Below are 220,859 nucleotides of genomic sequence, written 5' to 3'. Positions count from 1 at the left end.
CACTTGCTCTTGGGCCCTTTCACCATCTAGCACTCCAGTCTGTAAAGGAAAATATTTTTTTTCTTTTCTTTTTTTTGGAGACGGAGTCTTGCTCTGTCACCCGGGCTGGAATGCAGTGGTGTGATCTCGGCTCACTGCAACCTCTGCCTCCCAGGTTCAAGCGATTCTCCTGCCTTAGCCTTCCAAGTAGCTGGGATTACAGGCATCCACCACCACACCCAGCTAATTTTTTATATTTTTAGTAGAGACAGGGTTTCACCATGTTGGCCAGGCTGGTCTCGAACTCCTGACCTGAAGTCATCCACCCGCCTCGGCCTCCGAAAGTGCTGGGATTATAGGCATGAGCCACCGCACTCGACTGAGAATCATTTTTATTTCAGACTGAATGAGATATAATTAATACATTAAAAATCAACTTATTCTATATTCCAAAACTGTAGAACTCCTAAAATGTATCCCAGAGTCAATAATAAAGTTATCCACTCACTTCATTAGAGGAAGAGTTTGAGCTTTGGTGTCAGAAAGGTAGCACCTGGAATCCAAGCTCTGCCACTTAATAACTATGACCCTGGGCAAGCTATTTATCCCTCAGGTCTCAGCTCCTCCATCTGTAAAATGGTGTATTAATGCCTATCTCAAAGGGTTGTGGTGAGGTTTAAGTGAGCTAACTTACATAAAGCACTGGCTGTAATAAGGTACTCGATAATTGGTAGCTGCATTCTAAACCATCAAGTTTACTGTTAGCCACTTCTCTCTTCAGAGGTTCACTTAAGATGACTGCAAGGTGAGAAGATTCACAACCTGAGTTATGAGCTTAAGCACCTTAAAATCCTTTAGGAGCAAAGGACTGACTTTAGTTACTCTTCTCCCAGTAGTTGGCCCCATTCCCTTGCTTTCCATCACTGTATAAAGAAGCTCAATTCTGGCATGATATGAAACAAACCATATTTTACTTGACTCAAAAACTTCTTCTAATGGAGGAATAAACACTATTGTTAGGTTGGAAACTGAATGTTAGTCACAGATACGGTCTGTAATTTTCTAATCATGACAGATGTTACCTGGATGCTGAAAAATGCCAAATCTCAAAATCCTGAGGGGAGGATTCATTGCTAAATAAAGAATGGCTAGCACAAGGAATGGGAAAGAAAACTAAGGTTTTCTGAGTGTCTTTTCCAAGGACTCTTTATAGTGCTGGGCAGGTTCCCATTCCTTATTTAATCTTCTCAACAACACTATAAGGTAGCATCTTTTTAGGGTACCATGTCCTGGGTCTTGCCTGTTGCCCTACTGTCATCTTACTTTCTATTATCTGTATTTTATGGTTGAAGAAATGGAATCCAAAGGAAGGTATTTAAATATTCTGTGCATGGTTATAAAGCCAGAACACTCCTCCTTTCTGCAGTTAGATTTCTTCTAAGAATATCCCATGCATACCTTGTCCAACTGCAGCCTGGCTTCTCTAACAAAGCCACCATGACCTGCTGTTTGCTGAATCCATGGTCGCTCAGGTCTTCATCTTACGTGACCTCTGTGCAGCACTTTATACTGTTGGCCGCTCCCCTCTCTTCTGTGCTCTCTCTTTGGCTTCTGTGGCAACATTTCCCGCTTGGCCTCTTTCACCCTCTAGCTCTTCCTTTGTGGTGTCCTTTTCTCCTCCCCAAACCTCTGTAGATTGCACTTCGTCCTTAAGGGGATCTGATCCTTGACTGGCTACAGCTGCTATCTGCCAATAATTCCCACACCTATAACTCTAGCCCAGAGCTGTCTTTCAGGATCCAGTCCTATATATCCAACAAGATCTGGACATGTGCCTGCCTGCCCGAGTTACCTCATACAGCTAACTAAAAATTCATCACTTTCCTTCCCAAAGTCCTCTTCCAGCAGTTCCTTTTTCTGCCAGTGGACTCACCATCCTCCTAGTCATCCAGGCCAGACACGGGTGTCATCCTTGACTCCTCCCTTTGCCTTAGACCCCTACCCAAATTATCAAGTCCTGCAATTCTCTCTTCATTTCATCTCTGATCTCCACTGCCACTAACCTAGTTCTGGCTGCCTTTGGATCTCACCTGGACTACTGCATTAGGGCAGGTCTCTCTGTCTCCACTTTCTCTCCCTCATTTCCTTCTCTCTTGACATTGTAGTCAAGTCACCTTTTGAAAATGCAAATCTGATCATGTGATTCTCTCTATAAAACCCTTAACTCTGGGCCGGGTGCAGTGGCTCACACCTGTAATCCCAGCACTGTGGGAGGCCCACACGGGTGGATTATGAGGTCAGGAGTTCAAGACCAGCCTGGCCAACATGGTGAAACCCCGTCTCTACTAAAAATACAAAAATTAGCTGGGTGTGGTGGTGCACGCCTGTAATCCCAGCTACTCGGGAGGCTGAGGCAGGAGAATTGCTTAAACCTGGGAGGTGAAGGTTGCAGTGAGCCGAGATCATGCCATTGCACTCCAGCCTGCACAACAAGAGCAAGACTCCATCTCAAAAACAAAACAAAACATAAAACACTTAACTCTGAATTGTACACTATAAAAGGGTGAATATTATGGTATGTGAATTATGTCTCAATTAAAAAAAAAAAACTTAACCTGGTTTACAAAGCCTTCTATGATTTGGTCTGGCTCAGCGTCTCTCATTGGCTTCCCTCCCCCGCCTTCCGCTTTCCTCTTAGCTTTACCATGCTACAGTTCCTTCTGCCTCCGAGCTCTCCACACTCTCCAATCTACGTTTGCATTTGCTACTTATCCTGTGCAGGAACCATTCTCTCCTCCACCTATCCCTTGTCCTCCCCACTTGACTGACTCCTCCTTGTCCTTCAGATCTTAGCTTGAGATGATACTTCCCCAGAAGGCTTGGTCCCCCCTGAACTGGGTTAGGTTCTCCTGATGTGTGTTTCATACTTAGCTCTTTTGTAGCATTCACCAAATATTTGTTCATTCTATATTTATTGAGTGACTGCTCTGGGCTGGGCACTGGGCTAGGGCTAGGGCTGGGTATTTCATAAATGAGAGCTGTGGCCCCTGCTCCCATGGTACTTACAGTCTAAGAAGGGAAGAAAATGGACATTAAACAGTGAATTACACTAAATATTTTAATTATAGTTATGACATTTCAGAACACCCTGGGGAGGGCGTGTTAAGGGAGTTGACATAACTGGAGGTATCAGATAAAGTGTCATTTAAGCAACTTTAAGGAGCCAGGTGGCCAACTGAAGAGTGGCGGGTGGATTGTTCCACACAGAGGAACAGCATGCAGGAAGGCTCTGATGCAAAGCTTGGGGGGCATTTCGGAAACTGAAAGGCCAACGTGGGAGACAAAGAAGAGCCTGAAAGAGCCAAATCTTACCTTCTGGACCATGGTAAGGGTTTCTAAGTTCATCTTAAGAGAAGTAGGTTGCCTTTGAAGACTTTTAACATGGGAACTTTAAAAGTTCCCCGTGGCGGCCGGGCGCAATGGCTCACGCCTGTAATCCCAGCACTTTGGGAGGCCGAGGCGGGCGGATCACGAGGTCAGGAGATCAAGACCATCCTGGCTAACACGGTAAAACCGCGTCTCTACTAAAAATACCAAAAAAAAAAAAAAAAAAATTAGCCGGGCTTGGTGGCGGGCATCTGTAGTCCCAGCTACTCGGGAGGCTGAGGCAGGAGAATGGCGTGAACCCGGGAGGCGGAGCTTGCAGTGAGCCGAGATCGCGCCGCTGCACTCCAGCCTGGGCAACAGAGCGAGACTCCATCTCAAAAAAAAAAAAAAAAAGTTCCCCGTGGCTACTGTGTAAATAAGGAAGCAGGATGACAAAATAAGAGAATCACAAACTTCCGTGAGTCTCCCATTAAACTGTAAGCTCCTAGAGGGCAGAAACTGTGCATTAATTTTTGTATCCACAGTTTCCAGGACTGTGCCTGACAGATGCTCAGTATCATTTTAATGAATTGAATAAATGATAGGGCCAAGATTCCAACCTAGGCTTTCAAGAAAGGCTCAAGTATCAATGCCCTATCTCCCCTACACACAACCCTTCAAAGACCACCCCTCCACTCCACCCTAGACTGGGCTGGATACCCCCCTTTTACCTCCAGTGCATCTCTGGTAGATTGTATTTTCTAAATACGCCCACAGTTATGTCTCACATCCCACATGTTCTTCTTACAGTGTAATTCCGAGACTCTTCCCGCTGAGAGGTGGGAGCTTGTTCCCTTCCCTTGGAATTGAGGCTAGGTCATATGATTCAGCTTCCTCTTGGTTCTCTTGGGATGCTGTGAGGAAGCCCAAACTGCCCTGTGTAGAGGCCCATGTGGAGAAAAACTGATAGCATTGAGAGCTATGTGAGACAGCCATCTTGAAAGTGGATCCTCCAGCTCCCCACAGTCCACCCCTTTGGCAGTAGAAGTGAGCTGTCCCTGCTGAGCCCTACCCATATTGCAGATTCATTGGCAAAATACAGCAGTGGTAGGTAACTAGAATAGCATCCTATGTTTGACATGCAGGGAGGCGGTATGTTAGTTGGATGGGCTGTGACTACCTTGGTACTTATTAGTTGTATGACTTTTGGCAAGTTACTTAACCTCTCTCTGCTTCAGTGTTGTTTTTCAGTATAAATAAAAATAGTACCTATGCCTTAAGTTTGTTGGGAGGATTAATGTTGGTAAATGCAGCTTTACAGGTAATACAGATGAGTCATGTGAGCATCTCCTCAGACATGCCTCTGATCATTCAGCCATCGCTCTCGTGATTCTGTGTGTCTTTATAGTACTTTCACTCTATTCATAATATGTTTATATATAGGTATGTGTATGTACAGGTTGAGCATCCCTAATCAAACACCCAAAATGCTCCTAAATCGGAAACTTTTAGATGCCTACATGACACCACAAGTAGAAAATTCTACACACAAGTACCTAACACAAACTTTGCTTCATGCACATAATTTTTTTTTTTTTGAGATGGAGTCTCACTCTGTTGCCCAGGCTGGAGTGCAGTGGCGTGATCTTGGCTCACTGCAGCCTCCGCCTCCTGGGTTGAAGCCATTTTGCCTCAGCCTCCCGAGTAGCTGAGATTATAGGCACTTGCCACCACACCTGGCTAATTTTTGTATTTTTAGTAAAGACAGGGTTTCACTGTGTTGGCCAGGCTTATCTTGAACTCCTGGCCTCAAGTGATCCTTCTGCCTCCCAAAGTGCTGGGATTACAGGCGTGAGCTGCCACACCTAGTCCAGGCACACAATTATTTAAAATATTGGCCAGGCACGGTGACTCATACTTATAATCCCAACACTTTGGGAGGCCTAGGCAGGAGGATTGCTTGAGGCCAGGAGTTTGAGACCGGCTTGGGCAACATAGGAAGACCCTGTCTCTACAAAAAAATAAAGAATTAGCCAGGTGTGGTGGTGCTACTCTGAGGCAGGAGCATTGTCTGAGCTCAGGAGTTTGAGGTTACAGTGAGCTATGATCACACCACTGCACTTAAGCCTTTACTCCCATTCCCACTTTGATGGATTCGCTTCACTTATTCATTCACCAGCTTTTTGGGTTTTTCTTTTTAGTGCTTCCGGTGTGCCTAGAATACCTAGTACTTGGGGTGCATATCCATTTGTATTTTGAATCCTTAATCTTTGACTTCCAGGATAAAGATCAGTCAGGTTTCTAATTCTGTGTGCATTTTTCCAGCCAAACCGTGTACTCTACTGACCCGTGATCAAGTGGCTGTTCTCCCAACAGCAGCCCATCCATGTGGCCTCCCTAAACTTAGCTGTGGCGCTGGATGCATTAACCTTATCGTGATGTATGATTGGATGTTATAGTATCAAGACCAAATGATGGATCCCTTTACTCAGCTCCAAGGTACAGCCAGATTAACATTTGGTACAGTAGTAAAACACTTGAGACTCGTCATAAATTTAGCCCCAAAGGTTAAAGCTTTAGGAATTTCTGCCATGGGTTGCCATGGTTCTGCCACAGGTTGAGGCAGACCATTGAGACAGATGCCAGAATACTGGGACCACACTGTATTATAACTTTTGATATTTTACTTTTGAGGCTGTTTAAATTATTGTTGTGTATGTGTGTGTGTGCGTGCTATTTCAGGAGTAGGAGTAGGGGGTTGGGCTATTTGGAGAATCTGATGGGAATTATAGCACCGTTTTCCAAAAATAATACACATCCACAGACACACACACACAGAGTGTTTAGAAACAGTTTCAGGATGGCCAGGTTAGTAATCCACCTGTGACTTGCTGTAAGGGTACTTTTCTATACCATAACTTAAGCCTTTATTATGTACTATGTTCATTTATCTTTTCATGTGTGCATGCTTTATCCCAGTGAGCAGGCAAGCTTCCTACAAGGAACATATGCCTCTTTATGACCCCCAGTAATGTGGGCATGTAGGGACCTCACCTGTGGGAAATCTTGCCAGTTGAGTCCTTTGAAGCTGCTGTGATTCACTGAGGACGGCAGCCTTCCCTTCAACATTCCATCCTTCACCCACCACCCTCTAACACAAAAGAGATTACCACAAGAGGACTTGGACCCTGCACTCATGTTCTGTTTGCTTTCTGGGTTTTAGGCTAAAGCATTATTTACATACTCCTCATGCAAATATCCACTTGGCTATTTAGAGAACAAAGCAGTGCCTACTGGAAAGATTTTTTTTAAGTATTAATAAGTGAATGCATTCTATTATTTTAAAAATTTGTGATGTCTTTATCCCTTTGTCAGCTCCATACTTTGCCCCATTACACTCCCATACCTGTAATCAGGACCCCCTTTTTGTTCTAGCCCATGAATTCCTAACTGCACTCCTTTCCTGCCATGTGCTTGTGAGAGAAAAAAAAGCAGGCATAAACCTAATGCTAATAGAACGGTGGCCATGTGGTTTTTCCTTGTTTTCTTGTCCTTCCCTCCCCCTTATAAATCTCCAAGGGCCACCTTCCCATCCTAACTTTGGAAGGGTTTTCCCTCCAGGCTTGTCTCCCTGACTCTATAGGTAATTACAGCCACCTGGTGGCCATATGGGGAAATGACAGATGGATTGGCCCCCAAAAATCTGGTGAGACCCTCTTTTTTTTTTAACTTTTTTTTTTTTTTTTTTTTTTTAGATGGAGTTTCGTTCTTGTTGCCCAGGCTGGAGTGCAATGGCGCTATCTCAGCTCACTGCAACCTCCATCTCCCGGGTTCAAGCGATTCTCCTGCCTCAGCCTCCCAAGTAGCTGGGATTATAGGTGTGTGCCACCATGCCCGGCTAATTTTTTGGATTTTTAGTAGAAACAGGCTTTCGCCAGGTTGGCCAGGCTGGTCTTGAACTCCTGACCTCAGGTGATCCCCATGCCTCGGCCTCCCAAAGTTCTGGGATTACAGGCGTGAGTCGCTGCGCCTGGCCAGAGACCCTCTATGGAATAACTTTTGGTTTTGGATATTGGGGAAGCAAGGAAAGTGAATCCTATGGATAGAGACTATAGCACAGGAACCAGACATCCTATTTCTTGGTCCTTCCTTGCCTACTAGGACACAACATCCCCCCCATTAGGTATAGACGGATGAGTTCACTTAACATTGGAGTTCATTCAAAATTTATTGAGCTGCAACTGTGTGCTCAGCAATGAGAATATAGCAGTGAGCAAGATGTGAACAAGATCTCTGCCCTCGTGAGCTTACAATCTAGCAGCGCAGCCAGCCTATTACAGCCATAATTTTACAATTGTAATAAAAACTCTGGAAAATGCATGGTGCTAACTGATTTATCAGAAAGTCCTGACCCACCAAGAAATCAGAAAAGACCTCCCTGAGGAAGGAACATTTAGGATCAGCTAGGTGGAAAGTGAAAGGAAGAGTGTTGCAGGCAGAGAGGACAGTGTGTGAGGGTCTGAGGCAAGACATGTAATGAACTGAAAGCCAGTGTGTCTGGGCCATAGAGAACAAAGAGGGGTGTTGCGAGATGAGCCTGATTTATACAAGATCTTTGAATTTAGGACTTTATTCCAAAAGCAGTTGGAAGCCACTGAAGAAGCTAAGGAAAATTTGATGTTTAGGTTTGTTTTTCATAGCTGACTCTCATTGCAGCATGGAAGTCAGAAGTGGAAATGGGAGAACAGGTTAGGAAGTTTCTGTAGCAGTTTAGACAAGAGGTGATGGTAACTTGGAGAAAAGAAGATAGGTTCCAGAGATATTTAGGAGACAGATTACACTTGATGAGTGACTGGATGTGTGAGGAAAGGGATGTGTTTCTAGCAAGAGGCATCGAAGTAGGAGTCTCTGGAAGAGGGACAGGTTTTGGCAGAATGGGGACATCCTGTAGGCACAGGACAGGCCCTGAGGCTTGCACTAGAGGAACAGCATAGCTTTCATTCTCAAATAGTTCAGCGTTTAATTGAGCAAACAAGGTACACATAATTGCAGAGTTGATTAAAGATCAAAATGATCGATTTAGATAATTCATGGACTCCTGCATTCCATGGGGTTAGATTTAAGCCCTCCATCTCACAGTAAATTCAGATACTGCTGAAGCCAACAGCAATGTTTCCACCTTTGTTCATGCCTCCCAAAGCCCCTCAGAAAACGCCTATATAGCCCACCAGTATCTCACAGGGGCCACCTTCTCCTGTGCTGGGCCCTGGTGTCCCCCTGCCAGAAGACACACTAAACTCTTCCTGATTTGTTTTTTGCTTGCTGCTGCCAGGAAGTTCAACTGTCTGTCATTCTCAAATCTCCCCTCCTTAAGTTAAAGGAGACCAAATCTAGCCATTACCCCCAATAGCGGTTCTCTTTTGGTCACCAGGAGAGTTTTCTGACTTAGTTAGCATCTCTCTTTACATTACCCCTGTCAAGCTGCCTCTTTTGGAGTCACCGTCTTGCAACCCTGTCTTCCTCATCTTCTCCAAGTGGCAAACTGCCTCCTTTTTCTCCCTCGCCAAAGTGTCACTAATTTGCCGGCCTTTTCCCCACTCTAGTTTTCCCTCAAGTTAGTAAATACCCACCTCTTTGCCCCAAAAAGGTCAGGAGAGAAATCTGGGGTATGGGATTAACAAAGAAGTAGCCCCAATAGCTATTGCTTAACTGACACTTAGCCTTCCTTGCCTCCTCTTCGCCACAGGAGAACTCTGCAAACTCCCTTCCAGAGACAATAACTGCTAACTATACAATAGGACCACAATTTCCTGTTGTGCAAGGATCCTAGGACAAAGCCACATCCCAAATACTTGCTGAGAGCAGTGGCTACAAATGTTAACATGAGATTAGACATTGAGATGGTCCCTTTATATTGAGAGAACATGGACTTTGGAGTTGGGCAGACTTGAATTTGCATTCTGGCTCTAGTGGTTACTACCTAGTGTGGCTTTGAGCTATTAAACTTTTCAAAGTTTCAAAGGACTTATCTGTAAAGTAGTAATGGTAATCCACCTTATGGGGTAGTTGTCTTGAAGAGGCTATTTGGGAGGCTGAGGCAAGAGGATCACTTGAGGCCAGGAGGTTGAAACCAGCCTGGGCAACACAGCGAGACCCTGTGTCTACAAAAAATTAAAAAATTAGGCATTGTGGCATGCACCTGAAGTCCCAGCTACTCAAGGCAGAGATGGGAGGATCACTTGTGCCCAGGAGCTCCAGGCTGCAGTGAGCCATGATTTTGCCACTGCACTCCAGACTGGGTGACAGAGCAAGACCCCTTCTCTTTGTTGGGGGCAAAAAAAAAAGAGGGTATATGAAGTACCTAGTATAATATCTAGCCTGAATTGCCTATAATGACGCACTTCCTTCCCTTCCCTTGGGTTTCAGCTGCCAAACACTCTTCTACAAGTAAGATAAGCCAGCTTTGTATGGTCAATGATAAACATTTCCTATTTCTTTGTAAATCCCCTCTTCCTTCAGACATCTCATTTCCATCATTGCCAAAAAAGTCCTTCCATCTCTCACCCCTGTAGAACTACTCTCTCTTAACTATCAAAGAGTTCTGCGTGAACTCTGACTATCCTCTTCTACATCTCCCTAAACCAAGGTACTTGATCTTCTTGTATCATTCCTAAAGATTAATTCACTAATTTTCTCAGAGCAAACTGTAATGAAGGCAGGGAATAGGGCCTTTACACTTCAGAAGGGCACAGGCTAGCTCCTGGAGAGGAGTGGAGATCTAGGGCCAGGCACCCCTCGGCCCCACCACTTTTCCTCAAGGCACAGAAAAAGCCAAACTCGAAATACGTCTTGAGTCTACACGAGTGTACATCTCCTTTCCTACAACTCCGTGAGATCATCATTGAAGTACAGAAGTATTGCAGGTGTGTGAAGTGTACCGTCCATACTGAGATAGTCAAATTCTTCCTCCTCATCCCGGATCCCATTCTCTTCCAGGGTAAAATCCATGTTCAGGTTCTTCCCTTCATATTTCCACGTGTAGCTGGCAGCATGTGAGTTATAGGGGAGATAGCGATGTAGGATTTCCCATATGGACTCCAGAACCCCCACCTGGAGAACACAGAAGCACCCCACCCCCAGAATTCTGGATGGAGTATACATATACACACACTGGGATCAAAGTGCCTCCCTTGGCAGATAGCAGCTTCAGGTACTCTACGGCCCCAGAAAAAAAAGCTGAAACTCCAGCATGCAATGAACAGGCCCTAAAGTCCTACAGATCTTAATGGCAGCCACTTCTAACTACCAGATGGCCATAAAGGGTCAACTGTCCCCTCACTATATCCATGCAACAGAGTAGATTAAAAAGAAAGTTCAATTGCTGTCCAAAACGGCGTGTAAGAGCTTCGAAGGACCACCATCACTAAGATACATGAACTGCTGTTCCCGGGCTTATAAAGGAGTCTCTTGTCCCCTTGTGACCCAGACACTCCTAGAATTCCCAACCCTGGGGACCTAGGTGCTGTGCTTTCCTCGGTTGCCTCAATGTAAAGGACAGAAAATACACTCCCACCGGTTATGGAAAAAATGTTGCCCTGAAGATCGGCCTGGAGATTTGCTGGGATTCCCCATTCCTTCTAACCTGCTCCTTGTCACCAGTTCTCACCTCCAGTGTGTGCTCCTGCGACGTGAGCGTGTTAATGATGCGGATGCTCCGGGTCTTGGCAGACAGCCGCCCCACCTCATAATACGACCCCTGCCACCAGGGCTTCCCAAAATCGTTGGCCCAGTCCGAACAGGGCAGCTGAGGCGGAACGTGCACAAAGCGGCCCCGCGGGGTGCAGTACCTCAGGCAGCCGGTCAGCGGATCTATGTGCTTGCGGATCTTTAAAGGAGGGTTTGGGGCGAGGGTGTCAGAGCAGTCATTAGGCTCTGGCTAGCCTCCGCCTTTCCTTCCCATCCCCGCTCTCCATTTCCTCTACCCACAATCCCAGATTCCAGCATAACTCACGTCTCTGGTCTTTGGATCAAACCAGTGGCTGATATCCTGGCCTGCAACTTCCACGATGGGTTTCAGCAGCAGGTTCCCTTGAAAAGAGCAGCACAGCCACTGTCAATGCCAGCCCTTCGAGAACCAGGCAAACGCGCGCGTGCGCGCGCGCACACACACACACACACACACACACACACTCCGGCCCCGGCCCAACGTGTGGCCCTTACCCTTGTATTCCTGTGCCAATGACGTTAGGTCGTACACGCGTCCCAGGTAAGATACCCAGAGGTCTTCGGGCCTGTTATGTTGGGCCACCTCCGCTGGCGTGAAATAGCGACGCTGAAAATACTCCAAGTCTGGCCCAGCCACCAGGCCCCGGTGTGGCATGGCTCTTGCTCCGTCGGTCACTGGATCTCTTGGTTACTCCTTTGCTCCTCAGCACGTACTCACTACTACTACGACCTCCGTCGCGTCCGGGAGCCGAGGGGAGAGCGTTTATCCGCTGACATGGAAACCATTGTCCTTTTCCGGCCACCGTCCACTGAGATAAATATCAGGGGCGGGGCTTGGACTGCACGTGTTCACGGGAAACGTAGTATGAGTCCCGCGTGGGGCATATAAGGATCAAGTAATTGAGTTGCGCCGCTTTCAGGAGTTGCGGGGTGGGGCAGAGAACGAATACGCTCCGTTTTAATTCAGTGGCCTGGGCTACATGGGATATTTAGGACAGACTATCTCTCTGAGGCAGAAAAACAAGGGAGGAGGCAGTATGAAAGGATGTATTCTCGCTAAATTCCAGTTTCTAAAGGATGTGTAAGAAACTAGAGGTGAAGGTCTCGCGATATCTTAAGACATCCGGCGTAGTACGCTTCAGTGAGCCACAGCGCTAGAGAAGTAGGAGAAGCTCGCGAGATCTCTGCCGTTGCCGAGGAGACTAGGAGGGGGAGGAGAGGTGATCTCGCGAAAGGAAAGAGGTCGGGAGCGCTCGCGAGATCTCGAACCACCCAACCTGAAAGGTGCTTAGGAAGTTGAAAGGCCCAGAGGAGGCCTCCGGGCAAATGGCCGGAGCTGGACCGACCATGCTGCTACGAGAAGAGAATGGCTGTTGCAGTCGGCGTCAGAGCAGCTCCAGTGCCGGGGTTAGCACGGGCTCTGGTTCTGGGACTGAGGGGCAGTCAAGCAGCAAGATGGAGGGGGTGGGGAACTGCAGCTCCCGGCAGTCTCTGGGCTTTGTGTGAGTGCCCCGCGGGCTGCCGGGAGCTGTGGTTCCGCGGGCGGGCAGCCTGGGCTGCGCGGTCTGAGCGCTTGTTACACCCCGCGTAGGATTCGGACGGAGAGCGTGAGGACTCGGCGGCTGCGCGCGCCCGACAGCAGCTAGAGGCGCTGCTCAACAAGACTATGCGCATTCGCATGACAGATGGACGGACACTGGTCGGCTGCTTCCTCTGCACTGACCGTGACTGCAATGTCATCCTGGGCTCGGCGCAGGAGTTCCTCAAGCCGTCGGGTCAGTGCCCGGGGAATGCACACCCGCCTGGTAATGTGGCGGAACCTTACGCAAGGCATTTCCCCTTAAGGGCCTGGCTGCAACCCTTGTTTTCTGGGGCTCGTTTTCGTGGCTCAGAGGGGCGGGACTGATTCTGGCCTACTTTCCTGATGCTCTGATCCTTCTTTCCAGATTCTTTCTCTGCCGGGGAGCCCCGTGTGCTGGGCCTGGCCATGGTACCCGGACACCACATCGTTTCCATTGAGGTGCAGAGGGAGAGTCTGACCGGGCCTCCATATCTCTGACCACGATGGCGCTTACCTTTCAGACTTCATTAAACTTATGACTGAATGGGCCTGTGTCTGTGTGTAGCTGGGATGCCGGTGCAGGATAGCACACCCCATCCCTAGAGGAAAGGGCTCATCTGAAGTCGGGAGCACCCTCAACCCTCCTCTCCCAACCAAGATGTCCAGGGGTGCCAAAGGTTCTCTCAAGTTCAGGGGTAGAGATGGGGGACAGGGCTGAATGACGGACCAACAGGCCCCAGGGTGGGCCCCTGCATCTTCCCTCCCACGCTGCTGCTCCAGAATTGTGGCGGGAGGGGGTGTCATCCTGCTCCGGAAGGCCCATTGTTTCCCACCCCGGCCTGGCAACACCGAGTTCCTCTAAGCTGGGGTCAGAGAACGGGCTCAGGTCCCCAAGGGGAGCAGGGGTAGGCGGCCGAGGCTGGGCCCCCTCCACTCTATTGATGGGGAGGTGCCTGGGGTCAGGAACAGATCTCTGAGGTCTGGCCAGGAAGAACGGACAAAAGCGATAAGGCCAGGGGGCTGAAGGATGCTCCTCTCTGCTCATTTGTAGCCCTGGCACATGTTTCCTGTTCCTCGGCACAGGGCAGGGGTGATAGTACTTGTGCCACGCCTCTGTTCGCAGAGCACGTTCAGTTCGTTAAATCTTTATTGATGCGTGGACACTCCTTCCCCTCCAGCCCCGTCCCCTAGCCCCGGAAATACTAGAGAAGCTGCACCATAAAACGAGGGCACGAGATTGTTGCCCCATTCACGACGGTGCTGAGGGGGAGGTGTGCAGGTTCCAGCCCAGATGTTCAGGATTGAGATGTGGGTAGTGAAAGGAAAGTGGGTTTTCCGGGATGTGGGGGCTTTTCTCAGCATTGGGTCCACTGACGCTGCTGCTCCCAAGGGGATGCTAGGACTCCGCTCAGGCAGGGGTGGGGGCAGGGCAGGTCGGAAGATGCCGGGCTTCAAGTCCTTGGGCCGAATAAGAGGGAGGGCAGCCGTCAGGGTTGTTCTTGACTCGAGGGTCATTAGACCCAGACCTTTCCTGATGTGGGAACCGCCTGGGACCCTGGTGAGGCCCGGATTTGCCGCGGCTGCGGGGCGCGCCGACGCCGATAAAGGGCTCGGCTGTAGGGCACGAGGCAATCGGCTAGGCGGAGGCGCAGGCAGAGGCGGCGGTAGCTGGCCAGAGCAAGCACGAGCAGCGGCACGAGGAGCAGGAATCCGGTGACCAGTAGGGCCGTGAAACCGGGGTCCCGCAGGTGCGCGGTGCAAGGGGGTGCCTGGGAGCGCAGGAACTGTGGGAGAAGAGGCGTCAGGCCCAAGCCGACCAGGCGATACTGTGCACGGGGTGGAAACAGCCCAGGCGGGTTGAAGTTGTGGCCCATAGACCCCACCGCCAGCATCACCACACACCAACACTCACACTCACACGCACACCCCGGGGCGCACGCTCACCTGAGAGTGGCAGAGGAAGCCGAAGCCCAGCATGGTGACAGCGGGTAGCAAGATGGTCCCTAGCACCAGCACCAGCAGGAGAAGATTGAAGGCAGCCACCAGCAGATTCTGGGCTGTTACAAGAACAGCGCAGGCCCAACAGTCCAGGGGGTCCCGGGGCTCTGGGCCGTCACCGGGAACCGCTCGCTGTGCCCCGGGGACATCCGCCATGGCCCGCCTGGATCCCGCCCGCCTGGGCCGCTGCCCTTATAGCCCTCTTTCCTGCCCCTCCCCCGGCCCAGCCTCTCCCCACCCCCTTTATCCTGGAATGCGGCTCTAGGATTAGGCACCCCCCATCCCGAGGAGCGGACCAGAGCCCTGGACATTCCACAGGCGCCTCCGGGGAGGGGCTCACCCTCGCCAGGGTCTGCGCAGTCCTCCCCATCAATCACGGTCTTGCAGCCCTCCCGGTACTCAGCCTGCTACCACCAGCCGTTAGCGAAACAGGATTTTTTTTCTCCGTTTATTTTTAATATTAATATTCTCACACAAAAATCACCGAAAATAGGGGTAGGGTTGGGAAGACCCCTCTGCCCCTGGGGCAGAGAGACAGTGCAGTGCGAGGGTGCGGGACTGTAAACCCCCCACCCCTCCGCAGCCCCAGCGTGGAGAAAAAACAACCAACAAAACGAAAATAAAGCCCCAGAGAAACTCACCCCGGGGTGTCCCTGCCCCAGTGAGGCCCTGGCCCTGGGTTGTTTCACACTTAAAAAGAAAAGGGGGTGGGGGTGAAGGTCTGTGTTTTTTAAAGTTGGCCGGGGCTGGGAAGGACGGGGTTCCTTTTCCTCATAGTTCTTTCTTTAAAACCTTTAATTTTTTTTATTTTATTTATTTTTTTTACAAAATACCATTTCAGTTCCCACTTCTTCCCCTACAGTACAGGAGTTGCTCACCCTCAGGTGGGGCTGGGGTCGGGTCGGGAGTGGGGGGACTGGTCCGAGAAAGTGCAGGACGTAGGGGAGGGGAGCGGGTTTGAGCACCATGAGAACCCGGCTGGAGCCGCGGGCGGACGGGTGGAGACGGTCGGGCCGGGCCCGGACACACACTGGGGCGCGGGGAGAGCCCGGCGACGGGCGGTCCCTGGAGGGGCGGGCAGGATGGCTTGGGGGTGTGGGAGGTCGGGTTTTCCCAAAAATGAATAAATAGAGGTGAGTGGGACTGTTATAAATTAAAAACAAAAAAACAAGAAAAGAACAAAAAATACAAATCATAACCAAGTGAATAAAGAGACATGTACAGGGGTCACAGCTAGCATTGGAAGTAAAAAAGGAGGTTCCGGGGGAGGGGTAAAGCCCATAGAAAGAATCTCATTAAAAACCTCGGCTGCCGTAACGTCTATGTACATACACGAGCCGCGTGCATCTGCGCCGGGCGGGCGGGCGGCTGGCAGGGTGAGGGAACCCGTATGTGACCCCCGCCGCCGCCGGAGCCTGGTCCTTGTGTCTGTTGCTAAAAAAGGCCAAAGTCGGTGAGGGGAGGCGCTGGTGGGCGAGGGGCTGCCAGCCCCCTCCCCCGTCTCCCATTTTTTTTCCTTTTTTCCTCATATTTGCTAAAAAAAAAAAAAAAAAGTTTTTCTTAATAAATTAAGTGAGGGGAGCTGCCAATGGGGTGGAAGGGCTGGGCCCGACCCCCTTCTCGGCCACAGGCGGGACCTAGGTCCAGCCCAGGCATGTGCTGGTGGCCCCGCGGCGCCTTGCGCGGGCAGGCAGGCGGGCGGGGCGTCCGGCCTCATCGCGACGTGCTGGCTGGGGCCTGGGGGGAGAAAGCCGGCGGGGGCTCAGGGAAAGGCGCGGCCGGGCTCCCGAAGCCCGTCCCTGCAGCCTGCCCCAGTGCCCTCCTCCGCTGCCCGCGCGCCCGCCGGGCCCTCACCAGCGTGAAGGCGTCGTAGGCCTGAGCCAGCTCCTCAGTGCGGTACTGCTCCAGCACCACCACGCCCTGCAGGCCTGCGCTGCGGCGCCGGGCACAGCCCTCGCAGTGTACCAGGTACGTGTTGCGGCTGCCATTCTCACTTGTCACGAACAGGATGTTAAACACCTCCACCTGGGGCAGGGAGGAGAGTGCAGTCAGGGGGAGGGAGGGCCACTGTGGACACTCAGGGAGAGCAGCAGAGCCGGCCCACTCACATCGCACTCGTTGCAGTAGTAGGCTGGCTCGTCCTTGACACGGCCCTGGTAAGCGATTTTCTTCCCTGCCCGCACCAGGCTCTCGCGTTGCACCTGGCAGTGCTTCATGGACTGCAGCAGGCAGAACCTGGGGAGCAGTGGGGTTGTGTTGAGACCACCGGCAAGGAGGCGGCCTGGGGCAGGGCTGGAGCAAGGGCAGAGGGGTGGGCAGCCCCAGGGCCCTCCCCTAGGGGCCTCCCCGCTTCATGTCTAGGTCACATTCTCTGTCCTGGGCATCTGTTATAGGCGAAATGTCCTGTGGCTTTTGTCTGTTTGGACCACTAGGAAAGGTCATGACAGCAAGGACCTAGTTAGCCTCCCCATCACAGTAACACTCGGGGCACAGGCAGACAAGGACGGAGAGAGGTAAGAATGGGGTGGAGTCAGACAGGAAGAACAAGAACAGGGACCAGTCAGTGGAGGTTGGTTCCCACCCAAATAGGGTCCTCACTTGATCATCTTGAACAAGTCGGGGTCGCTGATTTTGACCGTGCGAGCCACGTTCCATGACACGTGAATCATGGGCACGATGGATTTGACGTTCTTCACCTCATTCCACTCGTATCGTTCCAGGGCCAGCTGGTACTGATAGGCTGCGGGCCAAAGGCGATCACAACAGGACTCTCAAACAGCCCCCAGACACCTAGGCCCAAGCCCCTTCCCTCACTGCTGGCGGCTCTCCAAGCCCTAGCCTCCCAGGCCCTTGCCGCTGAGGCGCCACACCACGCCAACACCTGCCCCACCCTCTCACCGGTGAGGGGCCCCACGTTCCAGGCAATGTTGTTGCACCAGCCGGTGGCCTGCACCCAGTGCACAGTCCCCGCATTAATCCACACGAGGTCTCCGGGTCGCTGCACGAAGCGGTACACAGGGATATTGGATGCATAGAGATCATCCAGGATTGGCCACCAGGAACCCGTCAAGTAGTCCACGCCGTGCCTGCGGGGTGGCCACAGGTCAGGTGGGAACTGGGGACCGAGGGCGGGGACGCGGCAGTCTGACTTGCGCAGGACGGCACGCACCGATCACAGAAGGCGCTGATGGTCTCCCAGTAGTGCTCGTGCACCGCGAACCACTCGCAGTCGCCTGGGCCAATGTTGATGTTGACGGAGCAGAAGTTGTTATTCTCCTGGTGGCCTGCAGGGGTCGACAGAGAACGGCATGGCTGGCCAGGTCGGAACTGCGATCCCCGCCAGCCCCGCCCTCTGCCCTCATTGGCTGACGGCTGAGCGCTGCCGCCAGCCCCTCCTCTCGCGCTTCCCGCATCAGCGCGCACAGGCGTGGAGCGCACCTGGCGTTCGGCTGCCGGGCACTTTCATGTACAGCTGCACCGTGTTCATGCCCAGGATGGTGTGGCCCACGTGGCTCAGCATGTTGCCCGTGGATGTTACCCGCATGAAGGCGGGCAGCTTCAGCAGCTCCTGCAGCTGGGGCTTCCACCTGCGGTGCGGAAGTGCGACGAGAGGCTACACCCCGCCCCCGCCACGAGGTCCTAGCAGCACTCCTGCCCCAACTTCCCTGGCCTCAGCCCCACTGACCGCTTAGCATCAGACAAGTCGATGTTGGTGCCAAACTTGATGATGTGATGGTTCTTCGGGTCTGGTGCGCTGCTGCTGGGGCGAAGAGCACAGGTTGGTGGAGAGCAGAGGGAGGGGAAGGAAGCAGGAACAGAAGGGGCACACCTGCACGGTACCTAGGAGGGGTTCCAGTGGTGCTGTCTGGCTCCTCTGACTCCTCATCCTCACTCTCCTTCTCCTCCTGTTCAGCCAGAGGGTAGGCAGGCCTGGGTCAGAGACCTTTCGAGAGCCCTCCCACCGCAGCCCCGTCCCAGGACCTGCCTCTGGCCACGTTCTCGTCTCACCTGCAGAGACTCCTGGAAGGATGAGGCCTGGTACTGTGCGTACTTGGCAATGGTGGTGTGGGAACGGGAGCTCTCACAGGGCCAGATCTGCCGAGTGCCTGTCAGATCCCAGTTCTCATCTGAGGGCTGCTGCACCTGGGTGCGAACTTCCACGGTGTGTTCGCCACTCGCTTCCACCAGGGTCTTGGTGGAGAAGAGGCCCAAGTCTGGAAGGGAGGGCCGAGCAGGGTGTCGGGGCAGAGGCAGAGGATAGCGACCAAGGACCCAATCGACCCTTTCCCTTCCTACTCCTCTGGCTCTGACAGGGTGGTCATAGGTTTAGCAGAGCTCAGCCCAGGAGAAATAGGCAGGAGCCCTAGCCCGACAGGAAGCTGGGAGTGCTGGCCTCTATCTGCATCCTCACCAGCCCTCTTTCTCCTGCAGCTGCTCAAGGACTCAGCCCCTAGACCAGTGTTCCCAGGTGTGTGCGTGGCCATGTGCACCGCACCTGACAGACACATAGTAGGTGCTCAATGAATGGCAGCTTCTTTTTTTCCGCATTTGGAGTCTAGTCAAACCAGCAGCTTCTTTGAGTTACCACTGGATCCAATTAAAGATTAAAGATTCAGTCAAGTGAAAGCCTGAAATGTGCTTCAAATAACTCAGTGTGGGGAAGGGAGAACATACAGGTATAAAGGAGACAAGATTGACCTTTGTATTTCTATACAGCTTCCTCTAATTTTGTATGTGTTTGAAATTCTGCGCAATAAAAGACTGAGAGAGAGCCCCAACATCACAGATTTTCAGGGGTTTTCTAAAATCTGTATTATTCTCTTCCTTAATCACCAAAAAATTCAGAAATGACTAATCAGGCCCTGACTATGGCCCCTTTCCCCTTGCCAAATGCTGGAGACAGACAGATGGGAGCAGAGCCCAAGGCCAGCAGACCCATCACTCAGTGGACTCCTCATGGCCACTGTCATGAGTCTTCAAGTGTGGGATTTCTCAGAGGGTCCTACATGCCCCAGACCCTTGTAGCCCTCCCTGACACTTTCTGCCCCCCATACTCACTGAGACGCAGGGAGCCCGCCAGGCCCCGGATCACTGTGATGGGATTTCGAGGGTCTGTACAGAACTGCAGCAGGACAGGTGAGAAGGCATCCCGTTTGCTCTCCAGCTGAGACATGACCAGGAGAGCTGGGGTCAGAGCCCTGGCCCAGGCTCAGAGCACCCCAGCAGTCCCCAACACTGTCTTAGAACCCTCTGGCAGGGGTGGTTCTGAGGCCAAGTGGCACACATACATAGATGCTGGGTGTAGGGGGGTTGAGTTTTTCCCGGGGCAGCTTCTCCTCAGTGTTGATCTTCGGTTTCACAGACTGGGCAGGGGAAAGGTAGGACTCTCGAAACTTCCCTTTCACCTTGGCATTCCTGCGGGAGGACAGTGGAATGAAGACAGAAACATCAGGGTGACGGGGGAAGGGAGCCTATCTCCGGGACAAGCAAGCAGGCAGCCGACTCACTTGCTGGCGCGCACGACATCAGCAGCACAGTGGCTGATGGTGAGGTCCGCCATGCGCAGCCGCCGCTCTTCCACCTCAGAGGCGATAAAGGTCTCCTTGTCACCACTCTCTACCTTGATGAGCCGGATCTTCAGCTCCTTGGGGGGCCCCTCACTAAGTGAGCGCAGCTTCAGCATGTCGGCCCGGCTGACACCCGGTGGCCCTGGGGCTTCCTCCCGAGCCTTCTTTCCAGGGACGGAGGCTGACGGGGGTGTGGGCTGGGCAGAAGGTGCAGGAGCTGATGGAGGGGCTGGAGCTGTGGGTGGCTTGGCCTTGGAGGCCCCGCCAAGATCGGGCCGGGACTTCTCACGACCCTGGATCTCCTCACTCTGCAGGTCCAGGTTCCCCAGCACCCGGCGGCTCTTTTCTTTGGGGGCCTTGGCCTTGGCCTTTGCCCTGCCCTCACGGGGCCGACGACCCACACCGTCCTTACAGGCCCGCCTGTGCCGCCGATGCTCCTTCTGATGCTCCTTCTGTCGCCGCTTACAGCTGCCTGACACTGCGGCCACCCCGCCAGCCTCCTCCTTGGCCTGTGCGGGGGGCAGCAGTCGCTCAGTCCCACTGTCCGCTGGCTCTGCTGTGTCCACTGGGTCGGCTGGGTCAGTGGCACTCCGGCCCACCCGCTCCACAAGGGTCTCGCAAGCCCGGCTGATCTCTTCTAGCACCTCAGACTCAGAGCGAGCAGGGGGCAGAGATAGGGGTGGGGGTGGTTGGGTGGGGGTCATGGGGCCCGGGACTGGCTCTTCGCCCGCCCTGCGCTCCCGGGCCCAGGGCCCGCCTGAGGTAGAGAACTGAGATGACGAGGAAGCAGAGGGCTGTGGGGAGCCCTGGGCGCTAGGGGCCACTGAGGTGGGCGGCGGGGCAGTAGCACCTGATGGGGGGCCAGGGGAATACTGAGTGGTGGGCAAGGGCCCAGGCCGGGTGGAAACAGCTGCTCCAGTCCCCCGATAACAGTACTTTTGTCCCTCCAGCACGGAGGCCAAGGATTTGAGCAGGCTGGCCGGGCTGGGGGGTGGGGGTGGTGGTGGCTGTGGCTGAGGGGGTGGAGGGAACTTGGCTAGAGGCGGTGGTGGTGGTAGGGCTGGTGGTGGCTTCTTCTCCTCTTCCTGGGTGGCCGTGGTGGTGGTGGTGGTGGTGGTGGTGACGGCGACAGCAGGAGCAGTAGTGGTGGGGGCTGTGTCGGTGGGGAAAGGAGACTGCAGAGATGCAAAGGGCTCCTTCAGCGGGGGTGGGGGGGCCACGCCTGCTTCGTGTTGTTGCTGTTCCTCTTCCTTGCGAATGGATTCGTCCAGCATCTTCATGATGTTGGCCAGCCCATCAGGTAGGATCTTGAATTCGGCTGGCTCCTCAAACTGGTCCTCCAGCGGAGTGGGGGGAAAATCAAAGAGTCGAGTGCCTCGGGCAGGCAGCTCCCCAACCCCGGGCGGCACAGGCTGGGGGGCTTTACTCAGGGGGCCTGGGGGTGGCCCCGGCCCCACCTCGGGGGTCTTTGGGAAGGAGACCCTGGGCCGGGGGCTCTCCGGGCGCCTGAAGCTTCCTGAGGTATTTTGGTGGCAGGAGGAAGGAGGGGCTGGAGGCAGGGCAAGAGTCAGGGGTACAAGAGGTGGGTCCTGGGGGTTCTGTGCTGGGCTGGGAGGCCGGGGAAGGGGGTCTATACTTCTGGCCAGATAGGGTGGTGGGGGAAAGGACACAGGCCCAGCAGGGCTGCTGCTGTGGCTGCCACTGTTGCTGTTGCTACTGCTGGTGGTTGGGGTTGGGGTTGGGGGAGTGGGAGGGGTGTGAGAATCCTGAGTGCCCACAGAAAAGCGGGAGGCCGGAGGCCCCAAGAAGCCCTCGCGATGGGGAAGGGGTGGTGGGGCAGGGCGGGGGGGTCCCTCAGTCCCAAAGAAGAGCTCTTCTAAGATCTCTCCATCCTCTCGGGCTGCCCGGCAGGCCGGACCCTTCAACCAGGCAGGGGGTGGTGGGGGGCGTAAGAGGCGGGGACAGGGGGGTGGAGGGGGTGAGGAAGGTCCAGGTGGCAGGGATAGGTGGGGAGTGGCAGCGGGAGCCCCCAAGAACGGTTTCCGACTGCTGTGTGCCGAGGGCCCCAGGCGGCCATGGTGAGAGACCTCCAGCGCGGGAGTTTGGTAATGGTCAGCGCCGGGCTGCAAGTGTAGAAGCAGGTGGTAGGAGCATTGCTCGGGCCGCCTCAGGAGAAGCTCCACCCATCCCCCCCTCCACCCTCAGTTGTCACTCACAATGCCTGGGTTCGGCTCCACGCCCCGGAGACCAGTGTTGCTGCTGCTGCTACTGCTGCTGCTGGTGGTGGTGCCGGGGAGGCCAGGGGGCCGGGAAGGGGCGTAAGGCACGCAGGCGGTGGTTGCTGCTGGTGAAACGCTGGAGTCCATCCGCGACCTCTGAACTCTGCTCTCTCTAAGGTCACTTCCGGGGGGACGGGTGGCAGGCAGGCAGCCATGGCTCTCTGCTCCTGGGGGGCGGGGGCCTGGGCCTGGGGGAGCAGCCGGGACCAGCCGGTGGCCAGGGGGGTGCGCGGTGTACACTGGAGCTGGGTATGGATATGGGTGAGGCAGCGAGTGCCGCTGCTCCTATAGGAGATAAATAGGGATGCAGGATGAGGAATAGAGAGCGTGGGACTTGTAGGTGAGAGGTGAAAGGCAACAGGCAGGGGCTCACCTGGCGCTCTGGGGGTGCTGAACCCTTGCGCTCTGGGCCCCAGGCATCTCCATGCAGGGTACTCCACAGCCCTGGCTTGGTTAGCTGAAATGGGGGGCTGGTGGCCAGGCCAGGCAGGGGTGGTGGTGGTGGTGGTGGTGGTGGTGGTGGTGGTGGTGGTGGTAATGGTGGTGGAGGCAGTGGCAGCCCTGGGGGAAGGCCAGTCTAGGAGAGAAGAGAGTGTGAGAATCCCATTCCTCACCCAAGTCCTGCCTACTTACTGCCTGCTGGCCCCCCTATACCCACACCTGTTCAGAGTTGCAGCCTCTCCTTCGCTTGCCTCCAGGGCTGAGGCCCTCCTCCCCTGAGGGGCCTGAGAGTGCTGCAGGAGGCACAGGCTGCACCACTGGGGGTTCAGCAGCTCGCTTCACCGGGGGACCTCCCCGCTTGGCTCCATAGTTCCGTTTGTGCTGAGAACAAAAAGAGAGAAGAGAAAATGGCACGGGTGCAGGCACAGCCTGGCTCTCCTCCCTAACCCACCCAGTGCCAGCCTCACCTCAAGGTGTAGCAAGTTCCACACTTGCTCCAGTGGGGGCAGGACCTTGGCTCGGTGCTGGCAGGAGCCAGTATGAAAGTTCCAGAGCTGGGCCTGGGGGTGGGGGAACACGGGGCAGGGGCAGATGTCAGGTGGGGCACTGAGCCAGAAGGCACAATCATACAATCCCGTCCCCCACGCCCTACCTTCTCCTACCTGCTGCAGTCGGCCAATGCGGGGCCCCAGCTCAGCAAAGCTTCCTCCGTATCGAAGGGCGCTGTGGTAGCAGCGTGTGGCCTCCTCACTATCGTGCTCTGACTCGTACAGTTGCCCAAGCTGTTCCCAAAGCCCTGGCTGGGCTGGCTCCCGGAGCAATGCCTGCACACAGCCATGCAGGGATTCCAGCTTCCCATGGAGGGGTCTTGGAGTGGGCGCCCTACAGAGCAGAAGGGGTGGGGGTGTGGGTGGGGGTTGGGCTTGAGGGGACTCTTTCAAGGCCCCAGCCTTATCTCCCACTCCCAGAACCTTCAAATATCCACTCACCCTGGAGCATAATATGGTTTGTTGGGGTGCCCAGAACTACTGCCATGTGAAGGGGGTAGGGGAGCAGGAAGCGGGGGCTGCCCAATGCTGGCTGAGCATCTGGAGAGAGAAGGAGTCTGTTATATACGGCAAAAAGGAGCAGTCTTGTCCTACCTAGGCAGGAGGGGGCTGATGCACAGAAGCCCACAGAATGACAGGAACCCATGGAGAATGACACAGATTGAGGGATACAGAGATGGAAAGAGGTGTGCCTGGAGACAGAGGGCCCCAACTTCTCACCTGCCTCCAGGCAGCCATGCGCTACGAGGAGGGGGATGAGGCGGGCAGGAGCTCCAGGCCCCAGCACAGCTCAGGCCCCCAAGGGCAAAGGCTTCCCGTGCAGCGCGGGCCCCTGGAGGGTCCACTGCCCGATGCATCCAGCCTGAGTTGGGGATAAGAAATTATGCTCTTACTGGAGGCAAAACCAGAGCTGCCAGTGTACATCCAGCCAGCTCGGCCCCAGAGTTTCCCTTACCAGGTCAGCAGTGGCCCCAGGAGCCCTGGAGATTGGGCACGGCCCCCTGCCCCAGCTCTCTGGGACGATGGTCCGGCTCCAGCCGCTCTGATAAGAGTGCCCGCTACCCCCAGATGGCTGCCTCAGTCCTTTCACAGCCAATTCTAGAGAGGAGAAAAAGGAGTGAGACGAGCTGGCCAGCACATAGTCAAGGCCCAGGGGCTGGGATGGGCGGACTGTGGCATCCACCAATTTGTCATTTGTGCAAAGGGCCCGGCCTTAGCTTTCCCCAAAGGGAGGCCCGGCCCAACCACCCCCTAGAGGCCCAGGAGTGTGGCTGGGAGTCAGGACGTGTGTGGCAGGGAACCAAAAGGCCGGTCAGAGGGACGGGGTGGCTGCGCTGCCAGGCTTCCAGTCCGGAGCCACCGGGCCGACCCAAAACGCAGCGGCCGCTTACCCGGCCTCCGTGGGAGCGTCCTCACACCGCGTCGGCGAGCTCCAGAGATCTGGCCAATCACAGGACTTCCTCTCTCCCCAGAAAGCCAATCATCACCCGTGTCTCCGCCTCAGTAACAGCCTGGCCGGAACCAATGGGAGCGAGGTGAGCCCGGCAGCGGTGGCCGGGGGAGGAGGGGCGCGGGAGCCGGTCAGACGAGCTCAGCCCGGGGTGACCCCGATGTGACCCCGCGGCTCCCACCTAGGGTCCCCATCTAGGATCCGACACTCCGGCCGTCAGGGCCAGAAGGCAGCCAGGACAAGACGCATGCGGATGAGGCCGGTTAGTCGCATGCTCCGGCCGGCGTGGGGGCCGGCGCTACCCGCAAGCCTCACGCACCCAGAGCCGCCGGTGGCCACGGCCAGGCCGCTCGAGTAGCCCCGCGCCCGGCCACCGTAAGACCGACGGACGACAGACGGATGCAGAACGCAAAAAAGACGTCCCTCCCCTTCCTCACTTCACCTCGCCCAGTGACAGACCTCCCTACCCCAAGCGCCCCTATTAACTGCTTAGGGCTGGCCAGCCACAGCGACTTCCACGGCACCCAAACCCGTCCGCGCCGCTATCAGGGCGCTCCACCCCCAACGCCTGACCCCGACCCAAACCTTGGTCAAGCCCCCAGTCTCATACCCAGTTCCTCCAGGTCCTCTACTTCCCCTGGCTTTCTGGGTCTTCAATACCGACCGACCCCCAAAATCAGACCCCTTTTAGTCCGCCAACTTCCGAGAAGTCGCGCACCGCGGTCCCGAGTGGCCCCTCTCTCGTGGCTCGCGTATCCTCTCTGCCCTTCCCCGCCGGGGCCACGCGGTTCCCCACGGCCCACGTGGCCCCCGCCCCCCAAGGGAGGGGGGATTTCGGGGGTTGCCCGTGACGTGGCTACTTGCGCAGCGGAAGCGGTGTGTGTAAATGTACGGGGGGGGGGGTCCTGAGGGAGGGAGGAGGGCGGGGCCCGACAGGCAGTGACATCACCCTTGTCCCACTCTCACCACCCACTCCCTTAAAGAACCCAGAACCCGTTTCACTTCCTCCTTCACGCCCCCCCCACCCTTTCGCTTTGGTGCCGACTGGACCCCCGACTGGCACAGCGCTCCCCTCTCCTGGGCACCTTCCCTTTAGCCCCAGCTCTTCCTTCTCGCCTCTCTGAGCCCAGGAGCTGCGTCCCCGCGCCTCCTCCTTGCCTACCCGGCGTCCCCGCAGGTAGGGAGCCGGCTCGGCTCCCGGGATCGGTCCATTGAGAGTCTAGAGTACAAAGAGCAGCGAGAGGCGAGTGTCGAGTACAAAGCGGCGGGGGCGGGGCCAGCGCTCCAGCTGGAGCGAGCGCCGGGCAGGAAGCCGGGGGAGAGTGCGCGACGAGGGGCTGGGGGTGGCTGGAAAGTTCGCGTTCGTTGAGAGAAGTCTGCGCTGTGGGGAAATTTCCACCCAGCCCACAAGGGCAGACGGGTTTCTGGTGAAAAGAGCCTTCCTTCCCGAAGGGGCAAGGTCGTTTGTTTGCATGGAAGCGCTTGGACCCTACAGGTCCCTGCGTGCCACTCTCCGCCAAGCCCTTGTGGTCGCTTGGGCCCCGCGGACCCTCTCCGCGGTTCACGTGGTATTACTGTCAGAACTCTCTCCTCACTAGAGGCAGCATCCTTTCCATCAGTAACCAAGCCAGGTACGGCGCTGAACTGTGGTCAAGTATGGCCCTCCCTGACTGCCCCCACCCGAGTACCGAGGCAGGGGCGGGGAGGAGACCCAAGAACCAGACGTGGAGGGGGAGCCGGGGAACCAGACAACAGAGGGGCAGATGCCTGCTTGGGAAGTGGTCCCGAGAGCGCCGCCAGTTACCAGGAAAGGCAGCTTCCCCTTCGGCGATGATGACACTTCCCCTCTGCCACTTCCCCTTTCCCACGGGGAACTGACTCAGCTTTCCCTAAGTCAGTGAGTGCCGTCCCTCCAGCCCCCTGCTCTTCCACCTTTATCCACAAAGCCCCACGCCAACACCCAAGAATACAAAGCCCTCACTTGAAGACAAAACTTCCTGTACACTAAACACACACTCATTCTCGCCAGCCACCTCGGATCCTTGTCCGCACCCGGGACCCAGGCGCTGGACTCCTCACTCGCCCCCCCCCCCCCCCGTACAAAGCCCTCCCTCGGGGTCTGATTCAGGCTTGGGGTGGGGGAGCGTGAGTCACCCAGAAAACCTTCCCCTCTTCCCACTGACTCAGCCCCCGCCTCCCTGAACACACACAGACACACAGTCAGAGGCAGACACAACTCCTCAGCCCACACACCGACTCACCACCGGTCCCGCGGAATTTCCCCTCTCGTCTTCCCCCACGATGGCCCCTCCCCGTGCCGGGCAGCCCCGACGCGGCGCTTGCACCTGTTCCCCAGTCGCCGCCAGCTCGCGCTCCACTCTCACCTCCACTCTCGCTCTGGGGCAAGAATAGCCCTCCCTGACTCCCGGCGTCCATACTAACCAAGGGAAGGGAACCACGGACAGGCACAAAGACTGACACCCACAGACTCCTCGAAGACAGGCGAGAGGTAGACGCACGCGGCCAGAGCCAGGCTGGGAGATCGATATACTTCTGAGGCAGACATTCCAGCCTCTCCCGACCCGACCCACAACCTCGGGAGCCAGCGGCTCTGAAAGGGTTAATTCCGCTCCCGCCGAGGCCACACCCTCTCCATCCGGGCACTCCCGGCAAAGCCCAGCTCCGCCCCCTCCATCCGGGCCCTGGACTCGGGACTTTAACCGACCCCCTACCCCCCGCCCCCGCTGGAGCCCCAAGAGAGAAACACTCCATCAATCACACCCACTTAACTCTCTCTGGGCTTGAGCCGAGGAGCCCCTCCGCGCAGCGCCGCAGCCGCGCGGGACGCGTGGTAAGAGGCCTGAAGTGCGCACGCAAACTCACGTGACGGCCAGAGACAAGAGCCCGCAGATAGGGTTTTACCTAGCCGGCAGTCAGCGGGCATGCTGCGCGCGCGCCGAGGTGGGGCGGTCCAGGACCCTCGTCGCAACCCGCTCCCTGCCCGTCCCCATCACGCCTGGTGGAAGCGAGGGGTTACACGCTCGCTTCTTACCTGGGGGAGGGGGAGGCGGAGGGGAGGGCCGCCGGCTGAGGCTCCGCTGTGACTCAGCCACCCGGGCAGGCCGCCCGCCCGGGATTCCCTTCCCCAGCCTTCCCCCGGCTGCCGGCCCCTCCCCGCCCCCCACCGAGGAGTGACGGTGCCGGCCCAGGCCCGCTATGTGTCACTGCAGGCCTTGTGTCTGCCTCTGACTGGGCGCTGTGTTCACCAGTCTGTCTGACACGGTCGGCTGTGCGTGGGTCCCGGTGTCTGTCTCCGCGTGCACCTGCATATCTGCTCATCTTGTCTCCCTCTGTGCCTGTGTCTGACGCGTTCCTGTCATTATCCCTGTCTACATGACTCCGCGGGGCTGTCTCTGTCTGTGTGTCTGCCTAGCTCCTGTCTCGGTCTTTTGTCTGGGTCTGCCTCTGCATCACTAGCGTGATCACGTGTGTCTCCGCACATGCCCTTCTGTGTTTGCCTTCATGTTACTGAACAGAGTCGGGGCGACACTGGCGCAGGCCCACCCTCCTGACTCCTTGCTACACTCCTCTCGATCCTGACATCTCGCTGGATCAGTGATCATTCTGTCTGGGTCAAGAATTTGGAGGTCTGTCTGCCTTCAATCAAGTTCTGTCCCATCCCTCGACATCCCTGCTTATCCTCAGAGCTCCCTGTGGCTCCCACTGTGGTGATAACTGCTAGCATTTCGTGAATATTTGTTACATGCCAGGCACTGTATTAAGTATTTTACAAGCATTTCTTTTACTCCTCCCCAAAACCTGACATAGGAGGTACTCTGATTACCCCCATTTTACAGATGAGGAAATTGAGGCCCAGAGAGGCTAGGTGACTTGGCCAAAGTCATTCTGCAAGTGAAGAATGAAAGAGCTAGGCTTCTTTCCAGAGCCACATTCTTACCACTCTTATGTACTGCCTCTGTCCTACTCTCCCTCCCTTGGTTTTATCCTCACAGGCCATCTCCTGGGTCAACCTTCCTTTCAGCTCTACCCATGTTACCATCCCCAATGTCTCACGTCCTCTAGAGGAGAAAGTAGCAGGCTGTGCAGCAAATCTCAGAAGTCATAGGTTCTTCGTAATGAAGCTCATTCAGTTAACATTATTCAACACAAATCCACCATGCACCCCAATGTGCAAAACATCAAGCAAAATAGTGAGAGACACACAGAAGAAAACAGTCCCACTCGAGAAACCCCATATGTAATGAGGAAGAACAACACAGAGAGAACTTAAGCCCCTGGCTTAGGGATTATCTTCCCTTTTCTCCTACAAAGGAATGGGAAATAAAGCAGGGCCTCAGGCAAAGAACTGACAGAAGGAGAGAGGGAAGCAGAAGAGTAAGACTTAGGTATGGGGGCAAATGCTATAGTGCAGTGGGGAGAGAATGGGACTGAAAGAGATCTGGAAGGAAAGGTGAAATGCCAAGACTGCTGTGGCTGGCAGTGATCTCCAGTATCTCCCCAAATAAATTCTGAACACCCTGCAAAAGCCAGGGTGTTCAACAACTCCTATAGGGACAAAGCCCTTTCCCTACCAAGAAAAAATTCCTCCAGGGTAGCTCATATCCACTTTTCAGCTTGCAAACTCCCTCTTCATTTCAATAAGCAACTGAGTTGTAGCACTAGGGAGATAGTGGGGAAAAGATTTTTTGGTAGTAGTGGAGAGGCTGGTGAAGTACAGGGCTGAACCATTTATAGGAGATAGAGGGGAGGTCCATAAACCAGGAGGGCTGAACCACTCAAGCACCGCATGGTGGGGTGCTTAGAATTGGACTGGACCATTCTGAAGAGTGGGCATGATCCAGATCATACCGAGCATCTCCAACCATGTGGTGCAGAGTTAGACTGCTGAGGAGAGAGGGTCACTCAGACAGGACTTACCAGATGGAGTTTGGTGTGCCCTGTCTCATTGGAACCACCACCCCAGCAGTGGGGTACAACAGACCACAGTGGGTGGGGTGGGCATTGCTACGGGGCTGGCATGTTGCCCTGGGGGGAACCTAAAAGAAAAAAGTCAGTTAGAGGTGGGGGTCTTCCAGGATGGAGAATTTTCCTGGGCTCCCTGCCCCCCTCATTAAGGAGAAACCTGGCTCTGGTGGTCAGATATGATGGGAGAATCTTGTTTCCATGGCAACCAGAAAAACCCATCCCCAAAGTGGTCATCCAACCTTCCCCTTTGGGAAGCAGGCTCGATCACTTGGTAAGGGGCCATGATATGGCATCTGAGTAAGTCTACAGTAGACCCCAAACCCGTGATCCCTCTTCTGACAGGACCCTCCTGCTGAGACTCCCTGGCCCGAGTCGCCCCAGCTGCCCTGACATCTGTACACAAGCCAGCCTGAGTCCTAGCACCAGGGCATGCAGACCCTCTTCCTTCAGCTCTGTGTCCTCTCCAACCTTATCAAGACACCAGACAGTCAACCCCACCCTCTGGACTCTGCCCCCTCTTCTTCCCCCAGGCGGGTGCAGGCAGGTCTTGGCTAGCAGCACAGGTAGCCAGACTAGATGAACGGGCCCAACAGGGAGGGGCCATCCTCCCCTGCAAGAACTCTGACTCTGGGCCTAAGCCTGGAAGTAGCCTCCACTGCAAGCCTCCCCTCCCTGCCAACCCCAAGGCAATATCCTGTTTCCCCATCACCTCCTTCCTCTTATGTGGCCTAAGAAGGTGATACAGGCCCACTCCCTTCCCAACCCTCATAGACAAGAAGCTAGGTCTTTTAGCATAAGTCCAAAGCCAAGAATCAGGTGTCCATCAGGGGTCAGAGCTAAGTTGGCCCTCACCTCAGACTCACTCCTCAGGGACCTATGTTTTCTGCTCCCTTAATCATAGTTCTCTGCCCTTATGGACCCAAACACTTGGGGTCCCAATCTAATCTCTATATTCCCTAGCCTTCCGGCCCCCATCCTTCCCCTTGCCTCAGAGACTCAGACATCTAGCCCCCAGTCTCCATGATGCAATGTTCCGCAAGCTTCTGTGGCTGCTGATGACACTGCCCCCAGGGAGGTGCTATTTGTGACCCACCAAGGCCTCCTTCCTGAGCCAGGGTAGTGGTCAGCTGTAGGTGGCAGAGGTCAGGCAGGCAAGGCCCTTCTGCTCGGGAAGGGAGCTTCAGGCTAGAACTCTCCAGGACCGGGAGGCTCACAACCTGGGAGCAGAGAGTGTGTATCTATATAGTCTGTGGCATCTGTGTTCTGCGGTTGTGCTGCGGGACTAGGAAAGGGCTAGTCGAGAGCAGAGTGGGCAGACTTTAGGACAGACCAAGAGGAGGAGTGAGGGGGAAGCCTAGGGGGTCAGAGGGTGTGTGAGGGGTGTCTGGACAACAGAATGGGGGAGGGGCTAACAGCTATTTAAAGGGCCAGCCCCAGAGCTTTAATCCCTCACCAGCCCTGGCCCCAAGCCGGAGGCTGTAATTCATCTGTCCAACAGCTGGGGTGTGTGTGTTTGTGTGTGTGTGTGTGTGTGTGTGTGTAAGGGGGGCATGTGGACGGGAAGGGGGAGCTGGGCTGGGGGAGGGGCTGGGGCTTTCTTGTGCACAGAGCCAAACAACAAAAGGGGAAGCTGAAGTGCCAGCTCCAAAGTGCCCAGGCCAGACCCCTGACCTGCAGACGAGCCGGTGGCCCCTCACCTGGTGGCCGACAGACTCCATAGTTTGGACTCAAGGATTCTTGGCCAAGGAGTCGGTGGACCCAAAGGTGGGGCCCTGGAAAAAGCCCAGGCTGTGTACCCCCCAGGCAGGCTGTCACCCCTCATTGCACCTTCCCAGCCGCAGCACTGTCCCAGACCTGGCAGGCCCAGCAACAGACTCAGCCTCAAATGCCCTGCTCACCAGCCAAGCCTCCCCAGACATGGCCTGCCGGCTCCCCCTCCCGCCGGCGCAGGGTGGCAGCGGCCACACCGAGGCTGTCCCTTTAAATCATTACCACCCCTGATTGTGTGGACGAACCAAGGGCCCTGCCCCCCAGGCAGGCGGCTTGCCACCTCCCCCCCATGAGTCCCCAGAAATGTGAGGGCCATTTAAAGGGACAACGGAGAGGCAGCCAGGTCTCTAACTGCCCCCCCACCCCCACCCTACACACACTCACAGACCCTTTCCCCAGCGACACACAGCCCCTTGCCCCTCCAGGGGGCCCCCTAAATTCCGGTTCTCTCCCCACCCCTAGAGACTGCTAGAAGGAGAAAGGGGGCCAGAGTTGGGGAGGCGGGGAACTGGGGGGGAGCAAGAAGACAGGGACTCCCTCCTCCCCGACAGCCCCAGGGGACAGGTCGGAAGGGAAGCAAGAGCCCAAAGCAGCAGCCAGACAGAGCCCCAAAAGGTGCCCTGGGCAGACCTAGGGCGCACAGGCTGTCGGGCGAGAAGGGAATCAGGCTGCACGAGACGCCGGCGCGGCCAGCGGGCGACAAGCCCAAGTGGGGGCGATGGAACAAGGAAGGCCAGGGAAAAGAGGCAAGGCCGGGGAGAAACGGGGAGACGGAAAGGGGAAAAGGGGTCATCCGGGAAGGTGTGGAGGAAAATCAGAGAGGGGAGGGCGAGCCAGGCCGGGGTTACCTGCTGGGTGTCTGTCCCCCGGCGGTGCCCCCGGAGTCCGGGTAGGGAGGGGGGGAAGCAGCAGGGGGGGGAGTGGGGGCTGGGGGGGCGGGGGAGACGGTCCCTCCTCTGCCTCCTGGGCCTGCCCCGGCGCTTGCAGCCTCTGCCTCCCTCCCTCCTCCTCCCCGTCCCTGAGTCCCGGAGTCAAACAAAGAACTGTAGCAGGCTCTCCCCAACCCCCTCCCTCCTCCTCCTCCTCCTCCTCCACCTCCTCCTCCCCTCCCTCCCTCCCCACCAGCAGGCTCCCTCCTCCTCCCTTCCGGTCTCTTCCTTTAACTACCCGCCCCCCCCAGCCCCCAGCACTAGTCTCTCTCCACCCACCCACCCCAACCTTTTACACACCCCTCAGCCTAGCCCTGTCCCCACTAGAGAAACTGTGGAGTCCCTCTGCAAAATGAAAGGCTCCAGAGATCAACATGGGAGGGGACTGGGGTCTTGCTTCAAAATCAAGAACCATAATACAATTATTTTATTTTCAAGGCCCACGGAATAGTCTTAGCTATTTCTTCTCCAAGAGGAAAAAAATAATCCTAAAGAAAGCAATACAAATCTGCCTAAAGCCTTCATCAAATAAAATGCACAAAGCAGTTGAAGCTAATCCCCAGCCCCCTAACCCCAATCTCCAAATTAACACAAACTATCCACTCCCCCTTAACAAACTCCTAGGGTTACTGCTGGTTTGGAGCAGACCCACAGCAATAATAATAAACTAGTAACTAACACCATTTAATAATAAAAGTATTTCATAACAACAAGCACTCATTCTGTGTTCATTCTGTGCCAGGCACTGTGCTAAGTGATTTGCATCAATTATCTCATTTTTTTCCTCCCAGCGGCCTTCAAGGTAGGTGTTGATATTTAAATGTTCAAGATTAACATACGAGGCTCAGAGAGGTTCTGACCTCTCCAAGTCCTAGTAGCCACTAAGTGACAGAGCTGGAATTAGAAACCAGGTCTGATCTGACAGCCCAAGCTCTAAGGTACATAAAAGCACAAACCGATTCATTCCAATACCATCACCAACCCTGGGACTTAATAGAGAACAACCATAGCAATCAACTGAGTCCCCCTCCACCAAGTGAGAGGCTACAAACCGATTCACCCGCATACACACAATAAAGACCCTGACTTTTCAGCCTAATACTGTTTCTTGACCCTTTTCCTTTCATTGTTTGCAGATGGGGGTGTGCCATTAAGGGGATTTCAGGGATAAGCTGGTGTGTAGTGAACCCCCCCCCATACTACACACAACTCTTCCGTCTTTCAACCACTCCCACTTCAAATCAATCTGGGGAAGGGGGCAATAGGACACTTGGCCATGCAGCAGGTGGGAAAGTAAAATGACGGCTAGGTAGCTTTTTCTATGGGGGCGGAGCCTTGGAGGGGAAGCTCTTCTGTGCCAATCTAGGGAAAAGTGACCCAAGGCTCCCTCAGCCCAGCAAAGGGGCAAAGTCTTTCAGCCACACCACACCCGTGCCCCTCCCCCTCACAAAACTCCAGGCCGGGGTTTCCCACCTGCAGGATGCTAAGACCACGGGAAGGGAGAGGGGAAAGAGATGGCACGGGACTGGAACTGGACTCGGGGCAGAGGTGGGAGGGAATAGAAGGGGGAGGAAGCCTCATTGCCTGGCAACCATCCCGGGGCACGTGCACTAGTGACATCATCCCAGGCCACCTCTAACACAGACCTTTGACCCCTACGGGGCGGAGTGGGTGTGCTGGCTAAGCTTCCTGGAAACACCCTTAGGAATTCTGGGAACCCAAAAAGGAGACATAAGAAGAAACCCAGGCGTCCTTATCTCTTTTGCCCCTAATACGACTCCAATCCCAGGGACTCAGGCCTCTTGCCTGTCTCCTCCTCTCCGCCTGCAGCCCTGACCTCCCAACCCACATTTCTGACGGGAGCCGGCCCGACACGCCCCTCGGAGATACTGTGCCTTCTCTCTCCTGGGCGAGATCTCGGTGGGGGCCGGCAGACGGGGACGGGGGCACCGGGTCCCGCGGGGCTCCGTCTTCCATCTGCAGGATCCCCCGTGCCCCAGCCGGCCGCCAGCCGGAATCTGTCTGGGTCCCCAACTCTCTCGCCCCTCCCCGCGCTGTTCCAGGGCGGAGTCTGTGGAGTTGAAACCAGGACACGGCGAGAGGAAGAGTTATATAACCGGGAGAAGCGGAGAAGGACGAGTGGAGACAGGGACAGACAGCCCGAAAGGAGCCGAGGGAGGTGCAAAGAACGCCGGGGCGAACGAGGAGGAAACGTTAGGAATGGGAAGGGTTTTGGTGCACATCAAAGAGCAGGAATTCACGCGAAGAAGGGGCGTGATGGCCCAGAAGAATCACCTGGGCCGTCCGGGGCTTCCCCGCAGTGCCCTCCTCCGCCACCAACAGCAGCTGGGCCCAGGCGGGAGAAGCCTTGGGAAGGGGCGCTGGTACCCGCTCGCTTTCTCTTGGGAAAGCAACTTAAGCCAGAGCCCGGGAAGGCAGTGGCCGAGCAGATGGGGCCGGAAACCACAGCTCCGCCCAGCCCACCTGGGAGTGTGGGGCGCCAGCTGGGGGGAGGTGGGGAACAGGTAGTCGGCCCTCCCGAGCCAGGCTGGGCATTATGGTCGCGACCCGCGAAACGGTGCAGACCGACCGAGACGTGTGGGTCCCCAGGGGCTGAAGAGCGCAGCCTCAGGCGGCTTTACACAGACTCCACGGGGCGGGGGGGGGTGGGGGGGGGGGGGGGCGCGCCCGGCCCGCCGCGCAAGCGCAAGGGGGTGCTCGGGCGCGTGCGGCGCAGGGCGGGGGGTGGGCGAGAGCGTGTGGGAGTGCACGTGCGGGTCCCAGGCAGCTGCTGCCTCCCAGCCTCCGCCGCTGCCCCTCCCCTCTCCCTTTCCTGTCGCTATCATCCCCCTTCCCCATTGGCTGCCAGGGCCCTGACGTCAGGGCCGACCGCTGGAGCGGATTGGGCGGACGGGAGAGTTCGGGAATCCGGCTCCCAAGTCTCGCCCTCCAGTTACTCTGGCAACAAGACAAGCAACCCGGGGGAGGGAAGGGGAGCCGAGGTGAACTCTGCGCCTCGGTCCCTATCCCCCTCCGGACAACCGCCGAGTCCCCTTCGGTCGCGGCGCAGCTCGCTACCTCCCCGCCTTCCTCCCAGGGCTCTTCCTGTCCCGGGAACCAGGCGTCCTGCCCTCGGCCTTCCCCACAGTCTTCAGGCCCTCCGCTCTCTCTAACCCCCACCCAGTGTCACAGCATAAGCTGCAGCAAACAGGAAGCGAATCTACGTCGCTTAGCAACCACCCCGCGTGCCCCCCTCCCCACTATTTACCCCAGCCCGGAGAGGCGGAGATTGAGTCCCCAGCCCCCTCCCCGTCTTCTGCGCTGGGACCTCCTGCCCACAATTTCCTGTGAGGGGGCCCAGATCACAGGAAGTCAAGTGGGGGCCTCAGCCTACCTTTCCCTCGGACCGGGGCGGGGGGCTTCAGCTACTTTCACGGTCACATCCCCCACCCGCCCTGGGTGCGTCTCGCCCTCGCCATCTTGTGGCTACGTTGGGAAGGCTCCGCACCGAGAAGCCGTGCGGGGCTAGGGTTCGGGAACGGCGGAGTGGGAGAAGGACTAGGGATGAGGAGGCTAGCGGGGCGAGACGGAGTGAAAGGGAGGCGCAGTGGGGGCGGGGGGGGGGGGGAAGAAGGCGAAGGCTACCGCTGGGAAGCTCTCGGGGCCGCTGGTGGGAAGGTCAGGCTGAGGCTTCTACACCTCACCCGTGCAGAGAACTGGAGGGAGACTTAAAGTAGCCCTGGGACCGGGACACACCCAAGTCTGACCACATCTGACCTTACTGGGCCATGGCATTGACCTGTCTGCAAACTCTGCCCTTTAGTCCTGCCCTTCAGTAAGGACCGCCGCGCCCCGCCCCGTCCTGGAGTCGGGAAGGGGAATCCCAGCCCAAGGGGAACGGGGAGTCCTTTCAGGCCCCTCTGGACATTTGGAACCTGAGACATCTGCCTCCCAGTTCTTCCTCCTTCCCCGCCGTACTCTCTTCTAGGGGACCCATGACCTTCGCCCCAGTCTTCTTCCCAGTGCCCTTCCCAAGACCCAAACGTCCATCCCCAGCTCTACCCCTCCAGAGACTCAGGCGTCCTGCCCTGCTGCACAGAGAGGGTTTCCCTCTTTACAGACGTCCTCGCGGCTCCCCGTTACCTGGTTCTGGGGGGGGGGGGTCCCAGGTGTTCAGGCTCCCCAAGGTATCCCAGGGGGTCGAGCGGCCCCCCCTTTTCCCAGGCCGGGGCTGGGGGGGCCGCTCCGCCCAGTGGCGCAGTTGGATTTTCCAACACAAACACCCGCACCCCCGCTCCCCAGCCCCGCCCCCTTGTGGTCCCGCCCCTCCTCGCGCTCTAGTCCCCCTCTCCGGCTCCGCCCCGTCTTCTGCCGGTCCCGCTCGCCTCAGGGCGGGTGCCGGCTAGGATGCCGGGTACGGGGTGCGGGCTTCAGGGTGCGGGCTTCAGGGTGCAGTGTACGGGGTTCAGCCCTGATCCCTGCCTGACAAATCCCTACCCATTTGGATCACGCGCCCTTCTAAGGTAAGCCCCGCCCCACCCACTGAAGTCCTGCCCGGAGACTTAAGCCACAGCCTCTTCAGGCGGCTCCGCCCTGCCCATTCGTTCAGGGCCACGCCTCCGTTCCGCTCCAGGCCGCCCCACCTCCCTCGCTTCTTTCCCCGTCCAGTAGCAGCTCCGCAGTAGCTCTGTCCTCTGTGAGGCCTGGGCTTCCTCCCTCCCCAGACCCTCACCATTGTATTGAGAGACTTAAGGCTTGTTGTCGCGGGTGTTTTACAGCACTGAGCTCCAATACAACTCTTTCACTTTTATGGCTAACACAACTAGGTATCTCCAGGGCCACATCACACAAATTCGGCCAAGGTCAAAGTCTGAGTGAGGTCCAGCCTCAGTCCTAGGTGCAACATCTGTCTTAGCTCCTGGAGTCCCTGACCCTCTCTCTCAAGCGGAGAAGAGGAGGAGGTCTCAGCTGTCCAGGCTCATGAGTAGAGCAGTGCCCCTCTTGATCCAATGATCAGGTGTCATGGCCCCAGACCGCAGGTCAATGCCGATGACAAAGGAGGCTCGGTCTGAGCTGCCTGCCCGGTTGGGATAGTAATAGCAGGGGCAGGAGTACATGCCTGGGGGAAAGGAGAGGAGAAGTCAGACCCCTGGAGCCTCCGGGAGAGCAGGGCAGGAGCAGGGCAGGAGCCGGTGTGGGATGGGCTGGAGCAGAGAATGGGTTAAGTTCCAAACTAGGGACGGGGCAGGCAAGTCCTGCCTGGGGAGCTGTCCCACCCTTGGCGCTCTTCTTGCGGCTCTCTGCAGGCCGGAAGTGGATCGTGGGCATGAGGCAGACAAGCTGCATGGGCTCTGCCTCCACCAAGCAGGAGTTCTTCCGGTCCCAGCCAGCACCTTCCAGGTACAGGCCCCGGACCCAGACACCATCCTGGGGAGAAATGGGAGCAGGTCTGGGAGAAGCTAGACTTCAATTGCCAGCGCCCCTGACCTGCTCCCTCTCTCCTCCCTTTTCGTCCAATTATTTCCAGTACCCTCTTTTGCTCAGAGCCCCAAGCACAACTGGCTCCCACCTTGGGGGGATACACTAGGTTGCTGTCATCCACAGTGGAAACGATAAACTCCCAGGAGAGGCTGTCCACTGAAACCTGGGGGTTGAAGGTGAGAATAAGAGAGGACCCTGAAGAGGAGAACACATACATGGCCCCAGCATACATCCCCCCCTCACACTTTGCACATTGCTCACGTTGTTTTGGCGAGCTGAAGACTGCAGCACAGCAGTGAGGAAGCCAGTGGGAAAGGTGAAACCAGACAACCAGAAGATCACAGGAGGCCGGGCCCGGCTGGCCCACAGCTCAAACTGCTCCACACGCATGGCCAAGTCCCGGGTCCAGGCAGCCAATGGCTTTTGTGAGGGGTATGCCTGGGGAAGGAGTGCGTGTGTATTCACTCATTTAGCCGTGCATTCAAATCTGTATTATTTATTTATTTAGAGACAGAGTTTTGCTCTTGTCCCCCAGGCTGGAGTGCAGTGGTACGATCTTGGCTCACTGCAACCTCCACCTCCCAAGTTAAGCTATTCTCCTGCCTCAGCCTCCCAAGTAGCTGGGATTACAGGCACCCACCACCACGCCCAGCTAATTTTTGTATTTTTTTAGTAGAGACGGGGTTTCACCATGTTGACCAGGCTGGTCTCAAACTCCTGAACTCAGGTGATCTGCCCACCTCAGCCTCCCAAAGTGCTGAGATTGCAGGCATGAGCCACCGCGTCCAGCCCAAATCCTTGTTTTGAGCACCTGAAGCAGATATGAGAAGACTATGTGGTGGCAGCCCCTGTTCCCCAACTACAGGTGAACAAAGCTCTCCAAAGCCAACTTCTAGGAAAGAGGCATACGACGACAGCTATTCATTTATAACAATGACCGCAGTAATATTAACCAGGTAGCAATGATGAAGCACCTACTGAGTGGTAGGCACAATACTGGGAATCTCTGAAACATCCTTGGAGAGGTTAGTAATTTGCCCTGAGTGAGTCTGTAAGTTAATAAGTTGTATGAAGTCAGTCAATGAATGGCAGAGCCAGGTTTTAACCTTGAACCTATCTAACTTCAAAGTTTCGGCTCTCTGCAGTTTGCTTTATGCCCACCTAGAACCAGGAGACTGGGGGGCCCAGGATTGAGAGGGGAGCTCATTGTTGGAGAAGGATCAACAATGGTATAATCTTGCCTTTCCCCAGAGCGGAGGAACGTGGGCATCAAAGATGCAATTGAAAATATCTTCCAGGCTTGTAGACATGACGATGAGACCCTGGATGCCTTTCTCTAGGTCTGTCAGTGAGAACCTGAGCAGGATGAGGTGGAGTGTTAGAGATGAGGTGGGCCTGGGAACGTCATTCTAGCCAGAAGGCGAAGGCCTCTCCTCACACCCTCCCCTGTTCCGCAGAGTCCCCCTCTGTCTTACAGGATGGTCTGCATCAGTGTGTTGTATCTCTGGATCTCCTGCAGAAGGACCACATTGAGGGGGGAGGGGTCGAGAGCTAGCAGTTTTCGAGTCCCCTCATAGTCGATCATTTCAGGGATCTTCTGCTTCACATCAGCGGCCAACTCAAGGACCTGAGCAGGCAGGAGCTCTTGAGTGTAGCCCCCTCTTCTCATCACTTTCCCTCCCCCAGGCCCGGCTCTTTTTACCTTCTCTTCCCGGGTCTGGCCTCCAGCCCTGGTGGGTGTAATCTGAGGTTGCAAGGAAAGCAAAGTATCAAAGAGGGTTTGTGCCTCAGTGATCTGAGAGGCCACATCAGCATTGGGGTGCTGGCCAAAGGCCTCAGGGGGGTCCATGCCAGGCAATAAGCTGATGTATTCCTTGTAAGAAGCGAGGCTGCCATCCTTGGGGATGAAATAAGTCTCCAGTGCTGACAACCTAGGGAGTCATAGCATAATTACTGCCACATTGTGGGGACTCAGCCCTCAATGCCAGGCCAAGACCCCAAACCTATGCATGTCCAATTTGTCCAGCTCCCTGCCCTGCTCCCCCTCTCAATCCCACAAACTCTGTCTTCTCCCAATCTCACATCCTCTCCTCAAACATTACCCCCACCCCTGATCCCACCACCTGGCTGACTTGTGACCTCTGGCTCCCTGTCCAGGGCCACCTCCCCCTCACCGGTAGAAGGGAGTTGATAGAGACTGGTCACAGAAATAATCATTGATGTAGGTGGTCAGCAGGCGCCGGTCCCAGTCATCTGTGACATGTCCACCATAGTTGATGCCGGCAATGAGGTACTTAAGTGCGTCCCAAGGTGTCTCCTCGTACTCATCGAGATAGAGGCTCAGCAAGTTTTCTGACACCTAGGCATGATCCCAGCCCAAGCCCCCATTCCCAGAGTTATGGCAGGAAATCTGCCAATGAGGCTTCAACACAGGCTTTGTGTCCACGGATATTCCCACAGGGGAGCCATGGGGTAGGACGTGTAAGGAGAGAGGGCTGGGATGAGGACCCCTGGCTAATACAAACCTCAAAGTCGGAGTCATTGAAGCCATAGATGATGTTCCAGCCAAGCTGCAGGAACTTTTTGCGTTCAAGTAACACAGAGTGGAAGAAACAGAGTGAAAACAGCAGCTTCTTATATCTGGCAGGTTTGGAGCAGCGGGAAAACTGTGGTTCTGACATCAGTTGGTAAAGACGCGTCATGTTGGCCTTTAGGCCCTGGGGACAGTGAAATACAAAGATGGGGTGACATGCATCACACTCAGACCTGCCACTAGCACTGCCATGTACAGTTGTGGAGGTTCTTCATTGCACAAAGGCACTGGCTGAAAGGGTGAGTGGAGGCTGAAATGTAGCCGTTGATCTACATGCCAAGATCTGCATCATTCTTCCACAAGGCTGAGTGCCTTTCTCTAATTCACAGATAGGCATTGTATGGGCTTGCGGCAGCCCTGCCTTCTTGTCCCACCACTTTTTTTTTTTTTTTTTTTTTTTTGAGACGGAGTTTCGCTGTTGTTGCCCAGGCTGGAGTGCAATGGTGTGATCTCAGCTCACTGCAACCTCTGCCTCCTGGATTCAAGCGATTCTCCTGCCCCAGCCTCCCAGGTAGCTGTGATTACAGGCGCCCGCCACCATGCCCCGCTAATTTTTTGTATTTTTAGTAGAGACAGGGTTTCACTATGTTGGCCAGGCTGGTCTCAAACTCCTGACCTCAAGCAATCCACCCGCCTCGGCTCCCCAAAGTGCTGGGATTACAGGTGTGAGCCACCGCACCCAGCCATCCCACCACTTTTGATCCTCTCAGCCCTGATGTTCTCAGTGGTAGGTAGGCCAGCACAATTTGGGGTGCCAGAAAATATGAACAAAGATAAGTACATATACATGCAACTAACAAAAATGTACAGAATTGCGTGCAAAGGTTAGTGTAGATTAAAAAGGCCATAATATATCATCAAGGAAGAACAGTCTATGTGATTGGCATTATTAGTCTCCATGAGCAAGCTGGGATTTGAACTAAGCCTTCCAAATGGGAAGGATATGACTAGGCTTGAGAGGAGAGTCTTGCTTTCCTGGAGATGGAAGGAATTGAATAAAGGCACCGAGGACAGAATAAAGTGACAGGGTAAGCCTGGCTGAAGTCAAGTGCAAGTGCTCAGGTGGGAAGAGAAGGGCCGTGGATAGATGGAGATGCAATAAGAGTAATGGATGTGTGGCCAGGCGCGCTGGCTCACGCCTGTAATCCCAGCACTTTGGGAGGCCGAGGTGGGCAGATCAGGAGGTCAGGAGTTTGAGACCAGCCTGGCCAATATGGTGAAACCCCTCTCTACTAAAAATACAAAAATTAGCCAGGCGTGGTGACACGCGCCTGTAGTCCCAGCTACTCGGGAGGCTGAGGCAGGAGAATCGCTTGAACCCAGGAGGAGGAGGTTGCAGAGCGCCACTGCACTCTAGCCTGGGTGACAGAGCAAGACTCTGTCTCAAAAAAAAAAAAAAAAGAATAATGGATGTTTGAGCCATTTGGACTTGATTCACCGGGCATCATGGAGCCAGTCTCTATCTTGAGTAGGACAGCGATCTGTTCAAACAGCGTTTTAAAAAGACTTATCTATGACTGACAGAATGGAATAGTGAGAAACTTGAGGAATACTGGATAGCAGTAACAAAAATAACATGACTTTTTAAAAAATGCCACTTATGACATCAAGATATGTCAAGTACCAAGAAATAAATCCAATTAAAATGTATGATTATTTATGGAGAAAATTACAGAATTTTAGGCCAGGCATAGTGGCTCACACCTGTAATCTCAGCACTTTGGGAGGCCAAGATGGGAGGATCACTTGAGCCTAGGAGTTTGAGACCAACCCAGGCAACATAAGAAGACTCTGTCTCTATTTAAAAAATAACAAATAAAAAAAGAACATTACAGAATTTTATTAAAATAAATAATAAATGGAGGCTGGGAACAGTGGCTCATGCCACCCGCAATCCCATTGTGCTATGATTGTACCACTGCACTCCAACCTGGGCTATAGAGCAAGACCCTCTCTCTCTAAAAAAAAAAGAGGAAAAAATGAATAAATGGAGAAATATACTTAAAGATTAGGAGTTTCATTGTTCTAAGGATGTCAATTTTCCCCAAACTGATGAATAGAATTTTTTTAATAGAACAAACAAATTCTAAAATTTATATTGAAGAATAAAAGGTCAAGAATAGCCTGAAGAAGAATACGGTAAGAGGATGTGCCTTACCAGCCATCAAGAATTATTATAAAGCTATATGGTAATTAAGACTAAAGTATATCAGCATGGCACTGTGGGTTACACCTGTAATCCCAGCAGTTTGGGAGGCTGAAGTGGGAGGACAGCTTAAGTCCAGGAGTCCAGGACCAGCCTGGCCAACATGGTGAAATCCAGTCTCTACAAAAAAACACAAAAATTAGCCAGAGTGGTGGCACACACCTGTGAGGTGCAGGTGGAAGGATTGCTAGAGCCTGGGAGGCAGAGGTTGCAGTGAGCCAAGATGGTGCCAGTGCACTCCAGTCTGGGCCACAGAGTGAGACTCCATCCCAAACAAACAAACAAAGACTAAAGTATTGATTCCAGGATAAAACAATTTGACCAATGAACAGAATAAAGGACCCTGAAACCCACACATATATGGAAACATGATTGAAGGCTGAGCAGGCACTACAGATCAGAAAAGTACTTTCGCAGTATTTGAGAAGTGGTACTGGGAGAATTGGTTATCCATGTAGAAAAAAATAAAATTGGCTGGGCGCAGTGGCTGATCAGCCTGTAATCCCAACAGTTTGGAAGGCTGAGGCGGGTGGATCACCTGAGGTCAGAAGCTCGAGACCAGTCTGGTCAACATGGTGAAACCCCGTCTCTACAAAAAATAACAAAATTAGCTGGGTAGGGTGGCAGGTGCCTGTAATCTCAGCTACTCAGGAGACTGAGGCAGGAGAATCGCTTGAACCTGGGAGGCAGAGGTTGCAGTGAGCTGAGATCATGCCACTGCACTCCAGCCTGGGTGACAGAGCAAGACTCTGTCTCAAAAAAAGCAAAACAAAACCAAAGAAAATTGGACTTCTACCTCATACCACAGTCACAAAAATGAATTCCAAGTGATTAAAAACTTAAATGTGAAAGTCAAATTATAAATTTTTTGGAAGGCAAGTATAGGAGAGTACTTTTACAATCTTAAAGTAAGCAAGGATTTCTTGAACAAGACAAAGGAGCACAAACCATTTAAAAAAGGAAAGATAGCTAAATTCAACCTCATAAAAATTAAGAATTTCTCTTCACCAAAAAACAGCATAAAAGAGAAGAGACAAACCACAAAACACATAACTGACAAAGGATTAGGATCTGGAATATATGAAGAACTACAAAACGCGAATAACATCATGAATGAATGTCAAGCACATAATGTTGAATGAAAAAAGCAAGTTGCAGAGAAACATATATAGCAATGGTTGCATTAGCAGTACAAACTTTTGCATTACAATGAAAAAGAATCCCTAACACCAGAGGAAAAGAAAAACATTATAAAGAAAATGACAAATACAAGATTCAGAAGAGTGGTTTCCTCTGAGTGGGGAGGGAAAGTGATGAGATTGGGAGGAGGCACACTGGGACTTCAAAGAAAATGCTGGGATTTTTCTTTCTTAAAAGGATGATGGGCCGGGTGCGGTGACTCATGCCTGTAATCCCAGCACTTTGGGAGGCCGAGAGGAGGCAGATCGCCTGAGGTCAGGAGTTCAAGACCAGCCTGGCCAACATGGTGAAACTCCATCTCTACTAAAAATACAAAAATTAGCCAGGTGTGGTGGCGGGCACCTTTAATCCCAGCTACTCGGAGGCTGAGGCAGGAGAATCTCTTGAATCTGGGAGGCGGATGTTTCAGTGAGCTGAGATGGCGCCACTGCGCTCCAGCCTGGGTGACAGAGCGAGGCTCCATCTCAAAAAAAAAAAAAAAAAAAAAAAAAAGATGATGGGCACACAGATATTCAAGGAATCATGATCCTTTATAACTTGCATATATTTTATAAATCTTCTTTTGTACCTACTTAATATCTAGCTTTTTTAAAAGACTGGATAGCAGGAAGTGACCCAGGAATATACTCCAGGACTATACCCCAAACTGGCAACTGGGGGCTGTGAATACAGGGACTTTCTTATTTGAAGTAAAACTCAGGCTGGGCGCGGTGGCTCACACCTGTAATCCCTGTAATCCCAGCACTTTGGGAAGCCAAGGTGGGTGGATCACGTGAGGTCAGGAGTTCGAGACCAGCCTGGCCACCATGGTGAAACCCTGTCTCTACTAAAAATGCAAAAATTAGCAGGGCGTAGTGGTGCACACCTGTAGTCCCAGCTACTCAGGTGGCTGAGGTAGGAGAACTGCTTGAACCTGGGAGGCGGAGCCCAGGCTGCAGTGTAACAGCATGATCTCGGCTCCCTGCAACCTCCACCTCTAGCCAGGGTTATCATACCTGAACTCCATATCTAACCTTCCTGAGCTCAGGTGATCCACCTGCCTCAGCCTCCCCAAATGCTAGGATTACAGGTGTGAGCCATCACACCCGGCCTGAGCCACCATGCCTGGCCAAGACGCTTTCTAAAAAAATATCCTGCCTCTAAACGTAATCACATTCTGAGTCTTGGGGGTTGGGACAGAAAAGTGTGAAACGAGTTGCTATTATGGTGCTGGTGTGCCAAGAAGTGCTTTGTAATCTGATGGCAATTCAGAGCTGGAACTGACTTTGGGGCTGGTGCCAGAGATGGGATTAGAGTTGAAATCATGAAAAGGACAATTTCTCCAACAACTTGTGAAAGGAGAAAGTAGAATGAGAAACGCTGGGCCAGGACCGAGGGTCCCTCCCCTCTTTGGCCCTCCCCTCTTAGTCCTTAGGTTAAGGAGTAAGTATTGCAATCTGGCCACAGGCAGAGGAAAAAGAAACACTGAAGTAATAAATGATATGCCAAAAGACGGGGGAAAGCAGGAGTGATGTGTCAGGGAGCCAGGGAAAGGGACGGTCGACTGTGACAGCTGCCCCAAGTGGCCAAGGAGGATTAATAATGATGAAAGGCACCCATGTGTGATTCAAACAGCTCTTATCTGTTGAGGATGATACATACTGGTCCATGTGCTTTTCACAGGGTGAGCAAAAAGGATTTTGATCTCGACCAAGCGCAATGAAAAGCTACTAAAATAGTTTAAGCAGGGGTGAGTGGGTGAAGCACAGTGACACGGCAGATTTTAGAGGGTGGTGATGATTGCATTTGGTGATGAGCTTGTGATATTGGAGATAAAAATTTCAGTAGAGTCGGAGGAAAGGAAAGGCAAAGAGGCAGGAAGTGTGACATTCGGAAGAGGATGTAAGGAAATGATGGGAGGCAGGAAGGTTCTGAGGTATAAAAGAATGAATTTGGGGACCCAACTACCCAAACTCTGGCTCTGGAATACTTATTTACTCTTTCTGTATCTCATTTCCTATCTTTAAAATGGGGGTAACAGTATTCACCTTATAGGGTGTGTGTGTGCACACACGCATATTAAACGAGTTAATAAATGTAAAGAACTTAGAACAGTGCCTGGCACATGATAATCACTCAAGAAATGTTAGCTATTATTATGGTGTTCTAGGAGTTTGGCACAAACAGGAGAGGAATGAGGTGGAATTTTTTGAGGACAATCAAATAATGTTGTTGGTTAAGCCCTCTCTCTGGTGCTAGCAGGAGGTAAGGTGGACCAGATGGCCCTGATGATGCTGGCTCTCTATGGCCACATACCTTTGGTGGCTCTGTGGTCATCTTGATGCTGACCTGCAAGATTGAGATAGGGAAGTCTGGGTGGGGGATGGAGCTGAGCCAGAGGCGGAAGGATGGATGAGGATCCTCCACCTGCAGCTGCTCCACCAGCTTGTCCAGATTAGGCATCCAAGACAGTGACAGGTGGCAGTTTGCCAGGAACACCCAATGTCCTGCAAGGAGATGCCAGGGTCAGTGGGAATCATTTCCTAAGCCCTGCCTGTCCTCATGCTTTCCACCTGGTGTTGGCGTGGGGGTGCTGGGGGGGCCTAACACTCAGATCTGCCACTTCTGGGGCCCTCTGTAGAAGTGGGAGGTACAGGGACAGTAGTGTATTTGAGGTTGGAGGTTCTAGGGACAAGGACTGGGCTGAAGATGGGGGTGGAAGAAAGGATGGACACCAACCCTGAGTCACACCCTCTCGGAGGAGCCGAGCAGCGATGGGGGCCTGGCCCTGGCCCAGGGACAGGGCGTGGAAGCACTGGGCCATGCCCATGTGCTCTGCCAGCTGCAGCAGGGCACTGGTGGGGTCCACACCAGGGGAAAGGATGAACACGAGTGGGGATCGTGGGGTTGAATCCTCCAGCACCTGCCAGAAGCACAGGTATAGAGCATCAGGCAGAAGGCCACATGACCAACGTGGGAGAGAGAGATGAAGGAGACTGAAACAGAGCGAGGGAGGCAGGAAAGACCCATGGGCCGTGGGGACAAGGAAGCCGAGCCACCGACCGACTTCATATTCAGCACAGGCGGCTCGATGAAGCGGGAGCCAAGGTTGGTGACGATGAAGGAGGTCACGCAGAAGGCCACGCGGTCCTGGCGCAGGGAGCGAACGATCAGCATCCGTTGCATTTCATTGCAGGCATTTTCCCACTCACCTGGGGATGAGGTGAGTCATTGCAGGGAGAGGGAGAGAGTCTGGAAGAGCGGGGAATCCAGACAAAGGGGCACCTGCCGGGAATGTGCTCCGGGCCAGGAGGCGGGCACCAGCTGGGAGAGGGGATAGAGGACAATGGGAAGGGCCGGCATGTGGCTGAATGGAGGGAAGGAGAAAAGTGAGAGTGGGGCACAGACGCCTGGTACCTGGCAGCATCGCCTTCTCCGGGGCAGCATTGGTATACCACAGGTGCCAGTCACGAGGGTACTGCTCAAAGGAGTTCATGAGTCCGTGGAAGTTGGTCAGTTTGTCTAGCTCTGTGATGTTATCCCAGTAGGCATCTGCAAGCCAGCTACTACATGGATTGTCCATTTGGCCCTCCCGATCCAAGACCTGGTGGGAGAACGGGAGGAAGAAAGGGATTGACTTGGGAATATTTCAAAAGAAGAGTGATCTTTTTCTCCTCTCTCTCTCTCTCTCTCTCTCTCTCTCTCTCTCTCTGTATTTTTCTCTCTCTCGGTGGGAAAGCCAAATGGAATTTTTTTTTTTTTTTTTGAGATGAAGTCTTATTCTTGTCACCTAGGCCAGAGTGCGATGGCACAATCTCGGCTCACTGCAACCTCTGACCCCCAGGTTCAAGCGATTCTCCTGCCTCAGCCTCCTGAGTAGCTGAGATTACAGGTGCTCGCCACCACACCTGGCTAATTATTGTATTTTTAGTAGACACGGGGTTTCACCATGTTGGCCAGGCTGGTCTCGAACTCCTGATCTCAGGTGATCATCCTCCTCGGCCTCCCAAAGTACTGGGATTACAGGTGTCAGCCACCGCGCCCAGCCCAAAATGGGTTTTGTATGAGAGTGAAGAGATGAATACAGGGATCCTGGGGAATAAACGTGGGGGTCTAGGACTCAGACCCTGCCCTTAGCCCTCACAGTTCAAATTTAGGAAGCTGGCGCCCTCTGCTGGTTGCCTGGTAATAATGTCTCCAACCTAATGACTGGTTGGTAGCCTCACCTTCACAGAAGCACAAACTATTTACTCATTCATTCACTCACTTGCTTATTCATTCTTCTTAACAAATATTTATTGTTCGCCAACTATGCATTTTAATCATTGGGATGCATTACTGAGCAAAATGGACAAATATATCTGCCCTTGGGGATTTTATTTTCTAACATGGGATTGTGAATTCATGGGCAGATTATGAACCAAAAACATAACAAATAAGTAAATTATCTAGTATAGCAAAGACGGCAGTGCCAAGGAAAAATAGGATACTCTGAGGAGGGTAAGGGAGACTGGGAGTGTTGAGGGGTAGTTTGAAGTATTAAATAAGAAGATCAAGGTCGCATTGAGGTGAAGTTTGAAGGAGGTGAGAGATGGCCAGGTGCACACGCCGGGGAGTAGGCTTCCAGCAGAAGGCATGGCCACGCAAAGGCCCTGAGGTGAGACGTGCCAGGGGGTTTGGGGAGGGCAATGAGGCCTGCGTGGTTGGAGTGGAGTGGGGGCTGTGTGGTGGGAGGTGACGCCAGCCATGGGGAGCCCATCACAATGGCATCCACTTTAAAAGGACCTCTCAGGCTGGGCACAGTGGCTCACACCTATAATCCCAGCACTTTAGGAGGCTGAGGTGGGAGGATCACTTGAGCCCAGGAGTTCGAGACCAGCCTGGGCAACATGGTGGGACCCCGCCTCTACAAAAAATACAAAAATTAGCCGGGCATGGTGGCGCAGGCCTGTAGTCCCAGCTACTCCAGAGGCTAAGATGCGAGGATGGCTTGAGCCCGGGAGGTTGAGGCTGCAGTAAGCCAAGATCACTGCCACTGCGGTCCAGCCGCAGTGAGTGACAGAGCGGGACCTCTCTGGTTGCTGTGTTGAGAGTTTGGGGTGGGAGGCAGGAAGTGAAGGTGGGAAAAGTCAAGAAAATGTCTAGGAGGGCGGGAGAGTGCAGCATGGTTGTCTGGAAGCCTTAGGGGCCTCCTTGAGGTTCATGATCATGGACTTAAAGCGCATCCAGTCGGTGTGGATGTGTTCTTCTCCGGCCATGCTCAGTGCATGGGCCGCGCAGGGACAGAGGGGAAGAGGAGCTGGATCTAGCCAGAGCAGCAGATGCGACAGAGAGAGGAGGAAAGCAGGGGTTGAGGAGCCTGTGAGGGAGAGATTGTGAGGGCGACCGTGGAACTCAGGCTGGGGAAGGAGTGCCTTGAAAGGCAGTAAAAAAGCGGCAAGATCAGGCCAGTCTGTGGGTCACAGGTGAGACATGCCACAAAGCCCAGCCTGCGCTGAGTGCAAGGGGGTGCATGGCAAGTCACCTCCGCAGCCCCAGGGAGCTCACCATGTACCTGATGCTGGCCTGGATTTTCTCAGCTCACTCACTGATGCTGTGGGCCTGACCCTCTGGGTCTGGAGTCCTTGTCACACTTGCCCTCATCCCCAACCTTGACCATCCCATCCTGGGATGTGCTCTCTGCCCAACTCACCACACCCCCACGTAGAAAGAAGTTGTATTCATCCATGTTGAGCTTGCCAGAAGTCTCCAAGATTTTGGCACACATATGAAAACTGAATAGTAGTTTGTGGCGTTCAAAAAGGGTACGGCAGGTGTACCTGGGAGAAAGGGACAGGGAAGAGGGAGGGGCAGGATGGAATGGGGGCTGATGCTCCATGCGAATGCTATGATACTACTATCACACAGCTTCACACAGAGGACCTCACCAGCCTCTAATCCTAACCTCCTGGAAACAGCCAAGGACTCAGGGGCCTAGACACAAGAATTTCCCAGAGTCCACTTATTATTATTATTACTTTTTGAGACAGAGTTTCGCTCTTGTCGCCTAGGCTGGAGTACCATGGTACGATCTCGACGCACTGCAACCTCCACCTCCCAGGTTCAAGCGATTCTCCTGCCTCAGGCTCCCAAGCAGCTGGGATTACAGGAACCCATCACCACGCCCGGCTAATTTTTATATTTTTAGTAGAGATGGGGTTTCACCATGTTGGCAGTCTGGTCTTGAACTCCTGACTTCAGGTGATCCACCCGTCTCAGCTTCCCAAAGTGCTGGGATTACAGGTGTGAGCCAACGTGCCCAGCCATTCACTCATAATTAGTCATTCAGTTCCATTAAAAAACAAAACATTCATTATTCCCCTACTGTCTTGCCAGGCACTCTGCTAGGTCCTGAAGACACAAAGATGAATAAGCCACAGTCTCGGAGAGGACAGAGAGGCCATCGGTTATGATGTCCCTGCCTGCTGGACTCGGAAAGTTTCCGAGGAGCTGCCCCAAGCTGCAGTAGAGTTTTCAGGTGACATGGGAGAGGCAGAGAGATCACAGCATGAGCAAAAGCATGAGAAGGGCATAGCATGCAGGGCAGTCAGGGACGCTCAGGCCCCCAGTGCAAGGTGGGAAAGGTGAGGCTGAGGCAGGAGAAGGCCAGGTCCTGAGGGCTTTCGTGGGCCACAGGGGCCAAGCAACCAACCACTGGCAGTCAGACCCGGGAAGCGGCATGGGCAGATTTGCTCAGGTGGGCAATACAGGAGGGGGGGGTTGAGAGGGACAGTGGGTAGAGGCAGAAAGACCTCTAGGAGACCATTGTGCAACTCAGAAAAAAGGATCACCAGGGCCAGAACTAAAGTACAGCCAAGCAGTGGGAAGATGGGGAGGGAACAGTTGCAGAAATATTCATGAACAAAACCTGGTGACTGCTTTGAAAGGGAAGAGTCAAGGATAACTCCCAGTTTTTGCCAGGCGTGGTGGCTCATGCCTGTAATCCCAACACTGTGGGAGACCATGGCAGGAAGATCCCTTGAGCTCAGGAGTTTGAGACGAGCCAGGGCAACATAGGGAGACCCTTTCTGTACAAATAAAAATGATAAAAAATAAAGGATAACTCCCAATTTCTGGCTTGGGTGACTGGGTCGTGGGTGTTGGTGCCATCCAAGGATGAGGACCCTGAAGGAAGAGGGAAGAGAATGGGTTTGATCTGAAGTGAGTTGAGCTTGAAGGGTCTGTGGGATGTCAGGGTAGAGAAGTCCAGTCCCTTGCTGCTCAAATGTGATCCACAGACCAGGAGCAGTGGCACCCCCTGGGAGCTTGTTGGAGTTGCAGAACCCAGGCCCCACCCCAGACCTGCCGAATCCCAACCGGTATTTTCTCAAGATTGCCAGTGCGCTTCCTGCCTGTTAACATCTGGGCAGTGCTGGTGTCGCCAACAGTTGTGTAGACAAGTCCAGTGCTCAAGGGAGGGCTACAGACACAAGACGGGGAATCATCAGCCCACAGGTGATGGTTAAGCCATGAGAGTGAGGAGCTACCAGGAGGACATATGCCAAGGACAGCGGCAGGCTGAGAGCTGCGGTGCGGGAAAGCACAAAGGTGCAGTGGCCAGAAGAACCACGGCCACTCGGCCTCCGGGCTGGGGCATGTTGGGGGCACCCTCAGACCTGTAGACAGCGTAGGTGTGGTAGTCATTCAGGTAGTCAATGCGGTCCTCCAGCTTATTGCTGCGGTGGCTTTTGTCAATGCTGAGAATAAAGAGGCCGATGTAGCCATCCAGTGAGAACTGGTACATGGGGTCGATGCAGCCCATATCATTGAGCACGAAGAACAGGATTGATGCCCGCTGGGCGCACGGGCGGTAAGCCTGCCGGCGGGGATGGGTGGAGTCAGGGCCACTGAGGGATGTGGCAGGGAGCAGGGGCTCAGGGAAGGAGGGGTCTCGAGCCGTCATGATGGAGTTGCATCTTGGATGGCTGGCGGGAGGCAGGACTGGAGGACTGGGAGCTTACCTCCCGCGCCAAGTCAATGTTGATCTCTGTGGTCTCACTGGTCTCCAGCTGCTCAGCCACCTCTGTGGCTGTGATCTTGGAGGTCTGCAGCGTGTTCACTAGCTGCACATCATCCAGCAGGGAGCCGGTGGCCTCATTCAGCAGCCTAGGGGGAGGCCCAGAGGCACATGGAGCAAGGGGTTAGCGGGACCAGGCTCCCTGGGATGCTGTTGTGCCTGGGGTAGACTGGGTGGAGGCTGGCTGGGAGTAGACCCGTGGGGCAGTGGGAGGGGAAGGCAGGGCCTCACCGCAGGATCTCATCCTCCAGCTCCTTGAGCTTCCTTTTACCAGCCGCGATGTTGATGACCAGTGAGTCCTTCTGCTCCTCCAGCTCAGGCCGCTCCTTCCGCACCACAATGCCCAGCAGCTGGGCCTCCAGGCCCTGGGGGCATCAGGACTCACAGTGAGGGGCTATCACCCCTTCGACCTTCACCTTCCTCATCTCTTTCCACCTCGAAAGACCCCTCATCCTCAGCTGCCCAACACAAGCTTATCCCTTTTCTCAATCCTTCCAAACTCTTCCTGCTTCACCCTAGCTCAGTCTGGACCTCAGCCTGTACCCACCTGTTCTTTAACAGCAAAGTTGACGATGGTGGTCTTGGCTGAGGTCTCTGGGCTGTAGTGGGGGTTGGAGAGCTTGGTGGTGATGTAGAAACGGAAATTGGTATTATATTCCACCTCCTTATCGCCAATGCGCATCAACAGCCGACCACCTGCATCCACGGAAGGGTCAGGGGCAAGGACTCCATGTGATGGGTACCAGCTAACCCATCCCCCACCGGCATCCAGGGGCAGTGACTTAGCCTGTCCTAAGGCCCCAGGCCAGGGCTGTCTGAATGGAGGGACAGGTAAGAAGAGGACACAGTCAGAGAGCCAGCCCTTCCCTCCCTAGCATCCCACTTGGCTGGTCTTGGGGACTTGTCCTGACCGATTCGGGCTACAGATTTGTTGAGCATGGGGTTCAGTGTGGGGTCCAGATATTCCTGCACGTTCTGGAGTAGCACCGGGTATCCAAACTGAATGGCGTTTTCTAGGATTCGCAGATAATCGCTCATCTGCAGGTCGATGATCTTCAGGCCCTAGAGAGCAAGGGGGAAGGTGAAGGAACACTGCGGGAGAGGTGGGGCCTCAGGAAGAGGGGGACTAATCCGACCCCCCAGCCTCACACCTGGCCTCCTTCCATGTTCTTAATCCATTTCAGGGCCTGGGCCTGAGGGTCGATCATCAGTGCCCACCTGGAAGGGGAGTACAGGTCAGAGGTGAGGCCCTCTCTCCCATGCTCCCGTACCGCCCCCACGCCCAGCAGCACCCTTACCTGTTGCCTCGGGTGACGATGATGCCATTCTCAGTGGAGAAGGCGTCTGAGGGCAACCCTTGGATGTTCCAGTCCCGGACTTTGGTAGGATTGCACAGGAAGTTATCAATGGCGAAAGAAGGGGAGCAAGGAACCTGAAGCTCCCAGATCTGGGGAGAGAAAAGCCCCACGCTTTAACTTGAAGAGCTGAGCCCAGCAGCCCCTGCGCCTTCACGGTATCTCTCAATATTCCCAAAGGTCCTGCCCCCAGCCCTGGTCTCGGAGCCTCCTTGTCATGCCTGAGTCCCATCTCACCTTCCTGATCCAGATTTGGTTGACAATCTCATCCCGGTAGTTGGTCAGGAAGGGTCCCATGTAGGACAGGAAGGCAGCTGCCAGGAGACAGTCCCCCACCAGGTAGCCCAGGTCCTCCTCCAGGCCCTGGCGGACAGGAGGGAGGGTAAGCCTGCCTGGGCCCCAGCACTCTGGGAGACACTTGGAATGCTTTTGAAGGCACCCTCTTCTGGACACTGTCAGGTTCAAAGAGGTTCTTTCCCTCCCCTAAACCTGTGAGTCCTGACAACTCTAGCCTGGTTCTAATTACTTTCGAGTTCTCTATCTCTAATGGCAATGTTTACATTCTGGTGATAAGGCCTAACCTTTCTGTGAAGCCAGGAGCTCACTGAGGGGCAGAAGCAAGATGTGCCGTGTCTGTTTTCTGTCTGGTTGTTGGGCTACATCAAGAGTCCTTGTGTGTGCTTCCCAGCCCTGCCCAAACACTGAAGCAGATCCCTAATGATGCAAAAAGGCTTTCCTTCCATTGCTCTCACCAAAGGTGTGCAGGGGGAGGGGAAGAGCTCCCACGCCTCAGTTCTTAGAGTTCCCTATACCCAGGTGTCCCTGTTTTCCCTGACTGCTCCTCAAGCTAAAAGGGATGGGTCTCTCGGAAGTGGCGAGCAGAGTGAAAGGACACCAGGTAGTACAGTTGATCTCACCTGGACTGTCTCCTCCCATCTGGCCTTCTCGCCAGCCAACCCCGACACGAGCATCCCAGCTCGCTCCAGCTTCAGCTCCATCTCTTCAGACTTCTTGCGAAGCTCCTCCTTCTGTGCCAGCTTCTCGTCATACTGTTTCTTTAGCATCTCCAGTTTCTCAGCTACCTGGGAGAGATTCGAGTATAGCGCATCAAACACAGGGCTCGCAGCCAGATTGTTCTTGTTCACATCATGACTCTGCCATTTTGTAGCTGCCATTTTGTAGCTTTGTTAAATTAATCTCTTTGAGCCTAGTATCCTCATGTTGTAAAAGAATACCTACCCTATAGGGTTATCGTGAAGAGTAAATGAGAAAAAATACGTGAGATGAGGTGAATTTTCTTCCCCTTCCTTCCACCACCCTTTCCTAGAGCCCAGGAACTACTTGGTAGTTTCAGGGTAGCTGGGTAGGGGATGGAGACCTCTTGAAGCATAATAAGCCACACAAGATGGATTGGCAAGTGAAGGCCAGACAGCACATAAATGACTGCCACTCCATGCCAGAGGCCATACCTAAGGTGGAACCTTGAAAGAGGAAGAAAAAGAAAGAAATGAACCCAAGAGCTGTTAGAGGGAGAGTCCATTCGAGACAAAGAGCTGGCTGGGCATGGTGGCTCATGCCTGTAATCCCAATACTTTGGCAAGCCAAGGCAGAAGGATCACTTGAGGCCAGGAGCTTGAGACCAGCCTGGCGACATGGTGAGACCCCGCCTCTATTCAAAAAGTAGAAAATAAGAATAAAAATAAAAAGACAAAGGACCAAGAGCAAGGTCCCACACTAGAGATGGAGGCCTGGGCAGAGCTGTGTATACTACAGAAACCCCTCTCAAGTCATTGCCACCTGTGGACTCTGTGGAGGTTGGAATGAATATATATATATTCACTGAAATCTGAAGGAGAGAACTGATAGAGCCTTGTCCCAAGATCCTGTGTATGTGTGTGTGATCCTGTATATGTGTGTGTGATCCTGTATATATGTGTGATCCTGTATATGTGTGTGTGATCCTGTATATGTGTGTGTGATCCTGTATATATGTGTGATCCTGTATATGTGTGTGTGATCCCGTATATGTGTGTGATCCTGTATATGTGTGTGTGATCCTGTATATATGTGTGATCCTGTATATGTGTGTGTGATCCTGTATATGTGTGTGTGATCCTGTATATATGTGTGATCCTGTATATGTGTGTGTGATCCTGTATATGTGTGTGTGATCCTGTATATGTGTGTGTGATCCTGCATATGTGTGTGTGATCCTGTATGTGTGTGTGATCCCGTATATGTGTGTGTGATCCCGTATGTGTGTGTGATCCTGTATATGTGTGTGTGATCCTGCATATGTGTGTGTGATCCTGTGTATGTGTGTGTGATCCTGTATATGTGTGTGTGATCCTGTATATATGTGTGATCCTGTATATGTGTGTGTGATCCTGTATATATGTGTGATCCTGTATATGTGTGTGTGATCCTGTGTATGTGTGTGTGATCCTGTATATGTGTGTGTGATCCTGTATATGTGTGTGTGATCCTGCATATGTGTGTGTGATCCTGTATGTGTGTGTGATCCCGTATATGTGTGTGTGATCCCGTATGTGTGTGTGATCCTGTATATGTGTGTGTGATCCTGCATATGTGTGTGTGATCCTGTGTATGTGTGTGTGATCCTGTATATGTGTGTGTGATCCTGTATATGTGTGTGTGATCCTGCATATGTGTGTGTGATCCTGTATGTGTGTGTGATCCCGTATATGTGTGTGATCCCGTATGTGTGTGTGATCCTGTATATGTGTGTGTGATCCCGTATACGTGTGTGTGATCCCGTATACGTGTGTGTGATCCCGTATATGTGTGTGATCCCAATATACGTGTGTGTGATCCCGTATATGTGTGTGATCCCGTATGTGTGTGTGATCCTGTATATGTGTGTGTGATCCTGTATATATGTGTGATCCTGTATATGTGTGTGTGATCCTGTATATGTGTGTGTGATCCTGTATGTATATCTGACCACCCAACAGCAGTTGTGCCTGGATACAGACTGTATCACCATCCTTTTCATCATGAGGAATATGGGGTGGGGGATTACACATAGCATTTACACGATACATATTCCCTTTCCCGCTGCCACCTCACTGGGAAAGGCAGCCGGCATCGTGGAAATAGTTCCACTACTAGAAAGTAGAAGTAGCTCTGCCTTAACTGAGTAATTCTGGTAAGTTTCACCCTTTCGGAGCCTCGCCGAGGTGGCTGCAGGTAAGGGTGATGTGGGCTATGGCACGGTGCAAGGCACACAGCAAGCAAGCACTACCTGGCCCAAGCACTTGGAAATGGGAGAGATCACTCTCCAAAAGATATTCTTTAAAACAACATGGAGGGCCAGGTGCGGTGGCTCACACCTGTAATCCCAGCACTTTGGGAAGCCAAGGCAGGCAGATCACCAGGTCAGGAGTTCCAGACCAGCCTGGCCAATCTTTTTTTTTTTTTTGTCTCAAAAAAAAAGAAAGACATACATGCACGAGGTTAAAACCCAAATGATATAAAAGAGGTTACAGGAAAAGTAGCATCTAGACCACCTTTCCCACAGCCAGACTTCTTCCTCTGAGGCAAACTACTTTGTTTGTTTGTTTGTTTTGAGACGGAGTCTCGCTCTTGTCTCCCAGGCTGGAGTGCAATGGCACGATCTCACCTCACCGCAACCTCTGCCTCCTGGGTTCAAGCGATTCTCCTGCCTCAGCCTCCCGAGTAGCTGGAATTACAGGCATGCACCACCACACCCGGCCAATTTTTGTGTTTTTAGTAGAGGCTGATCTCAAACTCCTGACCTCAGGTGATCCTCCAGCCTCAGCCTCCCAAAGCGCTGGGATTACAGGCGTGAGCCACCATGCCCAACCATGGCAAACTACTTTTTAACCACTTTTCTTTTTATTTATGCTGGTTGTTACTTCTGTATCTCTGAAAAATTATGCCTATGCCTCTATTTTTAAAGTATGCTAATCTCGTTGGAGCTTTAAATTTTTAAAAATTATTATGAAAACTTAAACCTAGAAACACCCATCAGCTAGATTTCACAGTTAACATTTTGCTATATATATTTCATCTACTTGTTTTTTGCCAAAGTATCTTTAAGTAAATTAAAAACTCATGAAATCCTCAAGCCTAAATACTTTATAACATATCTTTAAAAGTAATAATAATAATATTTTTCTGCATAACCACAACACTATTATTACACCTAATAAAATCTTTGTCATATCTTAGAAAATAATTTTTACTGTTTTTTTTTTTGAGAATAGTGAATATATTTACATAAATCAAAATCCAAAAGGAACGAAAGTGCACCCAGTTAAGGGGAAGTCTTCCTGCCATTCCTGAGCCTGGTCCCAGGCCCTGCCCTAGTTTCCCGTGTAGCTTTCTAGAATAGTCCATGCACAGAATCATTTATATATAAAGAAAATATAAGCACAGTGAAGTCAGAGACTTGTTCACCACTGAATCCTTAGACCTAAAATAATGCCCAGCACTCACATATTTTTTTGAATAAATAATTTTTTTTTTTTTTTTTGAGACAGAGTCTCACACTGTCGCCCAGGCTGGAGTGCAGTGGCGCCATCTTGGCTCCTCACTGCAACCTCCACCTCCTGGGTTCAAGCGATTCTCCTGCCTCAGCCTTCCGAGTAGCTGGGATTACAGGTGTGCACCACCATGCCTGGCTAATTTTTGTATTTTTAGTAGAGACAGTGTTTCAACATGTTGGCCAGGCTGGTCTCGAACTCCTGACCTCCAGTCATCCACCCGCGTCAACCTCCCAAAGTGCTGGAATTACAGGCATGAGCCACTGGGCCTGGCCAGAATAAATGAATTTTTAATCAGTGGTTATAAGCTATAATACTGTTTGTACTTCACTATATTTTTTACTTGTTTCCAAATCAGTTCTTGTGAGCTGCCTCATTCTTTTTAGTAGCTGCAAAATACTCTTATGTGAGATTGAACTATGATTTATGTAACAAGTCTCCTACGGATACACATTTGTGTTTTTCCAACATTCTGCTATTAACCATGCTGTAATAAATATCCTTGTACAAGGCCAGGCATGGTGGCTCACGCCTGTAATCCCAGCACTTCGGGAGGCAGAGGCGGGAGGATTGCTTGAGGCCAGGAGTTTGAGACCCCTAGCAGCACAGCAAGACCCTGTCTCTACGCCCCCCTACCAAAAAAAAAAAAAAAAAAAACCTACAAAAGAAAAAAAAAGAAATTCGTATACAGGCATAAGCACATCTTCACACTGCTGTTTCTTGTTCCTTTAAATTTTGTTTACTTTGTGAATTTTTTAATAGCTATCAAAAATTCAAAAGGCCCAAGGGCATGAGGATATGAAAGATCTTCCTCCTAACCCTGTTCCCCACTCAGCCAGGTTCCTTCTTTAGAGGCAGCCAGTGTTACCTGTTCCTTGACTCTCCTTCCAGAGGTATTCTATACATATACAAGTAGTCTATACTGCTGTTGTCTGGTGTATCCATTTTAGGCTTTTTTTTTTTTTGACACAGAGTCTCACTCTTGTCACTCAGGCTGGAGTGCAATCACGAGGTCTCAGCTTCTCAGCTCACTGCAAACCCCGCCTCCCGGGTTCAAGCGATTCTCCTGCCTCAGCCTCCCTAGTAGCTAGGATTGCAGGTGCCTACCACCATGCCCAGCTTTTTTTTTTTTTTTTTTTTTTTTTTTTGGTATTTTTAGTAGAGACAGGGTTTCACCATGTTGGCCAGGCTGGTCTCAAACTCCTGACCTCGGGTGATCCGCCCACCTTGGCCTCCCAAAGTGCTGGGATTCCAGGCGTGAGCCACTGCACCTGGCTTTATTTTTATCTTTATTTTTTGAGGCAGGATTTTGCTCTGTTGCCCAGGCTGGAGGACAGTGGCATAATCATAGCTCACTGCACCCTCAACCTTCTGGGCTCAAGTGATCCTCCCACCTCAGCCTTCCAAGTAGCTGGAACTACAGGTGTGCACCACTGTGTCTGGCTGATTTTTTTATATTTTGTGGAGACAAAGTCTCTCTATGTTGCCCAGGCTGATCTCGAACTTCTAGGCTCAAGCAATCCCCCGGCCCCTGCCTCCCAAAGAGCTAGGATCACAGGCATGAGCCACCAAGCCCGGCCTGAATGGTGCACTTTAAAATGGTTATAATGATATATTTTATATGTATTTTACCACGATCAACCCCCTAAGAAAAGAATGTCTACATATGTGTGGATTTATAACCCTCGATCCGGTAAATGCTTATTGGTTAGATTGTATCTCTTATATTAATCTATTGCTAAAGATTTCTCCTAGTTAAATTTAAGTGCACAAGTCATGGTTCCAGATAACTGACATTTTGGTAAAGCTAAAACCAAGATTTTCTCTGTGTATCCTCATTACCTCAAATGCTATTGGGTTTCTTCTACGGTCTTTGGCAATGGTAATAACCAGTTTTTTGGCAATGTAATTTTATCTGCAAGTTGTGTATGCCTTATTAAGACCCTTGAGTTCTATTTTAATCTCAAATAATGCTCATGAGAGACTTCATTCTGAACTTAATACAGCCTCTGAGGTCCTGAGGAACAACATCCTTTTCCAGGGAGAGACAGCTCAGGTTAAGAAAACTGATCTACCCAGAGAACCCCCACCCTGCTATGGTCCAAATGTCATGTCTCACTCAAATTCATTTTCAAACTTAATCTCCAGTGGAGTGGTGTTGGGAGGTGGGGCACCTGGGAGGTGATTAGGTCACGGGGGTAGGGCCCTCAGGAATGGGATTAGTGCCCTAGTAAAAGAAGCCCAAGAGAGCTTGTTTGTCCCTTCTGTTATGTGAAGACACACATAAGCATCATCCACGAGGAACTGACCCTACCAGACATTGAATGTACTTGCACCTTGATTTTAGACTTTCCAGCCTTCGGAACTGTAAGATATCAATTTCTATTATTTATAAATTACCCAGTATTTTGTTACAGGAGCCCAAATGAACTGAGATAACCCCTCAGCTGAGACGGAGCAGAACAGGAAGTTGGGGAGGATGACTTGGGGACTTTAACTTCAGAAGGTTGAAGTCTAGATTTTTAACTCACAAAGGCAAGATTAGTTGATGTTGAATTTCCATTTCTTTGGACTTTAGTTTGCAAAGGGATTTATTTAATCTTTGAAATGTAATTTCTCCCTAGGGGTTATATTCAAATTTGTGGAATTTCTGTATATTGTTATTATTGGAGCGTTTTAATGCTGTCATTTAATTGAACTAAATGGCCTCTGATATGTTATGTTGAACAATGTGACTAGACATAATTTGGAATACAAAATAGGAAAAAAATCTGAATGTTCAACCTTAGGGATACAGTAGCCCTAAAGTAGATTAAGACATAATTTGGAATGCAAAATGGGAAAAAATGGGAATGTTCAGACTTGGGAATACAGTCGCCTTAAAGTATATTAAGATTCTGTTCTGACCCATTTCAGAGCCTTCTGGGGCCCTATCTACGCCACTGGTTTGTAACCCTTGTTGTATATCAGAACTAGCTGACAAGTGAGTAATGGCTAAAGCTATTTACTCAAAATTTGTTCTGATCTGCAATGTAGTTGGGCTCTGAGCCTCTTTTCCATGGTACTGACCTGAGCCTCAGTACCATGCATAAGCTTTCCCATCTCTGGTAGGTTCTGACAGGAAAGCTTTTAAAATGCTGATTCTTAGGCTGTGCCAGGGATTCTTACTTAATTGGCCTAGCAGGGCCCAGGTATCAGCACAGTGCCTAGTTGTGAAGTTGTATTAAAAGGTACATTTGGGGGCAGGCGCGGTGGCTCACACCTGTAATCCCAGCACTTTGGGAGGCCGAGACGGGCAGATCACTTGAGGTAAGAAGTTCAAGAACAGCCTGGCCAACGTGGTGAAACCCCATCTCTACTAAAAATACAAAAATTAGCCGGGCGTGGTGGCAGACGCCTGTAATCCCAGCTACTCGGGAGGCTGAGGCAGGAGAATCACTTGAATCTGGGAGGCAGAAGTTACAGCGAGCTGGGATCGCACCACCGTGCTCCAGCCTGGGTGATAGAGCGAGACTCTCTCTCAAAAACAAAACGAAACAAAACAAAACAAAAAGGGTATATTTGGGCCAGGTGGGGTGGCTCACCCTTGTAATCCTAGCAACTTGGGAGGCCAAGGCAGGAGGACCACTTGAGCCCACGAGTTCAAGACCAGACTGGGCAACATGGTGAAACCCCGTCTCTACAAAAAATATAAAAAATTAGCCAGGAATAGTGGAGTGTGCCTGTAGGCCCAGCTACTCAGGAGGCTTGGGTGGGAGGATCACCAGAGCCCAGGAAGTCAAGGCTGCAGTGAGTCGTGATTGCGCCACTGCATTCCAGTCTGGGCGACAGAGTGAGATCCTGTCTCAAAAAAAAAAAAAGAAAAAAAGAAAGAAAGAAAAGAAAGAAGAAAAGGAAGGAAGGAAGGGAGGGAGGGAGGGAAGGAAGGAAAGGAAGGTACATTTGGGGGTACGGTGGCTCACACCTGTAATCCCAACAACTTGTAAGACTGAGATGGGAATTCAAGACCAAGACCAGCCTGGGCAACATAGCAAGACCCCATCTCTAAAAATAAACACATAAATGCTGCTGCTGCTTTTTTTTTTTTAAGGTGCATTTGGCTCATAAACGTCACAGGCTTTGTCCGTAAAAAAGGAGAAATGTTTGTTCCCTGTCTGCTTTCTCTTATCACTTAGGGGTTCTCAAGTGTGGGTGTGGACCCTCCACCAAAATACCTAACACTGGGTGTGCTATAAATGCTTGTTTGATGAATGATGTTGTTGGCAGTGCACCCCAGAGGTCCCATTTTTCACATATGAGGAACCACTCCTAATTATTTAGCCCAGGATATGATTCATCTAGGCGAAAACCCTTTCCAAACAGATTGCCACACCTGTGATTCTTCGCTGTTGGGAAAAGACAGAGTAAAAGAGCAAAGTTTTGTGAGAGGTTGGGAGGTGGCGGTGGTAGCAGGGACGGAGCCGTGGAAGAACAGGTGCAGAGGTGCAGAGAGAAGCCCCGTTCACCCAACCTGGGTGAGTTCCCTGCACAGAAGAGGCCTCATGGGAAGCTTAGCTTTTGACAGTAAAGATGCCTACAGCAGTAAAAAACGGGGATGAGCTGTGGGCAGAGAGGCATGAAGTCAGGAAACCCAGGATCTAGCCCAGCTCTGACGGTGACGAGCCAGTGAGCCCTTGATCTCCCTAGCCTCAGGCTCCTCATCTGATCTGTGGAGGTCGAACCTGGATGTTTTCCAAAGTTGGTTTTAGGTAAAACAGTTTGAAATTGTATGGCCAGCTTCAATTATATAAATATTTTAAATTTCTATATGAAAATAGCACCAACAAAGTTACAGGGCAAGCAAAGATCCAAAGATTGGAAACAGTGTCTCCCTCAAATGGGGAACAGTTAAATAAATGATGGTGTCCCTGTAGCTACCCACTGGAATATCATGCAGTGGTAAAAAGAAAGCAGAGGCTCTTTACATACTGATAAGGAACAATCTTCAACTCACAGGTAAATAAGATAGTAAGGTGCAGGCTGGGGGCAGTGGCTCATGCCTGTAATCCCAGCACTTTGAGAGGCTGAGGCTGGCAGATCACCTGAGGTCAGGAGTTTGAGACCAGCCTGGCCAACATGGCAAAACCCCGTCTCTATTAAAAATACAAAAATCAGCCGGGCGTGGTGGCGGGCACCTGTAGTCCCAGCTACTCAGGAGGCTGAGGCAGGAGAATCTCTTGAACCCAGGAGGCGGAGGTTGCAGTGAGCTGAGATTGTGCCACTGCACTCCAGCCTGGGTGACAGTAATATCGGCTGCTTTCAGAGAGGAAAGCTGGTGACTAGAGAACAGAAGGTGGGCGAGGGGAGACTTCTTATTGGATACTCCTTTGTACCTTTCACACTTCAAACCATGTAACTGTATTACCTTGGGGACAGAGTAGTATTACCTATTAAATCAATCATTTAAAAAATCAAATGATAAACTGGAAGAATTTTGAATTTTTTTGATAATGGCACTTGCCCATCATTCTGCCTGGTTCAGGAGTCACTTATGCATGCATCTTTTTTTTTTTTTTTTTTCTGAGACAGTCTCACTCTGTCGCCAGGCTGCATTGCAGTGGTGTGAACTTGGCTCACTGCAACCTCCACCTCCTGGGTTCAAGCGATTCTCATGCCTCAGCCTCCTGAGTAGCTGGGATTACAGGCGCCTGCCACCATGCCTGGCTAATTTTTGTATTTTTAGTAGAGATAGGGTTTCACCATGTTGGCCAGGCTAGTCTTGAACTCGTGACCTCAGGTGATCCACCTACCTCGGCCTCCCAAAGTGCTGGGATTACAGGCATGAGCCGTGGCGCCCAGCCTCATGCATGCATCTTGCAGGAGATCGCCTGGGTTGCCCAGACTCCTCACGGTAACTAACCCACTTGGCCTCTGGGAGAGCCCGTCCCCACACAACATATGCACAGACACCCTTATGTTGTTCTTGGTCCACAGAAGCGACACAGACACTCTTGACCCATCCCTCTGGCAAAGACCAATTTGCCACACAGATTTCATCAGTTAATATCTCAGGCGCCATCTCCGAAGGGTGTGACAGAGATTGCCAGCTCCCAAGTCAATCTTTGGAAGGGCTCCTGGGTCGCAGTGCCTCTGAGCCTTTATAACCCTCTGCAATTGACTTAGCTTTCTGAGCCAGAGGCAGCCCAGTCTAAATAGGGCACAGAGTGGGAAGGAGACAGGACTGGAATAGCACAGGACATGGGGAAGGGGGCTAGAATTAGATGGGGGAAAACAAATGCTTAATGAAGCAATCCAGAACTCAGGGAGAGGGACCTCCGTGGAAAGGACAGGCGATCAGCTCACCTCCCGCAGCTTCTCCTGGGCCTCAGCGAGCGCGGCTTGCTTCTCCCGAAGCTGAGCCAAGGCAGCGTTCATTCGGATTCGCTTGGGCTCCACCACCCGATACAGCCGCCCGTACAGCTGTGGGGAGACAGTCAGGCTGTGGGAGTCGCCCATCAACCCACCAACCCCCTCACCTCCAGGCATCCCCTCCTTCCACCTGGGTCTGTGCATCCGCCCTCCCCCAGGCCTGCCCTCCCTACCGCCCCGCCCCAGCCCTGACGCCTTTACCTCCATGGCCCGCACCCACATGCAGAGGGACTTGGCAGCCAGGGAGACGCGGCCGATGATATCAGGCTGGAAGTCAGGCTGGGCGCAGTAGGCCCCAATCTTCTTCAGAACCTTATCTGAGATATTGTCTTTATCAAAGTTGATCAGTGACTTGATGAAGTTCTGTTCCCCTGTGGGATGAAAATTAGGGGCCTTAGCCAGAGGCTTAATGCCATCCTCCTTGTCCAGCAGTTTCACCTCCACTACTCACGCATAGCCACATTTTTCCTGGGCTCAGTTCCTAAGGCCAAATTATCTGACCTGGCCCCTAGTTCCTCCCTCTGACTTGACTCTGTCTCTGGGCACCTCTCAGTCCCCAAGGTCCTCGACAATCTTCCCAGCTCCTCTCTCATCACTTACCTTGAACACTCAGCCAAGCCACCCTACACTTCACTTTTTTTCTCTCTGCTTTGCACTTTCTTCTAGGGCAGGGATCACCAAACCGAGACTGGCAGGCTGTATTCTACTACGGGAACCCAGAGCAGAGTAAACCACAAGAATGGAACACAGAGTCCCGGTTCCCATTTTCTGATTCTTGTTCCCCTCTGGGGGCCTGACGGCATTCCTGCCCTTGGATGCAGCAATACATTCTTCTATCTTTTTTTTTTTTTGAGATGGAGTGTCACTCTGTTGCCCAGGCTGGAGTGCAGAGGTGCAATCTCGGCTCACTGCAAGCTCCGCCTCCCAGATTCACACCATTCTCCTGCCTCAGCCTCCCGAGTAGCTGGGACTACAGGTGCCTGCCACCACACCCGGCTAATTTTTTTGTATTTTTTAGTAGAGACAGGGTTTCACCGTGTTAGCCAGGATGGTCTCGATCTCCTGACCTTGTGATCTACCTGCCTCAGCCTCCCAAAGTCCTGGGATTACAGGCGTGAGCCACCGCGCCTGGCCCATTCTTCTATCTTTAGGACAATTTTGTTTAATATACAGATGCTCCCGATAAGCCCATCATACATTGAAAATATGGTAAATCAAAAATGCATTTAATGCATCTAACCTACTGAATGTCATAATTCATCCCAGCCTAACTTAGACGTGCTCAGAGCACTTACATTAAGCCTACAGTTGGGCAAAATCATCTAACACAAAGTCTATTTTATAACAAAGTGTTGAATATCTCATGTAATGTATTGAACACTGTACTGAAAGTGAAAAACAGAATGATTGTATTGGTACCATTGTAAAGACGAAAAATCTTAAGTCAAACCATTGTAAGCTGAATGTCAGTATTAAGATGAGCTGTTTTCTGTTACTTACAACCAAATAATCTTTTTTAAAATTTCATATTTAATAATTATAAAAGCAATCAGAAATGTAGTTTTTTCTTTTTCTCTTTTTAGTGAAAAGAAATAGGTAACTTTGTAAAAAGTCAGAAAATACCAGTAACAACTAAATAATCTTTTTTTTTTCCTTTGGAGACAGGGTCTGGCTCTGTCACCCAGGCTGGAGTGCAATGGCGCAATCTTGGCTCACTGCAGCCTCAGCCTTCCAGGTTTAAACGATCCTCCTGCCTCAGCCTCCCAAGTAGCTGGGACTACAGGCATGCACCATCATGCCCAGCTAATTTTTGCATTTTTTTTTGTAGAGATGGGTTTTCGTCATGTTGCCCAGGCTGGTCTCAAACTCCTGGGCTCAAGTGATCTGCCCACCTTGCCCTCCCAAAGCTTGGGTTTACAGGCATGAACCATCACACTCGACCCACAACCAAAGAACCTTAATTGATATTCATGCGGTCTCCTTTCTACTAGGCTCTGTGCTCTCCTTTCTACTAGGCCCTGTGCTCTTGAGGGTAAGAACAGTGCCTCATCCATCCCTATCTTTCTGAGTGTCTGCTGCACAGCCGACGATCAATAAACACTGGGTGAGCGGAAGTCATTGATTTCATTGTCTCTAGCTTACCTAGCTGCCTCTTGGCCTCTGCCCATGTGGGCTCGTTGCCTCGAAGAATCATAACTGCCTGCATCACTATCTCCACTTGGGCTGGGGGCCGTCCATAAGACTTGATCTCTCCTATATCCTTCTTGTTCAGAGACTCCAGGGCCTGGGGGAAAAAGGGATAAAGTGAGGGAGCAACTCAGCGGGTAAGACAGGACCTTATGGAGACGGAACCTAGCTGAGGTGCCACCTCTTCTTCCCACTTCCCCAGAGTCTTTGAGGACAAAGAAGACTGGCCCATTCCCTTCCCCGGGGCCTCGCGTTCCTGGCTCCCATCCTTGCACCCGCCCCTGGTACCCGCATGGCCTCTTCCAGGGCAGGCAGTGCCTCTTCTAGATCTTTCTGGGCATTGTCAGCCAGTGCCTGACACTTGATTTCCTCAACTGCAATCTTTTCACTGTTGGCTGTTACGGCCTAGGGATGAAAAAAGGACAAGGGTTTTTTGTCTTTGCCTTGGGCAAAGGTGGGAGTGACGGTGTTGGTGGAAAAGATGAAAGAGAAAGCTAAATAATTTTTTTTTTTTTTGAGATGGAGTCTAGCTCTTTCGCCCAGGCTGGAGTGCAGTGGTGCAATCTCAGTTCACTGCAACCTCCGCCCCCAGGGTTTAAGTGATTCTTCTGCCTCAGCCTCCCGAGTAGCTGGGATTACAGGCACCCGCCACCACACCCAGCTAATCTTTGTATTTTTAGTAGAGATGGGGTTTCACCATGTTGGCCAAGTTGGTCTCAAACTCCTGACCTCAGGTGATCCTCCTGCCTCAGCCTCCCAAAGTGCTGGGATTACAGGCGTGAGCCACTGCACCCAGTCACTAAAGAAAATTTAAGAAGGGGGGAACATGGGTTCTCTGACGCAGTAGCCGGCACTGGTGGGAGTGGGGCACAGGGGGTGGGTGTGGGCCCTGGACCTTCTGCTGCTCATCTGCCTCCCGCTTCTGCTGCACAATGATGACCAGGTACTCCTCACACTGCTTCTGGAACTCGGCCACCTTCTTCTTGGCATCCTCCAGCTCCAACGACATCACTTGCACCTTTTCCCTAGTTTCGTCGATCTTGAACAAGCCTGTCCGCAGTTTATTGGCTTGGTCCAGCAGCTCCTGCCGTTTTTCTCCCAGCAACCTGGGGGAAAGAATAGGACAGGGTGTGGAGAGGCGGGGCTTCCGGAAAGCGCGGTGTCCTGTAAGGTCCACCTTCCCCGTGTGTCTCGAGTCCGCCTCCCTTTCTGTTGCCACCAACACTACCCCCACCATCCTGGTCAGGATTCTATCACTTCCTGCCTGGGTCATTGCCAACAGCTTCCCAAGGGCTCTTCTTGATTTCAGGCTCTCATTCCTCTGGTTTGTTCTACACACCACTACCAGAATCTGCTTGTTAAACAGTCTCCATCACACCACCTCCCCTACGTGAGAATCTTCCTCTGTTTCCCACTGTGGAACAGGCAGGTGGGCTGGCCCAGGGCAGGCAGCCGTCCCTCAACTCCAGCCTGGTTTTTTTTCCCTATGGGAATGAATGTGGGCCCAGTATTGCAACAATTTATTGCTCTCTCTCTCTTTCTTTTTTTGTAGAGATGGCGTCTTGTTATTTTGCCCAGGCTGGTCTCAAACTCCTGGCCTCAAGTGATCCTCCCACCTCAGCCTCCCAACGTGCTGGGATTACAGGCATGAGCCACTGCACCTGCCCCACAATTTCTGATTTTTTTTTTTTTTGAGACGGAGTCTCGATCTGTCACCCAGGCTGGAGTGCAATGATGCGATCTCAGCTCACTGCAACCTCCACCTCCCGGGTTCAAATGATTCTCCCGCCTCAGCCTCCCCAGTAGCTGGGATTACAGGCACCCGCCATCATGCCTGGCTAATTTTTGTATTTTTGTAGAGACAAGGTTTCACCATGTTGGCCAGGCTGTTCTTGAACTCCTGACCTCAAGTGATCCACCCACCTTGGCCTCCCAAAGTGCTGGGATTACAGGCGTGAGTCACCGTGCCCAGCCTTATTTGTATCTTTTAAAATATCCTTTGCAATAAATCAGCAATAGTAGGTGAAGTGTTTCCTGAGTTCTGTGAGCTACTCTAGCAAATTAACTGAACCTGACAAGGGGGTGGTGGGAACCCTTGATTTATAACCGGCCAGGCAGAAACACAGGTAAAACACTGGGCTTTCGGTTAGCATCAGAAGCGGGGGGTGTATTGTGGGACTGAGCCCTCCACCTGTGCGATCTGACTCTAACTCCAGGTAGATCGTTTCAGAATTGAGATATATTATAGGACACCCAGCCAGTGTCCCCTGGAGAACTGCTTGGGTGGGGAAAATCCCCACCACATCTGGTGTCAGAAGTGAAGTACAGCCAGCCTTCCATATCCACATCCGTGGATTCAACCAACAGAGGATCAAAAATATTTGAAAAAAGTCTGGGCACAGTGGTTCATGCCTGTAATCCCAGCACTTTGGAAGGCCGAGGCCGGAGGATCACCTGAGGTCAGGAGTTCAAGAACAGCCTGGCCAACATGGTGAAACCCTGTCTCTACTAAAAATACAAAAAAAAAAAAAAAATAGCTGGGCATGGTGGCGCGTGCCTGTAATCCCAGCTACTAGGTAGGCTGAGGCAGGAGAGTCACTTGAACCCGGGAGGCAGAGGTTGCAGTGAGCCAAGACTGCGCCACTGCACTCCAGCCTGGGCAACAGAGCGAGACTCCATCTAAAAAAAAAAAAAATCGCAAAAAAAGTTGCATCTGCACTGAACATGTACAGACTTTTTCTTCTTGTCATTATTCCCTAAACCATACAGTATAACAACTATTTACATAGCATTTACATTGTATTAGGTATTATAACTCATCTAGAGAGGATTCAAAGTATATGGGAGGAACGTGCATAAGTTACATGCAGATACTCCATTCTATATCAGGGACTGGAGCATCTGTGGATTTTGGTATCCGTGGGAGGTCCTGGAACCAATCCCCCACGGATGCTGAGGGACTGTACTGTGTTGAGTGAGAGAGTAGGGAAAACATTTTGCTTTTTCTATCTCATACAGGTAGAAAGTCTAGAAGACATTAAAGGCAGACAGGAAAGGACTGTGTATATTATGGCAATGTTCCAGTTATATTATGGTCAGAAAAAGACAGAGAAACTTCATGCCAGAAAATAAGGGCCAAGAGGGTGTGGAGAGCGGCTGAGGGGGACATAGCCAGAAGGCTCTGGAGACAGCCCCTCCCACGGGAAGCCCCAACTCCCTCTTCCCAACTTCCTGGGCAGAACTGTGGCCTTTGCGTCTCTGCCCTTGCACATCAGCATCATTTCACCCATCGCCCTCAGAAGACACCAGTCTCCCTGGCCCTGCACATCCCCTGCCCCCCTTCATACTTCTTATATCCAGACACGAGTTCCAGGTATTTGGTGGGTGTGACATAGTTGTGTCTCCGCAGTTCCAACAGCATCTTCTGGGAATACTGAGCTACTGACCAGTGCATAGTGACAAAGATCTGGGCCACCTTCCTGTGGATCTGAGGCCAGTGACACAGGATGAAAAGGCAGATGGAAACAGAAGTGGGAGAGAGGCTGGGAGTGCGATGAGAGGCGGGGAGGAGAGAGGCCGGGGGTGCGATGAGAGGCGGGGGAGAGGGAGGCCAGGGATGCAATGAGAGGTGGGGAGGAGGGGCTCACATTCTCCTGAGTCCCCAGGTCTACTCCTATGAGGTACTTCTCAGCCACCTCGAGCAGGGCCTCTTGGGGCCACTCTGAGAACCAGTTGATGGTTGTGCAGTTCACCAAGGCTGGGTACTGGCGGATCCAGTTCCTGGGAAGGGGTTTGGAGAGGCTGTAAATTCCGTGCACAGACACAGCCTCCAGGTACTGGCTTCCCAAAACGCATCCACTCACTTTCTAAGAACCTAAAATGCACCATCCCCTTGCTCCTGTATCTCCTTGTCCAAATTCTGTTCCTGCAGAGCTAGTTCAGCAGAGCATTTAGAAACAGCTTCTGGCATCAGAAAAACCTGGTTCTACACTTTCGAGGTGTGGATCTCCAGCAAGTATCTAAGCTCTTTGAATGCCAGTTTCCTCGTCTCTAAAATGGGAATAATAATACATGCTGACTAGGGTGGTTGGGGGATTCAGTGAGGTGTCACACGTGAAAAGCTCAGCATAGCGCCTGGCTATGGTAAGTACACCGTGTATCACAAACATTAAAAACAAAGTGGTAGGCCGGGCACTGGAGCTTGTGCCTATAATCCCAGCACTTTGGGAGGCCAAGGTGGGTGGCTTCCTTGAGCCCACATGTTCGAAACCATCCTAGGCAACATGGCGAAACCCCATCTCTACAAAAAGTACGAAAATTAGCTGGCCGTGGTGGCATGCGCTTGTAGTCCCAGCTACCGGAGAGGCTGAGGCAGGAGGATCACTTGAGCCTGGGAGATGGAGGTTGCAGTGAGCCAACATGGCACCACTGCACTCCAGCCTGGGCAACAGAGCAAGACTCGGTCTCAAAAAATATATATATTTTTTTTGAGACGGAGTCTTTCACTCTCGCCCAGGCTGGAGTGCAGTGGCGCCATCTCGGATCACTGCAAGCTCCGCCTCCCAGGTTCACGCCATTCTCCTGCCTCAGCCTCCCGAGTAGCTGGGACTACAGGTGCCCGCCACCACGCCCATCTAATTTTTTTGTATTTTTAGTAGAGACGGGGTTTCACCATGTTAGCCAGGATGGTCTTGATCTCCTGACCTTGTGATCCACCTGCCTCGGCCTCCCAAAGTGCTGGGATAACAGGCGTGAGCCACCGCACCCAGACAAAAAAAAATTTTTAAGGTAATCCAAATTGCTTCCCTGCACAAGTTCTCCACCCTCTTCCTAGTTTCTGATTCCCTTAAAAATCTAGTCATATCAAGAAAATGTGGTATAGACATACAAGATAATATTATTCAGCCTTAAAAAAAGAAGGAAATCCTGACACATGCTACAACATGGATGAACCTTGAGGACAATACGCTAAGTGAAATAAGCAAGTCACAGATAGACAAATGGTAGCTGGGCGCGGTGGCTCACGCCTGTAATCCCAGCACTTTGGGATGCCAAGGCGGGTGGATCACTTGAGGTCAGGAGTTTGAAATCAGCCAGACCAACATGGTGAAACCCTGTCTCTACTAAAAGTACAAAAATTAGCTGGACATGGTGGCGAGCACCTGTAATCCTAGCTACTGGGAGGCTAAGGCACGAAGATTACTTGAACCTGGGAGGTAGAGGCTGCAGTGAGTTGAGATCACAGCACTGCACTCCAGCCTGGGCAACAGAGCAAGACTCCGTCTCAAACAAAAAAAGAAACAAAGACAAGTGCGGCATGGTTCCACCTATGTGAGGCATCTGATGTCAGACTCAAGAGACAGCAGCTGGGGAGGGAATGGGGAGCAATGGTTTCATGGGTATGGCGTACGGCCTCGGGAGCATGAGAAAGCTCTGGAGCTGTTACACAACAGTGTGAGTGTACTTCACACAACTGAGCACTGCACTCAGAAACGATTAAGATGATACATTTTGGGGTGTGTGTGTGTGTGTGTGTGTGTGTGTATTTTGAGACAGAGTCTCGCTCTGTCACCCAAGCTGGAGTGTAGTGGTGTGATCTCGGCTCACTGCAACCTCTGCCTCGCGGGTTCAAGCGATTCTCCTGCTTCATCCTCCTGAGTAGCTGGGACTACAGGCGCCCCCACCACCATGCCTGGCTAATTTTTTGTATTTTTAGTAGAGACGGGGTTTCACCATGTTAGCCGGCATGGTCTTGATCTCCTGATCTCGTGATCCACCCGCCTCGGCCTCCCAAAGTGTTGGGATTACAGGTGTGAACCACTATGCCCGGCCTGTGTGTGTGTGTTTTTAACCACAATTAGATTTACAATGACAAAACAAAACCAAAAAGCCACCCACCAAAACAAACAAACAAAAATCTAGTTATGCCAAAAAAGGATGGACGACTCCCATGTCCACCAAAGGAACTTCCTGAAATCAGGTACAGCCTAAGGAAAGGAGATGGGCGAGGCGGGCAGAGGAGCCTGCTGTTATTCCTGACACTAATTTCCAGAAGGCACAGGAGGCCACAGCAGGGTGAGGGAGCACACAGAAGGGGATGAGAGAAGGATGTCACAGAAGTCACCTGAAGGGATCCCCCACGGGGCTGAGGCAGAGCACGATGTGCAGGTTGTTCCGCACGCGTTCGATGAGGTAGGCGAAGAGGCTGTCCGATGACTCAGGCACCTGCTCCACCCGGGCCTGGTCTATGATATGCGACTGGATCTGGACAGAAGCCACCCAGGGTCAGAGGGCTGGCGTGTCCATAGCAGAATCAGCAGGGGCAGCAGGTCAGGTGGGGCTGATGAAGTGTTTCCCAGGCTGGACTTGAACTCCTGGCCTCAAACCATCCTCCCACTTCAGCACCCCCCACCCCCGAGTAGCTGGAACTACAAGCTCAAGCCACTGTGCCTGGCTCTGAAGCATGGGTTTTAAAGCAGCTCTGCCCAGGGTCCCTGGAGGGGACCTTCCACCTTACAGGGCTGAGGTGGGCAGTGGGGGTGTGCCAGTGGCACATTCTGGGAGCTGTGGTCCTTCTGGGGTCAGCTAGGCAGGCCAAAGAACCGCCTGGTCAAGGGTGTGGAAGGAATCCTACCTCTTCAAATTCATCAGGCTTGTAGAGATTGGGCACCTCGCCTGAGCTGAGGATGTTGTTGATGTCCTCTAGGAAGGACTCATCAGCTATTTGGGTGTCCACAAAAAGGAAGGACGTGGTCTTGAGCTCCACCCCAGCCTGGCGATACAGATGCTTGATATCTGGCCGGGTGAGGGAAGGAGGACAAACTCACTGCAGATTCCCCATCCTGGGCTTGATTCCTTTTCTGAGATTTAGGAACCCTCCCCGCCCCGCAGCATACACGCGACACCATCCTACACCCAACACAGGCCAGACACGTCTGCCCATCTGGCTGCCATCTCTCCTCTCTTGTCACTGCAGGAATGTATGCATCTGATCTTTTATTCCTAGCATTTCAGAAACCCAGCCGTACCATCTCGGAACTCCTGCTTCCGATAATGTTTGGTGACCTCGATCTGGAAGGTGGTGTAGTCGCAGATGGATGAAGCCAGGCGGGCCAGACTCTGGCGTCCGCTGCCCCCGATACCCACCAGGAGCATGTTGCCCCGAGGCTGTCCAATGACCCGCACGATCCGTGTGACTGGGGGTGGGGTGGGTGTGAGGGTAATGAGTTGGCTGAGCAAACTCAGGGGACCTCCAGGCCCTAGGCTAGGGATTGGGGCCCCTGAAACTGAAGCAGAGGAACCAAGAGGTATGAGAAGAAGTTGGTGCCTAAGGCCCAGGAGGCAATTCAACTTTTAACCTCCACCTTCTCTGTTAAACACACACTGCCACAGGGCATCTGGGGCCAGGGAGAAAGGCAGCTTCTGGAACTTGATTTGGGAGACCTGGGAAGGGACCCCTATTTCCTTAGACATACCCCATCACTGAGATGATGGGGAAGGGGATAGGCGTGGCAGGTGCTCACTGTGTTCAATAGCCTCTCGGAAGAGCACTAGCTGCATGGGCACGACAGAGGGTGACAGGTTATACTCATTTAGAGCTGTCTCCATGACTGTCTTCAGCACTGTCAGATCCGTGAGGTCTTCATACACCTTGGGCTCCTTCAGGAAATCCCCTGAGCCATGGGAAGAGGGGATCAGAGTCACAAATGCCTGGTTTGCCTCCCCCCACAGGGCTCCACACTTCAGACCCCATGCCCTGACTCCTTCTAGCCCCGATGTTCTAAGAGTGTCAAGCCCAAGGTCATCACAGCTCCTGGCTCACCAAAGATAGGAGGACGCTTGCTGGGACAGAGATGATGAAATGTGAGGTCAAAGAAGGAGCCGAGCTTGTCGCTTATGATGCCCATGAAGGCTTCTGTGTCTGCCGCATCAACCAGCCGGTCAGAGAAGACTCTGTGGGCAGGGAACTGGGGTGAGATCTGGGAATAAAGAGGAGAATGGCCTGGGGAAGGCAGTGTCAGGCTGGGAGCGAAGTGGGGGTGGGAGCAAGGCTGAGGAAGCCTTCGTTTGGCCAGGGCACATGCATGTCACCTGAAACATTCATGGATCCAGAGCCGTGTGATGCTGGACTTGGTATCATGGAAGTCCTTGTTGGCTCTAAGCATGCCCTGGAACACCTGGGAAGAGGACTGACTGTTGGGACCAGGGAGCAAAAAGATTCCCTCCAGAAGTTGTTTTTTTTTTTTTTTTTTTGGGACAGAGTCTCACTCTGTCTTCAAGGCTGGACTGCAGTGGTGCAATCTCAGCTCACTGCAACCTCTGCCTCCCAGGTTCAAGCAATTCTCCTGCCTCAGCCTCCCATGTAGCTGGGACTACAGGCGCGTGCCACCATGCCCAGCTAATTTTTTTTTTTTTTTGTATTTTTAATAGAGACAGGATTTCGCCATGTTGGCCAGGCTGGTCTTGAACTCCTAACCTCAGGTGATCTGCCTGCATTGGCCTCCCAAAGTGCTGGAATTACAGGTGTGAGCCACCACACGTGGCCCAGAAGTTTTAAAGGTAAGGCCAGGCAGTGTGGCACTTCAGCATGGGGGTGACTTTTGGTGCACATGCTAGTGAGTGTTAAGGCTTAGTTTGAGAAGAGAAAGCCTCCACGGAGGCTGGGCCAAGCAGAAGGGGCAAGGTCAGGCTGAGAGTCACCTTGGAGATGTCTCGAAGGTTGAAGAGGTAATGGATCTTGGTGGGCGTGGGCAGGAAGCGCTGTACCACGGTGTTGTACATGTCCAGGGTGGCCTCTGTCACCACGTTCCCAATGGGCTTCACCTCTTCCTCAAAGTTCTGAAGCTTCTGATTGATCATGGTGCCAAATATGCGGATGATCTGGGACTCCTAGAAACAGACCCTGGCTCACTCTCCAGGGCTCCTGGCCTTCTAGCCAGAAGGGAAGCCAATAAAGAGCTTGGCTCATGGGCACAATTTAAGGGGGTGTCAAAAAAAATCCTAGGGCCGGGCACGGTGGCTCATGCCTGTAATCCCAGTACTTTGGGAGGCCGAGGCGGGCAGATCACTTGAGGTCGGGAGTTCGAGACCAGCCTGATCAACATGGAGAAACTCCGTCTTTACTAAAAAATATAAAATTAGCCGGGCGTGGTGGCACATGCCTCTAGTCCCAGCTACTTGGGAGGCTGAGGCAGGAGAATCACTTGACCCCAGGAGGCGGAGGTTGCGGTGAGCCAAGATCGTGCCACTGCACTCCAGCTTGGGCAATGAGTGAAACTCTGTCTCAAAAAAAAAAAAAAAAAAAAATCCTAAACTCAGAAATAAGACAACTGACAAATACTATTATATAACACTATATATATACACTATATATATACACTATATATATACACTATATATATAGTGTTATATAATATATACTACATATTTATACATATTTATATTTATTTATTTATTTATTTATACTGCAACTTCCGCCTCCCGGGTTCAAGCAATTCTCTGCCTGATCCTCCCAAGTAGCTGGGATTACAGGTGTCCACCACCACGCCCAGCTAATTTTTTGTATTTTTAGTAGAGACAGGGTTTCTCCATGGTGGTCAGGCTGATCTCGAACTCCCGATCTCAGGTGATCCACCTGCTTTGGCCTCCCAAAGTGCTGGGATTACAGGTGTGAGCCACTGCGCCCAGCCTTAACACTATATATATATAATAAATATATATATAAATATTATATATATTTATATATATATATATTCAAGCTGGTGTCCAATGGTGCAATCATGGTTCACTGCAGCCTCGACCTCCTGGGCTCAAGCAATCCTCCCACCTCAGCCTCTCAAGTAGCTGGGAACACAGGTGTGCACCACCACACCCGGCTAATTTTTGTATTTTTTTTGTAGAGACAGGGTTTCCCCGTGTTGCTCAGGCTGATATCAAACTCCTGGGCTCGAGTGATCCACCTGCCTCAGCCTACTAAGGTACTGGGATTACAGCTGGGAGCCACCGTGCCTGGCCAACACAGTATTTAAAAACAAAAATGAATGCAAAATATTCATGATGAACAAACACAAACATTTTAAATAAAGACCAGATGGGTATTACTGATTTCTCCTTTCCCATTAGGCTCCAATATGGCTTAGCACTGTACTCTACTGATTTTGTAGTTATTCAAAATGGTGGTATTTTGCTCATCATAAATTATTGGCATTAATTTTAATTTTAAAAAATATTGCATTACTACAGACTCGCCAGTACTAGTGGCCAAGCCTCAATACCTTCCCTGTTCCCCTGGGATCCCTTGGCCCCACATACTTCTCCAGTTCTCCTTCCCACTCCATAGGATCAATAAAATGTCACAGACAGGAAAAAAAAATGTGAGGCCAAGTGTGGTGGGAGGCTGAGGTTGGTGGATCTCTGGAGTCCAGGAGTTTGAGACCAGACTGGGCAACATGACGAAACTCTGTCTCTACTGAAAATACAAGAATTAGCTGGGTGTGGTGGCGGGCGCCTGTAGTCCCAGCTACTCTGGAGGCTGAGGCAGGAGAATCACTTGAACCTGGGAAGTGGAGGTTGCAGTGAGCTGAGATCATGCCACTGCATTCCAGCCTGGGCAACAGAGTGAGACCCTGTCTCAAAAAAAAAAAAAAAAAAAAAAAGGAAGTGTTAACATATTATTTCTCCTGATTACAGAGTCTTTTGGGTGCCCCCTTAAATTCTGCACTGAGACGAGTGACTTGCTGGCCTGGCTCTAATCCTGACGCTGCCGTGGGCTTTGTAGGATCTACCTTCCTTAGTCTACTTGGGCTTCACTGTGTTCTCTGCCCATTGGGACTACAAGGCTTCCTTGTCCACAGCCAGGAAGGTACGCTTCCAACCCGTAGCTCTCCTAGCTCAGGAGCCAGCACATGCCCTTATGGATCATCCCAGCGTCCTGCGTGGAGCTCCGCTTGGGGTGCCTCCGCCCCCTGGGATCTGGCCCCTGCTTCTCTGAGTCAGACACGTTTCACCTCCTACCCTCCCCTCGTCCTGCAGCCCCCATGAGGTCCTCACTGTGGGGAAAGTCATGTTGATAATGTTGAAGCGACTCTGTAGCCTTGGGGAGATGACAGTCCGTCCACCCCCAGGGGGGCCCATGGCGGCCATCAGGAACATTTCCTAGAGAGCAGCGACAAGGAGGGCAGACAGGCAGGAGGGGAGAGGGCAAGAGAGGTGCCGACACAGGCCAGGTGAAAAGGAGTGGGAGGAAAACAGTGCGAGGAGGGACAAAGGGGAAGAGGAACCGGGATGCAGCCAGTTGAGAGGAACATGGAGTGGCAGGGCAGGGGAAGGGGAAGAGAAGGAAGGGACATGGGAAATTTATTTTAGTACCAGGAATGCATTTGTCTGTATTTCATCCTTATAATCCATGTACCCAAATGAGAAAATACAGGTAAGTAAAAAAACATTTGTGTCTTCTAGACTTTCTCTTTTTCTTCTTTTAAAATTGTACATATCTATACACGTGTGTGTGTGTTCTCTCTCAAACACACATGAATATAGCACTAGGCGAGTTTTTGGCCCTGAGTGCCAGATATACACACAAACAACCCCAGGAGCCAGGCCGCGATGGCCGCTGATTAAAGAGAAGCAGCCGGGAGCATGGCTCAGGCCTGTAATGCCAACACTTTGGGAGGCCAAGATGGGAGGATCTCTTGAGCCCAGGAGTTCAAAACCAGCCTGGCCAACATATGGGGACCTTGTGTCCACTAAAAATCATAAAATTAACCTGGCACCCCAGCCTTGGCAACACAGCAAGATGCTGTCTGAAAGAAAGAAAAAAAGAAAGAAAGAAAGAGAAAGAAAGAGAAGAAAGAAAAAGAAAGAAAGAAAGAGAAAGAAAGAAAGAAAGAAAGAAAGAAAGAAAGAAAGAAAGAGAGAAAGAGAAAGAAAGAAAGAAAAAGCAAGCAGGCAAACAATATGCTCAGAATCCCACGAAGGAGCCAGGACTGAGGGAGGACGCCTGGCTCGTGAGTGGGGAGCCGAGAACTGCTGTCATGGAGAAGGATGCTCCTGTGTGGGAAGGAATCCAGGATGACAGGACCATAGCCTGGGGCCCCAGTGGAGTGGGGACTGAGCCTATCCCAGAAGGAGCAGAGGCCTGAAGAACAGACTCTAGGGAGGCTTACTCGAATGTACTTGATGGTCTGCTTCGTACGGTCATACCAGAAGCCATAGTCAATCCAGAGGCGGATCAGCTCCAGGGGTGGCTGGGACCCAAACATGTCCTTAGCGGGCATATTTAGGTCATCCATAAAGGTGATCATGCTTTTGCCCCCGAATGGCACGTAGACACCCTTGGTTCGCTTCTCAACCCTGCTCTCAATGATGCTCTGCACGTTATTGGATGTGGTCTGGTGAAAAGGTACCGAATGAATGTGTGGATCCCCTGAGAGAAATACGGGCTTAGAGAGGAGGGTCAGGCAGGCACTTGGATCCCAAGGGAGCCGGCAGCCTGGCCCCTGGATCCCCGACACACCTGTGCGGACATGTTGACAACGAGCACCGACCACTGGCTGGAGGGCAGGGACTGCAGAACGCTCTGGGCAATGGAGGTCTTCCCAGTCCCCACGGGACCCACCAGCAGAATGGGATTCTGGTTGGCCACCAAGGTGCTCACCAGGTAGTTGTAGCGAACAGTGTCGACGGTGGGCACCATGATCTTATAGAAGGGGGCGCTAGGGAAGAGCAGGGGCCGGCTCTCAAGGACCAGCCGCCCACTCCTTTCCAACTCCCACTTCCTTTCCCTCTACATCACCACTGTCTCATCACCACCCTGCCCTCCTGTGGGGCCTGGGGATCATGTGCTCCCCTCAGAGACCCTGTCCCAAGCCCTCTAGGTCCCACTTCCTGTCCTCAAGAGGCAGCCCTTCTCTGGGACCCACCTTCTCCTTTCTATTGCTCATTTTTGCTTCTAGGCCCCATCTCTCTTGCCACATCCCCCACCTACTGCTGCCCCATGCCCTCCTCACACCCAGGCCCAGCTCTTACTTTGGAGGGTAGCGCCAACTCTTAGGGAGCTTGTCCTCAAATGATGTCCAACTCCGTATTTTGGGGTCCACAAAATACTCATATACCGTGTCCTAAGGAGGGCATGTAGGTCAGGTTACCAAAGCCTTCCTTGAGCCTTCTCCAGCCCAGAGAACGGGCCCCAGACCACCGGGTGGAAGAAAGAGAGAGGGAAACCCAAGCAGAGCCTGAGATGGGGGATGCCCAGGGGGTCTGGAAAAACAGGGCAAATAGGACAGCCGGGTGTGCGCCCAACCTTATTGGGAAAGGAGCCCTCGATCTCTCGGAGGTAGCTGTCGATCCTCTTCCGGCCCTCCTCATCCACAGAGGCACACACAGACCAGATCATGCTGAACACAAATGTCATCTCTACCATGGTGACATAGTTCTCGCCGTCAGCTGGGTTCACCTGGATGGAGAACGAGAAGAGGAAATAACCCACCTGTAAGAGACCAGGGGTCCATCTGGCAGACTCGTGACACCAGAGTGTGGAAAGGCTGGGTCTTCCTCCTTTCCTGGCTCTATTTGGAAAATCACACAGTTTTCCAAATGTGGATGTTTATCTACAACCTGCTGAAAGACAGACAAACCTGAAATTTCTTATAGCTCAGCAGTTGCCCTGAGCTTCCTCACTGCTAACTCATGAAGATGCAGCCATCATCTGGCCACAACAGGCCTGCCCTGGAAAAGCACCCAAGGGTGCTCAGGAGACAGGTCCCGGAACATTCATAGTGACTTGTTTGTAATTGCAAAACACTGGAGATGACCGAAATGTTCACCAGTAGAGCAGTGGAAAAATAAAATGTAGTGTTCTATCATGGAATAGTATATAGCAGTTAAAGCAATGAAATGAATCTACGTGTAGTAATACAGAACTCAAAAACATATTGTTAATTTAATGGACATGTTGCAGTATATAGCATGATATAGTTTTTAAAAAAAATACCACATTTTCAGTCAGGCACAGTGGCTCACGCCTGTAATCCCAGCACTTAGGGAGGCAGAGCCGCGTGGATCACCTGAGGTCAGGAGTTCGAGACCAGCCTGGCCAACATGGTGAAACCCATCTCTACTAAAAATACAAAAATTAGCCGGGTGTGGTGGTGCCTGTTAATCCCAGCTACTCAGGAGGCTGAGGCAGGAGAATCGCTTGAACCCAGGAGGTGGAGGTTGCAGTGAGCCGAGATGGCACCACTGCGCTCCAGCCTGGGCAACAAGAGCAAAACTCCACCTCCAAAAACAAACAAACAAAAAAAACATATTTTCTATGGATACCCATGGTATTATATGTAAAGGTGTACCTTTAAAAAGGCCTAGGCCAGACATGGTGGCTCATGCCTATAATCCCAGCACTTTGGGAAGCTGAGGTGGGAGTATTGCTTGAGGCCAGGAGTTCAAGACCAGCTTGAATAACATAGTGAAACCTGTCTCAACAACAACAACAACAACAAAGCCAGGCATGGTGGTGTGCATCTGTAATCTCAGCTACTCAGGAGACTGAGGTGGGAGGATCACTTGAGCTCAGAATGTTGAGGCTGCAGTGAGCCCTGATCATGCCATTCCAGCCTTGGTAACAGAGCAAGACCCTGTCTCTTAAAAAACAAAAATTTAAAAAGAGGTCTGGAATGACATACACAAACATACTACAATAGTTACTTGTGTGGAGTGAGGAGCAGATCAGGACTGGGAGGAGAGAGGGGAACAAAAAGGACTTTAGCTTTATATGAAAAATTATTATTTTCGGAAAGGGAACTTGATTCAACAATTATCTGTGTAATTAAAAATTAAAATGTAAAATGTGGCCTGGTGTGGTGGCTCATGCCTCTAGTCCCAGCACTTTGAGAGGCCGAGGCAGGAGGATCACTTGAGTCCAGGAGTTTGAGACCAGCCTGGGCAACACAGTGAGACCCCGTCTCTAGAAATAATAAAAAATTAGCTGGGTGCGATGGCGTACGCCTGCGGTCCCAGCTACTCAGGAGACACGAGAATTGTTTGAGCCCAGGAAGTTGAGGCTGCAGTGAGCCGAGATCACACCACAGCACTCAGCTTGGGCAACAGAGTGAGACCCTATCTCCAAAAAGATAAAATGTAAAATGTACCAACTTAATAATGGAAAGAGCATATTTAGAGCCCATGCTCTCAACCCCCTGCCCAGAGGGCACGTGACAGATGTCTTTCTTCTGATTGGGCGCATGGAGCACATGGGGCCATCCCACCTCTCTCAGGCCTCTTGGAGACCACAGACAGCAAACTCGGCATCCTTCAAACCATCCCTGGCAAAGGGATAGTCTGCTTTACTATGCAAAGCAGACACAGGCCCGTGGGTGGAGAGCGCTTGAGGATGGGTTGTGAATTAAGATACCTAGGACCACAGATAATGTGATACACTTGGTGCGTCCAATCCAGAATACTGATCTTGGGTTTAGAGAGTAATCCTCAATCCTGGCCAGGAGCGGTGGCTCACGCCTGTAATCCCAGCACTTTGGGAGGCCGAGGTGGGTGGATCACCTGAGGTCAGGAGTTCAAGACCAGCTTGACCAACAAGGTGAAACCCCATCTCTACTAAAAGTACAAAAAATTAGCTGGGTGTGGTGGCAGGCACCTGTAGTTCCAGCTACTCAGGAGGCTGAGGCAGGAGAATTGCTTGAACCTGTGAGGCGGAGGTTGGGGTGAGCTGAGATCGCGCCACTGCACTCCAGCCTGGGCAAAGGAGTGAGACTCCATCTCAAAAAAAAAAAAAAAAAAAAAAAGAGTATTCCTCAATCCTATAGGTGGGAAATTATGTTAAGGATCAATTGTCTGCCATTTTCAGTCCAGAATCCTTAGTCTGTGCTCCCAGCCTTTCTCAGCACACAACCCATCTCACCATCCTCATGGTCCAGCCCTCTCCTCAGGGTCTCTGCCATGCTGAAGCGCATCTACACAAAAACACCACCCACCACATCCGGCTACAGACCACCAGCTCGGCCCGCCCTGCCAGGCCTGACTCCTGTGTGTCTGCACTTCTGCAGAGGCCACTCTTGCCCTCTGCTCACCCAGGAAGCCTCCCCTACCCAGCCCGTCCTTCTTGACACCTGTGGGCCATTGATAACTCGTAACTGCCCTCTGCCCACACAGTACCTGGCAAGTCCATCTGCGGTTTTTTGTTTTTTGAGACAGAGTCTTGCTCTGTCTTGCCTAGGCTGGAGTGCAGTGGCACAATCTTGGCTTACTGCAGCCTCTGCCTCTTGGGTTCAAGCGATTGTCCTGTCTCAGCCTCCCAAGTAACTGGGACTACAGGCACGTGCCACCACACCTGGCTAATTTTGTATTTTTAGTAGAGACAGGGTTTCACCATGTTGGCCAGGCTGGTCTTGAACTCCTGACCTCAGGTGATCCACCCACCTCGGCCTCCCAAAGTGCTGGGATTACAGGCGTGAGCCACCGTGCCCGGCCCCATCTACATATTTTTAATTTACATTAACTGTACCAGGAATGACATATGTTCCTACAGATCTTAATTGTTGATGACATATTAATAGTTTAATTACCTAGCAACATCTTTAAAAACAATACAAACCATTTATAGGCAGTGATTTAATCTCAACAGAAGATATCAAATTTTGGTCCTTACTTCTAAACTGAGCACAGTTTTTCTTAAATATCGATTAATCTGAAATGTTTAAAAAGTCCTCTCATCAGAATAGCCTGGGAGCTTCTTCTAGGAGAAATGGTGTCCCAGGCCCTCATCTACGCCAAAACTTATATTTTGAAGGGATGGAGAAATGAGGAGCGGAATGAGCTATTTTCAGCTCCCAAAGCATGGGTGGGAAATTATAGTGAGACCCCATTGTGTACATATTCAATTCAGAACCCCTAGTTGGACCTTTCAGCTCAACGCACACGTGCACACACACAGACATGCACACACACACCCCTCACTGCCTCCATGGTCGTTGAAGCCTCCCCTTGGAGTCTCTGCTCCACTCAAGCCTGGAGTTCAACCTGTCTCAGACACGCCGTTTCCCGGAAGTTGTTCTGGTGAGGCTGTGAGCACCCCCTGCCGTGCCCGTGGTCTGTGTCCTCCCCTTACCCCATTCTCTGGCGTGGCCAGGGCAGAGTACAGCTTGCAGAGGGAGGTGATACCGCTGTACTCGGGCAGGGGCACCAGCTCCTTGCAGTTGTCCTTCTTAAAGGCCAGCATCTTGTTGATGAGCTTTTCGAACATGCGTTGAAGGGGCTCCACCTCAGCCTGGAGTTGAATAAGAAGGGGCTCTTTATTCACCCTTGTGTCCTGGAGCCACCCTGGTTACTTTCCCTCTCCTCAGTTCCCTTCATACCTTTGGCCTCTTCTCCAGCCATGACTGAACATAGGGCTTCCAGCCCAGGTCAGCGTAGTCAGTGTAGACCATCCCGCAGCGGGATACGGTGGCCGGAGAGGCCATTGCCAGGTTCTCCACTTCAAACAGGAGAGACACCTAAGGATATACGTTTGTCAGAACTTCATCTTTCTCTGCATCCCCCACCTTCAGGAATAATAAAACACCCAGAACTCGGATGCTACAAGTTCACAAACGATTTGCTTTTTTTTTTTTTTTTTTTTAAGACAGAGTCTCACTCTGTCACCCAGGCTGGAGTGCAGTGGCATGATCTTGGCTGACTGCAACCTCCGCCTCTCAGGTTCAAGCAATCCTCCCACCTCAGCCTCCAGAGTACGGGGGGGACTACAGGTGCACAACACCACACCCAGCTAACTTTTGTATTTTTTAGTAGAGACGGGGTTTCACCCTGTTGGCCAGGCTGGTCTTGAACTCCTGACCTCAAGTGATCTGCCCGCCTTGGCTTCCCAAAGTGCTAGGATTACAGGCGTGAGCCACCGGGCCCGGCCCAGTTTGCTTTAAAAGAAACTAGAGCTTATTCAAGGTCGTCCTTTTGAAAAATCACTCTCTTGCTCGCATTGTTGGAGTGGGTGGAAAAGGGTGTGCTTGCCAGTCCGTGAATTCGTACCTCTGGGTGCACAAACGAGGGTCCTGCCTCACGCATCCGTGGGAACGAGCCGAGGAGGGCCGCCCAAGCCTACACAGTGCTTACAACAGAGGGTGTTTTTCTTATCATTGTTCTTAACAGCCGCGGCGAGCAAAGCATTTTTTCTTCAGCTGCAGGTTTCCCTGAATCCAGGCATCCTCCTTTCAGCTCTCTCCCACAGAACCTGCCCTGCTCTGAGATTTCTGGCTCTCCTCCCCAGCCCCAGCCCATGCCCTCCGGTGCCTGCCTCTGCAGGCCCTCGGGAGTCAGCCGCGTCCCTGACCTGCTCGGGCATCGCGATGCGCTCGCCGTTGATGAGGGTCAACACCTTGTTATCGTCCATGACGGAGTTCATGCTCTCGATCCACAGTGTGTCCACGGGGCCATCGAACAGGATCCACTTCTCGTCGGGTTTCTCATCTGAGTAGATGATGGGTGATGAGGAAACCGGGGAGCCGCTCACCTTGCACCCTCCGCTCACGCTCCTTGGAGACACAAGCCTACACTCCCTTGTACTTCAGCATTCCCCAGGCATTTCTCTCCCAACTTGGAACTTCCTATCCCTAGACTCCCTGCCCCCTTAGGAGACTCAGGCGTCTGCTCTCCACACCCTACGATCCTCTGGATACCTGCACATGCCGTCCGCATGACACTGGACAAGATGCCATCTGTCCATTCATTGGTGCTGAGGTCATATTCCCCATACAGTTCCCCTAGGGACAATGCCTTGGGGTTCAAAGGGAACTCCTGAAAATGACACCGGAAGGGGTTTTAGCTGCTGATGGACAAAAACCCCTCTTTATTTCCAGACCCCTCTTAGGTACGTGCATTTGTCCCTTCTCTCATCGCTCCAGGCCTCCATGGTCCCAGGTACAGCTCTCCCGGCCTTGCAAGGTCCTCCCTGGCCCCCACCCTCCATTGTCTTCTTACTACTCAAGTCTCTGCCCACTGACTCCACTGTCCCAGCCCCGTACTCTAACAATGTTGAAGTTAGGGTCTCCGGCGCGGCACAGAGAGGACAGGGAGGCCTGCAGAATGCGCCATGAGGCAGTCTTGCCGCTGCCCGTGCAGCCCACGATCATGGTGGAGTGGCGGGAGTTCTTGGTTTCATACAACTGGAAAACCTTGGTGAGGGTGAACGGCGTGCTTTGCAGGCCCATGTCTCGAATCTCCTGCTCAATGGTCTCCCGCAGCTGAGGGAAGGGAAAACACAGCAAGCAGAAGAAAAAGGATGAGGCCTTTAAAGGGCTTTCAAAATCTCCCCGGTGCCAGAGAGAATACGTTCAAACTGTTAAAAATGGCACCAGGGCCCTCTGCACTCTGGCTCTGTTCACTCACTGGGAAGCTGGCCCATTGCAGAGTTGAAAGATTGGGCTCTGGAGTCCGCCAGCCTGGTTCCCCAGCTCTCAGCTATGTGATCCTGGGTAAGTTACTTCTCCACGCCTCAGTTTCCTCATTGACACAGTGTCTTACATGTAGCTCTACAGACTTTTTGTTATTATTCAGCAAATATTTATTAAGCCTGTACAATGTATGCCAAGCACTGTGCTGGTTGCCAGGGATACGTCTTGGAACAAAATAGATTTCGTCCTATTGCAGAGCTCACAGTTTGGTGGAAGAGCCCGTTTAATAGTAAAGACATTATTACCTAAGTTAAAAAGTAATGCTTGAAGAACCATGACCTAACAGATGGGCCCCAGAATAGTGTGCCATTCTTAAACACACAGCTCATGTAGCCAAATATTTTCAAATAGATACAAGATAGTTACTTGCACTAACAGGCCTCACTAATTCCACTTCCTTCCACTATCTGAGAAGTAGTTTTATTAGTATGTTTTCTGTGTGCACATGTGTTTAGTGTCGTAAACAAGTTTAATGTCACATTTTCTACTCATTCAGTTAAAAAATATTCTCAGCCAGGCGCGGTGGCTCACGTCTGTAATCCCAACACTTTGGGAGGCCAAGGTGGGCAGATCACGAAGTCAGGAGATCGAGACCATCCTGGCTAATACGGTGAAACCCCGTCTCTACTAAAAATACAAAAAATTAGCCGGGCGAGGTGGCATGTTCCTGTAGTCCCAGCTACTCAGGAGGCTGAGGCACAAGAATCGCTTGAACCTGGGAGGCAGAGTCTGCAGTGAGCCGAAATCTCACCACTGCACTCCAGCCTGGGCAACAGAGCTTTTTTTTGAGACTCCATCTCAAAAAAAAAAAAAATTCTCCAATTTCTTCTTTGATCCATTAGTTATTTAGAATTGTATTGCCAAATTTCCAAACACTCGGGCTTTTTCTATTTTGTCACTGTCTGTTAAAAGCATTCAAATGCATCTCTTTATGGATTTTTTGGTCTGTTTGCATTATCTGTTCCTAAAAGAAGTAAGTCAAGATCTCCCACCAGGGCTGTGGATTTATGTGTTTCTCCTTATGGTTCTGTCCAGTTTCTTTTATGGATTTTGTAGCTATATTATTTAGTGCATACAGATTTAGAACTCTTATAACTTTCTGTGCATTGATCCTTTTATCATTATGAAATGTCACTCTTCACCTTTACGATTGCTTCTTGCCATAAAGTCTGCTTTGCCTGATAGCAGTAGAGTTATCACTGTGATCAGAAACTGTGGTCTGAATATCTTCCTTTGACATTTTTGAGGCAAATTTATGGCCTTTACATAGTCATCAATCTTCCTTTTCCTACATGGTCCAAAAATTTTCTATGTGTGCTTGAAAAATATGGTTATGCTTCAATTATTTATTTTATTTTATTGAGTTGAGTTGAGGTCTCACTCTGTCACCCAGGCTGGAGTGCAGTGGTACAGTCATGGCTCAATGCAGCCTTGAAGTCCTGACCTCAGGTAATCCTCCCACCTTGGCCTCCCAAAGTCCTGGGACTACAGGCATGAGCCAACATGCCTGGCCGATTCTCCAATTATTGAGTCCAGTTTCTATAGATATCCATTAAATCATGATTGTTGATTGTGTTCTTCAAATCTTCTATATCCTGATTTTTAGTCTGTTTGCTCTATCAATTAAGAAATATTAAGCTCTCCACTATGATACTAGATTTGTCTCTTTCTCCTTGTAATTGTGCAAAATTTGCTCTACTTATTTTGAGGCTATATTATTAGATGCACAAAAATTTAGAATTGTTATACCTTCCTGATGAGTTGAAACTTTTATTATTATGAAATAGCCCTCTATTTCTAGCAATGCTTTTTAGCTCAAAATCTGTTGTCCCATATTGCTACCCTAGCTTTCTTTTGATTCGTATTTACTAATACTAATTATTTACTAATAATTATCAAATAATAGAAAAAACATCATTTTCTATTCTTTGACTTTCAGCCCTTTGTCATTAAGCTTTAGATGGGTCTCTTGTAAACATTATAAAGTATCAGTATAGCAATGTATGGTTACTTTTCCTTGGGCGACTTTTTTTGTTTTCCCTAGGATCTAATAGTTTTTGTGATTTTTGTTTGCTTAGGTTCTGTTTTTTTTTTTTTTTTTTTTTTGGAAACAGGGTCTCACTCTGTCACCCAGGCTGGAGTGGCACAATCTCACAATCTCAGCCACTGCAATCTCCACCTCCTGGGCTCAAACAATCCTCCTGCCTCAGCCCTCCCAATAGCTGAGACTACAAGCATGAGCCATTACACCTGGCTCATTTTCACCATGTTGCCCAGGCTGGTCTCAAACTCCTCACCTCAAGCAATCCACCTGCTTATGCCCCCCAAAGTGCTAGGATTATAGGTGTGAGCCATCATGTCCGGCCTGTTTGCTTAGGGTTTTTTTAGTTTGTTTGTTTGTTTTTTTTTTGCCCCCATGTTTGCTTAGTTTTTAATGTGCTTATCTCTAACTCAATTCCAAACTCTACCAGTTGACTAAATCTTTCAAACAATTTTCACATCAGGTATCAATTTCTTCTTTAAAAAGTCCTCCTGGCCCAGCGCAGTGGCTCATGCCTGTAATTCCAGCACTTTGGGAGGCTGAGGCAGGCGGATCACCTGAGGTCGGGAGTTCGAGACCAGCCTGACCAACACGGAGAAACCCCGTCTCTACCAAAAATACAAAATTAGCTGGGTGTGGTGGTGCATGCCTGTAATCCTAGCTACTCGGGAGGCTGAGGCAGGAGAATCGCTTGAACCTGGGAGGCGGAGGTTGCGGTGAGCCAAGATTGTGCCATTGCACTCCAGCCTGGGCAACAAGAGTGAAACTCCATCTCAAAAAAACAAAACAAAACAAAACAAAAAAACAGTCCTCCTGAAGACTTCAGGTTTGCTCCAGTCTGGATTGGCTTCTCTCTTTGCCCAGTGCACCACCATCATCCTGTGACCTCCATTCACCAACACCCCGAGGATTACTGTAGCCTCCCCCTTGCACCGAATCTTTTGTTTCCCGTCGTCCTTTTCACGGTGTGCTCCTGTGTTTAAGTAGAGCACGTTTTCTAGTAGCTTTTGGAGGAAGTAGTTGTGACTACAGGAGCACACCTCCATGTGTGGCAATTTTTTTTTTTTAAGAGATGGAGGTCTTGCTATGTTGCCCAGGCTGGTCTTGAACTCCTAGCCTAAAGTGATCCTCTTGCCTCAGCCTCCAAAGTGTTGAGATGACAGGCGTGAACCACCGCACCTCGCCCCATCAGTTTCAATATCTGAAGTAAGTTTTCATGGATCTGATTCCACTGTCTGTTGTTCTTCTGGCTCCCATTCATGGTTTCTTGTTTCCTTGTGTGTTTTGTGATTTTTGACCATGAGTTGCTCATTTTCTTGGACTTTTACCTGTGGCAATTCTTTGAAGTGTGAGTTGAAATTTCATTCCTCCAGAAATAATTTGCTTTTGCTTCTTCCAGTCACCTGGGGGCACTAACAACCTAGAACTACTTAATATTAAAATCTAAGTTTGAGATTTCTTTTCTGATTACACAGTAGGATAAATGATGACTGGAAACCATGTGACAGCTGGTGTGTGGTTAGGAAATCTCAGAGGAAATTTGGTCTTTTTCTTCCATCATCAGAGATCAAAACAAGCAAGTTTCTTTCCTGTATATACACTTCTAAATCTCAGACTTCTCGTTTTTCCATCTACTGGGGGTGTTGCCCCTCGGGGACTGGGGTTTACGCAGCACTGCATCTTCTCTTATATCTTCAGACTTGGGTTGTTTCATCTCCTATCCTCACTGCCTTAAGATCAACAACAGTTTTCAGGGAGAAGGCCAGCTTTGGTACTTACCTGCCTCCCAGGGTTCCTGCTTTTACTCCCTACCCTCCTCAACTCCTGGAATTCTTTCTTTCTTGCCAGCTTAGCAATGCATTAAAAAGGATGTTATTATTATATTTTTATTCATCATTTTAGTAGTTTCAATAGAAAGGATCATTCAGGGTATCTAGACTACCACACTGCCAGAGAAGAAAGTTCTTATGCTTTCTAAAACTCCCTCTTCCATTCTGCTGCTCTCTGATACCAAGTGGCTTCTAGCAGCCCCTCCTCAAAACTCCCTGATGAGGTGAGAAGTAGAGGCATGGAGGACTGATGGGCATGGAGAAAGTGCAAAGGCAACGGACTAGAGGTTTCAATGAAGTCACAGCGTTGCTGCATGGATGCACTTGAGCAGGTACATTTGAGTAGGTCAGCGGAGGAGGGAGTTGTGGTCAGAGAGCAGAATGTTTGAATAGTCTATTGCTTTATAGATAAGCAAGTCCAAAGAGAGGTCAATTGACTTGTTCAGAGTCATAGCTAGTAGATGGCAGAACAAGGACTGGAAGCCGAGTTTTCTATTCCCAGATGCATATTCACATATGTGGTCAGGGAGAGTGCGGTTTTTTTGTTTTTGTTTTGTTTTTTGAGACAGGGTCTTGCTCTGTCACCCAGGCTGGAGTGCAGAGGCACAATCTCAGCTCATTATAGCCTCAATCTCCTGGGCTCAAGCAATCCTCCTACCTCAGCCTCCCGAGTAGCTGGGACTACACTCGTGTGCACCACCATGCCTGGCTAATTTTTGTACTTTTTGTAGATACAGGGTTTCATCTTGTTGCCCAGGCTAGTCTCAAACTCCTGGACTCAAACAGTCTGCCCACCTCGGCCTCCCAAAGTGCTGGGATTACAACCACGAGCCACAGCACCCGGTCAGGGAGAGTATTAAGGAACAAATACCTTGCCATAGTCAATGACGGGCAGCTCAATGTTGGGAAACAGATCTTGCACGATGGCATTGAACAGGGGTGCATCAACTGAAGTGAGCTTGGCGATGTTCATATCTCTCATTGAGAGCAGCAGAACCTGAATGGGAAAAGACAGAGACTCAGGCTTGAGGAGGCAGGGCCTAGGCCTTTCACCTCCAAAGGGCTTCAGGGCACGTGCCAAGAACAATGGATACACCAGTTAGCCATTAGCAAAGCAGCCGGCGACAAGGGGATGGGACGAGGTGGGAAGGTGGGAATCCCAATCTGAGGAAAGAAAGGGTCTGAAAGACTTGAGAGAAGTGACATAGGTCCAGTGACAGTGGAAGTCAGGTCCAAAGGCTGTGTCCTTGCTCTACCTCTTCATCAGTCAGATCCGGCTGTAGGCGGCGCTTCTTGCCAGCATAGCGCAGAAGGGAGGTGAGGGCACGCAGGCCAAAGTCATAGTGGTCCTGTCTGGACAGCTGCTGCACAGCCAATGAGTAGAGTGTGTACACCTTCTTGGCCAGAATCTGGGGAACCAAAACAGAGGAGGAAACAGTCCATCTCCCCACAAATCCCTCTGCTTCATCTCAGGACAGTCAGAGACAAGAAGCCAGGTCCCAGGACATGAAGCAGCTAGGAGGTACTCTATGGATTCTCCTAAGGAAATTGTGTGAATGACGCCATTGTCAGTTAGTGATATCACGGAGGAGAAACCTCCCTCCCCTAAATTTTTCTCCCCACACATCCTACTGACAATAGTCTAAGTTCCTTAGAGGATAAGCTGATTGTGAGGCCCTTGGGGAGCTCCTCTGTCCAGGGAATAATTATGAAAGGAAATTAAAATCACTGGAGAAAAGGGGTTATTGGAGTACCTTGCAGTTGCCAAAGCCCTCTCCAAAGAGAATGATTTCTGCAATGAGGGTGGAGTCAGGCACCACCATGGCAATTGGGCGGAACATGGATTTAAGATTTTCGGGAAGCTCTGTGCGGCCAGCATAGCCTGGAAAACAATGCCACTTGCTTAGAATCATATATTTCCTCATCTTGATTTGCTTCCCCAAACCCACTTTCCAATCAGTCTCATTTTCTCCCACCCTAACTCCATCCCTAACTTTCTCTCCAACTCCAAGACCACATCCTTTCTCATCTCAGCCCCAGCCCTTCCCAGTCCACTTTGGTCTTCTCTCTTATCTCTGGTCCTTTCCTTACTTTCTGCATGGCCTTGTTTCAAATTCAAATCACAGAGCTGTCAATTTCCCATCTCTCCAGGTTCTGTGTGTATAGCTCTCATCAGTCCTAATAGAAATCACAGCTGTTCCTCTTTGTTCAGTTCCTAAACCCTTTCCTATCCCTGTGCTGTCCTAGAGCCTTCCCCCAGAGTTGTTCCTAGGAAACAGTAATGAGAGACCCTAGGGCCTGCTTGCAAAAGAGATGGCAGAGAGACCAGAACTCTTGGAGCTAGCCTAAAGGGAGAAGAAAGCTAAGTATCTTAAAAGATGAGGGCTACATATACACACATAAGTGGTTATTAATCCCTTTGGGGAAAACAGTAAGATTGCTTCCCCTTCTCCCGGAAAGTTGTGTTTATCCTTCTCTCCCCTTTGCTATCTTTAGCCAGACTTCACTTAGCTATATACATTCGCATGGAAGGGGGAAGAGGAGGATGCGCAGTTATTTCCCCTGAACACCCAGTTCTTCCCACCCCAGGAGTCCCATCCACTCCCTGCCACCTACCAGGATTCATGGTAATGAAGATCCCACAGGACCACACCAGATTCATTTCAAAGCCATCAAAATGGAAATGGGTGAGGCCGGCAGCCAGGGCAGACAGGATGCACAGGATCTGGTGGGCCACCACTGACAGCACCTCGATGTGGATGCGGTTAAACTCATCAAAGCAGCCCCAAGCTCCAGTCTGCGGGGTGCAAGGCAGAGTCACTGGGAGCGAGAGGTGCCCCAAGAGGCTAGAAAGCGTGATTAACACACCCTTCCTTCAAATGTTTCAATAGGCGAGGCGGCCTTCAGAATAGGGGGCAGGGAGGAGGGCACCAGAGTACACTGTTGTAGCTTCTGGCCAGAACTTTCCATCAGATGGGGCCAATCTGGGGTGATGCTAGAAAAGGTGTGGGTTGGAAAGAGACTGGGGTAGGGAACTTGTGTGCACTGTCTACTCTGCTCCAGTTAACACATATTATTTTCTTTAATCCTTTATAATCTTCTGATTTTGCAAATAAGCTTCATGAAGCTCAGGAAGGGGAAGGGACTTTCCTAGTTGTAAGAATTATACGTGGCTGGGCGCAGTGGCTCAAGCCTGTAATCCCAGCACTTTGGGAGGCCGAGACAGGTGGATCACCTAAGGTCAGGAGTTCGAGACCAGCCTGGCCAAGATGGTGAAACCCCGTCTCCACTAAAAATACAAAAATTCGCCGGGCTTGGTGTCACACGCCTGTAATCCCAGCTACTCAGGAGGCTGAGGCAGGAGAATTGCTTGAACCCAGCAGGCAAAGGTTGCAGTGAGCCGAGATCATGCCACTGCACTCCAAAAAATAAATAAATAAATAAATATATAAGAATTACATGTGATGCAATGTCATGAAGCTACAAAGCACTGAACCGGATTTGGGTTTCAGTTTATTTTCTGGGACGAAAAGGTATTTAAGGGGCTTCTGGCACAGGGTGGCAGGATACTGACCTGGGCCAGACCTGAGTACATTCGGCCCATGGACTTGTAGTCCAGGCCCTCAGAGCAGTTGACCACAATGACATATATGCCCAGGGCCTTGCCCAGGTCCTTGACGGTCTCGGTCTTGCCCGTGCCTGCAGGGCCTTTGGGGGAGCCCCCTCGGTGCAGGTGCAATGCCGTGGTCAGTGTCATGTAACACCTGAGAATTGAGGACAGAACTAGAGTCAGACTCCTGGAAGCCTCTCTCAGCTTCCGCTGCCCCCCACCCCAGCCACCTCATTCATCCCACATGGCAGACCTGTCCGTCAGGGGGGTGATGACAAGCCGGCCCGAGTTACCCAAGTACTCATAACTATACTGAAATTGCGTGTTGGTCTGGCGGATCATACAGTCATCAAGATCCTGGGGAAAACAGGGCAGAAAAAGAGAGAGGTGGGCTTGGAAGGAGAGTTAGAGCTGGGACAATGACTGAGAGTGGGGCTCAGAGTTGTCAGGGAGGCTGCAGTGAAGGGATCAGGAGTTCCCTTTTAGAGTTGAAAAGGGGAGCGGTTTATGGGCAAGATGGAAAATGGGTTTCATGTTGCACATCCACCCCAACCCAATGCAGCAGCTGCCTGGAGTGTTTCTGAGTCCTGTTCAAGTGACATTCATAGTGAGCCCTGACTGGGACAACTACTTGCCACTCCTGATTGTGGGGAGGAGATGGAAGGAAGAACCAGATTAGGGTACTGGGACAGGACTAAGGGTTGGCTTAGGATATCCTTGCATTTACAGAACATGGATGCAATAAAAGCATTAGGATCCATTTTACGGTAAGAGAGTGGGGAGTTGGCCCATCTGGCACCTTCTCCCAGTAGAACCGAAGTTGGCTGAGCCAGTCAAAGGAATTGACATCCATGAGGCCACTCTTGTAAAGCTTCTCCAACACATCCCGGGCATGAATTTCTATCGTCACCAGAGCCACAATTTTAAGCCGCATGATCTTGGTCAAGTTCCCCCTGATGGCTTCTGAATACTTATTCAGGATTGACACCTGTGGCATGAAGCAGCAGGGAAGAGAGCAGACAGAGCAATGCCGCCAAAGCCTGATCACCCCTTCCCCCCACCCAGCACCGCTTCCAACCCGGTGCTGACCCCACCTGCTGTAACTCCTGGTAATTCTGCTCTACCACGGACTGCCCCCACTGGACTTCCATCATAAAGCACCCTCGCTCTGGCCCTTTTCCACCAGCTCGCCTCTAATTCTGACTGCTCCCTCCCTGCAATTCTAGCTCCAGGCCTAGCCCATACTTGTAGAGCACCCGCCTACTTTTTTCTTTTCTTTTCTTTTCTTTTCTTTTCTTTTCTTTTCTTTTTTTTTTTTTTGAGACAGAGTCTTGTTCTGTCGCCGAGGCTGGAGTGCAGTGGTACGATCTTAGCTCACTGCAGCCTCAACCTCCTGGGTGTGCCACCAGCTAATTTTTGTATTTTTTGGTAAAGAAGGGGTTTCACCATATTGCCCAGGCTGGTCTCGAACTCCTGGGCTCAAGCGAGTGGGCTCCTCCCACCTCTGCCTCCCAAAGTGCTGGGATTACAAGCACGAGCCAGTGCGCCCAGCCTCTCACCTGGTTCTTCTTCATGACCTTGAGGATTTTCTTGTCTGCCCGCTCCTTCGCTGTCAGCAGGCACTTGGTAACATCAGCCGTCCACTGGATCTGACTGGCAGTGATCACCACCTGGGGATGTGCAGAAGCCACGTCCCAAAGCCCTGTCCTTGGCTACCCACACAGCCCAGCTCCCAAGTCCCAGCTAATTCAAGAACCATGTGCCTCTCCCAACTGCACCCAATCTGCTCTGAAGGATGGGACATGGGCCTCAGGTCAGGAGCTAAGGGTCCAGCTTGGAGTGTACCAGAGCCACAGCCCAGAAAGGGGGGTAAGAAACCACACTGTGTGAGACTCAAGATTCTGTCTTTCCACTGGCCACCTCCTTTTAACTCCATCTTCTCGTTCCCTCATTTCTTCATTTCTTTCTTTTTTTCTCTTTTTTTAGACAGAGTCTTGCTTTGTCACCCAGGCTGGAGTGCAGTGGCACGATCTCAGCTCACTACAACCTTCACCTACTGGGTTCAAGCTATTCTTCTGCCTCAGCCTCCTGAGAAACTGGGATTACAGGTGCACACCACCACACCAGATAATTTTTTGTATTTTTAGTAGAGATGGGGTTTCACCATGTTGGCCAGGCTGGTCTTGAACTCCTGACCTCAAGTGATCTGCCCACCTCGGCCTCCCAAAGTGCTGGGATTACAGGCATGAGCCACCGTGCCCGGCCCCTTGTTCCCTCACTTCTGTTGACCCCAGCTCACCTGGCCAGCCCACTCCTTCACCCATTTGTCCCTCTTGTTGAGGAACTTCCTGAGGGCCAGGTGGCAGTTCCGGAGAAGGTCCCGCAGGGTCACCCTCATGGTCTGTTCCACATCGCCAAGCCAGGACTGGGGGGAGGTGGGAGAATAGGGCAGCTCAGCCTGAGGGGGCACGGCCAAGGTCCTCCACAGGGAAGGCACTTAGGAAGCAGCACTTCAGGGCTTTGTACCCAGAGAAAAGCGGGAATGGCCAACAGCTGGCTTGCGTTCCTGAGAGAAATGGAGGCTAGGAGGCAGATGATCTGACTTTCAGAAGGAAATTTCAGTTCAGAGCAGAGATGGTCATTGTCAGGAATGGCAGGTGAGAGGGGAAAGAGTGACTAACGGCCATTTAAAGAGGTCTTTTCTCCTCATGGAGCCAGGTGAACTTTCTTTTTTTTTTTTTTTTTTGTTTTGAGACGGAGTTTCACTCTTGTTCCCCAGGCTGGAGTATAATGGTGCAATCTCAGCTCACCACAACCTCCGCCTCCCAGGTTCAAGTGATTCTCCTGCCTCAGCCTCCCGAGTAGCTGGGATTACCAGCATGCACCACCACGCCCACCTAATTTTGTATTTTTAGCAGAAACGGGGTTTCTCCATGTTGGTCAGGCTGGTCTCAAACTCCCAACCTCAGGTGATCTGCCCACCTCAGCCTCCCAAAGTGCTGGGATTACAAGTGTGAGCCACTGCGCCCAACCCAGGTGAACTTTCTGTAGGAAGAAGAATCAGCTAGGTCCTCAGACCCTCACCACAACTCACCTCCACAGGCCCTTCTAAAAATACTGAGTGGAGGAAGTCAATGTACTCGCCGTCGCCCGAGAACATTCCCACAGCTTCCCATTTGCTGCTGGGCCCTCCAACCTGCAGAAAGCAGAAGCTACTCAGAGCCCGGCCTGCCCACCCTTGGTGCCCGCCTAGAAGTCCTGGGGCCTTTTGAGGATAATTACTGCTCCTCTCCCCTCCTCTCAATATTACCAATTCTAAGAAGTTCTATCCCCCTGAGAATTGAGAATCATTAATTAACATGGCCTTCCTTTTGGGAGGGCAGGGTCCCCTCCAAAGCCTTTCATACCCCAACACCCTCCGTTCGCCACCCAGCATCTCACTGTGGCCACTTCTACCGACCTTCTGGATTCTCAGCAACTTGACGTTGTCAAAGCATTTTTTGAGGTGTGGCTGCACAGCCTCTGGGTTTCGGGACTGGCCCAGAATCTCCAGCAGGTCATCATTGGACAAGAAGTAGAAGCGGGGGAAAATATGTCGCTTGGTCTCTAAATACATATCCAGAGATTTCTGAATATCTTCCAGGATTGTATTCATTTCTATCAATGTGTCCAGGAGGCCTGGGAAGAAGAGCGATGAATGACATTTGATTCATTTCCACTGCCCTGGGCGGATCTGGATGGCCCAACTCTGTGTTCTTTGCCAGCTCTTGAACAGTGGGGCACAGACTGCCATGAGGGTTTCTGGACACAGAGAAGTATCCCCAGACCGTCTAACATGCTCAACCCATTCTCTCTGTTAATTCATTACAGTATTCATTATGCACTATTGCACATGTTACCGTTTATGCATTGATACATCATATATGATTTCATTAATACAGTAATTCCCCCTTATCCAGTTTCACGTCCCATGGTTGCAACTACCTGCAGACAACTGTGGTCCGAAAATACTGAATGGAAAATTCCAGAAATAATCCCTAGGTTTTAATTGCACACTGTTCTGAGTAGTGTGATGCAATCTCTCACCATCCTGCTCTGTCCCCCAGGATGTGAATTATCCCTCTGTCCAGCGTCTCCATGCTGCAGAGGTTCCCTGCCCGTGAGTCACTTAGTAGCCCTCTCGGTTATCAGATCGACTGTTGTGACATCACAGCAGTGCCTGTGTTCAAGTGACCCTTATGTCACTTAATAATGTAAGCAAAAGTGCAAGAGTAGTGATGCTGCCAATTCAGATACACCAAAGAGAAGCCGTAAAGTGCTTCCATAAAGAGCTTCCTTCCTTTAAGTGAAAAGGTGAAAGTTCTCAACTGAGGTTGCTGAGATCTACAGTAAGAATGAATCTTCTGGCCTGGCACAGTGGCTCATGCCTGTAATCCCAATACTTTGGGAGGCTGAGGTGGGTGGATCACTTGAGGTCAGGAGTTCAAGACCAGCCTGGCCACCATGGTGAAATCCCATCTCTACTAAAAATACAAAAATTAGCCAGGCGTGGTGGCGGGTGCCTGTAATCCAAGCTACTCGGGAGGCTGAGGCAGGAGAATTGCTTAAACCCGGAAGGCAGAAGTTTCAGTGAGCCGAGATTGTGCCACCACACTCCAGCCTGGGCGACAGAGCGAGACTCCGTCTCAAAAAAAAAAAAAGAAGAAAAACAGAATATGAATCTTCTATCTGTGAAACTGTGACGAAGGAAAAAGAAATTCATGATAGTTTTGCTGTCACACCTCAAACTGCAAAAGTTACAGCCTCAGTGCGTAATAAGTGCTTAGTTAAGATGGAAAGAGCATTGAATTTATGGGGGGGAGACACGAACAGAAACATGTTCTGATTGATGGCAATTGGGTTAACTACTATCTGAGGTGTCAGGCATCTACTGGGGGGTCTTGGAACATATCCCCAGTGGGTGGGGGGGACACTGTATAACACACCCACCTAAGAACTTGGGGGTCCGTCTTCCTACATTTCCCATAGGCAAAAAAGAAAAGAAGGGCTGGGGGAAGAACTTGGGGATCCACTGGCCAACCCAAGAGCTTCTGAAAAGTAGAGATTACCCTCCGCTTACACAATCTAGCAAGCTAAATCATTTTATTTAGATACATGGCATGTGCACACAGTGAAAGAAATCTGCAAGGACTGGGGTTGCCAATGTCCTTCATGTCATAGCAAAAAGAGTCCCAGAGCAGGCGGCAGAAGACCCCCAATCAGATAGTAGTTCTTTCACTTACTGTCATGTCAATTCACCTCACTGAGTTTTTACCTCTTTGTGTACAAAATGGCAATAAAATCCATCTCAAAAACCAACGTGAGGCTGGGCGTGGTGGCTCATGCCTATAATCCCAGCACTTTGGGAGGCCGAGGTGGGTGGATCACTTGAGGTCAGGAGTTCAAGACCAGCCTGACCAACATGGTGAAACACCGTCTCTACTAAAAAAATACAAACTTAGCTGGGTGTGGTGGCACACGCCTGTAGTCCCAGCTACTTGGGAGGCTGAGGCAGGAGAATTGCTTGAACCAGGAGGTGGAGGTTGTGGTGACCTTAAATCATTCCATTGCACTCCAGCCTGGGCAACGAGAGCAAAACTCCGTCTTAAAAAACAAACAAACAAACAAGCAAACAAAAAACCAATGTGAGTAGTAATTGAAATGTATTCACATCAGTAGCTTCTCAATAATGTTAGTTTCCTCCCAGCCTACAGCCCCATACCTCAGGTCTTGATTGATTTTCCCCTTGTCTTCCCAGTTCCTAGCTTTCTGAAGAAAGGAGGGACACTAGTGAGTGTGAACTCAGAGGTGACCCTCATGCCTTCAAGCACAGGGTCTACAGGCTGTTGGATCCTTTGAGTCAAACCTGAGTGACCCCTGGAGATCACAGGCATGCTCAGTAGCCACGGACAAGATGGATTTGTTCTGTGCATTCAACAAAGGGATCATTGTTTTTTTGGCTTTGCTTATAAATTGTTCCGGAATATAATTCTGTCAATTATTTCAAATAGTATCAGTTGTTGTCATTCAACTTTGCATACCATAACTTTTCATGTTTATCTTTTATCAGAATAATTAAAATTATTTTTATTGATGTGTATACTGAAGGCTCTTGGGAAAATGAAGCACTGTTAAGACTAGCCCTAGGTAAAATAAAGAGGTCCTCTGCACCCCCACCAGGATTCTTCTGCACAGGATGCCCATTCTAGGTGCCCGCTGTCAAACCTGACTCCCTGATTCTCTACCCCAGTCTACCCCAGTCGACCAGGCCTCACTATGTGTTCATCTTGCCGTGTGTTCATCCCTTTCTTCCCCATACCCTACCCCATCCCATGGCTGAAGGCTAGTGAATCTGCTAAATGAAAGTCAACGTAGGCTGGGCTCAGTGTCTCACACCTGTAATCCCAGAACTTTGGGAGGCTGAGGGAGGTGAATCACCTGAGGTCAGGAGTTCGAGGCAGCCTGGCCAACTTGGTGAAACCCCATCTCTACTAAAAATAAAAAAATTAGCCAGAGGTAGTGGCACACGCTTGTATTCCCAGCTACTTGGGAGGCTGAAGCAGGAGAATCGTTTGAACCCGGGAGGCAGAGATTGCAGTGAGCCGAGATCGCACCACTGCACTCCAGCCTGGGCAACGTGCAAAACTCTGTCTCAAAAAAAAAATTTTTTTTCAATAAATAAATAAACTCATCTGACTGATTCCATATCCCATGCTCTTAACCACTACATTATTATACTCCACTCAAATATTTGTTGAGTTTAATTTACAGAATTATGATCTAATGCTTAGAAGAGGTGATGGAGATGGGAAATGTTAGGAGAGCTGGGGGCATCAGTCTTTTTAATAAACGAAGCACGCAACCATGACCAACCAGAGTGCCTGCCGAGGCTGTGTCAGGCAGGAGCCCTGGAGCTCTGACCTGGGTGATGGGTGCTCCGGAGAGCATTGTTGTCCTTGTTCATCCTGTCCATGATGGCTTTCCAGTTGCTGTTGACCTGGTCAAATAAGGTCGATTCATTGGGCAGCTGCTTGCGGATGTCTTCTCCTAGGAAGATATTCTGAGGGGGCCAAAAGTTGGGGTGAGAGGCCACTTCTTACACACTCTCCACCCTCTGCTCCCCGTTCCCAGATTGTGGGTGACAGTTGAGTAGAAGATACAGAGTGCTAGAAGTCAAAGGCCAAGATGCCCAAGTTCTACAAGGAAAGTTGGAGGTAGGGGGCCAGCTACCTGGGTCTAAGAAGAAAAATGGAAGAAAAATCTGGGAAGAAGAACAAAAACTTGTTACGGAGGGAATCTAAGGTGAGAGGTAATAACTAAGAATCAGACAGCTGGGTCCTAGATGAAGAGTGACTTTAAAGGTAGGAGAATGAGGCTGATAACAGGGCAAAATCTAGATCTTAAGAAAAAGAAGGAGTAAGAGCAGGAAGCAGGAAGAGCTCAGGCGCTGAGTCCTGACCTCTAAGTACATCCACTGACGCTGCACTGTGAGAATCATCTCAATAACCTCCAAAATGAGGGAGAGGCAGCGTTCCCAGTGGTCCACGTCCTTCTCAAAGGCCTTGACAAAGCGTGAAGCCTTCATGGTAGACAGAGCTACCTGGTTATCTTCCAGTGCCTGGAATACTTCTTCTGTACCTCTGAGACACAAGGGGTCAAAATCATAGTTCATCCCCATCTGCCCAACCTTGGTCCCACTCTGCAGCCTGGGTCACACAGCCCTCCATTCTCCTAGAGCCCCAGCTCCCCTGACCTGAGCCGATGATGGCCTTTATCCTTGTAGGGTACTATGTCGAGCTGAGTCACATCCCAGGTCTTGGCAATGTTTTGTAAAGCCTGTGGAGAGAAATTGGGGGACACAGCAGTCAGGTATCTCTTCACTAAGGAGAACAGGAGCTGAGAGGCGCCATCAGATGATGAACAGCTGGAGCCTGTGCTCCAGGAGGCGCAGGAGGTGTGGGACCATGGGAGGGGACTGTCCTACCACTTCTATAGCCAGCTCTTTAGTTGCTGAAGCAGAGATCTCCCCAATTTTCTCCACATGCTGATCCATCCCAAGCTCCACAATCTGCTCCAAGGTGAAGCTTTCAGATTCCTGATCAAACTCCCGCTGGATCTCATCCCGGACCTGGTCCCAGTGCCTGCAGCCAGGAACAGGAGGGTGTGAGGTCAGGAGAGTTACCATCACTCCCATTGCTGTCTCCCACTGGGACACTATGATTCTGCATAGTTATCAATTCATGATTCAACTCATTTTGCTAAACAGGCTCGAAGACGCAATCTTAGGCACCACGGGGAATACGAAGATTGAGGTGAAACTCTCCAGAAGTGGATTCTCTGGAGAGGAAGTTAAGGCAGGTGTGCCCACAAAGCACACAATGAATCACCGCAGGTTTACTCTAGAACTGTACTGAGTAAAGGCCTTACATGAAACATCTCATATCATTCTCACGGCTACGCTATAAATTAGGAATTATTATTATTCCATTTACAGATGAGAAAACTGAGGCTTAGAGAAGTTAAATAATGTAAGCAAATAAAGTGGTTAGGTTATACATAACCGTATAACACTTAATGGTTTGGCATTGCCAAAAACGTTATACTGGAAGAAAGACAAAGAAGTAAAATTATTTTCTCTTAAATGGATAGATCATGATTGAAACACCATTTATAAAAATTACTTTATTTTTATAAATCTATCCCCAATGGTTTGAGATACATCCTCTACCATATAATAAATTCCAGATGAATTAAAAGAGTTAAACCTGAGAAACACAAAGCATCAGAGGAAAGAATGAAGAGGATGTATTTGTAACTTTGGGATAGGAAAGGTCTTCCTAAACAAGGCACAAAGGCAAAAACCATACAGAAAGAAAGTTATACTTCTGGCTACCTCAAAATAAAATCTTCTGTATAACAAAAGACATAAGGCGGGACGGGCACAGTGGCTCATGCCTGTAATCCCAGCACTTTGGGAGGCCAAGGTGGGCAGATCACTTGAGGCCAGGAGTTCAAGACCATCTTGGGCAACATGGCAAAACCCCATCTCTACTAAAAATACAAAAATTAGCAGAGCATGGTGGCAGGTGCCTGTAATCCCAGCTACTTGGGAGGCTGAGGCACAAGAATTGCTTGAACCCGCGAGGTGAAGGTTACAGTGAGCCGAGATCACAGCACTGCACCCCAGCCTGGGCAACAGAGTGAGACTTTGTCTCCCCCACAAAAAAAGGGAAAAAAAAGACATAAGACTTAGTCATGATAGACAACTCCCTTTCAGAGAGAGGGAGGCCCCAGGGCAGGGGTCAGAGAACAAGAAGTCAGCAAGGCTGGATGACCCGAGACAGTGCAAGAAGCAGAGGACAGTGGCAGGCTTGGTGTCTGCACCACATGTTCGCTGAGCACTATTTGCAATAGCTAAGATGTGGAATCACCCTAAGTGTCCATCAAGCGATGAATAGAGGATGAAAATGTGGTGTATATATACAATGAAATACTCTTCAGCCTCAGGAAAGAAGAGAATCCTGTCATTTGCAACAACATGGAAGAACCTGGAGGACATTATGCTAAGCGAAATAAGCCCGGCGAAGAAAGACAAACACCGCACGATCACACTCGTATGTCATATGTAAAGTCTGAACAGGTTGAACTCACAGAAGCAGAGTCGATTGCTGGTTACCAGCTGGGGTGGTAGGTGGAAAGTTGGGGAAGTGTTGGTCAAAGGACACAAAATTTCAGTTAGACAAGAGGGATGATCTCCTGTACATCATGGCAACAATGGTTAATAACAATCTATTGTATACTTGAAAATCACTGAGAGTAGCTTTTCAGTATTCTCACTACAAAAAATAGGTATGTGAGGTAATGCATATGATAATTAGCTCAATTTAGCCATTCTACAATGTGTACATATTTCAAAACATTATGCTGTACACCATAAGTGTATGCAATTTTCATGCGTCCATCAAAATTAAACATTAAAAAGAGGAAAGAGAAAAAGACATACATTTGTGGACAGAGGGGAAGAGAGGGCTGTGAACACTGCGGAGAGGAGAACGGGAGGGACCAAGTGGTGGCGCAGGCCAGCGGGGCAGAGTGGACACCCCAGAGCGGAGGACCAGCCTCACCTCTCTCTAAGGGCAGGGTTCCGCAGGTCTGAGATGAGAGGCATGGTCCTCTTGAACTGCTCTATTTTTGAGCGAGTGGTTTCAATAATTTCCCAGTTTCGGTCCTGAGCAAAAGTTGGGGGCATGAGAAGACCTGACGACCTCCCTGGGAACAGACCCGGATCCTCCACCAGCTTCTCTTCCGCCTCCCCGCCGTTTCTCCCCACCTTATACTCTTTGGCTAATCTTGTGAGGCGACGAAACAGCCCGTGGGCCATGGTCTCCATGGTTTCCGTCTGCAGGATCAGGAACCGGCCAGTCTTCCACTCATTCCAGTTCTCCTCCCAGTCTCGTGCGATCTCCCAGATTTGCTGGAGGGCATCGAGCTCCTACAGGGCAGAAAGGCGCGTTACATGAAGTGGCACCTGCCCTCTTCCTCCCTGACGGACGCCCAGGCCCTTCGCTGCTCTCGCTCTGTGAAACTTCCCCTCTAGGGAATACAGCGGCCTCCTCAGTCCACATATTTTTCTCCACTCTGTTGCCTTAAGAGCTTATCAAGGAACAAGCACATGAAAAAATCCTCAATGTCATGAGTCATTAGGGAAATGCAAATCAAAACCCCAGTGGGATGCCACTTCACACCCGCTAGGATGGCTAGAACCAAAAAAAAAAAAAAAAAAAAAAAAAAAGGTAAATAAGTGTTGGCACGGAAATATGGAGAAATAGGGAAATAGGGAGACTTGTACACTGCTAGTGGGAATGTGAAACGGTGCAGCTGCTGTGGAAAATGGTTTGGCAGCTCCTCAAAAAGTTAAACATAGAGTTTCCATATGATCTAGCAATTCCACCCCTAGGCTTACACTCACAAGAATAGGGAACAGGTGTTCAGACAAATACAAGTACACGCGTGTTCATGGCAGCACTACTCCCTTTAGCTAAAAGGTGGAAACAACCCCAAATGTCCATCAACTGGTGAATGGTAAACAAAATGTGGTAAACTCATGCGATATTCAAATATGAATATTCAGCCGTTTAAAAAAGTACTGATCCATGCCACACCATGGATGAACCTTGAAGACATTATGCTAAGCGAAAGAAGCCAGATTAAAAAGGCCACGTATTATCATACAAATGGTTCCATTTGTATGAAGTGTCCAGAATAGGGGAATCATACACATGGAAAATAGGCTCATAACAGACTGGGGCGGGGGATGGGGGATGGACGTGACTGCTAATGGGCAGAGTTTCCTTTAGGGTAATAAAAATGTTTGGGAATTAGATAGATGTGCTGTGAATTACTAAACGTCACGAATTGTTTACTTCAAAATGGTTAATTTTGGCAGGGCGTGGTGGCTCACACCTGTAATCCCAGCACTTTGGGAGGTCGAGCCAGGTGGATCACCTGAGGTCAGGAGTTCGAGACCAGCCTGGACAATATGGTGAAACCCCATCTCTATACTAAAAATATAAAAATTAGCCAGGCATAGTGGTGGATGCTTGTAATCCCAGCTACTCGGGAGTCTGAGGCATGAGAATCGCTTGAACCCGGGAGGCAGAGGTTACAGTGAGCCGAGATTGTGCCACTGCACTCTAGCCTGGGTGAGAGAGCAAGACTCTATCTCAAAAAAAAAAAAAAAGGATTAATTTTGTTATATGAATCTTACCTCAACTGAAACAAACAAACAAAAGCTCCTCGTGAGCTCCTCTCCCTTCCCACTGCCTTTGTGGGCGCTAAGGACCCATTCTCCTGTCCCTGCCCCTTATCGACGGTGACCACAGGGTCCTTGCTCAGCACACCACCTTCTCCAGGTTCTGAAGGTCCTTGGAGGGTGGCTGCTCGATCTTGAAGATGCCCAGGTTGGCTCGGAGACTATTTTCCTCTTCCCGCATGGCCATCAGCATGGCCCGCACTTGTGTAATCTGGTCTAAGGCAGACATGTATCCCACGTTGCTGGTGAAATGGCCTGTGGAGGATTCAGGATGAAGCTCAGCTTCCCGCTCACGTCTGGCAAGGACAGCCATGGCTCTCCTATCTCTTTGTGGGCAAATCTCACCTCTCTCCTCACGTGAGAGAGGGAAGGGAAGGAGAGTAAGAGGGAACGCGTGGAAAGAATAACGGTTAATCTTAGCAAAAACTCCTAAATGTGGCTTGAGAGTCAGGAACAGATGGAATATGGAAGTCGGGATAAGAAAAGTAGAAATGCAGGCCGGGCGCGGTGGCTCACACCTGTAATTCCAGTACTTTGGGAGGCCGAGGCAGGCAGATCACAAGGTCAAGAGATCAAGACCATCCTCGCCAACATGGTAAAACCCCGTCTGTACTAAAAATACAAAAATTAGCCGGGTGTGGTGGCATGTGCCTGTAGTCCCAGCTACTCGGGGAGGCTGAGGCAGGAGAATCGCTTGAACCTGGGAGGCGGAGGTTGCAGTGAGCTGAGATCGAGCCACTGCACTCCAGCCTGGTGACAGAGCGAGATTCCATCTCAAAAAAAAAAAGGAAAAAGAAAAGTAGAAATGCTGTGAGCTGCGCCGCTGTCTACCCAAAACGAGAGCCACCGAGTGTCCTCCTCCTTTGCTCCTGAGTGGAGGCTCTTCCCCCACCCCAGCACCGACCCTCCTCCTCCCCTCCCAGTTCTCGCCTTCCCAGGACCTGGGCTTGGAAGGCGGGGTCTCTAAACAAAGGCTAAAGAAGCGGGAGAGGTGGATCAAGGAGTACCTTTGAATTCGAAATCTTCCAGAAGCGTATGTGCTTTCTTCTTGAAGTCATCTGCCGAGTGGATCAGGCCTGTCTTGAATTTCTCCTTGTGTTTCTTCAGCATTTGCTTACTGTCCAGCAGAGTTTGTTGGAAGACAACCCACTCCCCGTTGAGACTGTCCAGCATCTCCAGGACCTGGGGGAGTCAGAGAGTGGAGGATGACCAGGAGCAGGAGGTCTGCCCTCTCATGAGTGGAGGATGACCAGGAGCAGGAGGTCTGCCCTCTCATGAATGGAGGATGACCAGGAGCAGGAGGTCTGCCCTCTCATGAAGGTTTTTAAGGACTCTTTTCTGATCCTCCAGACCAGAGTCTGGGGACGAGTTTTGCACATGTGACAAGGCCTAAAAAAATCAAGGTGTGAGTTTGCCAGGCCTAAAAGAAACCCTGGCCGGGTGTGGTGGCTCACGCCTGTGATCCCAGCACTTTGGGAGGCCAAGGTGGGAGGATCACTTGAGGTGCCTGTAGTCCCAGCTACTCAGGAGGCTGAGGTGGGAGGATCACTTGAGCCCAGGAAGTTGAGGCTGCAGTGAGCCATGATTGCACCACTGCGCTCCAGCCTGGGTAATGGATGGAGGCCCTGTCTAAAAAAAAAAAAAAAAAAAAAAAAAAAAAATCCAAAAGCTGTCTATCTGAGAATGAGGCCAAAACCAAAAAAAAAAAAAAAAAAAGTAAATACAGTAAGTAAATCCAGCTGGGTGAGGTGGCTCACACCTGTAATCCCAGCACTTTGGGAGGCCGAGGTCAGCAGATTGCTTGAGTTCAGGAGTTTAAGACCAGCCTGGGCAACAAAATGAGACCCCCATCCCTACAAAAAATACAAAAATCAGCCAGGCATGGTGGCGTGTGCCTGTGTTCCCAGCTACTTGGGAGGCTGAAGTAGGAGAATCACTTGAGCCTGGGAGGCAGAGGCTGCAGTAGGCCGAGATCGTGCCACTGCACTCCAGCCTGGGTGACAGAGCCAGACTCTGTTTAAAAAAAAAAAAAAGAAGAAGAGGAAAAGAAAAGAAATCCAGAAGCTAAGTAAAGGTATCATTTGAGCTAGCTTTGGCTTTCAAATCTAGAGTCTCCTCCCCCTGTCACTTCTCTACTCTCCCCGAGGACAGCCAAGGGCCTCCCCGGCAATCTGCTGCTGATACGGGTCCCAGGTAAACCAAACACCACAGGAACTCACACTGTCCTCGACTGGCACCTCGTACTTTTCCAGAATGGCAAATTGCTCATGTATGGGAGGGATCTGAGTCTCCACGTTGGCCAAGTCGTGCTTCAGGGCATCCACGAGCTGCAAGCTGACCCCCAGTTCCTCCAGCGTCTGCGGAGGGCGGCTGATTCTGAAGGCGGGCAAAGGGAGTGCTAGTGAGTGGAAGGCCCAGTGCCTGCCCCTGCCCCCTTCCTGTGGGGCACCCCAGCCCGCACTTCTCTGCGTTCTCTTTCAGGTAGGTGTGCAGCTCCAGGAGGCGCCCAGCAGCCATCTCCCTGAGCAGAGTCGCAAACTTGTTCTGCCATTCATTGCAGTGCTGCACCAGGGAGAACTTGAGGTGCGAACAGTCCAGCAGCACAAACTGGATGTTGGTGACTGTCTCCTCCTTCTGCACGTTATTAGCAACTTCCGTGTAGCTGCAAGAGCCCCAGATCCCAGCTAGGATGTTGTTTTCTTTGCAGACATACCCTCTGTCCCCGCACGGGCTGCAGGTCTCATTTCCTTCCACCCAAACCTGGGCAGCAGTTCTAGAGTGTTCTTCTACTCCCAGGCATCCCTCATTCCAATCTGCCCCAGCCATGCAGCTGTGACTGACTGTCATTTTCCCAGTCACTGGCTATAAGATAGCAGTCAAACTTCTTATTCTGGCATTCAAAGCTCTAGAGTGAGGCAGGGTGCGATGGCTCACGCCTGTAATCCCAGCACTTTGGGAGGCCAAGGCAGGCGAATCACGAGGTCAGGAGTTCAAGACCAGCCTAGCCAACATGGTGAAACCTTATCTCTACTAAAAATACAAAAATTGGCCAGGCACGGTGGCTCACGCCTGTAATCCCAGCACTTTGAGAGGCCGAGGCTGGCAGATCACGAGGTCAGGAGATCGAGACCACGGTGAAACCCCATCTCTACTAAAAATACAAAAAATTAGCCAAGTGCGGTGGCAGGCGCCTGTAGTCCCAGCTACTTGGGAGGCTGAGGCAGGAGAATGGCTTGAACCTGGGAGGCGGAGCTTGCAGTAAGCTGAGATCGCGCCACTGCACTCCAGCCTGGGCAACAGAGCGAGACTCCGTCTCAAAAAGAATAAATAAATAAATATACAAAAATTAGCTGGGTGTGGTGGCGGGCACCTGTAATCCCAGCTACTGGGGAGGCTGAGGCAGAAGAATCACTTGAACCCGGGAGGCAGAGGCTGCAGTGAGCCAAGATGGCGCCACTGCACTCCAGCCTGGGTGACAGGGTGAGACTCCGTCTCAATAAAAAAAAAAGCTTTAGAGTGGCACAGATCTGGGTTGAGTTCGCCCTGTGCTGCTTCCTAGTTCTATGACCTCAAGCAGGTTTTTTTTTTTTAACTGTTTGAGCCTCGGTTTCCTCATCTGTAATACAGTGACAGTAACAGAGCCTGCCTCACAAGGTGGTTGGGAGAATGTACTTGGCTGCTACAGCGCCCCTTTGCGTTCTTCCTTTCCTGTGCCTACGCTGCAGATCTCACTCTGTGGGGTGAACGTGCTCATGGACTCACACACATCTTTATGCCTTGGCTCATGCTATTTCCTCCACGTGGAATGCCTTCCCCACTGCCCATCTCTGCCTGTTGAAATCCTATGCAAAGTCGGCCGGGCTTGGTGGCTCAGGCCCGTAATCCCAGCACTTTGGGAGGCCAAGGCGGGTGGATCATGAGGTCAGGAGATTGAGACCATCCTGGCTAACACGATGAAACCCCATCTCTACTAAAAATACAAAAATTAGCTGGGCGTGGTGGCGGGCACCTGTAGTCCCAGCTACTCGGGAGGCTGAGGCAGGAGAATGGCATGAACCCGGGAGGCGGAGCTTGCGGTGAGCAGAGGTGGCGCCATTGCACTCCAGCATGGGTGACACAGTGAGACTCCGTCTCAAAAAAAAAAAAAGAAATCCTACGCAAAGTCCCTTCCTCCAGGAAGCCTTCCCTAAAATCCCCAGCTGGAAATCCTCTGTCCTTCCATTGAACTGCCCTGGCGTGTGATATCCCTTCATCACAGTATTTACCACAGTGCAGCTGTGTAATAACACAGTACACGAGCACAGGGCTTCAGCCTACAAAGTGCTTTCATGTATCTTTAATCATTTCACAAGGTTCCAAGGTAGGTAGTGTAATATCTGTTTCATAGAAAACTGAGGCCCAGAGAATACAGAAAACCTGCCTAAAGTCACACAGCTACTAAGTGGCACAGCTGTGATTCCAAGTCTTCTCGTGACACCACGGCCACCACTCTTTCAGCGATACTTTTATCTTCCTTACTACTCTAGAGCCCTCAGGAGGAAAGAACTTGCTCATTTCTTTTTTTTTTTTTTCTTAACTCCTCATGGCCCATACAATGAATGTTTATGGAATGAATGTTTACAGAATGAATGAATGAATGACCAGAGGCCCATAAAAAGATGTGAGTTAAGATCAGAAATTAAGATCTTCTTCTAGGCCAGGCATAGTGGCTTATGCCTGTAATCCCAGCACTGAGGGAGGCTAAGGTGGGTGGATGACTTGAGGTCAGGAGTTTGAGACCAGCCTGGCCAACATGGTGAAACCCTGTCTCTACTAAAAATACAAAAATTAGCCAGGCGTGGTGGTGAATGCCTGTAATCCCAGCTACTCGGGAGGCTGAGGCATGAGAATTGCTTGAACCCGGGAGGCAGAGGTTGCACTGCACTCCAGCATGGGTGACATGAGACTCTGTCTCAAAAAAAAAAATTAAAAAAAAAAAAAAGATTTTCTCCCTGAGTGGGCAACATAGAATCTCTACAAAAAATTGAAAAAAAAGGAAAATTATTCAAGCATGGTGGCATGTGCCTGTGGTCCCAGCTACTCGGGAGGGTTAGCCAGGAGGATCGCTTGAGCCCAGGAGGTCCAGGCCGCAGTGAGCTATGACCACGCCACTGCACTCCAGCCTAGGCAATGACAGAGCAAGACCCTGTCTCAAACAAAATAAAACAAACAAAATAATCTTCTATTTAACTCCCATCTGCCTTCTTAGAATCAAAGGGCTCACTTCTTTCATCTTCCAGATCTCTGGAACTTCTTCTTTCTCACCAGGCCCCGCCATCCTCCCCTAGACAACTGCTTTTCACCTAAATCCTGTCCAGCTCTTCCCTGATCTCTACCCCTTGAAAAGCAAAGGTCCAATGTCCTAGGTCCTGTTCTTTTCCTGTCATTGAGGACACATGTCATCCTCAGCTCCCCTACCCACTTCCCAAGACTCTAGGCCCGGGCTCCTCCTGCAGTGCTGTGCCTCCTACAGACAGACTTTCAATCCACCCTCACCACTCACCGGGCAATGTCAGCATCAAAAGAAGAGACAGGCGGGTTGAGGCGCTGGTAGCGATGAATGAAGGAGTCCTTGTTGATCTCCCAGATCTCCCGGTACATGTCCCAGGTCTTGAGGTAGTTCTGCAGCAGGCTTGCGTTGTTAGTCATGCCGCTGCTGATTTGGGTCTGGATCTTCTTGATGTCCTCATCTTGCTCTTCAAAGGACCAAGAAAGATGCTTCTCACTGACTTCCACCCCAACCCAACTTCTGCCTGAGCCCTGCCCACTGCTCCAGACCTTCCACTCTAAAACCAGGTTCCCAGAGAAATACAGCTCAAACATGCACATTAGAAGGTAAAGGAGTAGGCAGAAAGTGAAAATGTGACTCTTAGTGTCTCCTTCATAGGATCTGATGTCTTGTCTGTTGGTATCTAGGCCTCTTACAGGCCAGTCCCAGTCCCAGTCCCAAGCTTGTCTTTCCTCATCTCCCATCCCAAATCCCAAATCCCATGAGCATCAGTCACCTAATCTCAACCCCCATCCATGCCCCTGCTCCCTTCCCCAGTCTGGCCCCCCTGTTTTTGTTTTTTTTTTAGATGGAGTCTCACTCTGTCACCCAGGCTGGAGTGCAGTGGCATGATCTCCGCTCACTGCAACCTCCGCCTCCGGGGCGATTCTTTGCCTCAGCCTCCTGAGTAGTTGGGATTATAGGCACCCGCCACCATGCCTGGCTAATTTTTGGATTTTTAGTAGAGATGGGGTTTTGCCTTGTTGGCCAGGCTAGTCTCGAACTCCTGACCTCAAATGACCTGCCTGCCTCAGCCTCCCAACGTGCTGGGATTACAGGCACAAGCCACTGTGCCCAGCCGATCTGGCCCCTTGACCTGAGTTTTCCCCAGGTCATGGAGGTGACTGGCCCAGTATGCCTGGAAATAGCCCTGGTCTCTCCTCCTGGCCTGGCCCACTCGACAGCATCTGAAACCCTGTGCCTTGTGCCCTCCCTGTTGCCCACTCACCCACAACTGTTTGGATGGGTTCACGATGTAACTTGTGCTTGGTGAGAATGTCAGGGAGGTGGAGGAAGACAGAGATGGTGGAAAAGAGGTGGTTGCCAATGTCATTGACCACACCTGCCAAAGTCTGCAGAGTGGGTGAGAATTCCACCTGTGAGGAACCCAGTAGAGATGGAGAGATAAGCCTTAGGACTGGGAAGGTCACACACTTCAGCAGCAGGTCTGAAGGCCATAGGATAAAGTCAAGGCCAAGGACCAAGTTTAGGAATTAAGGGAAACTGACAAATAAGATGTTGGGGGCAAAGTGGTTCCTACCTGTGCCACACTTCCTTGCAGATCATTCTTCAAAATGACAAGGACTTGGAAGAGTGGGTTTGGGCTGGTCTTTCCATCCCCGTTGATAGCCTTGGATAGTTCTAGCAGTGACCACTTCACATTCAGGCGCAGGGCATCCTCCATCATGCGGTCCAGCCGAATCATGTACAGCATCCACTGCTGCTGAATCTGATGGGATGGAGGGAGGAAAAAGAGAACTTTTCAGGGAAGACAGGGCACATCCTGGGAAGTGAGAACCAGCCAACAGGGAAGGAAACAAGTTGGTCTAATGGAAAGGCAGGACGCTGAGTCCTGGAGGAAGAGGTGTGAGGACTGAAGGTTGGCTGAGTCCAAGACTAGAGCACGATGTTTGAGAAGTACACACTGGTAAAAAGAAAAAAGGGTCGGGGAGCAAGAGAATGGCCTGATGGAACTGGGGGACTGTGGTTTTTCCAACCACAACATCCTGGCCACAGGAACCCTACCTCAGGACCATCATTCTTGAAGACCTCATAGGAGTTGGTCATGATGGTCACCACATCCTGGTGCAGGTTCATCAATTTCTGCTGTACAGCTGCCCGATGCTCTCTTTGGTCCTCTTCAAATTCCAGGTCCCTGTATACCTGTTTGCCACTAATGCGTACCAGCAGCTTCTCTGACATCTCTTGGGCTCGCCAGCCAATGGTCAGAGTGGATGCCTTGAACTCATTCACAATCATCTGCACCTAGAGTCAGGCCCCGTCATGGGGGAGTTTCAGCTTGGGAAGAGACCATCTGGACCTCATTCTACCCTCCCACTTGTTCTCCAGCTAGACTGGATGACACACAAAAAAGTCCTTCCCCAAGCAAACTTAATTCTTTTCACACTACCCCCAGGTTTCCCAATCTCTATGCAACACTCAGGTATAAATGACCCGTCAGCCTTGCAGACCTTTAGTGTCTAAGGACCATGGCCCACCTTGCTGGCATGTATACGGCACTCCGTGATGAAGAAGGCACTGGCCCCCTTCAAGGCCCAGTGCAGTTTCTTGAGTCCCGGGTGGATCTTCTTATCCAGGAACCGAATACGCTCTTTGAATAGGGCCTGCTCATCTGGGGACAGCATGGCAATAATCCTGTGCATAAGAGAGGCCTGGTATCCAGAGGGGACAAGCCCTGAAGATCTTTCCTCCACTTCAGGAAACAGTGGAGAAATGTGAACATTTCTAGACCACTAGTCTAGATTCTAGACTAGATTCTAGACTAGTACTTCCAAAAGAACTTTTTGCAATGATGGAAGTGTTCTCTTAGGTTGGTGCAAAAGTGATTGCCATTTAAGTAATGGCAACAACTGCAATCACTTTGCACCAACCTAATGCGATGTGTACTGTCCAATATGGCACCCACTCATCGCATATGGCTATGGAGCATTTGAAATGTGGTCTGTACCAATGAGTAATCAAATTTTTAAGTTTATTTACTTAATTTACATGGAAATAGCCACATGCAGCTGGAGGCCACCATGTTGGACACTGCAGTTCTAGACACCCAAACAAGACTGCTGGTTGCACCTCCTTGGACTTTAACTGGGCTGAGAAATTTCCTGCTATCGTCTGAATGTGTGTGTCCCCACCAAATTTATATGTTAAAATCCCCACTCCCACAGTGATGGTGTTAGGACCTCTGGGAGGTGATTAGGTCATGAGGGTGGAGCCCTCATGAATGGAATTAGTGGCTTCATAAAAGAGGCCTAAGAGAGCTCCCTTGTCTCCTTCCACTATGTGAGGACAGAGCAAGAAGACAGTCACCTATGAACCAGGACGCAGGCCCTCACCAGACACCAAATCTGCTGGTGCCTTGCTCTTGGACTCACCAGCCCCCAGAACTGTGAGAAATAAATGTTTGTTGTTTATAAGCCACCCGGTCTATGGCATTTTGTTATAGAAGCCCAAACAGACTAAGACAGTACCTAACCCAGAACAAAGCCTCACTCCAGAGAGAATACCAAGGCAGTCCAGAAACTGAGGCAGGGATGGGGGCAGCAGGGCCTTAGTTCAATGAGTCTGATGTTATTCTGTGCACATAATCCTAATGCCAGCCCGTCTCATTCCTAGAGAACTGGCCCAGAGCTACAATATATATGGTACAAGTGACCAGTGGGGTGGGAGGGGACCTGGTTGGCTTTACTCTCCACCCTGCAGCTAGAAAATAAAACTACAAGGGATAGGAATAATGATAGGGCCGTAAGAGTGGGAGACAATTTTTTTTTTTTTGAGATGGAAAAGATGTAGAGGACAGGAATTGTAGAAAATGAACAACATTACAGGGCAGATAAGAGAAAAAGAAGGAATAAAATAGCATCTTGAAGGGCTGCAGTGAGGACTGAAGCCCTACCTATTGTAGTCTCTAGCAACGAGTAGCAGATTTTCACGCAGAATGCGCAGGTCCTCGGCTCGCTCAGCTACGTTCACCACGTAATGGGGCGTCTCAAACAGCAGCCGCTCCCAGTAGTCAATTTCCACAAAGAGAATCAGAAGGGACCTTTGAGAGAGAGCATCCAGGCAGTGAGGGGACCGCACGAGGGGATAAACTAGAGCAACAATCGAACAGGTGGAGAGGCTGGGAAGCACAGGGAAATGTCGAGATGAGAAATGAAGCAGAGGCCTGGTATGGTGGCTCACGCCTGTAATCCCAGCACTTTGTGGGGCCGAGGCAGGCGGATCACTTGAGCTCAGGAGTTTGAGACCAGCCTGGCCAACACGGTGGAATCCCATCTCTACAAAAAATACAAAAATTAGCCGGGCGCAGTGGCGTGCGCCTGTAATCCCAGCTACTCAGGAGAATGAGGCACAAGAATCGCTTGAGCCTGGGAGGCAGAAGTTGCAGTGAGCTGAGATCGCACCACTGCACTCCACAGAGCAAGACCCTGTCTCTAAAACAATAATCATTATAAATAGATAGAAATCATAGAAAATATCCCGTTAATAATTTTTATATTGATTGATGTTGGAATGATATTTGGGGAATGTTGGATCAAGTATTAAAATGAATTTCACTGGGGCCAGGCACACTGGCTCACACCTAATCCTAGCACTTTGGGAGGCTGAGGTAGGTGATCGCTTGAGCTCAGGAGTTCTGACAGAGCTAGATTCTGTCTCAAAATAAATAAATTAATTAGTTAATTCACTTGTTTCTTTTTTTCAAATTTTTTTTAGATGGAGTCCCACTCTGTCACCCAGGCTGGAGTGCAGTGGCGCAATCTCAGCTCACTGCCACCTCTACGTCCTGGGTTCAAGCAATTATCCCACCTCAGCCTCCCGAGTAGCTGGGATTATAGGTGCCCACCACCACACCCGGCTAATTTTTGTATCTTTAGTAGAGGTGGGGTTTTGCCACGCTGGCCAGGCTGGTCTCAAACTCCTGACCTCAGGTGATCCACCCACCTCACCCAGCACCCAAAGTGCTGGGATTACAGGCATGAGCCACCACTCCTGGCCTTTTTTTCTTTATTAAATGAGATATCAGTCAGGAGGCTGAGGCAGGAGAATCGCTTGAACCTGGGAGGTGGAGGTTGCTGTTAGCCAAGATTGTGCCATTGCACTCCAGCCTAGGCAACAGAGACACTGTCTCAAAAAAAAAAAAAAAGAGAGATACCAGGCAATTTTAAATTGCATATGAAGCCTTCATCTTAAGTGTCCTTTGCCACCTCATATCCAGTGGCCTCCTCCTTCCTGTTCCAGCTGCCACGCCCTGAAGCTTGCTGTTCACAACCGCTCCACGTCTGAGAAAACCCACTCAGACCTCCTGCTCCCGGGGCCCAGCTTCCTCCCCTGCATCCCAGTATTGGTCCTCAAGTTCTCTCAACCTGCTTATTTTTCAGACCGCTGACCCCTGGCTTTTCTTCCTGTTAACCCCCTCCCTACTTCACTTCCTCCTCCACAGACCTTGGTATCCTTTATTTTAGCCACTCTCTCGCCAATCCTCACTCACTTTGTCTCATTCTTTAGTCTAAACCTCCTGACAAAACACCAGTGCTGGCTAAATCCAACTGTCCTCCCCTTGAGCCCCTGTGGGAAAGGCTGGAGAAGGTCACATGACCATACAGCTTGGCACCACCGTGACTCAGCCTGTCCCACCTGGGTTCTCCAGGCTGCATCCCTGTTCCCTAACCTGCCCTCCCTCCCGTTCTCCCAAGTCACTACCTGCAAATCCTTTCCACTCTTCTCAAACCTGGTCTTCCTGTTGCCCTGTTGCCCTCTCTGCAGAAAGCCTCACCTCCTACATCACAGAAATAAAAGGCCATCAGGTGAGAATTCCATCCACTTCCGGCTGTAAAACGTATGCACTTACCTGTTTCCACGCTACAATTTCTCCCATTTATGATAGGAGAGTCCCTCCTCCCGCCCAAGGCTAACCCTTCTTCCTGGGCTGCCTATTCTTTTTTTTTTTTTTTTCTGCCTCAGGCTTATTTGTACAAATAGCGCAGGAGAACCCCAGCCCCATGCAGACGGCAGCCCGGGGTGGGCGGCACCTGTCCTTCTGTCCTCACGTTGGCAGACAGAGATATCTACTCTGAAGCCTTTGTAGGGCACTGGGCAGCTTTGGGAGCCTGAGCTGAAACTGAAGCTGGAGCTGCAGCCTGGGCCTTGGTTTGATCCTTGGCCTTGGCCTTTGGCCGGCACAGCCTGAGCCCCTTGGCCATGCGGGCACGAGCAAGCTTCCCAAGGTTGGGGTGGGCAATGTAGGCAAGTCGATCAAGTTTATGGCTGACACCCTTTGGGATCTTGGGCTTAACCTCCTTGGGCTTTACGAGGGCCTTGAGAGCCTCGCCACGTGGACTCACGGCCTTGGCATTGTTGGTGTGCATCTTCTTTAGGCCCTTCTTTTGTGCTTCTTGGCAAAGCGCGTGTTCCTCAGGAACTTGGAGTCCACCCCCTCAAGAGATTTGTATCTTTGTGATCGGGGTTTCTCAATACCATTTCTGTGCCATTTTCGGGACTGGTTGTGTATGGTGTGGACTTGGCCATGTCTGCACCTTAAGCCACGGCTCCCGAAGCACCTAGAACTGGAAGCCTGGGCTGCCTATTCTAGTATAACTTCCTTTCCCTTTCAGATGCCCTCTTCCAGCTCTCCTATACCTTCAATCTACTAGTTCCTTCCCATCATTTAAGTTTGGCCAAGTTTCTACAATATTAAAAGGATAAAAAACCGCGCCCCTTCAACTCCTGTCCTTCTTCAGGTGCCATATCCTGTCCTCCCCTTCACGGCCTGCCTGCTTTAAAGAGTGTCGTCCACAGATCCCCCTCGCTCTTTTCTCCCCATTCCCTCCTCATCCCTGAGATCCGGCTCCCACTCCACCCATCAAATGCCCTCATCACACTCACCAAGCCTCCCCTAGCACTCGACCCCATGGATGCCTCCCAGGCCTTATCCTCCTTGATCTGCCGGTAGGTTTTTCTGCTTGTTTGTTTTTGAGATGGAGTCTTGCTCTGTCGCCCAGGTTGGAGTGCAGTGGTGCGATCTCGGCTCACTGCAACCTCTGCCTCCCCGGTTTAAGTGATTCTCCTGCCTCAGCCTTCCGAGTAGCTGGGACTATAGGTGCGCACCACCATGCCCAGCTTATTTTTGTATTTTTAGTAGAGACAGGGTTTCGTCATGTTGGCCAGGCTGGTCTCGAACTCCTGACCTCAGGTGATCCGCCCGCCTTGGCCTCCCAAAGGGCTGGGGTTACAGGCGTAAGCCACCGCGCCCAGCAAGCCTGTAGGTTTTAACATGGTGGACTACACCCCACTTTCTTCAAACGCACTCTTTTCCCTGGCTTCTGGACCACGGTCCTCTTTTCTGCCCTTCCTTTCAGTAGAAGTATCCTCCTCTCTCCAGTGTCCCATGTAAATATCATTCAGCTAGGCGCTGGGGATACAGTAAAGAATCTGCTTTCCTTGCAGCTCCCTTCAATGCGGACTCCCCGAGGTTCTTCACATCCAGCACACTCCCCCTTGGTCATCTCTTTCACTCCCATGGCTTCGGCTGCCTTCCAAAAGCTGATGATCCCCAAACCTGCACAGCTAACCTGAGCTCTGGGCTTCGTTGTGCAACTGTCTACTAGATAGCTCTGCCCTGCTTGCTCGTGCACAAGCACCTCAAACTCAATGTATCTAGAAACAAGCACATCATCTTCTCTGCAAACTTGGCGCTCCTGTCTCAGGGAAGGGTACCATCCCACCGCCTACACCAGAAGCATGCATCCTTCCTCGGCCTTACTTTCCGACATCCAACCTCCTTCTGTTTTTAATATGCTAAAGCAAAGTTCAGAAATTCAGACACCTACCTCCAAGGCAAGTGTGGCTCAAGTGTGATGATAAATGGCAACTGACACTTGGCCTTAAAGTTGAGCTGAAGGGGACATGCTCCCGCTAAGAAAGCCATGCTCCATGCTCCAGGCAATTGTTGCCATCTGGAAATGTGGGCCCAGTGTGGATGCATTTTCTGATTTTTCAAGAGAGGCCAGAAATTGGTTTTTCATGTAAAATCTCCTGAATTTTAAGTGCTAACAACAATTCACCTGAAAAATAATTATTCAGTGGGCATGTAGGAGAGGCTCTAGGACTCCTGGCAATCCTTGACTTGGGCAGTAGTTTGCAAGGGTGTTTTATTTTGTGTTATTTTATAATGATTTGTTAAACTGAACATACAATTTTTTTCTTTTTTGAGACGGAGTCTTGCTCTGTCACCCAGGCTGGAGTGCAGTGGCGCAATCTCAGCTCACTGCAAGCTCTGCCTCCCAGGTTCACGCCATTCTCCTGCCTCAGCCTCCCGAGTAGCTGGGACTACAGGCGCCCACCACCACGCCCGGCTAATTTTTTGTATTTTTAGTAGAGACAGGGTTTCACCATGTTAGCCAGGATGGTCTCGATCTCCTGACCTCGTGATCCGCCCGCCTCGGCCTCCCAGAGTGCTGGGATTACAGGCGTGAGCCACCGCGCCCGGCCTGAACATACAAGTTTTACGTATATCTCTGTCTATGACACGTTTCATAATAAAAATGTTTTTAAAGGAAAAAATGATTTTAAACATATTCGTAAAAGTTGCTAGGTACAAAATTAATTTATAAAAATCAAAGTTCTCAATACAAAAATTGTGACTAGGTAGATATTATCATCAAGAAAAAGAGACAATAACAATTACAACAACAAAAATAAAATACCAAAAATTAATCAGAAATTGTGTGTGTGTGTAAAATGACTTAAGGGGAAAAGGCAGGACTTAAATAAATTGAAAGAAAAAACACTGTTGGCCAGGCACGGTGGTTCACACCTGTAGTTTCAGCTACTTGGGGTGCTGAGGCGGAAGAGGATCAATGAGCCTGGGAGGTCCTAGCTGCAGTGAGCTGAGATCGTGTCATTGCACTCCAGCCTGCATGACAGAACAAGACTCAGTCTCAAAACACGCACACACACACACACACACACACACACACACCACAACTATTCTTGGAAAGACTCAAAATCATAAAGATATTCTTCTAAAGTTAACCTATAAATTTAACCAAATCTCTATTCCTATAAAAATAGGAATGAGACTATTTTTGGAACTAAACAAATTGATTCTAAAATTCTTATGGGAAATAAATATTAAATATAGCCAGGAAAACTCTGAAGAAAGAAGAGTAATGAGGACAATAATTAAAACAGTTTGGTTCCTGCACATGAATAGACAGATACCAGAATAGAGAATCCCAAAATAGACACGAATATACTCGGGAATGTGTTACTATAAAGATAGTAGTTCACTAAATGAGATTGGGTCAACTCTAAATGAGATGGCTCTAGCCATCTGGAAAAAACAAACAAACAATGAAATATAAAACTCAGTTTGAATCTGCACCTCTTTCTCTACACCAAAATAAATTTCAAATGGATCAAACATCTAAATGTAGAGAATGAAATCATAAAATACCAGAAGAAAATATGGAATATTTTTTAAAATAAAATTTTAAAAAAATCTTGGCCTGGTGTGGTGGCTCATGCCTGTAAGTTCAGCATTTTAGAAGGCCAAGGTGGGTGGATCATTTCAGGTCAGGAGTTCGAGACCAGCCTGGCCAACATGGTGAAACCCCATCCCTACTAAAAATCCAAAAATTAGCCAGAAATCGCTTGAACCCAGGACGCAGAGGTTGCAGTCAGCCAAGACGGTGCCACTGTACTCCAGACTGGACAACAGGGCAAGACTCCACCTCAAAATAAATAAATAAATAAATAAATAAATAAATAAATAAATAACTTGATTTTTTTTAATCTGCAGGGTTTTTAAAATAAAATTGCACTTTTTAATCACAAAGGATAAACGTTCCCACAATCTGAAGATGTGCTCAAGAAACTTTGCATTCTAAATACTGCTGAAATGTTATTTGGAAAGAATATTGAGGTGAAAATTCTAGAATTTTTTTAGTCTTTTCTACAGGCAAGCACTGAATTAACAATATTGAAGATAATAACACATTTCAAACTTTGCAAAGGATTGTGTTTTTACCGTCTTTATTGGAGAAGAATCCTCCAAGAATGAAATGATTTTCAAGTGCTCACTTATTTGTGATACAGGCTTTAAGAGATTGTGGAAGAAGAAATGCTGTTTTTTTCAAACCCTGAAGATCTCCACTAACGTATGTGGTATTTTTAAAACTGCTAAAATATCTTCAAAGTGAGTAAGCCTCTTGAAAGTATAAATGAGCAATGAATCACCAGGCATTTAAGGAAAGCCTCCAAAGTAAAAGAGAGAGGCCAAAGCCAAAGACAATTACTATAAATCGGCTAGAATTCCAAACCCAGCCAAATGTACAACAAGCAGAGGGCAGGAAAACAGTTGTCAATCATGCAAAAACTCAAAAGATTTACCTCCCGTGCACCGTTTCTTAGGAAGCTTCTAATGGATACACACCAACAAAACAAAGGCGTAAACCAAGAAAGAGGAAGACAAAGGAAACATGAAATCAAACAAGGAAAGAGGCTGAGGGAAGTCCCAGGGTAACTGCTTTGTAACAGGCCTTGAAAACAACACCAGTTGGACAGAAGCAGGAGGACAGGAAAAAACCAGATCTAAGAAAAACATTGAAACCAATACCCAGCATGTCAGATTGTGAGGAAAAATACTACTCAAAGGGGTTTTATTGGTTGGTTTGGAGGACTTAGTGATAGTGAATGCTGCGCTAGCAAAAATAATGAGGTGGCCGGGCACAGTGGCTCGCACCTGTAATCCCAGCACTTTGAGAGGCTGAGTGAGGTGTGTGGATCACCTGAGGTAGGAGAATAGCTTGAACCTGGGAAGCAGAGCAGAGATCCTGGGCAACAGAGCGAAATTCCATCTCAAATAATAATAATAGTAATAATGATAATAATGAGGTAATTTTTCTTTTTTGAGACAGAGTCCCGCTCTGTTGCCCAGGCTGCAGTGCAATGGCGTGATCTCAGCTCACTGCAACCTCTGCCTCCCGGGTTCAAGCGAGATTCTCCTGCCTCAGCCTCCTGAGTAGCTAGGATTACAGCCACCCGCCACCATGCCCAGCTATTTTTTGTATTTTTAGTATAGACGGGGTTTCACCATGTTGGCCAGGCTGGTCTCGAACTCCTGACCTCGTGATCCACCCACCTCAGCCTCCTGAAGTGCTGGGATTAGAGGCATGAACCACCACACCTGGCCTAATAATGAGGTAATTTTAAATTCCAAATTGAGCAAAACATCGTACAAGCAAAAGAACTATAACAATGTAAAATTACTCAACTCAGCAGTGAACAATCCTAATAGAGTCATAATAAGATAAGCCCTAAACATCAATGCAACAAAAAGTTGTGTTATAATGATATGGGGAGATTGGAAGTGTGTGAATAGATACAGAAACATTTCTAGTAGCATAAACGTATTATCATGTCCTTCAAACTGGATGTCTTGGATTTGTCACTGTTGATAAACATCTGAGCAAGACTACTTGGGCATGTATGCTGGCCAACATTGCACCAAAACAAATTCTTCATTCTCTCATCTTGGCAAGATGTTCTTTTTTCTTTCTTTTTTTTTTGTGATGGAGTTTAGCTCTTGTTGCCCAGGCTGGAGTGCAATGGCGCAATCTCGGCTCACCACAACCTCTGCCTCCCAGGTTCAAGCAATTCTCTTGCCTCGGCCTCCTGAGTAGCTGGGATTACAGAGGCTTGCCACCATGCCCGGCTAATTTTGTATTTTTAGTAGAGACAGAGTATCTCCATGTTGGTCAGGCTGGTCTCGAACTCCTGACCTCAGGTGATCCACCCACCTCGGCCTCCCAAAGTGCTGGGATTACAGGTGCAAGCCACTGCACCCGGCCAAGGCAAGATTTTCAAGATAACTTTAAGGCAAATTATCCAAGTTTAATATGTCAGTCAACAGGATGAATTCAGACAATACCTTCCTGATGCTGAGCTGAAAATCCTGGGAGAACCTTTGAATGATGTTCAGTCTTTAATTGAAGTTTGTCAAGAAATTTCCAGAATGCAAATTTTATTTCATTGACAAATATCAGTTTTTCTTTAAAAAAAAAAAAAAAAAAATCTGTGTGGCGAGGCTGGGCAAGGTAGCTTAGGCCTGTAATCCCAACGCTTTGGGAGGCTGAGGTGGGTGGATGGCTTGAACTCAGGAGTTCGAGACCAGCCTTGGCAACATGGTGAAAACCCATCTCTACCAAAAATAGAAAAAATTAGCCGGGCATGGTGGCAGGCGCCTGTGTTCCCAGTACTCAGGAAGCTGAGGTGGGAGGGTTGCTTGAGCCCGGGAGGCGGAGGCTACAGTGAGCCAAGACTGCACCAGTGCACTCCAGCCTGGGTAACACAGTGAGACCTTGTCTCAAAAAAATAAATAAATAAAAATCTGTCTGGGGGATGACTTTTTAAAAATACTTCATAATTTATCTCCAAACAAGTGGTCAGGCAGTAGAGGTAGAAAGGAAAGCCAGAGGAATTGAGTGCTTAGAGCCCAGAGCGGGCTGACCCAGGGGGAAAAGGCACTCTGTGACCAGGGAGAAAAGAGAGAGAAGCTCTAGGAACAAAAAACAGACCTCAGTATCTCGTCTCCTCCTCTCAGGAAATTCTACTCTGCTCTACACAGGGTGATAATACAGCTCCTTCAGCCAGGGTGTGGATGACATCTGGAATATGTTTGTGTTAAGTGCAATCTGTGAAGCTGTTCTGTCCGTAAAACGTGATAAAAGCCAATTTGGACTTCAGAGTTCAAATATTTGGGATATAGGTGGGATACCAAAACCCCTTGTGGGATTAAATAAGTGCTATTAGGGACTGGAAGGCTCCAGGACTAAGAGAGCCAGGTAATTCCGAGGAACATCAGAACATTTGAACGGTCTGCTTATTTCAAGATCTTAACTGGAGCTTGAACACAAAGAGCAAATCTGATAAAGTTATCTTCACTTCCTTGAAGTGTTAATAAGTTTTGGAAGCTGTAACTGACTTGGATTTCTTTACTGGTGATGAGCCCAGACTTTCAAAATCCTTCACTGTGATCGTGTTCTTTCCCTTCCATTATTTACTGGATTGAGGCAGTTTTATCTTAAAACCACAAAAATGTAAAGTATCCTATAACATCTCTCTGGAAAACAATCCCCAAAGGACAGAAACAGGCACCTCTTCTATCTGGAAGACGTGTTTCGCCATTATTTGGATTTCAGATAAACCCAAGCCATAAATATTTGGCCCAAAGTTGCCTTGATAAGCTCTGCTATCAAGATTATGCAGAAGGTATTCCAGACAAGAGATGATAATAGCAGACAGAGAAGTTGTCTCCTGGTTTATCCTAACCAGATGGACACTGTGCTCAAATGTCAGTAAACACAGTGCTGCAGAGGGAAGGGAACAAAGTGTGGGAATCACAGTTGAAATCCACCAGCACGGAATAGTCAAGAACCTTACAGAAACTGTACAATTTATAAGGCCATCAACAATAGACTGGTTCATTAAATTACAGTACAGCCATACTATGATTTCATACTGCAAGCCAGGAAAAAGAGTTAAGTAATTCTACACATACAGAATGAAAGATCCCCCACACAGATTGTTAACCTTAAAAAAAAGCAAGGTGTGACCGGGTGCAGTGGCTCCCAGCACTTTGGGAGGCCAAGGTGGGAGGATCACTTGAGGCCAGAAGTTCTAGACCAGTCTGGGCAACATAGCAAGACCCTGTCTCCACATTCAAAAAAAAAGGCAAGTTGCAAAAATGCCGTTCATGATGTGATTCTATTTTATATATGCAGGATATATTTTTGATTACATGATAATCATGGTTACCTCTAGGGATTGGGGATATGTGCTGAATTTTCACTTTTTCCCTTATAAGCTTCTTTTTTTTTTTTTTTTTTTTTTTAAATTTTGAGATAAAGTTTCACTCTTGTTGCCCAGGCTGGAGTGCAATGGCGCATTCTCGGCTCACTGCAACCTCCGCCTCCCGAGTTCAAGTGATTCTCCTGCCTCAGCCTCCCAAGTAGCTGGGATTACAGGCGCATGCCACCATGCCCGGCTAATTTTTGTATTTTTAGTAGAGACGGCGTTTCACCATGTTGGCCAGGCTGGTCTTGAACTCCTGACCTCAGGTGATCTGCCCACCTTGGCCTCCCAAAGTGCTAGGATTACAGGCATGAGCCACCATACCAGCCATTTCTTTACATACTTCTGCATTAATCTTTTGTTTTTCTTAACAGTGAGCATGTAGTGTTTTTGTCATTTTAAAATACCCAGTAAAGATTTAAAAGATTAAAGGAAAACAACCAAATGAAATGGAGGGTGGGGAGGAAGTGATAAAAATATACCAAATCATTAAAAGTGGTTATTCTTAGGAGTATTTTTTTCTTCATTCTACTTTTCTGCATTTTGCAAATGTTCTAAAATGATCAATAATTTTATAATGGAAAAATTAATCATTTTGAAAACACTTGGAATATATAGAACAATATGTATAGTATGCTACTATTTATGCAAAAAAAGGATACTTAAGTAGACATATATGTCTATTCCTGGAATATTATACAAGAATCTGAAACACTGACTGTCTTCAGAGTGAAACTGGGTCCCCTAGGGGACAGCAGAGGAGCAGGCTTTTCATTCTCTATCCTTTTGTAGAATAACTTTTGAATTTTACACTGTATGCCTATATTAGCCCTTTGTTAAGGTTAAAATGTTTTAAAAACTAAAACTGTTACATCACTCTGCTAAATTTGTTTTGAAAATACTATCTTCATCAAGTTTTATGAGGCAATTGTTTTGAAGGGGGCAAGAATGCTTCTTGGTTGTTCATTCTTTGTGAGGACCTTTGCGTGAGTCATCAGCTGCCCGATAATGCTAGGAAAGGGTTTTTTAAGTAGATGAGGAAACTCAGGCTCAGAGAAATTCAATGGCCTGCCTGAGGTCACATGGCAAAATGCTCCAGGGTTTGAACTTGAGACTGTTTAGCACTGAAGTTGATGCTGTATCTACTCTCGCTGGCTGACCCCTGGCGAGTAGAAGGAGGTAGCCACCAACCGGTGCTCACATATGGCATTTCTTTTTTCTTTTCTTTCTTTTTTTTTTTTTTGTTTGAGACAGGGTCTGGCTTTGTCGCCCAGGCTAGAGTGCAGTGGCACGATCACAGCTCGTTGTAGCCTCAATATCCTGGGCTCAAGCAATCCTTCCACCTCAGCCTCCTGAGCAGCTGGGACTACAGGCATGCACCACTATGCCCGGCTAATTTTTGCTTATGCCCCCACTGATCTTGGACTCCTGGGCTCAAGCGATCCTCCCACCTTGGCCTTCCAAAGTGTTGGGATTCTAGGCATGAGCCATTGCGCCAGCCACATATGGCATTTTTTTAAAATTTAACTTTTATTTCAAGTTCAGGGGTACATGTGCAGGTTTGTTACATAGGTCAACTTGTGTCATGAGAGTGTGGGACAGATTATTCTGTCACCCAGGTATTAATCCTGGTACCCATTAGTTAGTTTTCCTGATCCTCTCCTACCTCCTACACACACACAGCATTTCTTTACCTCTTGTCTCAACTTTTGTTTTCTCTCATATTTGAAATGTAAATACTTGGCCAGACACGGTGGCTCATGCCTGTAATCCCAGCACTTTGGGAGGCCGAGGTGGCCAGATCACCTGAGGTCAGGATTTTAAGACCAGCTTGGCCAACATGGCAAAACACCATCTCTAATAAAAACACAAAAATTAGCCGGGCGTGGTGGTGGGCGCCTGTAATCCCAGATACTCGGGAGGCTGAGGCAGGAGAATTGCTTGAACTCAGGAGGCGGAGGTTGCAGTGAGCCAAGATTGCGCCACTGCACTCCAGCCTGGGCGACAGAGTGAGACTCTGTCTCAAGAAAAAAAAAAAAAGAAATGTAAAGATTGATCATTAGTGTTTAATGAAATCCTGTTATTTGAATACAATCCCTTATTTCACAGAAAAAGGACAGCTGGTGAACTGTGTGCCCTCATATCCATAAACACCAAGGGCATCTGTGCGGCTCCCCTGACACAATACCTTTGGGGGTACCCAGCTCGATGGGAGAATGTGTCTTGCAAGTTCAACCCCATTATGCGCTTGCAAATGGCATAACTAGGCTAACTCTGGCCTAGCTTCTCACTCTTCAGAATCTTATCGTTGATTTATGAGGCAATGTTTACATGGTTGTGCTTGGCCATAACTCACAAAACCAGGAAGCTCAGCAAAGCCAGTCTCTAACAACCCTCACTGCTCGAAGCCTTTTCTCAAACCTCTTGACCTAGCCATGTTCACACTCTGCTCCTCAACGGCTTCCTCATCCCTGCGGCTCCCAACACCCCTGTCCTCCTCACTGATGCCTCTGCCTCACCCCTCTCACCTGACACTCCGCTCTGCTTCTCCATCCTGGTTCTTTTGTTTCCTTTCTCAGCCAGAATGTGCCCTCTTCCCCTGGTTGGGCCACCTTTTGCTCCCCAGGGCAGACACTCACAGTCTCATCTGTCCCTGGGACTCCGTCTCCACACAGGACTTCTCTGGCAAAGCCCCTCCTACATTTGGCCCCACAAGCATTTTTTTTTTTTTTTTTTTTTGAGACGGAGACTCACTCTGTCGCCCAGGCTGGAGTGCAATGGCGTGATCTCGGCTCACTGCAACCTCCGCCTCCCGGGTTCAAGCGATATTCCTGCCTCAGCCTCCCAAGTAGCTAGGATTATAGGCTCCCGCCACCACGCCCAGCTAATTTTTGTATTTTTAGTAGAGACAGGGTTTCGCCATGCTGGCCAGGCTCAAGCATGGACATTTTATGAGTGGAATCCAACACTAGTAGCCACAGCCTCAAAGCATCTTATGTGGACAGGAAGCCCCACTCCAAGAGTAAAGCTGTTGACTTAGAGAGCAGCAGCCTAACCTCCCTGAGGGCAGGGACTTGGCCGTTGTGTACATTCCCTGCCTGTTCCTGTTTCAGTTCCTGACACATGGAAGGTGCTCACTATATATTTTTAATAAATTAGTTAATTGATTAATTACATTTTAAATAATTATAGTATGACAGTTTCATAACAATGAAGCTGTAGAAGAAGGCATGGTCTGACAGCCCCACCAACAGTCAGGAAAGGGACAGGGTTTGGGTGACTTAGCTGAGCCATTATGGCCATCTAGTGGCAGAACAGCGACATCACTGGTTTAGTCAGATAGTGGAGTGGTTTTTGATTTTTGTTTTTGAGGCAGGGTCACTCTGTCGCCCAGGCTGGAGTGTAGTGGTGTGATCTCAGCTCACTGCAGCCTCTGCCTCCCTGGCTCAGGCGATCCTCCTACCTCACCCTCCCAAGTAGCTGAGACTACAGGCTTGTGCCACCACGCCCAGCTAATCTTTGTATTTTTTGCAGAGACTGGGTTTTGCCATGTTGCCCAGGCTGTTCTCAAACTCCTGGGCTCAAGCGATGCGCCCACCTCAGCCTCTCAAAGCGCTGGGATTACAGGTGTGAGCCACCGTGCCTGGCCGATCACTGTTTTGTTTTGTTTTAAGATAAGTTGTAAAATTAAAATGTTGATAGCAGGGTGGGAGGTGGGGAGAGACAAAAATAAAAGAAGAAAAAAAGAAGTAAAATGTCGATAGCAAACATATTGTAGTATAAGAAAGAGAGAGAATAATGAAGAGAGGAGTCAAAAGATGGGAGTGAAATTCTTGGGAGAGCTGCAGAAGGGGAGTATAGGGAAAAGGGGCCAGGTGGCTCCCGTACTTGTCAAAGTTGACATCCAGCATGCCCGCCTTCTCCTGGCTGATTCGCAGCAACGGGGTATCCAACCGCTGAATGCAATCCTTGTCCAGACTTGATGTCCACTCTTGGAAGGTTTTTCGAACCAGCTCATCAATGGCCTGGACCATCTGCTGATAGGTGTGCACACTCTCCTTTCCAGTCCCAATACGGGGCAGGAAATGAGCACCAGCAAGGCACTGAGGGGAAGAAGAACAGGTGGGTGGAGTCGGCCTGCCACCTTCCTCCAGGGGCCACCATCTCCCTGAGACCTACACACGTGCGCATGCGCACATACCCCAACAATATGCATAAGGCTTGCTATGGAGATGGATTGAGTTTTGATAACTTAGAAGGAAGGTAGAGTCAAAAAGGAAGGTGATAGGAAGAGACCAAGGCGCAATGAGAAAAGGAGTCAAAATGAGGAAAGAGAAGCACAGAGAATTTGTTTAGGAAAAAAAGCTGGGAGAAAAAGGTCAGTCACAGAAGGAGCAAGATATGAGGCACAAGGTTGAAAACCAGTATCAGCCCTTCCTAGCCTAGTCGTAGCCCACCAGGCCCAAACCAGCCTCCAGCTATCTGCAGGCTGCCTAACTCTCTACCAGCACCAGCTGCATGATGGCAGGTCACTACCTCAACAGCTTTCAACCTTTATTCCCAAAGGGTGTGTGTGTTCATTTGTTTGTTTTGTTTGTTTGTGACAGAGTCTCTCTCCACCACCCAGGCTGGAGTACGGTGGCGTGATCTCGGCTCATTGCAACTTCTGCCTCCAGGGTTCAAGCAATTGTCTTGCCTTAGCCTCCCAAATAGCTGGGATTACAGGTGCCCGCCACCCACCACACCTGGCTAACTTTTTGTATTTTTAGTAGAGACAGGGTCTCACCATGTTGGCCAAACTGGTCATGAACTCTTGACTTCAAATGATCCACCCACCTTGGCCTCCCAAAGTGCTGGGATTACAGGTGTGAGCCACCGCGCCTGGCCCCAGAAAGTTTTAAAACAATGTTTTTCTGTTGTTTCTTTGTGCTGTCTTTCCAGAGAGACCAGGCTCTGTAAGGGTGTCACCTGTCCAGGTCTCTGGATCATGAGGCTGTATCTTCTACTGACCCAACACCCCAGATACCGGCCCTATTCCTCCTCTGCAGCCTGATATGAAATTCCTAAAATGAGGCCGGGCGCGGTGGCTCACGCCTGTAATCCCAGCAATTTGGGAGGCCGAGGTGGGTGGATCACCTGAGGTCGGGACCAGCCCGACCAACATGGAGAAACCTCTTCTCTACTAAAAATACAAAATTAGCCGGGCGTGGTGGTGCATGCCTGTAATCCCAGCTCCTGAGAGGCTGAGGCAGGAGAATCGCTTGGACCTGGGAGGTGAAGGTTGTGGTGAGCCGAGATCACGCCACTGCACTCCAGCCTGGGCAACAAGAGCAAAACTCCATCTCAGAAAAAAAGAAAAAAGAAAAAGAAGCCGGGCGTGGTGGCTCACGCCTGTAATCCCAGCACTTTGGGAGGCCCAGGTGGGCGGATCATGAGGTCAGGAGACTCAGACCATCCTGGCTAACACGGTGAAACCCCATCTCTACTAAAAATACAAAAAAATTAGCTGGGTGCGGTGGCGGGCACCTGTAGTCCCAGCTACTCGGGAGGCTGAGGCAGGAGAATGGTGTGAACCCGGGAGGCAGAGCTTGCAGTGAGCTGAGATCGAGCCACTGCACTCCAGCCTGGGCGACAGTGTGAGACTCTGTCTCAAAAAAACAAAAAGAAAGGAAGGAAGAAAGGAAGGAAGGAAGGAAGGAAGGAAGGAAGGAAGGAAGGAGGGAGGGAGGGAGGGAAGAAACAAAAAGAAAGAAAGAAAGAGAGAAAAAAGAAAGGAAGGAAGAAAAGAAATTCCTAAAATGGCGCATGTTCTACCAGCCTCACACACCACCTCTGCAGATCTTAACCCACGACTGACCTCACTGAACTGGACCTGCCACTCCCCTCACCGACATAGGTGCTGGTCGTGAAGACTCTTTGGGGAACCTCTCAGGAGCCATCCCCCATCCCTCCTGGCCGTCTCACTGACGACAGAATATGGAGAAGGCCAGGCACTTACGGTCATGACTCTGTCGATGCGACGCCGGAGGATGTGCACCCAGCGCGCCTTTCCGGAATACTGGGCCACGTAGGGCTCCAGGTCTGGCCATTTCTTGTTCCGTTCACGGTTCACCAGGGCCAGCTCGCTATTGAACAGCATGTAGAGATCCACTGCCTTCTTGTCATAAGTCCGCTTGATAGCCTAGGGAAGAAGAGGAAGAGGCTGGCGACGTGCCCGGGAAGGCGGGTTCCCTCCACGGTCACTCATCCCAGAGGAAAGCTGCACCCCGCTGCGGGAGTCACACTCCCGGGGACGCCGAAGCCAGGGAACAGAAGAAAGACAAGAGGCGCCCGAATGCTGGACGCGGAGAAGGGCACACGTGGAGGCAGGAGGGCCTCCGGAAGGCTCGGAAGGGACTCCAGGAAAGCACGCGGGACGGGAAGCCGAGGAAGCCGCGGGGCAGCCGCACCTCGCGGGAGGCAAGCCTGTGGAAGGTGTCCAGCAGGAGCACGCCGTGCGGCACGTCCCGCACCAACTCGAAGGCTGAGGTGATCAGGTTCTGGGTCATCACCTCCAGGTCCTTGATTCCGGCACGGAACCTGCACCGGTGGAGAGGCATGTGGCAGCTGAGTGCCCTCGCCTGCCCCCAACTCCAACCCCTGAGGAAGAATCCGATGCATTGCTGAGGACGGAGGGCTTCCTGTGTGCCGGGCACTCCAAGTACTTTACCTACATGAATCCATTTAATCCTCAAAACAATGGTGTGAGATAGGCTCTATCTCTAACCGTATTGCATAGAGGAGGAAGTGGAGACAGCTGGTGGAGTAATTTGCCCAATGTCATATATCTGGTATGTGGCAGAACCAAGATCCAAGTCCGGAAAGGCTCACTCTGGAACCCTCAACCCAAGCTGCCACCCCCCTCCCCTACACTCTCTCCTGTCCCCGCCCCCCGCACTCTCTCCTGTCCCCCCCGCCACCGCCCTGATCCCGATCTGTCCTTCCACCATTTCCTTTGCACACTCTCGCCACTCCTCCCACTCTTGGCTGCCTGATCTGCCTTCCCTGCCCATGCCTGGCATCAGCCTGTGGTTCCCTCACTTATTGTAGTCTTCATGCCAACAGGTGTTCTTGACATCCAGGATACCCCCGCGAACGGCTCGCAGCGTGTGCAGATTTTTATGAAAGATGTCCTCAATCTCCAGCAAGTTCCGTGTTATCTGTGGCCCCTGGGCACCAAAGAAGCAAGGAAGGGGACCCTGCTTGCCATCTTCCCAGCGGGCGAAGTGATACTGACAGTCACATACCTAAAAAAGAAGCCAGCATGAGGGTTCCCGCTTTCCTTCCAAACTCCAAAGTCCTAAGCTATTTAGTTTAGCTTCAAATGTCTAAAAACATCACTGTGAGTGATGGCAAGTGAAAAAAAAAAAAAGAAGAAGAAAATATCTAAAAACCAGGGAGGGCCAACCAGCCGCAGGGGGCTGCTGGGATGAACTTTGGCCGCAGAATGAAATATGAAATAGTAGGGCAGCGATAAGAGGCAAATGCCAGAAAAAGCGGTGTGGTAGTAGGACACACAATTGTGCAGGAAAAGCCAATGTGGTAAGTGCAATTTTCTTTTCTTTTATTTTTTTGAGACAGAGTCTCTCTCTGTTGCCCAGGCTGGAGTGCAGTGGCGTGATCTTGGCTCACTGCAACCTCCGCTTCCCGGTTTCAAGAGATTCTCCTGCCTCAGCCTCCCAAGCAGCTAGGATTACAGGTATGCACCACCACGCCCGGCTAATTTTTGTATTTTTAATAGAGACGGGGTTTCACCATGTTGGCCAGGCTGGTCTCGAACTCCTGATCGCAGGTGATCTGCCCGCCTCAGCCTCCCAAAGTGCTGGGATTACAGGTGTGAGCCACCGCGCCTGGCCATAAGTTCAATATTTAGCCTCTGCCCCGTTTGCCCTGGTTCCTGGGGTGGGAGGTGGGGAGGGATTCTGGAGGGTCTGCTGTTAGCTTTTGGTTCTTCAGTCTTCCCACCTCAATAAGGTCCTTGCAGCGCTGCACAAAGGCATCAACCTGAGCAAAGATGCTGGTCTGATCTAGGACCCAGCCCCGACTGGAGAACCTGTGTCAGGAGAAAGGCTGACTGAATTGGAAGGCAAGAGCAGTCTGGCTATGCAAACCTAGACCAGGAGCCCTGCATTCAGGGAAAGCCCTAGAAAATCAGACCCCGAGAAACAACCCTCCTGAATCCCGAAGGACAAGACTCAAGGTGAGAAGAACCAGACAGCAGACAGAGCATCTAAGTTCTAGGAGCAGATTCATACATAATAGAATTTTAGACGATGGGGTCAAGATAGGAGGAAAAGACCAGGTAGGGTTCCTGGGATCAGGGAGGAGAGATTATTAAAATAAGAAGCCAGGCAGGGCGTGGTGGCTCACGCCTGTAATCCCAGCACTTTGAGAGGCCAAGGCGGGCAGATCACAAGGTCAGGAGATCGAGACCATCCTGGCTAACATGGTGAAATCCTGTCTCTACTAAAAATACAAAAAATTAGCCTGGCATGGTGGCGGGCGCCTGTAGTCCCAGCTACTGGGGAGGCTGAGGCAGGAGAATGGCATGAACCTGGGAGGCTGAGCTTGCAGTGAGCTGAGATCGCGCCACTGCACTCCAGCCTGGGCGACAGAGCAAGACTCTGTCTCAAAAAAAAATTAAAATTAAAATTAAAAAAAAAAAAAGGAGAAGCCAGGGCAATGAGATACAGTATCTGTATCCAGACAGAAAACTTGGCCAGATGTAGAAACTCCTGGGTCTAGGAAAATACAACCAAGAGGCTAAACAAAGTGTACAGGAAAGAAGTCAGAATCTACCCTCTTACAGGGGTGACAAGGGAGTTGAGATATGGGATGTTAGGGGAGGCGTATCATACTGGGTGTGCATCTGCACAGCCTGTAGGTAGTGATCTTTCCAAGCATGACAACAGAGAATGCAGCCTTGCAGGTCCTCCTTGCTGGAAGAGACATATCCCTCAAAGATCCGGTCCAGGGAGATGGCGTGGCAGCATAAGCGGATGATCTCATTGCTCATCTGCAGAAGGAGTCCCCACAGCCTCTGTCCCCACCTCCTTGACACCCAACTCCTTCTCTGCATCCCCCTGCCCGTGCTTCATGTCTCAGCCCCCTACTCCTTAATTTGACTCCTGAAACTCATCCCACCCCTGGTTCTCCACCCCTGGCCAGGCTGACACCTCTGGGTTCCATGCCCACTCCTTGTCCTAGGTGGCCCCTTACTCTGCCTCAGCCCAGCTCTGCAGCCACCCTGCCCAGCAAGGTCTCAACTCAGTGTCCCTTCTCCCACTCTTTGGCTTTTTCACCCCCAGTGAATGCACCAGGCCCTGCTCCTCAAGAGCCGGTGCTCCTTCCTAAATCCCCCTCTCCCCCACTGCAATCTCCATCTTGAGGAATGGGAAGAAGAGCTTTTCCTTCCACACAGCTCAGCTTGGGGGTCTGTTCTTCCTGCTGCTTCCCCGTCTTTCACCAACTCCTCTTCTGAAGCCCCTCTTCCTGCCTAAGCCACCTCCACCTAGAAACAGAAAGTCCAGCCCAGTCTCCAAAGCTGAGCAACCCTAAAGCAGATCATGCCGGTAGAAGCCTTCTGAGCTCAGTCTCTGAGCAGAAGGGCAATCTTCACTACCTTTTCAACCACAGATCCTCTGCCGAATGCATTCCCCCTGCTTCAGAAAACCCGGCCACCCTCATAAACCCCTCCATCCCGCCCTCAGCATATGCACACCTTTCGGAAGAGTGAAGTCAGTCTCTCCCGAGTGTTGTAGTGGGGAGAGTTGACCCAGATGATGCGGATGAGACTGATCAGCTTAGGGAGCTTGCTAGAGATGTCCTTGGGCTTCATGAAAGCCAACTCCTGGCAAGGTTCCTTCAGGATTGACAAAAAGGTCAGGTTTGACTGTGCTTGACGAGAGCCATCCTGGCAGTAAAGAGAGATGAGAAGTAGATTTACGCACTGGAAAGCACTGATTCAACACAAGTGCTTTTATTTATTTATTTATTTTAGATGGAGTTTTACTCTTGTCACCCGGGCTGGAGTGCAATGGCGCGATCTTAGCTCCCTGCGACCTCCGCCTCCCGGGTTCAAGCAATTCTCCTGCCTCAGCCTCCCAAGTAGCTGGGATTACAGGTGCCCACCACAACACCCAGCTAATTTTTGTATTTTTAATAGAGATGGGGTTTCACCATGTTGGCCAGGCTGGTCTCGAACTCCTGACTTCGAGTAATCCACCTGCCTCAGCCTCCCAAAGTGCTGGGATTACAGGCGTAAGCCACCACGCCCAGCCCACAAGTGCTTTTTAACCATCTTCAACCCCATCCTGACTTGCCTCTAAGAGGAATCCCTCCCATCAGCCCTACACAGTAGCGATCATTTCAGGTCTCTGTGAGCCTTCGGACCAGAGTTAGCACATGTCAACTTTTCTGTCTTTTCTCATGTGTGTGCCCTAGCTCCCCCACCAGACTGAGAATTCCCTCGAGTCTAGATTTTTCTAGATTTTGTGTCTGTTTTCTCCAGTTGAATTCAGGACTCCGCACTAAGTGGATACTCTGTTGCTGTTGATCAACTGGCTGCATATCACTCTCATTCATCCCCATAGTTGTCACCCAGTTCCCTTTCACTGCCCTGTTCTCAGCCAGGGCTTTAGGCTCCTCCAGTTAGTTCTGGCTCAATTCCCTTAATGCCCAGCTGAAATTTTCACCTAGGAAGACAGGTCTTCTATCTGTATTCTACAGGCCACTCTTACCTCCTGTGTGACCTAGCACTAACATAATCAGCCTGTCACATCATATCAAATGTTTTTTTAATGTTTATTGGCCAGGTGTGGTGGCTCACACCTATAATCTCAACACTTTGGGAGGCCGAGGATCACCAGGAGTTTGAGACCAGCCTGGACAACATAGTGAGATCCTGTCTCTACAAAAAATTTAAAAATTAGGCCGGGCGAGGTGGCTGACACCTGTAATCCCAGCACTTTGTGAGGCCGAGGCGGGTGGATCACCTGAGGTCAGGAGTTCGAGACCAGCCTGGCCAACATGATGAAACCCCGTCTTTACTAAAAATACAAAAACTAGCCAGGCATGGTGGTGGGCACCTGTAATCTCAGCTACTCAGGAGGCTGAGGCAGGAGAATCGCTTGAACCCAGGAGGCAGAGGTTGCAGTGAGCCGAGATCGCGCTACTGCACTCCAGCCTGGTTGACAGAGCAAGACTCTGTCTCAAAATAATAATAATAATAAAAATTAACAATTGAGCTGGGTGAGGTAGCTCATGCCTGTAATCCCAACACTTTAGGAGGCTGAAGTGGGTGGATCACTTGAGCTCAGGAGTTTGAGACCAGCCTGGGCAACATAGCAAAATCCTGTCTCTACAAAAAATACAACAGTTAGCCGGGCATGCTGGTGCACACCTGTAGTCTCAGCTACTCAGGAGGCTGATGTGGGAGGATCCCTTGAGCCCGGGAGGTAGAGGTTGCAGTGAGCCGAGATCGTGCCACTGCACTCCAGCCTCCAGCACCCTGTCTCAAAAGGAAAAAAAAAGAAATGAAAAGAAAAAGAGCCAGGTGCGGTGGCTCACGCCTATAATCCCAGCACTTTGGGAGGCCAAGGTGGGTGGATCACCGAGGTCAGGCATTTGAGACCAGCCTGACTAACACAGTGAAACCCTGTCTCTACTAAAAACACAAATATTAGCCAGGCTTGGTGGCGGGCACCTGTAATCTCAGCTACTCGGGATGCTAAGGCAGGAGAATCCCTTGAACCTGGGAGGCACAGGTTGCAGTGAGCTGAGATCGCACCACTGCACTCCAGCCTGGGCAACAGAGCCAGACTCTGTCTCAAAAATAATAATAAAAAAGAAAAGAAAAAGAAAAAAAGTGTTTATCCCTTTTCCTTGGATTTTCCTTGGAAGGCAGATTCAAACAAAGAAAAAAGGTATTTATCTTGTAATTCCTGGACTGAACCACATGAGCTCATCTTTGGCTCCCACGCTGTCTAGTAATCCTGTTTTGGGTAATCTTATTTTCCCAGCTGGGTGGCAGGGGTTGTGCTCACAGAAGGTATTTGATGCATATTATTGGTTAACTTGATGTCTCTCTCCTTAGGGACCCTCTATTCTACTATTTTATACTCTCCTGCAAGTACAAGGCCGAACCCTGGGTGGGTCAGTCTGTGCTATCGAAGATTGCCTTGGCTCCCTCTCCTTACTTAGCTACCTGTACCATCCCAACCATTGCCCACTTCTTGCTGAGCCTGAATCCTTTGATTCGCTCACAAACCTGGATCTGCTGTGCCAGTTTCATAAAGGGCGCCAAATAGGACGACTTGGCAAGGTGCAGGATGGATTCAACGTGCTTCACTCCCTTCTTCACTAGCTGCTTACTGATGCCAGACAGGTCCATGCATCGGTTCTGCCAGAACTCAATCTCCTCCAGAGGACCTAAATTTTCTCCTGTCTCCACAGTCTCCTGGGCACTGAGCATCTCCTTTATCTGCCGGGTCCAGTGGATCATGGAGGCTGCAGGGGAGAGTACAAAATCTCCTTCGTTTCTTCACACTGCTTCCCAACAACATCCTTCCCTCCCTGCAACCCCGACAGAGACCTCCTAACCCAACTCCATTGTCAGCATCGGAGCCTCCCCTTTCCCTCTCCCCTGTGATCACCGGGTGATGCTAGCAGTGCCAGCCACTCACTCTCTAGCCGTTGCACCAGCTCTTTGTCCTTTACCACCATCTCAGGCTTCATGTTCATGGCCTCTGCAGGGATGTAGAGGACCGTGTGCCCCTCCAGTTTGTACCGAGTGTCTAAGGAAAGGAAAGTTTGTGGAAGTGGACAGAGGGGATGAGTTCTTGCTGGCCCCGTAGGAATCACGGTTGATGATCGGTAGGGGACCAGGAAGCATATGCATTTCAGGAGAGCAGGTAGAAGAAATGGTGACTCATGCTTTTTTGATATCAAGAAATGACCAAAGGCAAGAGGGAAACCTCATGGAGTTATAACAAGAAATTGCCATAAAATAAGGTCAAAGATCTGTATCGCGCCTTCAACACTCTCTACCACGAGACATGCGAGTCCTCCCAGTGTCCCCACAGCACCTATATTTCCCTTTCCCCCACATGTGCTTTTAGAAATTTCCAAGTCTAAGTTGAAGCAGGTCTGGCCAACAAGTTCTACAACAGAAAAGTGTGTCTGGATTAGAAAACGGATCTTGGCAGGGTGTGGTGGCTCACACCTGTAACCCCAGCACTTTGGGCGGCCAAGGCGGGTGGATCATGAGGTCAGGAGTTCGAGACCAGCCTGGCCAACATGGTGAAACCCCATCTCTACTAAAGATACAAAAAATTAGCCAGGCGTGGTGGCATGTGCCTGTAATCCCAGCTACTCGAGAGGCTGAGGCAGGAGAATCGCTTGAACCCGGGAGGCAGAGGTTGCAGTGAGCCAAGATCGCGCCATTGCACTCCAGCCTGGGCAACAGAGCGAGCCTCCGTCTCAAAAAAAAAAAAAAGAAGAAGAAGAAGAACAAGAAGGCGGATTTTGTACCCTATTCTACCAATTCGATAAGCATGCTGAATACTTCCTCCACACAGGTGCTTGGATGAAGGACCCACCACTTCACTAGTTGTACAGTTGGGGGACACTAAGGAAAAACTAGTCACTCCGGTCTTCCCACTTACCTGTCAGGCAGGCCAAGAACTTGTGCAGATGAGAAGCAAAATGATTTCTAATGCTCTCAGGCCAGCCTGTGTTTGCAAAGATCTGAGGGGCAAAGACTCCACCGAGCAGCCGAAGCAGGGCCGGGATATAGGGGCCCCGCACCGTCCCAAACTGCACAGTTGCCTCGAAGTTCTCCCAGGTGATGGGAATTGGTGCTTGGCGAATGAAGTAGACAAGCTGGTTCTGGGTCTGCATGGAAGACAGCAGATCAAAGTTCAGTCTCCAGGCCCAGCCATGACACCCAGTCACAAAAGCCCGGCTGAGTTCTTTCTCACGTCCCTCAGGGTATCCTGATCCTTCTCTAAATGGAAGCGCCATGAAGTGCTTCCTGTTCTTTTCACGGATATGATTCCATATCCAGAGATGTGGGGAGGAAATGCAGAGAGTATGCCTTGAGAGTAGGGACTGTACATTTTTTCCAACTAGGCTCCAGAACCTAGTACACTGCCTGGCGTAGAGTAGATGCTCAATAATGTTTGTTGGATGGATGAATGGATCGATAGAAAGAAAGGATGGAATGGAGGAAGCACTTCAGCCAATGGAAAAAGCAGAAAGGAGAAGGACTGGAAGGAAGAGACAATTGTCTAGGGTTTTCCATTTTGGTTGCATATATTTCTCCCAAAATTTTACATATATGCTTCAATTTTGCTTATGGCTTTTGTGGTTTACATACAAAAGCATATATCTTTCATGTAATTAAATATAAAACTCCTTAAAGTTCTGACTGCTACATATTTAGAAAGGCCATTTCCACCCTAATATCAGACTCACCTGTTTCATTTGGGTTTTTTAGTGCTTTTTTGACTAGTCTTGGCAATTTTTTTTTTTTTTTTTTTTTTTTGAGATGGAGTCTTGCTTTGTCACTCAGGCTGGAGTGCAATGGTGCAATCTCAGCTCACTGCAATCTCCGCCCCCCGGGTTCAAGCGATTCTTCTGTCTCAGCCTCCCGAGTATCTGGGATTACAGGCCCGTACCACCACACCTAGCTAATTTATATATTTTTAGTAGAGACGGGGTTTCACCAGGTTGGCCAGGCTGGTCTCAAACTCCTGACCTCAGATGATCCATCTGCCTCGGCCTCCCAAAGTGCTGGGATTACAGGCGCGAGCCACCATACCCGGCTGACAATTTATTTAATTTTAAAAACAAAGTAAAGCACAAGGAAGAAATTAATAATCGTCTGTCTTCTTACTATCCAGAAATAAAATAAATATTGGCATTTTGTGTCCTTTTTTTTTTTTTTTTTTGAGACGAAGTTTCTCTCTTGTTGCCCAGGCTGGAATGCAATGGCATGATCTCAGCTCACCACAACTTCCGCCTCCCGGGTTCAAGCGATTCTCCTGCCTCAGCCTCCCGAGTAGCTAGGATTTACAGGCATGTGCCACCACACCCGGCTAATTTTTGTATTTTTAGTAGAAACAGGGTTTCTCCATGTTGGTCAGGCTGGTCTCAAACTCCTGACCTTAGGTGATCTGCCTGCCTCGGCCTCCCAAAGTGCTAGGATTATAGGCGTGAGCCACTGTGCCCGGCCATGTCCATTTTTTTAAAAGCTTAACAACTATTATTTTTGTGAAGATGACATACGTTAAATATAAATAATTGAAACAATGCAGAAAAGTACAAAGATAAAAGTTAAAATGTCATCTAAAATTCCACCACCTAAAAATTAATATTGTTAATATTAGAGAAAACATTATTCTACATATTTTTCTATAGCTATATACATATAGAAAATTTAATTAAAATCATTATTTTTAAATAGGAGCAAACTGTTTTTAATTAAAACTATTAAATTTAATTTTACTTGAATTTAAGCAAATAAAAAGAAATAGAAGTAGCCATAAAGGAATTCCTGAGCTTCAAATAAATGTTTCTTCATCCAGAAGAGAGGTTTCTTCCCAAAGGATCCCTTTCTATGGTGGTAAGAAAAAAAGATTATGAAAAATATTATGAGTTTTCTCACTAACTTTCAATTTTGAGTTCTATTAGCTCACTGCTTTGAAAGACCCAATCCAGAATCTAATCCAAGATCACACATGGTCATGCCTCTTAGTATCCTTTAATTTTAAAGCACTCCCCAACCTTTTTCTTTCATGGCATTGATTTTCTTTTTCTTTTTAATTTAATTTTATTTATTTATTTATTTATTTATTTATTTATTTATTTATTTATCTGAGACGGAGTCTCACTCTGTTGCCCAGGCTTGAGTGCAATGGCGTGATCTTGGCTCACTGCAACCTCTGCCTCCCTGGTTCAAGCGATTCTCCTGCCTCCGCCTCCCAAGTAGCTGGGATTACAGGTGCACACCGCCACGCCCAGCTAATTTTTTTGTATTTTTAGTAGAGACAGGGTTTCACCATGTTGCCCAGGCTGGTCTTAAACTCCTGAGCTCAGGCAATCCACCCGCCTTGGCCTCCCAAAGTGCTAGGATTACAGGCGTGAGCCACCGTGCCCAGCTCATAATTTTTAAATTTTAAATTTTTTTTTTTTTTTTTTGAGACAGACTCTCGCTCTGTCACCCAGGCTGGAGTGCAGTGGCACAATCTTGGCTTGCTGCAACCTCCGCCTCCCGGGTTCAAGCGATTGTGTCATGGCGTTGATATTTCTAATAGTCCAGGCCAGTTTTCTTTTCCCAATATGTCTCTTAATTTGGATTTATCGGATTGTCTCCTTATTGCCAGATTCAAGTTAAATATTCTTAGCAGGATTACCACATAGGTGATATTCCTAAGGAATTAATTTTTCCTACAATTGAGTAGCTTAGCCAAGATGTGCAACAAATTTTGTGGAATACAGTGTGTCCTTTTTGATTCCCAGATTCAGTTCCTTCTGCATTTCAGGGAAATTATTTGTATTTTATCCTTACATTTATATTGTTTCATTTGTTGGCTCTCTATACAAGATCATCTATGTTAGTCTTTCATATCTGTTAGCTTCTCTAATTGTGTTAATGTCCTTGGCTTTTTCTTCTGCGTACACGGTGATTACCTCAAGCCTCTCCTCTGTCAGTGATAGGATTTTCTGGGTTAGCTATTCAGTTCCTTGCTATTTCCAATCTACTGGTTTTATAACATGCTGCTTTATTCATTTCCTAAACTCTGCAATCTCCCTTTTATCTCATTCTCACATTTTATCATTTCAGGGCTCAGCTTTTTGTTTTTTTTAATTGAATCCCTGGTCTTATTAAGTTGTAGTAGAACATGGTGCTGTTGTGAGGAATCTCCTCCTGTTCATTCAGTTATGTTTTCCTCTTTTGCATGCGTTGTTCCTCTTTTTTCTTTGATGTAATGCACTTGCAGTTACCATGCAATTTCTTTTCATTTTGCTCGTGCTTGGGCAGCAAGCATGTGAACTCATTCTTTTTGCTCTAATGTACTGTGGGTGATTTGACCTCCCACTGTTAGAGACCAGTTTATTTTTGCCCCTGGAAGTTAAAGTGAAAGGGTTGGGTGTTTTATGTTTTATTCACTTTTCTTTGGCCTAAGAGAATTGCCTCAGGGAAATGGACAGGTGGTTAGTGCTAATTTAAGGCAGTGAAAAATCTTTGTTAAAACACCTCAGCTCAAGCCGGGTGTGGTGGCTCACACCTGTAATCCCAGCACTTTCGGAGGCCGAGGCAGGTGGATCACCTGAGGTTGGGAGTTTGAGACCAGCCTGACCAAAATGGAGAAACCCCATCTCTACTAAAAATACAAAATTAGCCTGGTGTGGTGGTACATGCCTGTAATCCCATATACTCGGGAGGCTGAGGCAGGAGAATCGCTTGAACCCAGAAGGCAGAGGTTGCAGTGAGCCGAGATTGCACCATTGCACTCCAGGCTGGGCAACAAGAGCAAAACTCCGTCTCAAAATAAACAAACAAACAAACAGACCTAGGCTCCTCCTCTCTCTCTCTCTCTTTTTTTTTTTCTTTTTGGAGATGGCGGTCTTGCTATGTTGCCCAGGATTGATTCGAACTCCTGGGCTCAAGTAATCCTTTGGCTTCAGCCTCCAAAGTAGCTGGGACTAAAGGTACAGGCCTATCTTTCTCTTTACTAAGATTTTATTACACCCTCTCAAGTTCACTCCATGTAACCAGGGGAGCACCATTCTTTGACTCAGTGCATATGTTTTTCATTGGTCTCCCATTTTTAAAGTGTATTAGATTAAATTTGCTTACTCCTAGGGTTTTTTTGTGTTTTTTTGGTTGGTTTGGTTTTTTTAATTTTTCGGTAGTTTTACTTTTTGCTCATTTTATCAGGTATTCGAGGGTAATAATTTTTAAAGGAGGTTTCAACTGGCACTTTTGTTTTTTGTTTTTTGTTTTTTGTTTTTTGTTTTTTTTGAGACAGGGTCTCACTCTGTCACCCAGGCTGGAGTGCAGTGAAGTGATCACACCTCACTGCAACCTCCACCTCCCAGGCTCAAGTGATCCTCCCACCTCAGCCTCCCAAGTAGCTGGGACTATAGGTGTGCACCATCATGCCTGGCTAATTTTTGTGTTTTTTGTAGAGATGGGGTTGCACTGTGTTACCCAGGCTGGTCTCCAACTCCTAGGCTCAAGCGATCAGCCTGCCTCGGCCTCCCAAAGTGCTAGGATTACAGGCATGAGCCAAATATGATACTTTTTTATATAAAATGATCTTTATGATATTAAGAGTCCTACTCCGAAACAAGTTGTGGCTCGTCATTTCTTCAAATCGTTTTTCACGGCCTGCAACAAAGTTGTTTTCTTTCATATAAATCATACTTTTATATTAAAATGTATATTCAAATACAAATATAGTTTGCAAATTGTGGTTCCTTTTGCGAATGAAATCTTTTTTCATTGTTTTGCGGCTGATTACTGCCAGTGCACAGGGCAAAAGTTCTTCTGCCCATGTTCAGTGCAGAATGCTTCACAAATTGCATCATTGTCTCACAGGGCCATGCCAATCACCCTCATCCTTTCCACTTTTGTATATGTGCTGCCAATAAGAGCCAAGCAACAGCCTTTTAAGTTTTCCAACATTTTTTTTCCAAAATTTTCAAAGATATATACAGAAAAGTTCAAAGAATTTTACAGTGATGACCTGTACGACCACCACCCAGATTCTACCAGCAACATTTTACTATCCATCTGTCTTTTAACTGTCTCCCTACCCTAGGTCTACCCTTGTCTAATGTATTCTCCACACTGTTGAAATAGTTATCTATCTAAACTATAAAAGACTTCAATAGCACTCTCTGGGATAGCGGCCAAATTCTCGAGTATAACATACAAGGCCCTTCATAAGCTGACCCCAAGCCCCTTTCAGTATCACTTCCCTCTACTTCTCTTTTCTTTGTATGTAGAGTGGTCTTCGCTGAATAGCTCTTACCTAGTCTTGATGGAATCCCACTTACCCTTCATCCCAGCTCAAATAGCACCTCCACCATCAAGCCTTCCCAGAATTCCACTGGTTCCATTAGTTGCTCCCATAACGCTCCTATAAAGCTTTGCCCATGATCACAAACTATAGTAAATATTTGCTTATATGTCTGTCTTCCCCACTAGACCAGGACAACTTTCTTTTTTTTTTTTTTTTTGTTTGAGACAGAGTCTTTCTCTGTCACCAGGCTGGAGTGCAGTGGCATGATCTTGGCTCACTGAAACCTCCGCCTCCCAGGTTCAAGCGATTCTTCTGCCTCAGCCTCCCAAGTAGCTGGGATTACAGGCGTGCACCACCACGTCTGGCTAATTTTTGTATTTTTAGTAGAGATGGGGTTTCACCATGTTGGCCAGGATGTTCCCGATCTCCTGACCTCATGATCCGCCCACTCGCCTCGGCCTCCCAAAGTGATGGGATTACAGGCGTGAGCCACCACGCCCGGCCCATGACAGCGTTCTTGCATCATCCTTCTTCCTATCCTTGCCACCAAGTAGGGTGCCTGACACAGTGGGGCTCAATAGGCCGTGGGCACAGGAGATGACAAGACTTAAGGATGACGAAGGAACTGAGAGCCCTCGGCTCTCTGTAGGACCACCTTTGATCTGGGAATGTAGGGTACGCACCTGTACAGGCATGCCCAGCTCTAGCTTTAGCCCAAAACAAGGGTCAATGAAGATGGTGAGGATGGATTCTGTAGGGTCCTGGGCAAAGTGTTCCAGAATGGCATCGTGCTCCTGTGTCCACACTGCATCCGCCAGTCCTGTCAGCGCAGCTCGGGAAAGGAAGAGGGGCTTCTACAGAAGGAGAGCAGAGGCCAGAGTATCTACAACTGCCAGGATGAGTCATTCCTCCCATCCACAATCACAAGTGAGGACATGGGAGATGAGAGAAGCCAGACAGGTTCAGAATGGTTAGGAGAAACTGAAAGATAGCTTTCAAGCTTTGGAAGAAACAGAAAAATAAGATTTCTTGCCTCTAAGAGTAATAAAACAAACAAACAAACAAACAGATCACAGAGGAAAACTGGGATATTATCCACCCAATGCAAGAGATTATCTTTATGCCTGTAGTTTTTAAAAATGTCAGCCCTCGATCTCAAAGGTAAAGGTGAATTAAGGGAATGTGTAGGATATTAGCCTAGATCAAGCAATTAGGAGCAGGGAGACCACAAGCTGGAAAAGGGAGAGGGTATAGGAGCAATTTCTTCACGATGGAGTCCAAAAGAAGTGTAAAATACTAGGTAAAAGTCAATTGGTACAACATTAAGGAAAAAGTGAGGAGGGAAAAAGACACGAAAACACCAAAGAGGGCCGGGCGCGGTGGCTCACATCTATAATCCCAGCACTTTGGGAGGCCGAGGCAAGTGGATCACCTGAGGTCGGGAGTTCGAGACCAGCCTGACCAACATGGAGAAACCTCGTCTCTACTAAAAATACAAAATTAGCCGGGCATGGTGGTGCATGCCTGTAATCCCAGCTACTCGGGAAGCTGCGGCAGGAGAATCGCTTGAACCCAGGAGTCAGAGATTGCAGTGAGCCGAGATCACACCCCTGCACTCCAGCCTGGGTAACAGAGTGAGAATCTGTCTCAAAAAAAAAAAAAAAAAAAATTAGCTGGGCATGGTGGCTCATGCCTGTAATCCTAGCGCTTTGGGAGGCCAAGGCGGGTGGATCACCTGAGGTCAGGCATTCAAGACCAGCCTGGCCAACATGGTGAAACCCCATCTCTACTAAAAATACAAAAATCAGCCAGGCATGGTGGTGGTTGCCTGTAATCCCAGCTACTTGGGAGGCTGAGGTAGGAGAATTTCTTGAACCCGGGAGGCAGAGGTTGCAGTGAGCCGAGATTGCAGCACTGCCCTCCAGCCTGGGCGACAGAGCAAGACTCCGTCTCAAAAATAAATAAACAAACAAATAAATAAAGGAAATCAGAAGATATGAAGATACAGATCAGTGAACTTGCGAAGTCTTTTCATCTTTCCTCCTGGAAGAAGGAATCTCTCTTACTTAAAGTTTCCAGGTCAAGAAAAATTAATAGTGATCTAAAATCTTTCCTATAATACATATAGACAGGATGAACCAATAAGAAAAACACTAAAAACTCAATAAACAAATAGACAAAAGGACCTGCATAGATATGTCATTTTTTAAAATGCAAATATAAAAAAAAAATTGGCCAGGCGTGGTGGCTCATGCCTGTAATCCCAACATTTCAGGAGGCCGGGGGGGGGGGTGCAAATCACAGGGTCAGGAGTTCGAGACCAGCCTGGCCAACATGGTGAAACCCTGCCTCTACTAAAAAAAAATACAAAAATCAGCTGGGCATGGTGGCATGCACCTGTAATCCCAGCTACTCGGGAGGCTGAGGCAGGAGAATTGCTTGAATCCGGGAGGCGGAGGTTGCAGTGAGCTGAGATCGCGCCACTGCACTCCAACCTGGGTAACAGAGCAAGACTCTGTCTCAAAAAGAAAAAAAAAAATATATATATATATATATATCTGAAGTCAAATACAAATAAAATAACAAAGAAGGCCAGGCACAGTGGCTCACACCTGTAATCCCAGCACTTTGGGAGGCCGAGGTAGGCGGATCACCAGAGGTCAGGAGTTCAAGACCAGCCTGGCCAACATGATGAAACCCCGTCTCTACTAAAAATACAAAAATGACCCCAGCATGGTGGCATGTGCCTGTAATCCCAGCTACTCAGGAGGCTGAGGCAGGAGAATCACTTGAACCCCAGGGGCAGAGGTTGCAGTGAGCCAAGATCGTGCCACTGCACTCCAGCCTGGGCAACAGAGCAAGACTTTGTCTCAAAAAAAGAAAAAAATCATTTATTGCCCATCATTTTTTAAAAAAATCCTTGCTAAACAAATAACACCCAGGCTTGGAAAAGGTGTACTGGCATATTGCTAGCATGAGGGCAAAAAGTATAATGCATTTGGAATGTGTGAGGTATTAAAAGTGATAGAAATGTTCTTTATCCTTTGATTCAATAACTCCACATACAGGACTCTATTTTAAGGAAATATTAAGTATTTCAAGAGTGTTAGTTTTACTTTATAATATTCACGAAAGTATTCTGAGAGCAAAAAATTAGAAATGGCAAAATGTCCAAGAGTAATGGTTTAACTATGGTACTTGCATAGAACATAGAATGCTATATGGCCGTAAAAAGTGGTGTTTGCAAAAAGTGGTGGCCCTGTGGCTCACACCTATAATCCCAGCTCTTTCGGAGGCTGAAGCAGGAGACTGCTTGAGTCTGGGAGTTCAAGACTAACCTTGGCAACACAAACTTCACCAAAAAAAAAAAAATTTTTTTTTGAGACGGAGTCTTGCTCAGTCGCCCAGGCTGGAGTGCAGTGGCGCGACCTTGGCTCACTGCAAACTCTGCCTCCAGGGTTCACGCCATTCTCCTTCCTCAGCCTCCCCAGTAGCTAGGACTACAAGCGCCCGCCACCATGCCCGGCTAATTTTTTTTGTATTTTTAGTAGAGACAGGGTTTCACCATGTCAGCCAGGATGGTCTCGATCTCCTGACCTCGTGACCTACCCGTCTTGGCCTCCCAAAGTGCTGGGATTACAGGTGTGAGCCACCGCGCCCGGCCAAAAAAATTTTTTTTAATTAGCTGGGCATGGTGGCACATGCTTGTAGTCCTAGCTACTCAGGAGGCTGAGGCAAGAAAACCACTTAAGCCTAGGAGTTCAAGGTTACAGTAAGCTGTGATTGTTTCACTGCACTCCAGATTGGACAACAGAGAAACCCTGTCTCTTAAAAAAAAAAAAAAAAAAGTTTACAAAGAGTATATAATGTGAAGAATAATAGCTGGGCATGGTGGCTCACACCTGTAATCTCAGCACTCTGGGAGGCCAAGGTGGGTGGATCAGTTGAGGCCAGGAGTTCAAGACCAGCCTGGCCAAAATGGCAAAACCTTGTCTCTACTAAAAATACAAAAATTAGCCAGGTGCCTGGGCACAGTGGCTCACGTCCTTAATCCCAGCACTTTGGGAGGCCGGGGCAAGAGGATCGCTTGAGCCCAGGAGTTCAAGACCAGCCTGGGCAATACAGCAAGAACCTGTCTCAAAAAAAAAAAAAAAAAAAAAAAAATTAGCCGGGTGTGGTGGCAGGAACCTGTAGTCCCAGCTGCTCAGGAGGCCGAGACATGAGAATCACTTGAGCCTGGGAGGCGGAGATTGCAGTGAGCCCAGATCGTGCCACTGCACTCCAGCCTGGGCAACAGACCAAGACTCTGTCTCAAAAAATAATAATAATACAAATAAAATGTTTTGTGAAAAGGTTTAATACAAAATCATAACATATGGGCTAGGCACGGTGGCTGACACCTGTAATCCTAGCAGTTTGGGAGGCCGAGGCAGGTGGATCACCTGAAGTCAGGAGTTTGAGGCCAGCCTGGCCGATATGACAAAACCCCGCCTCTACTAAAAATACAAAAATTAGCTGGGCGTCGTGGTGCATGCCTGTAATCCCAGCTACTTGGGAGGCTAAGGAGGGAGAATCACTTGAACCCCAGAGGTGGAGACTGCAGTAAGCCAAGATCATGCCACTGCACTCTAGCCTGCTCAACGGGAGCAAGACTCCATCTCAGAAAAAAAAAAAAAAAAAGTAACATATGATAAAGTTAGGATTATACAAAAACAAACAAACTTACAAACCTGTGCACAAAAGTAAAAGATATATCAAAATATCATTTTTTTGTTTTTCTGGGTTTTGTTTGTTTGTTTGTTTTGAGACGGAGTTTTGCTCTTATTGCCCAGACTGGAGTATAGTGGCACGATCTTGGCTCACTGCAACCTCTGCCCTCGGGTTCAAGCAATTCTCCTGTCTCAGCCTGGCGAGTAGCTGGGATTACAGGCACCTGCCACCACACCCTGCTAATTTTTGTGTTTTTAGTAAAGATGGGGTTTCACTATGTTGGCCAGGCTGGTCTCAAATCCTGACCTCAGGTGATCCACCCACCTCGGCATCCTAAAGTGCTGGGATTACAGACTTGAGCCACCGTGTCTGGCCAGACATATCAAATATTAATATTAAATGTGTTTGGGCAGTAACACCATGAGTCTTATTTTCTCTATTTTACTTTTCTGTCTCTTGCCATTTTTTTCTTTGATAGTTATTACTTTTCTTTCCCTTTTTGAAAAATGTCAAGGTCATCACTCTATTCTTCTCACCCAGGTAACTATGGTCATGACTAGGCTTTGATGCAATTTGGAAATAAAGAAGCAGAGGTCGTTTAGTGCCATTTCTCAAAGTGACTGAAGCAGCTTCTGTAAATTCTTCAGCCAAAGGAAAGAACTGAAGGAAAGGTGGAAAGAGCATGTCTTAGAAATTAGTATCCAATTAGGACAATATCTTCCCAGCTCATTCAACTTGTTCAGGTGTTCACCCACATGATGAATGAGCTCATCACAGTTTGACCCAAGGTGGGGAGACAAGAGAGACCTGTGCCTTACTTAAAGCCCTCCTCTGTCCTGGCGAAGGCACAGATGACTTTGTCTTTTACTCAGTGAACTGGATTTGTGGTGAGTAGGCTAACAGCAGAGAGCAAGTAGAAGAAGTGGCAAACAAGAGAGAATTCCTCATGTGCCATCCACAACTGATCCTTTGATTCGCCAGTTTTAGGGGAGGAATACCTGCCACAGGGAAGACCCAAGCCTACCACATCTGTCTCGGGCTCCACTGATTCTTCACTCTGTGCTTGAGGTCCCTCCAACCGTGGCTCTAGGAAGAATAAACATACAAAAAGGAAGGCATTTCTTGGAAAGTTAAACACAGTCAGCTGGGCGCGGTGGCTCACACCTGTAGTCCTAGCACTTTGGGAGTACTAGGCGGGAGGATCACCTGAGGTCAGGAGTTTGAGACCAGCCTGGCCAATATAGTGAAACCCCGTCTCTACTAAAAATACAAAATTAGCCAGGCGTGGTGGCGGGTGTCTGTAATTCCAGCTACTTGGGAGGCTGAGGCAGGAGAATCACCTGAACCCAGGAGGCAGAGGTTGCAGTGAGCCATAATCGTGCCACTGCCCTCCAGCCTGAGTGACAGAGTGAGACCCTGTCTCAAAAAAAAAAAAAAAAAAAAAAAAAAGCCGGGTGCAGTGGCTCACACCTGTAGTCCCAGCACTTTGGGAGGCCAAGGCGGGTGGATCATGAGGTCAGGAGATCAAGACCATCCTGGCTAACATAGTGAAACCCCGTCTCTACTAAAAAATACAAAAAATTAGCCAGATGTGCTGGTGGGAGCCTGTAGTCCCAGCTACTCTGGAGGCTGAGGCAGGAGAATGGCATGAACCCAGGAGGCGGAGCTTGCAGTGAGCCGAGGTCGCGCCACTGCACACTCCAGCCTGGGCAACAGAGCGAAGACTCTGTCTCAAAAAAGAAAAAAAAAAAGAAAAAGGGAAAGAAAAGAAAGAAAGCTAAACACAGCCACCCAATGACCCAGCAATTCCACTTCTAGGTAGAGACCTGTGAGACTTGAAAGCAAGGACTCAAAGAGAGATTTGCATTACAGCATTCGTAGCAGCATTATTCACAATAGGCAAAAGGTGGCAACAGCTCAGTGTCCTCTAACAGAGGAATGGATAAACAAAAGGTGATATAAACATGCAGTGGGCTATTATTCAGCCATCAGAAGGCATAGCGGTGTGGTTCATGCTACAACATGGATGATCCTCGAAAACACAGTGCCAAGTGAAAAAAGCCAGTCATGAGAGACCACTCGATGAAATGTCCAGCATAGGCAAATCCATAAAGACAGAAAATAGATGAGCGGTTCCTGGGATCTGGGGGGGAAGGGGGAACCAGGAGTGACTGCTAAAAGACGAGGCTCTGATGCAACTTACAAGTAAAGATATAGGAGTCACCTGGTGCCAATTTCTCAAGGTGCTTAAAGTGGCTTTCTTTTGGCGGGATAAAAATGTTCTAAAATTAGATAGTGGGAACGTTGCACAGCTTTGTGAATATACCAAAAACCACTGAACTGTAGACTTTAAAAAGGTAAATTTTATAGTCAGTGAATTCTCTCTCAATTTAATGTAAAAAGCTGACTGGGGGCCGGGCACGATGGCTCATACCTGTAATCCCAGCACTTTGGGAGGCCGAGGCTGGTGGATCGCCCAAAGTCAGGCGTTCGAGACCAGCCTGGCCAAGATGGTGAACCCCCCGTCTCTATAAAAATACAAAAAATTAGCTGGGCATGGTGGCGGGTGCCTGTAATTCCAGCTACTCGGGAGGCTGAGGCAGGAGGATTGCTTGAATCCGGGAGGCAGAGGTTGCAGTGAGCCGAGATCACGCCATTGCACTCCAGCCTGGGTGACAGGGCGAGATTCTGTCTCCAAAAAATAAAAATAAAACAAACACTAACTGGGGTAGGGGTGAGGGAATGAAGGCGGTTAGTACTGAGGTTATTCCAGGCACGCAGCTTCTGGCCCTCCATCTTCCCCCACTCCTCTTCCCACATGGAGAAGTTGAGGCTCATAGGAATCAGCCCTTCTCCAAACCACTGGCCTGCTGAGCACTCAGTTCTGCCACGCCCACTCTGACTCCCATAAAACCCAGCGGCTCTGTTTCTCTGCCTCCTGATCTACTGGTCACACAGGAGATTGGGGTAAAACTGGTGGCTTTCCCATTGCCCAGGGGCTGAAAGGAGGAAGGAACAAATGAGATATAACCAAAAGACCATGAGGAACAGGAAACTCCCTCTGGCTTCCAGAAAGGAAAACTAAGAGGAGAATGAGGCACAGAGGCCGAGGCAGGAAGGCGTGAAAAGATGGAACAGGCGATTCCGGAGTTTAGCAGTAGGTGAGATGATCCAACTCCCTTGGGAAAACTGCTGGCATTCAGGTTCCAGGCAAGAACTAGGCCAGGGGAGACTGGGTGCGGTGGCTCATGCCTGTAATCCCAGCACTTTGGGAGGCCGAGGCAGGTGGATCACTCGAGGACAGGAGTTTGAGACCAGCCTGGGCAACATGGTGAAACCCCATCTCTACTAAAAATACAAAAATAGCCGGGCGTGGTGACACATGCCTGTAATCCCAGCTACTCAGGAGGCTGAGGCAGGAGAATCGCTTGAACCCAGGAGGTGGAGGTTGCAGTGAACTGAGATCGCACCACTGCACTCTAGCCTTGGCAACTGAGTGAGACTCTGTCTCAAAAGAATAAAAAAAAATAAGCTGGGCATGGTGGTGTATGCCTGTAATCCCAGCTACTTGGGAGGCTGAGGCACAAGAATCACTTGAGCCCAGGAGGCAGAGGTTACAGTGAGCTGAGATTATGCCAATGCACTCCAGGCTGGGTGACAGAGTGAGACTTTGTCTCAAAAAAAAAAAGAAAGAAAGAAAAGAAAAGAAAGCTTGGAGCTGCAAGAGGCAGAAATCCTTGCTGTTCAAAGGCCAACACGTTCCTTTTAAAGCTCCTTCCCTTCCCTCCCCAGAGGATTCTCCATACTGAACCTCACTGTCTTCCCTCCCATCTTCCCCTACTCCTCCTAGCAGTGAGCAGTCCCATTTTAACTGCTTTCACCTGAGCACTTCAGAACTCAGAAGGATACATTCTGCACATTTCTAAGATCCTGGAACCTAATGCAAGTTCTTATGGCCCAGGGACTTTTCTCCCATGCCCACGCTTAACCTCTCAACCTTTAATTTTAGAAGGGGATTCTATTTCACAAGCTACTATCAGTGTAAAGGAGCTCCAGGTAAAGAAGGAGGTCTACACTTAGCTCATAGTCCTGTCTACACTGACCAGTGCTCTCAGGGAGATCCCAGCAATAGCAACAACTACCAAAAACCTTCCAACCTTACTGGCTCCGGCTCACCCACGGGAAAGGAATCCCTCAGGTCAAAGCCACAAGAGGCTACCTCGTTAAACTCTTTCCTCCCTAGATCTAGACTTCTTTCCTGTCGTCCTGAACCTGAACCTCCGCAGTCTACCAAGTCCCTGCCAAAATGAGGGCAGAGATACAACAGCCCTCAACAGATGGTAGAAAGCATCAGCTGGGCTTCGGATTCAAAGGGTGGCAAAACAGGCTGAGTCTCCATGGTGATGGGCTTAATGGGAGAAAAACATTATTTGTTTTGCCACCCAGGGTGAAAATGGGAAAAAGGAAGAGATCAAACCCTCTTCAGTGGGGTAGGAGCAACCAGGAACACTTGAAATAAGGAGGAAGAGGCTAGAGAAAGGACTGGCTGGTGAACTCCTGGTATATTGTGGGAAATTTTAAGACAGAAAGAACAAGGATGAGGCTGGCCAGGAGGAAGACACACAAAAAAAGGACCCAGTGGCAGGGCTGGTGAACCTCCATGGCTGGGGGCGTCACTTAGCCCGTTTCCTGCCCAGAAGCAACAGCTCCTGCTCCCCAGCCCTAAAATGCCTCCAAGCCCCTCTGACTTTCCCCACCCTCCATTGCTAAGCATCCTCTGCCCCAGCAAGTACCCACCAGGCTCCTCCTTGGGGAGCTCAGCCTGCGGCTCTGGCTCACTGACAGCCGGGGCATTCCCCTGCTCCTGTGTGGCCACAGCAGCCTGAGTGGCCCGCCCTGACCGGCTTGCCTGGGAGCTTCCTCGGCCACTCAATCGCTGCTTCTTCTCAGCTTTGCTGGACATCGTGCAGGCAAAACCTACAGGTATACAGGAGTGGAGAGTCCACAAGCAGATACCACCCCTGAACCAGCCCCCTGATACAAGCAGTCCCTTTTGAATTCATAAATTGACTGAAACTCAATATGATCATCTTTTCTGGTGGTACCCACACTCTGCTCCATTAACCACAAGGGCTCTGTACTCCACAGGGGCCTGGGAGGCCTTGCTGTTTTTCCCTAGGATATCCTACTGTCTTCGGGGCACTGGGCTAAAAATCAAAGTCAGTCCCTCAAGGCACTAGGAATAAATGGGAGTTAAAGATGATGGCCAGGCTGGGTGCGGTGGCTCATGCTTGTAATCCCAGCATTTTGGGAGGCCGAGCCGGGTGGATCACCTGAGGTCAGGAGTTCGAGACCAGCCTGGCCAACATGGCAAAACCCCGTCTCCACTAAAAATACAAAAAATTAGCCAGGTGTGGTGGTGCGTGCCTGTAATTCCAGCTACTCGGGAGGCTGAGGCAGGAGAATCTCTTGAACCTGAGAGGTGGAGGCTGCAGTGAGCCAAGATCATGCTACTATACTCCAGCCTGGCTGACAGAGTGAGACTCTATCTCAAAAAAAAAAAAAAAAGATGGCCAAACAGACACCCCACTAATGAGGATTTAGAACCTCTATCTCTGCCCGGGGGTATGAGAACATAAGATAATCAGGAAAAGATCTATCAAGCTGAAGTGTGGTTGCCCAAACCCTCATCCACTCTACCCTCCAGGACCATGAGTGAGTGAGAGAGGATCAAGGAAGGGGTGCACATCCCCCATCCTTTGTCACTGTTCAATCATTCAAGCAAACCAAGATGATTTTCCTATGTACCTCTTTTCCTCCCAAGTTAAATGGAAAAATGCTCCTCCCAATCCCACTAAAATCTGCAACATCTGTAAACAGAGAAAAACAGTATTTGCCACCCGGGTCTATAGCTTTGAAGTCCTGAGGGGCAGGAACACTGTTTTGTGTGTACTGAGGTCTCTTAGCAGAGTTGGCTGAGGACCTCTGTGCTAACGGTTAAGATCAGTCAGGATCATTTATTTGACTCAAAATGCCCTGAGAACAGATTGGAAGAAAGAAGGACAAAAGTCATCCAATCATAAATTTCAAATTGTGTCATGAGGAAAAAGCAATTGGGGCACGAGGAAGGTCACAGTGGTGCCTCTCTCAGAAAGGTAGGATGGCAGGAAGCGGGGATCTCAGGCAGGTGCTCAGAATCCCAGGCGCAAAGTCTGAGGCGCTGGGCACTCTCTTTTCATTCGGCTGCAGCCTAACGGCACCTGTGGCTCTCCTTCCTCATCCCCACAGGCTGCCACAGGCATTGATCTCAGGTTATGAATTTCAAACTTGAAGGATTTGTACTTTGCTCCAAGGAAAAACGTTCTGTTAGGCCAACAAATCAATAAAACCAACTACAGCAAGGAGGCTTCCTCCATCAGTCTCCAGAGAAGCATCAAGCTGCGCTTTCCTGCCTCAAACTAGAGCCTGAGGCGCATGCACCGTGGGGTTCACCACGCGATCCCACACCGCAGGCCCCAGGAGGAACTGCTCTGCTAAGTCGGGGCTCACTCTATTACTAGGAAATACCGCAGGGGCCAGCAGTATTTATCCTGCAGTATAAATCCAGCAGTATTTATCCAGCAGTATTTATACCAGCAGCTGGTATCCTTAAACTGGTTACCAGCAGGCAAATTTCCCCTCAAAATGGCTCTTCCCCCCCAGCTGTCACAACTGCTCCTTCTCCTGCCCCTCCCCCACACAAATATTCCTTGCTCCCTCTCCCTCCACAACTGCCTCTTCTCCCCAACAACTGTCCCTTCCTACCCTGACACTACTGCCCCTTCTCCCCAGCACTCCTTCCCTCCTTCCCTCTGCCCCCGACACACACCTTGCCACGCTGACCCTCCCCTCCCTAGACCGACCGATGGGCCACTCTAAGAAGTTGCCCCTCGTAGCCCTCTCAGGCCGGCGTCTGCACGCGTCCCCATGGCAACCCCGGGCAGGGAGGGGTGAGTGGCCGGTGCGCGGCCCCTCGGAGCCCGCCTCCTCCGCGCAGGCGCCCTGGATCCCTGCTTCGCGGCCCCACCCCGCCCAGGTCTACCCCTCAGGGACCCAGGGCTTGAAGGCTCCGGGACTAAAGGAAGGTAGCCACATCTGGCGAGCCGAAGGATGCGGGGGGCCTGGTGTCAGGACCCAGCTGGAAGGGCTGGGGCGAGAGACAGTGAGCCACCGCCCCGCAGGACATTGAAAAGGCAGGGAGAACCCAATCGCCCGACCCCGCGCCCAGGTCTGTGCGCCCCAGCCGGAACGGGTCCAGCAGATGGCGCCGGGCGCCCGGCCGGCGAGGGATATTCGCGATGTGGAAGGCGTTCCAGGATTTCCAGGCAGCCGTGGGTGCAGCTGGATCCGGGGGAAAAACCGGGCCTGGAGCACCCTTGCCCTCCTGCTCCTTCCCCCTTCTTAGTTCGGATTGGGGTCTAGGATTGCGGGGGGGCGGCGCGGGGCGGGGAAAGGGAGGGAAGACGGGAACTGGAGTTTTGGGAATCTGAGGATTGGCTTTCGAAGGCGTCGCTGGTTTTTGGGGGGGTCGAGAGGCGGGGACTCCCTGGGGAAGGTGACCGGGCCTGGGAGGGGCTTCGCTCTCCATAGGAACAAAGGCTGCGTCGTGAGAGAGGAGGCGAGAGGGGAGGGCCATGAGGGCCGGGGTACATCTCCGAGGGTGCCAGGGGGCGCTGCGGGCCGGGGCTGCTAGAAGGCGCCTGGAAGACCGCTGTACCTGGTGCCGGGAGGAGCTTTGGGGAGACCTGGGAAATACAGGGAGGAAGCCGAGTGGGGGGATGGGAAGGCGCCCTCCCTGTTTCCATCAATAGTGCCTAATTAAGACAAAGCCAGCAGCGAGCCCACTGATTACATTTCCATGAGGAGCGAAATTTATGACATTTTCTTTGCTGGATGAGGAGAAGAGAAGCTGGCACCTCAGTTCCCCCTTTTTCTGTTTGGCGTTCACACCTAACAGATCTCATTATGCCAGCCTGGCACTACCAGGAGTGGCAGTCCCTGGTACTCCTGAAGAGCAAGTGGATTAACCACACCCTATCCCAGCGCTGACCTCACCCTCCCACCTACCGTATCTTTATTCCCAGAAGTGTCAACCCTTTCTCTCCCCCCGACCCCCAATAATTCCTCCTGCCCAGCCAGACTCCTGTTGCTGACAGCAGGAATGGAAGGAGAGGAGTACCGCCCACCCCAAAACCAGCTGCACAGCTAGCACAGCTAAGATGGAACGTGGAGGTGTTCCTCTAGCCAGATAGGCCATGGGTGGCAGACAGAGGTGATGTGGTTGGCCAGAACCCCTAGGGAAAAGTCCCAAAGGAGTGAAAATTTGCTGGAGGCGTGGGGTGGGGAGCCTCAGGGGCAAGGTTCATGGGTCCCTCGGGGAAAGGAACTTTGCACAGACCCCATTTCTTTTCTTAAACCCCCCTCCCCAACTGTGGCTGTGCCTGCGGATCCCAGCCCCCCACATTATGCTAAATAGGTAATCAAACATCTCGCTTTGCTAATTACTGCTCAATCCGATTAAACGCTGCTGAAGCTCATCAACAGAGGTGGAGGTAGGGGGAAGGGACGAAGGCGGGGCAACGACAGCTAGCTATGATGGGGGTCTTTTCCCCAGGGGCTCTTCGGGGCTAGAGAAACAGCCAGGGTTGCAAGACCGTGTACATCCCAAAGGAAAGGGCAGAAGAGTTGTGACCTCGAGCCTCAGCCTTGCTGCACCTCCCAGCCACGGCCCTTTTCCTCCTCCCAGAACCTTCATTACCCTCCGAACCCAGGCATCCGGCCATTCCCACAGCTCCCCACACACATCCCTGTCCCAGATTTAATAAGTTCTGTTCCCTCATTGTCAATATTTGATTTCTCAGAGCCATCTCCACGGAGAGGGGGGTGGGGGATCTTTCCTTGCCTCCCCCATACTTTGGCCATCTTTTGCCCACCCCCAGTCTCTTTGTGCCCCCAACCTTCTCTGAACTTGCTGACTTAATGAAATGATATTAAAGTCTTAAGCAACTCCAAAAGAATGGTTGTTATGGTGAAGGGAGTGGGCAGGACGCCTGGGTCCCGGAGGGGAGCAAAGGCTGAGGAGGGGGAAAGGGAGCCAGAGGCTAAGGTCTAGAGACCCCAGTCCCTAGTGGGGAACAGCAGATTTGGGGTGAGCTGGGGGCCAGACCTCTGGATCTTGGCTGGAAGCAGGGGATGAGGACTGGGGGCTAGGAGAAGGTGGAAAGAGAGGTCCATTCCAGGGGTCAGGGTCTCGGCCTGCTGTCCGGATCATTCATCAGAGACAGAGGCCAGGGGAGACAGGGCCTCTATGCCAGCAGCCTCCCTGCCGACTGTGCCCTGGGCTGGTCCCGTGAGAACCAGAGTAGATTCCTCTACAGCCTGACTCATCCTTCTCCCCCAGCAGCCCCCCACAGGTGATTTGTAGCTGATGCCCCCACGATGGTAGGGGCCAGGATAGTCATTCCACGACACAAAGAACTGAGAGCTTCCAGGACAGAAGAGAACAGAGGCCAAGGGAAAGAAAGGAAGCCAAGCACCCCCCTTCACCTCCCCCCACCCATCACCATCTCCCCTGGGGAACCTGGCCCAGCCCCAGTCCCCTTGGGGTGGTGGGAATGCAAGGACATTTGGCTGGGGCTGATTGATGAGGGAGGAGGCAGCCACCGGGCACTGAGGCTGCTGTTTGCTGAGCACACAGATTCCTCCCAACTCACCAGCTGCTACCCCCTGAAGCAGCTCAGTCTCCCCCCGACATCACCCCACCAGCCACTGGGGTTGTGGTGCCTGAGTTTCTGATGGCAACTGGAGGAAGAGGGAGAACCAGAAAACTGAACACTTCGATTCCCTGTGGGAATTGGGGGTACCTGGGGCCTGGTCCCCTCAGAACTCCCTTCAGAACTCCACTTTCCCTGCTACCTTTCAAGTAGCTCTCTGGCTGCCCAGTTGTCATTCCCATTCATTCTGTGTCCCTTTTCCTTCCCCCACCCAACTCTGAGCCTATGCCAGACAGCCTCCTGCCTCCAAACCACCGTGTGACATTTCTCCCAGGTCTCAAAACTCTCCCAAGCCCCATGTCCATGGTGGCCCATATAACCCCTTAGGAAGGGCCATTTTTCATTCTAATTAAAATTCCAGATATGATGTCAACCATTCCGCATTAGAAATTCCCACTGCAAGGCCAGGCACAGTGGCTCACACCTGTAATTCCAGCACTTTGGGAAGCCGAGGTGGGTGGATCACCTGAGGTCGGGAATTCAAGACCAGCCTGGCCAATGTGGTGAAACCCCATCTCTACTAAAAATACAAAAAATTAGCCGGGCGTGGTGGCACATACCTGTAGTCCCAGCTACTCAGGAGGCTGAGGCACAAGAATTGCACCACTGCACTCCAGCCTGGGCCACAGAGCAAGACTGTCTCAAAAAAAAAAAAGAAGAAGAAAAAGAAAAGAAATTCCCACTGCCACTCCTTGCCCCATTCCCCTTTCCCTAAAAACCCCTAACACACACACACACACACACACACACACACACACACACACACACACACACACACACACACACACACCCCTCGGGCTGAATAGTATCCCTCAGCTGCCGTTATTTGGAAGGAGGGCAAAGCCTGAGCTTCACTCTACAGCTCAGCCCCAAGACAGCCTCAATCCTATGCGGTTTGGGGATGGCAGGGCGACAGCTCTAGCTTCTGTGGTCCCAGCCCTCTCGGTTCCTTTACTTCCGCTCTGCCTTCCTGCTCTGGACTCTGCCAGCAGCTGTGCCACAGCCCCCAAAAAAGCTCAGAGCATCATCCTTGCCCTCCCAGAGCTTAAAATTTAGACGAGGAAAACACAAGTCACAGACACACAAGAAACAAAAGGCAAGGGGATGGAAGACTGAGTGAGATCAACTTCCTTAATGTGGATCCAAGACCCTAAGTGACTTACTCCCCTCCAGGCCGAGGCTAGGGAAGAACAGGACACATCCGAAACATGCATGTGGTGGTGATGTCCTTCTTACTGTTCCCAAACACACTACGATCTCGCCTCTGTGCCCGTGCACTTGCTGTTCCTCTGTCTAGCATGCCCGTCCCCAGTGTGCATGGCTTACTCCTGTCTCATGACTTAAGGTCCTGATCAAGGGCATCTCTTTCAAAGGGACCTTCCTGACCTCCTCATCTAAAGCAGCTCCAGGCCGGGTGCGGTGGCTCATGCCTGTCATCCCAGCACTTTGGGAGGCCAAGGTGGGCTGAGCACCTAAGGTCAGGAGTTCGAGACCAGGCTGGCCAACATGTTGAAACCCCGACCCTACTAAAAATACAAAAATTAGCTGGGCAAGGTGGCGGGCACCTGTTAATCCTAGCTACTTGGGAGGCTGAGGCAGGAGAATCATCGCTTGAGCCCGGGAGGTGGAGGTTGCAGTGAGTCGAGATCGCGCCACTGCACTCCAGCCTGGGCAACAGAGCAAGATTCTATCTCAAAAATTAATAAATTAATAAATTAATAAAGCAGCTCCTGGTTACTCTCCATCCTCCTCATCCTGTCATTCTGTTTTGTTTATATCCCTTTTCACACCTGAAATTGTATTATTGCGTTCCCCACCTAAATGTGGACTTTGTGAAAGCAGGGACCTGGCCTTACTCACCCTGTCCTCCCAGCGCCTGAACCGGTGCCTGAAACAAAGTAGCATTTAACATGCTGCTGAGCGAGTGAACGAACAAACCAATGAACAAACAAATGTCTTCCTGTACCTGTAGTTGTTTTGTTGTAGTTGTTTTGTTGTAGTTGTTACTCTAGGAATATGTGTGTGTATTTGTCCCCACAAAGCAAATAGGACGGCATGTGTTATTCTGCGTGGAAGTCACCAGCATTTTCAAATAGCTCCAGACACCCGAGTCACTACACATGTGAAAGGCTGTTGGTCTCGTGCTATTCGAGCGGGGCTGCGGGGAGTCTCTGGATGCCAGCGCTCTGAGGGGGCGTGTCCCAGGCGCTGTGCAGTCTGTGCTGTTCCTCTCCCCGGCTGTGCATCTGTCCCCAGGTGTCTTCCTGTCTCTCAGCATGTTATGATGTCTTGGCTGCTTTGGCGAGGTGCTTGTCTGTCACGGAGACTATTTATCCCCACGTCTCTTCCCTCTTGTCTCTCCACCTGTGCCTCTAGATGTAGGTGGGGGGGAGTCTCCCTGAGCTCCCTTGCCCCTCACACACCACCCTGCCCCAGTCTTGGACCCCTCCCTTTCTCAGCGGGCCCTGTTGCTGGGCTCTGGGTTGCCATAGTGACGGTTGCCAAGTCCCTGAGGCTGATAGCCAGCGATGGGGCTGTCGGCTCCATCCACGCGGGAGGCTGAGGGGGGCTTCCCATTGTGTAGAGAAGGGGATGTTGCCATGACAACCAACCCCCACTAAGGGGCAAGGACCAGCCTTTCCACCCCCCACGAGCCTCCCCACTTCGGGCAGCTCCAGTGTGGGCTCAGAAGGCAAGAGTAAATTCCAGACAGCCCAGCACCTGGCCTCCCAGCTTTCAACTCCCCTCCTGCGGTGCCCGCACCTCTCAAGACCCAGGCATCTTGCTCAGACGGGGAGGGGGAGGAGCAGGGGTCCCACTGGACAGAAGAGAGGAAGAGGGACCCCTTGACCTCCAGGCAGATGGGAGACAGCGGGAGGGGACCTAAAGTCAGGGGAGGGGCAGGGAGGGCAGAGGTTGTGACCCCTGCTGACTCGCTCCAGTGATGCTCCTGACGGCTGCTTTTGTGGTTGAAGAATGGGGCTAAGTCTAGGGGACTGGGCACCTGGGCTTTTTGGGGGAAAAGAGCCTCGGTTATGGGTATACAGGGAGCCAGGGCACACGCAGCTTGATGCCTGGGTCCCTCCCTGAGTCCTTCCTACTTCCTTCTGATCAGCTACATCCCTTCTCCCCATGAGTCCCCAACAGCAAAACTTCTCAAGTGCCTTGGGTAGGGATGGTAGGGAATAGACTTTAACATGTGAACATGTTTTTACCACTTTGATCCTAATTGCGTCTTACCCTGTCTCTGGTGCTTTGGCTTAGCAAGACACTCAGACTGTCCCCATGGATGAATTGGCGACCCCACTCCTGCCTGCATTACTCTCTCCCTCCCCTAGAGGTGACACCTTCCTCCGCCTTCTCGCCCAGCCCATTTTCGCCTCCCCAAGCACTGCCAACCTCACCACTCCAAACTAGCCCTATCCCTACCCACCCCCCTTGGTTGGTTTCATGCAATCCAACCCTCAGCTGAAAGCCATTCTAACCAAGCCTTTGTCCCAATTCAAGTCCAGTCATTCTCCAGCCTTCTTGTCAACTTTTGAAGTTTTTTATTTTTATTTTTTTTGGTTTTTGTTGTTCAAATTTCCCTTTTACAGTAAAACTACTGAGGTGACGGCATACCCCGCCACCATGGCAATATCAACTTCCTGTTCCCCAGAAGGAGCGATTAGAAAAATCAGGAAGGAGCTGGGAACTACAGCACCAGAGAGGTGAACTTGACCTCTGGTGGACAAAGCAACCATCTTGGCTGGTGATTGAGGTGGCCAACCTGGTGCCCAACAACAGCTTTGATCTAATAAAACTGAGCTGGGAGGAAACTGAGGCAACACCCAATTGCACACTAGAGGGCAGGAAGAGGTATCAGCTGGTCACTATGGAAACAGTGGCCTTTGCTAAGTACCACTGTCAGCTAGACCAGCCAGTAGGCCACCATTTTGGTCACTAAGAAGGGAACTGTGTTGAGTCTGAAAGGAGTCGGAAATGTAGGATGGAATGAACAAGACAGCCATCTGGGTTACTTGGGAGAGCACATGGGTTCTTGGGGTAGTCCTGTTGATTAACAGAGATTATACTGGGATATGGAAAGGAAAGAACAAGACAAATTGGGCCTGCCACAGCACATGGCAGTCATCTTAGCTGTCCTAAAATCAGCACAGAGCACAAGGGAAGGGAGATCTTGGGAAGTGCCACTGAAGACTGGGAAAAGTCCTTCTCGGTCCACCTCTATCCTCTTACAGTCAGTAAGTTCCAGCTTCCTCCTGAAAGGAAGTTCTTCCCGCCCTTCTTCTCCACAGAGTAAGAACCATCCACCTCCCACCCCCTGATCCCCCAGACTAAGCCACTTGGAGTTCCAGCCAGACCACTTCCTGTTTCAGAAGTGCTACTTCCTGTCCTGGATGAAGGCACTTCCAGTTCCTGCTGCACTGCTTCTGCTACTTCCCAGGCCATTTCTGTCCGGACCTGATCACCTCTTGTCTGGAGCAAGTCACTTCCGGTCCCAAGTGGCCCATTCAGCATCAGACCAAGTCCATACATGTCCCGACCGGTTCATATCTTGCTATTGGCCACTGGACAAAACGGGACACTTCTTCTCATGGTAGCTGTCATGACCCAACCACCCCAAATGGCTGGAGTAAGTATGTAGAGGCCTGGGCCAGGGCAGAGAATGGAGCCCTGCTGCCCATGGCCTGAGCTGGGGTGGAGTGTCAGAGCCTTCCCCATAAGGCCCCCATTTTTGGCAGACTGAGGGGAGTGGTTGGTATGAGAGGTCAGAAGCGGGGCTGAAAGCTAAGGGGAGAAATGCTTTGATGCCCCCACCCAGGAGATGGGAGAGGCACAGGATAAGAAGCCAAGAGGGTGAAAGGAGATGTGGGGAGGAGGATGCTAGGGAAGAAGAACAGACCTAGAGACGGAAGAGAGGGAAAGAATTAGAGATAGAGAGAAGAGAAAACCAGTGAGAGGCAGAAAGAAGGCGGTGCCCACCAAAAGGTGGGCTGTTCCCGCCCCTAGCTCTGGGTGGGTGATGGGGACAAGGATGCCTGGGTCATGGTCAGAGAGGAGGCTGAGCCTGTGCCCCTCCCCAAGGAAAAAGGATCCAGGGACACTGAGACAGAGGGGGGCACCCATGGCCAAACGGGAGGGCAGGAAGTGGGGCAGTGGGAATCCTAAGGAATCCTAAAAGTGGAGATGAGGACAGCAGCCAGGAGGAGTGAAGGGGCTGGGGGGGCACAGGGGGCCGAGATATTAGAGGTGTCCCACAAACCAGGAATTAAACTGGAGGAGCACCCCAAGAAGGGCTGGATTCAGGATAGCCACGTGAGAGGAGCCCTCATACCTTGTAGTAGATGTTTGGAGGGCTCTGGGGGGGCCCATCCTGCACGATATACACAGGATGCCCATAGTCACCACTCACCTTCTCATAGTGGGGGCAGAAGGGGGGATCTGCAGCCCCGCCGCCCCGCAGAGCTATCCCTAGCTCCCCAGGCTCAGCCTCCCGAGGTCCCATCCCACCTCCACCCCCCAGGCCCAGAGACCCTCCCCTCCCGAAGGAGCCAGGACCGGGGTGGCGACTCTCCGAAGGCTTGGCCCGCCGTCTCCGCCAACACATGGCACCCCCAGCCCCTGCCACGCCCAGCAAGAGCAGCGCCAGCCCCCCTGCTGCCCCAGCCACTGCAGGCATGCTGGGAGGGGGCAGGGGGCCTTCAGCACCCCGGGAGGTTGCATTGCTGGTGGGGTCACCTGGCAGGGAAGGGGTGAAGGAGGAAAGAGGGGGAGGGACTGAAGGAGCCACCTGGGCACCTGGACACCCAACCCTGGGGGTCCCCATGGGCTTCCCTTGTAGCGCCCAGGCCCCTTGGGGACCCCATCTCCCCTCCCCCGCCGAACTCTGCTCAGAATCCAGGTGTCCAGCCCTTCAGCTTCCTGCCACGGAGTCCTCCCCACTTCTCTGACAGCACTGATTGAAGCACTGACTTGGCTAATTAGTTCTAATTGAGTCTTTTCCTCATTTGGTTTCCATTCCCCTCCCACCCTCCCATCCTCTCTTCTCCTCTTTCCTGTATCACCGCCCCCAAAACTGAAGAGGGAGGGAGGGTGACGGCAGGGCAGCTGGGGTCTGAGAGCAGAGGAAGCTGGGGACGGCAGGGGCCTAGCCCCTGGTTCCTACCTGGCAGGTTCTCCTTCCCAGGCTCCAGGCTGTGGGCTGCCCCTCGGTCTCTTTCCATGGGCATTTCAGACACAGGTTTTCGGGGGGCAGCCCCTCCTCGGGGACCTGGAGATGAGGAAGACCCAGAGAGGGGCTGAGACAACTGCCCCGACCATGATCGTACTGCCCCAGCGTCCCTTCGTGCCCAGGAGGTGTCCCCCAGGCCCACTCACTTTGTCCCACTCGGAGAAGCACCTTCATGCCTCTGGTTAGGCACACACCTCCCTGCAGGCTCTCCAGGCCCTCCCGGGTCCCATCCGATGTGGCTGGGAGAGAAAAGCCAGAGGAAGAGGTTGGCACTCCAGAATCTAGCCCTGATTCTGGCCCCACACCCTGGTGTGAACACTGCCTGAGGGCACTGGGATCTCCCTCTTGGCTGCAGGGGTCCCCCTCCCTCTCTGCTCAGTATCAGGAGCCGCCCCACTCAATCGTGCCCTCTGCCCAGCAATACCAATGATGTAGTAATCGTGGTGCGAGCGGAACTCGTGGCCCCAGAGATTAGGGCTATACTCCTGGAACTTGATGGTGAAGCGGAGATCCAGGTCTGGGCGATCACAAGTGAGAAGGAGGTTTGGGGCAGGGGGTGCCTCACAGCGCCGGCCCTGGGCACCCCCTACCAGGTACAGCTTGTAGAACTCATAATTAGGAGAGGAGTGAGGGCCAGGAGGCCGGGCCCGGGGGCAGAGCAGGTCTAGCCGGTCCCCGATCTGAGGGTACAGCACATAACCACCCTCTGCCTGGAACCTATGGGGAGGAGGGTAAGGTGGACAAGGAAGAGATGTCAGAGGCCTGGCCCCCAGAGCTTTCCTTCCCTCACCCCACAACCTTCCAGGACAGCAATTCTCAGCTCACGCTTGCCCGCCTTTGTCTGAGTGGAAAGTCTCTTATAGAGCAGGCACCAAGGACTCTGTGCGTTCACATTGGAAGCAGCAGGAAGCCAGGCTCAGGGGTCTCCTGCCCCTTGGTGTGCCCAAATGCACTCCACTCTTCAGCCCGCCCTCACCACATGCACACCGCCATCTCCCGCTCCATCACCAGCCCCATTGCCATGGCAACAGGATGCCAGTTACCAAGGAGCTGGCCTCTCTGGAACCACACAGCCCACCCCTCCCAGGTGATTTCACTATTCCATGGCAGCCAACCATGGGGGCAGAGCCTCCCCTCCTTAGGGCCACCACTGAATTTCAGGGATTTCCGGGCAAAGGGGGCAGTTCAGGGAGGGGCTGTGTGGAGGGTGGTCCAGACCAGTGTCCTAAGTTAGCCAGCTAATAGCACAGAAGGCAAATGCCTGGTTTGGCCACGACCATCATTGGGGCTGGGGCTGATGGGAACCAGGGTCTAGGAACCTGCTGCCTGAGTCATTCTCCCACTCAGAATCCCACACTGGGTCTTAGACTTCTGGGGCAAGTGCTCTATTGCTTTGGAAAGGAAAGGAGTTCACTTTTCTAACCACAACCAACACACTTCACCATCTCCTTGGCCAGTGCACCCAGGCATCCACTGTCCCAGCACAGCCACAACTTGCCAACCCCTGCAGCCACTTCCTGGACATCAATAGCTGCTGAGACAGGGTCTCAGGACTGGGTCCCAGGGGACTGCTACTTGATATCTTCCCAGACTCCCAAGTGTCCCACTCCCACCCCACATCCGAAAGAGCCCCCAGGACACCCTAACTCCCTTTTCTCTACCCTGTGAAAACAAGCTTATGTTCTCAAGCTACACACCTGATACTCACATTGCAGCTGGGAGTTGGCAGGTGGGTGACTGAGTACAGAAAAGACATTGAGATTATACCCAAAGAGATCCAGGGAAAAGGGAGGGATGGCAGAGCAGAGAAGTGTGAGGGAGGCTGGGAAGTAAAGAGAGGAACAATAATCCTAGCTCTCCTTTAATGAGCACATAATACATTCAAACACCTTACCGCTAATCCTCATAATAGCTGTAAGGATTGAGGATACAAACTCAGAAAGGTTAAGTGACATGCCCAAGGCCACACAGCTGAAAGCGGCAGAGCTAGGATTAAGACCAAAGATTTGATGAGCTCCAAAGCCCACCCCCTTCCCATGGCCTCACACAGTCTCCCCAGGGAAGTAGGAATTTTTCAAAACACAGAACTCTTTTATGAGCGGGAAGTGGGATCCGCATGTAGGCAAGGGACCCAAGTGACCTCCTGAAGGTTCTGTCCTACCCAGCGTGGCTTGAAGTTTCATCTGACCCCTGGCCTCTTTTCAGAGCAAAGCTGGCATGCCATGGAACAGAGGGTCTGATGGAAGAGTTTGCAGCAAAGATTGGGGGAGGGGGCAATGGAGTCCTCCAGATGCAAAAGGGAAGGAAGGAGGGTTCAGGGGGCTCCAGGCTTCTTCCAGCAAGATGCCGGCAAGCCAGGAAGGCAGGAATATGTTCTGGCTGGGAAATCGTTCAGCCAACAGTTCACTGACCCTCTGGCTGTGGGGAAGAGTTGGGAGACAGACTGTGAAGAGAGTCAAGGAGCCTTGGGGAAGTTGTCCCCAGAGCCCCCAAACGGAACCCCCTTGCCTCCCATCTCGGATGCGCAGTCCCTCTGGGGGAGGGAGGCACCCTGCCCTGCCTTCCCCTCAGCGACTCGCAGCACCTAATCTGCAGCTCTCTCCTGAGAGCTGACAGTAACCAGGCTCCCTCCAAGCCCAGCCCCCGACGCAGGCCTCCCACAGATCCGAATACCCACCTCACTGCCCTCCCAGCTACCCATGAACTTTCTTCTCCTTGCCCCTTTGGGGTCTCCAAACTCCTGACATCCATAGCACCACCCGCATCCAGCTCTGCGTGGGACCCGGAGTCTGGCTCCCAAGATCACCTGGCTAGTAACCCATCACACATCAGAGCACCAGCACCTTCCCTCCCGCCTCCTCCCTGCCCACAGAAGCCCGCCTCCAAGCCCCCAAAGCTTCCCTACCCACTGCCCTAGGGTCTGGGATCTCCCCAGCCGCAGGCCACTCACCTCTTATTCGCCGAGTTCCAGTAGACAGGCTCCAGGCTGAGCCCAGACACCAGCCCCAAAACCCCCAGCAGCAGCAGGGCCCCGACTCGCACGCCCCCCGGCCCAGAATGGGGGGGCCCCATGACCCCGCCAAGGCCTGGGGGGCGGGGCACCAACTCCCCCGAAGTCGCTCACCCCCCGGGGTGGCTGCCTTGGCTGCCTTGCTCTTCAGCCCGGACCACCCCGGTAGCTGATGCCCCCAGCGCCCACGCGGACCTGCTTCCTGCTGTGCCCGCGCCCCCGCGGCAGAGCGCTCAGCCCCACCAGAGCCCTTCCAGGGGCCGTCTGCAGGCGCCCTACGCGCCCCCGGCCCACGCGCCAGCACCCCGGGATCTGTGAGCCCGCCTAAGTGGGGGACTGGGGGAGCCGGGGGCCGGGCGGGGGCGGCATGGGGCGCCGGACCAGGGAGCGAGGAAGGGGGCGCCGAGCCGGAGCCCCAGCCTCGCCGGGATTGAGGGCAGCGGGCTAAGGGAGGAAACCAGTCCCGAGCCCAGGAGGGGGGAGTTAAAGGAGAGGCGGGGAGGGGCAGAGGATGGTGGAGGGAAAAACCGGAGCTGGAGCTCGAGGCGGAGCGGGCGGCAGCATCCCGCGGCCCACGCCCCCCACACCTCCCTCACCTCGCGCACCTCCCGCCCGCCGCCCCGCCTCAGCCCCCGGCGCGGGCTGTCACGCCCCCTTTGTCTCTCCGAGCCTCTGGCTCCGGCTGAGTTCTGCCCGGCTCCCCTCCTGCCCTCCGATCGCCCAAGCTGCTGGAATCTTCCTCTCTCGAATCCAGAAAGGCTCTCGCCCTCTCCACCCCGAGGAACCCACCCCTTTCGCTCCCGCAGCCTCCTCCTCCATCCCAAAACAACACCGCTGCTCCCGGCAGGTTTGGAGAGAATAATAATAACCTTGAAGGCTTGGCGCTTTACAAAGTGCGGCGGAGCTGATCGTCACGACTACCTGTGTGAAGTGGGAGGGGCACAGCTAACGATCCCATTGCAGAGATGAGGAAACTGAGACTCAGGGAGGCCCCGTGACTTGCCCAAGGTCACACCGGAAGTCTGGGATAAAGCTAGAAACCAAACCCAGGCTGCGCAACTCCCACTCTTGGGGTCTCTTTTGTCACTGCTCCATGGACCAAGTGCTGTTGTTACCTGGGGGTTAGTGAAAAACAAGAGTTTAGGGGATACACTTGGGTCTTTCCTAGATGGCTGGGGGGAGAAGCGGGGCTGGGAGAAGAAGGGGCGTACCTACAACCCCAAACCGGCGCTGCGCAGGAAGGGCTGTTTCCAATTATCCTGGGGGAAGGGAGGAGTTGCCTTTTCGGGTGTAAGAGCCCTGGCTTTCAGCACCTCTGGGCAGGGGTGACATTCTTCTCCCTCTCAAGCCTCCCCAGGCCTTTCGTCCCTTCCCTTTGTGAAGTCCAAAATCACATCCCCTGCTGGCAGTATTTCTTCAAAGTCCCCCCATTCTCAGTGTTTGGGAAGGTGTTGGGGGGAGGAGGGAGGAGTCACTGCTTCAAATGACACACTCATCCCCCACCCCCAAAGACAGAGCAGACAAATGGAGAAACAAGCCCAGCGACAGCCGCTGAATGAATAAGACCCTCGCCGCGCCCCGCATGGAACAGCAATATCAAAGGTGACGACTGTATTTTTCAACACCTTTACTCTTTTATGTGTGTCCTTGACTCTGGCAACTGGGTTGTCTGCCTCCTGGGGAGCCCCGGGGAGGGGAGGAGAGTGCTCCTGCTCCCCTCAGAGCTGAGTAATGGTCCCCATGCTGCTGGAGAATGGCAAACAGTGTGGAGTGTGGGCGACAGGCGCCCTGTCACTGTCTGCAGTCTCACACGGTCACACCCAACAGTCTGACCCAGCTCCTGCTCAGCCCCGCTCACCCTGACCCCTGCCGCCCCCACCTTGGGAGTGAGATTTCAAACAGGTTTCCCCCTTCAGTTTACCAAGTTGCCTAGCAACCAACCAGTCAATGGCATGAAGCCCCACCCCCACCCACTTGACTTCACACCAAGCTCAGCCGCCCCATTGGCTCCTGCCTGGTCCCACCTCTCAACCCCTGGTTTCAGGACCAATATGCCATACCCACTGCTGCTGGACCAGGGAGCCCGCCAGTCCCCCTGCCTGGTCCCCACCTCACTCATATGCCCCCCAAAACAGACACGAAGACTCTAGTATCATAAAAACCTTTTTATATAAGCTCACCCACACCTCCCTCCGTTCCTCCCTGCCCTTTCTCGCCCTGGTGATCATCAGGGATGCTGGAGTCTGGCCCCCCCCCACACCACCAGAGCTGAAGCCGACATTCAAGGTGGACGTGGCGCGTGGAGAGCAAGGGAAGGCCCAGCTCCTCTCCTTCGTCCCCACTCTCTGTGGGCTCAGGAAACACACGCTGACCGGAGGCAGTGGCCAGGAGAGGCAGGCTAGGGTGCAGGCTGAGGGAGAGATGGGGAGGGTCTATCAGTGCCTTCAGTGAGGACACTTGCTCCCTCTGGGATTCACCTCCCTCCCCAACCCAAGCCCCAACATCTCTGGAATTGAACTGAGGACCTCACGCCATTGGTGCAGTCCTTCTGGGGCAGAAAACTCAACACGGGCTCCGGCTTCCCATCATTGCCAGGCCCGTCCGTGTCCCACACAGAGACGGCCCCGCTCGTGCTGCCACTCACTAGGAACTGCCCGGTCCTGGGAGAGAGAGGAGAGATTTGCTGGCAGAGGCCTCACCCCTGGGGCAGGAACCCCTCACACCCAGGGACTGGGACCCTACAGCTGGGCTCTGGCATTCCTAGGCTTATCAGGGCCCTGTGTAGGAAGGAGTCACAGCCACTCACGGGTCCAGATCGAAGTAGATGCGCTGATTGGTGGTCACCTCTCGACCCAGGGACCACAGTGGGTAACCAGACTGCCGGAGATCCCAGCACAGGAGCTCAGCATCCTGGAGACAAGGAACAGGACCTGGAGTCGCCCCCAAAGCCCTGGATGTCCCTGCCTCCCTCGGGGTCTCCAGGCACTCCTTCAGCTTGGGATTTTTTCCCCATCCCCACCCATTCCCCTACACTGCAGACTACATCCCTGCTCCTGCCCCGCTGCCCAGCTGCTTTGGGCTCTCAGGGTGTGACCCCTACCTTGCGGGCTCCTGAGAAGAAGCGGTTGCCATCGGGATGAAAGCAGAGGTGGGTGATGCCCCCTTGGTGCCCTCCCAGCAAGGCGAGAGGGGAGCCATCATCCCAGGCATACAGACCCAGGGAGCGGCCGTAGGAGCCACAGGCATAGAGGGGCTGGGCTGGGCTGAAGGCTATGCAGGAGATGATGCCGCTCTGGCCCTGCTTTTTTGCTAGAGAGGGAAGGAACAAAGTGGGGGAGGGGGCAATGGCTCCTGGCACTAACCAGGCTAAGCAGAGGTCTGTCTCCCATCCCAGCACCAACATGCTTGGACTCAACATCTCCCCCATGCTGTCTGTCACAAGCAGGACAAAGACCTCTGATGCTCCCCACATCTATCCTCCCAAAGGACCTAAATGCCCAAGTCCCACTTCATCCCTCTCAAATCCCAGTTTTTCCTTGGAGAGATGCAAGTTGAAGGCCTACAGGAAAACAGAATCAGCTTTATCAAAAATTTTCTAGAAAGATTTCAGAGACCAAAAGCTCCACAGCTGACAGGGTATGAGTTCAGGAAGGAAGCAGTCCTTTGACCAGCTGGTTGGCCTTGGGAAGGTTTCCTACCTGCTCTGAGTCTGTTTGCTCCTCTGCCAACTGGGCTGCACCTGCTCCCGGGGCCGTACAGAGGACAGCGTGAAACCCCACAGGTGGCCCCTGGCTCACAAAAGGCCCCTGTGCAGGTGGCAGTGCCCTTCCCTCTCCTCCTCCCTTGGAGGCACAGATGCTTACCAAATGTGGCTCGGACCTCGCAGTCTCGGCCAGGCCGGGCCGTGGAAAAAACACGCACAGTCCGGTTGAAGCCACAGAAGAGCTGGGAGCCATCCGGGGAGAAGCAGAGCGAATGGGCTGCCGTCAGCTCATCCTGGGGGAAGGAAAGGGCTGAAAACAGGTCTTGCAAAGCCTCAGCTGCCCTCAAGGAAGGAGAGCCGGGCCAGTACGAGTGCTGGGGCTGAGTGTGGCGGTCCCTACCAGGTGGTTGTAGGCGCGAAAGGAAGCCCGGAGCTCTCCAGTGAATGCGTCCCAGATATGAATCGGGTTCTCCCGGCTGCTGCTGGCCACGCTGAGAGAGACATGGACACTGAAACCCCGGTGCTGTCAAAGGAAGGGGAGGAATGGCCGGGCACAGTGGCTCACGCCTGTAATCCCAGCACTTTGGGAGGCCAAGGCAGGTGGATCACTTGAGGTCAGGAGTTCGAGACCAGCCTGGCCAACATGGTGAAACCCTGTCTCTACTAAAAATACAAAAATGAGGCTGGGTGTGGTGGCTCACGCCTGTAATCCAAGCACTTTGGGAGGCCAAGGCAGGTGGATCACCTGAGGTCAGTTCGAGACCAGCCTGGCCAACGTGGTGAAACCCCATCTCTATGAAAAATACACAATTAGCTGGGTGTGGTGGTGCACACCTGTAATCCCAGCTACTCAGGAGGCTGAGGCAGGAGAATCACTTGAACCTGGGAGGCAGAGGTTGCAGTGAGCTGAGACTGCATCACCGCCCTCCAGCCTGGGTGACAGAGGGAGACTCAATCTAAAAAAAAAAAAAGGAAGGGGAGGAAGCCAACTGACCAGCCCCTCTGATAAGCATGCCAAGCCTTCCTTCTCCAAAGACCCCTGGCAGCCCTTGACTCTCCCAAGAGGCCCCGCTTGAAACTGGGTGGTGGGGCGGCAAGCAGTGAGGCAAACATTACTTACTAGGAGGTGTCTGGCTGGGCTGAGGACATCAGAGAATACCAGCAGTAATCATAGATGGTATCACCTTCCACCATTCGAAGGACAGGGACCTATACAGAGACGGGGGAATGGCTGAGTCACTCGGAGGGAAAAGGAGTCTGAGGCACATGCCTCTAGCAGTGTTGTGGCAGATGGGGTGTATATATGGAGCACAGACTCTGTCTCAGTGTTCAAGGGTGAGCTCAGACTTTAATGTCAAATTTAGCCACCAAAAGCCATATAGATTCATACTTTTTTTTTTATTATTTTGAGACAGAGCATGCACCACCATGCCTGGCTAATTTTGTTTTTGTTTTTTTTTTAATAGAGACAGGGTTTCACCATGATGTTGGCCAGGCTGGTCTCAAACTTCTGACCTCAGGTGATCCACCCGCCTCAGCCTCCAAAAGTGCTGGGATTACAGGTGTGAGCCACTGTGCCCGGCCTTATACTTTTTCTTTATAAACACTTAGAGAGGAAGAAACAAATAATAATACCTCAACCCAGAGACATAGAACCAACCAATTATTCAAATACTTACTGAGTACATGCTAGGTGCCATTTGATCCTTTAAAAAAATATTAGTACAAAAATTTGCCAGGCATGGTGGTGGATGCCTGTAATCCCAGATACTCAGGAGGCTGAGGCAGGAGAATCCCTTGAACCCAGGAGGCAAATGTTGCAGTGAGCTGAGATCGCACCACTGCACTCCAGCCTAGGTGACAGACAGACAGTGCCCAAAAAAAAAAAAAAAAAGAAAAGAAAAAAATTATCGGCTGAGCACAGTGGCTCACACCTGTAATCCCAGCACTTAGGGAGGCTGAGGCAGGCAGATCACTTGAGCCCAGGAGTTCAAGACCAGCCTGGGCAATATGGTGAAACACTGTCTCTACAAGAAAAAAAAAAAATTAGCTGGGCATGGTAGTGCATGCCTGTAGTCCCAGCTACTAGGAAGGCTGAGGCATAAGAACTGCTTGAGCCCAGGAGGTAGAGACCACAGTGAGCTGAGATCATTGCCACTGCACTCCAGCCTGGGCAACAGAAACGCTGTCTCAAAAATACAAAAATGGAAACAAAAAAACCTCCTTACAAAAATAAAGAAAAAAAATTAAACAGTTCAAACATACAAAGTATCTTACTAAAAAAACAACCCTGTGACCCCTCCATCCAGCTGAACAAAAAGATATGTTTAAACCCCTTTCCTAACAGAAACTCTCCCTCAGAGGTAAACACTATCTTGAATTTATCACTGTCATACATTTCCTTAGGAATATATATATATATATATATATATATATATATATATATATATGAAACTTTTTTTTTTTTTTAATTTTAAAGGCAGAGTCTCACTCTGTCACCCAGGCTGAGTACAGTGGCACGATCTCAGTTCACTGCAACCTCCACCTCCCAGGTTCAAGCAATTCTTGTGCCTCAGCCTCCCGAGTAGCTGGGATTGCAGGAGTTCACCTCCATGCTCGGCTAATTTTTTGTATTTTTAGTATAGACAGGGTTTCGCCACGTTGGCCAAGCTGGTCTCGAACTCTTGGCCTCAAGTGATCTTTCTGCCTCAGCCTCCCAAAGTGCTGGGATTACAGGTGTGAGCCACTGCGCCCAGCCTAGGAGTATATTCATATGGGAAAAAAAACAGTATCTAACGTTGTCTTGCAGGTCTTTAGACTTAATTTTTTCTTTTCTTAGAGACAGGGTCTTACTCTGTTGCCTAGGCTGGAGTACAGTGGCGCAATCATCTCACTGAAACCTCAAACTCCTGGGCTCAAGCAAACAATCCCCTGGCCTCAGCCTCCCTAGTAACTGGGAATATAAGCATAAGCCACCATACCTGGCTAATTTATTTACTTATTTATTTATTTATTTTTGACGGAGTCTCGCTCTGTCGCCCAGGCTGGAATGCAGTGGCACAATCTTGGCTCACTGCAACCTCTGCCTCCCAGACTCAAGCAATTCTCTGCCTCAGCCTCCTGAGTAGCTACGATTACAGGCGCCTGCTATCACGCCCGGCTAATTTTTTTGTATTTTTAGTAGAGACGGGGTTTCACCATCTTGGCCAGGCTGGTCTTGAACTCCTGACCTCGTGATCCACCCACCTCAGTCTCCCAAGTGCTGGGATTACAGGCATGAGACACCACGCTCAGCCTGCCCGGCTAATCTTTAAAATTATTTTTTTGTAGAAACGGGGGTCTGTGTTGCTCACGCTGGTCTAAAACTCCTGGCCTCAAGCAATCCAGCCACCTCAGCCTTTCAATGCACTGGGATTACAAGCATGAGCCACCATGCCCGGCCTAGGCTTAACAGTAATGGTATTATATCACATACATCCCTCTGTGATAGTAAGCTTTAACCATGGAAACACATTTTGCTCTAATTCATGCATTTTCACTGGTGTATAGTACTCTGCTCATGAATATATTCAAACTGATCTACCCTTCTTCTATTTAGAGTCACTGATGTTTTTCTGTTTTTTGGCTAGTGTGCTTTAACATTCTGTACACATGTAGAAGGGTTTCTCTACAGTTTCTGCTGAAGAGTAAAATTACTGGTCTCTACGCTATGCACTTTGCAAACTTTGTAAGATACTATAATGTCAATTTCTTTCCCAAAGCACTTATCCCAATGTCCTCTCCCACCAGCAGTGTATAAGAGTCTCTATTCTAGCCTGGGCAATATAGCAAGACCCCAGTTCTACAAAAAATTAAAAAATTAGTTAGGCATATTGGCATACTTGTAGTCCCACCTGTTTGGGAGAGTGAGGCAGGAGGACTGCTTGACCCCAGGAGTCTGAGGCTACAGTGTGCCATGTTCGCACCACTGCACTCCAGCCTGGGCAACAGAACAAGATCCTGTCTCCAAAAAAAAAAAAAGTGTCTATTGTTCTTTATCTTCTTGGTATTGCCAGACTTTTACATTTTTCTCAATTTGAAGGTGGTGAAATGGTATTTCATTACAGCATAAATTTGTATTTCCATCATTACTATAAGAGAGATTAGATATTTCCTCTATGTTTACTGGCCATTTAGTTAGGTACACCTTTTCATAAATTTTGCCCATTTTCTTTCTTTTTTTTTTTTTTGAGACAGTGTCTTTCTCTGTTCCCCAAGCTGGGGTGCAGTGGCACGATCTCGGCTCACTACAACCTCTGCCTCCTGGGTTCAAGCGACTCTCATGCCTCAGCCTCCCAAGTAGCCAGGACTACAGGCATTTGCCACCAAGCCCGGCTAATTTTTATACTTTTTAGTGGAGATGGGGTTTCACCATGTTGGCCAGGCTGGTCTCAAACTCCCAGCCTCAAGTGATCTGCCTACAGCGGCCTCCCAAAGTGGGGATTACAGGTGTGAGCCACCATACCTGACCAGTTGTTGTCTTTTTCTTTTCTTTTCTTTTTTTTTTCTTTTTTTGGAGGCAGAGTCTCCCTCTATCCCCAGGCTGGAGTGCAGTGGCACGATCTCGGCTCACTACTACCTCCACTCCCAGGTTCAAGCAATTCTCCTGCCTCAGCCTCCTGAGTAGCTGGGATTACAGGTGCCTGCCACCACGCCCGGCTAATTTCTGTATTTTTAGTAGAGACGGGATTTTGCCATGTTGGTCAGGCTGGTCTTGAACTCCTGACCTCGGGTGATCCACCTGCCTCGGCTTCCCAAAGTGCTGGGATTACAGGCATGAGCCACCATGCCCAGCCGTCTTTTTCTTACTGATTTGTGAGAGATAAATAGTCTGGACACTGTCCTTCGTCAGTTGTCTTCTGGGCCTCAGGCTGATGTCAACCAGCCAGGACTTCAGTGTCCACCTCTATACTCTGAACCCATATATCCAACTGCCTGGTGGACAGTGCCACTTGATCATCCCACAGGTTCCTCAAACTCAATTTGTCCATAATAGGCCCGGCATCCGCCACCATCAAACCTGCTGTTCCTCCTGGACTCCACACCAGTGCTCAATCCTGAAATCTGAGCACCAGCCTTGACTGCTACCACTCTTCACTTCCTTTCCACTCCTGGTCCAACCCAATACCAAATCTTGCCAGTTCCTCCTCCTAGTCTTCCATTACCACGCTGCCACCCCCGACCCACCTCTCAAGGCTCATCTCTATCTGCTAATTCCCATAAAAATCTCTGAGTCCTGGCCGGGCGCAGTGGCTCACGCCTGTAATCCCAGCACTTTGGGAGGCCAAGGTGGGTGGATCACGAGGTCAGGAGATCGAGACCATCCTGGCTAACATGGTGAAACCCCGTGTCTACTAAAAACACAAAAAATTAGCCGGGCGTGGTGGCGGGTGCCTGTAGTCCCAGCTACTCGGGAGGCTGAGGCAGGAGAATGGCGTGAACCTGGGAGGCGGAGCTTGCAGTGAGCCCAGATTGCGCCACTGCACTCCAGCCTGGGCGACAGAGCAAGACTCCATTTCAAAAAAAAAATCTCTGAGTCCCGCCATTTTGACTCTCAGGTCCCATAAAGTGCCAACTCGCCACACTTTCAACCCACTGGCTTTCACATGTCCTAGGCTCCAAGTCTGGAATATTCTTCCTTCATCTCCCCCAACGACTCCTCCTGGCTGAATCCTAGTCATCCTTCAGGTCTCTTAGATGCTTCTTCCTCTGGGAACGCTTCCCTAACCCCTCCAGCTAAGCAAGGCGCCCCTGTTCCTCTTTCCTATAGCCCCTGGTGCTCCTCACTCCCCTTCCGTCATACCTATGAGAGAAGGAGGGAATCACATCTGCCTCGCTCTCACCACTGCTTCCCCAACACGTGGTGCAGAATAAGCAGAGTCAACAAATACGGTTTTAATGAGCAAAAGGAGGCAGGAGGCTGTTTCAGCAACATAAGGCCCAAAATAATAGGACCTTGAATTAAAGTAGAGGCAGTGGGAGGGACAGATGTGGGTGGATTAGGAAGATTAGGCAGACTTGATGGGATGTGGGAAGTAATTGGATGTGAGGGGTTAGGAACAGAGAGATTAAAGATTAAAGGATGAGAGAGACCCTGGCTTTTGGCTTGGATACCTGAGGTCACCAAAATGGCGGGCGAACAGGAGAGCACCGGAAGGCTGTACAGTGCCAACGTCGTCAGCGGGAGAGAGAATCAGCATAAGCCTCAAGAGAAAAGTTTCACAAAGACGAAAGAGCAATTGTGTGGCTACAGCATTTGGGAATGAGGACGCTCCCCGTCCCCACCCTGAGAGATAAAGGGTACAGAGGATGCAAAGTGTCTCCTGGAGAGGGCAAGACGAGGAGTAAAGGCTTCCTGCAAGACCCACGGGGCAGGGCAAGTACTCAGGAAAGACGCTGGGGAGCTGGAAATGAGACTTGCAGAAAGTTCTGTGAAAAGGTGGAAAAGAAAGGAGAAAACCCGAGAAACTATATTGGGAAGAAGACTCAGTACACACAAGTATATGGAAATACCCAAATACACCCTTCCCCAATTTTCTGACCTATACAAATTTTATCTATTTAAGGCCGGGTGCAGTGGCTCACGCCTGTAATCCCAGCACTTTGAGAGGCCAAGGCGGGTGGATCACGAGGTCAGGAGATCGAGACCATCCTGGCTAACATGGTGAAACCCCGACTGTACTAAAAATACAAAAAATTAGCCTGGCGTGGTGGCAGTGGGTGCCTGTAGTCCCAGCTACTCGAGAGGCTGAGGCAGGAGAATGGCGTGAACCCGGGAGGCGGAGCTTGTAGTGAGCTGAGATCGCGCCACTGCACTCCAGCCTGGGCGACACAGCAAGACTCCGTCTCAAAAAAAAAAAGTTATCTATTTCAAATGCTAAGCTTGTAGACACTAAAAATGAAAATACCTAATGAGAGAGGTTGCGATAGAACTGGTACACTAGCAGGAAAAAAAAAAAAAGCACAAAAAGGTTTTGGTTGTTTGTTTTGAGACAGAGTCTCACTCTGTCGCCCAGGCTAGAGTACAATGGTGCGATCAAAGGTCATGGCAGCCTCAACCTCGCAGGCTCAAGCGATCCTCCCACCTCAGCCTCCCAAGTAGCTGGGACCACAGGCCCAACTTTTTTGATAGAGACAGGATCTGGCTGTGTTACCAAGGCTGGTCTCAAACTCCTGGGCTCAAGCATTCCTCCCACCTTGGTCTCCCAAAGTGCTGGGATTATAGGCATGAGCCGCCACACCAGCCACAAAAATCTTTTGAAAACAAACTGACTGGCCAGGAGCGGTGGCTCACGCCTGTAATCCCAGCACTTTAGGAGGCGGAAATGGATGGATCACTTGAGGTCGGGAGTTTGAGACCAGCCTGGCCAACATGGCGAAACCCCATCTCTACTAAAAATACAAAAATTAGCCGGGTGCGGTGGTGCGCGCCTGTAATCCCAGCTACTCAGGAAGCTGAGGCAGGAGAATCGCTTGAACCGGGAAACAGAGGTTGCAGTGAGGCAAGATCACACCACTGCTCTCCAGCCTGGGCTACAGAGCGAGACTCTGTCTCAAAAAAAAAAAAAAGAAAGAAAGAAAAAAAGAAAACAAATTGACTATCTGTATTGCAAGATATATTTTTTAAAATGTTAATATTATCTGACCTAGGATATTTCTTATTCATAAAATTTCTGTTAAGGCTAGGTGCGGTGGCTCATGCCTGTAATCCCAGCACTTTGGGAGGCAGAGGTGGGTGGATAACTTGAGGTCAGGAGTAGAGACCAGCCTGGCCAACATGGTGAAACCCCGTCTCTACTAAAAATACAAAAATTAGCCAGGCATGGTGGCGGTCGCCTGTAATCCCAGCTACTCAGGAAGCCGAAGAAGGAGAATCACTTGAACCCGGGAGGCAGAGGTTTCAGTGCGCCAAGATCATGCCACTGCACTCCAGCCTGGGTGATGGAGCAAGACTCTGTCTCAAAAAAAAAAATTATCTCGACAAAAGAACCTCCCTCAAAATACATGAAGATAATTTGTTCACTGAAGAATAATTTATGATATAATAATCCTGGAAACAACCCAAATGTCCAAAACAGGAGAAGAGGTAAGAAAATTATCATAAGCACTCAGTGCAATATCACACACCATTAAACATCATAACAGTGAAGACTAGACTACCACAAAAAACATTCAGGATATGATTGTTAAAAGGAAAAAAGGAATGTATAAAACCACATACTATATGATTACAACCGCCTAAAAGCTTTCAGTACTTGGACAGAGCTTAGAAAGAAATGTAGAAAAATTCAGAAGGCTAAATTCTGCAGTGGCACATAATGACGATTTTTTTCTCTTTTTAACATTCCCATTTCTCTTAAATAAGTTTTTGCAATCCTCAAAACTGCCCCCCCACCGCCCCGCCCCACATTTCCAGAGTCTCTTCTAACTATCCCTGCCTTGAAACAACCTCTTACCTCCTGAACTCTTTTAACATGGCTGCACCGGCTGCACCACCACCCCCTGGCCCTGAGGAACCAGGGTTCAGGGCTTAGATCACCTTATAGTTTGCACAGAGAACTCAAATGTCTGCAGCCTCCAGCCTTAAAGAGTTGCATGTCAGGTAAGCGTTCAGGACCAGCCTTGGAACTGAGTACCTTTCTTCTTTTAACGAGCCAACAAGACTCAGCCCTGCTGCAGATCACTTGAGGACAGGAGTTTGAGAACAGCCTGGGCAACATGGAGAAACCCCGTCTCTACTAAAATTACAAAAATTAGTCAGGCATGGTGGCGCACGCCTGTAGTCCCAGCTACTTGGGAGGCTGAGGCACGAGAATCACTTGAACCTGGGAGGCGGAGGTTGCAGTGAGCTGAGATTGTGCCACTGCCCACTGCACTCCAGCCTAAGCAAGAGTGAGACCCTGTCTCAAAAAACAAACAAACAAACAAAAGACTCACCCCTGCCCCATCCTCTTATTAACCTCAAGCACTAGAGAAGTCCTAGTCTTCTGGGTCATCTGGCATCACCACCACCTGTATACTGCTCTACACACACACTAATCTGCCCCAAACCCACTGAAATTCCTACTCAAGGATCCAAAACCCAGCTCGGCACAGTTGCGTACGCCTGTAATCGCAACATTTTGAGAGGCCAAGGCAGAAGAACTGCTTGAAGCCAGGAGTTTGACATCAGCCCGGACAACACAGCAAGACCCCATCTCTACAGAAAGTACAAAAATTAGCTGAGCATGGTGGCATGGCCTATAGTCTCAGCTACTCGGGAGGAGTTCAAGGTTGTTGTGAGCTATGATTGCGACTGTACTCTATCCAGCCTGGGCAACACAGCGAGACCCTGTCTCTAATAAAATAAATAAGTAATAATAACACCCTCCCATATTTCTCATCTTCTCCTCAGAATGATCCATTCATCCTGCACTTGCCTGGCCCTGGCTGTCCCCTCTCCGGCCCTCTCAAGCTGAGATGGCTTTAATGCTCATGGCCAGCTGACCCCAGTACACACCTCAAGGACAAGAGGTGGCTGGGTGTCATTATGCCCCTGGCTGTCAAACCCCAGCTCCTCTGCAGTTCTTGTTATCGGACTAGCTTCCCCTGTTTTATCACCCTCCCTCATCCACTAAGACTTTACCACCTGGTTCACCGTCTCACTGCCCACAAACAGTCCTGTTATCATTCTTGTTTTTTTTGTGGGGTTTCTTGTTTTTGTTTTTGAGATGGAGTCTTGCTCTGTCGCCCAGGCTGGAGTGCAGTGGTGCGATCACTGCAACCTCCACCTCCCAGGTTCAAGCAATTCTCCTGCCTCAGCCTCCCAAGTAGCTGGGACTACAGGCAATCACGACCATGCCTGGCTAACTTTGTATCTTTTTTAGTAGAGACGGGGTTTCACCATATTGGCCAGGCTGGTCTCAAACTCCTGACCTTAGGTGATCCACCCGCCTCGGCCTCCCAAAGTGTCGGGATTACAGGCGTGAGCCACCAGGCCTGACCCTGCTCTGCTATTTCTACCATGACAATTTATTCAGCTTCATCAAAAACATATTTACAGTCCAGTTCCTTACCCACTTTAGATTCTAGTCCACCATGGCATGCACACTCTTGAAGACACTCTCAGGATACCCTTGTCTTTCTCTCCTGGTAAACCTCAACCATACCATCCTCCTATTCTTGGCTTGCATGCAACTGATACCAGTGACTACTAGTGTTTACTGAACACTTACTATATGCTAGGTGCTGTTTTAAGTACTTTTTTAAAATTTTATTATTATTTTTTTGAGACTAAGTCTTGCTCTCTTGCCCAGGTTGGAGTGCAGTGGCGCGATCAGCTCACTGCAACCTTCGCCTCCTGGATTCAAGCAATTCTCCTGCCTCAAACCTCCCAAGTAGCTGGGATTACAGGCACCCGCCACTAAGCCCGGCTAATTTTTGTATTTTTAGTAAAGACAGGGTTTCACTATGTTGGCCAGGTCGGTCTTGAATTCCTGACCTCAGGCGATCCACCTGCCTCGGCCTCCCAAAGTGCTGGGATTATAGGCGTGAGCCACCGCACCCGGCCTTAAGTGCTTTAATTCATTACTGATTATTTTAATTCTCACAACTCTGTGAGGCAGGTGCTATTATAATCATCCCCATTTTACAAACAGAGAAACTATAGTCATTTAACTTGCCAGGAAAGATGCACAGTCACACTAACTGGTCTCATTTCAAATTAATGGCAACAGACCTCTAGCGGGCACCGAGCAAAGAGCAACACAACTGCCACATGCCTTGGTGGGTCTGATTTTTTGAAACTCCGCCTCAAAAGAAAGAAAAGGAAGAGTGCTGATGGAGGAGGAGAAGGCCCAGCAGAGCCCTGAGTGCCTGAGTGCTCCAGCGCAGGGAGGTGGAGACAGTGACTCATGCTGCTAAGAGATGCAGTGAGGCGAATTTAGAGAATGACCCAAGAGGGGCTGGGCGCGGTGGCTCACACTTGTAATCCCAGCACTTTGGGAGGCTGAGGCGGGAGGATCACGAGGTCAGGAGATCGAGACCATGGTGAAACTCCGTCTCTACTAAAAATACAAAAAATTAGCCAGGCGTGGTGGCGGGCGCCTGTAGTCCCAGCTACTCGGGAGAGGCTGAGGCAAGAGAATGGCATGAACCCGGGAGGCGGAGCTTGCAGTGAGCCGAGATGGCGCCACTGCACTCCAGCCTGGGTGACAGAGCGAGACTCCGTCTCAAAAAAAAAAAAAAAACAAAAAAAAAATAAAAAGGAGAATGACCCAAGAGGACATTAGTGACCTTGACAAGAGCACTTTCAGGAAGCGATGGAGGCAGAACCTGATTAGGATGGGTGGGAGAAAACTATAGCCAATCTTTTTTTTTTTTTTTTTTTTTTGAGACAGAGTCTTGCACTGTTGCCTGGACTGGAGTGCAGTGGTGCAATCCTGGCTCACTGCAACCTCCATCTCCTTGGTTCAAGTAATTCTCCTGCCTCAGACTCCGGAGTAGCTGGGATTACAGGCGCCCGCCACCACGCCCAGCTAATTTTTTGTATTTTTAATAGAGATGGGGTTTCATCATGTTGGCCAGGCTGGTCTCGAACTCCTGACCTCAGGTGATCCACCTGCCTCAGCCTCCCAAAGTGCTGAGATTACAGGCGTCAGCCACCGCACCCGGCCCCAACTAATTTTTGTATTTTAGTAGAGACAGGGTTTTACCATGTTGGCCAGGCTGGTCTAAAACTCTTCACCTCAGGTGATCCACCCGTCTCAGCCTCCCAAAGTGTTGGGATTACAGGCGTGAGCCACCGTGCCTGGCCCCGGATTTCACTCTTGCCCACCCATAAACCATTCACTCTTCTGTTTTAAAACTCTCTTGGCCGGGCGCAGTGGCTCACGCCTGTAATCCCAGCACTTTGGGAGGCCAAGGTGGGCAGATCACAAGGTCAGGAGTTCGAGACAAGCCTGGCCAATATGATGAAACCCCATCTCTACTAAAAAAATACAAAAAAATTAGCTGGGTGTGGTGGCACATGCCTGTAATCCCAGCTACTCGGAAGGTTGAGGCAGGAGAATCACTTGAACCTGGGAGGCGGAGGTTGCAGTGAGCTGAGATGGTGCCACTGCATTCCAGCCTGGACGACAGAGCAAGACTCTGTCTCAAACAAACAAACAAAAAAAACCTCTCTCATGGCCTGGCATGGTGGCTCACGCCTGTAATCCTAGCACTTTGGAAGGCCGAGGCAGGTGGATCACCTGAGGTCAGGAGTTTGAGACCAGCCAGGCCAACGTGGCAAAACCTGTCTCTACTAAAAATACAAAAATTAAGCCAGGCACGGTGGCTCACGCCTATAATCCCAGCACTTTGGGAGGCCGAGACCGGCGGATCAAATGTCAGGAGTACGAGACCATCCTGGCCAATATGGTAAAACCCCGTCTCTATTTAAAAAAATACAAAAATTAGCTGGGCATGGTGGCGGGTGCCTGTAATCCCAGCTACTCGGGAGGCTGAGGCAGGAGAATCGCTTGAATCCAGGAGGCAGAGGTTGCAGTGAGCCGAGATCACGCCATTGCACTCCAGCCTGGGCGACAGAGCAAGACTCGTCTCAAAAAAAAAAAAAAAACCTCTCTCATGACTTCCCAAATAAACTCCAAATGCCTTACCCATAAGACCCAACACGACGTGGCTGCTCTTCTTTGTCCTCACCCCTCTGTCCCCCTCACTTGCCTCAGTGTGGCTATACCAGCATTCTGGGTTTTTTGTTTTGTGTTTGTTTGTTTGTTTGTTTTGGGATGGAGTCTCGCTCTGTCACCCAGGCTGGAGTGCAGTGGCATGATCTCAGCTCACTGCAACCTCCATCTCCTGGGTTCAAATGATTCTTCTGCTTCAGCCTCTCAAGTAGCTGGGACTACAGGCACCCACCATCACACCCAGCTAATTTTTGTATTTTTGTAGAGATGAGGTTTTGCCATGTTGGCCAGGCTGGTCTCGAACTCTTGACCTCAGGTGATCTGCCCACCTCAGCCTCCCAAAGTGCTGGGATTACAGGTGTGAGCCACTGAGCCCAGTCTGTTTTGTTGTTTTTTGAGATGGAGTCTCACTCTGTCACCCAGGCTGGAGTGCAGTGGTACAATTTTGTCTGACTGCAGCCTCCACCTCCCGAGTTTAAGAGATTCTCCTGCCTCAGCCACACAAGTAGCTGGGATTACAGGCGCGTGCCACCACATGCGGCTAATTTTGGTATTTTTAGTAGCGATGGGGTTTTGCCATATTGGCCAGGCTGGTCTCGAACTCCTGGCCTCAAGTGATCTGCACACCTCGGCCTCCTGAGTAGCTGGGATTACAGGCGTGAGCCACCATGCAGGGCCTTTCTGGTCTTTTAACGCACAAAGCTATTTCCCAGTTCTGGGTGTTTATAGCATCATTGCCAGTTCCTGGAAAGCTCTTTCCAGAAGCCTTCACATGACTGATTCCTTATCCTCCTTCAGGTCTTAGCTCAAATGCCTCCTTTTCAGAGAGCTCCTTCCTGACCATTTTATGCAATGTGCTTTCCTCTAGTTAGTCTCTCTTCATTCTGTGTATTTCCTTCAGAGCATTTATCATCATCTTGGTCCTGATGCTTGCTGGTTTACATGTTTGTTGTCCGTCTCCCACACAGAAAGCAAACCAGCCCTTCATCTGTCTTGTCCACCACTTTATCCCAGCACAGTGACTAACATATATCAGTAGTCAATCAATAAATATCTATAAGCCAGGCACAGTGACTCACACCTGTAATCCCCGCACTTTGGGAGGCCAAGGTGGGCGGATCATCTGAGGTCAGGAATTTGATATCAGCCTGCCCAACATGGCGAAACCCCGTCTCTACTAAAACTATAAAAATTAGTCGAGTGTGATGGCGTGCGCCTGTAGTACCAGCTACTTGTGGGGCTGAGGCAGGAGAATCGCTTGAACCCGGGAGGCAGAGGTTGCAGTGAGCCGAGATCACACCACAGCGCTCCAGCCTGGGTGACAGAGCAAGACCTTGTCTCAAAAAAATAAGAAATAGAAATGTATATATACTGCCACAAGAAATTCACTACTTTTTAGCGAAAAACACAGATTCCTAATTAAAGAAAGGGGAAACCTCTCTCTAAATAACTTCAGAATTCGGGGCAGAAAATGCTACACGTGGAAACTCGTCTTGAAAAACAGTCCCGTTTGTGAACAGGAAACACTTGGACTACACTTTTTCCATCTCCACGAAGGACTTAAATGTGCAGCATTGATGAAGAGGCAGTTAGCCTCAGTCCTTACCATTTCTGCATATTCCACCTGCTCCCCCTCATGGTACAGCTCTGGGGGCAGGTTATAAATTCGCAAGATGTTATCAGCACTATTGGTCAAGATGCAGGAACCGTCAGGAGCCCTAGAAACAGGAGAGAGTTAGAAAGCTGGCCAGACCTATGCTTTTCAAGTGTAGGGCTAGGGCTGAGCCTACCTCTGGGGTAGGTAAGCCCCCCTGAATCCTTGAGGGAAGTAGAAGACACAAACTGCTAGATAAAATGTAAGCTCAGTCTAAAAGGGCTACGTGCCGCTTCTCCCAGCTCTGGGGCATCCCTCTCCTAGACAACTGGACTGTTTTACAGTGAAAATCTCGGGAGTGGTCAGCTCCCTGCCCCGTTGTTATCCTTACCACTTACAGCCTTTCAAGAAGTTCTCAGGTTGGGTGCTGAACTCTGACCAGGAACCACTGAGAAATTGAGGCAGCTGGGAGAAGCTGTAGTTCCAAGCGCTGAAAGGAAGATGGGGGACAATAAACCTGGGTCGCCAAGCAAAGGGGGCAGAGGCCTGGAGAAGTGGGTCTCAGGACCAGAGGACAGATCGACCTCACACTTCATCTCCCCAGACTCCACACTCCACTGCCATCACCACTTACGTGTCTCCCTCGTCCTCTGCAGCGGGTTCCCCAGAGGTATCTTCCATGGCTTCTCCAGACCCCAACTCTGGCCCGTTCGCTTCTTCTTCAGAAAGGCTCCCGTTTGCTTCTTCTGCGGGAAGGCTTGTATTTTCAGAAAGTTCTTGCTCCTCGATTCGAGGACTCAACTCACTAGGGGAACCAAACTCTGTTTCCAGGGGAGTGGAGAGAGAAACTGGGTCCCCCTCCCCTAGCTCCTGGGACACAGCTGAGCCAGCCACAGGATCTGGGGACAACCGGGGCGGATCCTCCCTTTCGGGAGGCGGTGGCATCAGTTCAGAGTCCGCATTTTTATTCATCGGGGAAGCGTGGGGAGAAGGATGGGCTGGAGCTGGGTCCTGGTCTGAAGGACAGCAGTCCGGAGCTAACGGTTGAGTCTCCAAAGTCTTCATACTGCAGAGGAAGCACAGCGGAGATTAGCCTCAGCCAGGATGGCTTCGAAGTTCTCAGGGATCCGACGCAGAGCTAAAGAAACCCACCTGTGCTTCCCTCCTCTTCTGGGAGTAGGCAGAAGACTCCCGGGAGGAGAGGCGAACAGCGGACGCCAATTCTTTTGAAAGCACTGTGTTCCTTAGCACCGCGGGTCGCTACGGACCTCTTGCTGTCGCGGGATTTCGGTCCACCTTCCGATTGGGCCGCCGCATCCCGGATCAGATTTCGCGGGCGACCCACGGAACCCGCGGAGCCGGGACGTGAAAGGTTAGAAGGTTTCCCGTTCCCATCAAACCCTAGGGCTCCTCGTGGCTGCTGGGAGTTGTAGTCTGAACGCTTCTATCTTGGCGAGAAGCGCCTAAGCTCCCCCTACCGAGTCCCGCGGTAATTCTTAAAGCACCTGCACCGCCCCGCCGCCGCCTGCAGAGGGCGCAGCAGGTCTTGCACCTCTTCTGCATCTCATTCTCCAGGCTTCAGACCTGTCTCCCTTCATTCAAAAAATATTTATTATCGAGCTCTTACTTGCTACCCAGCACTGATATAGGCACTCAGGAATACAACAATGAATAAGATAGTAGAAAAATTCTATATCCTCATAAGGCTTACGTTTCCATGTACTGAAAGCAATGAACAAATAAATCTTTTCAGAGTGATAAGGGTTGTGAAGGAGATTAAGATGGTGTGATAATAAAGTATCTGGGGGAAAACGTTAAGGTGAGATATTACGGAAAGCCTTCCTAAAAAATAACATTTTAACTGATGAGAAGAAAGGATCCAGCTGAGAGCAAACGCAAAAGCTTTCTTCCTTCCACCCTTCATATTTGACACAGTGCAGGATTCCTCCAGAATGGTTTCCACCAATTCTGCCCTCACAACTCTGGCTTGTAGAATTTTCCACCCCAAAATGTTAGTATCTACGGCACCAGGTCGGCGAGAATCCTGACTCTGCACCCTCCTCCCCAACTCCATTTCCTTTGCTTCCTCCGGCAGGCGGATTACTTGCCCTTACTTGTCATGGCGACTGTCCAGCTTTGTGCCAGGAGCCTCGCAGGGGTTGATGGGATTGGGGTTTTCCCCTCCCATGTGCTCAAGACTGGCGCTAAAAGTTTTGAGCTTCTCAAAAGTCTAGAGCCACCGTCCAGGGAGCAGGTAGCTGCTGGGCTCCGGGGACACTTTGCGTTCGGGCTGGGAGCGTGCTTTCCACGACGGTGACACGCTTCCCTGGATTGGGTAAGCTCCTGACTGAACTTGATGAGTCCTCTCTGAGTCACGGGCTCTCGGCTCCGTGTATTTTCAGCTCGGGAAAATCGCTGGGGCTGGGGGTGGGGCAGTAGGGACTTAGCGAGTTTGAGGGTGAGTGGGATGGAAGCTTGGCTAGAGGGATCATCATAGGAGTTGCATTGTTGGGAGACCTGGGTGTAGATGATGGGGATGTTAGGACCATCCGAACTCAAAGTTGAACGCCTAGGCAGAGGAGTGGAGCTTTGGGGAACCTTGAGCCGGCCTAAAGCGTACTTCTTTGCACATCCATCCGGTGCTGGGCGTAGGGAATCCCTGAAATAAAAGATGCACAAAACATTGAGGTCTGAGACTTTTGGATCTCGAAACATTGAGAACTCATAGCTGTATATTTTAGAGCCCATGGCATCCTAGTGAAAACTGGGGCTCCATTCCGAAATGATCATTTGGGGGTGATCCGGGGAGCCCAAGCTGCTAAGGTCCCACAACTTCCGGACCTTTGTCCTTCCTGGAGCGATCTTTCCAGGCACCCCCGGCTCCGCTAGATGGAGAAAATCCAGTTGAAGGCTGTCACTCGTGGAAGTGAGAAGTGCTAAACCAGGGGTTTGCCCGCCAGGCCGAGGAGGACCGTCGCAATCTGAGAGGCCCGGCAGCCCTGTTATTGTTTGGCTCCACATTTACATTTCTGCCTCTTGCAGCAGCATTTCCGGTTTCTTTTTGCCGGAGCAGCTCACTATTCACCAGATGAGAGGGGAGGAGAGAGAGAGAAAATGTCCTTTAGGCCGGTTCCTCTTACTTGGCAGAGGGAGGCTGCTATTCTCCGCCCGCATTTCTTTTTCTGGATTACTTAGTTATGGCCTTTGCAAAGGCAGGGGTATTTGTTTTGATGCAACCCTCAATCCCTCCCCTTCTTTGAATGGTGTGCCCCACCCCGCGGGTCGCCTGCTACCTAGGCGGACGCTACCATGGCGTGAGACAGGGAGGGAAAGAAGTGTGCAGAAGGCAAGCCCGGAGGTATTTTCAACAATGAGTACATCTCATCTTCCCGGAGGAAAAAAAAAAAGAATGGGTACGTCTGAGAATCAAATTTTGAAAGAGTGCAATGATGGGTCGTTTGATAATTTGTCGGAAAAACAATCTACCTGTTATCTAGCTTTGGGCTAGGCCATTCCAGTTCCAGACGCAGGCTGAACGTCGTGAAGCGGAAGGGGTGGGCCCGCAGGCGTCCGTGTGGTCCTCCGTGCAGCCCTCCGGCCCGAGCCGGTTCTTCCTGGTAGGAGGCGGAACTCGAATTCATTTCTCCCGCTGCCCCATCTCTTAGCTCGCGGTTGTTTCATTCCGCAGTTTCTTCCCATGCACCTGCCGCGTACCGGGCACTTTGTGCCGTACTTACGTCATCTTTTTCCTAAATCGAGGTGGCATTTACACACAGCGCCAGTGCACACAGCAAGTGCACAGGAAGATGAGTTTTGGCCCCTAACCGCTCCGTGATGCCTGCCAAGTCACAGACCCTTTTCATCGTCCCAGAAACGTTTCATCACGCCTCTTCCCAGTCGATTCCTGACCCCACCTTTATTTTGATCTCCATAACCATTTTGCCTGTTGGAGAACTTCATATAAAATGGAATCAGGCTGGGCGCTGTGGCTCACGCCTGCACTTTGGGAGGCCGAGGCGGGCGGATTACTTGAGGATAGGAGTTCCAGACCAGCCTGGCCAACGTGGTGAATCCCCGTCTCTACTAAAAAATACAAAAATTAGCTGGGCGTGGTGGGTGCCTGTAATCCCAGCTATTCGGGAGGCTGAGGCAGGAGAATCGCTTGAACCCGGGAGGCAGAGGTTGCAGTGAGCCAAGATCGTGCCACTACACTCCAGCCTGGGCGACAAGAACGAAACTCCGTCTCAAAAAAAAGGGGGGGGGGGAAATCATACATTATGTGCTCATTTTTGTCGGGCTTTTGTCCTTCAATGTACTGTCTGACATTCGTTCATGTTGTATATATCAGTATTTTGCTCCTTTTCATTTAGTATAGTCCATCGATTGTATATCCGTTCTTTTGATGGCCTTTTGAGTTGTTTCCCATTTGGGGTTATGAAATAAAGCTGCTATAAACATTCTTGTACAATTCTTTTTGTGATCATGTTTTCGTGTTTCTTGGAGAAATACCTAGGAGGGGAATTGCGAGTTTGGAAGTAAAAAGTAGCTGTATTTTGAACTTTATCAGAAGCTCTGAGTTTTCCAGAGCGGTTGTACCATTTTACACTCCAACTAGAAAGATATGGGAGTTATTATGGTTGTGCCACAGCCTTCCGGACATTAGGTATTGTCAGTCTTTCTAATGTGGTGTATCCTTGTGGTTGTAATTTACAGTTCTCTGTTGACTAAGGATGTTCAGCATTTTTTCATGTGCCTATTGGCCATTCGTATTTTGTTTGTAAAGTAGCTCTTCGAGTCTTTTCCCTGTTATTTTGGGTTTTTGTTTGTTTTTATTGTTCAGTTGTGGGACTGCTTTATACATTCTGGATACAAGTCCTTTATCAGATCCATGTGTCGTGAATGTTTTCTTCTGATCTGTTGCTTGCCTATTTGTTTGCTTTACAGAGTTTACAGTATCTTAAGAGGAGTGGATTTATCTTTTTTATGTTCAGTATTTGCCTTGTCCTGTTTAGGACATCTTTTTTTTTTTTTTTTAACCCCAGGGTCATGAAGATATTATCTTATATTTTCTTTTAGGACCTTTATGGTTGTAAGTTTTACAGTAAGGTCCTTGAGCCATTAATTAATTCTTAAAATTAATTGTTTATGGTGTGAGGTGTAGGAGTCAGTCTCTGGTATCTTTCCTGTATGGAAATCCAGTTATTCTGTCTCCACTTGTTGAAATAGGCTTCCTTTCTCTACTGAATGCTTTTAATTTTAATTATTTTACAGTTGGAGTATAGGGCTACCATTTTAGTGCTATTTTCTTTTTTTCTTTTTTAATTTTTGAGACAGGGACTCACACTGTTGCCCAGGCTAGAGTACAATGGCACAATCAAGGCTCACTGCAGCCTCAAACCCCTGGGCTCAAGCAGTCCTCTAGCCTCAGCCTCACGAGTAGCTGGGATTACTCCACCACACCCAGCTAGCTATTTTATTTTTTTGTATTGACAGGATCTCACTATGTTGCCCAGGCTGGTCTCAAACTGCTGGCCTCAAGCTTTCATCCCATCTCGGCCTCCCAAAGTGCTGGGATTACAGGTGTGAGCCACCATGCCTGACCTCTTAGTGCTATTTTCTATTTATCTCCTCTGTTCTCTGCTCTCTTTAAACGTTGGAGGAAGAAACAGTACCCATCTTACACAAACTTCAGAAAACAAGAGGAACAGACTGGGCGCGGTGGCCCATACCTGTAATCTCAGCACTTTGGTACACTGAGGCAGGGGATCATTTGAGGTCGGGAGTTTGAGACCAGCCTGGCCAACACGGCGAAACCCCATCTCTACTAAAAATACAAAAAGTAGCTAGGCGTGGTGGCACATACCTGTAATCCCAGTTACTCAGGAGGCTGAGGCACAAGAATCCCTTGAACCTGGGAAGCAGAGGTTGCAGTGAGCCGAGATTGCGCCACTGCACTCCAGCCTGGGCAACAGAGTGAGACCCTGTCTCAGAAAAAAAAAAAGAAAGAAAGAAAAAATAGAGGAATATTTCCCAACTTGTTTTCGAAGCCAGCGTAATCCTGGTACCAAAACCAAACAAGGACATTATAAGAAAAGAAAATTTAGACCAATATTCCTGTCAGCATAGACATGCGACAGCTAACCAATTTTAGCAAACCAAACCTGGTAATAGAGAAAAAAGGATAAACAGGCCAGGCGCGGTGGCTCACGCCTGTAATCCCAGCACTTTGGGAGGCCGAGGTGGGCAGATCACGAGGTCAGGAGTTCAAGACCAGCCTGACCAATGTGGTGAAACCCCATCTCCACTAAAAATACAAAAATTAGCCGGTGTGGGGTGGCACCTGCCTGTAATCCCAGCTACTCAGGAGGCTGAGGCAGAGTTGCTTGAACCCGGGAGGCGGAGGTTGCAGTGAGCCAAGATCGTGCCACTGCACTCCAGCCTGGGCGACAGAGCGATACTTCATCTAAAAAAAAAAAAAAAATTAGCTGGGCATGGTGGTGGGCACCTGAAATCCCAGCTACTCGGGAGTCTGAGGCAGGAGAATCGCTTGAACCCAGGAGGCAGAAGTTGCACTGAGCTGGGATCATGCCATTGCACTCCAGCCTGGGCAACAGAGTGAGACTCCATCTCAAAAAAAGAAAAAGAAAAAGGATAAATACATTCTAACCAAATAATGTTTATCTCATGATTGTAGCTGATTCAACATTCAAAAATTGGCCTGGTGCACTAGCTCAGGCCTGTAATCCCAACATTTTAGGAGGCTGAGGCAGGAAGACCTCTTGAGCCCAGGATTTCAAGACCAGCCTGGGCAACATAGTCAGACTGGTCTTTACTGGGGGAAAAAAAATCAGTCTGTGTAATTCACCACATTAACAAAGGGAAACATAAAAACCCTATGATCTTTTCAACAGATGTAGCAAAAGCAGTTAATGATATTCAACACATATGCATGATTACAAACCAACCAACCTCCTAGCAAACTAGGGAAAGGAAACTTAACCTAGTTTGATAACAGGGCATCCACAGTCGGAGTTCCACTAGCAGCATACATAATGGTAGAAAACTCAACGCTGCCGGGCGCGGTGGCTCACGCCTGTAATCCCAGCACTTTGGGAGGCCTAGGCGGGCGGATCACGAGGTCAGGAGATCGAGACTGTCCTGACTAGCATGCTGAAACCCCGTCTCTACTAAAAATACAAGAACAAAAAATTAGCCGGGCATGGTGGCGGGCGCCTGTAGTCCCAGCTACTTGGGAGGCTGAGGCGAGAGAATGGCGTGAACCCGGGAGGCGGAGCTTGCAGAGCCTAGATCGTGCCACTGCACTCCAGCCTGGGCAACAGAGTGAGACTTCGTCTCAAAAAAAAAAAAAAAAAAAGTAAAGAAAAGAAAACTCAACGCTTTTTCCTCTAAGATCAGGAACTAGAAAAGGATTTGACTCTCACAACGTTGATATCATACTGGAGGTTTTAACCAGGCAAGAAAAAGAAATAATGAGGGCCGGGTGCGGTGGCTCAGGCCTGTAATCCCAGCACTTTGGGAAGCCGAGGCGGGTGGATCACGAGGTCAGGAGATCGAGACCATCCTGGCTAACACGGTGAAACCCTGTCTCTGCTAAATATACAAAAAATTAGGCGGGCGTAGTGGCGGGCGCCTGTAGTCCCAGCTACTCGGGAGGCTGAGGCAGGAGAATGGCATGAACTCAGGGGGTGGAGCTTGCAGTGAGCTGAGATAGAGCCACTGCACTCCAGCCTGGGAGACAGAGCAAGACTGTGTCTCAAAAAAAAAAAAAAGAAAAAGAAATAATGATTAGTGGCCCGATGTCTCACGCCTATAATCCCAGCACTTTGGGAGGCCGAGGTGGGCAGATCACCTGAGGTCTGGAGTTGGAGACCAGCCTGACAAAGATGGTGAAACCTCGTCTCTATTAAAATATTAAAAAATTAGCCAGGCATTGGCCGGGTACAGTGGCTCATGCCTGTAATCCCAGCACTTTGGGAGGCCGAGGTGGGTGGATCACCTGAGGTCAGGAGTTCAACACCAGCCTGGCCAACATGGTGAAACCCCATCTCTACTAAAAATACAAAAATTAGCTGGGCATGGTGGCGCGTGCCTGTAATCCCAGCTACTTGGGAGGCTTAGGCAGGAGAATCACTTGAACATGGGAGGCGGAGGTTGTAGTGAGCCGAGATTGCACCATTGCACTCCAGCCTGGGTGACAAAAGCAAAAACTCCGTCTCAAAAAAAAAAAAAGGAAAGAAAAAAATAACGATTAGAAAGGAAGAAATAAAACTTATATTCACAGCCAGTATGATTCTATACATACATGTCCTAATGGGGCCACGTGTGGTGGCTCATGCCTGTAATCCTAGCACTTTTAGGAGGCTGAGGCAGGTGGCTCCCCTGGGACCAGCCTGGCCAACATGGTGAAACCCCATCTCCAATAAAAATACAAAAAATTAGCCAGGCGTGGTGACGGGCACCTCTAATCCCAGCTACTCAGGAGGCTGAGGCAGGAGAATTGCTTGGACCTGGGAGGCAGAGGTTGCAGTGAGCCGAGATCGCGCTATTGCACTCCAGCCTGGGCAACAAGAGTGAAACTCCGGCAGGGTGTGGTGGCTTACACCTGTAATCCCAGCACTTCGGGAGGCTGAGGTAGGCCGATCACCTGAGGTCAGGAGTTTGAGACCAGCATAACATGGTGAAACCCCGTCTCTACTAAAAATACAAGAATTAGCTGGGTGTAGTGGTGGGCGCCTGTAATCCCAGCTACCTGGGAGGCTGAGACAGAAGAATTGCTTGAACCCAGGAGGTGGAGGTTGCAGTGAGCTGAGATCATGCCATTGCACTCCATGCCGGGCAACAGAGCGAGATTCCGTCTCAAAAAAAAAAAAAGAGTGAAACTCCATCTCAAAAAAAAAAAAAAAGTCCTAATGGAAAATCCATAAAAAGCTACCAAAACTAATAAATAAATATAGCAGGGTTGCAGGTTACAGGGCAATATATTTATCCCTCTATCTGTAGGGGCTTGGTTCTGGGACTCCTCACACACCAAACCCACAGATGTCTAAGTCCCATATATAAGATGGTATAGTATTTGCATTTAACCTACACATATCCTCCCATATAGTTTAAATTATCTCTAGATTACTTACATTACCCCCATACAATGAAAATGCTAATGTACATGCAAGTATGTATGTAAGTACTTGTCGTACTATATTGTTTAGGGAATCACTGGACATATAGGCCTTCAAGACTGATACCAGCAGCCACTGTTAAGATTCTGGTCAGGCCTGCCCCTGTTTGGGGTCTCAGTTGAGCTCATTGCCTTCCCACCCAGCCAAGGGCACCTGCATTTCTCTTGGCTCCCTGGCCATTTGGAAGGCCTAGTTCAGCTTGGCACATTTGTATCCTGGCCCACTGATGCTGGTACCCCTGGGAAGGTCCTGCTCTGAAAAACACGGAGATTTTAGTGGCTACTGAAGATTTGAGAGATAAAGACAGGGAGACCTGTCTGTAGAGCTGTGTCCCTCCAAGTGGGATTGAGACTTTGGGCCCCCCATTTCAGGACAGCACCTCCTGGCCTGTTGACTCAATAGTTCCCTGAAGGAGGTGTACTTGCATTAATGGAGTGGGGTTGGGGGCAGTACCACAGATCCGCACTAACAATCACACAGTTCTCTCTAGAATAATAATATAGAACAAGTGAAATAGAACAATTGCAGAAACATCTAAACTTTGTTGAGCTCTTACTGTGTGCCCAGCACTTTCCTCAACTCTACATTTCCCATAATACACAGAGTACTAGGCCAGGCTTGGTGGCTCACGCCTGTAATCCCAGCACTTTAGGAGGCCAAGGGGGGCGGATCACCTGAGGTTGGGAGTTCGAGACCAGCCTGACCAACATGGTGAAACCCCGTCTCTACTAGAAGTACAAAATTAGCCAGGCATGGTGGCACATGCTTGTAGTCCTAGCTACTCAGCAGGCTGAGGCAGGAGAATCATTTGAATCCGGGAGAAGGAGGTTGCAGTAAGCGGAGATCGTGCCACTGTACTCCAGCCTGGGCAACAAGAGCTGAGACTCCATCTCAAAATAAAATAAAATAAAATAAAATAAAATAAAATAAAAAAAGAAAAGAGCCTGCCATTAAAGGAGCTGTTTGGTAGGGGATGTTTTGTCAGTGCAAACAACAGAAAAGTGGGCTGGTCACAGTGGTTCATGCCTGTAATCCCAGCACTTTGGGAGGCCAAGGCGGGCGGATCACCTGAGGTTGGGAGTTCAAGACCAGCCTGACCAATATGGAGAAACCCCGTCTCTACTAAAACTACAAAATTAGCCGGGCGCAGTGGCGCATGCCTGTAATCCCAGCTACTCGGGAGGCTGAGGCAGGAGAATTGCTTGAACCTGGGAGGCAGAGATTGCGGTGAGCCGAGATCACACCATTGCACTCCAGCCTGAACGAGAGCAAAACTCTGTCTCAAAAAAAAAAAAAAACAGAAAAGTGTAACAAACACTTACAGTAGGCATGTTTCTTAGCAAATCTGATGACAAATTTGGCGTAAAGAAAGAGAGCATCCCTGAAAAAAAAAAAAAGAGAGCATCCTGTCTGGGCAACATAGTGAAACCCTGCCTCTACAAAAAAACTCAAAAATTGGCCGGGTGCAGTGGCTCACACCTGTAATCCCAGCACTTTGGGAGTCGGAGGCGGGAGGATCACCTGAGGTCAGGAGTTCGAAACCAGCCTGGCCAACATGGCAAAACCCCGTCTCTACTAAAAATACAAAAAATTAATCAGGCGCATTGGTGGGCGCCTGTAATCCCAGCTACTCAGGAAGTTGAGGCAAGAGGATCGCTTGAATCTGGGAGGTGGAGGTTACAGTGAGTCGAGATCACACCACTGCACTCTAGCCTGGGTGACAGGGCGAGACTCCGTCTCCAAAAAAAAAAAGAAAAAGAAAAAGACTAAAAAATTAGCCAGGCAGGCCTCTGTGGTCCCAGCTACTCGGGAGGCTGAGGCAGGAGAATCACTGAGCCCAGGAGTCCGAGGCTGTAGTGAGCCATGATTGCACCACTGTACCCTAGCCTGGGCAACAAAGCAAGACCCTGCCTCAGAAGAAAAAAGAAAGAAAGAAAGAACATGGCAGGCCAGGCGCAGTGGCTCACACCTGTAATCCCAGCGCTTTGGGAGGCCGAGGCAGGTGGATCACAAGGTCAGGAGTTCCACACCAGCCTGGCCAACATGGTGAAACCCTGTCTCTACTAAAAATACAAAAAATCAGCCAGGCATGGTGGCAGGCACCTGTAATCCCAGCTACTGGGGAGGCTGAGCAGGTGAATTGCTTGAAACCAGAAGGCAGAGGTTGCAGTGAGCCTAGACTGCACCACTGCACTCCACCCTGGGCGAAAAGAGCCAAACTCCATCTCAAAAAACAAACAAACAAACAAACAAACAAAACATGGCAAAGCCTTTGAAAGCTTGTCTGGGAGAAGGTGCGATGATAGTTGCATAACTTCGTGCAAGATGCTGGTCCACACAGGGGCTGCCCCTTGCTCTTTCTTGCTCTCTTGACCTCTCATATAACAGGCTTGTGTGTTATTCACATTTATTGAGCCCAAGCAGGTGCAAGGCATTGTGATCTAATACTTTGGTCAGCAAGACAACAAGATAGATCACTGCCCTGCCCTTAGGAAGTGTATATGCTATTAGAGGAAACAGATAAAATAAACAAGGAAAAGTATCAGACAATGTAAGTGCTATGAGAATGCAAATGAGGTGATGTGAATTAAAATAGGATGACTTAAAGTCTGCACGGGAAGGAGCCTACCCCCATGTTCCTGGCTAGCCAAGGAACCACCAGTTGATTAGCAGAGAAGGGCAGCCAGTCTAGCTAGAGCTTTTGGGGAAGAGGGAGTGGTTGGTAAGAGATGAGATTAAAGAAGCCGAGACGGGCCATTCATGAGGGGTTTGTAACGCAGGGCTGAGGAGTGTCCGAAGAGAATGGGCAGGTGAGCGGTGAGACAGTTGTTCTTCCAGAAGCTTTGCAGTGAAAGGAATCAAAGAAATGGAGCCGTGTATCAGGTGGGGAAGGGTGGGGGCCAAGGGGGTGTCCTTCCCCATACAGAGATTGCAGGCTGAGAACAACTGTATCCTTGTTAACAGGAGGTGGGAGCAGGGCACAGTAGCTCACACCTGTAATCTTGGCACTTTAGGAGGCTGAGGCGGGCCGATCACCTGAAGTCAGGAGTTCGAGACCAGCCTGGCCAACATGGCAAAGCCCCGTCTCTACTAAAAATACAAAAATTAGCTGGGTGTGGTGGTACTCGCCTGTAATCCCAGCTACTCGGGAGACTGAAGCAGGAGAATGGCTTGAACCCGGAAGGTAGAGGTTGCAGTGAGCCAAGATCATGCCACTGTGCTCCAGCCTAGGTGACAGAGCGAGACTCCATCTCAAAAAAAAAAAAAAAAAAATACAGGAAGGGAGTTGGGAATAGGGTGCACATTTAGGAAGTCTTGGGGATTTAGTGGTGGGAAGGTTGGAAGTCCCTCTCTGATTATCTTTTCCTCAAAGAAGTGCATGGCTGGTGAGGGGTGGGGCAGGAGTGCTTGGGTTGTGGTGAAAGATTGGAAGAGAGAATGTGAAGCAGCCATTCTTTTCCTGCTCCACAGGAAGCCGAGCTGTCTCAGACCCTGGCATGGTGTTGGGGGAGGGGGTTCCTTCTCTGCAGGCCCAGGTGACCCAGGGTTGGAAGTGTCTCATGCTGGATCCCCACTTTCCCTCTTGCAGCAGCCAGACTGCCTTCCGGGTCACTGCCATGGAGGAGCCGCAGTCAGATCCTAGCGTCGAGCCCCCTCTGAGTCAGGAAACATTTTCAGACCTATGGAAACTGTGAGTGGATCCATTGGAAGGGCAGGCCCACCACCCCCACCCCAACCCCAGCCCCCTAGCAGAGACCTGTGAGAAGCGAAAATTCCATGGGACTGACTTTCTGCTCTTGTCTTTCAGACTTCCTGAAAACAACGTTCTGGTAAGGACAAGGGTTGGGCTGGGGACCTGGAGGGCTGGGGGGCTGGGGGGCTGGGGGGCTGAGGACCTGGTCCTCTGACTGCTCTTTTCACCCATCTACAGTCCCCCTTGCCGTCCCAAGCAATGGATGATTTGATGCTGTCCCCGGACGATATTGAACAATGGTTCACTGAAGACCCAGGTCCAGATGAAGCTCCCAGAATGCCAGAGGCTGCTCCCCCCGTGGCCCCTGCACCAGCAGCTCCTACACCGGCGGCCCCTGCACCAGCCCCCTCCTGGCCCCTGTCATCTTCTGTCCCTTCCCAGAAAACCTACCAGGGCAGCTACGGTTTCCGTCTGGGCTTCTTGCATTCTGGGACAGCCAAGTCTGTGACTTGCACGGTCAGTGGCCCTGAGGGGCTGGCTTCCATGAGACTTCAATGCCTGGCCGTATCCCCCTGCATTTCTTCTGTTTGGAACTTTGGGATTCCTCTTCACCCTTTGGCTTCCTGTCAGTGTTTTTTTATAGTTTACCCACTTAATGTGTGATCTCTGACCCCTGACCCAAAGTTGAATATTCCCCCTTGAATTTGGGCTTTTATCCATCCCATCACACCCTCAGCATCTCTCCTGGGGATGCAGAACTTTTCTTTTTCTTCATCCACATGTATTCCTTGGCTTTTGAAAATAAGCTCCTGACCAGGCTTGGTGGCTCACGCCTGCAATCCCAGCACTCTCAAAGAGGCCAAGGCGGGCAGATCACCTGAGCCCAGGAGTTCAAGACCAGCCTGGGTAACATGGTGAAACCTCGTCTCTACAAAAAAATACAAAAAATTAGCCAGGCATGGTGGTTTACACCTATAGTCCCAGCCACTCAGGAGGCTGAGGTGGGAAGATCACTTGAGGCCAGGAGATGGAGGCTGCAGTGAGCTGTGATCACACCACTGTGCTCCAGCCTGAGTGACAGAGCAAGACCCTATCTCAAAAAAAAAAAAAAAAAAGAAAAGCTCCTGAGGTGTAGATGCCAACTCTCTCTAGCTCGCTAGTGGGTTGCAGGAGGTGCTTACGCATATTTGTTTCTTTGCTGCCCTCTTCCAGTTGCTTTATTTGTTCACTTGTGCCCTGACTTTCAACTCTGTCTCCTTCCTCTTCCTACAGTACTCCCCTACCCTCAACAAGATGTTTTGCCAACTGGCCAAGACCTGCCCTGTGCAGCTGTGGGTTGATTCCACACCCCCGCCCGGCACCCGCGTCCGCGCCATGGCCATCTATAAGCAGTCACAGCACATGACGGAGGTTGTGAGGCGCTGCCCCCACCATGAGCGCTGCTCAGATAGCGATGGTGAGCAGCTGGGGCTGGAGAGACGACAGGGCTGGTTGCCCAGGGTCCCCAGGCCTCTGATTCCTCACTGATTGCTCTTAGGTCTGGCCCCTCCTCAGCATCTTATCCGAGTGGAAGGAAATTTGCGTGTGGAGTATTTGGATGACAGAAACACTTTTCGACATAGTGTGGTGGTGCCCTATGAGCCGCCTGAGGTCTGATTTGCAACTGGGGTCTCTGGGAGGAGGGGGTAAGGGTGGTTGTCAGTGGCCCTCCAGGTGAGCAGTAGGGGGGCTTTCTCCTGCTGCTTATTTGACCTCCCTATAACCCCATGAGATGTGCAAAGTAAATGGGTTTAACTATTGCACAGTTGAAAAAACTGAAGCTTACAGAGGCTAAGGGCCTCCCCTGCTTGGCTGGGCGCGGTGGCTCATGCCTGTAATCCCAGCACTTTGGGAGGCCAAGGCAGGCGGATCACGAGGTTGGGAGATCGAGACCATCCTGGCTAATGGTGAAACCCCGTCTGTACTGAAAAATACAAAAAAAATTAGCCGGGCGTGGTGCCGGGCACCTGTAGTCCCAGCTACTTGGGAGGCTGAGGAAGGAGAATGGCGTGAACCTGGGCGGTGGAGCTTGCAGTGAGCTGAGATCACGCCACTGCACTCCAGCCTGGGCGACAGAGCAAGATTCCATCTCAAAAAAAAAAAAAAGGCCTCCCCTGCTTGCCACAGGTCTCCCCAAGGCCCACTGGCCTCATCTTGGGCCTGTGTTCTCTCCTAGGTTGGCTCTGACTGTACCACCATCCACTACAACTACATGTGTAACAGTTCCTGCATGGGCGGCATGAACCGGAGGCCCATCCTCACCATCATCACACTGGAAGACTCCAGGTCAGGAGCCACTTGCCACCCTGCACACTGGCCTGCTGTGCCCCAGCCTCTGCTTGCCTCTGACCCCTGGGCCCACCTCTTACCGATTTCTTCCATACTACTACCCATCCACCTCTCATCACATCCCCGGCGGGGAATCTCCTCACTGCTCCCACTCAGTTTTCTTTTCTCTGGCTTTGGGACCTCTTAACCTGTGGCTTCTCCTCCACCTACCTGGAGCTGGAGCTTAGGCTCCAGAAAGGACAAGGGTGGTTGGGAGTAGATGGAGCCTGGTTTTTTAAACGGGACAGGTAGGACCTGATTTCCTTACTGCCTCTTGCTTCTCTTTTCCTATCCTGAGCAGTGGTAATCTACTGGGACGGAACAGCTTTGAGGTGCGTGTTTGTGCCTGTCCTGGGAGAGACCGGCGCACAGAGGAAGAGAATCTCCGCAAGAAAGGGGAGCCTCACCACGAGCTGCCCCCAGGGAGCACTAAGCGAGGTAAGCAAGCAGGACAAGAAGCGGTGGAGGAGACCAAGGGTGCAGTTATGCCTCAGATTCACTTTTATCACCTTTCCTTGCCTCTTTCCTAGCACTGCCCAACAACACCAGCTCCTCTCCCCAGCCAAAGAAGAAACCACTGGATGGAGAATATTTCACCCTTCAGGTACTAAGTCTTGGGACCTCTTATCAAGTAGAAAGTTTCCAGTCTAACACTCAAAATGCTGTTTTCTTCTTGACTGTTTTACCTGCAATTGGGGCATTTGCCATCAGGGGGCAGTGATGCCTCAAAGACAATGGCTCCTGGTTGTAGCTAACTAACTTCAGAACACCAACTTATAACATAATATATATTTTAAAGGACCAGACCAGCTTTCAAAAAGAAAATTGTTAAAGAGAGCATGAAAATGGTTCTATGACTTTGCCTGATACAGATGCTACTTGACTTACGATGGTGTTACTTCCTGATAAACTCGTCGTAAGTTGAAAATATTGTAAGTTGAAAATGGATTTAATACAGCTAATCTAAGGAACATCATAGCTTAGCCTAGCCTACTTTTTTTTTTTTTTTTTTTTTGAGACGGAGTCTCACTGTGTCACCCAGGCTGAGTGCAGTGGCAGGATCTCGGCTCACTGCAACCTCCACCTTCCGGGTTCAAGCGATTCTCCTGCCTCAGCCCACTGAGTAGCTGGGATTACAGGCACCTGCCCTGACGCCCAGCTAATTTTTTGTATTTTTTTTTTTAGTAGAGATGAGGTTTCACCATGTTGGCCAGGCTAGTCTCGAACTCCTGACCTTGTGATCTGCCTGCCTTGGCCTCCCAAAGTGCTGGGATTACAGGCGTGAGCCACCGCACCCGGCCTGCCTAGCCTACTTTTATTTTATTTTTAATGGAGACAGCATCTTGCTCTGTTGCCCAGGCTGGATTACAGTGATGTGATCATAGCTCATTATATCCTCGAACTCCTGGGCTCAAGCAATCCCCCTAGCTCTGCCTCCCCAGTAGCTAGGACCACAGGCATACACCACCATACCCAGCTAATTTTTAAAATTTTTTGTAGATAGATAGAGTCTCACTATGTTGCCCAGGCTGGTCTCTAGCCTACTTTTTTGAGACAAGGTCTTGCTCTGTCACCCAGGCTGGATAGAGTGCAGTAGTGCAGTCACAGCTCACTGCAGCCTCCACCTCCCAGGCTCCATCCATCCTCCCAGCTCAGCCTCCCAAGTTGCTTCAACTACAGGCCTGCACCACCATGCCTGGCTAATTTTTATTTATTTATTTTTATTTTATTTTATTTATTTTTTTTTTTTGAGACTCAGTCTCACTCTGTCGCCCAGGCTGGAGTGCAGTGGCATGATCTCGGCTCACTGCAACCTCTGCCTCCTGGGTTCAAGTGATTCTCCTGCCTCAGCCTCCCGAATAGCTAGGACTACAAGTGCCTGCTACCACGCCCGGCTAATTTTTGTATTTTTAGTAGAGACAGGGTTTCACCATGTTGGCCAGGCTGGTCTCGAACTTCTGACCATGTGATCCGCCCGCCTCGGCCTCCCAAAGTGCTGGGATTACAGGTGTGAGCCACCACGCCCAGCTAATTTTTATTTATTTCTTTAAAGACAGAGTCTCACTCTGTCACTCAGGCTAGAGTGCAGTGGCGCGATCTCAGCTCACTGCAGCCTTGACCTCCCTGGGCTCCGGTGATTTCACCCTCCCAAGTAGCTAGGACTACAGGCACATGCCACGACACCCAGCTAATTTTTTATTTTCTGTGAAGTCAAGGTCTTGCTATGTTGCCCATGCTGGTATCAAACCCCTGGGCTCAATCAATCCTTCCACCTCAGCCTCCCCAAGTACTGGGGTTACAGGCATGAGCTACCACACTCAGCCCTAGCCTACTTGAAACGTGTTCAGAGCATTTAAGTTACCCTACAGTTGGGCAAAGTCATCTAACACAAAGCCTATTTTATAGTAATAAAATGTTGTATATCTCATGTGATTTATTGAATATTGTTACTGAACGTGAGAAACAGCATGGTTGCATGAAAGGAGGCACAGTCGAGCCGGGCACAGCCTGGGCGCAGAGCGAGACTCAAAAAAAGAAAAGGCCAGGCGCACTGGCTCACGCCTGTAATTCCAGCATTTCGGGAGGCTGGGGCGGGCGGATCACCTGAGGTCAGGAGTTCAAGACCAGCCTAGCCAACATGGTGAAACCCCGTCTCTACTAAAATACAAAAATTAACCGGGCATGATGGCGGGTGCCTGTAATCCCTGTAATCCCAGCTACTTGGGAGGCTGAGGCAGGAGAATCGCTTGAACCGGGAGGCAGAGGTTGCAGGGAGCCAAGATGGCGCCACTGCGCTCCAGCCTGGGCGATAGAGTGAGACTCCGTCTCAGAAAAAAAAGAAAAGAAACGAGGCACAGTCGCATGCACATGTAGTCCCAGTTACTTGAGAGGCTAAGGCAGGAGGATCTCTTGAGCCCAAGAGTTTGAGTCCAGCCTGAACAACATAGCAAGACATCATCTCTAAAATTTAAAAAAGGGCTGGGCACAGTGGCTCACACCTGTAATCCCAGCACTTTGGGAGGTGGAGGTGGGTAGATCACCTGACGTCAGGAGTTGGAAACCAGCCTGGCTAACATGGTGAAGCCCCATCTCTACTAAAAACACAAAAATTAGCCAGGTGTGGTAGCACACGCCTGTAGTCCCAGCTATTCGGGAGGCTGAGGCACAAGAATCACTTGAACCCCAGAGGCGGAGATTGCAATCAGCCAAGATTGCACCATTGCACTCCCGCCTGGGCAACAGAGTAAGACCCCATCTCAAAATAAATAAATAAATATTTTTAAAAGTCAGCTGTATAGGTACTTGAAGTGTAGTTTCTACTAAATGCATGTTGCTTTTGTACCATCATAAAGTCAAACAATTGTAACTTGAACCATCTTTTAACTCAGGTACTGTGTATATACTTATTTCTCCCCCTCCTCTGTTGCTGCAGATCCGTGGGCGTGAGCGCTTCGAGATGTTCCGAGAGCTGAATGAGGCCTTGGAACTCAAGGATGCCCAGGCTGGGAAGGAGCCAGGGGGGAGTAGGGCTCACTCCAGGTGAGTGACCTCAGCCCCTTCCTGGCCCTACTCCCCTGCCTTCCTAGGTTGGAAAGCCATAGGATTCCATTCTCATCCTGCCTTCATGGTCAAAGGCAGCTGACCCCATCTCATTGGGTCCCAGCCCTGCATAGACATTTTTTTTAGTTTTCCTCCAGTTGAATCCTATAACCACATTCTTGCCTCAGTGTATCCACAGAACATCCAAACCCAGGGACGAGTGTGGATACTTCTTTGCCATTCTCCGCAACTCCCAGCCCAGAGCTGGAGGGTCTCAAGGAGGGGCCTAATAATTGTGTAATACTGAATGCAGCCAGAGTTTCAGGTCATATACTCAGCCCTGCCATGCACCAGCAGGTCCTTGGTGACCCCCGTCAAACTCAGTTTCCTTATATATAAAATGGGGTAAGGGGGCCGGGCGCAGTGGCTCATGAATCCCACACTCTGGGAGGCCAAGGCGAGTGGATCACCTGAGGTCGGGAGTTTGAGCCCAGCCTGACCAACATGGAGAAACCCCATCTCTACTAAAAATACAAAATTAGCCGGGCGTGGTGATGCATGCCTGTAATCCCAGCTACCTACTCGGGAGGCTGAGGCAGGAGAATCGCTTGAACCCAGGAGGCAGAGGTTGCGGTGATCTGAGATCTCACCATTACACTCCAGCCTGGGCAACAAGAGTGAAACTCCGTCTCAAAAAAAATAAATAAAGTAAAATGGGGTAAGGGAAGATTACGAGACTAATACACACTAATACTCTGAGGTGCTCAGTAAACATATTTGCATGGGGTGTGGCCACCATCTTGATTTGAATTCCCGTTGTCCCAGCCTTAGGCCCTTCAAAGCATTGGTCAGGGAAAAGGGGCACAGACCCTCTCACTCATGTGATGTCATCTCTCCTCCCTGCTTCTGTCTCCTACAGCCACCTGAAGTCCAAAAAGGGTCAGTCTACCTCCCGCCATAAAAAACTCATGTTCAAGACAGAAGGGCCTGACTCAGACTGACATTCTCCACTTCTTGTTCCCCACTGACAGCCTCCCACCCCCATCTCTCCCTCCCCTGCCATTTTGGGTTTTGGGTCTTTGAACCCTTGCTTGCAATAGGTGTGCGTCAGAAGCACCCAGGACTTCCATTTGCTTTGTCCCGGGGCTCGACTGAACAAGTTGGCCTGCACTGGTGTTTTGTTGTGGGGAGGAGGATGGGGAGTAGGACATACCAGCTTAGATTTTAAGGTTTTTACTGTGAGGGATGTTTGGGAGATGTAAGAAATGTTCTTGCAGGTAAGGGTTAGTTTACAATCAGCCACATTCTAGGTAGGGGCCCACTTCACCGTACTAACCAGGGAAGCTGTCCCTCACTGTTGAATTTTCTCTAACTTCAAGGCCCATATCTGTGAAATGCTGGCATTTGCACCTACCTCACAGAGTGCATTGTGAGGGTTAATGAAATAATGTACATCTGGCCTTGAAATCACCTTTTATTACATGGGGTCTAGAACTTGACCCCCTTGAGGGTGCTTGTTCCCTCTCCCTGTTGGTCGGTGGGTTGGTAGTTTCTACAGTTGGGCAGCTGGTTAGGTAGAGGGAGTTGTCAAGTCTCTGCTGGCCCAGCCAAACCCTGTCTGACAACCTCTTGGTGAACCTTAGTACCTAAAAGGAAATCTCACCCCATCCCACACCCTGGAGGATTTCATCTCTTGTATATGATGATCTGGATTCACCAAGACTTGTTTTATGCTCAGGGTCAATTTCTTTTTTCTTTTTTTTTTTTTCTTTTTCTTTGAGACTGGGTCTCACTTTGTTGCCCAGGCTGGAGTGGAGTGGCATGATCTTGGCTTACTGCAGCCTTTGCCTCCCCGGCTCAAGCAGTCCTGCCTCAGCCTCCGGAGTAGCTGGGACCACAGGTTCATGCCACCATGGCCAGCCAACTTTTGCATGTTTTGTAGAGATGGGGTCTCACAGTGTTGCCCAGGCTGGTCTCAAACTCCTGGGCTCAGGCGATCCACCTGTCTCAGCCTCCCAGAGTGCTGGGATTACAAGTGTGAGCCACCACGTCCAGCTGGAAGGGTCAACATCTTTTACATTCTGCAAGCACATCTGCATTTTCACCCCACCCTTCCCCTCCTTCTCCCTTTTTATATCCCATTTTTATATCGATCTCTTATTTTACAATAAAACTTTGCTGCCACCTGTGTGTCTGAGGGGTGAACGCCAGTGCAGGCTACTGGGGTCAGCAGGTGCAGGGGTGAGTGAGGAGGTGCTGGGAAGCAGCCACCTGAGTCTGCAATGAGTGTGGGCTGGGGGGCCCAGTGCCCGGGTTCCGGGAGGGGAACAAAGGCTGGAGACTGGGTCAGTCTGCGGGCTGCATGACAACAAGGGAGGGGGGTGGCTCCATTCATAACTCAGGAACCAACTGTCCCTCCTCCCCTCCGGCCACGGCTGGCACAAGGTTCTCTCCCTCCCCTGCTTCTAGGATTGGGCTGCTTCCCCCTCGGCAGCCTCTCACCAAGGATTACGGGATTTAAATGTCTGATTTAGCAAGCCTGAGCCTCCAGGGTGGCCATCTGCTCCATTAGAAAGTGGCAGGATACCTGGGTTCCCAAGGGGAACAGGGGTGGGTGCTACTGGATGGAGAGAGGCCAGTGGGAGGCCTGCTAGCCAGGGTCCCAGGAAAGTGGGGGCAGCTAAGGTAAGAGTAGGGGTGTAGGGCTAGGGCCTTCCCAGCATCCCCTCATCCTGGGCCTCATGCCAGGTAGTTGAATGAATTGAAGCTTTAAACTCTGCCAGGAAAACCTTTCAAAGGGCTTCTTGGGATAGGGAGGAGAGTCGGGTTGAGGAGCTCAGTACCGCCTGCCCATGCTCCTCAGGGCTGCTGGCTCCCAGGGAGGGGGGCTGGGAGCAGGCAGGCTCTTCCCCATCACCCACTGCTCTCTTGGAGCCAGTGCTTGGAGGGGCAGTCAGACATGGCTTGCCCTTCCTCCTCCCTGGTGGTGGAGACGGGTGCTAGGGTCCAGAGGGTGCTACTGTCCAGGGGGGCTTCTGGGGCCACTAGAAGCCTGTCAAGCTCATCAACCAGGCTGAAGGTGCAAGCAGGAGCCCCTTGCCTTGCCCCAAGGATCCCAGACAGCTATGAAGCCACCAGCCTTCCTGACCTCAAGACCACCTTTTTTTTTTCTCTTTCTTACTAGGGAATGCCAAACACTCCCCAGGAGATCCAGACCCGCCTCTTTCAGAGACTTTTAACTTAAACATCTGTCCCTACCCAGCAGGCAAACTAGAGCTCCTGAAGCTCAGTCCCTGTCCTTGCCTCTGTAGACAGGTCACCTTGATGAGCTTCCTTTTTTTTTTAATTTTTTTTTATTTTAGGCTTTATTGGGGCATAATTGAGCCCCCAAAATTGCATACATTCAAGGTATGCAGTGTGATGATTTGATATGGGGGTATATTGTGAAACCATTACCACAATCAAATTAATCAGCACGTCCATCATCACACAGTTACCATTTGTGTGTGTGCACGTGTTCACCTATGACAAGGACACTTGGATCTACTCTGCAGATCTCAAGTAAACGGAAGATCTCCCTTTTTGACAACCATCCTCCACCCTTTCAGTCCCAACCTTTTCCTAGATTATGTCCCTAGCTCTGTTTTTATTTCTGCTGTGCTGCTTCAGATCCATTCTGACTCTGCCAAACCCTTCTTTGTGAGCTGATAGATTGCTGGATTGAGAATTACAGCTGGGCGCAGTGGCTCACGCCTGTAATCCCAACACTGGGAGGCCAAGGCCGGCGGATCACCTGAGGTCAGGAGTTGGAGACCAGCCTGACCAACATGATGAAACCCCATCTCTACTAAAAATACAAACTTAGCTGGGCATGGTGGTGCACGCCTGTAATCTCATCTACTCGGGAGGCTGAGGCAGGAGAATTGCTTGAACCCGGGAGGTGGAGGTTGCAGTGAGCTGAGATCCTGCCATTGCACTCCAGCCTGGGCAACAAGAGTGAAGCTCCATCTCAAAACACACAAAAAAAGAAGTACAAAGTCTGAGACTTCAGGCCAGCTCTGCTACACTATATACTCTAACCTCTCTGGTCCTACTTGGTGACTTCTTTCCCTCTGGTCGTGTTCAAGTTCCCGTCCCATCGAGTCAAGCAGGTACTCATTGGTACCTTACCCTGTGCCAGGAGCTGTTCTAGGCCCTGGAAACCTATGGCAGACATGGTCCCTACCCTCCCACTCAAAGAGCCCAGGCCTTATCCTAATGAGATCTGAAATCAAATCTCCCAATTTCCTCATGGCTTCAATCTAAACTTGTAATTCACAACCTTAAATCAGTATGTTCTATTTTTTTATTTAGAAAACATTTCCGGCCAGGCACGGTGGATCACACCTGTAATCCCAGCTACTCGGGAGGCTGAGGCAGGAGAATCGCTTGAACCCAGGAGGCAGAGGGTTGCAGTGAGCTGAGATTGCGCCATTGCACTCTAGCCTGGGCAACAGAGCAAGACTCCATCTCAAAAAAGAAAAAAAAATGAAAGAAAAAAAAATTTCCCCCTCATTTTAGGAATACGAGGTCTCCAAATCTAAAATTCGTACTCTGAGGAGATTGAATAGCCTTAAATGCTTTCATCATTAAAAAGAAAAGAAAGGAACCTGGTATGCATCCTAAAAATGAAAAATATACCTACCTGTAATCACAGCACATTGGGAGGCTAAAGCAGGAGGATAGCTTGAGGCCAGGAGTTTCAGATCAGCCTGGGCAACATAGCAACACCCCATTTCTTTTGCTTTTTTTTGAGACACAGTCTTGCTCTGTCACTCAGGCTGGAGTGCAGTGGCTCGATCTCGGCTCACTGCAAGCTCTGCCTCCCAGGTTCATGCCATTCTCCTGCCTCAGCCTCCCGAGCAGCTGGGACTACAGGCGTCCGCCACCACCCCTGGCTAATTTTTTGTATTTTTAGTAGAGACAGGGTTTCACCGTGTTAGCCAGGATGGTCTCGATCTCCTGACCTCATGATCCGCCAGCTTTGGCCTCCTAAAGTGCTGGGATTACAGGCGTGAGCCACCGCGCCTGGCTGCAACACCCCATTTCTATTTTAATAAAATAAAATATTGTGAAAAACATTTACAATTTTTAAATTTTAATTTTAAAATTAAACTTATATTTATTCATTTGTGTGTGGGGTTTTTCTTTTTTTTTTTTTGCTTTTTTTTTGAGATGGAGTGTCACTCTGTCACCCAGGCTGGAGTGCAGTGGTGTGATCTCTGCCTCCCGGTTCAAGTGATTCTCCTGCCTTAGCCTCCCAAGTAGCTGGGACTACAGGTACACGCCACCACGCCAGGTTAATTTTTGTATTTTTAGTAGAGACAGGATTTCACTGTGTCTCCAGGCTAGCCTCGAACTCCTGACCTCAGGTGATTCGCCCACCTTGGCCTCCCAAAGTGCTGGGATTACAAGTGTGAGCCACCGTGCCCAGCCCAAAGTTGGTTTTAATAGCAGAAAATCTATCAACATAATTCAATATATTAAATTTAGAAAGAAAAATTATGTATCATATCAACAGATACTGAAAGGAATTTGATTAAATTTCAGTAGCCATTTCCTTAAAAAAGAAAACACTTTAACACAGTAATAGACTGATAATGGAATACCAATTTTCCTAATAAGTTAAACACTAAGATAATTTCAATTAAGTTCAAGAGCTGGGCCAGGTGCAGTGGCTCACACCTGTAATCCCAACACTTTGGAGGCCAAGGTGGGTGGATCACCTGAGGTCAGGAGTCGCGACCAGCCTGGCTGACATAGTGAAATCCTGCCTCTACTAAAAATACAAAAAATTAGCTGGGCATGGTGGTGGGCACCTATAATCCCAGCTACTGGGAAGGCTGAGACAGGAGAATTGCTTGAACCTGGGAGGCGGAGGTTGCAGTGAGCAAAGATCACACCATTGCACTCCAGCCTGGGCGACAGAGCCAGAGTCAGTCTCAAAAAAAAAAAAAAAAGAGCTGGCCACACCTATAATCCAAACATTTTGTGAGGCCAAGGCAGGAGAATTGCTTCAGGCCAAGAGTTGAACACCTCGTCAACATAGCCAGACCTCTCTCTAGATAGATAGATAGACAGATGATAGATAGATAGATAGATAGATAGATAGATAGATAGATAGATAGATAGATAGATAGATAAAGATAGATAGATAGATAGATAGATAGATAGATAGATAGATAGATAGATAGATAGATAGATAATCTGGCTGGGTGTGGAGGCTCACGCCTGTAATCCCAGCACTTTGGGAGGCCGAGGCGGGCGGATCACGAGGACAAGAGATTGAAACCATCCTGGCTAACAAGGTGAAACCCCGTCTCTACTAAAAATACAAAAAATTAGGCGGGTATGGTGGCACGCGCCTGTAGTCCTAGCTATTCAGGAGGCTGAGACAGGAGAATTGCTTGAATCCGAGAGGCAGAGGTTGCAGCGAGCCGAGATCGTGCCACTGCACTCCAGCCTGGGTGACACAGCAAGACTCCATCTCAAAATAAATAAATAAATAATCAAGAACAGTATAAGGGGCTGTATGGTGGCTCATGCCTGTGATCCCAGCACTTTGGGAGGCCAAGGTGGAAGGATCCCTTGAGACCAGCCCAGGCAACAGAGAAAGACCCTGTCTCTATTTTAAAAAATTAAAAACTGGCCGGGCACGGTGGCTCACGCCTGTAATTCCAGCACTTGGGAGGCCAAAGCAGGCACATCAGGAGGTCAGGAGTTCGAGACCAGCCTGGCCAACGTGGTGAAACCCCGTCTCTACTAAAAATACAAAAAGTAGCTAGGCGTGGTGGCAGGCACCTGTAATCCCAGCTACTTGGGAGGCTGAGGCAGGAGAATCGCTTGAACCCAGGAGGCGGAGGTTGCAGTGGGCAAAGATCGCACCATTGCACTCAGCCTGGGCGACAGGGCAAGACTCCATCTCAAAATAAATAAAGTAATTAATTAATTAAATTAAAAACTGTGGGGATATAGACTTACTCTGGTTTTATTTTATTTTTTCTTTTCTTTCTTTTTTTTTTTTTCTGAGATGGAGTCTCGCTCTGTTGCCCAGGCTGGAGTACAGTGGCGTGGTTTCTGTTCTCTGCAACCTCCGCCTCCCGGATTCAAGCGATTCTCTTGCCTCAGCCTCTTGAATGCCTGGAATTACAGGTGCCTGCCACCACCCCCGGCTAATTTTTTGTATTTTTAGTAGAGACAGGGTTTCACCATGTTGGCCAGGCTGGTCTCGAACTCCTGACCTCATGATCCACCCGCCTCTGCCTCCTAAAGCACTGAGACTACAGGAGTGAGCCACTGTGCCCAGCCTACTCTGGTTTTAGTGCATTCAAGAGGAACAAAAAAGGAAGAAAATCACTGGTAAATATACCTCTTTCTGGTTAGAGTGGATGTTTGGAAATTATATATATATTATATAATATATATTATATATATACACAAACACATACATACATGCATACACATATATGCCTTTTTGATTATAGGATAGTATACCAAAACTCAGAAATATTATGGAATTAACAGAATTTAGTAAGGTAGATAAGTAGTAGGTAGAAAAATATTAATTTTATCTTCCAGCAGAAGCACTGTGAAAAATTAGACAACAAGAAAACATTCCATTCAAAATAATGACAATAAGGCCGGGCATGGTGGCTCACACCTGTAATCTCAGCACTTTGGGAGGCTGAGGCAGGAGGATCATCTGAGGTCAAGTTTGAGATCAGCCTGGCCAACATGGTGACACCCCGTCTCTACTGAAAATACAAAAATCAGCCAGCTGTGGTAGTGTAAGCCTGTAATTCCAGCTACTCGAGAGGTCGAAGCAGAAGAATCACTTGAACCCAGGAGGCAGAGATTGCAGTGAGCCAAGATCCTGCCAGTGCTTTCCAGCCTGGGCAACAGAGTGAGGCTCCATCTCAAAAAAAAAAAAAAAGACAATAGCAATAAACATTAAGAAATAAGTGTAATAGGAATGGCACACACAAAGAAGGAATGGCACAGAGCCTGTATGCAGACCACAAACCCTTATTTAACGATGTAAGCCAAGATCCAAAGAAAATGATAGATTCTCAGATGGGAAAACTAAAAAAATAAGAAAAATCAATTAGCTCGAGATAAATATAATGCAATTTCAATTAGAATCCCAAATTTTCATTGTGTATGTGTGTGAGTTGGGTAAATTTATCATAAATGTATAAGAACGAGTAAGTGTCACTAGTTGTTTAAACAAATACTGGATTTGGGCCAGGCGCGGTGGCTCACACCTCTAATCCCAGCACTTCGGGAGACCGAGGCGGGCAGATCACGAGGTCAGGAGATCGAGACCATCTGGCCAACATAGTGAAAACTCGTCTCTACTAAAGATACAAAAAATTAGCTGGGCATGGTGGCACGTGCCTGTAGTTCCAGCTACTCTGGAGGCTGAGGCAGGAGAGTTGCTTGAACCCGGGAGGTGGAGGTTGCAATGAGCCGAGATCCTGTCACTGCACTCCACCCTGGTGACAAAGTGAGACTCCGTCTCTCTCTCTCTCTTTAGGCCAAGGCGGGTGGATCACCTGAGGTCAGGAGTTCAAGACAGCCTGGCCAACATAGCGAAATCCCATCTCTACTAAAAATACAAAAATTAGCCTGGCAGTGGTGGCCCATGCCTGTAATCCCAGCTACTAAGGGGGCTGAGGCAGGAGGATCTCTTAACCAGGGAGGAGGAGGTTGCAGTGAGCAGAGACTGTGCCACTGCACTCCAGCCTGTGCAACAGAGTGAGACTCTGTCTCAAAATAAATAAATAAATAAAAGACTGGAGGCCGGGCACGGTGGCTCACGCCTGTAATCCCAGCACTTTGGGAGGACAAGGCGGGTGAATCACTTTGAGCTCGGGAGTTCAGGACCAGTCTGGGCAACATGGCAAAACCCCGTCTACACTAAAAATACAAAACTTAGCCAGGTGTGGTAGTGCATGCCTGCAATCCCAGCTACTCGAGAGGCTGAGGCAGGAGAATCCCTTGAACCCGGGAGGCAGAGGTTGCAGTAAGCTGAAATCATGCCACTGCACTCCAGACTGGATGACACAGCGAGAGACTGTCTCAATAAATAAAATAAATAATATAAAATAACATAAATAATAAAATTTTAAATAATAAGTAAATAATAAGCAACAGAATGGAGAGGGGGTCCTATTTGCCTTGCCAGATTTTAGAGAACTTAGTATAGGCTAGGCAGGTGCAGTGGCTCACGCCTGTAATCCCAGCACTTTGGGAGGCCAAGGCAGTGGATCACATGAGGTCAGGAGTTCAAGACCAGCCTGACCAACATGGTGAAACCCCATCGCTACTAAAAATACAAAATTAGCCAGGCATGGTGGCACATGCCTGTAATCCCAGCTACTTGGGAGGCTGAGGCAGGAGAATCACTTGAACTCGAGAGGTGGAGGCTGCAGTGAGCTGAGATCACGCTACTGTACTCCAGCCTGGGCAACAAGCGTGAGACTCCGTCAAAAAAAAAAAAAAAGAAACGAGAAAAAAAAAAGAAAACTTACTATATAACTACTGGAATGAGGTCGATGTGACATATGGAGTGGTAGACAAACCAAGGAAAGCAAGTAACAAATACAGGAGATGTTCTCATACAGGAGAATTATTACATGGCCAAAATTAGCATTTCAATTTAATTGGAACACATTAGATATATTTGTTCTTTTGTTCTTTTTGTTATCTTTTTTTTTTTTTTTTTTTTTTTTTGAGACAGAGTTTCACTCTCATTGCCCAGGCTGGAGTGTAATGGTGCGATCTTGGCTCACCGCAACCTCTGCTTCCTAGGTTGAAGTGATTCTCCTGCCTCAGCCTCCCGAGTAGCCGGGATTACAGGCGTATGCCACCACACCTGGCTAATTTTTTTTGCATTTTTAGTAGAGACAGGGTTTCTCCATGTTGATCAGGCTGGTTTCGAACTCCTGAGCTTAGGTGATCCGCCCACCTCAGCCTCCCAAAGTGCTGGGATTACAGGCGTGAGCCACCGTGCCCAGCCCCTATCTCTTTTTTTTTTTTTTTTTTTTTGTTTTCTGAGATGGAGTCTGGCTCTCTCACCCAGGCTAGAGTGCACTGGCGCGATCTTGGCTCACTGCAACATCCACCTCCCGGGTTCAAGCGATTCTCCTGCCTCAGCCTCCCAAGCAGCTGGGATTACAGGCGCCTGTCGCCACATCCAGCTAATTTTTTGTATTTTTAGTAGAGTCAGGGTTTCACCGTGTTCCCCAGGCTGGTCTCAAACTCCTGAGCTCAGGCAATCCACCCGCCTCGGCTTCCCAAAGTGCTAGGATTACAGGCGTGAGCCACCGCACCTGGCCCCTATCTCTTAAAAATATATTTTTTTGCCCAACACACATTTCCAAGTTGCCTTGGGGGAAAAAAAATAAATGAAGCTGGCACAACTGAAAAAATAAAACTGGGGCCTTGGCCAGGCACAGTGGCTCAGGCCTATAATCCCAGCACTTTGGGAAGCTGAGGTGGGAGGATCATTTGAGCCCAGGAGTTTGAGACCAGCCTGAGCAGCATAGTAAGACCCTATCTCTATCAAAAATTTAGGCTGGGCGTGGTGGCTCACGGCTGTAATCGCAGCACTTTGGGAGGCCGAGGTGGGCGGATCACTTGAGGTCAGGAGTTCGAGACCAGTCTGGCTAACACGGTGAAAACCCTTCTCTACTAAAAATACAAAAGTTAGCCAGGCGTAGTGGTGTGCACCTGTAATCCCAGCTACTCAGGTAGCTGAGGCATGAGAATCACATGAACCTGGAAAGTGGAGGTTGCAGTGAGCCGAGATTGCACCACTGCACTCCAGCCTGGGTAAGGAAATGAGACTCTGTCTCCAAAAAAAAAAAAGATACTACAAAGTCAAGAGACAAACAATAGATAGGAACAATGATGCAGAAAGCTCATACCAAAATTGTCAAGGAGGCCCGGCGAGGTGGCTCACGCCTGTAATCCCAACACTTTGGAAGGCCAAGGCAGGTGGATCACCTGAGGTCAGGTGTTTGAGACCAGCCTGGCCAACATGGCACAACCCTGTCTCTACCAAAAATACAAAAATTAACCGGGTGTGCTGGCGGGCGCCTGTAATCCCTGCTACTCGAGAGGCTGAGGTGGGAGAATCGCTTGAACCCAGATGGTGGAGGTTGCAGTGAGCCGAGATTAAACCGCTGCACTCCAGCCTGGGCAGCAGAGCAAGACTCTGTCTCAAAAATAAATAAGTACATAAATAAATAATTAAGTTCATAAAGAAATAAAATTTAAAATAAATTAGAGCTCTGCCAGGGGAAGTACTGACATATGATATTTATTGAGTGGGAAAAGTAAGATGCATGAAAGTGTGTATGGTATGACCCAATTTTAGTATAACAATGACCAAAACCCGGTGATCCTTTTCTATATGATGAGGGGGGTGTGTGTGTGTGTGCACGTGCATGTGTGTATATTATGCATTCATGATAAAATTGTGTATAGGTGGATTCATGTGTAATAAAGCTATTTTTTAAGACAAATATGAAGACCAATTCATTGCAAAAAGAAAAAAGGCCCCGATAAGAAAATAAAAATTAGCTATAAGCCCCTCCCCTCCCCCATATACTACAAGAAACATCATATATATTTTTTTCTAACCTTATGTGTGTGTTTACTTTTTTATTTATTTATTTGAGACGGAGTTTCGCTCTTGTTGCCTAGGCTGGAGTGCAGTGGCACAATCTCAGCTCACTGCACCCTCCGCCTCCTGGGTTCAAACGATTCTCCTGCCTCAGCCTCCCAAGTAGCTGAGACTACAGGCATCTGCCACCAGGCCCGGCTAATTTTTTGTATTTTTAGTAGAGACAGGGTTTCACCATGTTGGCCAGACTAGTCTCGAACTCCTGACCTCAGGTAATCCTCCCACCTCAGCCTCCCAAAGCACTGGGATTACAGGCAAGAGCCACCACGCCCGGCCTGTCTGTTTACTTTGCACAAAATTAGGATCTTATAGTTCATATTGCTTTTTTTTTTTTTTTTTTTTTTTTTGAGATGGAGTTTTGCTCTTGTTGCCCAGGCTGGAGTGCAATGGCACACTCTCAGCTCACTGCAACCTCCGCCTCCCGGGCTCAAGCGATTTTCCTACCTCAGCCTCCCAAGTGGCTGGGATAACAGGTGGGCACCACCACACCCGGCTAATTTTGTATTTTTTTTTTTAGTTGAGACAGGGTTTCACCATGTTGGCCAGGCTGGTCTTGAACTCCCGACTTCAGGTGATCTGCCCGCCTCAGCCTCCCAAGGTGCTGGGATTACAGGCGTGAGCCACCATGCCCGGCTCATACTGCTTTGACATTCATGTTTCTTCTAGTCAACTTTTCTCATCTGTCTCTGAGCATTTGCTGATGCTCTTTTCTCTCCAAATCACCCCTCCTTTAAGCTCCCATTCAAATGCTACCTCCTCTGAGAAAGCTTCCCTTTAACGTGCCTGACAGACAGCGGTTGACGGCTCTGAATTTTATCATCACAGGCTCTCTCCCTTTCCTTGAAGCATGTTTAGGTCTACCCTGCATGAGAGTTTCTGGTGTGCTCCTCACCTCTCCTGTTAAACTGGGGAGCTCCTTGGGGGGCAGGATCTCTGCCTCTTTCATAACTGTGTCCTCACAGTGCCTAGAATGCACACAGTAGGCACTTCATAAGCATCACTGTACAAAAGGGACGTAGGCTTCCTGTCTCTCTTGTATGGAGTTATCCCAAGATAGTGCGCACTAAATTAGTCAAGGCAAAGGGGGTAGATGCTTGGACACTGGAAGGAAGAGATCAAAGCTGGGGAGCGGCCTCCAAGGCCTGGGGGATCCCCTTGGGACCACCCAGATCCACCCTCCACTCCTTCCCTGGGCTCTTCCAACTGCTCAGAAAGGAACAACCCACACACAGGGCTCTGTGTATGATATATATTTATATATATAATTGCTCTCATTTTATTTTACTTAATCCTCTTTTTACAGTAGATCTGACACAGGCATTAAATAACTGCAGAGAGAGACCATGGTAGGGCGGGTGCAGGAAAACATGGGGGCCCGAAGGGAAGAAACACAGATCCAGCTAGAGAAAAAGGGAAGGGTCCACCTGTGGGTGGAGTGTGGAGGCTGCAGCATTAAAAAAAGAAAAAGCAGGTTAGAGAGGATGAGGAAGTGAAGGGATGCTGGAGGACAAAGGGTTAAAATGCCTCTACAGCTACAGAATATTCAGAGCAGGAGGCAGGAGGCCCCTCATTTGACATTCTATGGGCATTATGGGTTTTTTGTTTTTGTTTTTGTTTTTTTTTTAAAGGCAAAGGGGTCTGAAGAGATGGAGCCAAGACATTCAGAGGCTAGATTTGGAATTTTCAGGCTGGCATGCAGAGGAAAAGGAAGGAGTTAGTGATTAGTTGATAACTTGCTAAAAGAAGCCAGAGAAAGGATGGTGGGGGCAGATCTGGGCTCAGGGGAAGGAGGTGGAATAGTCCCAAAGCCAGCCGATGTTTCCAAGGTGGCCACTGGGGACGGAGCCAGAATGGCCGCCCCTCCCCCAGAGCTCCCTGGGAAGTGGAACTTGAAGGATATTCTGGGAAGGCGAATGGGGGAAGGGAGCCATCCATAAAAACAAAGTGGATATTCAGCCTAGGTCAACCCCGCCCCTCTGGGTAGCAGCTATTTGGGTGACAGAACGGCCTAGGAAGAAACTGAAGGCCAGGCGCGGTGGCTCACGCCTGTAATCCCAACACTTTGGGAGGCCAAGGCAGGTGGATCACCTGAGGTCGGGAGTTTGAGACCAGCCTGACTAACAAGGAGAAACCCCCATCTCTACTAAAAAATGCAAAAAAAAAAAAAAAGAAAAGAAAAGAAATTAGCCAGGCATGGTGGCACATGCCTGTAATCCCAGCTACTCGGGAGCCTGAGGCAGGAGAATCGCTTGAACCCGGGATGCGGAAGTTGCAGTGAGCTGAGATTGCACCATTGCACTCCAGCCTGGGCAACAAGAGGGAAACTCCATCTCAAAAAAAAAAAAAAAAAAGAAAGAAACTGCTGAAGTCAGGGGCTGCTAGAGGATTTTCAGGAAGGGTCAACACAGGCCTCACTTCAAGTCCCTCATTTCCCAGCTCACAGAGTCACCAGAGGGTGAGAAGCAGAACGTGCCAGCAAAGAGGGAAAAGGCCACAGAACCACCTTGTCCTCAATTACAAAGGGGTGCATTTCAGAGGAGGGAATAGGGATGGAGAGGAGGAGAAGACCTGCCCAGGAGCCAGATAAATTCAAAGTCACCAAGATGGCGACTGTGTAGACAGGGAGAAAGTATGAGAGATCAAGGGACAGTGGCTAGAGCTTAGGAATGGAAGGAGGGAGTGCCACATTCATCTCTGGAAGGAAAGGGGTCAAATGAGACGCGTGTGCACGTTTGTGTGTGTGTGTGGCGGGGGGTGTAGGTGGGTGGGTGGGTCAGTGGGCACTTCCTATAACTCTCAGGGGATATGCAGGCAGGAGAGTGGATAGCTCTCACAGCTAAACCAGAACTAGAAAGGCTCCTAACTCCTCTGTGGCCATCTTAGCCCAGCTCCCTCTCTGACTGATCTGAGGTTGGGAGAAGTTGGTGGGAAAGGTGAGTGACAGGGAACCGCAATGGACTTCAGGCTGGGTTGAGAAGTCAAGGAAAAGGGTGTGAGGCTCAGACAAGTCATAGCTCTGTTATCAAAAATACCTTTGGGGTGGGTGAGGGAGGGATCAGGCAGGGTCAGGGACATTCCAGGAGCATCCACAGGAGAGAGATGGGGTGGGAGGAAGGGGCCTCAGGTTTTGTTGATGCGGAGTTTGAAGGCCACACGGCCGGCGAACTTGTCTCGCTCATCGTCTGTGGCGATGTTGGCGGCATTGATGCGACATTCTACATTCACCTCCACATTGGGGGTCACATTCAGGAACTTCACAGCCACCAGGGGCTGTGTGTAGTTCACCTGGGCCGGAGGAGCAGTGCAGGGTCTAGGCCTGGGGCAACGCGGCCTCCTTCCCTAGCTCACCACCCGCACCCGCCATCAGCCCGGGCCTCCCCTGGGACTTACGTGGAACTTTTTGCCATAGTAGGGGAAGTACATGAGGTCGATGTTGCCGTTGGCGGGGAACGTGACGAAGTTGCCGAGATTCTCAGCATCTTCATCTCGCTGTGGGGGTGCAGGAAGATAGGGGGTGAGCCAGTTAGGGATGGCAGGCACCCAGGAGCTCACCAGACTTCCATTTGTTCTTTTGTTCTTCCTTCGCCCCAATTATTCCTGTCTCAAGTCTGCCTCCCTGGAGCTGTGAGTCTGTGTGTGTGTGTCTGCATGTGCGTGTGTAGATGAGGGGATGGTCTGTCCCTGTCATCATTCTAGGAACTCCTGAAGGCTGCTAATGGCACGAAAGCCTCCTACTCCACTCCTACCCCAAGTTCTTACCCCATCCTCAGGAATCAGTTTCTGGAGCAGAGCCAAGAAAGAAGAGATATATGATTAAGGGTTGAATAGGAAGCAAGGAAGGGGATGTGGAGGGAGCAGCAAGTTTCTAGAAAGGACAGACGGGGGGGGGAAGGGGGGAAGGGGGGAACAGGGTCCCAAGGACAACGAAGTGGTGGCAGACGGTGCTAACAGATCAGCAGCTACCAGACACCTAGAAGGAACTGACGGGTGGGGGCCATATGGGAGGGAGAGCGAAAGATACGGACAATCTGGGAATGAAGGAGAAGGTGGAAGCGTTAGGGAGAGAAGCCAGAGGCCAGGGCGTTGGTGGAGGAGGGCGTGTGTCTGGGCCCTAGGAGAGCAGGCCTCTGCATCCCAGAGAGAAGCAAGAGGAGTGCGGGGCCCTCGGAGTTCAAGCTACAGTGGAGCCCAAAAGCCCACTCTTACCCCCTTGTTTCTATGGTGATGGGGCCTCTAGGAGCAAAGAAGATAGGGAGAGACAGGTGAATTACACAGAAACCATGAAGGACACTCAGGTGAGCCACTCAGGTGAGCAGGCAGACAAGGCCCAACGAACTCACCTTCCCAGCACAGGTAACATTCATGCTCTGGTTTGCTCCTGCATAGAAGTTGATGACCTGGAGTGAGGGTGGAAGGTGAAGAGAGTCAGAGGAAGAAGTTGTCGAAGATGGGCATCCAGACCAAGCTAAGCCAGGGACTGTAGTCCCAACTACTAGGGAGGTTGAGGCGGGAGGATAGCTTAATTCCAGGAGTTCAAGGCCAGCCTGGGCAACATAGCAAGACCCTGTCTAAAAAAAAAAACAAAAGGCATCCAGCCTTCTAACTGCAGAGCTTAGCCTCCAAGGGTCCCACCTCTCTTTTTCTCTCAGCTACACAAACATCCAAGTCTTTCTCATGCCCATTAGCCCCAGTGAAAGGATGCAATTGTCTGCAGGTGGTGTCCCCAGATCCTTCCTCCATTCACCCTGGGGACCAAGGTCATAGATACCCGGTTCATCTTGATGAAGACACAGGGCTGCCCAGTGCTGTAACCATAGTGGGTGGAGTCCCCAATGCCGGAGCAGTTGCCCAGCTGGGTCCGGTTGAATTGGCAGGCACGTTTGGGGTAGTTGAGGACTCCATTATCTGGCTGTTCGTAATAGCGCCCAGGGCGGCAG

General features: G+C 50.4%; 9 protein-coding genes, 1 long non-coding RNA gene and 1 pseudogene across 29 annotated transcripts in view; 3 read left to right on the top strand and 8 right to left on the bottom strand.

Annotated features, from left to right (window-relative positions):
* Positions 1–7,554: 7,554 nt before the first annotated feature.
* Positions 7,555–12,223, bottom strand: CYB5D1 (cytochrome b5 domain containing 1). Of its 2 annotated transcripts, none has more exons than XM_004058524.5 (4): positions 11,566–12,223; positions 11,357–11,433; positions 11,012–11,230; positions 7,555–10,455 (listed from the first exon to the last, which is right to left on the bottom strand). In XM_004058524.5, the coding sequence occupies exons 1-4, from the start codon at positions 11,723–11,725 to the stop codon at positions 10,225–10,227; spliced, it is 687 nt and encodes a 228-aa protein (XP_004058572.4). In that variant the 5' UTR covers positions 11,726–12,223; the 3' UTR covers positions 7,555–10,224. The 2 variants fall into 2 exon arrangements, with proteins under 2 accessions (XP_004058572.4, XP_055223400.2); XM_055367425.2 differs by having other exon boundaries at positions 7,555–10,387; positions 11,566–11,725.
* Positions 12,224–12,327: 104 nt separating this feature from the next.
* NAA38 (N-alpha-acetyltransferase 38, NatC auxiliary subunit) lies at positions 12,328–13,175 on the top strand. Of its 2 annotated transcripts, none has more exons than XM_019013144.3 (3): positions 12,328–12,477; positions 12,662–12,845; positions 13,017–13,175. In XM_019013144.3, the coding sequence occupies exons 1-3, from the start codon at positions 12,397–12,399 to the stop codon at positions 13,127–13,129; spliced, it is 378 nt and encodes a 125-aa protein (XP_018868689.1). In that variant the 5' UTR covers positions 12,328–12,396; the 3' UTR covers positions 13,130–13,175. The 2 variants fall into 2 exon arrangements, with proteins under 2 accessions (XP_018868689.1, XP_018868688.1); XM_019013143.4 differs by having other exon boundaries at positions 12,662–12,875.
* A 482-nt stretch (positions 13,176–13,657) lies between these two features.
* Positions 13,658–14,975, bottom strand: TMEM88 (transmembrane protein 88). Of its 3 annotated transcripts, none has more exons than XM_019013142.3 (2): positions 14,576–14,975; positions 13,658–14,089 (listed from the first exon to the last, which is right to left on the bottom strand). In XM_019013142.3, the coding sequence occupies exons 1-2, from the start codon at positions 14,783–14,785 to the stop codon at positions 13,778–13,780; spliced, it is 522 nt and encodes a 173-aa protein (XP_018868687.1). In that variant the 5' UTR covers positions 14,786–14,975; the 3' UTR covers positions 13,658–13,777. The 3 variants fall into 3 exon arrangements, with proteins under 3 accessions (XP_018868687.1, XP_004058569.1, XP_018868686.1); XM_004058521.4 differs by having other exon boundaries at positions 13,760–14,415; XM_019013141.3 differs by having other exon boundaries at positions 13,943–14,457.
* Positions 14,976–15,063: 88 nt separating this feature from the next.
* On the bottom strand, positions 15,064–36,899 carry KDM6B (lysine demethylase 6B). Of its 13 annotated transcripts, none has more exons than XM_031003253.3 (24): positions 36,743–36,881; positions 29,853–29,971; positions 24,856–24,975; positions 24,420–24,562; positions 24,185–24,326; positions 23,906–24,004; positions 23,579–23,798; positions 23,384–23,476; positions 23,136–23,297; positions 22,849–23,052; positions 22,413–22,760; positions 20,137–22,319; positions 19,918–20,044; positions 19,688–19,793; positions 18,638–18,843; positions 18,470–18,534; positions 18,315–18,386; positions 18,068–18,216; positions 17,799–17,913; positions 17,528–17,715; positions 17,228–17,369; positions 16,738–16,864; positions 16,484–16,654; positions 15,064–16,366 (listed from the first exon to the last, which is right to left on the bottom strand). In XM_031003253.3, the coding sequence occupies exons 5-24, from the start codon at positions 24,319–24,321 to the stop codon at positions 16,343–16,345; spliced, it is 4,938 nt and encodes a 1,645-aa protein (XP_030859113.3). In that variant the 5' UTR covers positions 24,322–24,326; positions 24,420–24,562; positions 24,856–24,975; positions 29,853–29,971; positions 36,743–36,881; the 3' UTR covers positions 15,064–16,342. The 13 variants fall into 13 exon arrangements, with proteins under 13 accessions (XP_030859113.3, XP_055223393.2, XP_055223392.2 ...); XM_063700601.1 differs by lacking the exon at positions 36,743–36,881 and adding an exon at positions 32,519–32,712 and having other exon boundaries at positions 16,160–16,366; XM_055367418.2 differs by having other exon boundaries at positions 15,064–16,654.
* An 80-nt stretch (positions 36,900–36,979) lies between these two features.
* Positions 36,980–38,262, top strand: LOC129528020 (uncharacterized). Its single transcript, XR_008673148.2, has 3 exons — positions 36,980–37,122; positions 37,906–37,999; positions 38,127–38,262. It is a non-coding gene; the product is annotated as an uncharacterized lncRNA (long non-coding RNA).
* Positions 37,391–155,284, bottom strand: DNAH2 (dynein axonemal heavy chain 2). Of its 2 annotated transcripts, XM_055367403.2 has the most exons (89): positions 155,207–155,284; positions 153,136–153,315; positions 149,363–149,424; positions 144,312–144,482; positions 138,259–138,487; positions 137,278–137,388; positions 136,863–137,101; positions 134,316–134,507; positions 133,453–133,610; positions 132,560–132,647; positions 131,636–131,841; positions 131,005–131,134; positions 130,554–130,736; positions 128,444–128,658; positions 114,597–114,743; positions 113,182–113,338; positions 112,709–112,948; positions 112,224–112,412; positions 111,912–112,059; positions 110,918–111,110; positions 107,837–108,037; positions 107,595–107,751; positions 106,383–106,557; positions 105,467–105,630; positions 103,894–104,055; positions 103,688–103,791; positions 101,548–101,704; positions 101,317–101,399; positions 101,023–101,203; positions 100,485–100,623; positions 96,985–97,202; positions 96,619–96,720; positions 95,824–95,949; positions 95,084–95,194; positions 94,324–94,512; positions 93,778–93,881; positions 93,489–93,678; positions 92,531–92,711; positions 91,669–91,796; positions 91,171–91,323; positions 90,786–90,911; positions 85,616–85,834; positions 85,271–85,388; positions 84,925–85,061; positions 83,957–84,094; positions 83,710–83,868; positions 79,894–80,046; positions 79,620–79,711; positions 79,108–79,306; positions 78,758–78,982; positions 77,643–77,747; positions 75,294–75,482; positions 74,685–74,770; positions 74,416–74,546; positions 74,117–74,266; positions 73,622–73,789; positions 73,228–73,388; positions 72,718–72,857; positions 70,241–70,373; positions 69,941–70,080; positions 67,489–67,699; positions 66,882–66,998; positions 66,549–66,690; positions 64,608–64,777; positions 64,341–64,457; positions 54,387–54,551; positions 53,707–53,832; positions 53,413–53,561; positions 53,266–53,332; positions 53,026–53,176; positions 52,662–52,810; positions 52,346–52,479; positions 52,059–52,203; positions 51,714–51,913; positions 50,423–50,557; positions 49,751–49,877; positions 47,476–47,662; positions 47,122–47,270; positions 46,798–46,981; positions 46,375–46,565; positions 40,606–40,797; positions 40,255–40,439; positions 39,783–40,011; positions 39,556–39,707; positions 39,322–39,436; positions 38,342–38,518; positions 38,169–38,243; positions 37,876–38,026; positions 37,391–37,718 (listed from the first exon to the last, which is right to left on the bottom strand). In XM_055367403.2, exons 2-89 carry the CDS (start codon positions 153,299–153,301, stop codon positions 37,564–37,566), a joined length of 13,665 nt encoding a protein of 4,554 aa, XP_055223378.2. In that variant the 5' UTR covers positions 153,302–153,315; positions 155,207–155,284; the 3' UTR covers positions 37,391–37,563. The 2 variants fall into 2 exon arrangements, with proteins under 2 accessions (XP_055223378.2, XP_063556660.1); XM_063700590.1 differs by lacking the exon at positions 50,423–50,557.
* LOC109023863 (large ribosomal subunit protein eL29-like) lies at positions 116,767–127,285 on the bottom strand (annotated as a pseudogene).
* A 6,391-nt stretch (positions 155,285–161,675) lies between the features above and the next one.
* EFNB3 (ephrin B3) lies at positions 161,676–167,940 on the bottom strand. 2 transcript variants are annotated; one of them, XM_055367401.2, is made up of 5 exons: positions 167,333–167,940; positions 164,807–165,099; positions 164,529–164,621; positions 164,317–164,421; positions 161,676–163,889 (listed from the first exon to the last, which is right to left on the bottom strand). In XM_055367401.2, exons 1-5 carry the CDS (start codon positions 167,452–167,454, stop codon positions 163,480–163,482), a joined length of 1,023 nt encoding a protein of 340 aa, XP_055223376.1. In that variant the 5' UTR covers positions 167,455–167,940; the 3' UTR covers positions 161,676–163,479. The 2 variants fall into 2 exon arrangements, with proteins under 2 accessions (XP_055223376.1, XP_055223377.1); XM_055367402.2 differs by lacking the exon at positions 167,333–167,940 and adding an exon at positions 166,080–167,259.
* A 1,602-nt stretch (positions 167,941–169,542) lies between these two features.
* WRAP53 (WD repeat containing antisense to TP53) lies at positions 169,543–187,685 on the bottom strand. Its single transcript, XM_055367399.2, has 11 exons — positions 186,546–187,685; positions 186,028–186,459; positions 185,785–185,883; positions 185,406–185,517; positions 172,216–172,304; positions 171,496–171,586; positions 171,256–171,388; positions 170,493–170,701; positions 170,199–170,302; positions 169,918–170,052; positions 169,543–169,802 (listed from the first exon to the last, which is right to left on the bottom strand). Exons 2-11 carry the CDS (start codon positions 186,456–186,458, stop codon positions 169,559–169,561), a joined length of 1,647 nt encoding a protein of 548 aa, XP_055223374.1. The 5' UTR covers position 186,459; positions 186,546–187,685; the 3' UTR covers positions 169,543–169,558.
* Positions 187,593–206,375, top strand: TP53 (tumor protein p53). 2 transcript variants are annotated; one of them, XM_004058511.5, is made up of 11 exons: positions 187,593–187,728; positions 198,180–198,281; positions 198,399–198,420; positions 198,522–198,800; positions 199,557–199,740; positions 199,822–199,934; positions 200,500–200,609; positions 200,953–201,089; positions 201,182–201,255; positions 204,085–204,191; positions 205,111–206,375. In XM_004058511.5, the coding sequence occupies exons 2-11, from the start codon at positions 198,208–198,210 to the stop codon at positions 205,190–205,192; spliced, it is 1,182 nt and encodes a 393-aa protein (XP_004058559.3). In that variant the 5' UTR covers positions 187,593–187,728; positions 198,180–198,207; the 3' UTR covers positions 205,193–206,375. The 2 variants fall into 2 exon arrangements, with proteins under 2 accessions (XP_004058559.3, XP_063556659.1); XM_063700589.1 differs by lacking the exon at positions 187,593–187,728 and adding an exon at positions 197,254–197,473.
* A 10,782-nt stretch (positions 206,376–217,157) lies between these two features.
* The window catches only part of ATP1B2 (ATPase Na+/K+ transporting subunit beta 2), a 6,881-nt gene continuing 3,179 nt past the window's right edge, over positions 217,158–220,859 (bottom strand). Inside the window, exons 4-7 of the mRNA XM_004058512.5 lie at positions 220,691–220,859; positions 220,263–220,319; positions 219,313–219,411; positions 217,158–219,207 (exon numbers count right to left, since the gene is read on the bottom strand). The exon at positions 220,691–220,859 is cut by the window's right edge and continues 37 nt beyond it. Of these exons, the coding sequence (XP_004058560.2) occupies positions 219,043–219,207; positions 219,313–219,411; positions 220,263–220,319; positions 220,691–220,859 (490 nt within the window). The 3' untranslated portion in view covers positions 217,158–219,042. The remainder of the gene's footprint in view (positions 219,208–219,312; positions 219,412–220,262; positions 220,320–220,690) is intronic.

Source organism: Gorilla gorilla, chromosome 19 (genome assembly GCF_029281585.2).
Source record: "Gorilla gorilla gorilla isolate KB3781 chromosome 19, NHGRI_mGorGor1-v2.1_pri, whole genome shotgun sequence".
NCBI classification, from domain to species: Eukaryota; Metazoa; Chordata; class Mammalia; order Primates; family Hominidae; genus Gorilla; species Gorilla gorilla.
This window is presented reverse-complemented; position numbering and strand designations above follow the sequence as displayed.

Excerpts from the sequence above, each read along its gene's own strand:
- WRAP53 (XM_055367399.2), bottom strand. The coding sequence starts at position 186,458 with ATGAAGACTTTGGAGACTCAACCGTTAGCTCCGGACTGCTGTCCTTCA. Across the intron at positions 170,303-170,492 it reads TCTTCTCAGGAGCCCGCAAG|GATGCTGAGCTCCTGTGCTG; the intron begins GTAGGGGTCACA and ends CCTTGTCTCCAG. Across the intron at positions 169,803-169,917 it reads GACTGCACCAATGGCGTGAG|CCTGCACCCTAGCCTGCCTC; the intron begins GTCCTCAGTTCA and ends TCTCTCCCTCAG.
- TMEM88 (XM_019013142.3), bottom strand. The coding sequence starts at position 14,785 with ATGGCGGATGTCCCCGGGGCACAGCGAGCGGTTCCCGGTGACGGCCCA. Across the intron at positions 14,090-14,575 it reads GCTTCCTCTGCCACTCTCAG|GACTTGAAGCCCGGCATCTT; the intron begins GTGAGCGTGCGC and ends ATTCGGCCCAAG.
- CYB5D1 (XM_004058524.5), bottom strand. The coding sequence starts at position 11,725 with ATGCCACACCGGGGCCTGGTGGCTGGGCCAGACTTGGAGTATTTTCAG. Across the intron at positions 11,434-11,565 it reads ATTGGCACAGGAATACAAGG|GGAACCTGCTGCTGAAACCC; the intron begins GTAAGGGCCACA and ends GCTCTTTTCAAG. Across the intron at positions 10,456-11,011 it reads CGCAGGAGCACACACTGGAG|GTGGGGGTTCTGGAGTCCAT; the intron begins GTGAGAACTGGT and ends TGTGTTCTCCAG.
- NAA38 (XM_019013143.4), top strand. The coding sequence starts at position 12,397 with ATGGCCGGAGCTGGACCGACCATGCTGCTACGAGAAGAGAATGGCTGT. Across the intron at positions 12,478-12,661 it reads AGAGCAGCTCCAGTGCCGGG|GATTCGGACGGAGAGCGTGA; the intron begins GTTAGCACGGGC and ends CACCCCGCGTAG. Across the intron at positions 12,876-13,016 it reads GGGGAATGCACACCCGCCTG|ATTCTTTCTCTGCCGGGGAG; the intron begins GTAATGTGGCGG and ends CCTTCTTTCCAG.
- KDM6B (XM_055367418.2), bottom strand. The coding sequence starts at position 24,321 with ATGCATCGGGCAGTGGACCCTCCAGGGGCCCGCGCTGCACGGGAAGCC. Across the intron at positions 20,045-20,136 it reads GATGTCGTGCGCGCCAGCAA|GAATGCCAAGGTGAAAGGGA; the intron begins GTGAGTCGGCTG and ends GTCCTCCCGCAG. Across the intron at positions 16,655-16,737 it reads ACTACTGCAACGAGTGCGAT|GTGGAGGTGTTTAACATCCT; the intron begins GTGAGTGGGCCG and ends TCCCTGCCCCAG.
- EFNB3 (XM_055367401.2), bottom strand. The coding sequence starts at position 167,454 with ATGGGGCCCCCCCATTCTGGGCCGGGGGGCGTGCGAGTCGGGGCCCTG. Across the intron at positions 165,100-167,332 it reads TGGAACTCGGCGAATAAGAG|GTTCCAGGCAGAGGGTGGTT; the intron begins GTGAGTGGCCTG and ends TCCTCCCCATAG. Across the intron at positions 163,890-164,316 it reads TGGGAAGGAGAACCTGCCAG|GTGACCCCACCAGCAATGCA; the intron begins GTAGGAACCAGG and ends CTTCCCTGCCAG.
- TP53 (XM_063700589.1), top strand. Across the intron at positions 201,090-201,181 it reads CCCAGGGAGCACTAAGCGAG|CACTGCCCAACAACACCAGC; the intron begins GTAAGCAAGCAG and ends CCTCTTTCCTAG. Across the intron at positions 204,192-205,110 it reads GGGAGTAGGGCTCACTCCAG|CCACCTGAAGTCCAAAAAGG; the intron begins GTGAGTGACCTC and ends TGTCTCCTACAG.
- DNAH2 (XM_055367403.2), bottom strand. The coding sequence starts at position 153,301 with ATGTCCAGCAAAGCTGAGAAGAAGCAGCGATTGAGTGGCCGAGGAAGC. Across the intron at positions 105,631-106,382 it reads GGAAGATTTCGAATTCAAAG|GCCATTTCACCAGCAACGTG; the intron begins GTACTCCTTGAT and ends AATCCTCCACAG. Across the intron at positions 74,267-74,415 it reads CAAGCGTCCTCCTATCTTTG|GGGATTTCCTGAAGGAGCCC; the intron begins GTGAGCCAGGAG and ends CCCATGGCTCAG.